At 46.5% G+C, this 288358-nt stretch overlaps 1 protein-coding gene across 3 annotated transcripts; it reads left to right on the top strand.

The window, feature by feature from the left end:
• The first annotated feature begins 41943 nt into the window (after positions 1-41943).
• Positions 41944-219186, top strand: LOC146809913 (uncharacterized). 3 transcript variants are annotated; one of them, XM_085614398.1, is made up of 6 exons: positions 41996-42035; positions 56494-56603; positions 59035-59146; positions 193245-193347; positions 201099-201200; positions 217393-219186. In XM_085614398.1, the coding sequence occupies exon 6, from the start codon at positions 217398-217400 to the stop codon at positions 218739-218741; it is 1344 nt and encodes a 447-aa protein (XP_085470524.1). In that variant the 5' UTR covers positions 41996-42035; positions 56494-56603; positions 59035-59146; positions 193245-193347; positions 201099-201200; positions 217393-217397; the 3' UTR covers positions 218742-219186. The 3 variants fall into 3 exon arrangements, with proteins under 3 accessions (XP_085470525.1, XP_085470526.1, XP_085470524.1); XM_085614399.1 differs by lacking the exon at positions 56494-56603 and having other exon boundaries at positions 41944-42035; XM_085614400.1 differs by lacking the exons at positions 56494-56603; positions 59035-59146 and having other exon boundaries at positions 41990-42035.
• Positions 219187-288358: the final 69172 nt, after the last annotated feature.

Here is a 288358-nt window from a genome sequence, read left to right on the forward strand (position 1 = left end):
CGGGTTACAACGGGGACAAAAGTCAGCACTACCTATCTTTTCACTGCTTGCAAAGACTAGACAGAATATCTCTATTCCTCGTTATTTGTAAGCAGAGAATACCTCCAAAGAACCAATATCGAACAACTAGTGTTCGGACAATCAATCAATCAATGGGGAGATAAAGATAGGCACGACGGGTTAAAATGGGGACAAAAGTCTGCGTTACCTACCCTTCACTATTTGCAAAGACTAGACAGAATATTTCTATTCTACGTTATTTGCAATTAGAGAATATCTCAAAGAGCACTATCCTTCAAAACAATCAATGTTCGGACAATCAATCAGTGGGGAGATAAAGATAGGCACGACGGGTTACAACGGGGACAAAAGTCTGCGTTACCTACCCTTCACTATCTGCAAAGGGAAAGAGAGAGAGTTTCTACTCCTCCCCGTTTGTAGACAGCGAATATCTCAAAGAGAACAATCAATAAGTAATACTAGTATTTTCCAATCAATCAATCAATCGTTTCGCAATTTGTCGTATTTCACGACCTTACCCGGACCGCGTGGACAGTTTCTCGTCTTCCGCCTCCAGCGCCCGATCGTCCTCTACTCTCCGTATTTGCCGCGGCACTCCTGATGGTTCCCAGTCAGGACCGTAGATCACTCGAGAGAGGTCTGCTCGGAACCAGTGAAGTTCGGATGATCGGCTGCCAATAAAGAGGCAGGCGCCGGAGACTGGAAGGCAGGAAACAAAGTTTTATTCCGTCGGAGTGGAACACATCAGATCAGACAGCGAGGTATCGTCACGAGGTGCTCTAACTGCATCTCTGAGGCCTGGCCTCTTATACACAGGTTTATGACTTTATTGCAGGTTTATCATACATGGCACATTCTTGAGATTGTCTTGATACATGAAAGAACATCCTCGGAATCCCCACTTCGAGCTCGTTCCCACACATATCTACAGTGGAAGTCCCCACCCCACCTACAGTAGGAGATGGCTATCACACAGCTGGACATTCCGCCAATTCCCGGGGGTGTGTGCGACCGGTCGGGTCTCAGGGGGTGGGGGGCCTTGATCTACTGTAATCCCTTTGATGTGGGGTGTTTCCCTTACAGTAGGGGCAATAGACTGCATCCGCAGGGCTAGGTGATGGCCTGGGATCGGTTCGGACAATGGGGCGCAGAGGAAGGGGGTTATCAAAGGGATGCATGACCATGTATGGGATGACGGTCAGGCGTGGGATGTGGTTCCATGGCAGGGTCGCGCAGAAGGAGAGGGTTTATGGCCCGTGTATGAGAGAGCGGGGGTGGCCGGCGCGCGGGGGATGCTTGCAGCGCCAGGGGGACGCGCTGGCGATCGGCAATGAGCAGGGAGAGAGACCAGGGTGCCTAAAAATGGTTGCCGTGCGCTTTCCTGTGTGTCGCGCTGGGGAGAGACAAGATGGCGCAGATAATGTTCAGTTTGCAAGCTAAATTTCCACAGCTGTGTTTTTAACCTTGGAATAATTCACGCAGTGAAATAAAGAAGATGAAAGTATATATGTGAGTTGTACCAAATTTTATCTGAGACTTTACTTGTCTCTTCTTTCTTTGGGGTTTTGCTTATACTTTTTCAAAAAAAAATTTCACACTTCTCTTGCACTGGACACATTTTTCTTTTCATGAGAAAGTTATCAATGATGATAAGTACGTGGGCAAGCTGGTGAGTACCTGCCAGCAGCTCCTTTGGTGGTGCGCATGTGAGATACTTTCTCATTTCTCTACACTTTTCTCTGGCACCTCACTATCTCTGTGACAAATACACTTTTCGAAATTGATAGGTGCTGGTTGAGTGACTACATTTTTTGCTGGTTTTTCTTCACGTAGTGGGATTTATTAAATATTAATTTGTAAGGCACAGGGGATTTTTTCAAAGTTCATGAAAAGAACTACTGATCTAGGGAAATAGAGATATACATTATCGTACGTATTTACACAAATAACTGATGAAAAGTGCCATTTATTGCCAGATCTTTGTTGTTGGATTATAATTTGAGTGGAGGGTGGCCTGGCATTCATTATCCCTCTGTAGCTACTTGTTGGAATATTAGAATTTAATATGCCTTCCTCCCAGTTTTTTTGCTATCCACAGCTCCACCATGCCCTTTCGTCTTATCAAGATGCCCTCACTGACAACCTCGAATGGAGTCCCCTGGAGTGTAAGCTTCTTATGGGTCACTTGGGCAAGGGAGGGGTGTCACAGATTTACTGTTCTCTAATAATACATTCCCACATGACACTAAGGGGTCTATTAGGAGGGCGGTTGGAAAACCACCCCGACCGCCATGGTACGGAAAACAACTGCCCGCCGGCACCGTGGAAAAACCGGCAGGGAAATTAGGATCAACCGCCAAAAAACACCGACCGCGGCCAAACAGGGCCAAGAAAAACCGCCCGTAGCGGGCGGAGATGGCCAAAATCCGTCCGCAGAGGTCGGATTTGCGGCGGAAAAACACCAACCCGCCGCAAGTATAGCGGAGACACCTCCTGGGAAATTAGGATATCCCCGATGGTCGAGCGGTACGTTCCGCTGTTTCCGACCGCCGCGGTCGCAAACAGTGATGAATGGGAGAGCCTGCGGAAGAGCTGCAGCATAGCTACCGCTGCGGATGATCCCTGAAAAATATGGCGGACAAATTAAAAATCCCACAATAAGGCCAAAAAGTGCACACAGCAAACTAGCCATGCCCTCCAAAACACAAAACATACCCCAATGACACAACCACAGGGCAAAAAGAAAAATACAATTCCCTGGACAACACACACAACACACCTGCAGCAATACCCCATTTGGACACACCCACATAGCTGAGTATAAAACCAGCCCCTTCCCTGACCACAATCCTTGGCAATACTCCAGGAGTGAAGGGACATACACCCCAGCTTAAAGGAGAGACAAAGAACACAACATCACTAGCCACACCACACACAGCACCACCACCACTTCCACACCTGCACTACTAACCCCCTGCACATCATACACCATACACATCACAACCACACCTACTACTCACACCCCTGCACCCACAATCACTTTGCACACCACACACCATGGCAACACATAAAATGCCCAAATTCACAGAGAGTGAGTTGACAGTCATGGTAGATGAGATAGTAAGAGCGGAACCATAACTGTTTGGTAGCCTGGTCCAACAGACAGCATTAGACACAAGAACACAAATGTGGGCAAGGATAGTCGAGAAGGTCAATAGAGTAGGGACCACCCCGCGATCAAAAAAGGAAATCATGAAGCGGTGGCATGACTTGAAGAGGGTTGTCAAAGAGAGGAGGAGCAAGAACCGTGAGCTGGCTCAGAGAACCGGTGGTGGCCCTCCCATTCCGCCAAAACCATACACACCATAGGAGGAATAGGTGCTTGCCATACTGCATCCAGAGAGTCTCACAGGAGTACCCGGGGGAGTGGAGGCTGGTAAGTACAAACAAATGACTACCGCCACACTGCTATGTACTGTCTTGCACAACTACAAAGCTACACCACCTAGGACAAATTCCATTCATCTGCACCACACACTCACAAAAACATGTCTCACAGATCCAACATCCACTCACTCCCATACACCCCAAACGTAGCTAGCAACATTACCATGGGGGCATGTGTACAGGCAGACAGCACTACAACTCCCACCAGGCCCCCTTGTCCCACTGCATCAGCAAGATGGAGCCCTCCCCCCACCCCACCCAGACGCATGTGTCAGCCAATACATAACCCACATCAAACTTACAGGTAGGTAGCCATCTTCCCTGGGAGGGTGTTTGTGGGTGGACGGCCTGTACCATGACTCCCACCATGCCCCCTGTCCCACACCTGAGCAGGATGGAGCACTCCCCCACCCAGAAGCATTTGGAAGCCATTGCAGTACACCAAACAAACTTACAGGTAGGTAACCATCTTCCCTGGGAGGGTGTTTGTGGGTGGGAGGCCTGTACCACTACGCCCACCATGCCCCCTGTCCCACACCTCAGCAGGATGGAGCCCTCCCCCACCCAGAAGCAGTTGGAAGCCTTGGCAGTACACCAAACAAACTTACAGGTAGGTAGCCATCTTCACTGGGAGGGTGTTTGGGGGTGGGAGGCCTGAACAACAACTCACCCCATGCCAGCTTGTCCCCCAGACCATCACGATGGAGCCTCCTCTCCCACCCAGATGCATGTGTCAGCCATTGTATCACCACAAACAAAATAACAGGTAAGTAGACATATCATGCTTGCTTGTCACACCCCTGAGCAGGATGCAAGCCCCCACCACACACACACACAGATGTGTCAAGTCAAAGCCGAATGTGAAAACAGAACAGGTAAGTAGCCAGTATGTGCACACAGCCAGTGTCCGTAAAAAACATGGTGACACATGACAACACCAGCCCCCTCATTGCACACACATACACACAGATCCTATTGCCACTCTCAGTGTGCACACAGCTAAGCCAATGAGACTGTCACAGCAACCAAAGTGTGACACACCAATGCACATGTAGGAGAAAGTCTGGGAACAATCATGCACAGCACTAAATTCCATGTCTAAGTGCCATGGGGCCAGAGCAGCAAGGACCAAATGTGAAACTAGATAGTATGGTTTGTGCACATGACAAGACAAAGGTATGCAGGAGATGATAATGGCCTGTACATGGCCAGATGTAACATCTGACAGGGCTGAGTGGGCACAAGTATTTTCCAATGCACTAGTCCCTAGATGGCACCATGTCCCTGTACTCAGAAATCATGCACGTAGCACATGGTAGGTATTGACAACTCACACCATGGACAAGTAATGCATGTACCACAGCACCATGTCAGGAGGCACAGTAGTGCACATACAACAAAATGTGATGATCAGGCAACTGTGTGGTGTACAAACAGTAAATGACATACAGCTGACACAAAGCTTTCGGTATGCACTGCAATGACTATCTCCCATGTGACCCACAGGTGACCAAGAACACACTGCAGAGGACAACACCAGCAACCTGCACAGCCAGTCCTCCCCCCCCCCCCCCCCCGGTACATGGACTCTCGGATGTTGACTCCCGGGATTCTCTGGATGATGAGCTCGAAGCCGGCCCATCTGGTGTGCCAGGGAGCAGCAGGTCCCAGGATCCCATCATCCCCCCACCATCTCTGCTGCATCAACAATGTCACTGCAGAGCAGTGCTGTTATGGCCTGTGCGTCCACTGACACTGCCACCACCACTATCAGTGCTGCCTGCAACACCCTCCCTGTCCCAGAGGATGACCACCCCACACCACCGACTGAGGAGGGCAGACAGAGGATGCGGGTGCCCACAGTGGTGAGGCAACAGGTCCGTGGCAGCAGGGAGGGTGGGAGGGGCAGGGTCACCCACAGACAACAAGAGGCTGGGACCCAATCCCTGGACCACATCACCAGAGTCCTTGGGGCATATGAACGGGCCAAGGGACAAACGGGCCGGTCGGACTAACTGTTCCGTGAGCTCATCCTGCTGATGAGGTCCATCGACACCCACATGGAACAAATTGTGGACCTCTTGGGCCTGCAAGTGGCGGTACTGAGGGACAGGCCTGCTCCACAACCAACACCTCCACCCCCCTGTGGTGGCCTGCAGTATGACAGTTCACCATCCATCCCCGTGGCCACAGAAAGGGGTGAGTCCTGAGACCCCACTGGCCCTACAGCAGGGCCCCCCCTGCCAAGCGACGAAGGGGACGCCCAAAGAAAACCCTGGGAGTAACAGGAGCAAAGCACCTGCCAAACGCCAGTCACAGAGCCAGCCATGATGGCAACCCTCTTCACCACTGCATCGACTTCATTGATTGTCCTTCCCCACATTGCCTTGTGAATGGCATCTGTCTGTTGGACTGGGTCACCACATCAATGTTGTGACTACTCGACTATCTCATTTACCACAACTGTCAACTCACTGCTCCACTAATCACCCCAATGTAAATGTTCACCCTCTCACGTCACCATTGTAAATAAAAAATCCTTACACACAAGTTGGTGTGTCTGCTCCGTCTTTATTCCAGGATGTACAGTCTTCACCATGATTACAAAGTACCAGGAGACTGGAGTGTATGAAGGCAAGGAGAGGTTGAAGGCATCTAGGAAAACACAACAGAACAACATTCACTAGTCTGGGTGTAGCATCACAGACATCACACAACACTTCACAACAAGAGAATCCCACATGCACACATCACAATGGGCAGCAAGTGTCAACATACACAACCTGTAGATGTTCCTAAATTAACTGTCCCAGAAACATTGTCAGCCACCACTGAGTCTGCAACTGGCTGCTGTCACAATACTCACATACACCTTCACAACAACTGCAACATCATCAGACAATAGGTATGTTGTACATTGTCACCCACCTTCAAGTGAAGTAGCGGGTGATGAGCTGTTAACGCAGGTCAACACCTTCCTCCTCTCCACTGTCCTCATCACTGGACATGGGTTGGTTTGCAGGCGAGGGCCTTGGGTCCTCACCATCATCCAGAATCAGGGGAATCTCCTTGCGAATGGCTAGGTTGTGGAGCATAGAGCATGCAACTACAATCTGACACACCTTCCCGGACGAGTACATTAGTGTATTTCCGGTCTTGTCCAGGCAGCGGAAACGTGACATCAGCAGACCAAAAGTATGCTCCACCACACGACGTGTTCTCCCATGGGCCTCATTGTAGCGGACTTCAGCTGGGGTCCTGGGATTCCGCATTGGGCTCAGCAACCAGGGACGGTTGGGATATGCAGAGTCACCTAGGTGTGACAAACACAATTAAACATTGTTATGTCACAGAGGCAGACGGCAGCAGGTCACACACCCAGCACACCATATGACTAGGCATACTCACCCACAATCCATGCACGCTCAGGAAGCAGATCAGCCATCAGCTGGGGTACAATGCTGTTCTGCAGGATGTAGGAGTCATGGGATGAGCCTGGGAATTTGGCACACACGTGGGATATGATCATATCTGCCAGGCACACCACTTGCCATTTGTGGAGTGGTAATGTTTACGATTCCTGTAGATGTGCTCACGTGTCTGTGTTGGCACAAGCCCAACATGGGTGCAATCAAAGGCACCAACAACATGGGGGATTTGTCTGAGGGGATATAAATCTCCCTTCAAAGCTGCCAATTCAGGGCCACTGGGAAAATGGATATATCTGTCCTTGTAGATCATCATGGCGGACAGTACATCACACAGCACCATGCTGAATATCGGTTGTGACATCCCACCAGTGCTGGCCACTGTCTGCTGGAATGATCCAGTGGCAATAAATGCAGGGCCGCCATCACCTTATACTTTGGGGTGAAAGCTGTTAGATATGTTCTGCGAGGCTGCAGGTGGCGTTCCAACATATCACAAAGGGTCTTTAGGGTGGCTCTATCCAGAAAGCATTTCGAGATGATTGCCTCATCCTACATGTCTTCCAGCACTGTCAAGTGACGAAGCAGATTTGGTCTCCTCCTAGTTGAGATGAAAGTGGACACATGTCAATGCAATACATCATGAGATGGGCACAGCATCTCACGTTCTGGATGACACAACGCCAACACCGACTTTCATCAAAATTGATTTAAAGACCAGCCTACATGTGGGGACACCTTCAGCTACACAAATGGCACACTTGTAAACTTACACAAAGCAAGTCCCTCAAACACCACCTCGGTCAATGTGAATGCACATATGGATATGACCACAATTACCATGGGCACACTTGGAGTATAGCATCCAGCATATGTGTAACAAATCAACCCCACTGTCTCATACCTAGCTGATGTACCTGACACATCTTCATGCGTCATTTGAACCTGGCACACATCAACAACACAATGACCACAGTCTGAGCAGAAATAACGATTGTGTGCATGATCAGACATGAGAGGACATGCAAAAAAAACATCATTCATTGAGACAAACTTTGCTGTGATTTTCACAGCACCTCAACACATTGACATGTGTACACATGTAGAGTCCATAACAACACTGTCCTGTGTACAGGACCATCAATATTACAAGTGACATGTGTGGAGTACATGCCAATCTACGAAAACACATACACAATCATAGTAAGTGTAGTCACCAGTGGAGTAAATGGAACATTGGTATTGTGTGCACAATGATGTGCCATTTACCATGTGGCCACTTTGCACTGTTAATGTTTGCCAGAATGCTATTGCCATTGTATGGCACCCAAATCGTGGTAGCTACCGCCTGTCCCCAGCGGTCTGTCACCAGCACTCCCCATATACACAAGTGCGGGAGTGAGAGCCATGGAGACATGCTCAAATGGCAGTTGGCATGCCCCGCCACACAAATCGTGGTGCCTCATGTGGATGTATGGCACCCAAATCGCGGTAGCTACCACCTGGCCCCAGCGGTGTGACACCAGCACCCCCATATACACAAGTGTCGTAGTGATAGCCATGGAGACATGCCCAAATGGTGGTTGGCATGCCCCCCCACCCAAATCGCGGTGCCTCATGTGGATGTATGGCACCCAAATCGCGGTAGCTACCACCTGGCCCCAGCGGTGTGGCACCAGCACCCCCATATACACAAGTGTGGTAGTGATAGCCATGGAGACATGCCCAAATGGCAGTTGGCATGCCCCCCCACCCAACTCGCAGTGCCTCATGTGGATGTATGGCACCTATATCGCGGTAGGTACCGCCTGGCCCCTGCGGTGTGTCACCAGAACCCCCCATATACACAAGTGCGGTAGTGATAGCCATGGAGGCATGCCCAAATGGTGGTTGGCATGCCCCGGCACCCAAATCGCAGTGCCTCAAGTGGATGTATGGCACAAAAATCGCGGTAGCTACTGCCTGGCCCCAGCGGTGTGTCACCAGCACTCCCCATATACATAAGTGCGGTAGTGATACATATCCATGTATTGCCAAATGGTGGCATGCCCCGCCACCTAAATTGCAGTGCCTCATGTGGATGTATGGCACCCAAATGGCGGTAGCTACCGCCTGGCCTCAGCGGTGTGTCACCAGCACCCCCATATACACAAGTGCGTTAGTGATAGCCATGGAGACATGCCCACATGGCGGTTGGCATGCCCCGCCACCCAAATCGTGGTGCCTCATGTGGATGTATAACCAAAGGAAATGATGGACGGAGTGTTGAACATTGCAAGCACTCACCCCCAGTCAACTGATCTGGGTTTAATCCATCACTGTTCTTTAGCCCACTCTGCCACCCCAGTTCAAACATGGCCATATGCAAACAGTCTAACCCTGTGCCTCATGGGAACAGTCCAGCCCGAACTGCCAAGCCATGTCTTCCCTGGACCAGAAACAAGCTTCCTAGGACCGGTTTCAGGCATTTCAGCCGTCTTCAGCCAGGCTTGCTTGAATCCAGTGGCAAAGTGAGCAAGGGACTCACGTCTGAGCATACCCTGCCAACTTATGGCGAACAAAGCAAAACCAAAGGAAATGATGGATGGAGTGTTGAACATTGCAAGCACTCACCCCCAGTCAACTGATCTGGGTTTAATCCATCACTGTTCTTTAGCCCACTCTGCCACCCCAGCTCAGACATGGCCATAAGCAAATCAGTCTGACCCTGTGCCTCATGGGAACAGTCCAGCCCGAACTGCCAAGCCATGTCTTCCCTGGACCCGAAACAAGCTTCCTAGGAACGGTTTCTGGCATTTCAGCCGTCTTCAGCCGGGCTTGCTTGAATCCAGTGGCAAAGTGAGCAAGGGACTCACGTCTGAGCATACCCTGCCAACTTATGGCGAACAAAGCAAAACCAAAGGAAATGATGGACGGAGTGTTAAACATTGCAAGCACTCACCCCCAGTCAACTGATCTGGGTTTAATCCATCACTGTTCTTTAGCCCACTCTGCCACCCCAGTTCAATCATGGCCATATGCAAATCAGTCTGACCCTGTGCCTCATGGGAACAGTCCAGCCCGAACTGCCAAGCCATGTCTTCCCTGGACCCGAAACAAGCTTCCTGGGACCGGTTTCTGGCATTTCAGCCGTCTTCAGCCAGGCTTGCTTGAATCCAGTGGATGTATGGCACCTGTTAGACTTGGCCCTTTTTGGCAGGTTCACCCCTGAACTTTTTGCCTTAAGCTCTGACATGCTGGTAGTGGTTTTAGGCCTCTCGGCACTTTAGCAGTATGGGCCAGTGTAAAGTGCGTGCACTCTCTGTGTACATGTAGTGAGATTGGCCTGCCCTCCTATAGGAATGCATGGGGGATAAGTGTGTCCATGGTAATTCCTGGTATGAGAGAACTGCAGGGTTGAGTTTAGTATGTATGAACTCGTGAGGATAAATGCTGCGCAATGGTGTGCGCAGATTTATGGTGACTGGTGGAGAAATGCCACTTTTAGAAGTTGGCATTTCTGTGTGCTATGTGTCTGCCTGCCTGATGTGAATTGCATGTCTGGCTTGTGATTGACAGGAGCTGAGAGGTGTGGGTGGCTCCAGAAGGGGCAGGGTGAGTCAGTGATGAGGTGAATGGGACACCTGGATGAAGAGTGGTGGGAGGAGTAATCCCCTGACTCTGAATAGGATGGTGCTTCCCTAGTGAATGCTGGCTCTGCCCCCCTGTGGTGTGTCTGATGGCATGCTCCCACCTGACAAAGGGGAAGAGGAGATTGGCAAACAAAGTTCTCCACATCCCCCCTAAACCGTTTCTGACTGGTATCCCCAAACCCGGGGCTGTGACACAAAGGCAAATGCTAGTATAAATATAGGGGCTGTGACTCCATATGGTTGTTCTGTATTTGTGCTGTTCCTGCTAGGGCATGCTGCTGCTGGGGCCCGGGGGGGGGGGCTGCCAGGAGGGCTTGCCTCCCTGGGCCATGCATTGCCCCTTCATCTAAAGACTGATCCTTTTTGCTGCAGGACTTTGCTTCAAGCGCATTGCGAGTGCTTTATTTGAATTATTTCCCCAGCAAAGGAGCACTACAATCTTCCTGAGGGAATCCTGACGTGGGGATTCCCCCTGCTGGAGGAGAGAGAAGCGGGTTCCCACCCCGTATTGCGCCCACGAGCAGGAGCCCACCCCGCTTTAGACATACTGAAAACGGCAGGTGCCCAGCCCGCGTTTCTGCACTTTATCTAAAAATAAGCGGGTGCCCACCCCGCCTTGTGGCGTCCTTTCACTGGATTACACCCCAGTGGTTGCTTGTTTGAGAAGGCCGGTGCCCACCCCACACTGCAGCACCGAGAAGAAGTCACCGCTGCAGCCCGGTTCGAACCTGAAGTCAAGCGTAGCTGCCTGACATCGGGTGGGACTTCCACTTCCCCAAGGGAAGCCCCGTGCCCACGATATGGCCAGAAGGAGGAAGTCTAGCGAGGCGGCAGAGGCCGCCGAGAGCAGAGCGGGGCTCCCGTGAGGAAGGGAAGCCTCGCACTGGTGCTGCCCTTGCTGATGCTGAAGTCCCGGGTCCCAGAATGGGGCCCGGGTGAAGGAGAAAGAGAGTCCAGGCGGGAGCCCACCCCATACTGAACAAGTGCCGGAATGAGGAGTCTTCCCCCCGCCAAGAGCCGGTGAGTTGAGACAGCTGGGGGGAGGCCAGAAAGAGGCACAGGTGACGGTGCTGAGCGGGCCCGCCGTTGTGGGCCGCTCCAACGCGTGGGGGCAGCTTTTTTGTGTGCATGAAAGGGCCCCAGAGGGCCTTTGTGACTTGGGGCTATACCGAGGCACATTGTCGGTGCCTGGGTAGTCCCACCAGTGAGCAGGCTGCCCCAACGATGGGAGCATGTGTTTAGTGCCACGTGGGGGTCCAGAGGGCACAGAGGGGCATGAGTTGTGAAGTCCCTGAGGGGGACACAGGAGGCACAGTGGTGCCAGGGCCTTCATTTGCTTTACAGCTGCCCAGCAAGTAGTGGGCAGCTGCTACGTTTAGGCCACAGTTCTTTGGGGGCATATTTTGAAATAGGAGTGAGATGCACTCCTTTGCCCTAGCGCAATTGCGCACTTTTGATTCCACTGCATAAGCAGCAACCCTGACATTCTGGACACAGGGCATTTGAGCCCGTTTGAGAAGGCCAGTTGGTTAAGGGGTCAGTGATGTACATGATATTAGGAAATGTGATGCTTTACTGTGATTCATGCCTCTAAATGCGTTTGGGGAGGAGATTATGTGCGTAATGTGTTTATGCTAGGGAGATTATTTCCTACTGTGAGTATACCCCTAATGTGAGTGATGCTTAGGTGGTTAGGGTCTAATATGTTAGACTGAGGAGGTTGGTGTACAATGTGTTTGGCGCCTAATGTGATACTGTGCATAATGTGGTTTACATTACAGGGTGATGCTGAGTACAGTGGTTACCAGTGGTTACTGATTGAACGTTTATGATTGGTCTTACTTATACTAAGTTTGCTTTGTGATGGTTCTGACAGTGGTTCAGTGGGCCCTGCCAGGAGTATATAATCCCTTATAAATATGACCTAGTGCCAGGTGGCACCATGTATATTATGTGAATACTATTCTAATGTGTTGTGAGAATACAAAGGCTATTTTTGATATAACCTTGTGTGGAGTTCCTTTTGTGGTGTGCCTGGGATGTTGTTGCTGTGTGCGTGCGCAAATGCTTTACACATGGCCTCCGGGATAAGCCTGATTGCTCATGCCAAGCTACCAAGGGGGTGAACAGGGGTTATCTTTGGCGTGTAACTCCCTTGCGCTGACTAGAGTGGTGGTCTCTGCCTGGCTTTGGCGCAAACCTTAGCTAACCAGAGATCCCATTTTCTAACAGCACCCAAATCGCGGTGTCACCGCCATGGAGCATGCCCTTACAGCCAATGGGAACCTTGATTGCGGTGACATGATGAAATTTTGAAAATCGCGTTAGGCATGCTCCACCACCACGGAGCCAGTCATTGGATGCAACTGAAAGATGTACCATCGCGGTAGTGCACGACGTGCCCCTGAGGTGTGTCACCGCTATGGAGCATGCCCTTACAGCCAATGGGAACCATGATTGCGGTGGCATGATGCAATTTTGAAAATCGATGTAGGAGTGCTCCGTCACCGCGGAGCCGGTCATTGGATGCAACTGAAAGATGTACCATCGCGGTGGTGCACGACGTGCCCCTGAGGTGTGTCACCGCTATGGAGCATGCCCTTACAGCCAATGGGAACCATGATTGCGGTGGCATGATGCAATTTTGAAAATCGATGTAGGAGTGCTCCGTCACTGCGGAGCTGGTCATTGGATGCAATTGAAAGATGCACCATCGCGGTAGCGCACGCTGGGCCCCTGCGGTTTGTCACCACCATGGAGCATGCCCTTACAGCCAATAGGAACCTTGATTGCGGTAGCATGATGCAATTTTGAAAAAACAGTGGGCGTGCTCCACCACCACAAAGGCGGTCATTGGATGCATTTGAAAAAGGCAGACCTGGACCAACAATTGCTGCAGCTTGGCACCTTTGAAACGACCCCAGGGGGCTATATATGTGTGGGAGGGAGCTTCACATTTCGACTGCTCTCAGAGCTTGCTGCCAGAGACCCTCACCTGCTCCTGCCTCCAGGGCCTGCTGCCTGAGACCCCTAACCTGCTGCTGCCTCCAGGGACTGCTGCCAGAGACCCCTCAGCTGCTGCTGCCTCCAGGGACTGCTGCCAGTGACCACCCACCTGCTGCTGCCTCCAGGGACTGCTGCCAGTGACCACCCACCTGCTGCTGCCTCCTGAGACTGTTGCCAGTGACCACCCACCTGCTGCTGCCTCCAGGGACTGCTGCCAGAGACCCCTCACCACCCAATTCCGCCGCTGTTGCCTCATGTCCACAGTGATGGCAAGGACAGAGAAGATCCGTGCCAGTCCCTTCACGAGCGAGGAGCTGGAGGTCCTGGTGGACGAGGTGCTCACACAGTACCAAAGGCTATATGGTGCCCCAAATGTCGTGGTAAGTCCTCAACAGTGGGGGGAGGGCAGGGGGGGCACACATGTGGTTGAACTGATGTTGTATGTGCCTGAGAGTGTGTGGTTGTGTCATGCACTGCCTAACATGCTGTCTCCAGGGGGAAGGCGTGTGTACCCAATGCCACAGGTTTCCCTGCCTGCACATGTATGTTTGAGTGACCTGTGTTGTGTTGTCAGCCATACAGTGATGCAGAAAGTTGGTCATACAGGAGTCAGGACAGTGATTGCTTGGCTGAATGGCTGTGTGTGTTTGTCCATCTCAGTGTGAGCCCAGCTGGCCTGCACAGTCCCCGCCCAAGAAGACAAGGACACATCACTTCACTTCCAGAGTATTACATCAGTCTTTTCTCATTGCACTCCAGCTATGAGCCATCTCAGCACTGTAGATTGCACACGACCAGCCTTGTGATGTGGATTTTGGATTTGTGAGATCATGTCCCTCAATGTGACATCCATGACACAGTTATCTATTCACAGGGCATGGACATTGAGGGCTGCGCAGTCTTGGACACAGTGAGTCTACCCCCAAACACAGGTTGATATGTGATGTATGTGTTGCTCAACCTAAAAATGGACTGGAGATGTGGGCAGGCTGCATAGGAGTTTCAGTGCTGGCATCCTGCATGTGTGTGAGATGTGCAGGGACGGTGTTGCCCCTCACACCTGCATGCATTTACATCAGCTTTTCCCAAGCAGATGTACCATGTGAGATGTATTCTTGTCTCTGTTAGACATATCTTTGGATTTGTGATAAGTTTGTATCTTGCTGCTGTACTGAGAGATGTAGGTACATAACACTGTGTCACTGATCATTTCCCCCTCTTGTCTCCCATGCCTGCAGCTCAAGGAACATCAGCCTAAGGTCGTGCGTAGGGCCATTGCATCCAAGGTACGAGCTCTGGGTGTCTCAAACCGACAGTGTACCCACTGCAACAAGAGGTGGGAAGACATCAGCCGGCTGGCAAGGAACGTGGCGGAGATGACCTTGGGGCTGCTTCCTCACACTGGGCATTTGGCACGGCACAGCATGACACCACTAATGGGCTGCATCTTGGCGTTGACACATCCTGAGCTGGATGCACGTTTGAAGGAGCATCAGCAGCAAGCCACTGGTGAGCATTGTGGGAAGGGTGACTTTGGCTGGGAGTGACTGATGTGTACAGAGCCTGTGCCAGTGCTGGCCTATGTGATGTTGGTTGTGTGATGCTGTGGCATGTAAGTGGCTGATGGGCTGGGTGCAGGTGTTATGCATTTGCCCTACCTGTACTTACAAACGTAATTTGTGTGCAGCGCATTCCCATTGCATTCTGAGTCGTGGTCTTCAGGTATCGTCTGCATTGGGGTAGTCTGGGGAATCCCATGGGAGGGAACGGCAGTGTGCCCGATCTGAGTGTGCCTTCATCAATGCGTCCATTGCATGCACTCAGATTTGGGAGGCCTAGACATCTGACAACAATGTGCACCAGTCTTTGGGCCCCAAAGTACAACATGGTGGGTGGCATGGGCTCATGGCCATTGTGGAATGTCATGTTGTAGACTGTGTCTGTGTTGTCCACTCCTGTTCCATCCAGATCTGTCAGTGGCAACAAGTAGTGTGCCCCCATCATGTCCCTAGGTGTGCTCAGAGTTAGTTGTGTGTCTGGTTAAATGGAGCCACTAGCAGGGTGTTGTGCTGTGTGGTCATCACATCATGTAATCTTATTTATGTTGGCCAAACTACACAGAAGATCAGGATTCGGATTTGCCAACATAGAAGCAGGATATGGTGCAAAACACCGAATGCACCCCTAGTTGAACATTTCTCTGCACTAAATCACTCAGAAAACGATATAAGATGGCAAGTCATCACTGTAATCCATCAACCCCCCAGGATTACCAACATCGCAGGTATCCTTAACAAAGAGGAATTGAAATGGATCATAAAAATGGACAGTCTCCACATAGGATTGAATCGCTTGGAGGACTGGTCAAACCTGTTATAAAGAGACGAAGCGCACTACATACTCGTATCTTTCTGTTTTTACCTTAAGAATCCTGTATTTCCTTAAGAACATTGGGCCAAAATATGCATTCCTAATACGTGGCGGATGTTAATTTGATAATTGGGGCCCCTCCTCATTGTCCATTGTCCTGCATGCCTGAGTTGGTTAATTTCTTTATTCTGTATAAATGGGGCTTGACCCCACTGAATTGCGTGCCAGCCTTTTCCCTGGTTTCACCCTTTTTCCTTCTCTATTGCCCTTCCTTATCGGTCTCGTTCCTCTGACTCTCTGTACCCTTCCCTATTCACCACTTAATTTCCCCAGCCATCGACCATCTCCATCTAACACCAAACCCCCCCCACCCCCATTGCCATATCAAAATGCATTTTAGTCCTCACTTGGACTCTTTAAACTTCACCCTTCCAAGATGGCGGTTCCTTTAAGCATAGACATCATTCTTAGGCGCCAACCTTGTTCGTCACAATTGCCCGCCAGCAATAACCTTTTTGACCACACCTCCTGCATGCACTTGTAGAGCCCCGATACACTTGACCTGTGTTTCCCATACCGGAAGCTGCTGATTCAAGCTCCTCGTTCAACACTGCATTGTCAGGTTCGAGGCCGTAACCACTTCCACATACTTGGACTACTTGCCAGGTAAATCGCTCACGCCTTTTATTCATTTACTGCTGGTGTCAATAGCGTGCCCTTCCCCCCGTAAATTACTTATTCCTTCCTTTAAGATCTACCGCATTGTCCGACTTCACCAATTTACTCCGGCGCCATTGCCTGTGCATAATTTCTCCAGGACGGAAACCAGACGATTCTCCGACCTTCATCCGGTCATTATTCCCTCCCCTACTGTATTACTGTTGAGAACCCGGTAATTGTTTCACCACCACCCTTATTTTCACTCGTACCATTAGCACACTGCCCTAATGCATGGCCTTTCCGTTTAGATCTCGCAACTGACCAAGCACAGGCTCTTCAGCTGAGGTCCATCACGCGTACCACTCTGGAGGCTTCCAGGTAACGCGCAGTAATTTGCCTTCGTGGTTAGTACTCACCTCTTCCTTCGTGGGTTCCTCTACCTCCTACCACTATACTATTTCCGCTCCTACCTTGGTACCTTTTAGCTCACGCGCCCCTACTCTCTACCTCGCCTTAATTATCACATTCTGGTGGTTATCTATGACTCTGATTATTCTCTGACTGCCTAGTGCTACCCTTATTCATCCTTAAATTCAACACCTTCCCGTTACAAACTGCAGAAGGAACTCTGACTCTGCTTCCTTAGATCGAGCCTTCACCATTTCCAGCTTATGCAGAGCATTAGTCTTATTCTTTCTTCCACTGATCTGTACCTATTCTGCCCTCACTGACACTCCGTATTACCCTCACACTCCCTTCCCCTACAACTATCCGTCACCTTAATTTACTAACATTAATCCCGCTTTTGTCTTCCTCTCCCTCTCCCCTCTTCTCTCCCTCTTGCTTATTCAGTCAACTTCCCAGGCACTTGTTTTATTCCTTTTAGTCCTGATGAGATCCCAATATTCCTACTGGGATTGAAACGTTGTTGACACACACATCCTTAACTCTATACTGATTGTATATTATGGAGTATAAGATGTAACCTCTGTGACTTTCTGTTCACCTTTATTCACGCATATTGCAAAGTCACGTTTTAAGTCACTTGCCTATGGTAAGGAAATCGGCTGATTTCCCTCTACCCTGTCACGTTTTTGCTCACTCACCCTTTGTATACTAATTGTACATTCTATTTTGTTGCTTATAAAAATACCTCATCCTTAATTTACTACTATTATAAATCCAATTTTTGATTCCTTAAATTTTGATATTGCTTTACTTAAATTGTATGGGACCCTTGTTCTTTAAAGCGCACGTGCGGTCATCACATGGCTCATTTATGCCTGAATTTCCAGTTTCCACGCACTGTTTGAGTCACTATAGTGAGTTAGCACGATGTGATAGCACAGGGTGGTGTGCAACATATAGATTTAGTCATCTTTTGTTATGCATTGCTTGCATGTTTGTTCTGTTGCTGCCACTGAACTGACCCTACATCTCTCTTTCTCATGCAGCATCTCCTGTGGTCACGGAGGGACAGGAGACGTACACCAGTGGTGGTGAAACAAGCACAACAGCTGCACAGGAGCCCAGTGACACAGATGTCACCAGCGCCTCAGAGGGGGACAGGAGTCAGCTGGAGGAATCCCAGCCTGAGACACAAAGTACTACATCATCTGATGCCAGCGGGGATGCATCCATGTTGGTGGGCACAGGAAACGGGGACTCTGCATCAACTTACACCACACAGGGGCCAGTGCCCACCCTCCCAGCCACTTCCTCTGGTGCTGCCTGTGTCCGCCTCAGTAAGAGGGGAAGAGTGTCCTTCACCCCTGGCACCGCTGCCCCTGCCCCTGTCCCCCCTGCTGACATCAGTGCCAGCTGTGTGTAGGCCAGACAGCTCTCCCCAATGCCTTAATTGACCACTACAAAAAATTGGCACAGGTGGTTGCTTTCATGGAGGGCATACATTCAGACGTGTGTGGGCTGCACCGGACTATCCAGGATTTGTCCTCCACAGTGACGTTAGCCCCTCAACAGGCACATACTCACAGTCCAGCTCCGGTCCCTTTGTCCAACCCCCTGGCATTGGCCACGTCTGACGATAGTGACCACGGTCCACATACCTCAAAGTCACGATACAGCACACGAAGCACACAGCAGCAGCAACCCAAGCGGTCCCTGGCGCAGACACCATTCCCACAGAAGACCAAAGCCACCCCAGAGCGCAGAGAGAAAAGCCCACCAAGCGACACCAGGGGCCAAAATGCAAAGAAGCAGACCTCAGGCTCACTTGCCTCAGAGGCATCCCCATCCAAGGACTCTCTTGCAAGCATCTTGCAAAGAGAAGCATACAGTTTCTGTGCCCACCGAGAAGGTGGTGCATGCCAAGGGGACACCTAGGAAGGGTTCAAAGGCAGATTCACCCACCACCTCGACTCCCATTCCAAGCCCAGTTAAGCAGGGGATGGAGGGCACTAAAGGGGTAACACCTAGTAAACAAGGGAAAGAGGGGCACAGGCGAAGCCAAGCACAGCGTTCCGCTGGATCCAGCACATCACCAGGGGGAGTGTCAGTGTCTGCACCTGATGCAGCTTTGGTGGTGAGTGGGCATGTTGTGTCCACACCACTTCCCATTGATCCAAAGTCAGTAATGCCAGTTAGGATCCCCAAGAAGTGGAAAGGCACCCCTCCACAATCTCCCAGACACACCGTGTCTCCCATCTGCATGACTCTGCCTCCACGTGCCACTACACCACCTGGTCCAAGCAGCCCTCCAGCTTGCCAAGCCACTGATAGCTCTACTTCAGCTGGTCCGCTCTCTCCCTGGTCAAGTGCCCCGACAGTCCCCGAGACACAGCCAGCTCCCAGTCCACCTGACAGCCACGTCTGAGTGGTAGTCACCCTCACAGACCTGTCTCTCACACAGGTGGGCCTGTACTGCACATTGTTACCCCCTGACTGTGTTGCTGACCATGGAAAGGTACAGTTGCACACATTCTCTGTGCAGCTTCTCATGGACCTACTCTGCACTTTGCCCTGGCCACTGGCCTTGTCATTCACTGCTGTGTGCCCCTTGCCTGTGCAGCTTCTCGTGGACATGCTCTGCACTTCGTTTTTGCCACTGGCCTTGTTGCTCTTTGCTGTGTTCAAGTAATCTCTGTGCAGCTTCTCATAGACATACTCTGCACTTCGTTTTTGCCACTGGCCTTGTTGCTCTTTGCTGTGTTCTAATATTCCCTGTGCAGCTTCTCATGGACATACTCTGCACTTTGTGTTTGCCACTGGCCTTGTTGCTCTTTGCTGTATTCAAGTATTCCCTGTGCAGCTTCTCATGGACATACTCTGCACCCTAAACTGGCCATTGGCCTTGCTGTTTAGCCCTTGCCTGTGCAGCTTCTCATGGACATACTCTGCACTTTGCCCTGGCCACTGGACTTGCTGTTTTGCCCTTGCCTGTGCAGCTTCTCATGCACATACTCTGCACTTTGCCCTGGCCACTGGACTTGCTGTTTTGCCCTTGCCTGTGCAGCTTCTCATGGACATACTCTGCACTTTGCCCTGCCCACTGGCCTTGTCATTCACTGCTGTGTGCCCTTGGCCTGTGCAGCTTCTCATGGACATACTCTGCACTTTGCCCTGGCCACCGGACTTGCTGTTTTGCCCTTGTCTGTGCAACCTTTCATGGACATACTCTGCACTTTGCCCTGGCCACTGGCATTGTCAGTCATTGTTGTGTACCCCTTGCCTGTGCAGCTTCTCATGGACATACTCTGCATTTTGTGCCTTACTCGTCTCTACTCATAGTGCCTATCTGTGCAATATGTGAATAAAGACAGTTGCTCTTGTTGTCTGTTTTGTCAGCCTCCTTACTGAATAAAGTTCTTTTGCAGTGTGTATATGGTTTACTGTGCCACATGCTGTGTGTGCTACTTCAACATAGCCAATGTCTTGGCTCACTTACTCTATTTTTTAGAGGGGTGACAGGGACTTCAGTTCTTCCTGACCCAGAAACTTGTGTGGGCAATGATGTCAATTTTAAATGGAAAGCAGTTGTCAGTTTCTTAATTTGTTCATGTTGGCTATATTGTACACATATCAGGTTGGGGGGCACTGCCAGCACAGAGTGGGATTCTATCCACAGTATTGCAGGCAGGCTGGCCAGGGTCAACATGTATGTATATTCTTCCTTTATGTATGCCCAGGGGTGTGTGTGTGTGTGGTCATCAGTCATCCTAGTCCCATGGCTTACTTGCAATGTGTGCTCTTGGGTGGTCAAGAAGTGTGCAGTTTGAAGGGGGTGACTTTGTCGGGAGTGTTGATGTGTGTATGCCCCTGCATTCTCAACTACACACATGTGTCACCCAGGAATTGTTTGCCTGTTGTTTTGATTGTTTAGCCCTGTGGATGTGGTTGTATGCACATGTGTGAGTTGTATGTTGTGCACTGTGCAGTGTGTTGGTGTGTTCTTGCTGTTTTGGCTGACTCCTACTTGTTGTTTTTTGTCACTTGTGAGTATGCAGAGTGTGTGACTGGCCAGTCAGTGTTGAGTTTTGTTGATCATCCGTGTGTCTTGTTACTGTTTGTGGAGACTGTGCAGACCTGCGGCTCCACACTGCCATTGTGGTTGTGTTTTCTAATGCATTGCTGGCACATGGTGCTTTATTGCCTCCAGTATGGCATGTTGTGTGTGGTGTCATACCATTCCCTATCTGTGCTTCAGATGCCTACCCATTTTGAGTCTGCACTCCCTCTCTTTGTGTATGGTACACTCCTGCCATGTGCCCTACTGACATGCAGTACACTTCACTTTGATGTCAGCTGTCCCCTTGGTTTAAATGTGTGTGTGCCTCCCCATCACTTCATTTGTAACACTGTGCTTTGTGGTGCAGATCTTTGGCCAGGAGCAATGTGTCACTCAGGGCATTTCCCCAATGGGTTATATGTCATGTTCGTGTGCTGTTTGGCAGTCATGGTTGCTCATATGCAGTTCAACTGTGTGTGCTGCCCTGTCCTCTGGTCCAGTTGTTTCCACCTTTCTGTCCCAGACTTGTGCATCTGTTGGTGTTGTGTTGCATGTATGTGTGTTGGCTGTGGTACTGCTTCACTTCCTGGGTGTGCGGTTGTCTTTGTGCTGTGCTGATTGGTGTTGTGTGAGTTCATGTTATGTCACTCATGTCTGTGTGGGGCTGGTATGCCTGGTGTGCACACACTGCTTGTTATGCATGCAGTGCTGTGTGTGTATGTTGCCTTGTCATTGCCTGGTGTGCATCCCCTGTTGTCCTGCTGTGTTTGCTATGTGATTTTTTTGCCTGTGCATCTGTTGTTTGTTTGATGTGGCTGTGTTGTTCTGTGATGGTGCACTTCTTGTATGTGTTGTGGTATGTTGTCTGTGCATTGTTCCTGGGTGATGAGGTTGTGCACTTCTGTTGTGTATGTGCTCCCATTGCCTTTCCACAGTTTAGCTGCACAGGGCATGTCTGTTCTTGTTGTGGTTCTGTGTGTGTTTCTGTTGGATTATGGGTTTGTCTGTTGTTTTTGTGCAGACATTTGTTCTGGCATCCCTGCGTGTGTGTGATGTTTGTGGCTACCCCCAGGGTGTGTGATTGTTTGTCTGTGTATTGATTGGCAAGTATTGCCAGCCTTCAGTGTGTTTGACACTGGGGTTGTGTGCTGCTGGTGTGAGGAGGTATGTGTGTAGATTCCTACTAGTGCTTGGCAGTCATGGAGTGTGTCAATGGTCCCTGAGTGTTGTGCTGCTGGCGTACTCCTGTGAAGTAGTTGTATACATGTGTGACTGTTCACAGTTTGACTTCAGGGCCTTCCTTTCATCCTTGTGCCTATACATGGTTTGCCTTGCTGTCTCTCTGAGTTGTTGCACTGAGCTGTCTGTGGTTTGTGTTCACTGACTGTGCCAGCCATGTGTGCTTTGATGGGCTGAGGGTGTTGTTCTCTGTTCCTTGTCTTGCATGTGATGTACACATGCTTGTTGGTTGTCTCCATGGCCTTCCATTTGTGTGCATCCCACTTTGGCTTTCCTATTTGTTGTGCTCCATTTCTGTTGGCATGTGGTGTGTGTATGTGTCTGTGTGGCAGTATGGGGTGTGTATGTGTGACTTGGCAGGCTGTGTGTTCAGTTGGATGTTTGTTCCTTGTATGTGTGTGTGTTCATTTGGTGCTTGTACTCATTTTGGTGTGGTGTTGTTGTGGTGTGTGTGTTTACCTGGCCCTGTGCTTCTGTGCTGTGTGTTCCTCTGCAGCCACTCCTGCTGTGGCTGTCTCCCTGGTTGTCTGTTGAATGGTGCAGGGTGTTGATTCACCAGGCTTGTTGTTTTGCATGGGGTTGCACAGGAGGGGCACATGGCATGTGCTTCCAAATATCCTATCCCACATTGGATGATAACTGTAATACAGCCTGTAAACAATTTAATGAGTGGATAGATAAGGCAGTCAATTCGGCTGTCCCTCAAAAAAAGGTAACTGTGAAAAGAAAAACTCCATCACAACCCTGGTTCTCAGATGCGCTAAGAACACAAAAACAAATTTGCAGAAAAGCAGAGAAAAAATGGAGAACCAAATACGACGCCCACCTCAGACAAGAATATAATGTCACATTAAATAATTATAAAAAATTAATAATTGAAGAAAAAGGTAGATACTTCACTAATAAAATTAATGAGTCAAAAAACTGCAGTAAAACTCTTTTTGACACTGTCAAAAAACTTTCAAAGTTTGAAAACAATAATCAGGAAGCACTGTCATTGGAATTCTGCAATACACTTGGTGACCTCTTTGTTAACAAAGTCTCATCAGTATACAACTCCTTTAAAAATCAGAACAGTGAAACTCTGGAAAAAGATACATCCCACTCAATTAAATCAGAAACTCAACAAGACCTAATACCAGCCTTTAGTTTCACACCACCTACAGCTGAGCAGATACAGAAAGAAATCCTTACCTGCAACTCAGGTAGCCCAACAGACCCCTGCCCACCCCGAATAATGCAGGCTTGCTCCATTGAACTAAGCCTGGTGTTGGAAAAACTATTCTCCAAAATTATCATTACCAACACCTTCCCTGACGAATGGAAAATGATGTCCATTAGGCCACTGCTAAAAAACCCAATCTGGACGGCGAAAATCCTAACAACTACAGACCAATAGCCAGGATCCCTTTTGCCGCTAAAATTCTGGAGAAACTGCTAAATAAACAATTATCCCAACATCTGATGGACGGAGAATGGCTAGACCATTCACAATTTGGTTTTAGGGCGGAGCATGGAACAGAGACAGCCTTGATTACAGCAGTGGAAGAACTCAGGACAATAATGGATAACGGATCGAAGGCCGCATTGATATTACTTGACCTATCGGCGGCCTTCGATACGGTTAGCCACGAAATCCTCATAACACGGCTAAAAACAGCAAATATTCATGAGTCAACCTGTGCTCTTATAGCCTCATATCTGGAAAATAGAACATTCTCAGTTGAATCAGGAGAAACAAAGTCTAATCTGTTCAGCTTGCCATGCGGAGTTCCGCAGGGATCATCGATGAGCCCCACGCTTTTTAATTTATATGTAGCCCCACTCGCGCAAATAATAAGAAGTGAGGGATTCACCCCTATATCCTACGCCGACGACACCCAAATTGTGGTGTCAATAAACAAAGAGGTACAAGACACAGCAGCAAAATTCCAATGCTGCATGACAAAAATCAGCCAATGAATGCAAATGAATTGCTTGAAATTAAACGGCGATAAGAGTGAAGTATTGATACTAGGTGGTGACACAAACATATGGTCACCTTTATGGTGGCCCACAGATATGGGAAGATGCCCAGATTCGTCGGAAAAGGTAAAAAACCTAGGAATAATGCTAGATACTAACCTCTCATTTGACGCTCAAGCAAGCAAACTAGCATCATCACTCTGGTACATCCTGAAAATGATAAGAAAAATACTACCTTATATACCGCATGACTCTCGGAAAACAGTGGTGACGGCATTGGCCTTGTCCAGATTGGATTATGGAAATGGTCTATATGTCGGAGCAAGGAGGAAAATTCTTCTTAAATTACAACGCCTGCAGAATGCAGCAGCGAGGCTGATATTGGAAATTCCAAAGTTCGAAAGAGTAAGCCACAAACTTAAGAGCTTGCATTGGCTCCCTATTGCAAGTAGGATAGAATTTAAGTCATTATGCTTGGCATACAAAGCAATAAATGGAACGGGATCAAAATTTCTAAAAACACACCTACAACTGTATGAGCCAAATAGACTTCTGAGATCCGGACAAAGGAAACTCATAAAAGTACCCAGATACAGAAGAACAAACTGGGGAGGCAGAAGCTTCCTAGTGCATACGGCAAAAATGTGGAACCAATTACCGCTGGAATTGAAAAACAGTCCATCTCTGAAAACCTTCAGAAAGGGAGTCAAAACATGGCTTTTTGCTAAACAGCCCTAACTACATACTTAGGAGTCAGTGGGAATCTCAGCGCCAAGACGCCTTTTGGCATTCGCGCGCTATACAAATTTAAAAATCAAATCAAATCAAATCAGGGGGCGTGCTTGTGTGTGGGAGGTGGAGGTGTGGCCCTGTGCTCTTTGTGCCCTGCCCATGCCTGGCGCTGGCCCTGCCTTCTGCATTGTGCGCATGTATTCGCTTGTCTTCACCGCTGCGGTGACGTGACCGGGACATTACTGCATGATTGTGAAAAATGTGTGTCCAGGATGCGGAGGGGTGACTTGGTGGCAGGTTGGTTATGTGTGGATGCACTTGTCGATGTGTTCCTGTCCCCACCAGGGTGTCTGATGCTGATTTGGACCCTGTATCAGCCCATGAGTTGTGTGTTGTGTTTGTGTTATTGCGTAACTGTGGCGGCGTTCGCAGCAGTCGAGTTGCTGGTGATGTAGCAGGTACAGCACCGGAAAACGTTTAGGGCTGGGTCCATTGCGGTCGTGTCCGGGTGGTGTGGACCGGGACTCGGGTTTCGCGCTCCGCTGTTGAGCTTCCACCGTCTCTGGTTGGGCGGTTTCTCCGCTGAGGTGCGACTGCTTGTTTGGGTCATCCTAATTTGTGGAGCGGGGCAGATGTCATTTCGCACGGCGGTGGGTCACCATTGGCTCCCACCGCCGCTGTGGTGGGCGCACTTTGATGGCGGTTCGCGTCGCACCGCGGCAGACGGGAAATGGGCTATGTTTGGCCATACTAATATGACGGGCGTGGGGTCCGTTGCTCGCGGGTGGTAAAATGCATTTTTCCACACTGCCAGCACCACGGTGGTGCCACCGCCCGCCATCCTAATCGGCCCCTAGATACCTTGAAAGCCAAATGGGAGACTTGGGTTAGAGATCTGGACGAGGCTGACTGACATCATGGGTGCATTGCTCCCCGGACACTGGCGATCTCAGCCAGGCTTCGCCTGGTACAATCTAAATATTTGCACCAAGCATATATGACAGCTTAGTGGATGTGGTGAGCTGACCTCCTATATTCCCTCGCATGCCCTTGATGCCACCACTTCCCTGGGGATTTGTTCCATGTAATATTGGCATGCCCCGTCATCCAGTCTTATTTTTATCCTTAGGGACCATATTGAGATGCATCCCAGGATAGCCATTTTAGGTATTCAGGAGTATCTGATTGGGCCCAGAGGGGACAGAATGCTGGTGTGATTCTGATTGGGCCCAGAGGGGACAGAATGCTGGTGTGACTCAGCACTGTGATAGCCAAGAAAGACATTGCCCGTCACTGGACTGCTTCATCGGCACCTCCTCTCGGGCATGGACTGGTGTGGGAAAATCATTTATGTGGTACAACAGAGATGTCCTCGGAAATTCTCCAAAGTGTGGCAGAAGTGGTGGGACTATTATGGCCTATCAGGATAACTTCTGTCTACCTGTCTGCGAGCATTGTCTTGGAAGCTGTCTTGGTGCTTCTAGTTAGGGAGTGCATTTGGTTTTGCTCTACTATATTTTGCTACGACGATGTGTGGTATGAGGCACTTTGTATCATTGTGCATCACATTCAAATGAATAAAATGTGTTATTAAAAAAAAGTGTTAGTTTAGACCATATGTCTTTAAACAAATTAACCATATAGACATGATCACTTTATATAAATACATTCTCTTAAATAACATACAAGGTTTAAAATCATTTAAAAACTCCCATTAAAACCTATGTGCCCTAAAGTAAGCAAAGTATTTGGGTCTTCGCCTTGACCTTGTGAAGTTAGTTCTAACTCTTCTTCATAAAATGTATTTAAAAAAAAATTATTTACACATAAAAAACATTGATCACAAGTCTCCCAATGGCGCATGCTGCATCCAGGAAGTGCATATCGATTAGAAGTACTGCAGCTTGCGCACAAATCCTGATGCCATATTTTTTTGAAAATGGGCAAAAAAAGGTTATACGATGGGGCAGAACTTTTTGACAGCCCATTAAAATGTGCAAATGATCGCATTTTGTGTTCAAATCACATGTACACTTACCCGCAGGATTGATCATTGCTTAATTTATCTTGTCCTTGGTGTACCATGGATTGATTCCAATCCTCAGCCTTTGCAATGTGTATCTAAGCCAGTGGTTAGGTAATAAATCCACATGCGGGAACCATTCTTCATTTTGCCAAGAGTTGGCCTAAACTGGTGAGTTTTTCCCCTCTATATGCCATCGATCATATTCTCTGGACAGTTCATTACCTACTGCCCTAAATTCACTCTTCAAGGACTCTATTACTATTAGCAAATTCTGAGGGCAAAACTTAACCTTAATTTCCCTACAAATAACCCCAGGCTTTTTCTAATACCTTTAACTCATTTCAGTTTACTTTGTCTGATCTGATTTTTTACACCATAGAGAGACCTTTTGCCCCTCACCAGCAATCAAACATTGCCAAAATCTGATTATTGCCACTTTGGCCAGCATGCTGTCGTCATTCTTACAGCCTGTATAATTGATGATCCTGGTAGTGATAGTAAACTTTATAGACATTTCCCCTCCTCGATATTCCAACCGCTTTTGTCACTAACACGTCGCACCTCGGCTCCGAACTGGCAACATAAGCTTTAAGGACAGGCCTATGGGACATCTCACCATAGTCCCTATTAATTTTTTCAGTCCACGTACCGAGGCAAGGGTCCTTACTTTTAATGTTTGGATGTGGAAAATCCTCTTTAATGACTTCTCAAACCAAACCCCTAAATACTTACATTAATTAACCGATTCCAGCTTGGTGTCCCTAGATGCCAACTAAACTTTACATTTTTTTTTTACTAAAATCTCAACACATTAGTCTTCTTTATATATACCACTAACCTTTTTATAATTACAGTGTTCCATAAACGCATCCAACTTCCTTTGCAAGCCTATCTCTGGTAGATCGAAAATTACAAGATCGTTTGTATACAGAAGCATGTTTCATGTTTTCCATTCATTTTTGGGCCGATGCCCCTTGCCGCCTCCCAGGCTGATGGCAAGTCAGCTATAAATAGGGAGAAGAGTAAGTGGGCGAGGTCACAACCCTGCCTCAGCCGATGGTTGATCGATATTTTCTGGGTCAGTGTCTCCTCTCTGTCCCTAATTACCTGAGCCACCTGTGCGTGGGTAGGTCCTGAATTAAAGCCAAAAAACTCTTTGGAATGTTACATTTTACCAGAGTTCCCCATAGGCAATTGTGTTCCACCAAATCACAGGATGCACAGAAATCTACAAAGCAGCAGAACTAACTGCCCCTCTGCACTACTGACTTCCGTGCAATGGAACATAGGGAAGAGCAGTGATCTATTGTAGAATGTCATTCCTTGAAACCCCCTGTTCTGGAAGCATGATATGGTTACATTTGGCCCATTCCCTAAGCCTGTCTAATATGATTTTTGCAAACAATTTTTCTCCAATATCCAGAAGGTTAATTAGCCTATAATTCTTTGGGACCTTTATGTCTCCCCTCTTGTGAATGGGTCTGATGATTGCATCTTTCCAGTTATCGGGGATCTGTCCAGCAGTAAATACATCAAGGAATATCCAGTGAAAACATTCTGCCTACCAATCAGGCTGGGTCTTTATTATAACAGCCAGAAGGCTATCGGGTTCAGCCTCTCTAGTCTAAACCAGGTTCAATATTGTACATTTAATACTGGCTGCTGTGAACAGGGACTAGGGTCCTCATCCACTCCCGTCCATGAGGTTGCTCTCATTATAACATACTCTGACACTTTACCATATATTTCTTTTAAATACTCAACCCACACAATTCATAGGCCCCTGCATCTTGCCTGAACGTTCCTACACCAACTTCCAAATCCTTTTTAGGTCTCGCCTGAGCCAGTGCATGCGCTGCTCTGTAAGACATTTAGTAAGCGGAGTTTTCAGTGTGCTACCCACGCTTTTGCTGGCCTAGCGCACAGCCGCCAGCTTGCAGCGCCCGAGGCGCCATCTGGAGCACGATCTCTTAAACTTCTGCACTTTCACTTTTACGAACGCGCGCACTCAACTCCCGGTCGCGGCCGCATGTTTTGCTTGTTGCGCTGCCAATGCTTGTTAAGAACAAGCCGCACCAGCGTAACTCAGGGAACCGGGGAGCCTAATGCACTTACTGCCTGTGCCTGCATGGCTGACCAGCAGTCGCCATTCCTTGGAATATTTATGCTTCACTAAGAATTCCATAGGCTTCAGTTGACCACAGTGCCGTATAAAGCTCAGCTGTCACTCCACTACAGGTGCCGCCCCTCGGGTTCATCCTGCATCAGTGCCTCAATTATCTGCTCCTGGCGCTGCCCTGCTTGTGTTACTTAGGCTGCGGTACACATATCAGCAGCTTTCGGCCTGCTGCGGCACCTGGATTACAGCAGGGAGCATGCTGTTATTTCTGCTGCCACTGCCCCACTTGCAGCACGCCAGCCACAACACACAATACAGCGGCCTTCAGCGGCTTACTGGTTGCGGTTTGAAGTGCACACAGCTCGTCCGTTCATCTTCTGTGTGACTGCACATCGCATCACTTCCGGTACCTCCAGATAAGATTTCCACTGCTCTCCTTCTGTCACTACAGCTCCCCTGACATGTGCCGCATTCTTTCAGACTCTGCTATTCTACCTCCTGAATGTCACTGCACCTCTACACTGTCCTTCTGTTACTACAGCTCCCTTGACATGTGCCGCTTCCTTTCAGACTCTGCACTTCTACCTCCTGAATGTCACTGCACCTCTACACTGCTCTCTACCTGTCACTACAGCTCCCTTAACATGTGCCGCTTCCTTTCAGACTCTGCACTTCTACCTCCTCTTAGCCAGTGCCTTTCCCTCTACTCTCATGCAAGCGTAATTTCACTCACCTGTGCTTCTCATGTCTCTTCCTTATATGATCAGCCTCTGTGCCTCCTTCATTTACCTATAGTTCTCTCCTTCACGCCATTCCTGTCCCCATGCTACCTCTGTCACTACACATCACCTGCGCAGTCTACTTTCTTTAACATAGTAAGCCTCTCTTTAACTCTGCACTGCTCAGCTTCACACTGTACCCCTCCCTTTCACACTGTACCCTTCCCTTTCACACTGTACCGCTTGTCTCTTACACTACCGCTCATCTTTCCACTTTACGTCCCCAATGCCACTACACCTATCAACCATTGTTCCTCTTCCTGTGCCACTGACAGTATCTATTTATTACTCTGCCCCGTGCCACCTCAATGTGACTTCACCTCACCCCCACAATCTACTTCCCTTCACACTGCACATCTCTTTCTCCTCATCACACAGTACTTACTTCTCGCCATGCCACTGATTCTCTAACCACGTGTTTGTACCACTGCACATCACATAGCACCTTCGCCTCTCCCAGTTATGCTGCACCTGCTCCAATATGACAAACTGCTTCACTAAACACTACCACAGCAGTGCTGGCCGCAGAGTCACTGGCAGCAGGTAGACGCCTCCACCTACTGCGCTACAGAAGCACTTGTTTTAATTCCTCCCACCTCATTCCCTCCACCAGCCCCCACCCCCACCCCCCCACCTTCACCCCTCGCCACACCAGCTCTGGTCGGTATCAGCTGCTACTGGACATATGCCTGGGGGCTAAAAGCTTTGACATCATGTAAGGGTCAGCAGGGGTCGCAACGGCGACCCCTGGCTTTCACCTTGCGACCCCTGGCACTGCCTTTGCTACCCCTGGACACAGAGGTGGAAAAATCAGTGCCAAGAGTATAGGGATATCTTGCATTCCCAGCGTCTGACTCCAAGCTTTTTTCCTACTCATTTTTATTACACTATTAGTGAATAACAGTCTATTATTAACTATTAATGTAGTACAAAGTGGAGCAGCAGGCTCTGGAATTGACCTTCACTGGCATTTAATGTGAGGGAAAAATGTCTGTTGTGTGATGCATCTGGGTGAGAGTTAATTTGAGAGTGTATATGTGTGAACATGTATGTTTCTATGTGGTATTGTGTGTGTTTGTGTGAGTAAATATAAGTAAGATTGAGGGAATGAGTGAGTCAGGCTAAGAGTGAGTACAAGAGGCTGAGTGAAAATGAAGCAAGTGAGCGCTAATGAGTGAGCCAGACTGAGTGGAGAGAGAATGAGTTTAATGAATATACGTGAGCATGACTGACAATGTGTTATGGTTGCAAGTATTTTGTTGGACCTGCCATGCTTCTTGGCTTATAGAAGCACCATTGGCAACATCCTGACACTGGCATACTGGAGACAATGCTTGCATACTTGATACCCAGGGCAAAATGCTGGCCACACTATAAGTCAATTTTGGCGCAACAATGTCAACCCCTGTGGCAAATTACTGACACTGGCAGGAAATGAGAACTGGAGGAAATTCTTTGCATACGGAAGTACACTGTAGCATTTTGGTGAATTGACGTCAATGGTTAAACCGCCACGCAGTGAGCTAGGAACACTTCCAAAATTACAGGACATGACTGGATGAGCACAGAAGAGATTGTTTCTCAATTGTAAAATTGCACCAGGAGTGAACTCTATAACTGTGAAATTGCAATGGTGCCATTTACTTTCCAATATGTATTGCCTCTGTCTTTTCAATATAGCATACCATTCCCTTCTGTTTGCCTCATCCCCAGAATGTCAGCCCTGCAGAACATCTGTCAGAGTATTTGATCATAAGGCAAACATTGTGCAGGTGTTCTTGGAAGTAGGTGATACAATTTCTGTGGTCACATTTGAAGCTCTTGACCATAAACAACAAGTTTCACATTTGCTGAACAGCAGGTGCGACTGGCTAGTCAGGAAGAAGAGATTTAGTTGCAACACTGATATCTTGGTTGGTTTTCTAGAGAGGGAACAAAGAATGTGGTGGTTTTTCTGCAATAGTATCCAAATGCACGAAATAAATTAAACCTGCAATGTAATGTGCCGATTCCACTACCGTGCTATCTTGCACCATCTTCAAAACCAGCAGCATCAACTACAAAGTTATCTTGTTTGGTACCAGGGTCTGTAAGGCTGACAAGCACATCATTTCCAGTGGCTCTCAGTAAACCCGCAGTCATAACACTATCAGACCGGAGACAAAGAATGGGAAATAGGTATTCTCCATTAGTGCAGCAAGGGTTTGTAACGGCATCCCCTTATGCAACCTTGTCAGACTTCAGAAAAGAGCTGAAGACGCAACTCTTTAAAGAACACTACATTACAAGGCAGTAACAGTCCACTTCCGCTCTCAGAAAGCAGCTTCCCCTCCAATCTCTTGTTGACTGTCTCCTTTCGCCTTTGACCTTATACAGCACACTACTGCCTTCTAGTTTGCTTTGCGCAATATAAGCACTACACAGAGACATACATACTGATCACACCCAATGATGTCTTCAGATTATACATTCATAAGGAGGTTCCCTTGCTTTGTTTCCTCTGATACTGAGGATACTTGAGTGCAATTCTACTTGCGAAAGCTTTTTACAACTGTATCCCATCTTACTAAGGATTTCCAATTTCATCGGTTAGCTTCTGTTCCTCAATTTTACCATTGACTAACAGTCGGTCCTGGTCTCTCTGTCACTCTTGCTATCAACTGAACCAGACTGAACCAGAAAACAAGCATTGGCATAGCCAATAGGTCTCGCCTTTGGGGCCTTATAAGTGTTTAACCATGCAACAGTTAATGTTGTTGCACCAAGGATATTGTGCTGCATAACTAAATACCGATGAAGTCCCAAAAGCGAGACCTATTGGCTATGCCAATGCTTGTTGTATTTTGTGGTTCTATTGATTCCAACAAATTTCCCCATCACTTCTCCTTGTGAGTTTTTTTTCAGATTTCCGAACAGCGTTTTAAATGCTTTTCTAATTTTCTGGATGCTATTATAACTTTTATAGTTGAAGCATATTTTGAGGCTTTTTTCCCATTTCCTAATCTGTGCCTTTAGTTTCCTGCATTCCTCAAACCAATCGTTTCCTTTCCTCCAGATCCCCTGGGTCCTAGTTTCCCATTTCCTGTTGTCTTTTAAGTCGAGGCTTAAACAGTGGACTACCTGCCCAATTATATTTTCATACCAACTAATGATGTTGACAGGGACATTGGTCAAAGCTTGATTATGTTGAAAATTTGCTAATTTCCCCATACATTCATCACTAATTCTGGTAGTAAGGTACTTTGGATAGTCCATCTGTAGGGGAATTACCATTTCTCTCAACCTCCTTTCTTTTCTTTATATTTCGACTATTAGAGGTTAATGGTCATTTCCTTCTCCTTTCACTACCTAGAAATTCCTGATTTTATCAAAATAACAGGCATGCACGAAAATATTATCAATGAGACAAAGTTGCGAACTATTCTTAAACGTACGATGTGCAGGACGGTCAGATTCCATCCGTCCATTGATGCAAAATAAGCCCTTGGAGCCCAGGTGTTTCCCTAGAGCCACATCTTGTGCTGCAAGCATAGTAGCTGGGAGACTGGCAGAATGTATATTATATGAAGTCAGTATCTCTTTAAACCAGAAGTCTAACTTACTTGGGCCTAGCTTATGATTGAAATCTCCTAATAGAATGAATATATCTTTGTGGTAGTTTACACACAGGGAGTCCACATCTTCCTTAAACTTCCCAATTCAGACCTGTACTCTTTCCTTATCCCCCCTGGATGTATACATTTACTATTAACATACATTTGTAACTCAAATCTGGGTCCAGGATGTACACTCTACAGACCACCAACCATTTACATTTCACTTCTATTGGTGTGACCTTTTTGGCTATTTTGATGGATTTCGAGGTTATTAACCCCCCGAGGTGCATCTTTGTTGACTGTTCTTGGCTGTCCTATTTAGCTACACAAACCCATCAATCATTGGGGTTACGTTGCACAGCCATGTTTCTTGCAAAGATACAATCTCATGTAGTTTAATTAACTTCTTAAAACTTTCTAGAGTTTACATTCTCACAAATTTATTAATATTCCATGTTAGTACTTCTAGGCTGTGCAACAACCCAGTATCCTAATCAATATTACTCAGCCACTCGCCTTACCCGGAGGCTGTTGAGGAAAGGAACATATAACTATTCTCCTGGCTCACATCTCCCCAAGGCCTTACTGTGCTGGAGTATGGAAATGATCTTCCTTTTCCCTATACCTCTGATCAATCATCCTGACTTGCCTTGGTCCTAGCCCTGCAAGCTGCCTCAGGAATGGTTTGTTCCAGTTACCCACTTCTGGTAATTCAGATTCCAGAACAAACCTGATCCCTTTTTTCAACACCTCGATGTCCACTTTTACAAGTGCTGTCTTTACCAGCCCTGAGTACAGCAATACTTTAGTGACTTCATTCCCTTTGTTGTTCTTCGTGAAGCCTACTTGTCTAAAATCCTTTGTCCCTATTACTTTCAGGCTAGGGCTTTTGAAAAAGGAGAATAGTAGTTTGGTTCAATTTAGGGGTATAACTTCCTGGCTCTTTTTCCTTTCTTCCCATTTTGAGACGGTACAAGATACATCCACAGATTAATCCCATCTCTGCGCTTTACTACTGTGGGTATCATGCTTCCTTCTCCCCTACTCATACTACCTCTCCTTTTTATTTCCTTCCTTCTCCCCCTTCCATCCCCTGATTTTCCCATTCCTTTGTTCTCTCCCAGCTGTTTATCATTACTGGGCTCCTTTCTACTTTGCGGTTAGGGTTTACTCCACCTAGTTGTCCCCTTTCACCCCAATCTTGGCTCAGCACCTTCTTAGATTCCTTAGGGACAATTACAGGTGGATTCTTTTTTTGGTATTGTACTTGTTGGTTGGACCCTCTACCTAAGTCTGCAGCCTTTTCCCCCTGGTGTTTTTCTCTCACCCCCCTCCCTGGTCCTTTTCTTACCCTCTTATTTTCTGGGGATATACTGCCTGTATCTAGTAGGTTCACCCAGTTCCTTGTCCTCGTGTCTATTTCAACTGAACTTTTTTTGAACGTAATTATTTGCTTGCCCCTGAAGTAAAGGAGGTCCTAAGCCAGTTTTCACCATTTAGGTGCCGAATCCGATCCTGGAAAAACCGGGTACGAACCGTCGGTCGGAGCGTTTTCTCCGTCCGACTCGTTCCCGGGAAAAAAACATTACAAACATGCAAGTACGATTCGCACGGAAACACCATTTCCGTACGAATCGTAAAATACACCGACCGACGAAAATATACATACAAATGTGATCCGGGAAAGCGCCGACGTGACGTCGGGACGCATTCAGGCTGCGTTTCACGAACCAGGAAGTACGATTCGAACCGACAGCAGTCCGGACGGCAATATTTTTACGGCACCCAAAAAGTGCCGGAAAAGCGAAGTACGCCGCGATGCGAGCGGAATTGGGGGCCCGGTATGCGCCGTCCCCCCAGCCCCCCGTATGTATGTGCCGTCCCCCCCAGCCCCCAGTATGTACGGCGTGTACCCCCACCCCACCCCCGAATGTACGGCGAGTAACCCCACCCCCGTATGTACGGCGCGGACCCCCACCCCACCCCCGTATGTACGGCGCGGACCCCCACCCCACCTCCGAATGTACTGAGTGTACCCCCACCCCCGTGTGTATGGCGCGGACCCCCAGCGCTATGCGCTGGGGGTCCGCGCCGTACATACGGGGGTGGGGGTACGCGCCGTACATTCAGGGGTGGGGTGGGGGTCTGCACCTTACATACGGGGGTGGGGGTCCGCGCCGTACATACAGGGGTAGGGGTATGCGCCGTACATTCGGGGGTGGGGTGGGGGTCCGCGCCGTACATACGGGGGTGGGGGTACGCGCCGTACATTCGGGGTGGGGGTACGCGCCGTACATACTGGGAGCTGGGGGGGACGGCGCGTACATATGGGGGGCTGGGGGGGACGGCGCGTATCCGGGCACATGTCTCCATGGTTGCTATTGAGGTTCGCTCCGTGCGGTGTTTTTTCCGTACGGTTGTACAATCGGACGGACGGGATGGATCGTACTTGCGCACTCGGACTTCATTTTTCCGATTCGTACGTAAAATCGTCCGGGGACGTATCGGACACTTTTTCCGACCCGAGGACGTGTGGGGGAATTTTCCCAATGCGATTCGTATGTATTTTTTCCCATGCGAATCGTACTTGCCAGTTTGTACGGTACTTGTACGGTTCGGACGGAAAAAAATCCGGATACGATTTGTACGGAGAAAATTTTTCCCGGATCGGAATCGGCCCCTAAGTGTTGAGAAGATTTGTTTGACCCTAAAAAAGAGCAAAAGTCTATACGGTTATTAAGTCTAAACTACTTAAAGATTATTTGCAAAAAACTTTTTCTCATGCCCAGGCTATTGTCAGTGCTTCTCTAGTTGTGGGCTGTGCTACAGTCAAATAAAAAAAGGCACATAACATGCTGTTAAAAAAAAAAAACACACAACTTTAGATCAAGAGTTCACCAATAATTAAAGTCCCGTCATATTTACATTTTCTGGCTACGTTACTTGAACAAGTGCGCTCTAATCACCTGACTTCTTATGTTAAATCACAAAGGGGCATATTATCAAGCACGGCGTTAAAATTATCGCCGCTTTGGCGGCAGAAAACTGCCGCTAAAGCGGTGATAATGGGCTTGATAATATGCCGCAGAGAATTCCAATAGAAGCCCATGTTCTGGTGTAAACCTGGTCTTCTATTGGAATTCACAAGGGCATATTATCAAGCCCATTATCGCCGCTTTAGCAGCAGTTTTCTGCCGCTAAAGGGTCGATAATTTTAACACCATTTCTTGATAATATGCCCCAAAATGCGCTTTACCCAATGCAGAAAGGGTCTCTTCTGGGTGTAGCACAGGAGGTGGGTGACCGCAGTTCTAAAATAATTGCACAGCTATACCATTCATGATGCTCCAGTGGCAGAAGCTTTGTGGAACCTTTCAGTGACTTTTGATAGCGTTGATCACCAGTGTTAATAGAATGCCTGGCTGGCATTGGTGATGGATGCACTGTGCTTTCTCGGCTCCAAAACTTTTTGTTCCATCGAAATACCTAGGTTAGGTCAGGTCGATATCTTACAGAAAGGAGCGTGCCGACATCTGGAGTGCCTCGGGGTCCTGTGTTGTCACCCCTGCTTTTTAACTTATATATGGCTCCCCTGGCCTACTCGTGCTTTTGGTTTAACCGTACTTATGTATGCTGATGATAGCCAGATCCAGTTTGTGTTTGATAGAGATCCCAGCATCAGATAAGAAAACCTACACAATTGTATGTCACGTGGTCCACAGTGCATCTCACAAAACCTTCTTAAATGGTAGGAAAATGTCAATGTTATCCACTTGTCAGCGAACATCTGTTTTGGACCACCCACTTTGGCCTTGTTCACTTGGGCAAAACCCATACCAACTCAGTATGTTAAGAACATGGGCGTGAAGTTTGACTCAGTATTGACAATGGAAAATCCCACTAAGTCAATGGTGACACGTGCTTTTAACAACTGTGGTTCTTGAAATGCATGATCAATACGTTTGCCTTACAGTAAAGAATACAGATGAGGAATACATTCATCTCTGCAAGGTTAGTCTACTGTAATGTTTCATACTTGGATGTTCCAGCAAAATCCATAAATACATTTTAATTGGTAGAAAATACAGTAGCCAGATTAATCTCAAACATTAAGAAATATGTGCCAATACACTTGCAAATTGCACTGGCTGCCAGTCAATCAAAGAAAAAGATTTAAGTCACTATGCCTGGTGCACAAATAGCTTCATGATCCTTGTCATAATTCTTTTTGCAAAATGCTTTCCTTTTATAAACCTAAACGCCATCTGAGATCTGAAAGCGCTTTCTTCCGTAATGTTCTGAAGTTTCACTGCGTTACGTTGGGCGGTTGAGCTTTTCCTCTGGCAGCTACTATGTTACCATGTCTGGGAGCATGGCTTTGAAACTCAGAGGAATTATCTTTGCTGAATTTCAGAAAACTGTTGACGACTTAGTTATATCCCGTCTCTTACCTTTTCATTGCCTGTAAGGAACTTTTCTTTTTGCTAGTTGCCTATTGCGGATTCTTTTGCGCTCAGTTCCCACTTTAAAAATATTTTGGAGCACGATTTTGCTCTTTCATTTGTAGGGGTGCATTCTAATCAGGGGTAGTTCGCGCCCGCATATAATCCTTTATTGTGTTAAGTATTTCAATGTAAACGTGAAGAAATGAACATTGCAATTATATGTGGGTAGACAAAGACCTTAACTTGTAGAATTTGTACATGTTGCTAATGAAATATTCACACAATTGATGTGCTTATGTAACGTGCTAACTTGACTGAGCTCAGTAATAATGTTCATTTTATGAAGTTATGTGCCATTTCTTATGTTGACCGAATTCTGTAGGCCTGAATTGTACTTTTCCCCTGGAAGCTCTCCGTTAGACTCCTTAGTGAATTTCATGTGCATGTGGAATTTGTTCTTTCTCACATTTCTGTTGCAGATGGAGAAATTAATCCTTGTTAGAATAATGTTTTTGTTTTAGGAGTTAGGCTTAGGGAGGAGAAGATACATTGAACAGGGATGCTGATAATAAGGGATCAATGTACTTTCTCCCCAGAAAGAGAGCCTGGGAATCAAGGTCATCTAGCCAAGGCCTGGGAGCATCGCTGCTGTGGGGAAAGTTACCTACAAAGAGGTGGGTGCTTGGATGGCGTGATGATGCAATGCATTTTGGGATATTACTTGAAAATTAATGCATTGAAGTAGGGACAGTGTCCGGGGGACTTTCTGCCTTGCTTTTAGAGTGGGAGCAACTTAGAACAAGCTCTGTAGCTTTACGCTACTTGACCCATTCAGCGTGAGTGCACTTCTTAGGAAGCCTTCACGTCCTGACACATTTACAGAACTTGACTTGGGATATGCTAAGTAGGGATGTCCCATTAATGGTTTTGTAGTGACAGACTAATGCATCTTACCCACGCACTTCCAATTAAAGGGAATCTAGATGTTGGCGCCATTATTTTCTGTATCCTGATTCTGGAACTGGTTATTCTGTGCATGTTGCGGCGTCTTGATTTCGCCGGTAGGTTTGGCTTTGTATTAGTTCCAATGTATTTCTACACCCTCATCTTGAGGTGCTTGTATGTCCAACTGTTCTTGGCTTTGTAATAAATTAACTAAACTTAATTGGGAGCCTGTGATTCTTCTGAGTCATGGTTCATTGGAACTGTAATGATTGATTGGATAACGATGTTCCTCCCTTCCACACGTTCATGCGGAGAAAAAGAGACATTGGCCTAGAGTTCAAGAGTAAGTCTAGAATGTGGAATCCAGCTCCTTCAAATAAATAAACATAATTAAATACATGTTTGCCTTGCAGCATTGCACTATTATGCTTCCTTGTTGATTGGTTCCTTGTTGCTGAAGCATGTAATATCTCCTGCATACCTGCTGCAGAAAAGATAGACCTCAACAACTCATCCTTTTAGCCAGCATGACCTCATCTCTCTCTTTCCGCTTACTGAAAGTGATTATAAACTTTACATTTCACACCGATTCTATGGAGCTGGTGGAGGCATGCCCCTATTTGGCAAGTATCAATATTAAGCTGACCACAATTCTTTCCCATGATGCATTGAGAGTATTAGTACAGGTTGGTTTTTAAACAGTGAGTTCGGAAAGCGGACACCCAACAACGTCATTCTGCATGGAAGCTTTAACCTTCTATCCACTGTTTCGTGTGAGCGTTTCGCAAAAGTTGAAGTGTCCCCTTTGCGAGTGCATGTGTGTGCGTGCGCACACACACACACACACATCCACGCACACACACACAAACACACACTAATAGAATATAATTCTACAAACTTTGTGCTAGCAAAGCAAATGCTCCAGCTTAACAGCCACACTCATGTTGAGGCCTAATTAAAACGTAGGGGCAGATTTACTAATTGTTCATGCAGCGCAGCAACCAAATGCACTGTACTGTGTTCTACTAGAGGGAAAGCATAGTGTAGAGCCATATTTATTAATATTGGCCTACTGCTGCTGTCATGCACCGTCTAGCAGAGGATTGGTACTGGAAGACCATCCTTCCAGTGCAAATTCCTATGTCGAAACACATTTCTGAAGGATCCTATGCATTGGGTGTGAGCTTTCCACTCCAATACACATGCAATGCGTGTTTGTTTAGGGATAGAACATTTCACCTTGGTAATGTCTGCTACAAGGAAGCAATCTTGGGAGATCCACTTTGCATCAAAATCTATGGGTGTTTGCGGTGATCTGTCCAAGTAATGGCAAAGTTGCAAACCTCTAGACACAAAGTGATGCAAAGCAGCACAAAGTGCTTTTTGTACTGAAAAAAACACACCTTTCAAACACAAAATACCATTTGACTTAACTGTTCAAATAAATGCCAAAATGTCACTTTATTTAGTGTCAGTTTGAGAATTCCTAAAGCCTTAGTAAATATGTGCCTTGGTGTTAAGTGAAGGCACTCAAACATAAGTCAAGAAACATGAAGTGCTGAACATGTTAATCACATGTGAAAGCCCATGTCATACATTAACATCATCACAAACACGGAGGCCTCGCAGCATACCACACTTACTGTGGTGTTCTAGAACAGTTTCACTCGTTGTCTGTGACACGGGTACGTGTCTTAACTGCAATAACCTCAATGAGGCCATATTCCTAATAAGTGGAGAACTTAAAACATTGAAAAGAAAACATGAAATTTTACGTAAACTAAAAACAAATGTTAAAACACCATTTTAAAACTTGGAGAAACAATAAAGAAAACCTAAAAGGGTAAAAAAAAAAAGAAAAAGTAAAATAGCCAACCCCATTACAGATCCTTTGCTTTCTAATGACTGAAGTAAAAGATGGCTTCATACAACGATTTGTAACCCCTGGAATATATTTATAATATAACCTCAGATTTCTTGATGTGACTTGCTGTATGTCTACCTCAATACATTTTGATCCAAAACACACCGTTTCCCCTACGATTGTGCATCGTGTAAGACCATAATCAGTTACTACAGAAAAAAAAGTGTTGTTTTTTCAAGTATGATGACTTTGCAAGGTTAGTGGCTAATAATTTAGGAAACTGTGGGTAATCATGTACAATTCTTAGGCTGTTTTCAACCTGAAAATATACGCAGCAGATTCACACCTTTCAATGACAGAACTAGAAAGGTAGAGGAAATACACATACGTTGCTCCAAGAGGGAAAAAGTTACATGTAATGCGTTTCGGCTTATTTCACTATCATGTATTCTTTTAGAATTATGCGCCTGATGGAAATTCTGCATAAGTGCATTGTTTAATAATGGATAGTAGCTGATTTTTTTCCCTGTGGTAGACATCCAGGAGTAGCTATGGGATTTTTATATAGTTTTGCCTAACAAGGGCTTCTCAAGGAGGGAGTTTGCAAATTCGCCCCTTTTGATGAGAAATTTACTTTCTCTAACAGCTATTCCCTTTTTGATTCGAAGTGCACTTTTAGAAGAAGACAAAACTCCAGTGAAAGTTCAAAGATAAAACCACGGCTTAACCGAATTCCTATTTCAGACTGCATTTGATCATCTTTTATGTGTGTGTGGCTTTGATTTCTAATCCCTGAATGTACCTATGTTCTGCACATGAGCAAACCTGTTGCAAAGTGAACGCAGTGCCCGCGTGCTATTCCATTACATTATGCCATGTGCTTTTACTGCAGCTTTAACAATGGAAACTCTTGGGATTGGCTTAAATTACCCATTCCTTCCCTTTGCTCACAATAATTGCCACTAATTGGATGCAACCACTTTTAAATAGGGGAGGCGTGCTATGCAGGTATCGCCTTGCAATTCACATTATCATTCCAGGCAAAGCATCCTGAATCTTGTACCTTCTTGTTGGGCAATGCTTGTCCGATAGACACGGCGGTGGTCTCATGGAAGCCAGCTTTGGTGAAACCCAGGGTCAGGACAGAGACCGGTCTCAACCTAAAATGGTACATCTCACCCCTGATAGTTCACCTAGGAGACTAACATCCCTTTCACAAGGTGTTCGCTTTGTTGTTGTGCTTTTATCCACTTCAAGGCGACTCAAAAGGCTGCGCGTTCCACCTCACCGAGGCCCGTAAGTACATACAAGTGTATTTATAATGCTGCAATGAAAGGATTTGAGTTTCAAAATGTTCTTTGCTGTCACATGTGGAACAGAATCGCATGCCTGTTAATGCTATTCATCATATCTCGTGCGGGTGCGCGCGCCAATGCTTGGAAGCCGCTTCCTGGTCTGCACAGTTGGCATCCTTCTGCCACTGCCTTTACAAAATTCCTCTGCGGTGACACCGAGGTTCTAGGACATGGAGGGGGAGTAGGAGGGGTGGGGGCTATAGCACATCAATTGTGGCTGTAATGTATTGTCCTTGCTTCCGATTCGGCTCGTATGGAGGGGCCGTGAGCCATGGCAACGTAGATGTTATTATAGTGGACACCTGGGAGCACAGGGACAGCTGTTGCTTTACTAGAGTAAGTATGACTTTGCAAAAATTCCCAGTAAAAAGTGCATGTAATGCAGCTACTGGCGTGAGCACGAAGGTAAAAATCACAGCATCTCGGAGATGGGCTTGGGGGCTCAGGCTCTCTCCGATTCCATCTTACATATCGGCGCTTTTGACCAGCGGCGTCACTATGGGGGTGCGGACCGCACCAGGTGACACCCTCACATGGGATGACACCAACAGGGCCGGTGTGCGCAGAGCAACCTAACCTTTTAGGAGGAGGAGGTGCCTGTGCGCAGTGCGCACTGTCTCCTCTCCTTTCTTTTATTTGCTTCCCTGTGAAATGGATCCAAAAAAGAAAATTACTTTTGCTGGTAATCAATGTCTATTTTTCTGACATTTAATTCCAAAGTGCAGCATCAGGAATAAAAGTTTAAAAATATGAAAAATAAATAACTAAATAAAGTAAGACAGAGTGGTAGCAAACTGGCCAGATTGATTTTATTCACACCCAAACATATTAGTGCCACTTTTACAGAGTTTGCCAGTGAAGCGCTATTTTTGTTGTCTTGGCTTTGTTTTCCCTGGGCTTGGAAACTAGTGCACCAATCCTGGAGGTACTGCAATGTGAGGATTGAAAAACAAAATTTGTACTGCTGCTCTGTATCTAGGGATGTTGTCTTTTTTTACCATACTGCTTACGTTTTGTAAGGATCTAAGCAATGGCCATTGAAATGGGTCCATTCAGGGCCCTGTTGTCATGTCCTTAACTTTTCAGGCAAAAGCACTCACTGATTTCTGAACAGTGAGTGTAAAAGCGTTAAGGTAACCATGTTGTTCCTGCTTACATTTAACATGGTTTGCAAAATTTTGCATTCTCTATGATTGTTTGCTTTTTCCAGGATGCTGTCCCTTTTTTTTGTAGGCATCATATTGCTCTTGCCCAGTGCGTAATTTAAATTGAGCCGCATCCTGGTGTTTATAGCTGGCAACAATTGGGTTGTAGTTGAAGGCAGTCTGAGTTTTTCTCAGTGGGGCAGTATGGTGTTCAGTGGGAGAGAGGATGTGGCACTATGGCCAGAGCTGCTGAATTTGGAACTGGGGAACCAGGTTCAGCCTTAATAACCAGTCCGCCAGACCACTATCCTGAGAGAGCACTATCTCATGCTAGACCTTAGAAGGCTTCGCAAGACATTAGAATCCCCGGTGTCATAGCACCAGCAGGTGGACCCTAGCATGACAAGTGTAGGTTAACCTTCAAGGCTTGTCTACCACTATTCATACTGAAGTTCACCTCCAGTCTTGCAGGCAGGCCTAAGAAGCAGTACACCCTAGAACAATGACCCTGTCACTGAGATCACAGGACCCTTGAGAAGGGCCAGCTCTAGGGCTGTGCAACCGGTGTAACCGCACCAGGTGCTCACTTTAGGTGGAGGCATCATTTTTGCAAGTATATTATGGTTTTAAAAGCGCTTGCTGCCTCCTTCCTGGCCTCCAGTAATTTTCAGTAACAATAAAAATGTCATGATGACTCTGGTGATTAATGTTCTTCCTAGAGAGAGATCGGAATTTTGTCTAATGGAAGATTTGACTCATGGAAAGGTAGCTCAGAGGGTTAATGTACCTGCTGCAAAGAACATGTACCATGCAGATCACAAAGTGCACATAATGTAAATAGGCCAGTGGGCTACTGCTTTTTTAAGAGAGATTCTTTTGTTACTTGCAGTTTATAAGTTAAAATCCTAACATAGAACAGTGAGCTATTAACTGTCATCTACTCCGCAGCAACACAAGTCACATTTTTTATTAACTTTTGATACGTTTGAGCTACAAACAATTTATTAGTTTAAATGGTCAGATCATGCTACAGATCTTGCATTGTGAGGCAAATATGGCAGAGCCATTATTATTTAGAAAACATTTGCAAACTAGGATTTTTAGCCATTCATGTTTGAACTGCTGTTTTGGAAAAGGGAGAAGTGCTGATGACAGAAACTCCATGCCTCGGAGACAAATGGCTTGTGCTTCCACATTTTATTGTATTTGGGGACATTCTGTGATTAGAAGCATATCCCACTTTGTGAACACATTTTACTGTCAATAACTCATTATAACCTTAAATAATCATGTGTATCCATTGGTTAATAAAACTGGGCAGTGAAACCAAACAAATACAAAAAATTGGGATGTTTGCGCATTCTGGCCACACCTCTGGCTCTGCCCACTGATCCAATCCTTGGGTTATTCCCGCCCTCTGATTCTCCTGCCACAGTTGCCTACTTTTTTCCCCCCCACTTCGACCACTGATATATCATGTTGCTGTATAGTGGGAACACCACACCAGTAAAAAGTACCATACCTATGATATAAATTACAATAAACTGTTGACTAGCAGGTAGCCCACTGTACAACCTGATTAATGAGTCATTATCACACAGTTGTTAACAGGCACATTTTGTAAATATAGGACCTACATTTACAAATGTTACTAAGGATTCTGTATGGTCCCGTTATTTGCCAACTGTGTCAACTGGTGGACTCGGGGCAGAGGAGGTCCATGCGGTAAGTCGTGAGGGGGTGAGACCATGAGTTACCCGCACCGGGTGACACCAACCCTAGTGACGCCACTGCTTTTGACAGTAATTTCACGAAGGTGTAATTTGTGTCAAATAGGAGACTGGCATTATAGTAATGTCAAACATATCCTCTGAGCAGTTGCACACCTATAGGGCTCACTAATTGAATACCTCAGCACTCGGAAATCGCCTAGAATGCCACCAGCGAGGTATTGTATTCCACTTAATTATTGCAGTCGTCCAGGATCGAACACAGATGTATTTCAACTTGTAGTAAAACAGCTTCCAAGGACAGATTTCTCTTCCTCGTTACAATCCTGAACAGGTGCCCCCCCCCCCGACTAGGGGAGGGGCGCCCTTAGATGCCCCGCGGGGCTGTGCCTCCTCCGTGGATCAGAGAAGGAGGTGGGGTTGGCTGGAATGAAGGGCTGGCGGTGTGGAAAAACGAAACTTATCAGAAACGAAACTTAGCAGAGGTATTTAAGGCTGTGCTCCAGGGGTCTCGTTCTCTTTGTCTCCTCGGACCTCAGCCTGGCTACAGGAGCGGCGTCGACCACCCACCCAGCCGGCAGAAGGCCAAGGCTTCATGAGGCGGAGTTCAAATGTACGGCCAAGTTCTTGTGTACGGCCGAGTTAAAAGTTAAAGTGTAAGTTCGAAATGTACGGCCAAGTTGTTCTAGTGTAGGTCCGAGATAAATGGTAAAGTGTAATGTCGTACCTAATTTCCTTACTGCCGTTGACATGTTGATGCAGATAAAGTGTGAGACTGTGAATAGTTCTTATATATAGAAGAAGGATACTTTTATTTGGCAATGGACTATGATGATTCACTTGGATTGATGTGAATAAAAGGCAAGAGAGTTCTTGGGCATAGCTGGTGGTAAGGGGAAGGCATTTGGGGAGGAGGGACTTTCCCGTTTTGCGCATACTATTCCTTTATAAGGCTGAATGGGAAACAGGCAACTGTGTTGCACTATAAATGTTACAAATGTATTTCGGCCCTCCCCTATTCATGATCACGTAAATACCTGGGAGCATGTTTACTAAAATTTCACGTGAGGCAGTGCAGCAAGAGAAGTTGCAGCTCTGCGCTGCGTGAAAAGGTGAGAGCAGAACATATTCTCAAAGATATGGCGCAGTTCTGCTCTCTCCTGGCGCTGGTGCGCATGTGATTGTGTAGTGCCAACGTAGGTACCCTTGCACCATTGCACAAGGGGCTGTTTCTCAATTGTGATCAGCATACTTGGGACCCTTTCCTTAAAAAAACTATGCTTTAAGGTAATTTCTTCTTTGCAAGGAAAAAAACGAGGAGAAACAAAAATACTTCTCATTAAGCCTTCCACAGAGAGGTGGGGAATTTTAGATTAAATCACAGTCTACAACTTTCTGTAGAAAGGATTTGCATCAAAACCCATGGGTGGTTGCATGAGAATGCCCATGCACCACCAATGGAAAGTAAGACAGGCCAAGTGCTTTGCACTGAACTGCGTTACTACTGTTTGCAAATCAATGCGTCATGATTTGCATTTGTATGTAAATACCAAAGTGGATTTTGGGTCAGGTGTTAAAAAAGTAGTGCTAATCGGACGCATTTTTTTTGTACATCTGAATCATGGGGCCCGATTCACAGAATTAACATAAGACTAAATCCTAAACTTACTACTTTGTGGTATTCACAGAATGCACTTACTACTTTTGGTATTCACAGACTGCACTTACTACTTTTGGTATTCACAGAATGGATTTACGACTACTAACTTTACGTCAGCACTCGGGCTGGAAATTCCGGCCCGGAAATTCCGGCCCGGAGGCGGAGCTTCCGGCCCGGAGGCGGGGCTTCTGGGCCGGAGGCGCAGTTTCCGGCCCGAAGGCGGAGCTTCCATCCCGGAGGTGGAGATTTCGGCCATGGCTAAATCTCCGCCACTGGCCGGAATCCCCACCTCCGGGCCGGAAGCTCCGCCTCTGGCCCTGAAGCCCCGCCTCCGGGCCGGAAACTCCGCCTCCGGCCCGGAATTTCCGGCCCGAGTGCGGACGTAAAGTTAGTAGTCGTAAATCCATTCTGTGAATACCAAAAGTAGTAAGTGCAGTCTGTGAATACCAAAAGTAGTAAGTGCGTTCTGTGAATACCACAAAGTAGTAAGTTTAGGATTTAGTCTTAAGTTAATTCTGTGAATCGGGCCCATGTTTTTTTGCGTCTTTTGCTCTCAGTCAGACTGTGCTGAATGCTACATGCTGACATCTAGCTAAGGTAAGTTTCATTTATTCATTTATTTGCTTTACATGTTTTATTTGTGTAAAATCTGTTTTTGGATAGGTTCTAAGTTTGGGGTCCTTGATTGCTTATATCGGGAAGGTATTTTAATTTACTTATTCTTTGTTAATCAGGATGAGCCTAGACATGCAAGATGATATCCTGGAGGGACTGCATTCCATTGGAGTGTCTACTGTGAATAAGTGTGCTCACACCTAGCTAATCAGTAGTGCAGCAGGTGCAGTGGCATCATAGCAAAGCGGCGTGAAGGGACAGCTGCAGCAAAATGATAACTGTGTCTTTTACTGCCAAGTTAGGGGATAGGATCATATTTTCCCTCTTGTATTATGGCCTATAGCACCCTTACAATACCACTAAATGCATAGGACTCTTCTATGTTGTTCTGGCATCCGCTCTAGGTCCTCTTTTAACACTTTTTTTCAGTCTGTGTCATGTGTGGTGAAGGCCCTGCCATGCCTTTCGGGAAAGATTTACCAATGCTTTTTATTACATCATACTACGATAATATTATGAATGATTAAGTCTCTGCGTTGAAAGTTGTGAAGATGGCAGATGGCAGTGGATATTCTAGGATGGGAACACCCTGGAAAGTCTTAGAACATCCACAAATGAGTGAACTCCTAGATATTCACGAGCTTCTCCTTGATTCATTCCTACCCTGGAAACTGTTATTTCTCTGTCAAGGGCCGGGGTAAATTTAGTTGCTCAAAGTGGATGGGGATAAGTAGTTTCTTTTTTTTATTATCAAACATTTCCAAGTGTCATCCTCAGCACAGAAATCCTTACCTCTTTAAAGTAAGTTTGTGCTTGCTGAATCGTATAATGCTTGCCTTCATTGCTAACTTGCACATATAAACAAGCATTAGCATAGCCAATAGGTCTCGCCTTTGGGACCTTATAAGTGTTTAGCTATGCAGCACATTATCCCCAATCACATGTTTATATACTCCAACACATAGTACACTGGGACCTGTAGGGCCAATCTTATGAGAAGAAAAGTGAATAGACCAGGACTACTTTTGTTGGTTACAAATAACAGAACTGGAAGAAGTACATTCTTCTGCATGGGTCAACTTTAAAATCTAAGCAGTTTTGTAAAACTGTGAACAACCACAAACATTAATTGCCCTGTTGGTGCTATGAGGGGCAAAGATGTTTGAAGGGTGGTTAAATAGCATTGTAGTGTAAGTAGATATAGGTTCTCATGATAATCCAGGCTGTTATTTTCCTACAGAAGGTAGCATTCTAAGCCCTAGCTGGTTTGCAGCTGAGCCCATACATGCAGCACAGTATTGCGCTTCCCTGGAGAACGTAACATGCACAGCCTCAAAAGAGAGCGTGTGTCAATCTAATGAACTCATATGGCACTAGTGCGTGTGTGTTTGTGTAGAAATATTTAGCATTTCCGGTGGTGGGATCGTGGGACAGATTGCAGGGCTGCTCTTTTCAGTGAAGGAGGAAGTCTCCATCATGGGGAGCCAGTAGCCAGTGACTTATTAATGGTTGTATTTTCCTTCTCGGATATCAGCATTGGCTCATCATGAGGGATGTATATACCACACATATATACATTTTTAGAACTCACTAAAAGTAAAGAGGCGACTGACTTCTCAGTGATGGGCCCAACCTTCCCCAGCGCATTAACTATGGCTCTGTTTATTTAGGACAAACCAAAGAACCCGCCTTTTTAGGCAGCCAAGTCTTGACATGGGGAGCTTCCTAGCATTGTAGCCCAGCGATCACAGGCCCAGCAGACAAGTAGTAAATGCCCAAACAAAAGATCCTTAATGCCTTAACTAAATGAAGCACCCTTACTTCCACCAACAGACTGCAAAAGCCTTGCACACCAAAACTAGGCACTGTTATAACTGAGTTAGTTATTTAGTGAGAGAGTCAGTTAGTGAGCGAGTGAGTTAGTTAGTTAGTGAGAGAGTTAGTTAGTTAGTTATTGTGAGTGAGAGTTTGTTAGTTTTTTAGTTTGTGAGAGTGAGATAGTTATTTACTTAGTTAGAGTGAGAGTTAGTTAGTTTGTGAGAGTGAGCGAGTTAGTTAGTGAGAGTGAGAGAGTTGTTACTTAGATTGAGAGTGAGAGAGTTAGTTAGTGATTGTGTGAGAGAGTTAGTTAGTTAGTGAGAAAGTAAATGAGTGAGCCAGTTAGTTAGTGAGTGGGATGGAGTGAGAGAGGTCGTTAGTTAGTTAGTGAGAGTGAGAGAGTCAGTGAGGTAGTGAGAGAGAGTTTGTTAGTGTTTGAGAGAGAGTCAGTTAGTTAGTGAGAGTGAGAGAGTTAGTTAGTTTGTGAAAGTGAGTAAGAAAGTTAGTTAGTTATTTATTTAGAGTGAGAGAGTTAGTGAGTTAGAATGCGAGAGTTAGTTAGTGAGATCGAGAGAGTTACAGAGTCAGTGAGAGTGATAGAGTCAGTGAGTGTGTTGGTGAGATAGTGTGAGTTATTTAATAAGTAAGTGAGAGTGAGAAAGATAGTCAGTTATTTAGTGAGAATGAGAGAGTCAGTGAGTTAATTAGTGAGTGAGAGAGTTAGTGATTTATTGAGTGACAGTGAGAGAGTTAGTTAGTCAGTTAGTTTATAGGATGAGAATGAAAATTGTTATCCTGTGAAATGTTTTAAGCCAAGAGTCTAGGAAGCCCAGAGAGAGTGAGTGGATTTATGAATGCTTGAAGGGGCCACTGTGGAGAGATTTGGAACTGTGTGATGAGATCTCTTTCTCCTTCCTCTTTTTGGAACAGTGACCCCCATATTTTCCATTTATTTGCATATGTCATCCCATAGTCAAAGTACAAATTAAAACTACAAATTATAATGTGCTGTATAGGTTAAAATGGTAGGACTGGCTGAAGGAATCATACATGACATCAGACACTTTGCGTCAGCAACGGACAGGCATTGGGAGTGCATGTGTCAAATGATTACCCCCAGCGTCGACAAGGAAAGAATATTATCGAGCAGCACTGAAGGCCACATTTTAGGCTGGGCTCTATCTCATACCCCGATAATGAGACGCTGAGATCGTATTGAGCTCTGTGGCCTTGCTTGAGAGAACAGCTGATCCAACAGAGGTTACGTGGTTAGCCCAACTCCAATTATGCTGATCATATGAAAGCCCTGTTGAAGGTAAAGCGCGGCGCCTGTGTTGATAATATGAAAGTGGGCGCATTGTGGCACCCATATTGATAATATCAAAACAGGCGCTGTGCTGCAGCATAAAGCATGGTGCTCGAGTTGATAATATGCTAGAGGGTGCTGTGTAGTGCCCCCTGTCGATAGTATGAAAACGGGTGCCACGCCATTGTTGAAACTAAAGAGCGGTGTTTCCGATGCTTTCAAAACAAGAGGGAGAAAGAGGATAGGCTTGCCTACCTTTTAATTAACAGGCAGACCAAGCCAGGATGCATGATGCCTTGTCAATCAACTAAGGCGCTAGCGGGTGCTGTGAGGCAGAGTCGGCTGCCCTGGAGTAGAGCGGGGAGGGGCTTCCCAGTGTGTTTTAAGGACTCCTCCTCAAGCTGTGGCGAGGGATCAGTCACACCACCCTGCTTACACCGAACAAAAGTAAGGCGCTGCAAGAAAAAAAAGACATATATTTTGATGGCAAATTAATACATTTCATGAGAGGTGCAAGTCGGGTGAGCAGCACATTTTAAAAAGAACATGTGGCTACCATTAGCGTTGTGACGTGATGGGAGAAAACAAAATACGTTTCAAAAACAGAGTTGGGCGAGCTGCGCACAACAAGAGAAAAGTTGTGTGGCCATCATTGCTGAAGTCCAAGCATGGGGTGCTGCATTGCAGAATTGTATTTTAGCAACGTCAAAGAAGTGCAACGACAAAGCGACAGCAAGAAAAGCAGTTGAGAAGGGATTGTGAGGGCAACCAGGCAAGTGCAAACAGCTGTTTTCAAGCACTCGTGCTTGTGCTGGCATCCACCTTGTGGGAGCGAGCAGCGGCGGCACGAGAGCCATCTGTTTTCAATTAGCGTGTGCACCGCTGCTCGCTCCTGCAAGGTGGATGCCGGCACAAGCACGGGTGCTTGAAAAGAGCTGACCAATTTCTAAAGGTTATCTCCTAGATCAGCGCATGTGCGCTGCTTAGGCGATACTTAAAAACAACCAGTTCCATTCGTAATATATGTCCTTAAATAGGAATGTGGATTAGGGTAGGTCAGGACAGATCCAGAGAACACAGACAACAGCAGCTTGGAATCCATAGTAACCATAAAATGGTAGAAATAGGTGGAAATGGTGTCATCCAAGAGAGATTGGCCATTGCTTTTTTCCTCAGTTTGTGAGTTTTGTTGATCTTTGGCATCAAAACCTAGTGAGCCTAGAGTGATATGACATTACAAAACAATGAGTTACATACCCACTGAGTAAAATTCATAGGGCCCAATTTAGAAACTGCATTTGTAGTATGAAAAGTAGTACTACAATAGTACTACTCTTAACCTGCCAAACACAGTTCACAAAATTGGAGCCGAAGACATCTGCCACCCTCCTTACTATCTATTCTGTGCACACACATTTGCACTTCTACACACATAGGTATATGTTTTTGTAGTTAATGTGGGAGGGATAAAGGATTGTCACTGGAAAATGCAGAATACTTACTCTAATTGGAGATTTTAAGTCAAGTAAAGGAGGTGTTTTGAGAGACAAGCTAACACAAAATACACACACACACACACACACACACACTCACACAAAAGAGTAACGCCAATCAGGGGCATAGCTTAGTTAGTGACGTTCTGGAGGGCGGGGAGGGTGAATCTTACATTTTCCATATCAAAAAGTAGTTGGCTGCAGGGTTAATGTGTGAGGAGACCAAGGTTCGGGATGGACTGTTTCTATGAGGAGCAGGGCCAGTACTTATTTGCATTGTGCAGGCCTTCGGGGATCATTTAGTGTTTGATGGACATGTACTATGTTGCAATGGTACCCTGTCCGCCAAACTCAAGGTCCGCCTTCCCAGTTTTCAATAGTGTGAACAGCAAGTTTTATGTCAATGCAGCAACTTTACTCAGTCAGAGTAAAACTTCCTCTTACGGAGTAGGTGGAATTGGAAGTAAACCTTCCAATCAACATATCTAGAGTAGACAGCTTTTTTTCACAGTCCATCACTGACAGGTATATCCTGGATGTGAGAGACAGTAAGGAAAATAACATGACCCCACAACCTGTGAGAAAAATGATATGGTGGTCTATTCGTTATTTTGGTTAAAAAAAGAAAACCTCTAACTATGATTTTGATTTTGATAAATAAAAATCTTTGGAAAAGATTGACTGCCAGCTGTCCATTAAACATGTGACAGTGGTTTCTGCCAGTGCACAGTGCCAGTGCACAGGGATGTCTGCAGGGCTGGCGGACATTTCTAAATGTGGCAGGCAGAGTAAAGACAGTAAAGTTCTCCACCACCTGCCTGCCTTTACTCCACCTGTTAAATCCTAAATTTGGTCATCTGTCACAGAAGGCAAAACACAATGGTATGAAATGCTACCACAAGGGATTTCCAATGGTTAGACTATTTGTAAGTATTTGTCCCATCACATTCTGGGTGTTTGAGTGCCAGTAGTAGGCCTGGAAAGCTGAGTCTGGTGCAGATTTCCAAACCTACTACTTCCAATATTTGAGAATTCCCAAAGAAGTAAATTTGCATCCATACAAGAATATTTATATGGATGCAATTTACAACTTTTTTGGTAAATCCATCAAAAAGGGGTATATATACAAAGAAGTAGCTCAGCGCAGCACCTCAAGCACAGAGACCAGAACTGCATCATATGTTCAAAGAAATGGTACAAACCTTCTCTCCATGCATTGATACATTTTGGGCTGCCTAGCGCCAACGCAAGTACTCGTGTGCCATAGTGCAAGGGTGTCTGAGTTATGGTCCGGATTGTTTTTATGCAGGGAGTAGTACTTTCCTGCATAAAAGTTATCCTTGAAGGCTTTTTCCTCTTTGTAATTCTGCTGCAGAATGCAGAAATGCAGGAAACACAAAGAGGAAATATAGATAGATTTCCTTGTTATACCAGCCTCATGCAGGTGCACCTTTTTGGTACAAACCCATGTCTGCAAAGTTTTGTAACTATGTTTTTGCATTCAAATCCATGTGTGGATGCATGGAACAACCATGCACCACCCATTAAATGCCTACCTGATGTAAAGTAACACAAGGCAGTGCAATGTGCTGTGTTGCATTACTTTGTCTTAAAAGCAATGCAAATCAACATTTGCATTGCTTTGTAAATACTAAAAAGTATTTTGCGTTCAGTCTTCATCAAAAAAAGTGACCCAAACTCGAAGCAAAATTGTAAGAAATTGGGTTACTGGTTGAGGAAGGTGAAACACTTCTAAAGCAGGAACCATAATCCTTGTCAGGGTGAAGTCACAAGCAAATCCTAAACTAACCTGTCCTCAGTCCTCGGGTAGCTTGGCACAGAGTAGTCAAGCTTAACTCAGCCGCAATACGTGAATTATTTTTGTGACACTTCAAACAGTAACACAGTGAAAACACACTACAAAAAGATCCCACACCAGTTTAGAAAAATTATAATTTAGAGTAATTGTTAAGAAATAAAACAATTCCAGAAACAACAAAAATCCTGTCAGTAGAAGCGGAGATTTGAAGGGTTAAAGGTGTTAGGCCTGGCATCTTTTGGCATGTTTCCCTTGTCTTTTTGCTTTTTGACCTCCTGTTTTGATGGTATGCTGGGCTTAGTGTTTGCAGGTTTAGTGTCTCTGTGCACTTTTTCACTGCTATTCAGTGTGAAAGTACAAGTGCTCCTACTGTAAATTGTTTTATGATTGGTTTTCCATGATGGTATATTGATTTACTAGTAAGTCCCTAGTACAGTGCACTGCGTGTGGCCAGGACATGTTAATCAAATGCTACTAGTGAGCCTGTAACACTGGTTGTACCACCCACCTAGTAGCCTTTCAAAGGTGTCTCAGACTTTCCACTGCAGTGTTTGTGCACAGTTGTTACTGACATGTCAACCTGGCAACTGCACCCACTTGCCAGGGCTAACCTCCCCTCATACTACATGTAACGCACCCCTTAGGTAGGCCCAAGATAGCCCTGTGGGCGGGGTACAGTGTATGTGAAAGGTAGGACATGTAGAAGTGTGTTTTACATGTCCTGATAGTGAAATACTATGCATTTCACGTTTAGCTAGTGAAAGGCTGTCTGTCTCATAGGTTAACAGGGAAGCTGCCTTGTAACATCTTACAAGTGTAACTTTCCATCGGGACAAGATGAAGAAATGGAGTTTAGGCTCTCTGAACTCAGAATTTGATAACAGATCAAGATAAAGGTAGTTTTTAAATTGTGTGTTTGAAAATGCCACTTTTAGAAAGTGGGAATTTTCTTACTTAACCATCCTGTGAGCCTCTGCCTGTATGTGTATTTACCATCTGGTTTTGAAGGACAGGAGCTGGGGCGGTGTATTCACTTTAGACAGTCACAAGGGGGGTTGAGGTGTTTCCTCCCTTTCCTGGGTGGCTAATAGCCAGGCTGAATAGACCTTTCCTACATCTAGAGTGGCAGGAGGAGTTTTCTCTAGCACCTGAATAGGCTGTGTCTGCTCTGCAAAATGCTATCGCTATCTCCTGTTGTGAAGCTAGACCAGGGAGGACAAAACTGGTTTTCACTGAGCTTAGGGACTTTCTGCCTAAACCGTCAAAGGGAAAAGTAGTATAAATATTGGGGCGCTGACCCCAGAACTTTAGAACTCTTTTGGATTAAGGAACCTGACAAGAAGAAGATCTGGGGAAACTGTTAGGAAGACCTACCACTTCGCTGTGTGCTTTGCTGTGTAGGCCCGCAGTGGCTGCTTCTGTCTTGGTTAGTGAAAGGACTGAACTGAACTGTCTGCAACTTATTTTCTGAGTTTCTCCAAGGGCTGGAGGTAGAGCTTGCCCCTGTTCAAGAAGTCTCAGGAACAAAAAGACTTTAAGATCATCTGCGTCCAACACTGGGAACTGTGTGTTTTGTGCTGCAACAGAAGAAAATGCAGTCGACACCGACCGACAATAACATCGCTGCCGGCACCATGACCTGTTGGTACCACAGAGAGCATCGCCCCGCTTTGCAACCCTGGTTTCACCGACGATGTCCGGAGCTGCCACCAGGCTGCGTCTTGCACTGTGTCCAGAGGGAAACACACTCCACACCGCCTCACTTCACATCGCCGCCCTGGTATCCCCTAAGATACTGCTCCACGCTGACATTGACACCACTGCATGCACTCTGTCCTGGGGGCACTGCTTGTAAGTTACACGACGCACCGCCCTGTAGCACACCACAGTCTTGGTCCACCGTCAACGGCGCCATCTATGATGACAGTCCTTCAGCAACGATGACGCCTCTGCTTGCAAGTGACCTGCCAGCACCGCGATGACCCGAGGACACCGCACACCACACTGCTCCATTTCACACCACAGACCGACACCTGCTGACGTCGGTACTCCTGACTTCAACCTCACAGAGTTTGATCTGGAACGTGTGTGATTACAAGGACCCAATGACTCCTACACCGATCTCACAGACCGACGCCTGCCAACGCCGCCTTTTTGGAGCTAAATTGCCAGGTCCTCAATGCCCTGTATTTCCAAGGTACTGTCTTCCGAAGTCTGTAGCTGGCCCATGATGCCGCGGTCTGCCTGAACTGTTGGATTTGTTTGTTCACGACGCCGTGATAGCCCCAGACGGAGATACTGACTTCAAGGAATTGTGTTTTAAGTCTATACGTGCAATATTCGTATTTTTATTACAGTATGTTGGATTTTTATCGTTTTGGTCTATTTTTGTCTTTTTACACAGATATAGCGCTAGGAGGCCTCAGGGTAGCCATCGCGCTTTATAAATGTCATTTCATTCATTCATAAATAATGCTTATTTTTTCTAAAACTCGTGTGGTGTCTATTTGTAGTGTTTTCACTGTATTACTGTGTGTTATGTGCAAAGGATTTACACATTGCGATAAACCTGACTGCTGGTGCCAAGCTACTAAGGGATTAAGCAGGGGTTCTTTTCAAAGTGCAATCCCCCTTACCCTGACTTGGATAGGGTACAAACCTGCCAACCAGAGACCCCCGTTTCTAGCATTGGTTGTCAGCGGTGGAGATAGGACTTGTGTTTGCAGGTGACCTACAGTAATTGGTGTGCACTACTACTTACCACATACTGTTGTCTTTCTGGGTCTATTTTTGATCTTTCCATTTGTTTTGAGCTTGAACTTTTTACAGCGTCATGTCCAAGTCAAGAGCATCATCAGTTGAATCCCTAGAAGTGGCTTTTGAAGAGGAGAGGTTGGAATCTTACACCGTGAAGGAACTGAAGGTAATGTTTAAAAACCTATGTGTCAAAGCCAGAGACCTCACCTAAAAGGAAGACCTACAAAAGAAGCTTAGGACCTGGGTGGTAGCCACAAAAGTCTAGAGATCTTAGTGTGGAGGCTGAGGAGTCTGTTTCTAGGGTTGATGTGCTGTTGGGAGGGCATGGTCAAGGGTCTGACCGATCAAATGAGGTGTAAGTGGGACGTCCTCTCATCAAGCCTTCTCTTTGCTTACAGAGAGGTACTTCATAAGTCATTAGGGTTCAGTGCTTTTGAGTTACTGTGTGGGCACCCGGTGAGAGGACCTCTCATTCTGGTGAAAGAATGCTGAGAGACAGCTCCCAGGAAAACTCCCCAGGATGTTTTTAGCTTCATGCTGGCCTTTAGAAACCAGACTACACGCTTCAGGAGAGTCACTCAGGGGAACCTAGAAGCTAGCCAGGAAAAGATGAAACGCTGGTACGATCAGAATGCCACTCTGGTAGAGTTTTAACCTTGCCAGAAAGTGTGGGTCATGGCCCAAGTAAAGCATTGCGGCCTTCAGGACAAGTGAACTGGGTCTTCTGAGGTGGTGGAGCACAAGAGTGATGTCACCTACCTGGTGAACTTGCGGACTACAAGGAACGATTTGATGGGCTTACATGTGAACTGCCAGAAACCTCACTTTGAGAGGTCTGAAGTAAGCATGTTCTTGATTACAGATGATGGAGTGGAAGAGGAGAGTGAATTTCTCCTTGACCTCCTGTCCTCCAAGGAGCACAATGGGTCAGTGGAAGATGTGAAGTACTCCCCCACAGTGACACAGAACATCAGAATAACTGTCGCCAGTAGTTTGAGCAGTTTTCTATGCTATTCTCCCTGACCCCAGGTGTCACCCAGTGGTGTACCCATGATGAGGACACTGGGGACAGTCCTCCAGTGAATCTCAAAATGTACAGATCAACTGACAGAGTCAAAGCCAGCGTCAAGGAAGAGGTTTCTAAGATGTTGGTGTTAGAGATAATAGAGCCCTCTAACAGTCCTTGGGCAAGTCCAGTGGTCTTGTTCCCAAAGGCTGCTGCACCCAATGCTACTCCTGAACTTTGGTTTTGTGTGGACCATCAGGGGCTCAATGCTGTCACCAGGACAGACGTGCACCCCATCCCCAGTGCTGATTAGTTCATAGATCATCTGGGAGTTCCCAAATTCCTGAGTACGTTTGATTTAACGTATGAGTATTGGCAGATTGCCTTGACCGATGAGGCCAAGGAGAGGTCTGCCTTCTCAGCACCAGAGGGGCACTACCAGTTCCGGTTGATGCCCTTTGGGTTTAAGAAAGCCCCTGCCACCTTTCAGAGGTTGGTCAACCAGGTCTTGGCTGGACAGGATTTCTGTGTCGCCTACCTGGATGACATCACAGTGTTCAGTTCCAGCTGGGAAGATCACTTGCACCACCTCTGGGTAGTGTTGAAGGGTCTGCAGATGTCATTGGTAAGCCACTCACCTGAACTCTAGGTAGTTCCACAGTTTCAACGTCGAGATGCCCCAAATCCCCAAGAGGACTGACGAGCGGAGAATGAACAGAATAACACTGCCAACTCACAAGACCTGGGAGAAAGGGGATGGGTGTGACACAAAAAAAGACAAGAAGAAATTGTGACCTCTTTGGATACGTCTTTCTGTGTTAGCCTGCTGGAATCTGGAGAGAGGGTACTATTTGTAGTGTTAGGTGGACTGCAGGGATATTCGTTTTTTTTCTATGTGACATGGCTGGAATTGCAGTTTACTCAACTGTAATAGAACAAGAATACTGATTAATCTATACTCTATATCACGTCATAAACATAAGTATTTTGGCATATGACATACCTAAAATATGTTAGGTTCATCACCTTAGGTGAATAGTTGTGCTGTCCTAAGGAATAACAATCTTGTCTCTGCACAAGGTAAACGACAAAGAATACTGTAAATGAGGAAAGAAAAGCGTATGATTACACTTTTGATTAAGATAAGCAGAAGCAATATTAAGGAAGAGATACGTATTTCCCAGCAAGGCACAGCAGACCTAATAAGATTCACACCTATAAACATAGCAAGAAAATAAAATACACAGCTTTCTTGAATACAGTCAAGACGAAGTGGAAATTATTACTGTAGATGAGATAGCTGTAATGTTCTTATATGAAAAGTCCACAAGTGTCACTTTTTAAAAATGTTCGTTCTCTTGTAGAGGCACTGAGTTCAATAATGTCCCTCTTTTATAGACAATATGGTTTTTATACTTTATGAAGACACCCTGATCCAATGTGTTTCTTGTTCATGAACGTAAACTCAAACAGTCAGCAAAAAAAGCCAAATGTTCTGAGCAAAAAGAAATGGTTGGTTTTTACCTCTACTGGGTTAAATGTCACCCTAAAAGGATACGTGCCAATCGGTTGTCTTTCTTTTCTTTGACAGCATAGACGGTAGCAGCAACGAGCCCAGGAACGCTGGACTCAAGGACGTAGTCGACGCACTGACAGGAGCCGGAACTTCTGAAGGCAACAGGAGACACGAAGACCAGAGTCAGGTAAGCGCTTCCGAATCGAAGAGGCTAAGCGCACAGCCGTGATGAAGAGTTGCTTAAATACTATAGCAGCTAGTCTGCCCACATGCAAAAAGTGCACGCAAGGTGTACGGGCGTATGATGAAGTACATGCTGCTAGACTTTGGCAGTTGACACGTGTCTTTTCCTGATTTGTACATACTGCTGAGTTTTGACAGGTGACGCGTGTCTTATTTTGGTTTGTTGACTCGTGCAAAATGGGCATGTGTGCTTTTGTTTAGCATATGTGCAATTGCTTGGAACAATTTTATTAAACACATGGTCATAATGGACTGTAAAATATGGAATAAAAATTAAAGAACATTTGGAACTTTTGCATTGCTTATAATGCCTACATACCATGACATATGAACTAAATTATTTAGCTCAATCTGCTTATACCAAGAATGGGTGGGGGGAGTAGTGCCCATAACAACAGAAGGCAGGCCTCACGATCAAGGCCAGTAGATGCCAGATCAGGCAGGGGTCTGTGGTAGACTTAAGGTACCAGGTAGGAAGTGGCCAGGTGGCACCCCTACAACCTAAGATTGACACCATTCTAGCTTGGGAGTCCCCCAAGGCCCACACAGAGGTGATAGGCTTTCTAGGTCTCACTGAATACTATAGGAGATTTGTCAAGGGTTGTGGCACCATTGTCGCCCCCTTGACTGAGCTGACTTCCAGGAAGAAGCCAATGAAAGTGATGTGGACTGACCCCTGTCAGGCTGTTTTTGATGATCTGAAGGCAGCAATGTGCACGGTGCCCCTGCTGAAGGTACCCGACTTCTCCAAAGATTTAGTTGTGCAGACAGATGCTTCAGCGCATGGTGTGGGAGTGGTGTTCTCGCAACTGAACAAAGAAGCCCTACACCAGCCTGTAGTCTTCCTTAGCAGGAGACTACTCCCCAAGTAACAGGGGTGGAGTGCAATTGAGCAAAAAGCTTTAACTGTGGTTTGGGCACTGAAGAAGCTAAGACCCTACCTTTTTGGGACTCACTTCCGAGTTTGGGCAGACCACAGGCCCCTCAGGTGGTTAATGCAGATGAGGGGTGAGAACTCAATACTGTTAAGGTGGTCTATTTCCCTACAGGGAATAGATTTTACAGTGGAACACCACCCTGGCACAGACGCGTCAACACTGATGGTCGCTCCAGGTTCTTCTGCGTTAGTGAAGAGAACTCCCAGGTGGGTGGGTAGTTCTCCCTACCTTTAGCTGGAGGGGGCATGTGTTAGACCTGGCATCTTTTGGCGTGTTTCCCTTGTCTTTTTGCTTTTTGACCTCCTGTTTTGATGGTATGCTGGACTTCGTTTTTGCTGTTTTAGTGTCTCTGCAAAAGTTTTCAATGTTATTTCATGCTAAAGTGCAAGTTCTCCTACTGTAAATCGTGCTACGGTTGGTTTTCCATGATTGGTATATTTGATTTACTAGTAAGTCCCTTGTACAGTGCACTGCATGTACCCATTGCCTATAAATCAAATGCTTCTAGTGGGCCTGCAGCACTGGTTGTACCACCCATGGGAGTACCCTTTCAAAGGTGTCTCAGACCTACCACTGCGTTGTCTACATGCGGTGTTTACTGCCATGTCGACCTGGCAAGTGTACCTACTGGCCAGGCCCTAACCTTCGCCCTTATTACATGTAAGGTATCCCTAAGGTAGGCCCAGGTAGCCCCAGTGTATATGAAAGGTAGGACATGTAGTAGTGTGTTTTACATGTCCTGATAGTGAAATGCATTTAGTTTTTCACTATTGAAAGCCTGTATATCCTTTAGTTTAACATGGGAGCTGCCTTGTAACATCTTACAAGTGTAATTTTCCATTGGGACAAGAAGCAGAAATAGAGTTTGCGCTCTCTGAACTCAGAATTTGATAACACATATTTTAGTAAATGTGGTTTTTAAATTGTGTGTTTGAAAATGGCGCTTTTAGAAAGTGAGTATTTTCTCACTTAATCATTCTGTGTGCCTTTGCCTGTTTATGTATTCACCGTATGGTTTTGGGGTGACAGGAGCTGGGTAGGGGCATTTACACTAGTCACAAGGAGGGTAGAGGTGTGTCCTGCCCTTCCTGGGTGACTCATAGCCATGACTAGGCCTGGGCATAGTTTGCGGAGTTTTGCTACACGGAAATCCGCGAAGTTACAAAAAAATTCTGCGAAGTTCCGCAAGTGTCGGAGTGCAGTGCGAACTGCAGTTTGTGCTGGTGTTCCTGCTGCTCGGGTAGAAATGCTTGCGAACTTACCATTCACAATCGCAAACTTACCATTCGCCATCGCAAACAGGGAAAAAACTCTGCTGCACATCGCGAAGTGGAGTATTCTGCACACCACGAGCTCCACGCAGTGCGGAATGCATAAAACTCCGCAAACTCCAGGAACAGAGCAAAGTTCACCGCCCAGGCCTGGCCATGATGAATGGATCTTTTCTGCATCTAGAGTGGTGGGAGGAGTTTCCACTAGCACCTGAATAGGCTGTGTCTGCTCTACAAAATGCTGTCTCCACCTCCTGTAGTGAAGTTGGACCAGGGAGGACAGCACTAGTTTTCACTGAGCTCAGAGACTTTCTGCCAAAACCTTCAAAGGGAAAAGTAGTATAAATTTTGGGTCCCTAACCCATGTCTTTAGAACTCTTTTGAATTAAGAAACCTGCCAAGAAGAAGAGCCGGACAAGCTGTCAGGAAGAACTAACACTTTGCTGTGTGATTTGCTGTGTTGGCCTGCAGTGGCTGCATCTGTCTTGGGCAGTGAAAGGACTGGACTGAACTTACTGCAACTTATTCTCTGAGTTTCTCTAAGGGCTTGAGGTAGAGCTTGACCCCTGGTAAAAAAGTCTCAGAAATAGCAAAGACTTCAAGATCATCTGCTACCAGCACTGGAAACTGTGGGTTTTATGCTGCAACAGAAAAAAAAGCAAACAGATGCCATTAATGACTTGTTGGTACTGCAGAGGGCACCGCCCCACTTTTCACCGCAACCCTGGTCTCACCAACGGCCCCGCCCGCCGCTGCCACTGAGCCACTGCTTACACCGTGACCTGAGGGTGTCATATTCTTTAGGATAGTCCCATCATGTACATACCGATTACATACATTCACACGACATAACGGTCCTACACAGGTGACCTTTTACCGAGTAGCTTACTTCTGTGTCTTCGATACCAGGCTCTCGGTACCCTATCTTAATCCCTGTACTGGAGGTACATAAACATGTCCCCAGGGACAGCAGATTTAGTCTGTATAAGGGTCACCACTTTTTTCATCTATGGCCAACATCCAGCTGTGCATGATCACGTTTGTTTAGAAAAGGATTAGCAGAGGATTAGCGAATGTTTTCAAAACATATCGATTCCAGAAGAAAATCTGGAGTGACCACTTTAGAATAAAAGACCCTCACTCCCCTCTACAGAAAGAGAGGAGAATTCCTTACAGGCTGGACCGAGACTCTGCAGGCTGATCCTTGGACAGAAAGAGACCTGACATCCCTTGCGTGGTGCCATCTTCGACGCAGAGATGGGGTCCTTCCTTCAGACACATCAGGTGAGGGGTTAGGACTTCCCTAGGGGATTCTTGGCTCCTTTAGGATATATCTTAGCACTTACATACACATGCTTCACCTACATATATAGGTTCGGTACATTTAGGTAGGCTACGCATTGAAGGAGTAGGCCAATGCTATTGTTTTATATAATCTGCTTTTATTCATTTTATTAGCACTATAGAAGAAATGTTTCTACTATTTACGATATTGGTGCTAGCAATCACATTTGTCTGCTAATGTCTTTTGATTGTCTCAATATGTTTCATAATAGACTGAGGCTTGATCAATAAATAATTATTGAAAATGTTCCAATCGTCATTCTATGTGTATTCTGAGAAAAGTAAGCACGAGTGACTGAGCGAAAGATACCGTATTGTTTTCCATGATACCTGAGGAATCAGGGTTGTCATGTTCAGTAGTTGCCAGAAACTACCAACACTGCTGTAGAATACAGGGGTTGGTAGTGGCATTGTAGAGCTAGCTGGTCTAATGGCTGACTCATCCTGTGGGGGTGTCCGGAGTCTGTCTACACACCAAGCCCTCAGTTTAGGTCATCCAAAACGCACAGGTCCTGGGGAGTCCTAGGATAAGGGTGGGCGTAGTTCGCGAAGTAGCACTTCGCGAAGCTACGCAAAGTGAAGTTCGCACTACGCGAGCTACGCGTAGCACTTCGCGAACTGCGAAGTAACATGTTCGCACTGTGCAAGATGTTGTTTTCAATGATTGCACAGTGCGGACAAGCAACCGGCACTGTGCAATCATTGAAAATGGCATCTTGCACAGTGCGAGCTGTAGTTTTCTGCTGTTCGAGTAGATGTTTCCTCGAGCTTCAGCTTTCTCAACGCGAACTGGTAGTTTCTCATCGCGAGCGGTCGCGAGCATACGCGACCCCTCGCAATGAGAAACCTGACCTTCTCGCGTTGGGAATCTCGCCGGGAGGTTTATTTTCCATGCTCGCGATCGCGAACAAGGAAAAAGTCTCGCCAGGATGTCATTTTGCTTGCTCGCGGTCGCCAACTTGACGTTGAGGACCGCGAGCAAGCAAAAAATGACCGCAGCACTACGCAACACTACGCTACGCGTGTTCGCACTGTGCTACGTGCAGTTCGCGTAGCGCGAAGTAGCGCGAACTTCGCAAACTACGCGAGCGTAGCGTAGTGCTTCGCCCAGGCCTATCCTAGGAACAACATGATATGGCTCCGCTAACGTTGGTTTGGTTCTTATATTAACAGTAAAATCTGAGTGGTTCAGTCGTGCATTCTCAGAAAGGCCTATTCCCACTGTTCAGAGACGTCTGAAGTGGGAAGGATATCTGCCTCAGCTGAGCAGATACACCATGTGTATTGGCTGAAGGTTTAGACAAGCTTGTAAGGATTATAGTTTCCCATATTGTGCTAATCCCTACCTCTTAAACTTTTACTTTCTTCTCCTTTCAAAATGACTGAATCTGCGAGAGCAGTGGAAACGCAGAAGGAGACGAATTTGCTAACGCTCTAAACATCACGGAGAACTGCAGACAGGCAGTAACTCTGAGATTGGTAGAACATGGCATACCTGTAATAGGTGGCCATGTTACTTTCGTGATTGAGGCACATGAGGTATTCAGATCAGAGGCATTCTATTCCTGGGTGAATTTCCCGCCTGCAGATCCACAGACACATTTATTCCATGAAAACATTAAAGTGGATCCACTAGAAGAATACATCCCATACGAGGACATTGAAGTCCCGTTAACTTACCAGCAACATAGAAACTAGTTTAAAGGTGCCCTAAATCACTCAACTTTGGTCGTAAGACACAGTCCGCTCAGCATAGGAGGAGCGAGATGGCCGGTCTTAGCTACTTACAGTCCACATCCTGATAGAGATACACTCCAAGTAGGGGAAGTGCATACACTTTACAAAGAAATAAACAGGCTATATAGGCACATTGTCCAGTTTGTCCTGTGAACACTCACATTGCAACCTGCGAGATCTGCTCCACCTGGAACAGTCCAGACCCAACACACACCTAAAATTAGTTCCCAGATACTAAAAGCAATCATGGGTGCATTTCCATTAAAGGGGTATCAAGTACCATTCAGGATCGCACAAAAAATAGCACAGTTGGAAGCCGCATTTCCCCATGTGGGTCCACAGGAAAAACACAGAATGTTAACAATGTGCTTGCCAATGGGAATGGTTCCCTCACTTGAGGATTGTACCACATGGGAAACAACCTTTGCTGCAGTCTACATTACAATACATGGTACCCTGACCATATCAGTTATTCCTGAAGTATTGAAACACATGCAAAATGAGTATGGGGCAGGATCTGCCCTGGAATTGGGGATGAAAGGGGTGGGTAGTTTTGGCCAAGTCTTGGCAATTATGCTAAGCAACATCAAGGGGGAAGTAGCTGCTATACACCAACGCTTAAGGTAAACAGCTCCTACAAATCAGGAGCGTGCATTAACAAAAAATATCGAGGAAACCGATGCTTCACTAGGTAGAGATACTTTGGGTGCTAAACCAGTGAAACCACAAGTGGTGAGTAATTCTGATAAGGATAACTCAAAGCAAGCACCTATTTCTTCTAAAAAGAAATGGGAAAACAAATCAATATCAATCCAAAATAACAATAAAAGAAACACTTCCCGATCAAGGGATGGGTCTCCCCAACAGCAGTCCTCTGAAAAGAGGTATAATCACAAGAATCGTGATAACATTAGGAAACCTGACAGACATCAAGATACTGATACACGTTCCTTTCGTTCCTTTCAGGGTTCTTCAAAAAACTCAGAAAGGGAAGGTTGGTCAGACCAAAAGACTGAAGATCGACCAAAGGGAAAAAGGGAAACACATTGCACTTCAGATTTCATTATCAAACAGGAAGAGCAACCTAAAGCGAAGACTTAATTTAAAAAGAAGAAAGTAGCTGGCTTAAAAATCAGACATGCCTAGGTTACTGAGGACTCAGCTTCTGAACGGGGAATGGGCTCTGACGATGCTAGACAGTGCAGCAGAAGTAAGAGTAGCTCGCCAGAACATGAAGGAATATCTGGTGACAGCAGTATTGAATGAATACATCATGGTAGAAATACCTGATACAAGATTGAGTGTCTCACACCATCTACACAAAATTGATCTCCAAATGGAAGGGGGACATATCAAGAAAAATTAAAGGTCTCCTTTGGGAAAATTTTACATTTGGGTACGACATCCTGTTAGCAGAAAAAGATTGGCCGCCTGAATTTGTAATGCATTGCCCAAAAGGTGAAAGTGTCATTTTGCCTGCCTTTTCTGACCTTCTTCCTGTTTCCTTAAAACACTCATACACACAGGAGTGGGCGCAAGCACTAGCTCCGGCATTATACTGCAACCATGTAGGGTGAGACGTGGAGTCCGAACACTACCAAATCCCATTACTGCAACTCCACAGAGACAGTACCCTATTAAAAATAAGGCAAAGAAACATTCTGTTCTCGGCAAGAGTGTCAGAGCTATTACAAACTTGCGATGAGGAAGCAGTGTCCTAAGTAGATGATTTTTGTCTGACGGACGGTGAATTACTTGAACACTTGTGCAAGGTGAACAACATAATTGTTGGTTCTGTCAATTTAGCTACAAATTTGACTTCAAAAGATCGAAAATTGACAATCTCAGCATCCTATTTTTGGGATATGAGCTGTCAAGTGAAGGGAAAAGCCTGGCCGCAAACTTTTTTAGAAAAATGCGCGCTAATCCAGTGTCCAAAAACTCTGAAGGGTTTACAATTAATTTTTGGATTCCGAAATTTTAAACATACATTCAAGAGTATGCAGAAAGAGTTGAACCTTTCTACGACCTAATCAGACCAGATTTCAGAGCAAACAAGTGGACTCAAAAACATATAGACTCACTACTATCAGTTCAAGCTGACATGTTAGCTTCAAAACACTTGCAGACACGAGTAAACGTCCGCAACCTGGTAATATGGGTCATCCCTGGGTTATCACGTTTAATGAAGGTGAGACAGTTCCAATCGCATACAAATCTCATTTGTACACGAATGCTGAAAATCGATTTGCAGCAAAAGAAAAATACTGACGGCAGTACAGACTGCTGTAGGGAGAGAAAGAGCACTAGCACAGGGGAAATGCATCATCATCGAATTTAGAAGCGGTAACCAAATCCAGCATTCCAAATGCAAAGGCATTGCATCCACGTTGGATACAATGGGCTAATTCTCTCACTGCAACAGATGTAGAATATACATATGAACCTACACTGAAACACAATCATTTCTGCATTATGAACAAGAATACCCTCTACCAAATGAAATCTTGCCTCTAGATCAATATAAATACATCATTTACACAGACGGTTTTGCTCAACCTGACATTTGAAGTAAACAGCAATATAGCGCTGCCTGTGTTATGTTATGTTATGTTATATTGATTTTGTAAGGCGCACAGCTACCCAAAAAGGGTTTCCCAGCGCCAGCCTGAAGGAACAAGAGAATCAGAATTATTGATTGAACAACCAAGTCTTTAAACAATTACTGAAGTTCACATATATTGTTTCATTCCGGAGCAATGTGGGAAGAGAATTCCTTAAGGTTGGACCGAGACAGGCAAATGAGCGACCACCCATATGGGAGAGTTTAACCCTGGGAACCAAGAATTTCCCCTGAGTAGTAGAGCGTAACAAATGTGGAGGTTGGTATGGGTGCACCAGATCTTGCAAATATTGTGGGGCGGTGCCAGACTTGATCTTAAACATGTAGCTCAAGGCTTTAAATTTAACGCGATTTGCGACCATGAGCCAATGAAGATCTTGCAAAGAGCCAGAGATGGAAGCAGTTTTGGGGATCTGACAAAGTAGTCTTGCTGTTGTAATAGTAGAAAGCCAACAAGGGATTTTATTTTAGGAAGATTCAATTCTTTTGTCCAATGCAAAATACTCTTTATGTGAGCTCAAGACTGATACTCAACCAAACGTTATTAAATTAGATTTAGTTAAAGATATATAACAACACACACGGGGTATTTTTTGAAGTGAAAAAATCACTAGCTTTTTATATAGAAACAATTGATAAAAAGGAGTACAGAAAACAAGTAAATGTATAATGTAACATGAAGGGAAAAAACATAAATATTATCCACAATTCATGACATTACAGATATCCAATCCGATGAAGTAAACAGAGATCTATCTCATATTTAGAGAACAATCAACTGTGCATGTATGCTTTGGAAATGGATAATACAGTCGACGTTTCGGTCTGTTGGGGCGTCAATCAGTCAGACCATCTTCAGGACAGTTGAAAAATTCAAAAGAAGACTCTCATAAGTTGTTGTATGAAATGGAGGAGTAATCACTTCCTCATTGGTGATTGATTATACTTCATCCGGTCTTAGTTGGGTGAGTATATACCATATGGATGCCCGTAGCGAGATGGGCAACAATGGAATTCGGAATTCTGACTGTTTCGATCTTGTATGACAAGGAAGGCCAGTCGGTCCTTCGTTGACAAGTGTCTTGATTCAAAGAAATAATTTTATCTTTTCAAAGCCGTAGCAGATTCAGGTACCGTCCGTCGATAGGAACTCGAGCTCCTATCGACGGACGGTACCTGAATCTGCTACGGCTTTGAAAAGATAAAATTATTTATTTGAATCAAGACACTTGTCAACGAAGGACCGACTGGCCTTCCTTGTCATACAAGATCGAAACAGTCAGAATTCCGAATTCCATTGTTGCCCAAGTATAATCAATCACCAATGAGGAAGTGATTACTCCTCCATTTCATACAACAACTTATGAGAGTCTTCTTTTGAATTTTTCAACTGTCCTGAAGATGGTCTGACTGATTGACGCCCCAACAGACCGAAACGTCGACTGTATTATCCATTTCCAAAGCATACATGCACAGTTGATTGTTCTCTAAATATGAGATAGATCTCTGTTTACTTCATCGGATTGGATATCTGTAATGTCATGAATTGTGGATAATATTTATGTTTTTTCCCTTCATGTTACATTATACATTTACTTGTTTTCTGTACTCCTTTTTATCAATTGTTTCTATATAAAAAGCTAGTGATTTTTTCACTTCAAAAAATACCCCGTGTGTGTTGTTATATATCTTTAACTAAATCTAATTTAATAACGTTTGGTTGAGTATCAGTCTTGAGCTCACATAAAGAGTATTTTGCATTGGACAAAAGAATTGAATCTTCCTAAAATAAAATCCCTTGTTGGCTTTCTACTATTACAATTACACTTGCCCAAGCCCTCAAGGGTATATTGGGTGCTACCCCTGGATTTAAGTAAAGTAGTCTTGCAGCAGAGTTCTGCACCACCTGAAGTTTCCGTATCACTTCCTTGTTTGCCCCCTGATAGAGGATGTTACCATAGTCCAGTCTTGAAGTCACAAGCACTTGGACTATGGTCCTTTGAGTGGAACAAGGGAGCATCCAGATGATTTTTTTCAACCATTTCAGAATGGTAAAGCAGGTGTCTGCCACCTTCACTGCTTGTTGTCTCATTGATAATTGGTCATCAATAATGAATCCTAAATTGCGTACTTGGTGGGTAGGCTGGGGTGGGGCACCCATTTCATCAGGCCAATGCTGGGGGCCCCAAAGGTCTTTATTTTCCTCCAAAATCAGGACCTCAATCTTCTCGCCATTCAGTTTAAGTAAATTGACTTGCATCCAGGATGCAATTTTCCTTAAAGCGGTCTGAAGAACTGATGGTCCGAACATCGGTAGAAAGGGAGAATATGATTTGGGTGTCGTCCGCATGAGAAAAAAGGGACAGCCCGGCCTCCCCAGAGATTGTCGGCAAAGATCTGATATAGACATTAAATAGTAAAGGGCTAAGAATGGAGCCCTGGGGTACCCCATGAGGAGAGGAATACGTTTTGGAAGTGGCCCTAGATGAGAAAACTTGAAAAGTCCAATTGGAGAGAAAAGATGTAAGCCAGTCAAGAGCTGGGCCAGAGATGCCACGGGACTGTAGGGATTTTATCAACACAGTGTGCTATAATGAAAGGTCATATGCGGGATGTTAATTTCCATCCCAGCAATACGACTACACAATCTCTGGGAGATTGAATAGTGCAGCTGGCAGAACTGAAAGCCCTGATACTAGCTCTACAGTATACAGATCGGGAATTCCACACACTGATAGTGTCCAATTTATTTTACTGTGTGCAATCTTACAATGAATATCTTCACTACTGGGGTCAGAACGGGTTTAAAGACAACAAGGATGGCACGATAAACACAAATTGTTATGAGAACAAGTGGCAAAGCTCAAAGCATGCCTGCTACGGGCTCAAGTTATTCGCACCTTGAGTCATCAGCGTGTTGGCATACACGTTGAAGGGAATTCACTGGATGATGAAGCCGCCAAGGTGACTGTGCGAACTGCTGCCATTGCTGCAATCACTCATTCATAAACAAGAATAGACGGAGATATACTACTAGCTATCAATGCCACAAAGAACGGCTCTGCCGTACTGCCAAAAGGCTTTCCACTCAAGTACTCCAGCAACTTAGATGCACAAAACACACAGTATGCTCAAATTCCAGTAGTGGGCGATAGAGTAGTACCAAACAAAGATCGCAGAATAGGTTTAATTCTAAATGCACACGAGAGTCTAGGCACTGCACATGCAGGAGTCACTGCAACAATTTCATCATTAAAGCAGCATTACTTGTGGTTGGGGCTGACAAAACAAACAAAGGACTATGTCCTGAAGTGCAATATTTGCCAGCAGATGATGGGTTCCACCATTCACAGGCCACCACAAACACGATTACTAATTTCATACAGACCTCTCGCATGTGTCTATTTGGACCACTACGGCCCCCTAAATTCAGAAGGGGCATACAAGTACATCATGGTGGCAGTGGATTCATGCTCTAGATTCCTCTGGGTTTGGCCCCAGCGTTCGGCTGGCGCTCAAACTGTTATAAAGGATTTGCTAGTCTTCATCGGGACATACGCAATTGGCACATTACATTTGACCGTGGCCCTGGGTTTAGCTCTCTGGCTTACAAGGAAGCCAGGGAAAATATGGGCATGGCCTTGCAGTACTCCCCCCTACCATCCTGAAGGAAATTCAGTGGTAGAGAGGAAAAACCGGGACCTAAAGCAATCCTTAACAGCTAGGGTATAGGTGCAGGTGGTAGTTGGGTCAATTACCTATAAGAGGTCTAGAGGGCACTCAATTATATGCCATGAAAATCCTTGGGAGGCCATACCCCTTATGAAATCCTGTTTGGGACAAGAATGTGGGTACCTGATCTTGATTGTGCCAGGACAATGGCGTATGCAAAACCATTTGAACTGAATGACCAAGGTTTTTGTGGAATGACGCCAGGCATCGCTTATCTAGTGACTGTGAACTCCAGGGTTATTTGCTGTAAGCAAGTGTTGTTTCCCCAGCTTGCACAGTTAAGGAGTCACCACTGTGGCCTTCACTGAATTTCTCCAACATAGGGTTTGATTCTCTGAGCAGACTGAAAGCCAAACTGTTTCAGCAAAATGTAGCCTTAACTTCTTCGTGAGAGATCTTTGACCTCCAAGTTGCAAGGTCCTCAGCAGCAATACAGGCTCTAGTCCGTACGAACTTCCCAGTCCATTTCGGAGAAAGAGTCCATCGTATCTTTAACATGTCTGATAAGCGGGGGATAGTACACTTATTTAAGAGCATTGGATCAGGTCAGTTAACCACCTTTCAAACCATTTTTGGAGTGATTTCATCATTCGTACACTCCGTACTTGGAAGCCTTTTTGGAGGGCTTCTTTTGGTCCTGCTTTCAGTGGCGGGTATCCTAATTTTACTTCTATTGCTTCTCAATGCATGTCAACGTCACTCGAGACATGGAGAGAACACTGCTGGAGCGACGCTGTCACAAGCGGTTGGTGTTCTTCCTCGGTATACCTCGGCTTCGAGAGCTGAGTGAGTATTTGTTTCTGTCTTTCAGACCAGCCTTGCTTGACTGCATTCTGCCAGTATTCCGCTGCCTCTTTTGCGGATTCGGACGTGTGTTGGACCTCTGTCTGACACTTCCATTGGTTGCGCCGCCAGACATAGACATGCTTCAGGTTCCTTTATCGGCCCATGTCCACAGTTGTCAACTGCATATTTCCATGTTAATGATGGCATTCCTACAGCCTCCACAGGATGCTTCAGCTCCTGTTGGAATGGAGATCGGCTCAACCACTGATGTGCAGGCATCAGTCTCAGGCCCACAGGCATCAAATTCTTCCCTGATGGCTGCCATGGGAACCAGTGATGACCACCTTTTCTCACCTGATATCATACTTGAAGTACTGGAGGGACTGCCTCCTGCAGATGCCATGTTCTGTGATGTTAAGTCTTCAGCGCAGGATTCTTAAACAATATGGCCTCTCTAGTGCTGGGAAGTGTTTGGCAATTTTTCAAACATGTACCAAATTGAAGGTCAACCTGACTTTGTTTTATTCTTCTCTGCTCTATCTGAACACAGTGGCTTTCAAGGTGCTAGACCTTGCTCTTATGGACATTTTAAAAAACTTTTTAAAATGCTTTTTTGTATGTTTTAATATACATGAATTTTATGATTTTTTTTTGCATTGACTAGCATTACCTAGCTGACCTTGTTGACCTTTTGATGAGGAGTTAGTGTCATGTCCTTTAGGAGAGTACTATCATGTACATACCTATTATATACATTTTTTACCATCGACACAAAACATAATAGTCCTACACAGGTGACCTTTTACTTAGTAACTTACTTCTGTCACTTTGACACCAGGCTCTCGGTACCCTATCTTCATCCCTATACCTGACATACATAAACATGTCCTCAGGCACGGCAGATTTATTCTGATAAGGGTCACCACTTTTTTCATCCACGGCCAACAGCCAGCTGTGCATTATCATGTTTGTTTAGAAAAGGATTAGCAGAGGATTAGCAAATGTTTTCAAAACATATTGATTCTAGAAGATACCCTGGACTGACCACTAGTATAAAAGACCCTCACACCCCCTTGCAGAAAGAGAGGAGAATTCCTTCTGGGCTGGACCGAGACTCTGCAGGCTGATCCTTCGACAGGCAGAAACCTGACATCCATCGACGCAGAGACGGGGCCCTTCATTCGTAACCATCAGGTGAGGGGTTAGCACTTTCCCGGGGGATTCTTGGCTCCATTTGGATATATCTAAGCACCAACATACACATGCTTCACCTACATATCTAGGCTAGGTACATTTAGGTAGGCTATGCATTGTGGGAGTACGTCAATGCTATTGTTTTATATAATCTGCTTTTATTCATCTTATTAGCACTATGGTAGAAATGCATCTACTATTTTGGTGCTAGCCATCACATTTGTCTGCTCCTGTCTTTTGATTTACGCAGCAAATATATTTTCTACTAGACTGACACTTTATAAAAATATAATTATTTAAACCATTCCAATCGTCATTCTATGTGTATTCTGAGAAAAGTAAGCACGAGTGACTGAGCAAAAGATACAGTATTGTTTTCCACGATACCTGAGAAATCAGGGTTGTCATGTTCAGTGGTTGCCAGAAACTACCTACAGTGCTGTAGAATACAGGGGGGTGGGAGTAGCACTGTAAAGCTAGATGGTCTAACGGCTAACTCCTCCCGGGGGTGTCCAGAGTCTGACTGCACATCAAGCCCTCAGTTTAAGTCATCAAAAACGCGCAGGTTCTGGGGGGGGTCCTAGGAACTACACGACAAGGGTACCGCACTCCGCACCACCTTGATGCACATCGCCCCCCTGGTATCCTGACAGCGACGCTACAGGCCAACATAAACTTCGCTGCCTGCACCATGGCCTGGATGCACCACTACGAAGTTACTCAACACTCCACCCTGTCACAATGCAGCCATGGCCCACTGACACCGGCATCACTGACTTCAGATCATCTACAGACAACAGGACTTCGGCAACAACGACCTGCCAACACAACAACAAGCACTGCCCCACTTCACACACAGTCCTGGTCTCATCATCGCCACAAGACGCCGTCACCGAGCCGCTGTATGATTTATGACAATGTCCTGTGCTCACATCACTCATATTTTGACACACGTTATTGAAGACGTGATTGTATCATTATAATATTCAGGACTTTGAGTTACATTTCCATATTAATATCTCTGATGAATTAGCATTCATGACACTAGCAATATGATATGCATTGTTCTGTGTGAGTGATATTAACCTTGATCCATTGTTTGTTTTGTTGATGGTGAAAACTGTAAATTTATATTTTTCTTTTAGAATTTCTATTCCCTGATGAAGGGCTAGATGGCCTGAAAGGCATTGGGACTTTTTATATATTGAATGACATCATGTAGTGTCAATTCAAATTGAAAACAACAGAAAAAAATAAAAGAGTCATCCTTACCTGTTGGAAGCACATGAGCTTTATTTTTCGCAAAAATCATGAAGTTTGATTTAAGAATCTACATTTAAACAGGATCATAATAATTGAGTAATTTAGATGAATTCTTCTCACTGAGGAGTGAGGAGAGGGGACGCTGTTCCTAGAGTGGGACAGGCTGCTTGTTTCACTTTCTAAAAATGACATTTTAAAAATTGCTATTTTAAATCCTACTTTACCATAAGAGCTGATTTTTCATTATAATCCCAAAGACGCCAAACATGAACTAGTTGCATGTTCCCGTTGGAGGGTACATCTGAAAAAATGTAATCAGGTAACTCCAATGTTATCCTATGGAAGAGGTAGGCCTTGCAGTAGTGAAAAAGACATTTAAGAGTTTTTCACTGCCAGGACATGTAGAACTGTAAAAATTATGTATCCTACTTTTTAAATACATTTCACCCTGCCCCATGGGCTGTTTAGGGCCTACCCTACGGGTGCTTCATATGCATTGAAAAAGAAAGGTATGTGCCTGGCAAAAGTTTTATTTTGCCAGGTCGAAATGGAAGTTTAAAAACTGCACACATAGGCTGCAATGGCAGGCCTGAGACATGTCTAAAGGGCTGCTAAAGTGGGTGACAAAATAATTGCTGCGGGCCCATTTGTAAACACAAGATGATGGATGGAGTGAGGAAACTTTTCAACTACTCACCACTCAGTCAAAAGATATGGGTTTAATCCATTGTTCTTTTTCTCTATATGCCACCCCAGTTTGGACCCAGCCATGTGCAAATCAGTCTTGACCCTGCTCCTCATGGGAATAGTCCAGGCCAAACTGCCAAGCAGGTCCATCCTTGACTGGAAACAAGCATCCTAGGAGCGGATTCAGGGTATCACCACTCACCAGCCAGGCTAGCTTGAATCCAGTGGCTCAATGAGCAAGCGACCCACGTCTTCGCATACCCTTTTCCACTTACGGCGAACATAGCAAACACAACAAAATGATGGATGGAGTGGTGAAACTTTTCAACCACTCGTCCCCAGTCAAGAGATCTTGGTTTAATCCATTGTTCTTTTGCTCACTATGCCACCCAGTTTGGATCTAGCCATATGCAAATCAGTCTTGATCCTACTCCCCATGGTAACAGTCCAGCCCGAACTGCCAAGCCAGGTTCTCCATGGACTGGAAACCAGCATCCTAGGACCTCTTTCGGGGTTTCACCCTTAATCAGCCAGGCTAACTTGAATCCAGTGTGGCACAGTGAGCAAGTGAACTGTTTCTGGAAATACCCAGGCCCATTTGCAGCATTTAATTTAGAGGCCCCGGGTGAGAAAGGGGGAAGGGCAAGATGGCAGCAGTCTGTATCGGCTATTAATAAAATTACTGATGAATACACGAGAAACCCCTAAGTAGTCACAGAAACCCTCATGGAAACTGCGATAGCAAAGATACTTGTAGCACAATACTTTGTACAAGTCATTCCGGGATAGCCCTGTGTTGACCTGAACTGTTCAGGGCCTGGAGGCTGCAGCTGGGAAAAGTGGACGATCACACAGGCTGCGTGGGCTGCTCGTCGCTGCTTGCTACTCTAGAAATGGGCCAGAATATTCTTGGTCGGGGCAATGTGAGAGGAAAGGCTCCCGCTGCAGCCGGTGCATCCGTTCTGTCGATGTCTGAAACTCCGGTTGGCAAGCAACCTGGTGCAGAGACCACAGCCAAAATGTCACCAGCGGCACAGAGGAAAGTGTGTAGGCTCGGTATCTCTGTTCCTATCACCCGGATGGAGACTGCGGTTGAGAGGAAGGGGAAAGGCGGGACCACACCTTTGCAAGCCCCGCATAGCTCATCGGTGCTTGAGCTGCTACGAGCCCCCACTGGGGTGACGCTAGCTCCCTTCTCCTTGCACGAGCATGATGCGATTGCTCAGCAGGCACTGAATCCAAAACAAATGAAGATAGTGTTGCTGCATACTAGCAAGGAAGGTGAAACTGAAGGACAGAGCAGCCTGATCGAAGGATGGACTACATTCCCTTGTCTATCATGGAGGGTCTGACTGGTGGAATGTAAAATGTTTCTGCATAGGCTGAAAGTAAGATCATAGACCTTGAGGTAACACATGAAGGGGCTGGTTGTAAGGATGGAGGATTCGAGGAGGGGTCAACTCACCCCCAGAGTATTGTTTCAACACATCAAAGGGTTCAGAAAGGGCGGCAGTCAATGACACACCCTTTAGGTAGTAAGTAAAATGAGCAGGATTTAGAATCTAATGATTTCGAGACTAACAATTGCTTTTGTTTATTATTCGATGAGGCATGGTCTGCTGATTGATCTGGGTCAGGCTCACTTACTGAATAAAGTGAGGATGAGAGCATACCTGGTATGAGTGTTGTAGGAGTTGGCCCTTTTTGGCTTAAGCTCCCTAAACTTTTTGCTTTCCCCACAGAACTTTTTCTGACATGCTGTTGCCAACTTAGATGCTTTGGACACTTTGCCACTGCTAAACAGTGTCAAAGTGCAAGTACTCCCTGTATAAAGTATAATAGTAATTGGTTGTCCATGATTGGTATGTTTGCCTTAATAGTAAAGTCCCTAGTAAAGTGCACTATGTGTGCCAGGGCTGGTAATGCAAATGATACTAGTGGGCCTGCAGCACTATTTGTGCCACCCACACAAGTAGCCTTAAAAAGGGGAACTCAGGCCTGCCGTTGCAGTGCCTGCGCGGTTTGTTAAACTGCCATTTAGTTCTGGCAAGTGCACTCACTTGCCAGACCTTACCCTTCCCTTTCTATGCACCTCAGACACCCCTATGGTAGGTCTAGGGTACCCCTTGGACAGGGTGCAGTGCATGTGAAAGGTAGGACAAGTACTAAGGTGTGTGCCATGTCCTGACAGTGAAATAATCTCCATTATGTTTTTCACTGTTGAAAGGCCATCTTTCCCACAGGACAGAATGGGGAGGCTGTGTGTTATGTTTTCCGGCCTATCTTCCCAAAGGCTTAGGATGGAAAGGTGAAGTTTAGTATGCCTGAACTCACAATGTAATAACACATCTTTTTCTGAAGGTGGTTTTTGCATTGTGTGTTTAGAAGCCACTCTTTTAGAAGTGGCTGAGTTTTTGTGCTCTAACATTTCTGTCTGTCTCTGCCTGGCTGTGGATCTAGAGAATGTCTTGACCCAGGGGAGGAGGTGAGACAGCAACAGGCTGACCTGCATCTGGAGTGTAGGGGGAGGAGAAGCCCCTAGAAGTGAAGAGGCCTGGGTTGCTGCTATAAAACAATTGTCCTATCTCCTGCTGCAGTGGCGTAACGAAAGTTGAGGGGGCCCCCCTGCAAAGCACTTTGAGGGGGCCCCCTCTGGACCCACTCAGGGGTGGAAAGGCCAGGGGACTGTGCTGAGAGGGCCCCCTGGAGCTCAGGTGCCTCCACGCACTGCGGGGCCTACAGAGGCCTTTGTTACGCCACTGCTACATGCAGAGCATCAAAGCACCCAATCTTTTAGGGCAGCTATATAGAGTCCAAAGACAGATGTCAGACAAGTCTAGCACAACAATTCTTTGTATCAAAAAGTTGCAGGCTTTGTTGTGACATGGTAAAACAGGACACACATTCAACATAATTAAAACACAATTAGTTTTTGAAAAGGAGGTTGATTACTGTCTTGCAGTTAAAGTGCCAGTACACTTGAGACATAGGCTCCCTATGTTTAGGTTTTACCAGTATGGACTACATGAGCAAATGGGGTAGCCAATGACTCTAAACAGACTACTTAAGTGCCAGGGTTTATTTTGTATCCCAGGTACCGTTATCCCAATCATTTGGAAATACCTTTACACAGGCGGACAGCTCAGAACTGGACATTTGGGCTCAAGATTTCTGGAGCTGTGAGCCTTGTTCAGAATTATGGCAAACAAGCTAAATTTAAAGAGCTACATATCCTAGCTGTAAACGTTAGCTAGTGGTTCCCTACTGGGGACGAAAGAAGAAGGAGGGATAGTTCCTAGGGAATAGTGTTCCAAGTGTAATACACAGGCTACTCTTCCTCAACGCTATTGAGGGATGAGAAGCACGGACCAGACACTTGCTATTCTGTGTTATCGGTATATTTTTGGATTTTTCTCGTCCACCGGACCAGCTTCTCCATTGTGGATAGAATGGTCTTCCCTTACAAAGGCATCACAAGTCTCTTGGTCAGGACAATGATCTGTGGGATGATGCCAAAATTCTCGAAGAGCTCAAGCAAATTGTGGTGCCATGACCAGCCAAACAGTAGGCACTGAAATCAGGTCGAAGCCCAACTGTTGTATGTGGCAGGAAACGGACATCATGCCACTCTACATTCATGTGCAGTGAATTGCACTACATAAGAGTGGACTAAAGGGACGATAATTCATTTAAGTAGCTGCTCACAGGTCCAGCTACAATCAACAAAAAAACCTTCATTCAAAATTCAAGTGGCAAGTCAACCAGCAAAGGGCGTTTTGCAAGAATTCAAGCATGCAAACAGGTGGACCTGATGTGAGAGGGAGTTCATATGATCCTCAAGTCAAACATCTATTAAGAAAATCCATTCGACAACATCTGGCTCAAAAGATGAAGTTTACAGTGGCAACACAACTTCTTCTAGTAGGGGACAGAGACATACACTGGCAGCTTTATCCCACAAACCTGCATAATAAAGGGCGGCACTATGGAAGAATGTTAGTCATTCTTGTAGTCTTGTGTTTATTTCTGAAATAAAATCATTCCAACAAGTATAATCCCATAAATAAGATTCACAACAGCGCTAAAACATTCAACTCTTCAAATAAAAAAAGTCTCTTGTTCAAAAACAACCACAAAGACACCCTTACAGGTATGTGCACACGTTATAACAGGTAAGTCACAGCAGCTGTAATTTCAGTTGCACACTGCCATCGGGACTGAAGAGCCCCTTAGGCACAATTCCCTCTAAGATACAGGGATTTTAGAAAATCACTTGCAGGAAGTTAAAGTGTGAATGCTGTGGAGCACAGGATAAAGAGCAAAACTGTATACAGTATAATTATGAAAGTGCAGTTACATCCCTAAGCAGATAAACCTGCAAGTACCACCTCACAGGAGGGCAATATCACAGCCCACTCCAGCCAGAAGAGAAGGTATGCACAGGTTACTTGCTGCAAAATATGGTTCTACGGTAATGAAATATCAACCTTCTATAACCCCAGAAATTCTTTACTGCTTCACCTCCAGATCTCCCGCAGATTTAAAATGCCAAAATGCATATTATCGTGTTCTGTACAAAGCCACATACCATTTCTGTGACCTTATTCCATAATCCTAAAAAAAAAAAAAAATTGTCTGTACCAATAAATCTCGTAAATTCTGAAAGCGTGTGGAGGGTGAAGAGAAAAACTGATCTCACTTTTATTTCCAACTGCTCATTTTATCAGGTCGAATTCTACCATGAACCTTTGCAAAGGGTGAATACCAGGACCAAGTATAAACTAGATGCTAATGCTCAGTGAGCCAATCCACACAGGGTTGCATTACCCTCGGCACTTTGTTCAAGTTAGCTACTTCAAGAACTATTAATATTTTGGCTTGATTAACTGATTTTAACAAGTGGCCAAAAATCTTTTTATATTAGTGTTATTATAAGTATACTTTCAGGTTCTATTCAAATGGAGTTTAGACTGATGCCCTAAAAAAACTGCAATGTATTACAAACAGGAATGACATAGATCCTGCTTACAGTTCACATCAATAAGCTCCCTGAATATTCGATTCACCCACAGTTACAATCATATGAGGTCTGTCTGGAAAGCTGCTTTTTGGTCAATAGACCTGACTCCCCACTAGTTGCTCAGAGGTAGTAGAGGAATTTACTGAGCTAAACTACAGATACATCGCAAGCCTTAATTCCACTACTGGAAGACATTTTACTTTAAATGATCCACCATATAATGGCACGGATTTCTTTTTTTTATCCTCGACAGGTGATCAGAGAGCATGACACCCAAACACCACCATGCAAATACATAGCAACAGCAGTGGTCAGCGTTAACTATTACAACATTGGTGAAGGCTTTGAGCAACGCTCACGGATAATTTAAGACAACACACAAAGCAAATGTTGAACTCTGTCTCTCACTTTTAAAATTGGATTTATTTATTTTAACAGTCGGTGTAGCTAGTAGACCCAACACGTAGTCACTACTAATGCAGCAATTGTCTGCTTGTCACAATCGGTAGGTTATTCAATGGAGATGAAAGAATGGACTGTATTCGGATGATTTTCAGGCACACCGTCAAGAGCCCTGCCTATCAGAACTCCATTATTTCACTGCAGATAACCAGGAGATCTCTGGTGGTAAGGTGAACAAAATAACACGGAACATTGAGGGGGGGGAGGTTGGAACAGAAGCAAACATGCTTGACTGTTGCTTTTACAATGAACCCAACAGAAGAACTGTAGAGAAAAAAAATAAGGCAGGCAATTCAACAAGGCCTAGTTTGTTGATCCACTCTTCCTAAATCCTAGATCAAAATTTCTCTATGGGCAATTCTGGAAATCAATCTAAGTTGGCAGATAGTAATCTGCTGCAAAGGCACTTAAACGCTTGGAGAACAGTACCAAAAACCCAACACTGAGGGAAACAAGAAATATAAGGCTGCATGACAAAGGAAAAAACACAGCGAGGTAAGAAACATTATTAAATCTACCAGACCAAAGTGAATAGTGCAACACAAAGATAATGGAAGCACCTAGAACTCGGAAAGACCCGGACTGACCGGAAGGGCTGAGGCCTGGCCTGCAGCTTCAGAGACAGGCGCAAGACAGGGCAGGGGCAGAGCAAGGCTAGCCAGGGGCTCTAGTAATAATTTAAATTATGGCATGTGTGTGACAGACGGTCTTTCTCAGTCTCTGTCGTGGCTGGGACCTGGGATGCCCCACCTCACAAGTCATGCGCACTTTATTTGCATGACAAATTCAATGGAATTGGTCACCAGCCCCACCCTGGACATGCGCAGACAACTGCACACCGCGCACCCACCCACCATCATAACTGCCAAGGTTTCAAATCGCTATGATTGACATGTTCATAATTTCAGTGTCATTATGAGTGACATTACAACGACTATGACTGACACTTTGTCACAAGCAAAATTTAACAATGAAGACCAGGGAAACACATAAATATCAGAAAATACAACCAATTGAGTAACAAGAAACACTAAGAAGAACTTAGAACTTCTGCAAAGCACTTGAAATGGAAGGGCAGGAGAGGCACACTCACAGCCGAGGGGTCACAGCCTGGCTGCAGGCTGTAATTTATTTTACAAAAAGACACACAAATAAAAGAGTAAGTTGCACAGCCTTACTAGTCCTATAAGCATTTATCACATAATTTGTGGCACAAACAATGTTTACTTAGTTTAATTAGGGTAAATACAAAATACACTTTACCTGCGCTCACTCTCTCAGGCACTTGTAATGCAGCATGCAGACTCCTCACAGCAGCTGCTGAGGCAGCGCCGCGGGCAGTGGGATGGGGTCAGGTGACAATTGGTTCCTCTTGCTCGAATGTGCAGTTACACTGTCTGATGTGACCTATATTTGCTGCACTTACTTCACTTACTGACTGTAGTAACAATGGCCTGCCTTATACTGAGTGACTCTCAGCTGCATCATTTACAATTTATCGGAGATTTATTACCGGCCGGGCCTGCAGTGCAGTGAACATCTGCTGGCAGGCTGTACCTTCATGGCGCCCAGCATGCAGGGCCTAGCGGGCTGTGAACTTTTAGAACAAAATGGAGGTCAAAGAATGAGAAACACCTTTAAAGAGGTAGAGGATGGACAGGGAGGGGCGGCTGAAATTATGTGTCCGGACTTAGGCAGGAGTAAGGTCCAGGTAGCATATACCCGGCAGGAGTACAGGGGGGAGGCTGACAGAGACCAGGGCTCCGGTCACTAGTCCACATGAGGCTTTAGCTGCCTCGGTCAGCCGACAATTGTTCTGCAGTCGCTACTTCCAGTGAAACTCCGCAGTGTCTGTGGGAGGCGACACTACCCCAGGCCTAGTAGCAACTGTTGTAAACCGCGTTAGAATTACACGTCATTTCCACAATGCAGGGAAAATCCATATATGTAAATTTTACATGCAAAAAAAAAAAAAGTTTTAGGAGAAACCGAGTTTTAGGAGAAATCCATCCCAGACTGGCACGTAACTTCAGCTATAGTAGCAAACTCTTGCATACCCGCCTCCAGATTGTGAGGCATGACACTGCGCCACACTATGAATACGTTAGTGAAAACTAAGGTGCTTCTATGCACATTTTCATATTTTGCCATTTAAGGGGACTGGTATAGAGGGAAAATAAATCTTCCTCAGAGCACACATACGGGTCAGTGGAGAGCCGGGATTCAAAGCCAAGTTTGCTTCTGTCAAAGTCTCCTAAGCCACGATTCATTTTTGTTCCTCGTGTTTGTCTGCTCCACAAAGCGCTCTTCGTCCTCTGATGAGGAGAAGATGTGGTACGTTGGCTGGAGCTGCCGACTTTGGTGCTGGAAACCAGGGTTCGAGCCTCGGGGTCGCGTCCACATCCTGTGATTCGGAGCAAATCACTTAATCTTCCCGTGCCTGAATGTGTAATGTAAATACGGTGCTTGTGTAAAGCGCTCCAATACCTTCGGGTCGAGTTTGCGCTATATAAATATGCAAAAACACACACAAAAATGAGCACGCGCTTCCTGGACTTCCTTACTTCAGTGGCGTCGATAGTTTCACCATATTTGTCCTCGCGCTGTGAGCCCGATGCCGGCGTCTGTAGGGTCAAATAATGCATGTGAAACTCATGCGCCACTTGTATGAGTGTAACAAGAGAAAGGCTCTGCAAAATTCTCACTCAGGACAGCGTGTGAACCAGGAAAGGGTCGTTCACTTACACTTCGAAACCGTCCGCACCTTGCCCACTCTCCACCCCGACCTCCCTCCAAGATTCAGTGTGACTCTGCGTAGTCCATGTAGTTCATAAGTGGCGGTCAATTAATGAAGATCTCTGCCTCAGAGGCCTGGCTGAGGCCCGGGCATGCTCAGCGCACCATTTAATGAAGAGCCTCTGACTGAGGCCCGGCCCGGGTGTGCAGCTGCGCACTAAGAGCCCGGGGGTGCGCACCATCACGATGAAGAGGCTTTGCGCTTGCTAGCTCCTGCTGAGTGAGGGGGCCCCTTGAGCGCTGGGCCCCCCGCAACGCAGGTGCTGCGGGGGCCTGTGTTACGCCCCTGTCCTGCTGAGTGATTGAGAATCTAGACCCCCACTAATCAAAGGAAGAAAGGTGTCACTGGCAGTGAGGCACCCAGAACTGGTTTGAACAGGGGTTGGTGCCCCCTGAACACAAAGACTTCAAAGCCATTCAGGGGTATAACTATGAGAGCTGAAGCCCTGAACTTTGGAGAATGGCTTGATCAAGTGTGAACAAGACTGGAGCAACTTCGTGGTAAATGGGACCTTTGCCAAGGAAGAAACAACTGAAGAGACTGAAGGATGGGACTGACCCTTGCTGTGTGTTCGGTGGCTGGCCTGCAGATTGCTGTTTTAACCAAGGAAAGGCGAAAGGGTCTTTGCTGTGTGCTGTGTCCCCCTGCTTGAAAGGACATTGCTGTGTGCTGTGTCCTGAAGTAACTTATCCCCAAGGGCCCAAGGTGAGCTGGCTAACTGTTGCGGAAACACAGGAACACAAAAGTTTCCATGAGAGTCTCAGCGGTGGTGTGTGTGCATGCTTGTTTCAGCCTGAGACCATTGTAAGGCATGCCCTGTGATCGTGGGCACCTGAAGTCCAAGCAAAGATCAGCGACGTGGTGTGCATCTGCTTTGTGCAGCCTGAACCTGTTTGTGAGGATTGTACAGTGATCGTGTGCACCTGAATCCAAGTGAGTCTCATTGACGTTGTGGGCGTGTGCGTTGTGCACCGTGAGACCTTCATGAGGGTTTGCCTTGTTATCGTGTGCACCGGAATCCTAGTGAGTTTCATCAACGCTGTGTCCGTGTGCGATGTGCACCGTGAGACCGTTGTGAGGATTTGCCTTGCTATTGTGTGCACCGGAATCCAAGTGAGTCTCATTGACGCTTTGTGCGGGTACTTTGTGCACCGTGAGACCTTTGTGAGGATTTGCCTTATTATCGCGTGCACCGGAGTTAAAGTGAGTCTCAGCGACGCTGTGTGCATGATCTTCATGCAGCCTGAGACCTTCGCGTGGAGTGCCCAGTAATTGTGCACCCGAAGCTCAAGGAAGTCTCAGTGACACTGTGTGCGTGTGCCGGGTGGCAGCATAAGATCTTCGTAACTGTAGCGGCCTGGACCGACAGCCCCGGAGGAGCTGAGTCGCCAGCCCGAGACCGTCGTTGCCAATTTAAAAAGATTGCATTGGAGGCCCAGCCGCTGGACAAGGAGAGGAGAGTGAGTCCGCACCCCCCAGGTAACATGTGTCGACTCCTGGGGCGGGGCGCGGGTATGGAGGGAGACTCTCTCTGCCTCTCTCTCATTCCAGCAGTGCGAGCCTCTGCTTCGGCTTGTATCGCGGCTCATATTGCCAAGGGAGTGGCAATACAGGGGCCGGAGTGCAGAGCAGCACTTACTGATTACATCATACCCATGTTGGGGGCAACTGTTGAGAGGCTGACTGCAAGTCAGAAGGAGAGGCGGAGAGACTGCCTAAGGCACAGTGATCGATACCTGAGTGTATTACGCATGATTCCATTTCTGCATAACTGAGTACCTGACTGCCGTATTACACATTGCATCATTTCTGCATAATGGAGTACCTGATTAGAGTATTACACATTGCATTATTCCTGCATAACGAACTACCTGATTAGTTTATGACGCATGGCATTATATCTGCAGAACAAACTACCCGATTGTCGTATGACGCATTGCATTGTTTCTGCATAACGAACTACCTGATAAGCGTATTGCACATTGCATTTTTCCTGCATAACGAATTACCTGATTAGTGTATTACGCATTGCCTTATTTCTGTATAACGACGTACCTGGTGGTTGTATTACGTACTGCATTATTTTTACATTGCAGAGTGCCTGATTGCTGCGTTACAACTTACAGTATTTTTACATTGCAAAAGTGCCTGATTCTAGCATTACGAACTGTATAACATGATATTAGGATTAAAGGAGAATGTTTAGAAGTGCTCATTAATATAGCCAGAACTTACAGGAGCTGGCTGGCCTAACAACCGGCCAGGAGAAATAGTACACAACCTCATATGTTGGATTTATATCGTATGGTCTTATCGTATATCTTTTTATATAAAGTTTATACTCGTTTTGATAAAACTTGTGTGGAGTCTATTTGTGGTGTCATCATTGGGTTGTTGTGAGAGTGGCTGTGAGAGTGGCTGCAAATACTTTACACATTTGCCTTGAAGCTAAGCCTGGCTGCTCATGCCAAGCTAACGAGGGGGTGAGCAGGGCTATCTCATGAGGTGACCTTCCTTTCCCTGACGTTGGAACGCGGGTCCCTACTTGGCCTAAGGTACCTACCTCAGCCAACCAGGGGTTCCGGGTCTAACAAGTATAATTGACCCAGTAGTAACTGCATTGAAAGTGTCCAGAAATGTTGTGCGATCTAACTCACAGAAGAAAGATCTATAAAGGGGTTTCTCACCTGTAGAGCAATTGGTTGGCTCCTCAACAACCACTTCTCTAGATGTTCCCAGCCCAATGCCCCCGACCTTGGATTCTATCCTACAATTCATATTATTGCACTGGTAGGAAACCCGACAGGACAGCGTCGATCTCAAGAAGCTATACCTAAACTGCAATGAACAGTCAGAAAGGTGGCGAAGACATGTAGCACCATCTGTGAACGCCTGACTAGTCTTGAAACCAGAGCAGATTCTCTTGAAACCGACTTGACTGGTACACAAGAGCAAACCCGGGCTCATGAGTTACAGCTGGTGGACATTCAGTGGAAGCTTGAGGACCAAGATAACCGCCGACGCAATAATCCACAAATTTTACGTGTCCCAGAGGGCAAGGAAAAGGCTGATGCCCTCACTTATGTTGCGGTTACCCTGGCCAAAGCTTTTCCAGATTTGAGAGGCTGGGACTGGTCTTTGGAAGTGCAGAGAGCACATCGGGTGCCATTTACTTTGAAACAAAAAGCTCGATCAGACACAAAGCCCCGTGCAATATAAGTATATTTTGGCAATTTTCTTTTAAGACAATCTATCTTTGAATAGGCCAGACCTGAAGATAAACGTTGTGTGGGAGTCTATATGTTTTTTGTAAGGCCAGATTATTATTGTACAGTTGAGAGGTGTTGGTGATTGCGGCAGTTGATTAAACCATTTCAAGATAAGGGGGCTCACACTTCTCTGATAAATTCTGCTCATATGAAAGTGATACGGGGGATCAGACTTGGTTTTTCACTTTGGAGATTAAAGCAAAAGAACTTCTAGAGGGATCAGGTTTCAACCAATAATAAAGATGGCGTGAAAGGGACTAGTGTAGGTCTCAGAAATAATACTGGGTGATACGTGAGTTTTTTTTTTTTTTCTTGGGTGCTTTGTTTTATACCATCATTTGTTTTGACCACTTAGGGTTTGTTGTGTTTTCTCATAGGTTTGCACAGGTATAAGGGTGGTTTGTTATTGGGTGATATTGTTAAGGGAGCCTGCTCTCATCTGCTACAGACGGGAGATTGGTCGGTTTGCCATCCAGGGTTGGTCAGTCTGGGTGGGGCTGGGGGGCTTTGTGCCAGTGGGAAGGGCAAAGCAGGGAGGTTGAAGGGTTGGACAGGGTGGGAGATAGTGGGAACCAACAGAGGTGGAAGATCCAGAGAGTAAATGTAGTTGGCAATTTGAAAGGCTTAAACATGGCAAGTTAGGCTAGACAACAAATGTTGGCAATTTATTTTGTGTCTAAATGGGTAAAATACATATACGCTCAATAAATGTGGGGGAGTTAAACAATAAGACCAAACAGTTAAGGGGTGGCTGAGGGATTAGGATCCCAAGATGCTGACATAATATGTCAGCAAGAGAAGCATATACCATGGGGGAACAGGGAAATCTTGATGATTAAGGGTTATACCTTAGTGGCATGTTCAACCCAAACCTCTACTATTAGGGGAGTTACTATCCATGTTAGGAACAATATGGGATATGCAAAGCGAGTACTGGAAGATAAGTAGGGTAGGTGGGCTGTTGTCACCCATTTTCGGTTCAAACCAGGACAGCCCTAAGGTACTGCATGAATTAGAGATGGAATTGGTATCCGGACCAGACCCTTTGAGAATCTGTGGGAATCTAAATATACATCTGGAGGGGAATGGGGCTCGAACATATAAATATCAAGGTTGGAAACTGCAGGTTTGATTTGGATGATGTTTGGGCAGCTAAAAAACCTGCCGATCCAGATTATACATCTTTCTCATGTCCGTATAGGAAGTATGTCAGTCTAGACTATTTTCCTGCTCCTACCTCCATGCTTGGAAAAATCAGAATTAAGAAATTATCTAGGCTCTTGTCAGACCATAATCCCTTAATCTTGGATATTACGGTTAAAGACACTGTTAAGGTCCTGTCTCAATGGACATTTGATAGGAAATTGTTCTCCAATGAATTGTTTGTTCAACATATTCGCCACTGGGTGGTAGAGTATTTTGATATAAACCGCTACAGTGCCTCCCGTGCAGTGGTTAAGGACAGTTTTAAAGCTGATTTGCTGGGGGAAGTTATTAGCTATGTGGGATGGATCTGGAAGCAACAAAGGGATGAAATCTATGGCCTAATTAGCAGACTAGCAGCCTTGGGAAAGGATCATAATCCAGCAATAAGATATAGATAAGTAGAGTCTGAAGTGCAGCTCCAGCTGGAAATTGTTATGTTAAAAGCAGAAATCAGCAGCTATCGTAGCAAAAGGAATTGTTGAAGGGTTTCAGTCACGCAAGAATGAAAGTTATGAGTATGGGGATTCTGTGGGAAAGCTACTAGCCCTCTGCACAAGGCAGAAGATTTCTAGGAATAACATTGCAGGACTAAGAGGGAAAGATGGACCATATGCCAAAGATGCACTTGACATCCTTAGCATATTTTAATTTTTTTATAAGGATTTATTCAACAGGATACCAATAATGTCACCCTCATAAGGGGGAGAGGAAAACGTTAGGGGGAATTTGGGAGGGATTGATTTTTAAACTAGGCAGGAGTTGGAGGCAAACATTACACTTGAGAAAGTCGTAAATGCTTTGCCATTGATGGCCTCAGGGAAATCGGCAGGTCCTGATAGAATCCCTCTGGAGCTATACAAAGTATGTCAGGCGGAGCTGGTTCCCCTACTTTTGGATCTGCTCTTAGGTGTAATGCAAATTGGGCTTCCCCCAGGATCCTGGCAGGAAACGGATATAGTTATCTTTCCAAAGAAAGACAAACCGTTGGAAAACTCAGCATCCTATCGACCAATTTCTCCTATAAACTCCCAAGCCAAATCTACTGGCTATTCATGTAAGACGAATCATAGCCCATCTAGTTACCCCGTGGCAGCATGGTTTTATACCTGGTTAGGGAACTACTGGCCACATAAGCTGGGCCATAGCCTTGTTCCACATAATAGAAGCAACAGGAGTTAAGATGGCTATGATCCTTCTGGATGCTGAAAAAGCTTACGGACAAGTGTCATGGCAGTACCTTTGGGAATAGTGGCAAAAATGGGTTTGGTCTGTGTTTTATTACGGCTGTTCGGGCAATGTATTTTAATCCTTATGCCAAACTACAAATTATAGGTAGGGAATCACAAAGTATTAAGGTCACTGGGGGGACAAAACAAGGCTGTCCGTGTTCCCCAATTTTGTTTGCTTTATATATCCACCCATTTATTGAGGAAGTTTTCCAATGTCAAGCAATAAAGCCTATGTGCACTAATGGATATGATACAAAAGTATTGGCATTGCAGATGATATTGCTATTGTGACCTCAGATCCGGTGAGTGCAATGGAGGAAGTAGAAAGACTGGTATTGGAACGTGATAGGAAGTCAGGGTACCTACTCAATGAAAAAAAAACACTGATGGTCCTTACCCCAAACATTGTCCTCTTGGATGCCCATAGGAAAGATGTAGTGACATTCTTGGGGGTTAGGATCCGTAGTGGAGTTAACTCCATAGGGTTGATCAATTTCAACCCTCTATTAAATAATATCAGTACCAACCTAAGATGAATGGACAGGTTTCACCTATCAATTATAGGCAGATGTAATATCCTTAAAATGTTCATACTCACTAAGTTACTTTACTTATTTCGCTCTATTCCCCTCAAAGTTGAAGGCTCTGTTTTTAAGACCTTTAATTCCATCTGTATAAATTTCATTTGGCACTATAATAAAATCTGACGATCTTTAACATTTTTAACACTTCCGCAGGATTTTATTATTGTTCATCCCTTTTACAACAGATGGTGAGTTTGTTTATACATTTAAATGCAAACATAAATATCAGGGATCAGGAATATGGGGCCATCATCCCCACTATATATGAGCTTGCTATCTGAAAGACAGCACAAGGAGATTTGCTTTGACAGGTGGAGGACAGTTATTATAAAAATGCAATTTAAGTGTTTAATAGTGGCTTGCAAAGTTTGGGGCAAAGTGGTTAAATTACTGCAGATACCAAGGTATAATAGGTGTGCCCCATTGTGGCGATCTCCCCTGTTCCCACCAATGTTGTATGATGTAATGGGCAGACAATGGGAGCAGTCGGGTATTATGAAAATAGAATATTTTTATTTGGCTGAGCAAATGTGTTCATTTTCACATCTACAGCAAGATTTTGGATTAAGTGTTGGCTCCTATTTCAAGTACATACAGATTATGAAATTTCTAAATCAAATGAGAGCTTAAATATTCTAGGTCAATTGCACTAGGAAGGAAGATATTTCTCTCACAAACTTGTAAACCCAAAATTATAAAACAATCTTCAAACTTTATTTTACTCCAGCAAAACTATTTGGGTGGAGTAAAAGAGGGGATGATAATTGCCCTGGGTGCACAAAAGGTCCAGCAAATCTGATTCACATGTTTTTTAGTTGTCAAAAATTTCATGCAGGGGGCCATAGGAAAGCAGATTTTAATTACCACGCTCATGATGTTATTGGAGTATGATAATAAAGATGCACTAGATACAACCCAGATTAATTTCATTTTTATCCTGGTTGCAGTAGCACAGCTCCTTATAGCAAACAAATGTAAGGATTCAGAGCCCCCTACCTATCAAGCTTGCTTGGGTAATTCATTTGGAATATATAACCAAGAATTAGCGCTATATAATTGAACGGGTGGGCGCCCCAGGAGTAGGGGCCACATGATCTGGGCCCGAACGGTTAAGGGGGCTACCAAGGACCAGGGCAATAGGGTTGAGCCTACCCCTGATTGCTGGGGGTGAATGTTCGGGAGTGTACTTCCTTATGGTTTTAATACTAAACTTGCAGGAACTATAAACTAAGATTAAATTGTTGTGTGCACATTTAGATTCCGTATATAGGTTTCCCGATTTATGCCCATATATAGGTACAATTCACATTGCCCTTATTTGGACATAGAAATCCGGCCCTTATTTAGACATTGTTTACAAACCAAATACAGGCATGGCCACCTACATCCGTCCATCCACGTCACAACGAATTCTTGGAAAACCAGACCCTTAAGCCTTTAGGAATTTCCCTCAGCTTGAATATTGATTTCTCCAAGAACTCATTAAGTATGTATGAACATCTATTCCTTAGGGGTTCATTCATGACGTTCCTCTGCCCGACTTTTACATCAATACTGGCATTCATAGACAACTTCAAGGTATAAATATACCAGCACTTGCCTTGGCAAATTGCGGTTCCCGGAGGATTCGATCCAACCCAGACTACGCGGTTTGCCACTGCAAGTTCGGAAAGAGATCGAGTTCCAGCCTGATGCACTGACCTGACGCTGCTATCCTCCTCGCACAGAATCCAGCTCTAGTGCTCTCTGACTTCCCTTGTGGGGGGTTAGACTATCGAGTCCAGAAAAGAGATTCCAACCTCTCTCATTCTAAGGTATGGAGCTGACTATACATTAGAAATGGCACCTACTTCAAACCTCGTACTGCACTTAGGTTAGGTACACTGGGGTAGAACAATTTAGAAGCATCAGATGAGTATCACATTTTAGCTTATGCTATTTATGTATATATTTTGATTAATATATGTCATAGCTACAAACCATGCTATTGCAGTATTATTTTATCTTTCTGCTAACCTCGTACATATTGTACTTTGCAGTCTGTCTTACGATTGTAGCAATTCATATCTCTTGCATGAGAAATAAGGCTGTTCAATAAACCCTTTTATTAAAACGCCCGTCTCTATATTTCTGTGCAACTCTGTAGAAATGAAACATGCACGATTGACTGAGTGAAACTGTTATCTATTGTTTCCACGATTCTGAGACTGTTCTGATTCTAAAAGGAAACAAAGTTGTCATGTTTATGCGGTTATCAGAGACTAATCCCTTCTTATATATTCGAGAAGTTTCTAGTGACCTCTGAGTTAGATGGCACACACAAGTAATTAAGTTTAATATACTCGATAGGACTACGGTCAGTATGTCTCTATGTCAAATCTATAGTGTATATTATTCCAATGCGCAGAGCCTATCAGGGATATTGGAACTACACTATATGGTGCCCAACGGTTTGGTAAGGCACTAATTTAACGCTAGATACTGAAGTAACTCAGTCTTGCTTTTCTCAGAGACCCCTACTCATAAAACTCCATAAGACGTCTGGAGTGGGTAGGGATAATATCCGCCATAGCTGAGTAGGACGAAAGTCCTATGTATTAGCTGTTTGGTTTTGTTCAACGTTGAAGAATACAGTGTTCCAAAATATTGTGCACCTTATCTTTGTTTCCTTGAAACTTGCTCTGCAACTTTCATCAAACAATGACCGAAAACGGCACAAACACCGATACTGGTGGAGCAGCGGCTGACCAAGTCACAGCAGTGATTAATCGTGCATGTTTTCAAAAAAACGACGAGGATGCTATAAACATCCATCCATTAGCTTGTGTTTACCTGGACCACTGCGGTCCCTTACAAAGGGACGGGAACTATAAATATATCATGGTCACAGTGGATTCGTGCTCTAGGTTCCTGTGGACAAGGCTTCAGTGCTCGGCTGACGCTCGAACTGTTATAAAAGATTTGCGAGTCTGTATCGGCACATACGCAATAGGCACACTACATTCTGACCAGGGTCCTGCGTTTAGCTCTAGGGCTTACAAAGAAGCCATGGCCAGTCTGGGCGTAGCATTGCAGTATTCTTCTCCATTCCATCTTGAGGGAAATTCTGTTGTGGAAAGAAAAAAACAGAACATAAAGCAGTCTATAACAGCTAGGGTATTAGGTTCGGGATATGGGTGGGTCAAACATTTATATGGGGTCCAGCCCGCAATAAACAACTTGCCAAGAAGTTCTCTAGGGGGTGTCACTCCATATGAGGTCCTGTTTGGGACTACAATGTTGGTTCCGGACTTGGATATGAAAGGCACAGTGGTGGAAAACAAACAATTTGATATCAAAGATCGTTTGGCTGTTTTACAGGACTTAAATGAACTAAGAACGCAACAAAGCAACATGGTCCTGAAGCCAACCACCACTGAGAAAAATCCGACCGTCCCAGCAAGGCCTGTCTGGATCCCAAAGCTTGGGGATCTAGTCAGAGAAAAGATCGTGGATAAGAAGGAACTTGGGCCTTCATACCGACAACCAGTACCTGTCCTACCAATCCACAGATCAAGAACAGGACTTTTGCCGCCCCTTGCTGGTAAAAAGGAGAAAAGATTTGTGTCCATCGACCTGATCAAACCACACTTTGTGGCCGATACTGATCAGTAAGCCAAGTGGACTCCGCCAATGTAGCAGACGCACTCCTCTAGCTACAATCCAAGAGGTTCAAACTGAGAGACTCATGACCGTTGAAGATTCAACAGTAAGAAATAGAGGACTGAGCAACAATGCTATGGACCTTGTACCTCTTGAGACCCAAATAACAGTTCGTCCAGAAACACATGTTTACAACGAAGTAACAAGTGATCAACTGGTTCCAGCAATTTCATCAAATACGGATGCAATTCGAACCATTGACAGAACTGCTTCTGGCTATTTCATGAACTTTGATACATTTTCTGAGGATCCCAGCGAGCCTGAAACGACGCCAGTCCAAAGAACTTTCAAAGAACAAGCAACAGACTTTTTTCATCTACTGGAAAAAACTTATCTGGTTTCACCATGGATTGAAGTATGGATTGTTTTGGGAGTATTCTTCTTTCTACTTTGGTTAGCTCTGGTAATAACTCTGGGCATGCTGATTAATGGAAGATATATTCAAATGGACACAGCAAGTAAAAGAGTGAACTTACTTCTCCAGCCGCACAAATCATCCCATCGTGAAGCGAGAGACTTGTCAGCAGTGAACATCACAGTGATTCCTGTACCTGATGGTATAGTTTGGGACAAAACCGAATATATGACATTTTTGGCCCGTCTGAGCTTTTGAAGATTCCACATTTGTTTAAAATTTCATTAAGTGACTTTATTACCTCTAGTACCTTTTCTGATGATTGGGACTTCGAGACTGTTAATAATATGATGTCTGATCTGGAGATGTCAACTGCATTTACTAATATGAATATTTACAAGGTTCATCAGACTATGAACAACTGTATTGTTATAACCACTATGGTCATCATTTCTTGCATAAATCTGCAACACTAGGAAATGTATTTATGTATAACTAATGGGAACATTGTCCTATGCGGTGAGCAGTCAAAATATCGAAAATTAAATATCGACCTACACTAATATCGAGTTGACAATATCGAAGGGACAGAATATCGATGTTAAGAATATCTATGGACAGAATATCGACCCTAAGGTAAGTAATATCGATTTTTTTTTATATCGATGTTAGTATATCGAAGTTACTAATATTGATGTTACTAATATCGATATTTATATTATTGTTATGTATTTTAATATGTATTTAATATGTATGTGTTATATGTTTTTTGTTAAGTGTTCTACTGGTTTTAAAATAAATGTATACAATTTTTATATGTTAATAATGGGTTTTTAAGTAAATTTTGTGTTTTAGTACTGTAGCGGGTTGTGGGTTTATAGGGGAATAGGGTGGGGAGTAATTTAATTATTTGAAATTAATTATACATTTTTAGGAATTATTAATTAATTTTAATTAATTTTTGCGTTTAATTTCTGTAGCGGGTTGTGGGTTTATAGTGGAATAGGGTGGGAAGAAATTTAATTGTAATTAAGTAATAATTTATTTTCATTGATTGGTAGTGATAATTATATTATTGTTAATTAAGTATTAATTGGTAATTAATTTGTATTAATTGGTAATTCGTTTTTATTAATTGATTAATTGATAATTATGTTAAGTGTATTATTTTATTATTGGAGTGTCTCATGCTTTTATAGGGGAATAGTGTTGGAAGTAATTGAAATCTAATTAAGTCATTATTAAATTTGTTGTTGGGTATTGATAATTAATTTATTGGACAATAATTATTAATTGGTAAATATTTTAAATTATAATATGCTGGTTATGAAAAATAATGTATTGATTAATAATCATTAATTGGTAATCAAATATGATTAAATATTATATATTGAAATTTTTAATTAATATATTAGTTGGTAATTAATGTTTAATAATTAATATTTTTTGGTATAAAAATATGTATTTGTTCAATATTTTTTAACTGGTAATTAATGTTTAATAATTATTATTTGTGGGTATAACAAATATTTAATTGTTCAATATATTTTAATTGGTAATTACTTTCTAATAATTAATATATTTTTTGTTATGGAAAATATTTTATTGTTCAATATTTAATGTGTTGTAATTAATGTTTATTACTTATTATTTATTGGTATTTATTATTAATTTATTGCTAATTAATTATTCATTGGTAGTTGTGTTTGAAATAATTATCTATTGGTAATAATTATTTTATTTATAAGTATGTTATTTTTATCTTCTACGCTATCCAACACTTTCCCTACTTTTGCACTCCCTGGAGTGGGAATAGTAATTTTTATCCCTACGCTATCCAACACTTTCCCTACTGTTGCACTCTCTGGAGTTGGAATAGTAATTTTTACCCCTACGCTATCCAACACTTTCCCTACTGTTGCACTCTCTGGAGTGGGAATAGTAATTTTTACCCCTACGCTATCCAACACTTTCTCTACTGTTGCACTCTCTGGAGTTGGAATAGTAATTTTTACCCCTACGCTATCCAACACTTTTCCTACTGTTGCACTGTCTAGAGTTGGAATAGTAATTTTTACCCCTACGCTATCCAACCCTTTCCCTACTGTTGCACTCTTTGGAGTTGGAATAGCAATTTTCACCCCTACGCTATCCAACACTTTCCCTACTGTTGCACTCTCTGGAGTTGGAATAGTCATTTTTACCCCTACGCTATCCAACACTTTCCCTACTGTTACACTCGCTGGAATGGAAATAGTAATTTTTAGCCCTACGCTATCCAACATTTTCTTTACTGTTGTTTTTGTTGGAGTTGGAGTAGTAGATTTATTCTCTCAGATATTTAATATTTTTTGTAATATTTTAGCTAATGCAATATATAATTAATAATTAAAAATATTCAAATTAAATGTATTTTTTTAAATTTGTTTTACTTAATTATTTAATTTTTATTCATGTTATTGTTTTATGTGTATAGATGTATTGGTAATTTATAATATTTTTTAATAATTTATAAGTTATTAAAATAATTATTAAAACTAATTATTAAGTAAGTATATATATTATATATTATATGTATATGTTTAATTAGGGGCCGATTCCGATCCTGTAAAAAGGCCCTACGAATAGTCGTACGGAGCGTTTTCTCCGTACGACTCATACCAGGTAAATTCATTTCAAAACCTAGGAAGTACGATTCGTACCGAAAGCCTTTTTCTGTACGAATCGTACAAAAGACCATACAGCAAAAAACATACCCACGATTCCGATCCGGAAATGCTTGTACGGGACGTCCGTACATATTTCACCAGCGTTTTCCGGCCCAGCAAGTACGATTCGTACCGACGTCACTCTGTACGGCTCTTTGTTTACGGGAGCCAAACACAGCCGGAAAAGCAGAGTCTGACGCAAATGGCAACGCCACGGAGCCCCGGTACGCGACTCACAGCCATGAACCCCATCGTACGTGTCATCCCGGTCCTCCTGGCCTACGACCTGGTGCACCGCACCCGACGCACACGCCGTAGAAGGTGAGAACAACATGTGTGGGTACGGTGCGTACCACATGTATCCCTACGGTGCCATGACAACAGTGGTACGGACCGTACCCACGCATGAATGCGTGAGTACGGTGCTTACCCCTACGGCCCCATGAGTCCTCAAGTACAGACCGTACCCACGCATGAATGCGTGGGTATGGTGCGTACCCCTACGGCCCCATGAGTACTCAGGTACAGACCGTACCCTCGCATACATGCATGGGTACGGTCCATACCACACGTACCCCATTACGGCAGCAGGAAAATTTGGATACGAGGCGTACACACGCCATGAATGTGGCCATAGAGGAAAGGACTGGGCCAGCATGTTAACTACAAATTGATGTGTGTGTAGGTCCTGGCCAGCAGTGTACAGCTCCAAGGGGGTGCGTGGGTGGGTGCAGAGGCCTCCCAGCAGTGCCCAGACATATGAGGGGTGGGTGTAGAGGACTACCAGCAGTGCCCAGACATATGAGGGGTGGGTGCATATCACTCCCAGCAGTGCCCAGACATATGAGGGGTGGGTGCAGAGGACTCTCAGCAGTGCCCAGACATATGAGGGGTGGGTGCAGAGGACTACCAGCAGTGCCCAGACATATGAGGGGCGGGTGCAGAGGACTACCAGCAGTGCCCAGACATATGAGGGGTGGGTGCAGAGGATTCCCAGCAGTGCCCAGACATATGAGGGGTGGTTGCATATCCCTCCCAGCAGTGCCCAGACATATGAGGGGTGGGTGCATATCACTCCCAGCAGTGCCCAGACATATGAGGGGTGGGTGTATAGGACTCCCAGCAGTGCACAGACATATGAGGGGTGGTTGCATATCCCTCCCAGCAGTGCACAGACATATGAGGGGTGGTGCATATCACTCCCAGCAGTGCCCAGACATATGAGGGGTGGGTGCAGAGGACTCCCAGCAGTGCCCAGACATATGAGGGGTGGGTGCATATCCCTCCCAGCAGGGCCCAGACATATGAGGGATGGGTGCAGAGCCCTCCCAGCAGTGCCCAGACATATGAGGGGTGGGTGCATATCACTCCCAGCAGTGCCCAGACATATGAGGGGTGGGTGCAGAGGACTCCCAGCAGTGCCCAGACATATGAGGGGTGGGTGCAGAGGACTCCCAGCAGTGCCCAGACATATGAGGGGTCTGTGCATATCACTCCCAGCAGTGCCCCACTCCCAGGAGGATGGATGTCATTCACACACTGCATGACACACCACATGTGGGTGTGAGGACATACAACACATGTATACCCAGCCATGGCGGATGCCCCACAATACACACCCAGATTTAATGCCAACAGACTCTATAGTCATGGAAATGCATACTAAAATAAGTTAGCCAAGGGGACCACACACTGTCACGCACATCCAAGGAGTGATAGGAATGTCCAGGTGCTGGTCCAGCCACCCAGATGATCTCTCTCATGTAAGGAATAGGTTCCACTGCCACTAGATACAATGCCCACAATTGTGAGTCAGGTGCCCAAATACCCTGCATTACACCTGCCATTTGTGTGTTAGGCCATGATTACACACATGCATAGTGCTGAAAAGGGCCAATTGCTCCCTGATGCCATTCCTACATACACAAAACACAAGTACAGTGACTGGCAAGGATGGCACAGACGAGTTAGCAGGAGACATTAGTGAGCATGCATGGCCATTGGTGAAGGGATCCGTCACCAACAAAGGATATGTTGACATAGGTCAGCACAACAATTGTGCAACTGTTTGCAGGGAACATGTCAGGTGCCACAGAGGAAGGAACACTTCCTGGGACAATGTCTCACAATCCCAAATAACAAACACTACAAATTAACATATTAATATTTTCACAGACATTGAGATGGCACACAGATACCATGGCCCACCTCATGACCATCATACCAAAAACATTTCTCAGAACCCTAACACATTACCAGAACACCAACTTCATGGGCCTCGTCACCAACATCAAGTACCTGAAATGCAATAGTGTGGAAACTAAAAGAAAAGGCTTTATTCAGCTGGACGTATCCACCACAGGGGGTGGTGCAGCGCCAAAGGTGGTGGTGAGCAGCTCGCTGCACACTGCAGCCCGGGCGTCCAGAGGAACCCCTGCACCGGAACGAACACCAGGGCCAACAGAGGGGGGGTGTCCGAGGGATGGGGTGCAGCACTCTTGGGGGAGGTGGTGGACATGGGGGGGGTCTCAACTCCCTGGCCGGAGACTTCCTCAACCACTTGCGGGGTGGTGTCACAGTGGGGCTGAGGGACAGACTAGCCAATGTGTCTTTGGGTGACATTTTGCCAGGGGAGCTAAGGGGAGTGGATTTGGAGGAAGTGGGTCGTGAGGACTGCGGACTCTGACTGTGGCTGGGTGTCTGCCATTTGCCCCCAGACCCTGTGGGTGTGACTACATCCCCCTGTGTGTGCCTGCCAGGAGGTGTGCGCTGTGCCTTAGTTGGGGGTGTGCTGGATGTGTCTGTTGTGGTGTGTGCCTGTGACTGTCTGTGTGTGCTTTGGACAGGCATGGGAGAGGGCAGTGTGGATGGGTCCAGGATAGGGGGGGACGGAGCGCCGCAGGAGAGACATTGCTTCCTTCAGTGAAGAGTCCATGGACCGCAGAAACCTGCGTTGCTCAGTCATCATTGATGACATGCCCTCCACGAACGACACCAACTGTGTGAGCAGTCTAGTGTGTTCATGGAGGACATGCAGCATCGATGCCTGACCAACCTGCAACTGGTGCAGTGTGTCCACAGACTCTTCACTGAGGGCTGCAGGGGTGACAGGGGCAGGGGGTGCGGTGCCTGGTCCGAAGGAGACACGGTGGGACCCTGCACTGACAGAAGGGACGGGAGCAACTGGGAGGGTGGAGATGGCAATGGAGGAGGCGGGTACAGACGGTGGGATTCTGCCAGATGTTGTTGCATCCTCCGCCTCCTCAAGGATGTCAGCCTGGGACCCGTCGGTGTCGTACATGCTCTTGCCTCCGGACAGGTCCTCTGACTGACTCCCCTCGCCCTCCGTGCCACTGTCTCCTGCTGACTCCACAGCACTGGTGGCACTGTCGCTGGGTCCCTCCACAAGGTCCCTGCCGGTGTCTCCCTCGCGTGTGGATGATGATGCTGTGGGCAAGGAGAAGAAACCAAAAAGCATAAGTCACCTGTATACATCTGACACATGAGCACAAGAACAATAGGTCACAGTGCATATCAGGCAATGCATCATGAGTAACAGCTGGATAACTTCGCACATATGTAAGCCCTGTACTGCCCAGTTGGTAGACCCACCATGCCACTTTGACACCAGGAAACTCAATACACAAAAGGCCACTACTTGAATGAGCAATACATTGAGAAGCTAGTGTCTGTGAACCGGTGAGCACAGCAATACAATGAAGTCATGACACCTCTTGTTTACCCTGAAATAAACCAGAGTGGTGCACTCAAGGTAAACTTATACAACTCAATACTCAAGGTGCCACCACACTGAGAGACCTGTAAGTCCCTTGGAACACAAAACGAACAAATGTTGGTACGTTGGGACTCACACAACTTCAACCGAACTACATGTTTGGGATGTGCCGATTGGCCATTTTGCTAATAGAACACTGATGTGCCTGCATGCAATATGTTGCACAAGGGAGATCATACAAAAGTAAATTGACACTGTCATTGAAGAAGCTGCCACCGGTTCGGAGGAGCCACTGTCAGAAATAGGTTTTGTTGCAGAAAGTACATATACATGGGCCCACGGAGGTCTGAACGTCTTGACACTCGTTAGTTTGTATCACCGACAACTAATGAGTCTCACAAAATCAAGACCACCGTGGGAACATGTATATGGAGAATCTGTGACAACATTTATTTAAAACAGTGGCTTCATAGAAAATGTGCCAGCTCATTCCATGACAGTGTCGATGTACTTTTGTGTGCACTGCCTTGTGCGACATATTGCATGCAGGCACATTAGTGTTCTTAACACAAATCAACGAATTTCCACGTGTGAAACATGAACAACTGTTGACAAGTGCTGTGAGTGCCAAGGTACAAATCATGAAGAGTAACAAATCTAATCATGTCAGTTGCCACCAGGCCATCCGGCCCCCCTTGACACAGTTGGCTACACATATGACCTACTGCCTGTCATCTGGAGTGGCACCCATGACTACACCCAGGACAATGCATAAGCCAATGGGACTGCAATTGGGTGTTCCAAAAGGCCAGCTGTACTGTGGGGACACCCTCATGGCAAGTCTGAATGTACACACAGATGTCGGCACACACAGTCTAAACAGTGTGCCAAAAAATTTATGGGCAGGATTCTTGTTGGTAAAAAAAAAATACACTGGCTGCAAAGCACGTACATTGAGCACTGGCCAGCATCACTGGGGCACTGCCCAGTGTATTTTAGTACAGCCAATTCTCCCACAAATGTCAGACCTGCCAGTTAAAAATCTGAGTTGCACATGTATGCCTCTCCCGCACCCCCCTCCCCCAATACCTGAGTCAATGTGATGTATACAGATCAAGAAGTGACACCTCTTATTCAGGGTTACAACAACTGTGCTTGCAAAATAGCTTCATTGACACCACATCACCTCGTGGGGCTGAGAACACATATTTGTGACAAACAACCATCAACAGATTGTTGTGAATAGCCACACAGGCAATGCCCAGTGTGAGTATGCACAAGCAAAATGTTGTATCCCTGTCCAGTGGACACATGTAGCACACATTAACCAAATCAAAGTAGGGCAGGGAGGCAGACCTATGCAGCACACACAGAGAATGTGCACAGTGTTGGATGACACACAGGATTAGGAGGCCAGGGTGTCTCAGGGGACTGTAGTGGGCACACTGCTCCATGGTCCTGGAATGATCTGACTCTACTATGACTCTACCATGTACAACCGTCATGGCACTATGCAATTCTCACACTCATGCACATCATGTCTGAGGCCACAACATTGCACATGCATGCTGCAAGGGTGTCCAGTTGAAGGCTCACACTCCTATGTTGAGAATCAGCATCAGTGACAACAACTATGGACCCTCTACATAGTGAACAGGTCATGGCACAGGCAAGGTACCGACACACGTCACAGACCACCCACCCACATGATGCGGAAAGCAATGTGCACTTAGATGTACTGGCACCATAGATGACCATGTGCAAATGTGATTACACATACACCAGGGGACACATGTCAAGGAGAGGAAGGGATGAAAAAGATGGGCAGGTGACATTTAGAAAGAGAAAATGCACTGCACATATGAACTCTGGGAGTGTATTCATGCAAAATAGCACTTCCTAAAGCTGGTGACACATAACACAACAAAAAGCCATGTACCTACCCCCTCCTTGCTGCAGTTCCTCCTCTAACTGCCTATCGAGGTCAGGGAAGACCACCGCCACAACACGTTTCATGTGGAGGGTCAGGTGTGGGCGCCCGCCATGGCGGCGAGGTGGAGAGAGCTTCAGCTGGACCCGGGCGATCCGCCGTGTCCAGCACCGGATCTACTGCCTTCTCTTGCGAACCTGGGCCAGCTGCCGATCACACCCCCCGCAGTCCTCACGGCCCTGATGACGTTGGTCCAGATGACCCCCTTCTCGTAGGCAGTTACCTGTCAGGATGACAAAGTGACAAAACATCAATACACCTGCTCCATGTCCCAGAAACACACATCAGAACATCTTTGAAATGTTGAACAGGGCATAGTTTGCTGACAGGAATAGCCTCAATCACAACATGCAAGTGGCCTGTGTGCAAGCGCACATGCAGTACATGGCATTGAAAGTCTACAGGTGGCATGAGGGGTGCAAAACACTCAATGCACATGCCACACACTGTGCAGCACATGCAACAGCAGACTGATGGGCAGCACGTGCCACACAGTCACATGTTCCACTACACTGACGCACCCTCAGCAGACTAGACAGACACACCCAGCCACTGAGCACTGGCCTGTCATTGACCACAGCGGATACAACCCTCACTCTGCACATGTGCCATTTGCCAGGGGGGAGTCACAGGGGTCGTGGCAGCTCTGCAAGTCAGACACAAAGCACGGCTCACTTTTCACATCAGATGGTTAGATCAGTAGCCTTCCACATGCAGCTGTGGTGCAACACTTCACATAGACACTCACCCACATGACAAGGAACATTCACACACGTCAATGTCCATGAGGTCGTACACGTCATTTGGACACTCTCACCACAGGTCCACCCAACTCATACACATCTGTGGGTACAGTCACCTGTCACCCCGGGGGAACACTGAATCACCTCAGGACAACATGAAGAAAAGCCCCCAAGGATTAGCCAGGCTAAATGTCTCATGCACTATGCAGTGAAAGTCACTGTAAGCACCATGCAAGTGAGGAGTGCACACAGGAACTACATGATGCACTGCATGAATGACATAAGCATCCCCCCGGGACACATTCTGAACAACATTGCATTTCAGTCCCACCTGGACACAATATTGACTGTCACACAACAGGTGCATAGGCAAAGGTAGTGGACTCAGCACTCACCTGCTCCCCTGGTCTCCCATACAGGCTGGTGTACTGTGGGAGGAGGACGTCCAGCATGGCCTCATTCTCCTCCAGGGTGAATGGCTGGGCCCTCTCCACAGCACGAGACATGGTCCAGGGAAGCAGAGACAGCAGCAAGGTTGTCGACAGGAAAGTTGTGCAGGCAAGTGCCCTCTCATGGCTTCTGGCTGCCTTACATCTGTCTTGCTGAGGGCTATTCATTTTGAGGAGTACATAGTGATTGGTCAGAATCATTCGCATCTTACGTTTACTCCAATCCATTTAAACATACAGCAATGATAGCATTAGCATCGTTCAAATTTAGAGCATCATGTCAGGTCAACAACCACTTTGCAACATTGTATATTGTGACCAACTGACTTTTCCAGGACACCTGCTGGAAAATTTGGAGAGAAAACTCGGTATCCATGGCAACCTGCATGCATTTAGGGCCTAATACCTGTCCCTTATGTGCCCCGTATGTAAATGTGAAAGCCACACACAGGTACGGTGTGTTTCACATGTACCCCTACGGCACCAGTTGCACTGTGCGTGTGACACGTACCTGTAGGCACTGTTAGTACAGGTATGTGTAGGCACTGTTAGTACACGTACGTGTACAACTGGTGCGTACACGTACGTGTACGAACAGTGACTACACATACCTGTACACATACGTGTAGGCACTGTTAGTACACGTCCGTGTACGACTGGTGCGTACACGGACGTGTACAACTGGTGCATACACGTACGTGTCCAAGTATGTGTAGGCACTGTTAGTACACGTCCGTGTATGCAACTGGTGCGTACATGGAAATGTACAACTGGTGTGTACACGTACATGTACGACTGGTGCGTACACGGACTTGTACTAACAGTGCCTACATGTACGTGTACAGGTACGTGTAGGCACTGTTAGTACACGAAGGTGTACGACTGGTGTGTACATGGACGTGCACTGTACACGTACATGTAGGCACTGTTAGTACACGTCCGTGTACTCACCAGTCGTACACGTACGTGTACGACTGGTGCCTACACAGACGTGTACGACTGGTGCCTACACGTACATGTACAGGTATGTGTAGGCACTGTTAGTACACGTATGTGTACAACTGGTGCATACATGTACGTGTCCAAGTACATGTAGGCACTAATAGCACACATACGTGTACGCACCAGTCGTACTCGGACGTGTACGACTGGTGCGTACACGGACATGTCCAAGTACGTGTAGGCCCTGTTAGTACACGTCTGTGTACGCACCAGTCGTACACGTACGTGTACTAACAGTGCCTACACGTACCTGTACACGTATGTGTAGGCACCAGTCGTACACATCCGTGTACGCACCAGTCGTACACGTCCGTGTACAACTGGTGCGTACACGTATGTGTACTAACAGTGCCTACACATACTTGGACACGTACGTGTACACACCAGTTGTACACGTCCATGTACACACCAGTAGTACACGTCCGTGTACCACTGGTGCGTACACGGACGTGTACGCATTTCACACGCTTGCAAAGGTGATACAGCCGTACACATTCCAGGAATGGAGGGCTACGAGTCACACATGAATGTCCATCAAGTACTTATCATTAGGGGTGGGCGTAATTTGCGAAAGCGACTTTCGCAATTTATCGCGAAAATGTTTAAAATCTCTGCAAACACGCGGAAATATCGCGAAGATGGGAAGTTTTTTTCCCGCCCGTTCGCGGTATTTTCTGCGTGTTCGCGGCTCGCCAACTTACCCATGCGGTTGCTTGCGGGCGCGGTCATCTTGTTTTCACTCTTCTCTCGGTGCATGATCGCGAGAAGAAAGACGTGATCGCGCGACGCATGACGTTACTGCGGGCACGAACTGTCGCGAGACAGCGCAAATGGCTACCAACAATCCAACATCTCGTGGAGAACGCGACCGGATCGGGAAAACTTGTCGGCGAACGCGGGGATTCAGGTAAGGCGATCGCGCGCGCGCGAGAATGTATTATTTTACAGCGCGAGCAAGAACCAAATTATCGCTAAGCTGCGGAATGCGGAAATTTTGACATTCTCGCGCTCTCTGCGGAACGCGAAAATGTCAAATTTTCGCAATTTCCGCGAGCGGAACGGAAATTTAGCCCAGGCCTACTTATCATTGCATACTTTCAGGTGCAGGCCCTAGGTGTGTTAGCCTGTGATCTTGCACAGGTCCTTCCATCTAATTGCACAATTGATGTGTTCTGACCTGTGGACACATGTCATGTGTGATGGTGCACGATGTGGTACACATCACCTTGACACATGCCACATGTGTGTCTGTAGTCCAACTGTGTCATGCATAGCAGCAGTGGGTGGCACAGTCATCAACACCCGCACCTGTCTCCTGATGCCAGGGACAGGGACACTTATGAACTGACCTGTCACGATCAGCGTGCCCCTTTGGGACTATGTCGGCTGTGTGTCATGTGTTCCCATGAGCTTCATGTCATTGTCCCGTCAACGGCATCTGCTGTTGGTGCATCCAACAGGGGTCTGTGTGGAGATGGGCATGTAACACATCTACGCACACCATGCCACATGTGGATTCCCAAGGCTGTAGAATCTGTGTGCATGGGACATCATATATTTTCAGTCATTCATGTGTTTGTCGTCTCAATGGCTGTGTCTTTGTGTTGTCACGTGTACCCCTTCATCGCACTGTGTGTGACATGTACATTTGACATTCCATGTGACCTGTGCGTGTGGCTTGCAGTCAGCTGTCTGGGTGAGCTGACATCCTTCAAATGCAGCTATGTGGTTGTGTGTCACTCCGGTGATATCTGTGGCTCTTCACTCAGACTGGCCCCCAAATCTTTTCAGGGCATGTCATGTTGACTTGACAATCAACAGGTGTATCATGCATTTTGTCAGATTGCCAGCAAGCTGCCATCTCTGTCCTGGATGTATTGCACACACCAGACTCCATAGTTACCTGATGTGTATTAGCAGTGTAGCATGTGCTATGTTCATTGACATTGATGTTTGCCGACTCTCAATCTTCATTCCTCTAAGCTATGTTTTGCAGGGCACCACCTGTCCCAAGACTAATGCCAGACTTGGGTGCCATGATGGAACGTTCCTGCATCCGCCGTTACAGATTCACTCAACAGTTGATTGAGGATCTGACAAACAGGCTGGCACCACACCTCCAACCGCAACACAGGTATCCTAATGCGCTGACCCTCAAGATGAAGGTGATGACATTTTTTTGCAACAGGTACGTTTCAATTCACCATGGCTGATGTGGGTGGGATGTCCCAGACTATGTTCAGCCATGTCCTGCGTGATGTTTTAGCAGCCATGTTGGAGCACCTTGATGAATTCATCACATTTCTAAGTCCAGAGGGGTTGAGGGATGTCAAGGGGGATTTCTATGCCCTGGGTGGGATGCCCCATGTAATTGGGTCCATTGATGGTACACATGTGGCTTTTGTACCACCACAGGCACAGGAACAAGCCTATCGCAACCGCAAACATTACCACTCGATAAATGCCCTTGGGGTGTGTCTTGCTAACATGCTGATTTCCCATGTCTGTGCATGTTTTCCAGGATCAGCACACGATGCCTACATCATGAGGCGTAGCAGGGTGCCACAAATGATGCTGCGGCTGCACAACGAACGAGCATGTCTTGTTCATGGGTACAGTCCTTTTGTCCTATGTGTTGCGGTATCTTAGTCTCTTACGGCATCTCGTGACCCACTTATTTACATGATGTTTCCATGTAGGGGACTCACCGGTTCAGCTGCATGCTGCACAACATGGCAGTTGAGAAGGCAGTGCCACTCATCCTGGATCCAGATGAGCAGGAGCATCCACCTGTGGACGATCAAGGGCTTGGTCACGAGGCTACTGATGATGAGGAGGAGGGGGATGATATCCGGAGTCAGCTCATACGCAACTTCTTCTCATAATGGTGAGTCACTGGCTGAGTGTGCAAGCTTGTAGCGTTGAGTGGCATGTGTTGCAATGTGTGTGTCCAGCTGACTGAATGCACAGTGACTTGGATGTGTGTTCTGATGTGTCACTCGAGTGATGATGTCATGCAACACAGTTTTGCAGAGAGACTTGATAGGCAATTTACATGTGTCCAACATTGTTGCTGTTTTGTACACTTCCATGTGTGCGTTGAGAATCATTTTTTGGTGACTTCTCGTGGGTCTGTCATTCCCAGGTATTTGGCACCTGTTGTTTGGTTGTGTCATCGTTGTCCTCCTGCTATTCCTCATGTGGATTGCAACGTGTGCTGAATCAGCGTTCCATGCAAGGACATGTGGAAATGTCAGTTTGGGTGAGTATTGCAGCAAGGCTTTTTTATGGTGATACAGGTTGTGAATGTGTGGTGACTGCTTCTGTGCATGTTGTGGTACCATGCATACATGTCTTCTCACCATGGAGCATATGACATGTAGCATCACTCCCATGACATGATAGTCAGCCTTCTTGACAGTCATCTGTAGTGGAATATGGCGTCTGATGAAGGCTTCAATGTGTGTGTACCTTGGCTCTGAAACATTGCAGAGGCTACGGGTGGACATAGTGGGGGACATCACAACAACATGCTCTATGGGGAATTGCAGCCTCTCAGTGTGCAGCAGGATGTGTTCTGCTCATCCCCTTACCTTGTGTGCCAGTTCATTGGGATTGACATCATCCGTGTTGTGAAGGGGGTGTCCAGCGTATGTCCCACATGTTCTGTCAACTGACCTGTGAGTCTGTTAATATGGAGGCATATCCCTTTGTGTGTGTATGTGGAATAAAGGTGTTCAGCACAATCCAAAGTGCCTCATCTCAGACACTGCATATCTCTTACCAGTTTGCATGCGTCATCTATGGCAGACTTGACAAAGATTGGGCATATGAGTGTGTGTGTACTTTGGCAACATGCAGTCAGTGCTTCATGGCTAATGATCTTTATTGTGCATGATGTGCCTGGTTGTGTATGTATTTGTGCAGGTTGCTGCCCACAACGGGACGTGAATGGCTGCTGATGGTGTGTCTCCTTTGCGCATCTCTGCATTATGTTGCCTGACACAGTGGCTGTCATTTATGGTGATTGATCATACACTTTCTGGGAGTGACCCATGAGTGAGCTGACACTCCTTCCTTGACATACACCTGTTGCACTGTGCCTTGCAGACCTCCTTGTCTTTCTGTGTTGATTTGTGCATGATTTCTAAGCCCTTCCGCCTTCTGTTGCCTCACCTGCGGCCCCGCCACTCCGAGTGCCCTAATTCTGCAACCTCCACGCCTCTGAAATGCTCAGCCCTTCCCCCTCCACCCATTTGTAATGCAGCCAGCAGCTTTTCTGTGCCACTGTAGCCCCACCGCCGTATAAATGACGGACCGTCTGGGCCTTCAACATGCACAGTGCACGACCCTCTAGTCTTTGCATTACACACGTCACACAACAGGCTCATGCTGCAGCCACTCTCCAAGCAATGTCCTAGTGACAATCATCCTCCTGCCATCAGGCAACCCCTAAGCACACACACGACACCTTTGCATGCTGAGTGTGCAACTCCAACTGCCTACACAGCGCTGCCCAGCCTCCCAGACCCTGTCATTCCAACCAGGTTAGGTGCCTCCTACTCCACACCCGCTCCATCCACCAGCACGCCATTGGACTCTGTTACCTCCTCAACACTGGAGCCCCACACATCACCTTCATGACAGTAACCTGGACAAAAGCATCCTCAGTACATGACGTCTTCATTGCCATCTCAGACGGATCCAAGATCACCCGCAGGGACACCAACACCACTCCCGGGGGCTGAATAGGTAATTATTGACAAGCACACCCTCAGAGTCACAAGTCTGGGTTTGCAGCAACTCTCTAGCAACCCTCGGAGTAACACTCATCTACAGATCTGCAGGCCTACATCCACAATTCCACTATGCCATCAACACGTACATCTGCACGCAAGCCCTCACCTCCACAGGCTACATGTGGGTGGGGGCCCATTACTTCTTGCGGGAGAGGACACAAACCACCATCCATCATTGGTCCATCAACATTTGAATCCACGTCTCCAACAAGCAACACAGTGCCATTCACCCCGCTACCGATCCCTCACAGATGCCAGATGTAAGTCGCCACAGACAAGCTATGTGGGACCCTCAATACAGCACCACCGCCACACCCTGAAAACTCACACACTGGATCAGCAACTGATCCATCAATCTAGCCACATTGACGGACTTTCCTGTGAAGCACAACGACAGTTAAGGCACCTGGGACAAGGCAGACCTACTGGACTCCTACAGACCTAGCCGGACTCTTGTGCAAACCTTGCAACACAAAGAGCCATCATTTTCCTTACAGCCCTGGAAAACACCACACACAGCCATCACCATATCTTCAGGAAGGACAAGTGGAGATCCTTCAGATAGTGCCGAGACACCCAAACACACGACATCAAGGAGCTCTTCAGCATTGTGAGTTAACTGACAGCAGATCTCCATCCAAGACACCCCACCCTTGCAAGGCAGATCCCATCCCTTGCTACTTTGTACCACTGCAAGCTCATGGTCGTGGACAACAGCCTTGGCACACAGAGGCACACAGCACTTTTTTCCGCTGGACAAACCCCCCTCAGGTCATGGACTCCCATCAGCAGCAAGTGCACAACCGGGATCATGTGCACCATCCACTCTGGCTCTCCATCAGGCCCCTTCCCACACAACTTCTCAACCACATCATTCGCCATCCTTGAAGCCCACGTCCTGAGCGTCATGAATGTCTCCTTTGAGTTAGCCACATTCCATGGCTGCAGGAGGCATGAAGAGCCCCAGGCCCTTCTTAAACAACGGACGGCAGTACCACAGGATCTCCTGGTACATCAGCCTACTTCCCTACCCAGCAAATGTCACCAGGAAGACACTCTACTAGCAACTGTCCAATTTCCTACATGCTACCAGCTCCAGCCAACTGGAACCCGACCGTTATACACAGTAATTACACCACTGCAACCGTCATCATTGCCAACACCAAGGACTACTTTGCCCTGCTCACCAATGGTGAGCCCACCACCCTTGTCCTCTCAATGCCATTCTACACCATGTGCTACCACACTGTCAGCTCACACATCTCCAACAGAGGGCCCAGGATTCACTCAGAAAGTAGCTCACCAGCAAGGGCCAGGGAGTCTGCCTCCACCCTGCAACATGTAGTACACTGGGGGCATCTGGCCCATGCCACAGGGCTCTACTCTCAGCATGACAATCTTCAAAGTCTCCATGACCCCCCTCTCAACATCACATGCACACACAACCTCATCATCATCTGTTATGCCATTGACACCCAGCTGCTCCTCAAACTCACCAAAGGGCCAGCCATTGACAGATCCAAACTTCACAAAGGCATGAGATCCGTTGATGAATGGCTGAACATCAGCTATCTGAGGCTGGACATGGACCTGACGGAGGTCATCATCTGAGGATTGTCCCCTTACGGCTGGGTCAACTCCTTGCATCCCACTGGTGTGTGCACCGCACCAGCACCCAGTGGCCACACAGGCAAGCTGGTGTTCGTCATGGACCCATCGCTCACAATTAACATGCAACTCACCAACATCTGTACTTCATTCTGCAACACCCTCCACATGCTGCTGATGGCCCCCAGATAGATCCACTCCAAGGCAAGACAGACCGTCCCCCTGGTCCAGGACGCTAGCCCGCTCAGATACAGCACCGGCCTCTACAGAGGACAACAGCAAACATGCAGGAGAACTTATCCACATCCAGGGTGCATCCGCACACCTCATCTGCAACATCCCCCACCCCAGCCACATCACCGTGCACCTGAGATAGGTACAGTAGCTCACTGTGTGCTGCAGGATCACCTTCAGACTCCTCAACCACACTCAGGAGGCAGTCCACAACCCCTGACCCAAACCGACCTTGGACGTGTGTCATCCAACACCTCGTTGACCCTACTCCATGCAGCCCACCTTGCCCTGGCCACCATTCATCACATCCACATGACCTCTGCATGCAGGAGATAGTTCTTCCACCTCGCAAAACAGACCTGGTACTCCCTCCCCGGGCACATCAACATGACCCATGACCTCTACACCTTCATGTGACTCTACAAAATGTGTCTGTTAGAGCAATATAGCAAGACCCCCCTCAGCAGCTTGAGGCCATCACGGGTGAGTTTTGGGCTCCATGTCTGCATTTTGTGATACATTGTGAGCCATGTGTGTCCTCGACCGGACTCAGATCCAAGTGTATGGATGGCTGGAGTTAGTTCCACGCACAGGCATACTTTAACATATCCCCACACGTAGGTTGTGGACTCATGCTAAATGACTGCAAAATGAAATTTAAATAATAACATTTTAAATTTCGAACTCTGGGGCGTGATTTGTGCACAGAAAAAGGGGAAATGCAGGGACCGTAGAATCCAAAGTTCACAGGGGGAGATGGGATCCTTGGCATTTGAAGTCATCAGAGTCCAGCCCACAGTGTTTGGCATCATTGGTCAGACTGTGACCAGCAAGTCCATGTGGTAGATGATGTCAGTCAATGGGGTGATGCTGTCGCACATGAAGGCCAGGTGCCTGGCCAGGTGACCTGGGAGATGTGGATGGCCCGCTGCCTCTCACAGTCTTTTCCGTGGACGACCAACCTTCCTCCGGGGACCCTCAGATGCAGGACTTGACGATGTTTGGGACGCTCCGTCGGACGAATCCTCCTCCTCCTCCCTCCCTGTGGCTGGTGCTGGTCTGTGCCTGGTGTCACAGGAAGGGTTGCCCATGTTGTCGGCGATCCAACGGAGTGAATGGCTTATGTCCCTTTGCACAGCCAGGAGCTCAGCCAGTCTTGCCTCCATCCGTCCTTGGTGTTGTTGTTGACTAGTGTGTTGCTCGGCCTGCTGGTTTTTGATCTCAGTGAGGGTCAGCACTACCTGGCTGATCTCCCTGGTGTCACGCCGGTATGCCTCCATGATGTTGCGGATGTGTGACATACCGGTCCCTTCAGCTGGCTGGTCAGGTTCTCGCCTCCGCCTGCCTCCACTCCCGCCACCCAAGCCCACACGAGCCGGGCCTGCCGTTGTGGGCACATCGGGTCGACGGGACCCCTGAGGGATGGCAGTGGCGGTGTTGTCTGTCTCCTCCTGGGTGCCTGCCGCACCTTATCCCTCCTGGTCAGACTGGCTCTGTTCACTGTGGGCAGGGCTCCTGGGTGTCTCCTGTGATGTGGCAGGAATGGGGTTGGTGGTTGGCACAGATGTTCCTGAAGCAGGTGCTGCAGGGGCTTGGACACCAGAGGGTCCAGGTCGGTTGGGTTCATCTGCGGAGTGTTGAGAGGTGTCACTGCTGGTGGGATCCGGTTCCTCCCGAGCCTGTGACTGTGATTCTTCCCCCCCATTGTTGGGGGGGATGTTCATCTCGTTGCCCTGTGTGTGAGACAGAGACAATGTTGAAGCTGTTTAATGCAACATGCATGTTTCATACACATTCAAGTTGGCACAATTCCTCCAGGTAGTTGTATGTGCCTAGCATTCTCCTCAATGTTCACTTGTGTATGGGTATGTTGCGGGGGACAGATTGATATGTTCGCCTGAGTCTTTGACATGTCCATTTGTGGCTTGGATGCTTCTTCGGCTAGGTATTGGTGTTGTTGTGTTACATGTCCATTGTGGCAGTGGGTAAATCCATTGCCTGTCCTGGTGGTGTGTGCTTGTGTAAGGGGTGTGTGTGACAGGGCCTGCTGGTGGGTAATGTGTGATTTGGCCCTGGGGCTCCCAGGTGATGTAGCTGTCCCCCCATGGAGCATGCTGCCATGACAGTGAGTGTGATTTCCTGTCCTAGCTATCTGACCTGGTTGTCTTGGTGTTTGTGTTTGCACTGGTCACAGGAGGGCCTTGTGCTGCCTACACCCAGGCCGAGTGTGAGCTATCTTGTCAGTACTTTCCCAATCCCTGTGCATTGCGCATGGTGCATGGGTATGTAGCTGGGCCATATGGGATGAGGGCAATTGTGGCTGATTTGGAATTCAAAAATGCGTTTTGGTGCACCGACCCTCCCAGCATACGGGACATCCATTCTTGAGTTGGTGCTTCGTGTAGCATGGGACATGGCATGGACTTGCTTTCTCAATGGGGCATACACATGTTCTTGGCATTTGCGTTGTTTGTGACTGTGGTTCTGGCGGGTGAGGGCTTGGGGGTAGTTGCGTGCATTAGGTGTAGTTGGGGTGTGGATGCCATTACCCCCATGTTACGTAAGTGGTTTGTGTACTCACAAGGCTCTGGAAGTCCTTGGAGTCCATGTACTCCCACCGGCGGAAGCATGGCCATCACCTTCTCCTCCCAGGGATGGTAATGTACTGGTCTGCGGGGCGCGACACCTCCAGTGATGTTGGTATGGGCTTGCTCTTCATTCATTTTTCTCTTGACTGCCCTCCGCAGATCGTACCACCTGGCTTGGCATTCATTCCTGGTCCAAACAGCTGTGGCTCGACTCTGATGACTTAATTGACAAGGATGTCCAGCTCCTCCCTTGTGAACTTTGGATTCTTGTCGGTGGGCATGGTGTGGGGTGAGGGTGTGGATGGTTGTGGGTGTGTTGGTCTGAATGTGACTGTGTGTGTGTGAATGTGTAGAGGGGGTATGTGTGAAGGGGTGTGTGTGTAGGTGTATATGTTTAGGTGGATGGGTGCAGTGGTTTGTGTGTGCTCTGTAGCAGTGGTGAGTCTGTTGCAATGGCTCATGGTTTGTGTGTGTGGGCCCTTTTTATCGGTCCATTTGTGGGTGGGGCTCAGTTTGAATTTTTGGTGGGTGTGTTATAAGGGGTGGTTGTGAGGTTGCCCCTCTGTTTGCCTGTTTGGATGTGTCCAGGGCAGTCCTTTTCATTTTTTGTGCAGTGTAGACGTGTTGTGTGGTGCTGTGCGAGTCGTATAGGCCCTCCTTGTGCTGTTTTACAGTGTCCGTGGTTCTGTACGGTACTGGGGTACGAGTCGTACAGCCACACACCCCCATGCGTTGTGTATGTACAGCGTGTACACAGACATTGCTATGTACGGTGCGTACACCCCATTGCTTCTGTAGGGTGCGGGTGTGTAGACCACCAGCGTGTATGTACGGTGCATACACCCAGCGTGTAGGTATGCACCGTACCCCCAGCACAAATGTACGGTGCGTACCCCCAGCACGTAGATACACACCTTACCCCCAGCGCGAATGTACAGTGCCTACCCCCAGCGCGTAGATATGCACGTACCCCCATAGCGAAAGTACGGTGCGTACCCGCAACATCGCGTACACGCATCATCCACCGTACATACGCATTGTTGGGGGTACGCACCGTACATTCGCTATGGGGGTACGGTGCGTACATACGTGCTGGGGGTACGCACCATACATACGCGCTGGGGGTACGCACCATACATTCGCGCTGGGGGTACAGTGCATACAAACTTCGCTTCATAGTGGGCAAAGTCATTCCCCGTGCACGGGACGTTTTCTGTACGAATCGTAGATTGTAACGCCGGTCCAGATCGTACTAGTACGGTCGGATTTAATTTTTACGATTTGTACAGAGAAGTGTCCGGGTCCGTCTCGTATTAATTTTCCCGCTACGATTCGTTCAGATCGGGCTGATCCGTATGTACTTTTTCCCGTATGGATCGTACTTCACGGGTCGGACGTGACTTGTACGATTCGTACGGAAAAAAATACGGATACGAGTCAAACGGGAAAACAAAATACAGGATCGGAATCGACCCCAAAATGTTTTATTAAATTATATATATATTAATTATTAATTTTAAACATTATAAAATATATTTAATTATGTTTATTTTATTTATAAGTATTATTTGGTTTATTTTACATATTTTTTTTAACTAAAGAAAAAACGATATTTTTTAATAACGATATTTTTGACATCTATGTTTTATTTTCGATATTTTTGTACTTACCATGTTGTAGATAGGATGTCGATATTCTTGACATCGATATTTTTGCTCCGATATTTTGTCAGTGATCCGTCCTACGCCACCAAAGGGTAGCTCGAAAACATTTGCAATGAAATTTCCATATTTTTCAGGGTTTAATATCTCGAATGCAGAGACATTTTACTTTAAGAATGTCAATAAGACAGGAGTGAAAACTATGTTGACGAATACCAAACAGATTTATTCTACAGCCTTTATTGCCCAACTGTCTAGACAGGGTTACGACTTTTGGAAAGACAACATTGAGACGAAAACTGTCTGGGGTACTAAAGATTGGCAAGTACTGGGAATAGAAGCTTTGTTGAGAGCCTGTATCATCCCTGAGCAAATTATGTTTTTTGAACGACACTGTCCAACAAATATCATCATGCCTTGGAATAGCCCTGTCTATACCTGCACCTACAAGTGAAATCACTACACAGGGGGAGGTCAACGTACATACTATTTTGATTAATAACAGATCAGATCCTGAATGGAAAAAATAGTTGCTCTGGCCCTTAGACACAAACAACTGTCAAGATAGATTCCTGAACAAAACACAAGGTTTTACCTTTCATAGGCCAGACCCATGTTATGTCCAAAGACTGCATCCAGGGGTAGTAACAACTTACAGTGTAGGGAATCTTTGCCTTGATTGGCTACAGAAAGCTGCACTAGAGGATGTAAAACAACACTTAACTTTACTTCAAGAAGACGCAGACCTTAGGGAATTCTTGCTAGGACCAAGAAAACCGCGTCAAAAATGTTTCATATATGCCGGTATCTTCGCTGCTTATAATGAAGCATGGAAGGTCACCCAAGCTGAGAATGCAGAACAAATACGAGAAACTGATCGTATTAATTTAGAGAAATCTCTCTCTGTAGTAGACAATGGGTTAATGACTCTGTCGTCCAGGATATATTCTTTGGACAGCATTGTATCCTCTGTCATAGAAATCATGGAACAAGACTTGGTCATGTTGCAACATGGTCAGTCACAGCTACGTTCTATCAAGCTATTAGGCTGGATGCTTCAAAACCTGCGTTCTGGCTATGTGCCTTGGCGTTTAATCAATACTACATCACTGTTTGCAGAATTCAATCTCACTGATAGACAGATCAAACTGGCACAAAGGGGAGCAGACTATACGGTGCTGAGCATTGAAACACTTTAGAAATTACCATTCACAGTGGCAGAAAAACCAGCTACTGAGTGGATCATGCATGGTAATATTACTCTGCCTGTTACAACTTTCCATTTTCAGTATTACCTAAAAAATATACCAGCAGGCGAATATGAAAGGTTGGGTAAAGAATACATCAAGACATCCTGGGATTTACCTTACACGCACAGATGTTGGAGTGGGGGACATGAAGTGTTTCTTAGCGGTGAAAACTGTGAACACACACTAAGCGGTTCTCTCCTTTGTCAGGGTATTAACTTACACAGGACCTGTGACGGTTCCACTACAAACTTATCCTGCCACCTGCACGGTTCACCGGCAGCAGTGATTAATCCAATCTTTGGTGAACTTTCAAATGGGAGTTACATTATGTTGAATGATCACAGCTGCTGTGGCATGCTGCCAGGTATCCCATATCTAGTAACGGTTACATCCAGGGTTACTTGAGGTATGCAGGTCTTGTTTCCCCAAATAGACATAGTCAGGGAGTCGCCTTTATGGCCTTCACTGAATATCTCTTCTATACGAGTTAATACTCTAAGCAGAAGGAAAGCCATTCTATTACACAAAACTGTGCCTTTGGCCTCTGCCAAAGAATCCTATGATCTCCAAGTTGCAAGGACTTCTGCTCATTTTTTTTTGTTTTATTTTCTTATCGCAAGGACTTCTGCAGAGATACATACCCTTTTCTATACAGACTGCCCTGTGCATTTCTCAGAAATGTTAGGTCGTATCTTAAACATGTCTGATATGAGCGGTATTGTACATGTATTTAAGAATGTGTGTGCAGGACTGTTAGCACCTTTTCAGGCAGTCCTCGGAATTTTTCCAAACTTTATGCACTCTGTGTTTGGCGGACTGCTGCTCCTTTTAGCACTCATTGCAGGGATACTATTTTTGCTCCAACTGCTACGATATGGCAAGCCAAATCACCAGCGACACCCAGTTCACCATGGAAAGAACTTTATTGGAGATGAAGTGTCGTGAGCGCATCGTCCAAATTCTGGGTTTACCTCATCTACGAGAATTAAACACCACTTGGTTTCTGTCATTCAGACCCATCTGGCAAGATTGCATCTTACCTGTTCTACACTACCTGCTATGTGGTGAAGAATGTGTGCTGGACATTTGTCTGACACTCCCATCAGTCATGCCTATGGATATCGATACTCTGCTGGACCCGATAACGGCCCATACTATGGGCCTCATGTAGGTGGGCTGGCATTTACCACTTCATAAATACCGAATCATACCGATTCGGTATTTATGAAGTGGTAAATGCTATGTAGGTATTTATGCGGTAAAAATTACCGAATCGTAGAAATTCGGTAATTACCGAATCGATATTTACCGATTCGGTAATGAGGCATACCTTCCCATTGATGGGAAGGTATGGCTCATTACCGACTCGGTAAATACCGATTCGGTAATGGGGGGAGCACATGCAAGGGTGGCAGGGTGTCACATTGACACCCTGTTGCACCCCTGATTCGGCCATGTGTGCACATGTGGCACACATACATGCCCTAAGTGTGGAAATTTATCTTGCGAACTGAACATTATCTGCGCCATCTTGTCTCTCCCCAGCGCGACACACAGGAAAGCGCACGGCAGCCATTTTAGGCACCCTGGTCTCTCCCTGCTCATTGCCGATCGCCAGCGCGTCCCCCTGGCGCTGCAAGCATTCCCCCGCGCGCCGGCCACCCCCGCTCTCTCATACACGGGCCATAAACCCTCTCCTTCTGCGCGACCCTGCCATGGAACCACATCCCACGCCTGACCGACATCCCATACATGGTCATGCATCTCTTTGATAACCCCCTTCCTCTGCGCCCCATTGTCCGAACCGATCCCAGGCCATCACCTAGCCCTGCGGATGCAGTTTATTGCCCCTACTGTAAGGGAAACACCCCACATCAAAGGGATTACAGTAGATCAAGGCCCCCCACCCCCTGAGACCCGACCGGTCGCACACACCCCCAGGAATTGGCGGAATGTCCAGCTGTGTGATAGCCATCTCCTACTGTGGGTGGGGTGGGGACTTCCACTGTAGATATGTGTGGGAACGAGCTTGAAGTGGGGATTCTGAGGATGTTCTTTCATGTATCAAAGCGATCTCAAACATGTGCCATGTATGATAAACCTGCAATAAAGTCATAAACCTGTGTATAAGAGGCCAGGCCTCAGAGATGCAGTTAGAGCACCTCGTGACGATACCTCGCTGTCTGATCTGATGTGTTCCACTCCGACGGAATAAAACTTTGTTTCCTGCCTTCCAGTCTCCGGCGCCTGCCTCTTTATTGGTTTAGCATCGAATGGTATAAGAGGCGATTACCGCCGGGCAATACTTGAAAGGTTATCGACTACGACTGCCGCTACCATTTAACAATTGGCGTCCCAAGCGTGGGGCCCATCAGCGACACGTGGATCCAGTGGGAGAGGTCCCGACGACAGAGTGAACGACTGCAACGATCGGGAGAGCTCCTGCCCGATAGACCCTCATCTGGCAGCCGATCATCCGAACTTCACTGGTTCCGAGCAGACCTCTCTCGAGTGATCTACGGTCCTGACTGGGAACCATCTGGAGTGCCGCGGCAAATACGGAGAGTAGAGGACGATCGGGCGCTGGAGGCGGAAGACGAGAAACTGTCCACGCGGTCCGGGTAAGGTCGTGAAACACGACAAATTGCGAAACGATTGATTGATTGATTGAAATACTAGTATTTGCTTATTGATTGTTCTCTTTGAGATATTCGCTGTCTACAAACGAGGAGGAGTAGAAATACTCTCTCTTCCTTTGCAAATAGTGAAGGGTAGGTAACGCAGACTTTTGTCCCCATTGTAACCCGTCGTGCCTATCTCTTTCTCACCATTGATTGATTGATTGTCCGAACACTAGTTGTTCGATTTGGTTCTTTGGAGGTATTCTCTGCTTACAAATAACGAGGAATAGAGATATTCTATCTAGTCTTTGCAAGCAGTGAAAAGATAGGTAGTGCTGACTTTTGTCCCCGTTGTAACCCGTCATGCCTATCTTCTCCCCACTGATTGGTAGTTGGTGCTGCCCGGACCGCTTATTAGAGGTGGACCACCCGGCTCCACTGGAGGGCACCCCTAATAAGGACATGTTCACTAAATATGGACTAGTCGCCGTAGCTTATAGCAAGCTATGGCATAAATATACAAAGAAGGACCCCGAGAGTCAGTGGCCACTGATGGGATCCTTCGACGACCATAAAATAGAAATGCTAGAAATAGCTCTGCGTAGTAATAAAACGACGCCTACTATGCTTGACAGTATCGGCATGTGGCGCAAAGAAGCAACACAACGGAAAAAGAGGGAAGAAGTAAAAGCAGAAAAGGAATTACGAAAGGCAGCTCACTTTGCCGCTAGAAAGTTAGAAGAAGAAATAAAGGAGAGAAGGGAAGCTAAACTAAGACAGGAGCCTGAAACATCAGGCCAGTACCCTGTTAGGACCCCCTCTATGCTCTACCCTGAGTTGTCTTCTAAGCAACGAACGAATGACGAATTGCTATTAGGTCCCCCGATCATTTACATGCCCCCTCCATACGCACCCTCCCAACCGGTAGTGCAACACCCACAACCCCCAAACACAAGCGAAAGCAGTACAGGGGCCTCGGTCCTCACGGCCTCCGCGCCGGCCGAGCCTCTTGTACTGAACACAACGTTGGCAATAACGTTGGATGACCCTGAGATGAGAAAGAAAGATCCCACCAGAATGAATCGACTAACAAAGGATGAACGAGCAGGAATCGACAAGATAGTAAGGACACTGGTGGAGCGAAAGGAAAGTGAGGAGTATATAACAGACGTGTATAACTCGTATGCCGACAACCGCAGACGACACTTTGTCGTACGACTTTGTTATCACGCCCTGAATACATATGAGGATAGGTACCACGATAAAGGTCCCGAAGGCTTAGCGGCCCTATATAGGAAGGTAGACATTGGGGAAGAAGGAGAGGGCGATGTGACGGACCTCTTCACTCGTACACTCGAGGTCTACCGGCACCTTAAAGAGCACAGACAGACAACCAAAGCAGAAACCCCCATAGCGACTAAGCCCCAGGCAGGAAGGGCTGATACCATGATGCCCATCAAAGAGGCCGCCCCCTACTGGGTCTCCCCACGAGGTCAGGGAACACATGACGACATCAACCACCAAGATGTGAAGGGAAGGGTTGTATATAATTGGGTCTACCAGCCATGGGACCGACAAGACATTTTGACCTTTAGAAAAACCCTACCCGACTTAAGAAAGAACCCGACTGCCTTCTACACCGAGCTAGGTACAGCCTTAGGTTCAACAATAATGACCTTAGCAGATATCGACTTGTTCTTCGGGTTATGTCTGCCGGCTGATGTGTGGAAGCAAATCCGGAAAGTTGACCACGCTGAGCCGTTCGGATATACTTGGGTACAACTTGATACCATAGACAAACAGCGAGAACCGGGACAGAAACCCCCGAAAGCCATATTGGAGCTCCCAGACAAGATTGTACAGAAGTTGAAGACTCTAATCCCAGAAAGAAAGGTAGACTGGTCGATAGTGACGGCTTGTCGCCAGAAACCCCAGGAGGATGTGTCTGAATACTTCTCTCGATTCGAGACCGTGTTTTCCGATTATAGTGGCCAGGACATGACCACCGCAACCGGACATCACCTCTTTGTCCAGAATTATGTGAAGGGTCTGTCACAAGAAGTCTCCCAGAAGCTACAGACCAGCGAGAGTAGTTGGGCAGCCTCCAAACCCGCAGCAATCCTCCAGATGGCCCAATACTACGAAAACCAAAAGAATGAGAACGATAGGGCGTCAGAGAGGAAGAAAAAGCAACTGAAGGAGAGGGTAATGATAGCACAGTTGCAAGGGGTGACCATAGGAAGGGAACCCCCAAAAGGGAATTACCAACCAACCGCCTCTAGAAAGCTACCCCCTAGAGAACATACACCTGCACCCTACAACGGACGGAGAGACTTATATGGGAACCAATGTGCGTTCTGTAGAGGGTTCGGACACTGGAAATCCCAGTGCCCGGTCCTTCTGGAAATGAACAAAAATAGGGACCACAGAGACACAGCATATGACCCCAGAAATAGAGGACAGGGACGAGGGTACACGAACGACGCCATCAACGACAGGCCAGGCAGACCAAACACCTTTGATCGCCCCCGACAAAACCAGTGTCAGCAGTCCGACTACGAAAGCACCCATGACTTCACATAGGACCGCCAGGGGCAAGGGAGGGATCCAGTCGAACTCCGTGTTGACCAGCAAGGTCCTTACGTCACTGCTAAGGTCTTGGGCACAAAGTCTCCATTCCTGGTAGATACTGGGGCGACACGTAGTGCGTTATCTAAACGACTGATTCCTAGGGCACCCTTGTCTGGCTCACACGTAACCTCAATAGGCTTCGATGGAACGCCCTCCACTAACCCCTTATCAGCACCAATCTCCTTTGACTTAGAAGATAACACCACTGACACGACCTTTCTGCTCTCCTCCAACACCCCGATGCTATTATGGGACTCGATTTGCTAAAACATTTCCGAGCTACCATCAGATGTTCCCCAGACGGAGTTCGAGTCATCCTGCACGATAACCCAGATCTGTTCAGACCTTGTCACACACGACGTATGCTCTCTTTAACTGATGCTAACCTGTCCCTACTCGACACGTTACCCTCACATCTATGGGCTAAAACCGACTCAGATGTAGGGCGCATGGTGATCGACCCAGTACACATAACCGTCCGACCGGACGCAGTGCTACCAAAGCTTCCACAGTATCGAATATCGCCCGAAGGTGAGAAGGCATTGGTGGAAATCATCCAGTCCCTAGTCAATGCAGGAGTAGTAGAAGAAGTAGTCAGTAATGTTTGCAACAGCCCTATCCTACCCATTGTAAAGAAGCAAGGCAAGGGAGATGAGAAAGCATACCGCTTCATTGTTGACTTACGAGAAGTTAACAAAGTAGTCATACCTCAGTACCCCGTGGTCTCAGACATCACCACCATCCTCACCCTAATTCCGTCCACTGCCACCACCTTTACTGTTATTGATCTCAAGAACACATTCTTCTCCATCCCCATCCACCCAGACAGCCGCTACCTGTTCGGCTTCACTTTGAAAGCCCGGTCGTACAGATTCTGTAGAGCACCCCAAGGCTACACTGAGAGTCCCAGCATTTATAGCCAAGCCCTCAAGAGACAACTAGATACAGTCCAATTACCTGATGGAGTGGTGTTAATACAGTACGTCGACGACATTCTTTTGGCGGCCGACACCACCCCACTTGCTGTCACGGCCACCCTTCACCTCCTCCACTTCCTCGCGGAGAACGGTCACAAGGTCTCCAGGAAGAAGTTACAGTTCTGCCAACCCCAAGTGACATACCTAGGCCACCTCCTATCCAAGGATGGGAGGAAACTTACCCCTGACCGAATTCAGACCATCCTAGAAACCCCTGTTCCCAAAACTCAGAAGCAAGTGCGGTCTCTAGTAGGCCTCACCTCCTTTTGTCGACAATGGTTGCCAAACTTCAGTCTTATTGTAAAACCTCTGCTTTCCCTGTTGGCTAAAGATGTCCCCTTCCCCCTCCCCTGGACACCCGAATGCCAATCCTCCTTCAAAGAATTACGAGACGCCCTCTGCTCGGCCCCAGTCCTAGGAACCCCAGACTACACTAAACCTTTCTCCCTCTACACCCACGAAAGGGAGGGATGCGCGTTGTCTGTCCTAACCCAGTCCATAGGCCCTAAACAACGCCCTTGTGCCTACTTCTCTGCCACTCTTGACCCTGTAGCCAGAGCATTGCCCGCCTGCCTTCGAGCAGTAGCCGCCGCTGCTGTCTCTATCCGGCAAAGTGAGGGGATCGTGCTCTCGAACCCCCTCACTGTATTGGTACCCCATGCGGTTGACACCCTCCTGAACCAGACCAAGACTCAACACCTGACTAGCGCACGACTGACTGGCTATGAACTGACTCTGCTTGCACCCCATATCACATTGAAACGATGCACCACTCTGAATCCAGCCACTCAACTACCTCTCCCTGACACTGACCACAATGCGCCCCCCATACATGACTGTGTGACTCTCACCGACGAACAGACCAAGAGTAGGGTTGACCTTCGAGATACTGCCTTCCCGGACCCTGACGGAGAACTATGGGTGGATGGCTCATGCATCAAGCTCCCCGATGGCACCACTTCCGCTGCCTATGCAGTCACCACAGCCCGAACAGTTGTTGAGACAGCCCGCATCACACAGCGATCCGCACAGGCGGCTGAACTGATTGCTCTCACACGAGCATGCATCCTGGCAGCAGGGACAACCGCAAACATTTACACAGACAGCCAATACGCCTTCGGGGTAGTTCACCACTTTGGGCTCCTTTGGAAGGAGAGGGGATTCTTGACTTCCATGGCACACCCATCCTGCATGGAGATCTAGTCTCTGCTCTGACCGAAGCAGTCCTCCTCCCCACACGGCTGGCTGTGATCAAATGCCAGGCACACAAGAAAGTGACAGACATTATAGGACAGGGAAATGCACTAGCTGACATTACTACCCGAACCACAGCCGAGAATAGGTCCACGACCCGTATGTACGTAACCAGGTCACAAACTGAGAAATGGAAGGATGCTAGGGAAACGATTAGGGACATCCAATTAGCCAGCTCACCACACGAATTAACTGAATGGGCCCGGGTGGGATTGAAGGACAATGACGGTTGCTGGCGAACTAAAGACTCGAACAAATGGTTGCTACCTGACTCATACTTGATCCCCATGCTGACCATGGCACACTCCCCCGCACACATAGGGTCTGCTCCCATGATCGAACTCATCTCCAAAGTCTGGCACAACGACAAAATCTCAGACTCAGCCAAACGTCTGGTCCAACAATGCCTGGTCTGCCTCCAAGACAACCCTGGGAAAGGAACTGCTGTACCCCGGGGAGGGTTTGGGGTTCCCAATCACCCCTTTGAAGTCCTACAAATGGACTACGTCCAGTTAGAAAGGTGCCAAGGTTTGAAGTACGTACTTGTCGTTGTGTGCGCCTTCAGCAAGTGGGTGGAAGCCTACCCAACCCGCGACAACACCGCTATGACTACCGCAAAAGTACTACTGAAAGAATTCTTCCCCCGGTACGGCCTTTGTCGAATTTTGTGGAGCGACAACGGCCCCCACTTTGTAGCCGAGGTTATCCAACTCATCTTAAAGGGGCTGGGTGTAAAACAGAAATTCCATGCGGTCTTCCATCCCCAATCTGCAGGCTTGGTTGAGCGACATAATGCCACATTGAAGCTTAAGATAGCAAAAATAGTTGCCACCACAGGACTGAAATGGCCAGACGCTCTCCCGCTAGCATTGCTATCAATGCGTTCCACCCCCACCAAACACCACTTAACCCCCTACGAGGTCGTCTTCGGGCGGCCCATGAACCTTTGGACTGCACCGAAACCAACATCCATCCACGACGTCCCGGACGTCCTCATGTCTGACTATTTGTACAATCTAACTAAAACGTTGTCTGTTATCCATCAGCAGGTGCTGCAAGCCATTCCCGACGTTTCCAGAGGCCCCGGGCACGACATCCAACCGGGTGACTTTGTCTTAGTGCGTAACTTCCAGTGCACCAAGAGTCTGGAGCCCCGGTGGACGGGCCCTCTGCAAGTCCTGATCACCACCCGAACAGCTCTTCGAGTGGAGGGGAAGCGCAATTGGCTGCATGCACACCACTGCAAGAAGGTATCATCGACCCTGACGACCACGGACAGCATCACCGCCCAAGAGGAACTACTGGACAAAGACCGACCATCCCTGAGCCACTGCCCGGATACAGAGACACTTGAATTACCGAAATATCCCGATCCCACTGTCCCATCCAAAGAAGGGTATAACCTACGACGAAAGGAGGGAACTTCGGCTAAGCAGACCACAAACTAAGTTGAAATCTCAAGAGCGGTTGCCTAGCCACCTCAAAGGCCACCAGGAGAGAAACTAAACAAAGTCTGTGGTTCTGCCCGCTACCAAGTCCCTTGAAGGTGATGGAAGCATCCGACATGAAGATGATGGAAGCAACCGGACGCCCAAAGATCCACTACAAAATCCCAAAGACTGACAAAATGCACAGCTCAAAGACTATTGCACTTTTCATTACCCTTCTCTTTTGCCTTCTCCTCATGGTCACCTTCTGGATCATGGAGGAGAGCGCACCCGCCCATAAGATATTGCTGACCACCGTTCCACCTACCACCATGAAAGAACACCATCTGATCTCACTTTCACCCCAAATCCGAGAAAGGCGTAAGGAGTTCTGGAATAACTCTTTTGTGCAGTTGCTCCACCAACACAATCTTGCCTCCAATGCCACTAATTGCTGGATCTGTGGATTGCTACCACATGCCACCGGACACTCTATCCCTTTCATCCCTTCACCTTTTTCGGTCCATGGTTCCTGCCTCGCCTGGCTAATCCTCCTGCAGGAAAGCTACAAGGACAATGCCACTTCCGGCAAAAGTGTGTCACACTTCTACCATGGGTTCTGGCTGAACAAAACTGGAAAAACTTCTGCCCCCTTCTGTCCTCTGAGATTAAACACTTCCTTTCACATGGACATCCCTGCCAAAGAACGAGTTGAAATGCAGGTGTTTAACAACCCAGCCAGACCCACCTTCTCTTACCTCCGGAAACAAACGGCCGCCACCCTAACAGTGGCCCTATCCGTCATCAACATCACTGGACTTGTGTGCCTCGAAGGCCTGGGGGCGCAGCTGGTGGGCCACAGCTCCTGCCTCATCACCCGAACATTGGACTCAGTTGATCCACCCTCCTTTGTTGCCTCCCCGAATATGTACTTCGTCTGTGGTACTAAGGCCTACACCTGGCTTCCGAAAGGTTGGGGAGGCACCTGCTACATCGCTTTTGTCCTTCCTCCGACATATGTGGCTCCAGCAAACCATCACCGACAGAAACGTGCCAAAGACATTGCGCAAGCCGACTCCACCGGAGCACAGTTCATGGACGCAGTAAAAGGTCTTGTTCCACTCTGGGGTCCAATGGCAAACAGCCATGCCATCCGCCACTTAACCCAGGCAGTCGAAACGGCGATGAACATTACGGCTGGCATCCTCGCCAACAACACCGCCGAGCTTCAGGCCGTCCGCCCGGTGGCTCTTCAGAACCGCCTCGTTCTAGATGTGGTTCTGGCTGATCGTGGAGGAGCATGCCGCATCATTGGGTCCAGCTGTTGTACCTATGTACCGGATAACTCACCCTCAGTCTACAAAGCAATTGAACACCTCCACAGACTTTCCGCAGAGGTTCATCAGGAGCAAGAAGAATGGTCACTGGGAAGTTGGTTTTGGGACACTATTAGAAGTTGGGGATGGAGGCTGTTTTCATTTATCCTAATACCAATTGTGATACTATGTGGATGTTGCTTGGGGATTCAGTGTCTGCCACCTTTATGTTCGCTTTTTATGAACTGCATATGCCCTAAGACTTTGAACTTTGAAGCGGAGCGAATGAAAGCTTTGTATGAGGTGGAAGTTCGTAGTATTATGGGGATAGATCCGAACTAAACAAGCTGGCGAGATATGTTAAAAGGGAGGACTGTGGAAATTTAGCTTGCAAACTGAACATTATCTGCGCCATCTTGTCGCTCCCCAGCGCGACACACAGGAAAGCGCACGGCAGCCATTTTAGGCACCCTGGTCTCTCCCTGCTCATTGCCGATCGCCAGCGCGTCCCCCTGGCGCTGCAAGCATTCCCCCGCGCGCCGGCCACCCTGCTCTCTCATACACGGGCCATAAACCCTCTCCTTCTGCGCGACCCTGCCATGGAACCACATCCCACGCCTGACCGACATCCCATACATGGTCATGCATCTCTTTGATAACCCCCTTCCTCTGCGCCCCATTGTCCGAACCGATCCCAGGCCATCACCTAGCCCTGCGGATGCAGTTTATTGCCCCTACTGTAAGGGAAACACCCCACATCAAAGGGATTACAGTAGATCAAGGCCCCCCACCCCCTGAGACCCGACCGGTCGCACACACCCCCGGGAATTGGCGGAATGTCCAGCTGTGTGATAGCCATCTCCTACTGTGGGTGGGGTGGGGACTTCCACTGTAGATATGTGTGGGAAGGAGCTTGAAGTGGGGATTCTGAGGATGTTCTTTCATGTATCAAAGCGATCTCAAAAATGTGCCATGTATGATAAACCTGCAATAAAGTCATAAACCTGTGTATAAGAGGCCAGGCCTCAGAGATGCAGTTAGAGCACCTCGTGACGATACCTCGCTGTCTGATCTGATGTGTTCCACTCCGACGGAATAAAACTTTGTTTCCTGCCTTCCAGTCTCCGGCGCCTGCCTCTTTATTGGTTTAGCATCGAATGGTATAAGAGGCGATTACCGCCGGGCAATACTTGAAAGGTTATCGACTACGACTGCCGCTACCATTTAACATAAGGGCATGTATGTCTGCCACATTGCACACTTAAACGTGCACAAAAATGCTTTTTTACACCTATTCGTCATTTACCACCAACCTTTAGTTGGTGGTAAATAACGAATCCCCACACCCACCACACACTCCCCCTACATCTCATTTCATGATTCGGTATTTACCGAATCGGTAAAATTACCGATTCGGTAATTTTACCGATTCGGTAAATACCGAATCATGAAATGATCCCCCTACATCTCAAAAGCCTAAATACCGGTCGGTAACGGTATATTTACCGTTAATCGGCCGTTACCGACCGGTATTAGGCTTCCTACATGAGGCCCTATGTGTTGTCCCCAGCGGCTACCAATCCTGATGGCGGCATTCATTGAGATCTCACAGACACAACATGCTACTGCTGAGGTATGAGAGGAAACACCAGGCACGCAGGTAACATCCAATCTGGACATTTCTGATGCTTCCCATGCTGAAGGCGCTAGTTCGCATCTATGTGCTGTTGATCTCCTACACAAGGTATTCCAACTCTCACCTACATTGGTAGACGACCTGTTGTCTACAGGTTTAGAAAATTTTATATTTTCTTAATCCCCACACACTGACTTTTGATTCAAGCACACAGTGTTCCGGAGAAACTCTGAATTTGGCCTTCATTTTTTTTTTCAAACGTGATACTGACTTTGGAACTTTTTCTATGATTATATATTTTTTTTCTTCCCGTCCCAAAATTGTATTTTTCATTTTTTGGCACAGTAATCTGCTTATGGTAGAACTATTCTTAGATAACAGAATTTTTTGATAACACTTCCAGGGACGGTATTCCACCTTGTCATGAATAACAATTTGACTTGTGTAACCTGATATGAAATGGTTTTGGCCCCTTTTTCTTCTGTATTTACGAGCCATTTCATCACATGTATATATTTTGGTTCATTCATTTAGCATTCCAATGTGATTCTATGCTTAGAATGGAACATTGCCTTTAATATGTACAACACTTTATGCATAGCAATGGTTTTGTAATGTATTTTTAGAACATATGTTTTAGATATGTTAGCAAACCCATGCGATACTCTGTTTTAAGATATGTTTAGAACGTTTAGGATTTAGTAACGTCGTTCATACGAAACTGGATTGGGTGTTGTGTGCAGATTTAGATTCCATATATAGGTTTCCCGATTTAAGCCCTTATATAGGTACAATTCACATTGCCCTTATTTGAACATAGAAATCCGGCCCTTATTTAGACTTTGTCCATACAAACCAAATACAGGCATGGCCACCTACATCCGTCTATCCACGTCACAACGAATTCTTGGAAAACCAGACCCTTAAGCCTTTAGGGATTTCCCTCAGCTTGAATATTGATTTCTCCAAGAACTCATTAAGTATGCATGAACATCTATTCCTTAGGGGTTCATTCATGACGTTCCTCTGCCCGACTTTTACGTCAATACTGGCATTCCTAGACACCTTCAAGGTATAAATATACCAGCACTTGCCCTGGAAAATTGCGGTTCCTGGAGGATTGGATCCAACCCAGACTACACGGTTCGCCACGGCAAGTTCGGAAGGAGATCGAGTTCTAGCCTGATGCACTGACCTGGCGCTGCCATCCTCCTCGCAGAGAATCCAGCTCCAGTGCTCTCTGACTTCCCTTGCGGGGGGGTAGACTATCGAGTCCATAAAAGAGATTCCAACCTCTCTCATTCTAAGGTATAGAGCTGACTAGAACTTAGAGAAACTTTTGGCAACTCTTGGCTAAACTAAAATATAGCTAGCTATACTTTAGAAATGGCACCTACTTCAAACCTCGAACTGCACTTAGGTTAGGTACACTGGGGTAGAACAATTTAGAAGCATCAGATGAGTATCACATTATAGCTTATGTTATTTATGTATGTATTTTGATTAATATATGTCATAGCTACAAACGATGCTATTGCAGTATTATTTTATCTTTCTGCTAACCTCATACATATTGTACTTTGCAGTCTGTCTTATGATTGTAGCAATTCATATCTCTTGCATGAGAAATAAGACTGTTCAATAAACCCTTTTATTGAAACGCCCGTCTCTCTATTTATGTGCAACTCTGTAGAAACGAAGCATGCACGATTGACTGAGTGAAACTGTTATCTATTGTTTCCACGATTCTGACACTGTTCAGATTCTAAAAGGAAACAAAGTTGTCATGTTTATGCGGTTGTCAGAGAGTAATCCCTTCTTGTATATTCGAGAAGTTTCTAGTGACCTCTGAGTTAGCTGGCACCCACAAGTAATTAAGTTTAATATACTCAATAGAGACATACTGACCGTAGTCCTATGTCAAATCTATAGTGTATGTTATTCCAATGCGCAGAGCCTATCAGGGATATAGGAACTACACTAAAAAAATCTTTACTTTTAATCTATCAATCCGCTCTAAGATACCGGTATAATTGTTTTTTGTTTGGATGTATACTCCTTTTTCCTTAACTCAATGAATTTAGCACAATCTATCTATATGTAGTTTTATGAATTTGATATTTATTGCATATTTTATCGATGTATATTTGTAAACTGTATTGCTGCTCTCTCTCTGGATAATAAAAACAAATATTTTAAAAACAATTAGAGGCCCTGGGTACATGTAGCACCACTTTACAAAAAACCTATAACTAAATTGAATATGCCGATTGGGGGTAAGCCAATGTTGCCATGTTTTGAGGAAGGAGCACACGCACTTTGGCACTGGTTAGCAGTGGTAAAGTCCCAATCTAGCAAAAACTAGATCAGCAAAAATGGAGGTGGAAAGCAAACAGTTGGGGGAAGATGGTCATCTAAAGCCGGTTCAGCTTGAAGAGTTTGAAATTAAAATGAATGGTTTTAGCCATCACGACATCTTTGATATCCTGCAGGGAGTGCTGTTTTCTTTCACTTTACAGTCATTTCCCTCTTTGTTTGGGTAACCCACACAATGGTTCACTCACTGTAAACAAAAAACCGACAAATTCCAATATGTGACCAACCATTTCAAATGAAGGGGATGCCTTAAATTCAGATGAATTGGTACCTTTCTCTGAAAAGCTTGAATGAGTGACTTTTTATTGCAAGAAGGTATATCTTTATGAGTGATCACAATCAGCTGTGACCTTTCCATGAAGTCCCAGATCGGAACGGTAGTCTCTACCTGTTTCTTTCAGTTATGGAAGATTAGGAAAATTAGCAGACTTCTTACTAAGAAAGCACTGGGGAAGGCAGTTCTAGCACTGGTTATCTCTCATATAAACTACGCTAACTCACAGTACTTCAGTCTGCCGCAATATCTAGTTAAAAGACTGCAACTTGTGCAGAACCAGGCCACAAGACTGATTTTTCATCATCCCAGATGACAACATGCTTCCCCTCTTATGAGGAAGTTACATTGGCTCCTCATATTACAACGCTGTGCCTTCAAAATCAGGTACCTCATTTTTAAATCCTTGCATGGCACTTACCCAAAATTTGTCTGCAATATTATTCAAAGATACATACCTATCCTCAATTTGCGTTCAGCCCACATGAACCTTCTGGTCACACCATCCTACAAATCGAAGCGGCTAGACAGCAGCAGACTTGCGGTGCTTGCCCCCCGCTTCTGGAATGCCCTACCCCTTGATATCAGATCCTGTACAGACCTCCCGAGATTCAGGAGACTCCTTAAGACATGGCTGTTCACTCAGGCATAGGAATAACACACCAGTACTCCGGCTACTCACATATATAGCGCCAAGAAACCGACCAGTGTATGTGCCCTCTTCAAATAATTTTAACATAACATGAGTGCTGTATGCGCTCTGACTACTAAACATTGTATAAAAATGGTTAAACCCAATTATCTTGTTTGCATATTATTTAAGACCACAGGATATGCCACAGTGGCATGAATGTTAAATACCACCGGTAGAATTCCATGTTCATTTACATTTCCCACATTTATGAGAGCACAGTAAATTACCCTTTTTGGGCCTGTCATCATAGCCTTATTAACCTAAGTCTAAAACGCTACAGAAGCAGTACATTTGATAAGAAACTGTTTTGAGAGGTAGAAACACCAACTTTTAAACCTAAGCACTGCCAGCTATCCCAGCATGTGTTCGGTTGAGCTTCGTTCTGCACACTGTAGTAAGGGTCTTGCCATCTTAGAAGAGCCAGGGAAAGGCACAAGCGGGTAGTTGGCAGAAAAGAGGACCTGTAAAAGTAGGCAGGCTGTAGTTAGAAAGTTTATGGGATTTGGTTGGGGCTATCCCCAATAACCAGCTAGTGTGCCCTTTAAATGCTTTGTTGCTGATTTTGGTACTGCTTCATATTTATCAAGAGAATTGCCTACTGCATTGATGATGGCAGCCGCCGGGTTGAGGCAAGTTCTTCTCAGTGAATTCGTAATTCCTCCCCCAAAATGAATTTTGCAAAATCTCACACTTATGCAAACAAGTTTTTTTGTTACATTTCATTTGTGAGGCATGCATACCCCTGCAAACATAGTCTGGCACTCAGAGATATACTGACAAGAGCAGGGACAAGTTATGTCACGATACCGAAGTCATTACTCTTATTGTTAGAGGGAGAGAATTTTTGCTAGGCGAGCTCCAGAAAATACATGAAGTGAAAGGGCTAGAGCCAGAATTAAATTGTTTTACTTCTTAATGGCATGGTTGGCACACTGGAAATGGCAGGGACTTCATGCACTGAGCTCTTTGTGGTTTAGGGGGGAATTCAATTTCAGCGGCCTAGGAGTAGCTCAAGGTGGCGTGCCGGCGATGAAGGGCTTCGACAGGAGGGAGAGTTTGCGGTTACATTTAGCTGATCATGTTTTTCATTATTTGCTGTGGGTTGAAAGTGTTGTGTGCTAAAATATCGGGTAAGAGGTGTGGTGAATTGCTGTGTATTGAATTATATCAGCATTCAGGTGCTTTACATTACATGCTACGCGTGCTTTCTGTCTCCCGAATGTCCTCAGAGATGAATTTCAATTAAGGCTATAGAATATTTGCACTAGCGAATGTCATATGCTTATTGGATTGCAGGGTGGTTACCTGCTGTAGAACGTGTTGATGTCAGATGGGTTGCATGATGCCCTGATTTTGAATGGATTATGGGACATCACGCTGAGATAGCCTGAACTTGAAAGGATTCAAATCTCCCAATCAATTCGAATGTCGTGTTTAGAAGGGGATGTTTTGTGATGAAATTTTAAACATGTTGTCCATCTGTGGTCTTTTTTCTAGTTTGGACAGGAGATGTTGTGTGTCTTGCACCCACTGTCTCCCTGTTGTTTTACGACTTATGCCAGCTCTGGTGGCTCAGTGGACTAATGCGTCCAGTTCAGGGGCCTGTATTCGACCTCATGGCCACAGGTTCAAAGCCCCGTGGGTCCACTCAGCCTTCCTTCTATCTGAGTTTGATACAATGAGTATCATTGATTTGCAATGAATATCTGTTATTCAGTCAGGGATTTGTAGAGTGCACTTCTCACCTGTCAGGGTCTCCAGGTGCTGGGGGAGGGAGTGCCAAAATGCCCTCAGGTAGGGCACGAGTTGTGGGTACACGTGGGTGGATGGCGGCCACCCACTTTTTTCACAGGATGCATGCTGTCCAGCCTGCCAAGAAGTTGGGCATCACTAAAAAAGGTGCTGAATTCGTCCCGGTGTAATTTTCAAACACCGGCACACTTTCAGCAGCTCTTGGACGTTGTTTTCTGCTTTCGTTTCGCAACAACGTGCAGGCGGGGAGGGGGCTTTCGTAGTTCTGACTCCTGCTGGGCCCATAACAAAGGCAGAATCTGAGGGGTCATCAGGCCTCCTTTTTTTCGAGTCTCATGGCTGGCAGCTCTCAGGAGCCTCACACCTAGAAGCAAATGCAGCAGAGGGGAAACAAAGGTTCACATCTTGTTTGCACTTCACACATACTTAAGAGAGGCAGCTTTTCACTGTGTTCAGTCCCTGTTTAAGAGATATGCATTCACGGTAAGAATGTCAGATGTGTTGATCTTTCCCAGTATTTGCACAGAATAAATAGCATTTATATAGCGTTTACTAATCTTGAGAAGGCGTTGTAATAATTTAAATATCACAATTTTTAAATTTTAAACACTATTGCTAGAGGAAGCTTTACGCTGACAAAAGGCTACATTGTTTTATGTGTAGCGTTCAAAAGTGTGAATCTTCTGCCTAAATCAGGAGGGTTTTCAAGTATACTCGAAATGGACCCAAATACACTCATGATACACCTGTTAAACATATATGTGAGGGCTTAAGATCTGATGTCACTTCCTGTGATGCCGCTTCCTGTGATGTCACGTGCTGTGATGTCACACACCTCACATGCCACAATGTCACCCGGCATGATGTCCCCCGCTGTTATGCCACTTGCATACTGATTAACTAGGTTAGTCCCCCCACTTCTGTTTTTTAGGACTGTGCTCTGCCTACAGGTGAACGTGTGCTTTACAAATACATATGTTATGTCATGCTAATATCAGCTCTTCGTAGTTTATCATAGAAAATCTACACTCATTGGGACGACATTTTTTAAACTAATATTAGATGATATTGATGTATAGACTATTCTATAAGAGCTTGTAAACCCTTTCCTGAAGTGTCCAGTTTCTTTAAATTGAGATTGCTGTTTCACATTTTTTCTAGTCTGACTCCATGTGACTGAATTTCAGCGGTGCAGTATCCAGCGGGCTTCCACTTTACTAGGCAAACTTTCTTAAGCAGGAGCAGTTGGGTTACCTCTTGGTCTCCCTCCAGGTAGTCCCATGATGCTTATGGACTGGCTTGTGGTGCAGACATAATCCTGTTCTGCTTTTCCTCTACTGACATTGTAATGGCTGACAGATAGCCATGTCCATTGTGCAGTGATAGATCTCTGGTACCAGCCCATCGCTTCTTGTGGACAGCTCCCTTCACTATGTACCTCCCCACAATTTCTATTTTCAGACCAATTTCTGTGAATTTTAACCTTCTAGAAACAACACCAAGACGCCAAAATAATTTCCTACTAGCACCATCAACTTAGAACAGTCTTCCAAAGCACACTAGATCTACCTCGGACAGACTGTAGATTTGTAGTGCCCTAAAATATGTATTTTTCTACTAAATTACCTCACATAATCTCTCTACTGTTTTGTTTTATGTGCAATCTACAGCTCTTTAAAAGACAAATGTAAAATAACTGGCACAAGCCACCTCTATTATCTCATGATTTTGAAGCAAGGGAGCTATTCCAAGGTATCACCATTCAGGAAGTGCAGAGAAATACAATAGTATAGTCTTCACTTTTCTTGCTCCCACTAGTTCACTGTCCCACTACCCAATTCCCTTCCTATCTCAATAATGCCATCATTCCCTCACTCACTCATTTTCAGATCCCTCTCTCACCCTTTTCTTCCTTACACGCTCAGTTTTCTGATTTATTTACATTTATTTCCCTGTACCACCTCTCCCTGGCCCAATCAGTTTTATTATTTAATTCTCTGATATTTTGTGTAGCCTCTCAATGAAAAACGGATCTGAAACTTATATTCGTTATAAATGTACTTAATCCCATAGCTTTTGAATTTCACAGTCTCCAGCGTGAGTAGCTCATCCAATCCAGGTGTTTTTTTAGGGCATTCTGGGATTTGAAGTCTTTTTGATCCCAGTATTAAAATAGAACTGCACGTCCCAGAATGTATAGAAAAAAATGACTGGATAATGTGCTGACACATGGAACTGGGAAACCTGAGAGCTCTGTAATCACAAAGTGAATCATGATTTTCATCAGACTGGATTGATCAGATCTGATCACCAGAAAAGGCTTTTTTTCGGCCAAAGATACAACCCTTTAGTGACCAAAATATTTCTCTCTAACATATGAGTCATTGAGCATGCGTAAAAGAACACAATTAAGTTACTCTATTTCTCACCAAACTGATCACATTATGTTGAAATGTGGTGATACTCCAGACCGAGTGGCCCTTCACCCGGGATCAATTTAAGATGTTTTTGTGCAACTAAAAAATACTGTTCCAGAAAAGGCACATTTCTTTCGAAAATCAAAGTAATCATCATATGTAATTCGTGAGACGACTAAAATGTCACACAATTAAGACCCCTTTTGGATGAGTTTTAGATGAGTTTTAATTTAGAGTTGAGTGTCTTGAATGCCTATAAGGCACACAAGTGCGACGCAGCATTTAATTCGGTAAAGGTGTCGGGTCAGATTGCACTCAACAGAACCTTTATTTGTAAGGTTGGTTTACTGAAAGTGTGTGGAATGCATTGACAAATGGTTGTAAATGCCCATTCAGATTCACCTGGAGAGGCGCCAAACACCTCTTCGTTCATGGCGCCTCTAACACACCACAGGACATGCACATTAGTGTATTTCGGTAATTTACCTACGAGTGTGTAAGCTATGTCTATTTTGAGTACGTTTAGCACGTGTGTATCCCACGTTTGTCGTTTCTCATGCCTTCGTTAATACGTGTACCTTATGCAAGCACGAATTACATCCTTGTTAAGGCATAAATCTGTCTTCAACCAGGAAATCCGTACTGGAGCAACCCCTGTTACTTGAATAGCACGATCCCCACAAGATATCCTGGTGCACTGGCCATTGCCCAGCCTGAACAATACCGTTATCTATAACTCAGTAATTCACCAAGAATGACAGCGATTTCTATTTATGCTCTAGGAGGTTTGATGAGGCATACTAAGGGGCATATTATCAAGATAGAAGCCCATGTTCTTGTGTCAACATGGGCTTCTATTGGAATTCTCTGCGGCATATTATCAAGCCCATTATAGCCGCTTTAGCGATAATTTTTAATATGCCCCTAAGTTTGCTGGTAAAAGAAACGTTAATTAAAAAAACATCACGTGAATAAGGTATCTCTTCTATTGGCATTCAATCCTAATAAGGCTTTCTGTTCCGATAGCGTTTCCAATCACTTTTGAAGGGCAGTCCATCTTGCCGAGCTAATTTCTTACGTAATAGAGGTGGGGCAAGTGGGCGGGGCTAGGGCAGGGCAGGGCAAAGGGCAAGATATGATCATACCTAATGACTTCTGTACCAGTTGCAGCACATGTCAAAACACACGAGAAATGTGTTTATGGCAGTAAAACAGATCAACAAATTACACATAATTACATGCTCCTCGGAAACAGAGCGGAATATGCCCTGCACTGGAGGAGAAACCTAACCTGCGCCTGCCGGGCTGTGGTTCAGGGTACCGGTACTCTCCCTGGCTACAGAGAAGTGCCGGTACTGACGGCAAAAAGATTCGAAAGTGCCGGTACTCAGTACCGGTGAGTACCGGCCCATTTAAAGCACTGGGCAAACCAACAACAAAAAAGAGCGCAGAGCACTCAGAAGTTAAGTGAGCGACCCTGTAGCACTTTGCAGCTGATGACTCCTCTGCTAATGGAAGAAAATACATTAAAAAAATAACGTAGGAAAGGGGACGGGTGGGAGGCACTTCTACAGAGATTGGGGAGTGTGTGTGAGGGGATGGAGAGAGAAGTGATTGGGAGGGCTTTCCAAAGTGCGTGCGTGTGTGTGTGTGTGGGTGTGTGTGTGTGTGTGAGTGTGTGTGCGTGTGTGTGTGTGTGTGTGTGTGTGTGTGTGTGTGTAATGTAGTAAGAAGTCCACATTCGCAGAATGAAGTGGGCTGATCCTAATGCTGATTGATAACATTGTCAGCCGCTGAACCCAAGGAGGCAATGGCTGAAATGGGCGGTCTAAAAGTACTTTTGTATCCTTTTATATATGTGTTCCATGGTATGTGGTGTGTGATGACATTAGCTCCGTCCAAATCCCAAAAGTGGCTTGCAACTGAGACATAAAAAGGAAGCTTGAAGTGATCCAAGAACACACAGACTTTTGTCACCTCTTGATTCCTTGGCAAAGGTTTTTGCCAAATCCATTCTTCAGTATTTGGAAGAGCTGATTGAAGAACTCGACCTGACACTAAGCAAAATGGCTTTAAACTCAGGGTTAGTAGGATTCAGCACATATTTACCATGAGCAGATATATGCTAATTGGACATATAAATGCCTGTTTTGACTTCCATGTTGCCTTTAGTCCGCCACACCCTTTGGGTTACTCATTGAAAAATGGGGATCCCTAGTCCACTCTTAGGTGGACTTAAAGCCCTGTGTGGAAATATGTTCAATAGGGTCCAATGTAGGAGTAAAGGAGAAGTAATGGTCTAAAACAAGGCAGTGTCCTTGCTCTGACTGTATTTGCTGTTTTAGGTGATCTACTTGGCGTATTAACATCTGCAAAAGCTTTTCCTTCTATAGTTCAAGAGAATCATGCAAATATAGTGTTATATGCGAATGACTTTGTAGTGCTTGACGAAACACCCATAGGCCTTGAGAGACAGCCGAATGAGCTAAGTAGGTATTGTTCTGAGAAACATTTAACTGTATTAACACAGAAAATTGCAGGTTTTCCCATTTGGCAGGAAGAAATAATCATTTTCATGATTTGTAAGTAACTCTAAATTATGCACTGTGCAACAATATAAGTATTGTGGGCTTTATGCGTCACAGAGTTTGCTATGGAAGTATGACTGAAAAGCACTAGCCAAGCTTGCAATGATGGCTGTGAATGGCGACTGTTGCTTTCCTTCCCACTATGGAGATTACACGCTGGAGGCTTTGATAATGGAATGTCGACAAACATTATTCCAGTGGTGCTCGGTGGAAGTTCTTCATTAATTCTAGATAGTTGTCCCAATCTTACTAAATTTGAAAATTTTTGGTGGAAACATTCTTAAATGTTTTCAGCAATGGCTAGCACTGTAGAAATTAGGGTTGGTTGGGTGGTTTCAATATATGAACAACTTTGAAACGATCAAAGACTTAACTGTGCCTTTCTCCTCTCCTGCCAAATGTAATTCCCTAAACGATTTACCGAACAGCGACCTGCAGCGTTTACTTTTGCAGGCAAGACTAGGTCTAGTATCTCGTCATCATTTTTACACAAATATTGCGTTGATACTGTACCCAGAAGACTGCTATTGTGTACACTTGAGACCAGATACATTGTTTGATCTGTTTTTGTTTAACTGCCCGAAGCCTAGAATTTTAAGATAACTTCATATCTAGGTTATATAAGCCCTTTACAAATCTTTTTTTTTTTTTGACAGATGGTAATTTCTTAATCAATATTGCAAGAAATTGGACTATTATTTCAGGCAGGTGAGAACCCACCTCAAATATCAAAGACAGTCCGCGTCAGGGTAAACCATTTGAGTCGCTAAATAAAACTGTGTTTAACCTTTTGATAGTTTGCCACAAAGCAGTTAGGCTTAATTTACAAGCAATGAGTACATTATTTATGCTCTTTTCAAACAGTAATAAAATGAAAATACATCCCTAGAAAAATCCCACACCAACATACAACAATAAAGAATGCTTTAATAAATAAGGTTAGGCGAAAATGAAAAAAATCCAATAAGTAGAACCAGAGGTATGAATTTTAAAGTTTGATTTAAAAATAGCACCAAAAAGCACCAAGCACAGTTATCTGGTCATGCTAGACCAGGTCAAAGTCAAAAGTTAAGGCACGATGGAACACCAATCAGATACAGCGACTAGAAGTTTACCGTCTGACTTAAAAATGCTTATGGTGAAAATGTGGTCATCAATAAGTAGTCAGCAGGGCAACCTGCAAGCTAAATCTGAAGCAGGGCTCGATGATGGCAGATTGCTGAAGAGTAGGGTTCCAGTGCAGACACCGACAAAGGTGGGAAGGCTCAGAGTCTGAAGTTTCTGCCCAGGAAAGCCTTGACATTGTTTCTAATGAAGCCCTCTATATTTAGACTTAGAAACTTTTCTGGAAGTCAGATCTCCTTCAGCGGAGCAAACCAGCAGGCTGAGGCAGACTGGCAATTACATGTCGATGGCTGCAGCTTTGATGCTGGTGTCAGTGTCCAATGGTTCGCAACGCAGAAAGTTGTCAAAAAGTTTCTAAGTCACACTTCTTGCAGTTTGGGGGCAGGAAGAGTACACCACCTAAGGGTCCAGGAGCTGGGGGCACCACTTGGAGGTTTGGACTCACTCCAATAGAGGCCAGCTGCAGGGTCTGTGGGATCTCCAGCTGGAATAGGCAGTTGGGCAGTTGCTGGGATAGAAGCCTCTGGAAGCTTCTTGTGTCCCGATAACTCAAACAGGATGTCAGCCAACTGACCATTGAAGTCACTTCTGGGGTCCTGAGTTCAAGACAAGTAGGTCCAGTATACCTTCAGGTTTCAGACTTCAGGAAAGCTCTTCTTTTGTTCTTCACCGGCCCAGGAGTATTCTGAAGAGAGGTCTGGGAAATCAATTTTTATTAACAATGCCAGCCATTCTGTGGGTCGAGGACAAGCTCTTGCTCACCACTTAAGCCAGTTCCTCTACCCCCACATGGTTTGGTGCCCGTATGACTAGAGAGATAGAGAGAGGGTAGTCAGGCCTAGGTGTGTGCTTCATGTGCCCATGACAAGGTAGGATTCCTTTGAAGCTCAGGCAGGGGCTGAACACAGCTCACAGGCCACACTGTCTTGGAAGGAGTTTCACTCCCCACACCCAGAGCCCTTTCCCCGATATCTGCAGGCAATACACATCTCACCACAGGGGAGCCATCAGTGGTCAGGTGGCAGCTGGATACTGGCAGAAATGCCTTACGTTTTACGCATGAAAATTACACATTTCTAAAAGTGTAATTTCTAAAATAGTAATCTAAACTCCTACTTAACCATTAGGTCGATTTTAAATGACTATTAGAATGAGTCCTTAAGCCATATTTCTACCTTTTCCCATTCTGTATTTAGCACTTAATAAATGTAATAGTGTAAACCAGTGTTAACCTATGGGGGAATTAGCATTGCCCCAGTGAAAAATAACTTTGGAGGTTTTTCACTGCTAGGGCATGTAAAACATTAAATATAAATGTCTGAATTTTTAATTACCATGCACCCTGCCCTATGGGTTTTGAAGGGCTAACATATATAATGTAAAATACTTTAATAGCAATAAATAAATAAATAAACGAAGGAATTTAAACAAATATTACCACTCTCATGCAAGCAATGGTTGGGAAAGTTTTGGACTTTCCAGTGGTTAGATTTACTATTTCCACCTCAACGTAAGCAAAACTAAGTAGAGTCTTGACCTTCAAAGGGGTCAGATTAACTAATCACATTTCAATTCAAGCAATAGTAGGGAAATTGACGGATGTTGTAGGAGTTAGATTTACTACTCCAACATAAACAAATGGAGGTAAAGTGCTTTACTTTGGAAGGGTCAGATTTACTATCCTACTCCAATCTAAGAAACAGCAGGAAAAGTGTTGGACTTTGAAGAGGTCAGATTTACAATTCCAGCTAAAGTGTAAGCAAAAGTAAGGAAAGTCTTGGACTTTGGAGGGGTCGGAATTACTATTCTACAGAAACTTTGAAAAGTGGTTGAATTTACTATTACCTATAACAATTATAGCTATAAATGGAAAATATAAGTTATTAATATTACATTAAAATGTGCATAAAGCAATTGCTATTGATACTAGAAATAACTATAAACTTAAGATACAAGCTTATTTCATTGACCAGCCAATAAACAATTAATTTAAAAATCAACACATAATGAAAATAACCATTAAATAATTGTTTTACATAACTATAACATACATTCATATATTAAATATAAAATATGAGTTAGAAATAATAATGTATATGTTAAAGAAATTTTCACTTTAATCCCCTACAAACCTAACAACTCAATATTAACTTAACAATTTCTAAATAAATTACAAAAAATACATTTCATATAAAAAGTAAACATTAAACAAATTATATTACAATACTAATAATGTATAATACTAAAATACCTCAAATTTGCCAAACTAATTAAAAAAACATATTATGTAAAACAATATTAAAAAACAATATTTTGTGCATTTGTGTTAAACACAATTAAGTACATAAAAACACATTATTCTTGCCTTCTGTAATCTGTCAATGATTTTTTGGACATAATATTTTTGAAATTATACCTGTGTTGTGCTGTATGTATGTATGTATGTATGTTTATGGAATTTCTATAGCGCAGTGAAAGGTAAAAGTTAAAGTTGTGAGAAAAATTAAATTAAAACTAACATATTGCATCTCCTGCACCAGGACAAGGGCGCTATACAGAAATCATGGGATGCACAGAGATGGTTGTCACAGTTACTTTATTCTCATACCACTGAACCACACTTTGGGCACTGCCCCTGTATATAACTTCGCGTAGCATCACTCGTCCAACTTAACTATCCAACACACACACACACACATCGGGCATAAAGGAAAGGCAATTTCCAAATACCCCCTGTTTTCAGGCCAAAATCAAAGTGAAGCAAACTCCTGGAGCTGCAGGCTATATCCAATACATGACCCAGCAGTTAAGGTAATGAACATTCAGATTGCAAACATAATGATTGCCACACAATCAACTATCGAAGCCTCTTATCACCTTAGGTGACAGAGGACAGTATGGCATTGGGTACCTGAGCCACTGGAATCAACTTAAAGGATGAATACTGCCAAACTGAATTCAAAGCAATTAGTGGCAAGCAGGACACATAAAAGAAACTGTGAACCACATATTTCGTATTGCACTTCACCAAAATATCTTAGCTACATGCCCTGTAGCTTTTATTACAACAAGTTCGAATTGTGCTGTTTCCATATCTCCACATTGTTCTCTAGACTCAAAGTTAACACCGTTGTAAAACATTTCAGACACAGTTCAACCACTGTAGATCTCAGCATGATGGTCTGGGAAAGGCACCACACAGAGGGAAGGTCATATCTATCATCTAAGCTCTTTTCATCCCACAAAATAAACTACACCTATCACATAAGGCTTCAGAACATAGCCCATAATAAACTCCGTACACAGAATGTAGGGTAGTAGGAGTCCTTAATAATTCATCACAAACTCAGTACCCAGTGCACAGAATGCAGTGCAGTATGAGTCCTTATTAGTGCATGACTTGCACAAGAGTATGAAACTAACATTTAATGAAGGAACCCTGGTGATGACAGTGGAAGGGTGTTCTGATATAAACCAGTGCACTGTCGTGTCAGATCCCAATTAAGAAATGCAGGACTTGAGAACTGGCTCCTATTATGGGTATGTAAGTAAAAATTACATTTCAAATAATGTGCTATGCGTTACTGAAAGTAAGACTCAAAGAAAATGAAAATATTCCAGGAGCTTTGGCGCTGTGGAACTCCAACCCCAACCAATATTCTAGCGGCCAATAACTGTCTAGTCTTCCAGCACAATGCTGGACTCAAATCTACAAAAGGTACATAGTTTATCACCTTAGTAAAACATATATTTCTGCATACCCCATATCAGGTGAAGTTATGTGAACACAATTTGTGACAAGGAATCTCTCATTCTCAAGATGGCATAATTTACAATAAAATACTTACACGTGAGAATTCCTGTTGTGAAGCACCAACATAGAGACGGAGGAAACCCAATGGGACCTCCCCCATATTAGGAAGATGGCATAGCTTTCTCAGTTACTATGTCTGCTACAGTATACAAATGTGAGTTCTATTCAGGTTTATGTCACCAGGTTCTGTGGACTCTGGCAGTTAGTGGAGCTTATGATGGGTATGATGGGGATGTTAGTATAACCACTTACGGACTACAACATATCCACAGCCAGAATTGTAAACACTGTAAGGCACATGACAGAAAGGAAACTGGAGTTTATATTTTTTTATAATTTATGTATACTTATTTTGTTATATATTTTTGCTGGTTTGTGATAGGGTTTTTTTCTGACAGTAACTTTTCAAAGGAGTATTGTTTTTTTTTAGGAAGTACATGCAAACAGATAGAAGTTGGAGAGGTTTTGGTGAAATATTTGTTTTTTTTACTTTTTTACTTTGTTTTACAAGTAAGTTGTAGTTTTAAATATAAGTGTTGCCTTCTTGGTTAGGGCAACTGTCAATATGTATATATTTTTTCTTTAAGCGTCTGGCCAGAGAATCCTGCAGGTTCAACATCTGCATCATTTGTCGTTTTTGAAATATTTAGCTGATAAAATGAGTGTACCTTTTTTATTACTCCTTTGTTTGTTTGATTTTCTTGGTTAAAATTGTTTATAGTTTAATTTTGTTGATTAGTTTAGTTTTAGCTTGAAGCTTTTTTATCAGTTATGTCCTTTGTTAGTAAAGGCTACTCTAGTTTTTGTTTAAAAAAAAAAAATTTTGGTCTATGGTTTTGAATATAATATTTTGTATGTCTATTTATATTTTTGTATGCATATTTTATTGTTTTTAGGGATGGGGACCTCAGGGCCTCTTAGAGGCTTGGAAAGGGGAACCATGCACCCCTAACTATAATTAAAAGATTTGCTGACCCCCAGGGGGGGCCAAGGTTGACACAAGCATTAGCTCTGACTTAAAAAAAGAATTTCATGGATTCACAAATGCATTGCGCAGATGGGACCCCACTACTAGGCCCAGGGGGTCAGGGTATCCTTCCCTGCCCCCTTCACCCTTGTTCTGCATATTTATAGGACCCGCAACTAAATATATATATCACACAAACATTGGAAGCCACGCTACCAAGTCAGCCGGACTCCAACTTAGAAAGTGACAAATGGAATGACATGGATGATACTCTTGTCATTGGACTCATGTGTTACTTATATTGATCACCTGTGTCATGATGAAAAACTAATTATCTCAATCACCTGTCTGACGAATCACGCAATATAACAGATAATACCATAAACTGTCCAACTATAGAAGGAGAAACTGCACAACGCTAAAATCCAACCAAGGATAAGAACAGTGTGTTCTGTTTTTGCCCTGAAGAAGTCCAGGAGGACGAAACGCGTTGGCTATGTTTTTTATCCTTGTCAGAAAAAAGAAGTCTTAAATAAAGAATTCAAAGAACAACTCTGCTGAATTATCCTTTTGTCTAATTATGAGGTTTGATCATGTGAAATGAATGTTTAAGCCATACCAAGGTTTATTTCTGTAAAACTATTGTCAATTAACTTATAAATCTAAATTAAGGGTGCTGGACCATTGTGTTGTATTAGAATTAGGAGATTGTGTAAATTACTCTACTAAAAGAAAGGTGCAATCTGTATTGCATCACTCTCCTTTCAATCTGCGTTATACATACACATATATATATTCACTGAAAAAACCATAGGTTTCACACACGTTATAGTTAGGAATTATCATTTACAAAACCTTGCAAATTCACTTAAAAAACCATAGGTTTCACACATGTTATAGTTAGCTGTACATTTCACTCGTAAAAAACCAATGAGATTCCACGTTATAGTTAGATCAGGTAACTATAACTTGCGCGCCCACAATAAACTGCTGATGACGTCACATATTACATCACTCATGACATGGTCAGTGACATCACTCATGACATCAATGTTGACATCTGAAATTACACATTGTGGATTGCGGTCGCGCAAGTTATAGTTACCTGATCTAACTATAACGTGGAATTTCATTGGTTTTTTACGAGTGAAATGTACAGCTAACTATAACATGTGTGAAACCTATGGTTTTTTAAGTGAATTTGCAAGGTTTTGTAAATGATAATTCCTAACTATAACGTGTGTGAAACCTATGGTTTTTTCAGTGAATTTGTACGGTTTTTTAAATGCTAAGTTATGTATTTATTTTTTATTTTTTTTTCTGGTTTTTCACTATGCGCACACCCTGCACGCAGGGTGCGCGCAGGGTGCGCTTCGCCGTGCGCGCCTCGCCTTTTTTTACACAGTAACATTTGTTTTTTTCTCCCTTGTAGGTCCTTTAATTTATTTAATAAATGTGATTGTTACTTCTTTATTTTTGCTTTTATTTTTTTTTGCCGTGCGCGTACGGTAAGCTTACCGTACGCGCACTTCGCGATTTTTTTTTAAAATTATGAAATGTATTTTATGTACTTTTGGGTCCTTCTTGGACCCCCTGATAAACACTAGGGGGTCTGCAACTCTCTTCGTTGCCCCCTTTTCACGTTCCCCACCTTTGTTTCTCAGTGCGAGAGACAGAAAATGGCGGCCGACACTTCCTGATTTCGACCGATTCGAATGTTTACAGTCATGTAACCACCAATCAGAATTGAGCTCGCGCACGTCACCGTACGCGTACGGTAAGCTTACGGTAAGCGCACGGAGCGCGCTTACAGATATATATATTGATTTAAATGCTATTTTCTCAGGACCTACTGAACAGATTTACACCAGACCTACAAAAGGCACATCCTTGACCTGAGGACTACCTCTCTGCCAAATTTCAAGTAATTCTGTTCAGCCGTTCGGGCTGTAGCTCGGACTAAAGGTCCTATGGGAAAATGCATGGGGACCCCCCTTTTTTCTCAGCCCCCGCTTGACGAATCCCCCCGAGACTTTCAGGGTAGGAGCGGAGCGTAGCGCCCCATTAGTTTTGAAAATTTCGCGAGAATTCGTCGACCGGCGCCAAAGTTATTTCAAATAGAATGTTGCGGATTTCCTATGGAAACACGGTCCTAACTATAACTATCTACTGGCGACCGCCAGTAGATAATATATATATATATATATATCAATAGTCCTTGCCTTAACTCCTTCTGTATATATATATATATTTGTTTCCTTCAACGCCCTCCTAAGAATGCCGGCACTGCTCATGTGGAGTCGTGCGTGACTCATCCAGCAGGGCCGCCGGTCAACATCTCACCAGGTATCTCCGCGGGAAGCAGAGATTTTTGAAAAATGCACTCACTCGGGTTCGATAATTATATAATTTATTTAAATGCAAAAGGCGATAGCCATGCCCAAGGCATTTTGGTTCGCCACTCGAACCTTGCTCACGGGATATTTTTTTCAAGTTCACAACAGGCTTCATTTATTTCTACTTTTACAAGCATTTCCTGCTTGTTGCGTGCATAGCATGCTGGTATATGTAGTCAATGACATTTCCTTTTTGTTTTTTCAGTATAAAGTGACATAGTGCATAAGTGCAATTTACTATGGTGATAAAACAAGTGCAAAACTGTGCTATGGTTAAGAAAAAAAATTAAACAAACATTGTTTTGAAAAGATTTTGAAAATTTTTGAAAATTTCCTGAGAAGTTTCACGAGGCAAAAACAATATTATGCATATCAATTACTTTTGATAGTCAATTAATATAGGTCACATGTTAAAAAGTTCACACTCTCTAGTGAGTAATATAATAATATTTTTATGATTTCATCATATTAAATATTACTTAATTCTCTTTAGTGAGCATTTTGAGCAATGTCTCTTTTCTACATGATGCTAAATTCCAGTTTATATTTGTTGTCAGCGTTTGGAAATTGGAATTTAGCATCATGTAGAAAAGAGACATTGCTCAAAATGCTCACTAAAGAGAATTAAGTAGTAATCAATATGATGAAATCATAAACATATGAGGCTATAACCTTTAGTTTTTTCAGTGAATATCTATCTATCTATCTATCTATCTATCTATCTATCTATCTATCTATCTATCTATCTATCTATCTATCTATCTATCTATCTATCTATCTATCTATCTATCTATCTATCTATCTATCTATCTATCTATCCATCTATCCATCTATCCATCTATCCATCTATCCATCTATCTATCTATCTATCTATCTATCTATCTATCTATCTATCTATCTATCTATCTATCTATCTATCTATCTATCTATCTATCTATCTATCTATCTATCTATCTATCTATCTATCTATCTATCTATCTATCTATCTATCTATCTATCTATCTATCTATCTATATTTTTATGTGATCAAGGCCACAGGAAGTGTCCGAAACACGTAATGGGCAACATGCTGTAATGCAGAAATACAACTTTAACAATTAAGCACCGCAATTCATGGAGTCTGTGCTTGTTTTGTGTGCAAAGTGCGCACTGAGGAACCAATCGATATATATACATACAATGAAATAAAAAAGGTTACAGAGACGTTATAGTTAGAAAATAAAATTACATTGTTTTTGAAATGTACTAAAAAACCAAAGGTTACAGGAAAATTATAGTTAGCCTGACATTTCACTCATACAAAACTGAGCAATTCAGCAGTTCTAGTTAGCTGAGCTAACTATAACTTGTGCCCCCGCCATGCACTGCTTATGACCTCACAAATTTCATGTCTCATGACATGGTCAGTGACATCACTGATGACATTACTGATGCCATCTCAAATGACATCAATGATGACATCCCAAATTACATAACTGATGTCATCATCCAGTGATTGTGAGTGTTTTCTAAAAGTTACCGAAGGTTAAGCATATATACTGAGGTACGTTGCTGTGGAAGTGCCTGTATGACTAAGTGAGTGGGTGTGTAAGTGGTGTATACAAGAGTGGCTGGGTATATAAGAGACTGTATACATGAGTGTACGTTTTGTATAGGTTAGCAAATGGGTGTGTCAGTGCGTGTATGAGTAAGTAAGTGACGTGTGAGTATCTGTATCATAAACTGAGTTTGTCTATCAGTGGTTGAAGAATCAGAGGCTGCATGAGTGGCTAAATGAGTGTTTGAGCAGATGCATAAGTGTCTGTATGGGCGAGTGACAGGGTACATGAGTAGCCATCTTGGTGCATCAATGGGTGTGTAAGTGGGTGTATGGGTGAGTGAGTGCATGAGTGGCTGTATATGTGAGCAAATGGGTGTTTGTGTGGTTGTATGAGTGATTAGGTGACTGTGAGAGAGTTTGTACGGAAAAGTATGTGGTTCTCTCGATTACTGTATAGGTGAGTGAGTATATATATTTTATGTATAAGTAACTGAGTGGCTGTATGAGTATTTGTATGGGTGAGTTAGTGGCTGTGTGTGTGACTGTATGGGTGAGTGAGTAGGTGTGTGAGTATGTGTATTGTTAACATTCCCTGTGTGAGTAGCTGTATGGTTGTATGAGTGGGTGTGTAAGTGTGTCTATGTCTCTATGATTGAATCTGTAACTGGTTGTATAGGTAAGTGAGTAGGTACATGAGTGGCTGTATATGTGAGTTAGTGGTTCCGTTAGTTGAGCTGATTACAACTCGCAATCCCACACTACACTGCCTATAACCTCACATATTACATCACTCATGGCATGGTCAGTAACATCACTGATGACATCTCAATTTATATCACTGATGACATCAATATATATATATAACATTGCAGTGATATTATCAATAATATTATAGAAGAGGTCACGAGTGATGTAATATGTGGGGCAATTAGCAATTCATGGCAAGTGCGTAAGTTATAGTTACCTTGGGGGAAGAGTTTATAGTTACTTGAGGTAACTCTAGCTATACCCAATCCCCCACATGCAGCCCATAATGTCCACCAAACAGTTGTACTTTCTCTTAACTATATCAAGTAAGTGCTTCTGTGCTTGGTTGAGATCTCCTCATAATCCTATGCATCAAGAACGCATCACCACAATCGGCAAAAAAAAGCACTCTACGGGGCTTTTGGTAAGCTGTCCATCATCCTAGCAAAAGACAGGAAGACCTTTGAATTCTACTAAGGTAGACGGGGCTGGCCCAAATGGACAAGCTTCTAGGTGAATTTGCGCATTTGAAGCCTCATAGTAATTTAAAGGGAGAACAGTGGACTTTGCTTTTCAAAGTGGAATTGCTGACAAAACACACTTGCTTTGCTCTTGCCAAACCCAGGAAGTTAGGATCCTTTTTCCTTTACAGAAGTGGAGCTTCAACGGGGGCACCTGCTTTGTTTATATTTTTAAGTGCTTCCCATTAAGCTTTAACTTATGTGAAATGGGGCCAAGGTGGAATCCCAATGCCCCTCGCGGTCCCTGCTGGGTCTCAGGATCCAATGGGAGCCGGCGTTGCTTCTGAACACAGATAGCAGCACAAAATGTTGCTTTCTGCGTGCAGGAGCAATCTTTTCATTTGTTTCACTGCCCACTTGACAGAAGGCATGGAAACTGATGAAAGGTCTGTATCCAGTGGGAGAGAGTAATTTTTCTGCTCCTGCCTGCTGGGAGTAGAGTTATTGTTTGCTCTCACTTGGAAGGACCTTTCAAAGCTCCCACCAATTGAAAATAAACATTATTAGGGAGGACAACTCAGCAAATGAGGATCCATAGGTGTGGGGCAGCAGTCCCCAGGGCCATTAAAGGCTCTAAGGGGGAGGCCATGCTGCTCCCCTCCTTTGAAAATGCATGGGCTGGCTCAGGGAGGTGGTGGTCTCGGGGCCAAAACTGCCCAGGAGGGGGGACGCACTGCCCCTCTTTCCATTCTCAAAATCGACCTGGTCACAGGGAGGTGGTGGACTCCAGGGCTGTACTGGACCCAGGAGGGGGGTCTGCATGACCCATCTCCTGTTATAAACATTAGACTTGCCCCAAGGGGGCCATAAACAGCCTGGGGAGGTGGGTTGCATTCATCCACTATACAAATGTTATTTTGCCTCAGGACCCTGACCACCCGGGGGCTAAATTAAAAACAAGCACAGGAGACCTTGCTTTGTTCTTTTGCAGAGTTTGGCGATTACCACCACGATTTTCACAGCAAGATTGTTTTAAAAAATCCTTTTTGTGCTTGGTGGGGTCTCTGTGGCACCAGGCGAGGGGGTCATGGCATTCCTAACCTGTCCTTTCTCTTTTTTTTAACATTTATTTTGGGACTCAGATGAGTTCAAGTCCCAAAATGGCTGCCTACACTTCTCATCGAAATGTTGGCAGCCAATCAAATCTCAGCATGAGATCTGTTTGATCTGCTGAGGATCTGTGTCCCTAGATATACAAATTAGTTTTTTCTTGACTATCTCCCAGTTGATGACACACCCCAAAACTTTCAACACAGCAGCTGAAGTGAGTGGCACACTAATTTTGAAAATGTTGTGAAGATTTGCCAAATGACGCCAAAGTTATTAACAAATTAGGTCGGTCCTGACCTAATTTGTTAATAACTTTGGCACCGTTTGACTCTGGTTTTGTACGGGTGAAACCTAAGCCTGACTATAACTTTAGTTATTTTCATTATATATATATATATATATATATATATATATATATATATATATATATATATATATATGTATTCACTGAAAAAAACCTAAAGGTTACAGTCAGGCTCAAATTTCATGCCGAGTCCCAAGATGGCTGCCAAGACTTCCTGGTTGAAGAGTCCACAGCCAATCAACTTTCAAAAGGATTTGGGAGTCCACTGCAAGGACATGCGTCTCCATATGTCAATATTTTTAAAAGATAGATAGCGCAAAAACGACTGAACAAATTTACACAAAAACACAAAAAGCACGCTTTCTGGACCTACATCTAGCTTTCTACCAAATCTGGTGTAATTCCATTCAGCAGCTTTGGCTGTAGTCGTGCTGAAAAAATGAAAAAGAAAACATGGACTTAACATGGGAAAAACACTTTGTGGGACCCCCTTTTTTCTCGGCCCTCGCCTGAGGGTTCACCACGAAACTTTCAACACAGCAGCTAAACCAAAAGGGGAACTTTTGTGAAAATTTCGTAGAGATTCATCAAGCGATGTCAAAGTGATTGACAAAACAAAAAACGCTTTTTCTATGGAAAGTTTGGGCCTAACTATAACTACCAACTGGCCACCAAATTAATCTGGTAATTATTAGATTCCTTAAATAACTAAACCTTCATTACATTTTGGCAGGTCAAATCTGAGGAAATTTAACATGGGCAAACATACGGTATTTATTGTATCATGCAGATTTTGGTGCGTTAAACAAAATCTGCATGTTATTCGCCATGACATCATAATAGGTTTTATTTATTGCACCCAATAAATAACTTACCCCATGGTATTGTTAATTATCAGGGGCAATAAATTACATATCAACTCATAACCAGGCCCTTCATTTGCATTATGAATATTAAGTTGAATTATAGTCTACTAAAGTGTACTTAATTTTAAAAAAACATTACATATATAAAAATGAAAAACAAAAATCTTCTACACTATATTTATCAGTAAAAGCCAAAACGCATACTAAGAGGCCAATATATCAGTACGTTTTTGCGCCTTATGGTCCTGATTCATAATGGTAAATTTTACGTTTTTGTATATGAATATGATTATTTGCTATTCACAAAGGCTATTTACTATACTATATTTACGACTGCAGAGTCTCAACACATAACAACATAGGACTGTCCTAAGTTTTTATATGCGGATACTCCGTAGTCATAAACATACTACTCATAAAATAACTTTGTGAATAGCAAACAATACCTGTGTGAAGAGCAAAAGGAGCCTTTACACCCCATAATCTATATTTATGACTCATTTCATCTAATTTTGTTCAACCATTTTTACACTATGTTTGTGTAAACAATATAGTACGACACAACATGCCACTCCACTCCACTGTACGATTCATCACTCTACTTTATGACATGTCACCCAACACTATAACACCCCACTTCACTCTACGGCAGTCCACCCTACTCTAGGACAAACCAGGCCACTCTATTCTACGTTACACCATTCCACTCTGACACACCACTGCAGTGTGACACGCGCCACTCCACTCAATGACAACAACACACCACTCCAGTCTATGATACACTACTCTACCCCATTCTAGGACTAGCGACTCTACTCTGTGTCTCTCCACTCTACAGCTCTACACTCTACAATATTCTAGTTCACAATACACCACTCCTCTCTATGCCCTGTTCTAAACCATTATACCACATGCCACTCTATGACACCACACTTGATGTCCTCCACTCTGTGACACACCACTCCACTCTACAACATCCCACTTCAGTCTATCAGATGCCCCTCCACTCTATGACATGCCGTTCCAATTTATGCCACTCCACTCTATGACTTCCCACTTCAGTCTATATCACTCCAATCTATGTTTACCACATGCACAGTGTCACAAGCCACTCTATGCTACTGTAGGACTGGCATGTCACTATACGTATGCCACACCACAACACTCTACTCCACGGTATGTCCCTCTACTGTGCACTACTCTACGACACACTCCTCCATTCTACAAGACCCCATTCCACTCTATGACACGCCACTCCAGTCCACAATATGCCACTCCACTCTTCGACACTCCACTCTACACTATAATATTCTATACCACTCCACATTACAACACACCAATCCACTCTATGACCCACCACTCCACTCTACTACACACCACTCTGGTATACAACATGACACTCCACTCCATTGTATGCCAGTGTACGACACTGTACTGCTGTCTATGACACTCTACACTCCTTCACTCTATTCTAAACTCCGCTATGTGCCATTTGCTCCACTGTAGAACACTTTACACAACTCCCTCTTTGCCACTCCATGCAACGTAACTCTACACTACTCTATGACACAGTACTGCACTATACTCCACTGTACTACACTACTCTGAGCCACAACACTCTACACCACTGTATTCCACTACACTGTATGAGACTCTATACCTCTCCACTCTATCACACTGTACAACACTCAACTCCACTCTATGCTACTCCCATCTACAACACTCTACTCCACTCAATGTCCCTCCACTGCATGCTACTCTACTGTACACTCCTCCACGACACTTCACTGTACGCCACTCCGCTCATTACCGAATCACCCAATGCTATTCCACTCTACTCACTCCTCTCTACACCAGTCCACTTTACACCACTCCATTCTGTGCCACTACACTCTATGTCACCCCACTGTACACCACTCCACCCTACGCCACTTCAGTTTATTCCACTCCACTCTATGCTATTCCACTCTACAACACTCCATTCTACTCCACTCCTCTCTTTCCTATTCCACTCTACCCCACTCTACTCTGTGGAGTGGGGTAAAGTGGAATACCCACCACGCTATGCTACTCTACTGTACACCACTCCTGTGTATGCCACTACACTGTATGCTATTCTACTCTACACCAATCCACTCTCTGCCATTCTACACCTCTCCACTCTATGCCATTCCACTCTAAGCACTCCAGACTATGCCACTCAACTCCACTGTATTCAACTCTTTGCCACTCCATGCTTTGCACTCCACACTTTGCCACTCCACTCTATGCCACTCTACGCTATGCCACTCCACTCTACGCCACTCCTCTCTATGCTATTCCACTCTGCCACTCCAGTATACATTGCTCTATGCCATTCCATTCTATGCCACTCCCCTCTGTGCTATTTGACTCTACTCCACTCCACTCTACTATACGCCACTCCACTCCATGCCACTCCACTCTGTGATATTCCACTTCACTCTACAGCATTTCACTCTATGCTATTCCACTCTGTCACTGCTCTCTATCCATTCTACTACACTCATCTGTACGACACTACACTCTATGTTACTTTACTCCACTGTAGTTTATAACAGTCCACTTAAAGACACTCCACTTGATGACACTGCAGTCTACGATTTCAAAACTTGTGGTTAAAAAATAAAAACCACTGAAATTCAACGAAAAAACAAAGGTTAAACATCAGTTATAGTTATGGAAAGATTATTTATTCTTTCTATGTAAAACAAAATTAAACCGCACAAACATTAGAAATTCAAAAATTATTGTTGTACCTTAAACTTATAATTTACACAGCCCTAAATGCTGGATTACACTTCTCACACAACTGTGCCTAATTACAACTAATGGTAATTACACTAGAGAGAATTATGCCAGTTATGCCCACCCCTACTTCTGACGTAATCTCTGAAATAGAAGTCAAAAATGAATTGTGGGCAGGGTTTCAGGCTGTAGCCGAGAAAACTGGATAGTCATTGGATGAAGTCTCAGTGAGGTTATTGGCTTTTTACAGGAAAGCTCAGAGCAGCAAAAATTTCAGAATTCACACAGAAGGCTAATCCCTCGTCTGCCAGAAAATTAGAACTTTGACTCCTTTGTCCTTTCCAGATTTCTATGGTCTGACTTAGAACCTTTTGGGGAGCTTGGATTCCTCCCGTGGGGCAAGGTTTCAAGCTGTAGCTAAACAGGGCTCCATGAAGCAGGATCCTTCTCTGCAAATTCTCCCTGAAATAAATTTCCTGCAGTGAAAAAGATTTTAGCAGTAGCAACCTAAATCCTTCACCCGTGGGCAATGCTTCTTTTTTGGATTGACTGGTAAGGTTTGTCCTGGTCCTCCAGAAGTCTATACATTCTAAATAGTTGCTAAGTCCCGCATTTTTCAGGATGTACCATTTGGCACAGCTCAGTGTCCCAGGATCTCAGGAACAGTGCTTGGGGATCAAGCCAACAGCAGTGTCCAGGGTAGTTCAATTGGAATTTGTCAACTGTGCTCCTCAGGAAAAAAGCGTCTTGGAGCTTATTGCCCCTGTATGTTCATAGGAGGACATCCAACTGACCCTTGGAATCTATTTATTTGCGCTGGGACAAGTGGGAGAAGGTTATGTCCTTCAGGGCTTGTTAAAGGTCTAAAACAGCATGTGTTTTTCGTTCTCCCATAGGTGGAGACTCTTTTGAATAGGGTGCCTAGGAATGCCAACTTTATACCTGGCACTAACCTGTGGGTGGAAGTAGAGTCTGGCCCATCCCTAATCAATTGATTAAAAGTTTTTAGGGGTACACCTACCCATATTTTCTGCACTTCCTTTGCACTCTATGCAAACAATGTCAAAGTGCCCTTTTCTGCCTAAATCAATGATGGTGCAACCCGTCTCCCCTTGTGCAGAGCCTGTGTGAACACACCAGAGATTTAGCTGGAGAAATAGGCAACCCATTGTCAAGACTCCGATTAATATTGATGTTGATTTACAGAATGATACATTTATGTACAAAAATCAAATTAAATCGATGTTGTTGAAATCTCCCGATATGACCTCTCCATCATCACCGTGTAAAAAACATGCATGGTCAGGCAGCCCCCCCATGCTACTAATAGACAGATCACAAGTGGGGTGGCAGGAAAAACCCAGATTAGGCCCAGAGATAGGCAGCAAGGCCACAATGGTTGTGGGAGATTGGCCCTAATGAAGCACACATGGCCAGAGGGGTGCACATACCCAAAACACCACAATGTTAGATTCCACATGAAGTCAGGGCACAGCACACTAAACAGATGGAGTGATTACACGCTCCCCATGCAGGACATCTGGACATGTTACCCACTGACCCTCATTGTGTCCATGCAAGGTCGAGACCCACCTGCATTTGTCATCAGGTGTGAGGAATTTATGGCTTCATGACTAGGTCCACATTCCACTTCCAAAAAAGGATCCATGAATTGTTTAATGATGCTGCGAGAAATGTATAAAAGACATTCAAAATTATTGTGTATGCTGCAATCTCTGCCGTAGTGTTTGATTAACCCTTTGAGTGCTCATGACGGAATGGTTCCGTCATGAGCACAAGTGCTGATGTGCTCATGACAGAACCATTCCGTCATGAGCACATGCTCAGAGAATCCCTCTGCTGCAGGCAGCAGAGGGATTTCCCTTTTTTTTGCCTGGGGAGATGGGGAAGAGCTCTTCCAACCTCCCCAGGCCTATTTTTAAATTTTGTTGCAATGGCAATCATGTGCATTGAAACAAAAATGAAACTTTAGTGTTTCAGCCCCCCGAGCACTGAAACTCTTGGGAGAGGTATCGTTGGATCCCTAGTGGATACCTTCTTGGGGATCACCCCAGGAGGGCGATCCCCAAGCAGGGATCCACCCACTAGCACAAGGGAGGGGGGAGCGGCCCCTTGGGTAAGGGCCTTTGCTCTCCCCATGTTTTTTGGGCCAAATTAAGTCTTTATGCCCCCCTGGGGGGCAGATGGGGCAGTAGCCCCCAATCTGCCCCCCGGGGGGGCAGGAAGCCCACTAGAAGCCAGGGATTTTTTTAAACTACATAATAGGGGTGGGACTGCCCAATATGGGCATGCCATAGCTCCCACCCCCATGCACAATTAGAGTCTTTCTGCCCTCCCGGGGGCAGATGGGGTAGTAGCCACCAATCTTCCCCCCGGGGGCAGAAAGCCCACTAGAAACCAGGGATTTTTTTAAATGACGTTGGGGTGGGGGCTGCCCAAAAAAGGGCATGGCAATACCCCCCCAGAGAAATGTCAGTCTTTCTGCCCCCCTGGGGGGCTGATGGGGGCAGTAGCCCCAAATCTGCCCCCCCCGGAGGGCAAAAAGCCCACTAGACGCCGGGGATTTTTTGGGGCTAATCTGAATTCGGGTGGGGCTGCCCAAAATAGGCATGCCCATGCCCCTATCCCCACCCCCGCCAAAATTACAGCCTTTCTGCCCCCCCGGGGGGCAGATGGGGAAGTAGCCCCCAATCTGCCCTCCTAGAAGGGCAAAAAGCCCACCAGACGCCATGGATTTTATGGGGCAAATTTTAATTAGGGTGGGGGCATTGGCATGCCTGTTTTGGGCAGCCCCCACCCTAATAAAAATTTGCCCAAAAGAATCCCTGGCATCTAGTGGGCTTTCTGCCCCTCCTGGGCTCAGATAGGGGCATTACCCCCAATCTGCCCCGCCGGGGGGGGGCAAAAAGCCCACTAGAAGCCAGGGATTTTTTTGGGGCAAATTTGAATTAGGGTGGGGACTGCCCAAAATGGGCATGCCAATGCCCCCATCCTCCCACAAAAACTACAGCCTTCCTGCCCCCCCGGGGGGCATATGGGGCAGTAGCCCCATATCTGCCCCCGGGGGGCAAAAGGCCCACTACACACCAATGATTACGCTGGCTTTTTGTATGCGTGTGGGTGGGGGCTGCCCAGAAGGGGCATACCAATGACCCACCCCCCCAAAAAATAGCCACAGTGATTCTGCCCTCTTGTGGGCATATCAGGGCAATCCCACCCCCTAATATTCTCCCCAGGGCGGCAGAAAGCCGACTAGGCACGGACTTGTTTTTAGCAATGTGCCTACTTGTGGATTTTGGGCACTAGCGCAGCCTGCACATCGGGAAACCTAGGCATGGCTTGCGGGTAGGAAAATGTTGTGGGACCCACGCAAGCCATACCTGGCTGGACTCCCCCGAGTATCTAGTTTTCAGAAATGTGTGGGTTTGGTAGGTTTCCCAAGATGACCGCCGAGCCCAGGGCCAAAAACACAGGTGACCCCCCTTGCAAAACCAGGTTGTTCTGTGATAGGTCTTTTTGATGTTGCCTCAATAGGTTTTGGGCCCTTGCCTGTTGTGGGTACTTGACCCACCCACATGATTGAGGTATCATTTTCATCGGGAGACCTCGGGGAAAGCTGGGTGGGAAGAAATTTGTGGATCCACGTAGATTCCAGAACTTTCCCACAAAGAAATTTGAGAAAAAAATTATTTTTTCATCAAAATTTGAGGTTTGCAGGGGATTCTGGGTAGGAAAACATTGGGGGACCCACGCAAGCCATAACTCGCTGGACTCCCCCGGGTGTCTAGTTTTCAGAAATGTGTGGGATTAGTAGGTTTCCCTAGATGGCCATTGAGCCCGGGGCCAAAAACTCATGGGACCCCCCTTGCAAAACCAGGTTGTTTTGTGATAGGTAATTTTGATGTCACCTCAATAGGTTTTGGGCCGTTTTCTGTCACGGGCACTAGGCCTACCCACACAAGTCAGACACCATTTTTCTAGGAGGACTTTGGGGAACGCCGGATGGGTGAAAATTTGTGGATCCACGCATATTCCAGAACTTTCCACCCCAGAAATGTGAGGAAAATGTGTTTTTATGCACAACGTTTTAGGTTTGCAAGGGATTCTGGGTAACAGAACCTGGTGAGAGCCAGTCAAGCCACCCCATCCTGGATTCCCTTGGGTGTCTAGTTCTTAAAAATGTATAGGTTTGCCAGGTTTCCCTAGGTGCCGGCAGAGCTAGGGTTCAAAATCTACAGCTAGGCACTTTGGAAAAAAAGGGTCAGTTTTCACTCTGAAAATGTGGTGTGTCCACTTTGCGTTTTGGGCCGTTTGCTGTCACGGGCACTGCGCCTACCCACACAAGTGAGGTACCATTTTTCTCGGAAGACTTTGGGGAATGCGGGATGGGTGGAAATTTGTGGATGCACGCAGATTCCAGAACTTTCCAACACAGAAATGTGGGGAAAATGTGTTTTTTTGGACACATTTTTAGGTTTGCAAGGGATTCTGGGTAACAGAACCAGGTGAGAGTCAGTCAAGTCACCCCATCCTGGATTCCCCTGGGTGTCTAGTTTTCAAAAATGTATAGGTTTGCTAGGTTTCCCTAGGTGCCCGCAGAGCTAGGGTTCAAAATCTACAGCTAGGCACTTTGCAAAAAAAGGGTCAGTTCTGAGTGTGAAAATGTGGTGTGTCCACATTGCGTTTTAGGTTGTTTCCTGTCACAGCCACTATGCCTACCCACTAAGGCTGGGCGTAGTTCGCGAAGTAGCACTTCGCGAAGCTACGCAAAGTGAAGTTCGCACTACGCGAGCTACGCGTAGCACTTCGCGAACTGCGTAGTACCTTGTTCGCACTGTGCCAGATGTCGTTTTCAATGATTGCACAGTGCGGACAAGCAACCAGCACTGTGCAATCATTGAAAATGGCATCTTGCACAGTGCAAGCTGTAGTTTTCTGCTGCTCGAGTAGATTTTTACTCGAGCTTCAGCTTTCTCAACGCGAACTGGTAGTTTCTCATCGCGAGCGGTCGCGAGCATACGCGACCACTCGCAATGAGAAACCTGACCTCCTCGCGTTGGGAATCTCGCCGGGAGGTTTATTTTCCATGCTCGCGATCGCTAACTTGAAGTTGCTGATCGCGAACAAGGAAAAAGTCTCGCCGGGATGTCATTTTGCTTGCTCGCGGTCGCCAACTTGACGTTGAGGACCGCGAGCAAGCAAAAAATTACCGCAGCACTACGCAACACTACGCTACGCGTGTTCGCACTGTGCTACGTGCAGTTCGCGTAGTGCGAAGTAGCGCGAACTTCGCAAACTACGCGAGCGTAGCGTAGTGCTTCGCCCAGGCTTACTACCCACACAAGTGAGGTACCATTTTTCTCAGAAGACTTTGGGGAACTTTGTGGATTCACACAGATTCCAGAACTTTCCACCACAGAAATGTGAGGAAAATGTGTTTCGTTGACAATGTTTTAGGTTTGCAAGGGATTCTGGGTTACAGAACCTGATGGAAGCCTGTCAAGTCACCCTATCCTGGATTCCCCTTGGTGCCTAGTTTTCAGAAATGTATAGGTTTGCTAGGTTTCCCTAGGTGCCCGCAGAGCTAGGGTTCAAAATCTACAGCTAGGCACTTTGGAAAAAAGGGTCAGTTTTCACTCTGAAAATGTAGTGTGTCCACGTTGCGTTTTGGGCCGTTTCCTGTCGTGGGCACTAGGCCTACCCACAAAAGTGAGGTACCATTTTTTTGGACAACTTTGGGGAACGCGGGGTGGGTGGCAATTTGTGGATCCACGCGGATTCCAGAACTTTCCATCACAGAAATGTGAGGAAAATTTGTTTTTTTGGACAAATGTTTAGGTTTGCAAGGGATTCTGGGTAACAGCACCTGGTGAGAGCCAGTCAAGTCTCCCCATCCTGGATTCCCCAGGGTGTCTAGTTTAAAAAAATCTATAGGTTTGCTAGGTTTTCTGTTGGACTTGGCCCTTCTGGCAAGTTCACCCCTAGAACTTTTTCCATTATCCTAGCCTTTTTCCTATGTTGTACTAGTGGTTTTAGGCCTCTAGGCACTTTCACACTGTGTCCCAGTGGAAAGTGCGTGCGCTCTGTGTATGTTTTAGTGAGACTGACCTGCCCTCCCATAGGAATGCATGGGGGATCTGAGTGACCGTGTTAAGTCCTGATGTGAGAGGAGTGCAGGGTCAAGTTTGGTATGTGCGAACTCGCGAGAGTGAATGCTGCGCAATGATGTGTGCGGCGTTACGGTGTCACGTGTAGAAGTGCCACTTCTAGAAGCTGACCTGTCTGTGTAATAAATGTGCAGTGACTCTCTGGCTTGTGATTGGCTGGTGTGTCTGTCTCCAGGAGTCAGGATGTGTCTGCCCCGGTGGTGAGTGGAGAGATCTGCATGTTGATGGCACGGAGGAGTACACCTGGGACCTGAATAGGGCTGGGCTTTCTCTGCAAAATGATGGCTCCACCCCCTGTGGTGCGTCTGATGTCCCTGGCCTGTCCTGTGAATAGGGAGAGGGGCTGAGCAAAACACAGTGCTCAGGAACCAGTTGCATCTGGTTCGCCCCTCCCCTGCACCTTTGGAGACAAAGGATTCTGTGTATAAAAGAGGGGCTGTGACCCCATGAAAATGTTCTTGTTCGTGCTCTGACTTGAATCTACCAGGGGTGTGCTGCTGCTGGGGCCCAGGGAAAGGCTTGCCTCCCTGGGCCATGCCCAGCCCATGGATGCCTGATGGACTTCTGGGACCATTGTGAATTCATCTTTCTTTGCCTCAGGACCTTTGCCTGCTGATGTGAGCCGTTGGGGGAGCCCACCCCGCCGTATGCTTATCTCACGGGAGCCCACCCCGCATTGGCGGCCGTTACAGGTGCCCACCCCGCTTGTTTCGTTGTTTAATGCGGGTGCCGAACCCGCGTTGTGTGCCTTAGCGGGAGCCCACCCCGCATTTTGTTGCTAAGATGCACCGCCGCGGCCCGAGCCGCATTCACAAATCACCGCTGAGTCCGCGGCCCGCCTGGTTGTGGGCGGGGCCGCTGGACGGAAGCGGAAGTGTGGCCATACATGGGAGGAGGAAGTCCCGGAGCCTCGCAGGCTCCTCCTGCACAAGTCCCGGTCCCGAGATGGGGGACCGGGTGAAGACCGGCACGTCAAGAAGACGGGGCTCTCATGAGGTGAGAGAGCCCCGCCATGATCACCGCCTGAGCGAAGACCTGCCGCCACCTAGAGGAGCCCCTGCCAGAGGAGAGCAGCCCGGTGAGTGCAAAAGGGCTAGGGGGGCTCCGGGCGTGTATCGGGGTGTCTAATCCAGCACAATGTCCTGTTTGTGCTCTGAGCGGCCCCGTATCACAGCGGGCCGCTCCAAAACGGGGCACATTGGCTTCAAGAGCCCCGAGTGGCTCCCACAGTGGGCCTGTTCTGTTTTTGAGCGCCAGTCCGCTCCAACATGGGGCAAAGCTGTTCTGAGCCTAGGTGGCTCCAACGAATAGGGGGCGTGTATTTGGTTACTGAGCCTGTGTGGCTCCAACGCTTAGCCCACATTATTCATTCCTTAATTACAGAGCCCCGTGTGGCTCCAATGTGTGACATAATTGTTTTCAGAGCCTGCATGGCTCCAACGCTGGGGGTCCAGCTATTTTTAGTGCATGACTGCATCGGGGGCATATGTTATTGGAAACGCAAGTGCGCCCCATAAGGATTTGGTGCAAGTTCTGTCTGTATTGGCGCATATTAATTTCAGGAGCCCCGTGTGGCTCCACAGTACTGGGGGACATGTTGTTTTTAGAGCCTAGGTGGCTCCAACGTTTTGGCATATTGTTTCAAGGACCATTTGAGAGCCCATGCCTCATATTTGACTTCCACAGCTGCGCAGCACTTAGTGCCAGCTGCAGAGTTTAGGCCCTGTTCTTGTCCCCAGCTGCCCAGCAAGTAGTGGGCAGCTGCTAAGTTTAGGTTCTGGCGCAACCTGGACCCTAATGTGATTTAGGTGTTATTGTGATTTATATACTAATGCGTTGGGTGTTAGGAAATGTACTGTGTGTAGTATGTTTTGCGCACCCTGTGTTTTATGCCTCTAGATATGATTTCTGCATAGGAGGTTGTTTTACCTGTTTATGTTAGGGAGATTATACTTCCCTGTGTGATGTACGCCCCTAGTGTAATTATACTTAGGAGGTAGGGTCTAATGTGTTCGACTTATGAGAAATTGCATAATGTGTTTATGCCCCTGTGATGTATACAGGATAGGTTTTATACCTGATTCTATTGTGATAATGCTGATGTCATTATTGTGCCAGTAGTTACTGGTTGTCCTCTACAGTTATAATTTGTGTTACAGTTGGTATATGTTCTACATTTACAATTGGTGATTTGTGCTAATTCTGACAGTAGTCCATATGGCCCTGTCTTGTGTAAATAGTCCCCTGTAAAATTCTGCCCAGTGCCAGTTGGCACAGTGTAAATTATGTGATTATCATCTAATGTGTTTACTATAATACGAAGGCTATTTTTTATATATAACCTTGTGTGGAGTTTCCTTTGTGGTGAGCCTAGGGTGTTGTAGCTGTGTGCGCGCGCAAACGCTTTACACATTGCCTCCGGGATAAGCCTGACTGCTCGTGCCAAGCTACCAAGGGGTTTGAGCAGGGGTTATCTTTGGCGTGTAACTCCCCAGCCCTGACTTAGAGTGGGGGTTTCTGCCTGGATTTGGCGCAAGCCCTAGCCAACCAGAAATCCCATTTCTAACATTTCCCTAGGTGTCGGCAGAGCTAGGGTTCAAAATCTACAGCTAGGCAATTGGCAAAAAAAGGGTCAGTTTTCACTGTAAAAATAAGTGTGTCCTCGTTGCGTTTTGAGCCGTTTCCTGTCGCGGGCACTAGGCCTACCCCCACAAGTGAGGTACCATTTTTATCTAGAGACTTAGGGTAATACATAATTGTAGATCAACTGTTGTTACCTTTTGATTTTTGATGCATTTCTGCCTTTTAAATTAAAGACAATGTGTAAAAAAGAAGTTATTTTGAAAAATGACATTCTCATGCTAGTATGGGTACTCACAATTTTGGAAATGTGCAAATATCTACTGTTTCTAAACTCTATATTTTGTTCCTATTTCTTAAATACATAAGTGTCTTTCATACCGATTTTTCCATGTATATATTTTTCCAAATGAATTGCTCTATACCCGATACATAATAAAAAACCATTGCAAGACGCTGCTCAGTTATTGACTCAGGGTTCGTCGGGTTCTTGGTGAACCTACAAGTCCTATATATCCCCACATCCAGAAAGGTCCAGCGGATGTAACGGTATATTGCTTTAAAACGGCGCTCATAATTTGAAGAATGTTACAGGTGAAAACGTTGGAACAAATAGCTGCTTTTTTCAACTAATTTTCAATTTTTCCTATATTCAACTGTTAGTTTCTATAAAGAAAACTTGAAGGATCTACACAAATGACCCCTTGCTGAATTCAGAATGTTATCTACTTTTCAAAAATGTATAGCATTCCAGGATCCATTATTGCTTTCATTCCCATTTCTACCATTAACTGGAAGAAGGTTGAAAGCACAAAAAATAGCAAAAATAGGCAATGTCCCAGAAAAATGCAAAAACTGTGTAAACTTTTTTTGTTTTCTGACAAAAGTCTGCTTGTCCCTCAAAGCTGGGAAGATGGTTATTTCAGCACCACAACCCCATTTTTGATACCTTTTGCAGGGAAAATAACAGACGCTTTCATCTGTAGCCCTTTTTTCCCATTTTAAAAAAAAAAAAGATTTTGCTGTATTTTGGCTAATTTCTGAGTCTCTTCCAGGATAATCCTCAAACCCTGGGTACCTTTAGAATCCTCATGATGTTGGAAGAAAAGGACGTAAATTTGGCATGGATATCTTATGTGGTCAAAAGTTACAGGGTCCTAAGCGCGAACTACCCCAAATAGCCAAAAAAGGGCTTAGCACAGGGGGGAGAAAGGGCCTATCAGCGAAGGGGTTAAACCAACTGTTCCTGTTTTGCCTAACACCTTTTTTTTAAGGTAAATTCATATTCAAGTAACATTTTGGTGAGCCCGATAGGAGAGATTGGTGCTTTGAACCTGGCTGCAGTCGCATGCAAGGATGCCGCTCTGATGGATTCACATCAGCGCAGCAAGAAAGGTGAGCAGGTACCACAATTGTTTGAAAGCTCTGCTTAACACACGGGGTGGAGGTCCATCCTGAAGCTGTCGTCACTTGGGTAAGGGACTACATCTGATTCTTAGTGCCAGCATTTGGCATATGACAAACTAGCAAAAAGTGAAAAAATTTAACCTGAGCACCCTTAAACTGGCAGAAATCATATTACCCACTTCATCTGGCCAAACCGAGTACTAGCAAGGCGGCCTTGGAGGCAGTCTTTCGGAGGTCACCTTTTTTTTTATAGTCAACACGCTAGGGAAGGTGAAGGTTGTTAGTCTCTTGGACCACGGGGCATGATGCAGAAGATACTCTTATCCCCTGGGTATGATATCGGGGCAAGGCCTCACTGCTTGGACTGCTGAGTGTTATACAGATGGTACCCATAGGCCCTGGGTGTGATATAGGGTAAGTACCTTGATCTTATTTTTTTAATCTAAATGTTTTTTCAATGCTATCGATTTCTTGACATTGTTGGTATCTGAAAGAAATGAGAGGTGCTATCCGCTTGGACCGCTGGGTGTGATACAGATAGTATGAATGACCCCTGGGAAAATTTAGACCTTGGAGATTAGGTATAACTTGTGGATTAGCCAAGGAGGGCCTGTGGTTGTCAAGTTGTTCCTCGTTTCCATGTAAATTGTTGTTATTTTTGTATTGGAGCCAATATTGACAGACTAATGGGCTCACTTAGGGGCCTATTATCAAGACAGGCGATACAATTATTGCCGCTTTAGTGGCAGAAAACGGCCGCTAAAACGGCGATAATGGGCTTGATAATATGCTCTATGGAATTCCAATTGAAGCTCAGGTTAGATGTGAAGGACATATAACATAGGCTTCAATTGGAACTCCATAGAGCATATTATCAAGCCCATTATCGCTGTTTTAGTGGCAGTTTTCTGCCGCTAAAGCGGCGATAATTGTATCGCCTGTCTTGATAATATGCCCCCAGGTCCCTTGTACCAAGCAAAGCCTCACCTAGCCATTAGGTATCAGGCGCTAAGGAGCAGGCTAAGGTACTTTTTTGGACAAAGTCGTCATTTTTAGGTCTCGCTGAGCCCAGCGCTTGCGCTGGCTCGGAGAGACATTTTGTAATGGATTTTTCAAAGTGCTACCGCTGGCATAGAGCTACAGTGCACGAGGCGTGCACGCGCGCAAAGCAGCCATATGGCTTTACGTAGCTCTCCTTCATTCCCACCTCTCCGCCCCCTTCCCTGCTGCTATTTCACACTAGTTGCACAGAACTCCCGCTTCTCCCCCACCCGCCCCCCCCCCCTCCCATCGCGTCTCGCGGCCGCTCGCAGGTCAATGCTTGTTTATTTTGTTTTATTTCGCGGCCGCGCGGTGTTCATGTTACGGCCGCGCGTTGCACAGAACTCCCGCTTCTTCCCCCCCCCCCCCCCCTCCCATCGCGTCCTCGCGGGTCAATGCTTGTTTATTTGTTTTATTTCGGGCCGCGCGGTGTTCCCGTTACGGCCGCGCGGCCAATGCTTGTTTCAATCAGTGCTCGTAATGTTCATCTATATTTACCAGTATCTAGGCTTCTTAGTTCCATGCTTATCTACAGAGCACTTCTGCTCAGCGGCTGCCAGGAAATAATAATCGTAGCGACATCGAAAGATTACATTGGATTGCACTTATGAAAGCAGCTTTTAAGGTACGGTAAATGTGCAACTCTTTCAAATAATATACTCTTATACTTGTAGAGTCACAATGAACCCATTTTAATGTGCTTTGCTTACGGTTTTAAACATTAGGCTTTGCAATGTGCAGTTTGCACATGCCAACAAATGCATAACACACGCACAGGAGGAGGGTGGGCAGGTGCCTTGTGTGTCAAAATGTCATTTACCAGTATCTAGGCTTCTTAGTTCCATGCTTATCTACAGAGCACTTCTGCTCAGCGGCTGCCAGGAAATAATAATCGTAGCGACATCGAAAGATTACATTGGATTGCACTTATGAAAGCAGCTTTTAAGGTACGGTAAATGTGCAACTCTTTCAAATAATATACTCTTATACTTGTAGAGTCACAATGAACCCATTTTAATGTGCTTTGCTTACGGTTTTAAACATTAGGCTTTGCAATGTGCAGTTTGCACATGCCAACAAATGCATAACACACGCACAGGAGGAGGGTGGGCAGGTGCCTTGTGTGTCAAAATGTCATTTACCAGTATCTAGGCTTCTTAGTTCCATGCTTATCTACAGAGCACTTCTGCTCAGCGGCTGCCAGGAAATAATAATCGTAGCGACATCGAAAGATTACATTGGATTGCACTTATGAAAGCAGCTTTTAAGGTACGGTAAATGTGCAACTCTTTCAAATAATATACTCTTATACTTGTAGAGTCACAATGAACCCATTTTAATGTGCTTTGCTTACGGTTTTAAACATTAGGCTTTGCAATGTGCAGTTTGCACATGCCAACAAATGCATAACACACGCACAGGAGGAGGGTGGGCAGGTGCCTTGTGTGTCAAAATGTCAGAAACAACAGAATGCCAGCTGAGAATGATGATAACGGGGTTTATTTGTGTAGCGCCTCGAACCCCTACTGCTCCAAAGTTCAATTTGCCAGAGCCTTACCAGCCAAGCCTTCTGATGTAACCTCTTTTTGGAGTGGAGGGGTCTTGAAGCAGTTCTTTTATTTAAGTCCTCAGGAGTGTACACGCCACATATGCTCTCATAATTTGTCTACGACACTGGGGCACCTTTTAACATGGTTAAAGTTGCTGTCACACCCCTTCAGTGAAAGAGAGCCGGGTAGAGGGATGCGCTGGTTTCACTCCTCTTGGACGCCGCAGGATTCTAGGTGCTAAGATGGACACTCTTGAGTGATGCCCTGTGCTCCCCTATTGGGCACTCTCCAGAGGCGCAACTAGTGCCAAATTTCGGGGGGGGGGGGGGCTAAGAAAGAATTTCGGGGGGGGGAGGGGCTGAATCTTTTATGCCATAGGCAGAGTGGAGGGGCTCTTAAAAGGGGTGAAACACCAGCGAGGCCTCATTAACATGCAAAGACGCGTGAAGTGCTCGGGTGCGGCTGTGTGTGCGTCGGGAAGCTGTGTCATCCCGGGCTGCCACACACGACGGGGGGGGGCTGAAGCCCTGTGAGTCCAATGGGTGTTGCGCGCCTGGCACTCTCCGTTCCGTTCCGCTCATCTCAGCTCCTCTTTCTTTCTTAAACGGCCCTGTCAGTGTGGAGATCTCAGACCGGCACAGGGAACAGTGAAAGCGCTTGATTCATCAGTGCACACTACCTCCCCCTGCACAGCTGCTAGTACACACCAGACTGCAGCCCTGTTAGCAGCATTCGTCTACTTGGCAAACTTCCCTATGGGCTTCCTGTGCTCACAGCATACAACCAAGGCCACAGGCAACTACACTAACTCAGCTCCAAGGCCACTGAAACAAGCATTTGCAATGCAATAGGTCTCGCATTACGCGATTATGGGCTATTGACATTGCAAATAACAATGCCTTTTATTTTTGTTTTCGTTTCTAAAACAAATAAAAGGCATTGTCATTTACAATGCGAATAGCTTAAACTCGCGCAAATGCGAGACCTATTGCATTGCAAATGCTTGTTTTCTTTACTTTTTCTCCATTCTGGTTATTAATTGCTACATTTTTAATTGTATGGTCTCGTTAAATTGTTGCATTCTCACGTCTTGTCTTGACTGTTGTGTTCTGTTAATGACTTAATAGGCTTATGAAGGTGCCTTTAATTCTTACAATTGTTTTTCCATGGCTGCTGTTTTTCCGCAAATCCTTACAATTGTTTTTCCATATCTGCTGTTTTCTGATGAATTCACATTTTGAACTAACCATTGCACTTTCTTTCAGGTTGTGATCTTTCATATACATTTTTTGTTTGTGTTGAATGTCTTTCCTGATGTATTCATGTAAATAATATTGAGTTTGTATAAGTAGTTAAAACCCGAAATCCCAACTATTAACTTCCCCATCACTCAGAGTAGTATCAAATATTAATTGACCACGAGAAGCCAGAGTGTATCAGTCCCTCAAAAAGTTCCCAGCTATCATGGAGTCACCACTAAAGCACATGCATACTAGGTTCCATGCTCAGAAAAAAAAACTTAGCAAGTATTGCCACAAGTGGAACGTGCACACTAAGGTACACCCATTCCACTCTCGAGAGGGGGGAACCTTCGACACCAACATATTGAAAACACAAGAACACACATTCAGACAAAATATGTAGGACAAAAGAAAACCAGGGGAGAGGCACTGCCAGCACTATGGGCCATCTTTGAGGAGGCCACGATCAACCATCCTATCCTAGAAGACGCATGCAAAGGCATCCACGCCTCCCCCACAGAATAGAGGAATGGAAGTGCTCTCTCCGATGCCATCCCGCATTAGGTTATACCAATCCACTAGGTGAGGGAGTCCCCCACTGAACAACAAATTACAAGACCGTGATCAGGGAGGCCAACAGGCCACCAGGCCCTGGCAATCCCGGCATCATCCAAGTCCGGTGCTACAACTCATTGAAGCTCAACCCCCCCATCCATCGCGCTCGACCCATTGAACCCCAACGACATATAAAACATGCACTCCCACTCATTTGGGAGAACGCACTCAGGTGACCGGGTGAATCATAGCAGTACAGGTCAGCGATACAACCAATGGGGACAAAGAGAGAGCCCTCCGGGATCAGATGCTGAGGGGGAGCCACAGGGTATGCTCAGATAGCCATAGGGACAACAGAAAACAAATTTGAGGGCATATTCCTCCCCAGAAAAATGACTCCTACCTCAGAAGAAAGGAGACAACCCCGGTGGGAATTAGAAGAGAGAGGTGAAGTAAGGATGGAGAGAGGGAGAGCCCTCACCCTGGGAACTCAACGATAGAACAGAGAAACATACCCTCCACCTGAGGAGGGCAGGGTAGGTATAGAGAATTGCTCAAAGGGGAGTCTGAAGCAGAACAAGAAGGGAGGCTTCTGCCAGGCTATGAACATCACCAGATAGTTGGCATGGGAGAGGGGTCGACCAGGTGATGAAGGTTCAAGGTAGGCTGGCACAGACTCAATTAAGACATAGAAGAAGCAACAAGGCACCTTTATATGTGCCTGATGAGAGCAGCAATGAAGATGTTTGCTGCTCTCCCCAGTGTAAACAAACTGACCCCAAGGCAGATAGTGACAAGAGAGGAAGGTGAGATCTTCGCATAACCATTTGGCCACTTGCTGTACCAAAAGGGAATGCCAGTATGATAGACCCTGGCAGAAGGAAGTATCTGTCAAACAAGAGGACATGGCCTTCGGGGAATCCCAAGTGGAACTTCCCCTACATGCAGGATTGCCTAAGAAAATGGGAGTGCAACTTTAGAGAGAAACCCATAGAGCTGCCCCAAACTAATATGTGCCCACTGCTTCAGAAATGCTCGTCTAGGACCGTTTATATGCCTTGGGCCCAGATGGATAAGGAAGAGATCAGAACCAAGCTGTGCCATTGATGGATGCGGCGGGGAAGTAGATCTCAGCGCACTCTTACACAACACATGGCATCAGCACATGACCGCCATGGGCACCCCAACATTAGCCAGGTCATGCTCCAATTGTTCATTGATACCACATGCAATAGGCACACACATGCTTTACTTGTCCCAAGAGATAGCACCTAAAATAAGCAAAATGCCTTCTCCACCTGTACCTATTTAGGATTAGGGCCAAGATACAACCCAACAGAGTAAAACCCCATAGAGTAGTAGTGAACATAACCCATTATGAGACCAATCTCACAGCACTACACCTCTTCACCAATCCCAGCGAGATTCAAACAAATCTAGATAGGATGCGCAGATGGGGCACCACAGGGGAGGGTACTGTTTGGCCCCAAGACATTCCAGAAAAAGATTCTTGAAGGTAGCAAACCCATCGCACTAGTACACAAACACTTCCACTCCTGCTTCCATCTGTTGTCCCAGGGTGGCCCTTGGCGTGTCTGGTACAGTCTTCTCTATTAACAAATGGACACCAGACATGAAGTTCTAGTCTAGGGCCATCCACTTCAATGATACAAAGTGAAACTAGTCTCATAGGGGAGGGTTAAATACCACCATAGATAACCCTTTTCCAGAAATATGGAACACTAAGCTAGAAACGTACGCATGGTTTGGAAGGGGCAACCCATAATTTTGGGGAAACTTACACTGCATTCCTTGAGTTTCAGAGGTAAAGGAACAATTCCACTTAGTACTAATGACAACTGTGGTGCTATACTGCACGTACCAGACGTGCAGTGAGCACCTACTGGCACTGCTGTAAATTTGCATACACCCAGTTTGTCTCAGGATGGTGAGACCTGTGCTTCCTAGTCACCATACACACCCTGGTCATTTCTGAAGAAGATCTGTCAGAGTTGTGCTAACATCCGCTACAGAAGAAAACAACTCTATTGCATCAGGCTCAAGAAAAAAGAACTGCTGATTATTTTGTCTAGGCTCAGTTCAAGGATATTCTGGTAGATTTCAGACTGTTTTGTGACATACATGAAAATGCAGGAGGGTCCATAACCTTCTTCAAAAGCAAAAGCCGGCTGGTTGTGAATAACCAGATGAAGATGATGAATATGATGAACAATTCTGATCTCGGTCTTACTGCAATCAAGAAAGAACTAAGAGCCATCTAACTCATGGTGATACAATATCGGTATGTGTTGGACTTAATGCCAAGATTGGTGCATCCTGTTGCATGTTCATCCCAGGCAACAATATTAACAATGGGACTCTGACTCCTGCAATCTAAACGTTGCATTATTTACAAACCAACATGCATAAGGAGGTAGATACCCCTTAGCAGGATTCGTATATCGGCTTATTTTACTGGCTTATCTGGTGGATGACAGGTCTGTGCACATCATTGCTGCCTAGTCTCATTTTTGTACGTTTTGTGTGGTCTCATGCAAGTTGGGGTTTCCTGGTCTAAACATGCAGTCCTCAAATTGGGTAGAATGCAAGTAACTAGGGAAGTAGTAATAGTTAAAACTGAAAAACAACAAGGAAGTATGTAGTTGAAAATTCAACTAGTGGGGGGAATGTTAATATTGATGTTGATATATGTAATGACCCAATAAAGAGAGAGGAGCCCCACGTACCAAAGGGCGTTACTTAGGCAAAGAAGATAAATTCCCTTTTGTAACCAAATAAAATAATTGTTCAACCAATCATCTGAAATATACCACAAACTATTCATACCAATCATATAAAAAATTGATTTTTTGTATGATCGATATGATTATTTGGTTATTGATCATTTGGTTACCGACGGGAATTAATCTTCTTCTTTGACCATGTATGTAATGATAATCTGCCCTGGATTCTAAAGATATGAAATCTTTTTGGAGCATTGTGACTGCAGGTAGTAACACAGGCTACGCGGCACTCAAGCCAAATATTGCGGCTGATAGTTGGAGAGAGCACTTCCTAGCCCTTTATGCCTCACTAGATGATGCAGAGGGAGGCCAGACCTTAGACACCCTGATTCCACTGGGGCCTGGGACAGATACTCCCGAGATAACCTTGACAGACATCTATAAAGCTCTAAACAAAATCATACCTGGTAAGGCTGCCGGACTGGATAAGATCCCAGGGGATCTATATTGGGCCGAACCCAAGATCTGGGGCCCATACTTCTGGGCGATCTTAAATGCCATCTTGCAGGGAATGGTGCTACCTGCAACATGACTTGGTGCTGAGATCATTCCAGTGTATCAGAAGGGATCAACGGCAAATTATAGACCGATCAGCCTGATCGATGTCTCGCAGAATATCTTTGCCAGGATCCTCTTGAACCGGTTGCAATCCTGGCTCAAAGATCAAAAGATTTCAGGAAGAAAACGTCAACAATAGACCAGATATTCAGGCTCCAACTTTTCTATTGGAAAACAGTCAAACTAGAAAGGGGTAGCCTGTTTCTGGTCTTTGTTGATCTGAAGAGTGCTTTTGATTTGGTACCCAGAGATGTACTCTGGAGGGTTTTAAGTGGGTTGGGACTTCCCTCTTATCTCTTAAATATACTGAGTAGATTACATAATGGAAATTACGCCCAAATTCGATTTGGGAAAAATGGGGAATTAACGCAGCCCATCCCTGTCACCCTGTTCTGCATTTACATCAACGGGTTGATAGATACTTTGAGATCATGCAAAGATACAGATGCTCCGAGAGTCGCCCAAAGCATTTCCCTGCTATGATGTTTGCAGATGATACTCTCCTCCACTCCAAGTCGCCGATGGGCATCCAAAGAATTCTAGATGGGTTTTGCAAGTTTTGTAGTAGTAGGGGATTAGAGATTAACATCAATAAAACTAAATGTATGATCCTCAACCCCAGTAAATCCACAAACCCAAACCCACATATGAATGGAATCCCTTTGGACCAGGACTCTGTATTTGACTATTTGGGCCTAACGCTTACTGAAAATATGACATGGGGGGCTCAGATTAAGAAATCCAACCTCAAATTGACACAAACCACAGGCAGCCTGGCTATGTTTTTTAGAAAGACTTTCCATAAGCCAGTTCGCCCGGTAATGGAGATCTATAAAAGCCAGGCGAGGAGCGCTGCCTTATATGGGGTTGAACTCTGGCGCCACTCTAATCACAGGTCCTTAGCCATTACAGAGAACAACTTCCTTAGACAATTGCTTGGGCTACCGATAAGATTCCCCTTGGTTCCTTTGCGTATGGACCTAGGGGTTAGATCCATTGCTGAGGTAATTGCATGCAGGCCACTACTCTTGTGGCAGCGCCTTTGGGCAACACCGGAATTATCCGAGTACAGACTAGAGCTTTCGGAAATCCTGAAACTCCCCCGGGAAGCTGCCATGGCTTCTATTTGTAAGGGAGAGCCTCTATGAAATGGGTCTAAAACAATTATGGGATAATCCCGACACAGCCTGTTTGAGCATATCATGAAAGTCTCTGAGTACTAGCTATTGGGGCAGAATATCCGCAAAACTTCATGCAGAACCTGCACATGGCACCCTCACTTCACTCTTCCGGGAAATAAAAGACACCTGCAGGCTGGAGGCTTGTCTTGATGAAATCCGCCCGGCACTAGGAAGGAAACTATGGGGCCGATTCTGATCCTGGATTTTTATTTTCCATACAAATCGGATCCGTATTTTTTTCCATACAAATCGTACAAGTCCCTTACAACCCGTGTAGTACGATTTGTACGTGAAAAATACATACAAATCGGCCCGATCCTTACAAATCGGATCGGGAAAAGCTGTACGACACGGACTTGTAAAAAAGACCATACAAATTGTAAAAAGGCTGTCCAAACCGTCAAGTACGATTCGTACCGGGTTGTCAGCATACGATTTGTATGGAAAATGGCCTGTATACGGGGAACGACTCGTACTGTTTTCGGGGCATACAGGGGCCGATTCCGATCCTGGAAAAACGCTATACAAATCGTGGTATGGAGCGTTTTCCCCATACAACTCGTACTTGTAAGGATTCCCCTACAACCTAGGAAGTACGATCCGTCCAAATAAACGCTCTCCATACAAATTGTAAAAAAGACCATACAACTTGTTTTTACAAGCGATTCCGATTCGGATTGCCCTGTACGCGACGTTCACATGTATTCCCGGCAGCAGTTTACAACCCGTCAAGTACGATTCGTACAAACAGCACTCCGTACGGCTCTTTTTTTACAGGAGCCAAAAAGTGCCGGAAAAACATTGTATGCCCCGAAAACAGTACGAGACGGACCCTACATGTACGCACCGTACAAGCACCGTACCCCACAATCGCTTGTGTACACACCGTACCCCAAACTTGCGTATGTACGGTGCGTACATGCGCGATGTTGGGGTATGCACCATACACACACCTCGCATGTGGGGGGACCCCTGTATGCCTCATACCCCTATACGACCCGTACCCCGGTACGAGTCGTACCCCCAGAACGAGTCATACCAGGGTACGAGGCGTAAAGGGGTTCGCTTCGTTGCCCGGTACGAGTCGTTCCCCGTATAGAGGCCATTTTCCATACAAATCGTATGCTGACAACCCGGTACAAATCGTACTTGACGGTTTGGACAGCCTTTTTACAATTTGTATGGTCTTTTTTACAAGTCTGTGTCGTACAGCTTTTCCCGATCCGATTTGTAAGGATTGGGCCGATTTGTATGTATTTTTCACGTACGAATCATACTACACGGGTTGTAAGGGACTTGTACGATTTCTATGGAAAAAAATACGGATCCGATTTGTATGGAAAATAAAAATCCAGGATCAGAATCAGCCCCACAATGTATTACCGGCACTTTTTGGCTCCTGTGACAAAAGAGCCGTACGGAGTGCCGTTTGTACGAATTGTACTTGACGGGTTGTAAATTGCTGCCGGGAATACATGTGAACGTCGCGTACGGGCAATCCAAATCGGAATCGCTTGTAAAAACGAATTGTATGGTCTTTTTTACAATTTGTATGGAGAGCGTCTATTTGTACGGATCGTACTTCCTAGGTTGTGGGGGAATCCTTACAAGTACGAGTTGTATGGGGAAAATGTTCCATACCACGATTTGTAAAGCGTTTTTCCAGGATCAGAATCGGCCCCATATATGTGCAGTTTCGCCATGGCTGCCTCCCTTTGCATGCTTTCAGGGGCAAATGGTCGGGAGGAAGTCCAAGTGGGTGTCCGGCATGTAATTTGTGTGATGAGACCGAAGTCCACGTCTTCTTTTTTTGCCCGGGCTATCAAACAGCAAGACGTAGATTGCTGCTTCATCTGTGCAAAAACCTGGGCACCACACATTGCAGGGAAGCATTTAGAATCTTAAGGTAAAACACAGATTCTTATATAGTCTTTGCAGTTTCACGTTTTTTAAGCTCCATGTGGTGGGTCAGGAGAAACTTCCTCAAGATGCAAGATCATGGACTTGATTATGCCTTATTTTATTGTCTTTTTTTAACAATGTAATATATTTGATGAATTGTTTTTATTCTTCATAAATTTTTCACCACTTGTATATATTTGTGGCTATTCTTTTATGGTGAAATATCGAAATAAAGTAATATTGGTATGGTATGGATACATGTATGTACAAAAACAAATCAAGCAACCATTGTGGAAGTCTCTCGATATGACCTCTCCATCAACCCGAGTAAGAAATACGTGATCAGGCAGGCCCAGGGACCTATGCCTGAGGCTACTGATTGAAAGATCACATGTCTGGTGGCACGTAAGTAGCAAGACAAATGCACACACAGGAAAAACCGAGGTTGGTCCCACAGATAGACAGCGGCACCACAATGGTCCTGGGAGATTGGCCCCAAAAAAACTGAAGGGGGGCGCTTTCCCAAAACACCATAAAGTTAGATGCCAAATGAAGTTAGGAACACTGAGCCATTTAGGACACAGCAGACGCAGTAATGAAGTACTCCCCATGCAGGACATCTGGACACGTTACCCACTAGCACTCATTGTGTCCACACAAGGTGAGTTGTTTTATGATGCTTCTAAACATTTTCAAAATAACGTTAAAAACTAATGTACTTTGAGTCAGTTCTCACACCCATGTCTCAATGCTGTACTCCCAACAGTCGCTACAGTTGCACTATCCTGTGTGGGTAGTGTCCCTCCTTAAGCACAACCGATAACGTGCAAATTCGTCGCAATTCAAAATGTAAAAGTAAGTCAAAGTTCCAACCAATTTCAAAATGAAAATGTATTCCTGGTAATTCTCCAGTGAATTATACTCATTGTATTCATGAGTTAATCCAAAAATCCATAATTCAAAGGGTTAAGCAATCCTGTATACATTTGAAAGATGAGCCCCAATGCATTTCGGGTAGAATGACTACCCTTCGTCAGGGAGAGTATTTCTAAAGAAACAAAAAGATAGGAGAGATTCAAGCGGCCTGTTTGATCAAGCTAATGTTAGCTCATGTATGTACTTTAGCCCGGAAACGTTGCTCCTGTGCGTTAATAAGGTTACAAATGAGTTAAGAATTAAATGAAATATAATTAACTGATGGACTGTAACCCAAACCGATCGTGCCGAAACCCGCATGTGGTTACTGAATCAGTGTCATTATTGTAGTGCTTGATATGGGAAAAACACCCAACAACAAATGAAACACCCGATGTGACCGAGTGTGTGGAAAATGTTGACTCGGTTCAAAAAAGGACAGCTTGTTAAGTTAAAGGACAAATAAAGCTGGTTAGTAAACGTGACAAAAAACAAATAATGACTCAAAGGTAAGACGATGTGATGCTTTGAAAATAGTTACAATGTTAAAAAACTATTAGTAAACATGACGAAAAACAATTGTGAATCGGAGGTGAGACAATGTAATACATTGAAAATTGTCACCACGTTACAAGAAGCTGCCGAAAAGTTAATTCAACAAACGCGTCTATTAGAACACCGCATTAACGGTGTCACGAGTATGTATAAAATCACTAAAGGTGCTCATACCTCGATGTTGGCCAGGTAAATGCTCTACACGCTCCCGTGGTTAGACAGAATCAAATGGTGGCCATTACTACTCCCTCAGTTATAGAGAGTGGAAAGCGAAAACAACTGAATTCAATACGATCGTTGAGTCCGTGGGGCATTAGTGAGTTAATTTTTTAATCCAGAAAGGGTCTCTCTGAAGAAGAAATTTGCGGTTGTCTCTTCCTTCTTTGATGGGCACTGATTCACATATGTTGGACCTGTCAGCCCTAGGGTGGTCTCCCCTTCTATTTTTGTATCGTGCCTCATTTTTTCCACCCTCATTTTTATGTTGGACTAGGTCTCCGGGCGCCTTTTCGTTGCCAATCAGTGTTAAGGTGCAGGTGCTCCCTTCTCCCAAGATGGCTGCCACAGGCCCCTGCTACTGCAGAGTGGTCTTTCATAGTAGCACCCTAGCTGCCAGGAGCTGGCTGGAACCCCACAACAATGTTGCGACTCCAGCCCGCCTTTTTGTCCCATAGGTAGAGTGGGGAAGCTCCTGGAATGTGCTGGAACCTTCTAGAAGGCAGGTGTGGTTTTTCTTTTGCCGCCTTGGCCAGAGGTCACCTGACCTAGGGCTACTTAAGTGAGGGAGGGAACTTTTTGTGTTGAGTTGGCCAGTGGGGTGAAGCAGAGCTGGAAGATTCCACCAGGAGTGTAGGCGGTAGGGCCTAGCCAGGGACTTATGCCTCTGAGAGTGACAGGATTTAGGTGCTGCCTCTTAAGTGAGTGAGGGACCCTGTGAAACCCACTGATCTTGCCCAGCAGTCGGAGGACCCAGAGAACCTCTGTCCAGCCTGACTAGGAAGGACCTAGTCGCCTTCTCCATCCCTACCCCCCTGTAACAGAACCCCTTTAAGGGCGCCAGATACATCTGCGCCAACAAGACTTCATCTAACATCTGAGAACAGAGACTTATATGCCAAGCACTGAGACTGCGTGTCCAGATTGAACTCTCAAACTTATATGCCAAGCACTGAGACTGCGTGTCCAGATTGAACTCTCAAATTTATATGCCAAGCACTGAGACTGCGTGTCCAGATAGAACTCTAAAACTTATATGCCAAGCACTGAGACTGCATGTCCAGACTGACCCCTGAAGCCGTATGCAAAGCGGATTGAAGAGCCACCGGGGATCGACCAGGTATTAGCGCTGTGACCCCTGCGCTCCCTGACCTGGCCTGGGACCCCCGGCAGCATGCTCCACTGAGCGTGGAACCCCCATCCTTAACTTGAGCCCCCCCTGTGACGTGGAAGCCAGCGCGCTGACCGCCGCGGCCCGGAGGCCGGAAGAAGGGCCCTGCAGAGTCGCGAGGCCCGTGAGAAGCCCGGGGCCCTGCCGCTGCCGTCGCAGCTGTGTGAGAAGGTGCGCGAGGCCTGGGGCCGAGTTTCCCCATCGTCGCTGGAGCGGACGCCTTCTAACGCCGAGAACGAGGTAAGCCCGGAGGCTGGGATTGCCCCTGGTGCGCCCCCTACTGGTCGTGAACCACACCGCACCCTCAGCCCGGGTCCCCTCTCCGTGGGAGTTCCCCCCCGCCATCGCGACGGAGAGACCCCGCCGAGGGATCCTCTCCTTGTGCCCCCGTGACTGCTCTGAAGCGCAGTGCCCTACGAACTGCACCGGAGCCGAGAGACTCGCTCCTCCCGTCCCGGGCACTCCCCACTAAAAGCTTCGTGAGGCGCACTGACTGTCCTACCCAGTATTGAAGAACTCAGCGCCAATAATTACGAGTAGCGCTCTGTTATTCCTGTGCCGGATGGAAGTGCTCAATGTCAGTAATTACGAGTAGCGCTCCGTTATTCCTGTGCCGGATTGAAGTGCTCAATGTCCATAATTACGAGTAGCGCTCTGTTATTCCTGTGCCGGATTGAAGTGCTCAATGTCAGTAATTACGAGTAGCGCTCTGTTATTCATGTGCCATATTGAAGTGCTACATGCTAGTGATTACGAGTAGCGCTCTGTTATTCATGTGCCATATTGAAGTGCTACGTGTTAGTGATTACGAGTAGCGCTCTGTTATTCATGTGCCATATTGAAGTGCTACGTGTTAGTGATTACGAGTAGCGCTCTGTTATTCATGTTCCATATTGAAGTGCTACGTGCTATTGATTACGAGTAGCGCACTGTTGTTCATGTTCCATAATGAAATGCTAAATGACATCTATTACGAGTAGCTCTCCGTGCTAGATGCCCCGTTCTGAGGTCGTCACCATTTAGCGCGCCTATCACCATAATCACCCCCCTAAGGCGCTACAGGAAAGGGAAGCGCGCGTGTACCTCTAGGTGAAGGGTAGTTGTACCTCAGGCAGTACTGATATGTTATGAATGTCATTTGTGGTATTACCAGCTTATGAAATGTACTGCTACCTCATGAACTGCATCTAACGTGATCTGCTTGAATAAACTTGAGTATTTACTCAACTCCTACCGTGTGGCGTCACTTATTGTGTGTGTTCCTTGTCCCATGTGAGGTGCGTGTTGTATGGTTGCTTTACACACAGACCTTTGGTTGCCCGACCGCTCATGTCACGTTACCGCCCCATAGGGCCTGAAGACCCCAGGTCCTACATTGTTGGCGAGCGGTGGGATCCTTAGGACCTGTGACCATACAGCACCCTTCTGTGAGGCGAAGGGCGCCACAATTAAACGCCTATTTGTTCCAGAGCTCTGAAACCATTGATTGCTGCATTGTTATTTCCACTGTCCAGGTTGAGAGTGCAGGAAGCCTGGTTAGCTGAGAACTGTTGCCCATCCCCTAGGAATTTTTCTCCTTAGTGTCTAGGTCCCCACCTGCCAGAATGGAATTCCGGTTAGCTGACCTCGAGGGGTACCGTGTGAAGCAACTAAGGGAGTTCGGGCAGGGGATGGGGGTGCCTGGGGTATGGAGGGCCAAAGGACCGGAACTGCGCACCGCCATTAGGGCATGGGTAGAGGCCCACCCAGAAGGGAAAGAGGATGAGGGACAGGAGGCGCCAGATGCACCTCAGGAGGAGAGCGCCCAGGAAGTACTAGATATCTTAAATGTAGATATGTCGGAAAATGTGCCCCCAGGGAGACGTTCTGGGGCCAGTAGTAGGACAGGGTCTAGAAGGAGCGCGTCCCCACAGGAGTACGAGGACAGGAGGGAAGAGAGGCAACTAAAATGGGAGCTAGCAAAATTAGAACATGAAAGAGAAAGGGAAAGAGAGAACAAGAAATGGGCAATGGAGGAGAAGAAGCTGGTGCACGAGCTTCAGCTAAAAGAGCTGGAGCTACGCGCCCTCCAATTGAACGCGTCCAATAAGGACAATGGTGGCAGCATACCTAAGGAACCTCAAGAGTCAAAGTTCTACCTACCTAAAGAGGTAATTGCCAATTACACAGTGGGGAACGACATCATGAAATGGTTGGAGGCATACGAGGTAGCCTTGACGGCCCATGGGGTACCCAAGAGTAATTGGGGAGGTGGTTTATACCGGTATATACCTCCCAATGTTAGGGACACCCTGCTATACTTGGCCAAGGCGGATCAGGTAAGGTATGCCCCCATGATGGAGGCCTTGTTAAAAAAGTTTGGTCTCAACCCCGAGAGGTACAGGCAAAAGTTTCGTGGCAGCCATAAGCTGTCCACCCAGACATGGGTAGATTTTTTTGATTATGCGAGGAAGGCACTAGATGGTTGGGTGCGTGGCAGCGAGGTGCAGGACTACCAAGGGTTGTACGATCTTTTTTTAAGGGAGCACCTCTTGGATAAGAGCTTTCCGGAGCTGCGCCAACATCTGGTGGACCGCAAGTTGATGGATCCCCGTGAGCTTGCGGAGGAGGCAGATATTTGGGTGAGCACCCGGGTGTCTCACAAGGGCCCCGGGGGAGATGGCTCGAAAGGCGGACAGGGTTGCCCCCAGAAGAAAGAGGGGGGAGATAAAAAGGTGGAGTTCTCGAAAGGTCCCCAAAATAAGTTTGGGAAGGGAGTAGGAACCCCACCCCCGTCCAATTCCACAAGACCCACTTACCCTGGCAGGAGTCAGCAGCCTAGGATTGTGCGGTGCTACGAGTGTGGGGAGATTGGACACTACAGGGGAGATCCCAAGTGTCGCAAGCGACCACCAGCCCCAACAGGCGGGAAAAGTCCCGGGGTGAGTAGTATAGTGCTTGGGGTGGAGCTGCCCTTAGATAGGGAAGGGGAGTGGACAGGCCTGACGCTGGTTTCACTCGGGGATAGAGAGGTGGTCCCCGTAGTGTCCCTGCCCCCGAACACTGCTAAATATCAGCAGAGGGTGAGAATTAATGGGGAGGAGGTGGAAGCTCTGAGGGACACAGGGGCCAGCATGACCACTGTCGTGCGGCGGCTGGTGTCCCCAGACCAAGTAGTCCCCGAGGAGTTCCATCCGGCCGTATTGGCTGACGGCAGTATGAGTCACTATCCAGTGGCTCGTGTTCCATTTGAGTGGGGAGGAGTCAGAGGCCTGCTGAGAGTTGCTGTGAGCGCTGCCTTGCCTGTGGGGTGTTTGCTAGGGAACGACCTGGAGCACACCAAGTGGAAAGATGTCGAATTTCACGCTCACACCGAGATGCTGGGATTACCAGGGTGGACTTGCGTCAGCACGCGGTCCATGGCTGCCCGGCATGGAACTCACCCTGGGTTGGAGCCTGGAATCATGGCCCAACCCAAAGCCCAACGTAGAAAGAAGAAGGTGGTAGAGGACATGCCCCGTGAGATGGATGGGGAGGCCGCAGAGGTGCCCCCGGAGTCCGCGGAGGTAGATGTCGTTCCTGTGGAGGACTTGCCGACCCTTGCTGACTGCCATGTGGAAGGAGGGCCTACCCGGGAAGAATTTTGTCAGGCACAAAGGGCTTGCCCCATGCTTGAAGGCATGCGGCGGCAGGCCGAAGCCCAAGTGGCCAGTCAGGAACTGGGAGGTTATCACGTGTATTGGGAGGATGGTCTCCTATACAGTGAGCCCAGGGTGCCGGTACATGGATCTTCACGGGCCATAGTGGTCCCCCAATGTTACCGGGTCTTTCTGCTGGAGTTAGCGCACGAGATACCCTTAGCCGGACACCTGGGTCAGGACAAAAACTTTGCACGGTTGGTCCCCCATTTTTATTGGCCCAGGATGAGGATTGCATCAGACACCTTTTGCAAGACCTGCAAGTCTTGTCAGGCCAGTGGCAAGACTGGGACTAAGTTGAAGGTCCCGTTGGAACCGCTCCCCGTGGTCGGGACCCCTTTTGAGAGGGTCGGTATCGATATTGTTGGGCCATTGGACCCTCCGACCGCAGCGGGACACCGGTTCATCTTGGTTTTGGTGGACCACGCCACAAGGTACCCAGAGGCTATTCCTCTGAGGACCATCACTGCACCGGTGGTGGCGCGGGCACTGTTGGGGATTTTTACCCGAGTGGGATTCCCCAAGGTCGTGGTGTCGGACAGGGACACCAATTTCATGTCGGCCTACATGCAGGCCATGTGGAAGGAGTGTGGGGTGACCTACCGGTTCTCCACTCCTTACCATCCCCAGACTAACGGCCTTGTAGAGCGCTTCAATAAGACATTGAAGGGGATGATCCGAAGCCTTCCAGAGGGCTTGAGGCGTAAATGGGACGTCCTCCTCACCTGCTTGTTATTCTCCTACCGGGAGGTACCGCAGAAGGGAGTCGGGGTCAGCCCATTTGAATTGCTCTATGGCCATCCCGTTAGGGGTCCCCTCAGTTTAGTGAAAGAGGGGTGGGAGAAGACTTCACAGAAGCTTCCCCGTGACATTGTCAGCTACATGCTGGCGTTCCGCAGCCAGATGGCCAAGCTGTGGAAGGCAGCCACAGAGAACCTGGAGGCTAGCCAGACCGTGATGAAGGAGTGGTATGACCTCAACGCTCGAACGGTCGAGTTAGACGTTGGACAGAAGGTGTGGGTTATGGAACCTGGGGAGCTTTGTGCCCTCCAGGACCGGTGGACTGGCCCGTTCGACATTGTGGAGCGGTGAGGCCAGACCACGTACGTTGTAGATGTGAAAACCCCCCGTCAGCCCCTCAGGGTGCTCCACGTCAACCGCCTGAAGCCGCACCATGAGCGATCACAGCTTGCTCTCCTTATGGTGACGGATGGGAGCGAAGAGGAAGAGAGTGAGGCTCTTCCTGACCTTCTAGCGGTACAAGAGAAGGATGGTTCGGTGGAAGGTGTAGTCCTCTCCCCATCCTTGACCCCAGAGCAACAGAGGGACTGTCGCCATGTCCTGGGACAGTTCGCCTCGTTGTTCTCCCTCACGCCGGGAATCACTCATTTGTGTACCCATGATGTGGACACAGGGAACAGCCCCCCGGTGAAGAACAAGTCTTACCGGCTCTCTGACCGAGAGAAGGATAGCATCCAGCGTGAGGTGGCAAAGATGCTGGAGCTGGGGGTGATAGAACCTTCCAGCAGCCCGTGGGCTAGTCCAGTGGTGTTGGTGCCGAAAGCGGCCCCACCGGGTACGACACCGGAGCTTTGGTTCTGTGTGGACTACCGGGGGTTGAACTCTGTCACGAAGACAGATGCTCACCCCATCCCACGTGCAGACGAGCTGGTGGACCGGCTGGGAGCAGCCCGGTACCTCAGCACCATTGATCTGACATCCGGATATTGGCAGATTGCCATGGCCGATGGAGCAAGGGAGAAGACAGTGTTCTCCACCCCCGAGGGCCACTACCAGTTTCGAGTGATGCCCTTTGGGCTTAAAAATGCTCCGGCCACATTCCAGCGGTTAGTGAATCAGGTACTTCTGGTCTGGAGTCCTTCTCAGCGGCCTACCTGGATGACATAGCTCTCTTCAGTGGCACCTGGGAGGACCATCTGCAACACCTCCAGGAGGTATTGCAGGCGCTGCAACTCGCTGGCTTAACCATTAAAGCCAGCAAGTGCCAGATTGGACAGGGATCTGTCGTGTACCTGGGACACCTGGTGGGCGGAGGTAAGGTGCAAATAGAGACCATCTTGGCTTGGGAGCCCCCCAAGACCCAAACAGAGGTCCGAGCTTTCCTCGGCCTCACTGGGTATTACCGCCGGTTCGTCAAGGGATATGGTACCATCGTAGCCCCCTTGACGGAATTGACCTCAAAGAAGCAACCTCGCAAGGTCATATGGACAGCTGCATGCCAAGAGGCCTTTGACACGCTGAAACATGCGATGTGTACCGCTCCAGTACTAGCAACACCAGATTTCAGCAAGGAATTTATTGTACAGACAGATGCCTCAGAGCACGGCATAGGTGCGGTGCTCTCACAACTCAATGCCGAGGGCCAAGATCAACCTGTGGCCTTCATATCCAGAAGACTCCTCCCTCGGGAACGGCGATGGAGCACCATTGAGAGAGAAGCCTTCGCGGTGGTCTGGGCACTGAAGAAGTTGAGGCCATACCTCTTTGGCACTCACTTCCTTATTCAGACCGACCACCGGCCCCTTCGCTGGCTCATGCAGATGAGAGGCGAAAACCCCAAGTTGTTGAGGTGGTCCATTTCCCTACAGGGGATGGACTTTCGGGTGGAACACCGGCCCGGAGTTGACCACGCCAATGCTGACGGTCTCTCCAGGTTTTTCCGCCTTAGTGATGAGAACTCCCTAGAGGTTGGGTAGCTCTCCCCTCTTTCGGCTGGGGGGGACGCATGTTGGACCTGTCAGCCCTAGGGTGGTCTCCCCTTTTATTTTTGTATCGTGCCTCATTTTTTCCACCCTCATTTTTATGTTGGACTACGTCTCCGGGCGCCTTTTCATTGCCAATCAGTGTTAAGGTGCAGGTGCTCCCTTCTCCCAAGATGGCTGCCACAGGCCCCTGCTACTGCAGAGTGGTCTTTCATAGTAGTACCCTAGCTGCCAGGAGCTGGCTGGAACCCCACAACAATGTTGCAACTCCAGCCCGCCTTTTTGTCCCATACGTAGAGTGGGGAAGCTCCTGGAATGTGCTGGAACCTTCTAGAAGGGAGGTGTGGTTTTTCTTTTGCCGCCTTGGCCAGAGGTCACCTGACCTAGGGCTACTTAAGTGAGGGAGGGAACTTTTTGTGTTGAGTTGGCCAGTGGGGTGAAGCAGAGCTGGAAGAATCCACCAGGAGTGTAGGTGATAGGGCCTAGCCAGGGACTTATGCCTCTGAGAGTGACAGGATTTAGGTGCTGCCTCTTAAGTGAGTGAGGGACCCTGTGAAACCCACTGATCTTGCCCAGCAGTAGGAGGACCCAGAGAACCTCTGCCCAGCCTGACTAGGAAGGACCTAGTCGCCTTCTCCATCCCTACCCCCCTGTAACAGAACCCCTTTAAGGGCGCCAGATACATCTGCGCCAACAAGACTTCATCTAACATCTGAGAACAGAGACTTATATGCCAAGCACTGAGACTGTGTGTCCAGATTGAACTCTCAAACTTATATGCCAAGCACTGAGACTGCGTGTCCAGATTGAACTCTCAAACTTATATGCCAAGCACTGAGACTGCGTGTCCAGATTGAACTCTAAAACTTATATGCCAAGCACTGAGACTGCGTGTCCAGACTGACCCCTGAAGCCGTATGCAAAGCGGATTGAAGAGCCACCGGGTATCGACCAGGTATTTGCGCTGTGACCCCTGTGCTCCCTGACCTGGCCTGGGACCCCCGGCAGCATGCTCCGCTGAGCGCGGAACCCCCATCCTTAACTTGAGCCCCCCCCCTGTGACGTGGAAGCCAGCGCGCTGACCGCCACGGCCCGGAGGCCGGAAGAAGTGCCCTGCAGAGTCGCGAGGCCCGTGAGAAGCCCGGGGCCCCGCCGCTGCCGTCGCAGCAGTGTGAGAAGGTGCGCGAGGCCTGGGGCCGAGTTTCCCCATCGTCGCTGGAGCGGACGCCTTCTAACGCCGAGAACGAGGTAAGCCCGGAGGCTGGGATTGCCCCTGGTGCGCCCCCTACTGGTCGGGAACCGCACCGCACCCTCAGCCCGGGTCCCCTCTCCGTGGGAGTTCCCCCCCCCGCCATCGCGGCGGAGAGACCCCGCCGAGGGATCCTCTCCTTGTGCCCCCGTGACTGCTCTGAAGCGCGGTGCCCTACGAACTGCACCGGAGCCGAGAGACTCGCTCCTTCCGTCCCGGGCGTTCCCCACTAAGAGCTTCGTGAGGCGCACTGACTGTCCTACCCAGTATTGAAGAACTCAGCGCCAATAATTACGAGTAGCGCTCTGTTATTCCTGTGCCGGATGGAAGTGCTCAATGTCAGTAATTACGAGTAGCGCTCCGTTATTCCTGTGCCGGATTGAAGTGCTCAATGTCCATAATTACGAGTAGCGCTCTGTTATTCCTGTGCCGGATTGAAGTGCTCAATGTCAGTAATTACGAGTAGCGCTCTGTTATTCATGTGCCATATTGAAGTGCTTTGTAACATAACAAGGGTACCCCTAATTTAGTTTCCTATCTCAGGGTTTTAAAGTAAATGATACTGAATAAATATATATAGGAAACATTCATTAAAATAAATGTAGTGATGTACAAATTGATCAATATCCAGAATTAAGCATAACTATCACACTTAGCGATTGATTTGAAAATTCATTCTTTAATATTTTTGTAAACTTATATACTTTTTTTGGCTTTTCTTTTCCCTTATTTATCTAACACAATATTCATGTATGTATCAATGTAGCTTCCTAACACAATGTAACTGAATTGTTCTGAATTAATCTATGATTTACAATTTGTCAGACATTTTATGTTTTCAATCGTGTTACAAAATATCACGAAAAATTACTACATAGTAAACATGGCTATTTTTCTCAAATCCAGTCTACGCGCGTTTCGGCGATCAGCCTTCTTCAGGCAGCCATGATATTCAAGAAATCCTAAAGCATAATAAAGAAAAAGAATAATCTATAACCAATTGTACATCTCCACATATTCAAGTGCAACTTATATTAAAAGAGGCCCTAAGTCGACCCTATACATATATACATTTATACATTTATATACATTTCATTTCTATGTTCCTACTTACAAATTGATTTTTAAACAGTCATCATCTCTATACAAAAAACATGTCTGTGTCAAAATTCAAAAGATACGATTTTAAACCATTCTAATGATTTACGTTTTTTATCATCATAGTTGCACCTATAGCGCCTAATGATCCAGTAAGGGTAATGAACAATCTCATATCAGCAGACCCAAGGAGTAAGTATGGGGGCTTCGTGTGCGCCAACAGTGGCAAATATCTTTATGGCACATTATGAAGAGAGATACATCTATAATGAAGTGGCCCCATAGACTGGATTTGAGAAAAATAGCCATGTTTACTATGTAATTATTTTTCGTGATATTTTGTAACACGATTGAAAACATAAAATGTCTGACAAATTGTAAATCATAGATTAATTCAGAACAATTCAGTTACATTGTGTTAGGAAGCTACATTGATACATACATGAATATTGTGTTAGACAAATAAGGGAAAAGAAAAGCCAAAAAAAGTATATAAGTTTACAAAAATATTAAAGAATGAATTTTCAAATCAATCGCTAAGTGTGATAGTTATGCTTAATTCTGGATATTGATCAATTTGTACATCACTACATTTATTTTAATGAATGTTTCCTATATATATTTATTCAGTACCATATTGAAGTGCTACATGCTAGTGATTACAAGTAGCGCTCTTTTATTCATGTGCCATATTGAAGTGCTACGTGTTAGTGATTACGAGTAGCGCTCTGTTATTCATGTGCCATATTGAAGTGCTACGTGTTAGTGATTACGAGTAGCGCTCTGTTATTCATGTTCCATATTGAAGTGCTACGTGCTATTGATTACGAGTAGCGCACTGTTGTTCATGTTCCATAATGAAATGCTAAATGACATCTATTACGAGTAGCTCTCCGTGCTAGATGCCCCGTTCTGAGGTCGTCACCATTTAGCGCGCCTAGCGCCATAATCACCCCCCTAAGGCGCTACAGGAAAGGGAAGCGCGCGTGTACCTCTAGGTGAAGGGTAGTTGTACCTCAGGCAGTACTGATATGTTATGAATGTCATTTGTGGTATTACCAGCTTATGAAATGTACTGCTACCTCATGAACTGCATCTAACGTGATCTGCTTGGATGAACTTGAGTATTTACTTAACTCCTACCGTGTGGCGTCACTTATTGTGTGTGTTCCTTGTCCCATGTGAGGTGCGTGTTGTATGGTTGCTTTACACACAGACCTTTGGTTGCCCGACCGCTCGTGTCACGTTACCGCCCCATAGGGCCTGGAGACCCCAGGTCCTACAACATATCAGACATCTTATTTGACTGATGTTATGATTATGGTTGATAAAATGTGCAGCCACTACTGATTTCATGTTCTTGTTACGGATATTACTTTTGTGTTCGTTAAGTCTGATTTTGATCTTCCTCCCAGTATTTCCTATATATGCCAAGCCACATGGGCACTTGAGCATATATACGAGATTCTTGGAATCGCATGTAGCTGTTACATATAATTTGATATTATGACCATGTGTGGGATGTCGTATGTAGTTCCCCTTAATGATATTATTGCAATCGCCACAGTTGTGGCAAGGCATGGTGCCTTTGTATATCGTAGTTAGATCACTCTTTATGCGCGGTTTGAGTAATTCCATTAGATTCTTACTCCTCTTGTAGGCAAATAATGATCTGTCAGAGAAAATGTTCTTGAAATCTGGTTCAACCTGTAGCATGGGCCAATGTTTCAAAATGATTCTTTTGAAGTTAAAACATTCAGTTGAAAACTTGGTGAACATAACTACTCTAGATGTTGTTTCAGCGCGGTTCTTGGTGGTCAAAAGTTGAGATCTTGATGTTAACGATACTCGATTTGTGGCTTTAGAAATGATTTCTTGGGGATATCCTCGAATGAGGAACCGGTGCTCCATCAATGACATGTTATGTGAGAGTTGTTCAGGTTCTGAAATGATTCTTTTGATCCTTAGAAGTTTGGAGTATGGTAAATGTGTCTTAAGTGCTGGTTGGTGGAAACTGGTGAAGTGCAACAAGCTATTCTGGTCTGTATCCTTTCTGTATAGGATAGTTTCTATGATGTTGTCTTTGATGTACACAAAAACGTCTAGGTAAATCATCTGAGACTCATGAATGTTGTGTGTGAATTTGAGTCTTTCATCAACTTTTTGAGTTGGTCTATGGCGTTGGTTAGAATATGTTTGGGGCCACTCCAGATGAGAAAAATGTCATCAATGTATCGGAGAAACAATACCATATGAGTCTTCCATATTTCATTGTTGATGATATTGTCTAATTCAAATTTATGCATGAAAAGATTCGCGTAGCTAGGGGCTGCGCAGTTTCCAATGCATGTACCATTGAGTTGTATAAAAAATTGATTGTTATGGGAAAAGTAGCTATGGTATAAAGTAAAGTGAAGTAGTTCCAGTAGAAAGACTTTGAAATCCTGATCCGATTCAGATTGTAGTAAAAAAAATTCAATCGCTTCTATGCCAAGATTGTGTGGTATTGAGGTCTATAATGCCGTTACATCAATGGTACAAAGAAACATGTCTTCATTCCACTCTATGGAGTATCATAAAATCAACCAATCAAACCTCACTGTGAAAGACAAGGCCTTATGAAGACACTTGGCTGACAACACAAACATCAGATTTGTCAATGCAGACAAAGGTAGAGCATTGGTTATAATGGACACTACACATTATAACCGAAAAATTGATGAACATGTACAGGACACTACAACCTATTCCAAAGTGGAGTTCATGCCCACTGCACAATTTCAATCAATTCTTCAAAACATCCTTGATAAAGCAGTCTCTTAGACCCTCCAATGAGACCTATTGTCTCCACCCGAGGATCCATTCATGAACCGGTGGGTAAATATCTAGACAAACATCTACAGTCGCTAGTACAACAAACGTACATTAGAGACACCACTGACGTTTTGAATAAAATTCAAAACATCTCCATAGAGTGGAATGAAGACATGTTTCTTTGTACCATTGATGTAATGGCATTATACACCTCAATACCACACAATATTGGCATAGAAGCAATTGAATTTTTTTTACTACAATCTGAGTCGGATCAGGATTTCAAAGTCTTTCTACTAAAACTACTTCACTTTACTTTATACCATAGCTACTTTTCCCATAACGATCAATTTTTTATACAACTCAATGGTACATCCATGGGAATTGCGCATCCCCTAGCTACGCAAATCTTTTCATGCATAAATTCAAATTAGACAATATCATCAACAATGAAATATGGAAGACTCATATGGTATTGTTTCTCCGTTACATTGTCGACATTTTTCTCATCTGGAGTGGCCCCAAACATATTCTAACCAACGCCATAGACCAACTCAAAAAAGTTGATGAAAGACTCAAATTCACACGCAACATTCATGAGTCTCAGATGAATTACCTAGACGTTTTGGTGTACATTAAAGACAACAACATAGAAACTACCCTATACAGAAAGGATACAGACCGGAATAACTTGTTGCACTTCACCAGTTTCCACCAATCAGCACTTAAGACACATTTACCATACTCACAACTTCTAAGCATCAAATAAATCATTTCAGAACCTGAACAACTCTCACATAACATGTCATTGATGGAGCACCGGTTCCTCAATCGAGGATATCCCCAAGAAATCATTTCTAAAGCCACAAATCGAGTATCGTTAACATCAAGATCTCAACTTTTGACCACCAAGAACCGCGCTGAAACAACATCTAGAGCAGTTATGGTCACCAAGTTTTCAACCAAAAGTTTTAACTTCAAAAGAATCATTTTGAAACATTGGCCCATGCTACAGGTTGAACCAGATTTCAAGAACATTTTCTCTGACAGACCATTATTTGCCTACGAGAGGAATAAGAATCTAATGGAATTACTCAAACCGCGCATAAAGAGTGATCTAACTACGATATACAAAGGCACCAAGCCTTGCCACAACTGTGGTAATTGCAATAATATCATTAAGGGGAACTACAGAAGGAAGAGACAACCGCAAATTTCTTCTTCAGAGAGAGACTTTCTGGATTAAAAAAATGAACTGACTGATGCCCCACGGACTCAACAATCGTATTGAATTCAGTTGTTTCTTGTAAACAACAACATTGACTTTGTACTGTCCCTAGTCACTTTTAAACTTTTTCTTTTCAACTTTTTATTCTTTATTAAGTTTTTTCAATCAACTTTTCATCAATTCTTTATCCTTTATTCAACTTTCATCCTTCATTCTTCATATTTTTCTCTTCATTTTACACTTAACTATTTTCACACTTCCATTCGTCTACACTGCTTCATTCCCATCCTTTTTACTCAATGACCTCTACCCGCAACGTATATTCTTAGTTTCACATTTTTATCAGCCTTTCACCACTTCACCTTCACATATTACATTGTTTTTCTACCTTTCATTTCACAACTTCACAATTTAGCAGCATTATACATGTACAATGTCCCATTCCAAAATGGCTGCTGCTCTCTCTAACCGCCCCGATGTACCCTTTCTCGCTTTCCACTCTCTATAACTGAGGGAGTAATAATGGCCGCCATTTGATTCTGTCTAACCACGGGAGCATGTAGAGCATTCACCTGGCCAACATTGAGGTATGAGCACCTTTAGTGATTTTATACATACTCGTGACAAAGTTAATACGGTGTTCTGATAGTCACGTTTGTTGGATTAACTTTTCGCCAGCTTCTTGTAACGTGGTGACAATTTTCAATGTATTACATCGTCTCACCTCCGATTCACAATTGTTTTTCGTCACGTTTACTAATAGTTTTTTAACGTTGGAACTATTTTCACAGCATCACATTGTCTTACTTTTGAGTCATTATTTGTTTTTTGTCACGTTTACTAACCAGCTTTATTTGTCCTTTAACTTAGCAAGCTGTTCTTTTTTGAACCGAGTCAACATTTTCCACACACTCGGTCACATCAGGTGTTTCATTTTCTATTGGGTGTTTTTCCCATATCAAGCACTACAATAGTGACACTGATTCAGTATCCCCACGCGGGTTTTGACACGATCAGTTTGTTTTACAGTCCATCGGTTAATTATATTTAATTTAATTCTTAACTCGTTTGTAACCTTATTAACGCACAGGAGCGACGTTTGCGGGCTAAAGCACATGCATGAGCTAACATTAGCTTGATCAAACAGGCCGCTTGAATCTCTACTATCTTTTTGTTTCTTTAGGAATACTCTCCTTAACGAAGGGTAGTCATTCTACGTGAAATGCATTGGGGTTCATCTTTCAAATGTATACAGGATTGCTTAACCCTTTGAATTATGGATTTTTGGATTAACACATGAATACAATGCGTATAACTCACTGAAGAATTACCAGTAATAAATTTTCATTTTGAAATTGGTCGGAACTTTGACTTACTTTTACATTTTGAATTGCGACGAATTTGCACGTTATTGGTTGTGCTTAAGGAGGGACACTGCCCACACAGGATAGTGCAACTGTAGTGATTCATTTCATGTCTTGGTTTAGAGGACAACTCCTCCCAGCACGCCCACAAACGTTTTACATTACCACAGAATCAGTGATAAAATCGGTGTGCGTGGTACATCACCATTTGATCTTCTCCCAACAGTGGCATTTGATTAAGACAGCTGTTCCTCTCTTGCCAAACCCCTCTTGTCTTTGTTTCTTTTTTTTCAAGGTAAATTCATATTCAAGCAACACTTCACTCACCTGAATTGTAGGGATCTGTAGTAAGGAAGACAATCCTACCCTACCCTTTGCAAACAAACCTCAACACACAGATTGTACAAGTGTTGACCATTGTCTCCAATGAAAAAGAAGGTTAAAGGTGAGGAAAGCAAGGGCATACAAAAATTCTCTGGATTCCAACTGTCTTGCTGTGGAACTGTTTCTCTGGTTCCCTCTGGATTGGATGTTCTCTGAAGGCATTATTAGAACTCAAACAGACTTGTTAAAGCAAGCATTATTAGGTTAACACCATAGTAATTATAGCATTTATAACCTCAATTGGTTGCTGTGTTAATAACCTTTGATCATGCTCATCAGTGTCTCAAAATCCCGAGTCTTTAAAATGAGTTTACTGGTACTCAGGGGGATAGCGATTCAGCAAAGCTAGCCCACTCATGCAATGTGCCAAATTAGTTTCCTGTCACAGTTTTATAAAGAACAATAACACTTATTCCCCAAGTCTTTCTTATTTTGCATCATCAAATAAATTCTTTGGCAAAGTCTTTACTGTTAATTGAACGTATTGTTATTAGCAATATCCTTTCAAGGTTTTCCCTAAATCACTCTCTCACGTTGTCTTTGAAGAAAAGGAACCTGTGAGTTCAGTGCACTGACCTGGACTAGGATAAGGAGTAATCTTTCTTTGTCTTTCAGGCTTTTTGCATCGTCGAATCAAAGGAGATACTCAGCAGGGCATCAGGGTCAGAAGAGGAGATATAGGCACCCGGAACTGAAGAGGACCAAACCTCTCCACCAGGTAAATTCACGTGAAATAGTATGTCCTCTCTGGAAAGGGAACTCAAAGTCAAGCATGGTTTTATAGAACCGTGCCCAAAATGGTCACCAGATCTCACTGGAACTCAGATTCTCACAAGAGTTCGGCATATGCTGTTGGAAGGGCCAAAAGAGTTCAAGGAAAGGTGAATGGGACTCTGGGTCTCACTATAAATATGACGGATGTGTTGATCCAGCTGAGGTGGTGGTCGAAAGGAATCTTGGAATGCCCAATGACTTTCACCAATGAATGCACAATCATTCTGAGTCATGAGTTTTGGTGGGAAAGATGTGGGGGTCATTTTACGTGTCCCATAGATACAGAATCATGGGTGGTAATAAAAAAGGTCTAAGAGGGGTTCAATATGAGGGCTCAGGGTCCCAAACACATGAAGTCCATGTGCCATACATAGAGTACACAGGTGGAGCGGGGTGTAACAGTTCTCCCCCTTATAGGCTGACCCTCTGGCTGGAACTTCTCATGGTGAAGGGTGAAGGGCATGATGCCGTTAAATAAGGTGAGAGACATGGACCTAATCAGCTGGTTCCAAGGTCCTGCTTTTGGGAGAATACCCAGCCACATATATGAGATAAAAGAGTTTCCCTTTTTTAATCTAAGATTTGTCGTACCTCAAACTTGGCATGACCTTCAAGGACAGTAGGTGGGGGAATGTTTTCTGGGTGGCTAGAAGGATGGAAAGGTTTCAGGAGGGACGTGCGAAACACAAGATGTATTTGGAGTTCAGCAGGCAAATCTAGCTTCAGCCTCACGGGGTTAATGACCTTGAGTATCCTATATGATCCAATGTCACTTGGTTGCAACTTATGAGGTTCTGCTAAATGAAGGTTTTTAGTCATTAACCAGACTTGGTCTACAATTGAAAATGAGGGTTTTGGGCGGCATTGACTCTATGGCTGAGATTTCATCCATTGTTTGGATCATAGTAATTCTTTCTTTGCTTTAGTCCATTTATTCAGTAGGTTCTTGCGGTGTGACTCAACTGCTGCAATGGCAATTGCAACTTCAGGCAACCCAAGTGGGAAGGCCTTAAGGTGATAGCCAAAAGAACCATAAGAGGGAAAGACCCCTGTAGCAGAATTGTTATTGTAAGTTAATTCTGTTAGCCTGGACCCAATTACTTGTACAGGTACTTAGTAAACACCTTAGATACTGCGCCATGGACTGGTTTGTCTATTTCATTTTCCATCTACATGAGGTTGATAGGTCAAAGGCAAACGGTGGCCAGTCTGAAGAGTTGTGCAAACCCATTGCCAAAACTTGGACAGAAATTGAGCCCCTCACTTAGAAATAATGATGGTAAGTAATCCGTTTGAGCGCACTACAGGTGAAATAAACACTTCAACCAAATTTGTAGATGTTGGAAGTTTTTTGAGGGGAATAAAAAGGATGATCTTGGTTAATAAATCTACGACTATAAGGATTGTAGTGAATCCGTTAGTTAAGGGCAAATAAGTGACAAAGTCCATGCTAAAGAAATGCCATAGAAAAGGCAGAATGTGCAGTGCCGTAAGGTGCCTGAGGGAGCAGTGTGAGAAAGTTTCTGGATGGCACAAGTAGGACAGGCTTGTACAAAAGTAGGCACATTTCTTGACATTACATCCCCCCATAACCAGAGTTGACAAGATTGCTTTGTTTTCGCTTCACCTGGATGACCGCAAAAGGAGTAAAGCGACACTAGTGTAATACCTTTTGCTGTACGTCAAGGGTGGAAACAAATAGTCAATCTTCATGACAATAAAACCCAGCTTTGATAATGTGTTTAGGATCTAGTAACCAGACATTGGGGGGTCAAGCATTTTAAGGGCCAGCTGAAGATACGGTAGGAATAACGTAGAATCTCTCTTTTTGATTTCAGAACTTCCAATTAGTCTATGTTTGTACCTTTTCCAGAAGTTAGAGACCATATGGTTTTGCTTGTTTTGCTCCGGGGTGATAAGTGATCACAAAATTGTACGAGCTAAAAAAGGCCCACCTCATTTGTTGGGGAGTTAGAGCTCTGGTCGATGTGAAGAATTGCATGTTCTTATTATCTGAATATATAGCTATAGTGTGTTGAGCTCCTAATAAATAGTGCCTCCACTCTCGAAAGGCCAATTTTATGTCTAATAAATTGTGCTTAGAGATGGTGTTATTCTGTTCTGCCGCCTTTAGCTTCTTGGACAAGAAGGCTATGGGTACATCCTTTCGGATTGTTTATAATGTTGAGATAACACCCCTCCCACAGCAAACTAGGAAGCATAACCCTCCAAGAAGCAGGGTTGATTGGGGTCGGCATATTTCAGGATTGGGGCAGAGTTAAATTTCTCTTTCAGCAGTACAAAAAAGTGATTGGTTGTCTCTGTCCAAAAAATGGAGTCTCTTTTGGAAGCAACTTTGTGATCAGAGTTAATATGTCGGGAAAATGAGAAATGGCTCCCCTCGAAAATTGATAAACCCAAGGAAAGATTAGATTTTTTTTTATAGTTACAGGAAGTAGGCCATTGGAGAATTGCTGTAATCTTCCTGGGATCCATATGGATTGTATCTGGGAAAAGGATGAACCTGAAAAAGTCAACATTAGTCCTGTGAAAAGCTCATTTGTCAAGTTTGTGAATAGCTGGTGTTAATGCAAGATCTGCAAAAACAATGTGACATGTGTAACATGCTCTTCTTCAGTCAGTGAATATTTCAATATATCATTGATGTATGCTATGGCAAACAGATCAAGGAAGTCCAGAAGCACTTCATTTATAAAAAAATTGAAAAGATGCTGGCTGAGGTGTTGCACAGCCTAAACTGCATCACCTAACATTCAAACATGCCATACTTCGTGCCAAAGGCAAGATTCCACTCATCTCCCTCTGGCACCCAAATCAAGTGATAAGCTCCATGTAGATCTAATCTGTTGTAAATGGTGGAGCTCCTTACTTGATCCAGAAGCATAGAAATGAGTGGAAAAGGGCAGTGGTGTAGCTAGGGGGGGCAGTGGGGCGGTCCGCCCCATGCGGCACTATTTTTGGGGAGGACAAAGGCATTCAGATAAGGCTTGGCTTGCTGTCGTGGGCGTTCGGGGATGGGCAGAGAAGGAATAGGACTCGGGCAATGTCCTCTTCTTTTTTGTGCTGGCAGCTGTCCGCCCTCTCTTCCTATTATTCCCTCTCTTTCTGTCTTGCTCCTCACTTACTGAAAACCTTAACTTGAAGAACGGTTCACAACCTCTTTCCTTCTTTTATTTAGTTGCTTCCCTGTGAAATGGATCCAAAAAAGAAAAATACTCTTGCAGGAAATGCCCTTTTTCTGCCATTTTTCTATTCCAAAGTGCAGCGGGATGGAGTGAAATAGAAGGTTTTAAATATGAAAAATAAATAAATAACTAAATAAAGCGAGACAGAGTGTTTGCAAAGTGGCCAGATTGGCTTTATTCACATCCAAACACATCAGCCTCACTTTACAGACTTTGCAGTGAAGCGCTACTTTTGTTTTCTCGTCTTTCTTTGAACAGCATTGTTGTCCCCAGATGGGGAAGTGCACCATTCCTGGAGGTACTGCAATACCTGTTTGATTGGTGGATTGGAAAACAAAATGTGTACCATGGCTCTGTTTATGGATGTGGCCTTTTTAAACCATACTGCTTACGTTTATTAAGGATATAAGCAATAGACATTGAAACGGTTCCCTTCAGGGCCCTGTAGTCATGTCCTTAACTTTTCAGGTAAAACCACTCGCTGATTTCTGAATAGTGAGTGAGAGTTCGTTAAGGTAACCATGTTGTTTCTGCTTACATTTCACATGCTTTACTTAATATTGCATTCCTTATGAGTGTTTGCTTTTACTTTTTTGTTTAGGCAGCATATTACTCTTATCAAGTGCATAATCTGAATTGAGCCACATCCAAGTGCTTATAGTGGGCACAATTAGCTTGTAGCTGAAGGCAGTGCGAGTTTCTCTCAGTGGGGCAGTATGGTGTTCAGTGGGGGAGAGGATGTGGCACTATGGCCAGAGCTGTCGAATTTGGAACTGGGGAACTGGGTTCAGCCTTCATGACCAGTCCACCAGACCACTCTACTGAGGGAGCATATTCCCATGCTAGACCTTACAAGGCCCCACTAGACCTTAGAAGGCTTGATGTCTTAGCACAAGCAGGTGTACCCTAGTGGTGTCAATTGTGAGTTAACCTTGAAGGCCTGTCCACCACAATCCATATTGATGTTCATCTCCAGTCTTGCGGGCAGGCCTACGAAGCAGCACACCCTAGAGCAACAGTGATCCAGTCACTGTGACTCTGTCACTGAGGTCACATGAACCTTGAGCAGGTTAGGGTGGTGCAAACGGTGTGACCGCACTGGGTACCTATTTCGGGTGGGTGCGTTGTGTTTGCAAGTATATTATGGTTTAAAAAAACTTGCTGCCTCCTTCCTGGCCTCCAGCAATTTTCAGAAACAATAAAAATGTCATGATAACTTCGGTGATTAATGTTCTTCCTAGAGAGAGATCCGAGTTTTGTCTAGTGGAAGGGTTGACTTCTGGAAAGGTAGCACAGAGGGTTAATGTGCCTGCTGCAAAGAACATGTACCATGCAGATCACAAAGTGCACTGCTTTAATGGGGGGACCATGATGAATGGTCATTTAATGTCAGCTGTAGATGATGGATCCCTGAACAGTGTCATGTATGTGCATGTTTGCATTGTGCTGAGGGGATTACCAGGTAATTGTTTACGCAGCTCTCTGATGGATGTCACATGCAGTTTTTCTGAGTCCCCAGATAGATCATGCAGTCTGTGTGTTCTCTTTTGTACTGCCAGTCACTGCCAGTCACCGGTGTATTCAACTGTGTAGCCTTGGACCGTGTCAGGTATGTGCATGTAACTTGCATGATCGAGGTAACTATTAACGGCGATACTACGTGTCTCTCGGTCCTCTTTCAAGTGCTTGCCGTCCTTTTTCCCCAGCAAACCCCCCCACCCCCCCTCCAGGGGCGGCAATCTGAGGGATAGCCCCGGGCACCACAAGCTCTAGCTACGCCTCTGGTAAAGGGTATTTGTTCTCCACGGTTGCCTTGTTCAAGGCCCTACAGTCAATGCAAGCACAAAGTTTACCATTCTTCTTGGGAACAAATAATAATGGAGAAGAAACCAGTGAAGGTGAATGACTGATGAACCTATGGGAGAGCAGTTCGTTCTAGTATGCTTTAAAATCCTTGGTTTCTCCATCAAAGATAAGATTCTACTACAAGGCAGCCCAGCTCCATGGACTAGATACATCCTGCAGTAAAAACTGCGATGAGAGGGTTGAGTGGTAGCCTTAACATTCTCCAACACATTGTGACACTTTGAGTGCTACATTGGTAATGAACTTTTGTTCTGAGCCAGATTTGCGGCACATGTTAAGGGTGTTACCTATTCTGACGTTTCACTGAAACAATCGAGAAAACAGTATTTATATTCTTGTGTAACTGTTCAGTGGACCAGTCTATGTGAGGATTGTGCAACTGTAGCCAAGGCACCTCTATGATAGCTCCAAAAATTGGAGTATCAATAGGATCAAATGAATATTTTCCAAATGTCCATTATTAAAGACAATAGCAAGTTCTTTAGAAAAATTAATATTAAGACCCGAAGACAATGCCTAGCTCTGACAGGTTCTGGGTGTTCCTCAGGTACAAACAGAATTTCCAAATCTTTGGCAAGAATTATATGTAAGAAATTACTTGGCGCCTCAGAGTCTAACAAAATAGCCAAGGTTTTCTGCTAATTACCAATGTTACAGTCCTAGTGAAATATTTTGGGACGTGAGTCACAGTGTTGGCCAAGTACTGGGGGATCTAGTAAAACGTGCTTCTCGAAGAATCAATCTCATTCCCCTTAGAGCTCCTTCATTTTTCGGCAAGGGATCGGGAGCATTTGAGTACCAATGAAAGTCACAGTTTTTCTAGAAGTCCTTAGTTTCACATGACACTCCTTAGCGAAATGTCCTCCCTTCTCGCTATTGAGACATAAATACAATTTACTACTCTTCTCTTTTACTCCAGCACACAGAGGTCCTCAAACCCCTTCAATATGTATAGGTTTACCTCCCTCAGGGTTTTTTTTCTGTCAGAATTATCCTTTTTATCACTAAAATACACTGCAACTGAGATGACCTTATTCTTTTCTTTCTCTTTTTTCCTTTCTCCGAACAAATGTTCTAGTTTAACCACAAGGTTGATGAACTCAGAACACTCTTCTGTGGGATCCACTATGTGGGAAGGGGTATCTTTAAGCTCATCTTAGAACCCACAAATAGAGGGGTAGGTTATTTTCTTTAGGCCAATGTGTTTAAGCTACTAACCTGTGAAAATTAGCTACATAGGATAATATATTTTTGCTACCTTGCCTTTAATTCAGCATCTCATATTTGCTAGCCTGCATGGATGTGTGTTTGGCAAATAAGCCTTGCATTTTCTCCTTGAATTCTGGGAAGTTATACAACACAGGCTTGCCTTGATCGACTTAGGGTACTGTGTAAGTAGCCACATTTCTTACTAGATACAAAATAGCAAAAGCCACTTTAGCAGCAGCACCCGGGAAGGAGGATGTTCTGCAAAGGTACTGAGGATGTCATCGGTTTATTAATACACTGTATTTGGTTGCTATACTCATAAACTGTTCCGAAGCAGCCATTGGTACAAGACTCAGTGTTAAGACTGATACATTCAATGTGGGGTTACTAACAGGTCTCATGGGGGAGCTCTCTGTGGTTCCAGGAATAGAAAAGTGGGGTGGTTGAATTATTAGCGTAAGTGCTTTGGGTAAAGTTCTAATAGTTCTCCCCAAAGGTTCACTTCAGGGTTTATGTCTGACTAACTCTGCCTTGAATATCTTCTTTTCTTGCTTTAACCCCTGTAAGTCAGATTGCATTGCTGCTAGAGTTCTGGCAAGATAATTGATAGTTGGTGCGGATGAGGGACTGGTTATGGCTTAAGCTAAATCCACAGAGTTAAAAGGGTCTCCCTGCTCCATCTCCACTCAGGCAGATATACATTGTGTAGGCTTGATTTTCTGTGAAGACTGCACTCATCTGAATTGCAGGAGACCTCCCCTACCCTTCACAAACAAACCTCAACACACGGATCGTACAAGTGTTGGCAATTGTCTTCAAGGGGAAACAGGGAATGGGGATGAGGAAGGGAAGACAAAGAATCTCTGGGTTCCAAGTGTCCTGCTATGAACCTCGTTCTCTGGTTCCCTCGTGACTGGATATTCTCTGAAGGCACTATTAGAATACAGACATAAGACTCATTAACACAAGCATTACTAGGCTCACACAATAGTAATTACACCATTTTTAGCCCCAATTGGTTGCTCACCTCTGATCGTGCTAATCAATGTCTTAAAATGACTCTTGTACAAGGACAGTTCGAATTCTGTGTGTTTACTGCTGAGATTACTGCCACTCAGAGGAGTCAAGATTCAGCAATGCTATTCCACTCATGCAAAGTGCCAATTATATTGTCTGTCACAGTCTTATAAAGAACTATCACTCTTATTCCGCAAGGCTTTTTTATTTTGCAACAATGAATAAACACTTTGGCAAATCTTTACTACTCATCAAACATAATGTTATTAGCATTGTCCTTTCAAAGCTTTTTCTACATCACTCTCATTTGTTGTCTTTTAAGAAAGGGAACCTGCAGGTTCAGTGCACTGACCTGGACTAGGAGAAGGAGTTACCTTTCTATGTCTTTGTCTTTTAGGCTTTTTGTGTCCTCGAATCAAAGGAGATACTCCACGGGGCATCAGCACAAAAGAGGAGAAACGGGCATCAGGAAATAAAGAGGACCAAAACTCACAGTTGGGTAAGTTTGTGGGAACAAGGACTTCTTCCCTGGAAAGGGAACTCAAAGCCAAGCATGGCTTTGTGAGTGGGTATGGTATTTAAAGAACCGCACCCATAATGGCCACCAGATCTCAAGGGAACTCAGATTCTCGCGAGCATTTGGCACATACTGTTGGAAGGGCAAAAGCAGTACAAGGAAAGGTGAGTGGGGCTGTGGAGCTCAGTTTAAATATGTTGAATGTTTGGACCAGGTTTAGTGGATGGGACAAGGCTATAGGGGAGCAGGAAAATCTTGGTATCTCCAATGACTCTGACCATCGGGTACACAATCATACTGAATCATGGGTTTTGGCAGCAAAGGCCTAGGACGCTATCTGTTATGTGTCCTAGAGATACAGAATCTTGGGTGATGATGGAAAGGTCTTGTATCAATTTAATATGCATGCTCAGGGACCCAAATACCTGACGTCTATGTGCCACAATGCAGAGGTGGAGTGGGGCGTAACACCACTCCTCTTTGGTCACTTCAAACCAATTCTGGTGCAGCTCCTCTCTCACTGGGATTGGTGCCTGCCAGACTGGGGAAACAAACAAGTGCCCTGCCCAAGTGTCTGCTAACATTTGTCTTTGGCATTGTATGCCTCTTTGAAATTAATCAAGTTCCTCAGCAGAACCCAGATGGTCACCCTGTCAGAGGAAGCAAACATTTCTCCACACCCAAGGCCTTAGTCATATCTCTGGGAGCAAGTTCACACTCCATCAAAGGAGTTATTCAGTTTTATGCTGACAGGTGGAACTCACTCAAATAGATGTCTGGGGGCTTTAGGTAGGGGCCAGTAACTTTCTAAAAGTACCTTTTCTGAGTTTTATATCACAAATTCAACTTCACCCATGAATTTAGCATTGTAATAAATATTTTAAAAAGTCATAATATCTATTTTTTAGCAGATTCGTAGATGAAGCTAACATCATTACATTTATTATTGTATCCCAATGCTTTCCTGTCACAGTGAAAATAGCTTTTGCGACCTTTTGATTGTAGGGACATCTGTATCATTAAAAATGTACAAGTCATATTTTGAAATACCATGCACACTGCCTTATGGGCAGTAAGGTCTACTGAGGGCCGATCTTTAAAAGGAAGGTTTATGCCCATCAAAAGGGGTTATTTTCTCAGGTCGAATTTGCAGTTTAAAAACTTCATAACCAGGCTACAATTGTAGGCCTGCGTTAGGCAGTCATGTTTGCACTGTCACTGTATTGTTTTGGGTGACACAATGGGTGCTGCAGTCCACTAGTGATATATAACGTCTGTGCCCTGGGTACACTTTGTACCATATACTAGGAACCTATAGGTAAGTTAAATATGCCAATTAGGCATTTACCCAATATTGACATGTTTTAGAGGCCAGGGCCTGGTAAGCAAAGTCCTAATACACATAATTAAAAAACTAGCAACATCAGCCCAAACAATGGGGGTTATAATGCAAAAAGAGTCGGTAACACACAAAATATAGATGTAATTCAGGCTAAGAGTGCCGCATATATTTTGTAAAAATGTAGTATAACACCCTGGCCAGTTCCACATTTTTAGGTGGAGAGCAGCATCCTTATAAGGTGCGCACTACAACACCACCAGCTCATATGAGAGAAAGATTAATTAATGTAATAATTTGCTGGTTTCTTATTTATATTTTCTTTAGCCAACACAATACACAGAACCTGAAATATATATACATATGTGGTAGAAAAAACAATTGTCCCTTGAACTGAATCATTAGCACCCTACTGTGACCTTTCCAGAGAATGTAACTCTTCAGAAGAAATGACAGAATGAAGTGTGCTTGAAATGTTTAAGTAGGGGTTTCAGGGACTGCTGGTGGACTAGTGTTTATTTATAATACAATTTGGACTTCTTGCTCCCTTATTTTGTACAGGAGTGAGCAGAGCAAAACAAATGTGCTAGAGCACAATGAAGTTGAACAAAAAGAAAAGTGTATTTCTCTACTGCTTTCTGTGTACATTTTTTTCTAAAGCAACGTGCATGCCTTTTTGCATTTGGTTCACTGAGATTGTAGACCTTGACCCGGTTGCATTTTCAGAAGGTGGTTCAGAGTTTGGTTGTTCAGGGACTTGGCGGCAATTATACCCATGAAGTAATACCCAGACTAGTCAGAGATCATTTTACATTGCCCCCACACCTCCTCTTGACTGGATGTCATGGCAGGACCCAATACAAGAGTTGACCTGGGAGGAGAACATTAATAAGCCCAAGGAACCTAACCAGGGATACTCTTTGTCCTGTAAATGAATGTATTGCCCTGTGATACCGGAGTTGTACTATGAGCCTAATATTAACAAATGGGCACATAAGCTTTGAATATAGGGTTAACATATTCTGCTGTGATGGCTCACTTATCTCCACTGTCCCCATGCTCAAACCAAAGAAACCAGACAGAGATTGTTCAAAGACTGGGCTTTCTTAAAATGCTTGTCGAGAAATCTGATATATTCATTTCAATACAAGATCCTAATTGTTAATAGGAACCTTTATCAATATAAGCACATTAATGTTTGTTTGTACATACTTGTTTAATATACTTGTAGGTGACTGACCCGATGAGTCGTAAACTAACACACAAAATACTATTTTTACAGGACTCATCTCATCCTATAGAGTAGCCCTTATTTAGATTCTTTGTACACTCAATATATTTAGCCGTTCCTAGTCAGTCAGTCAGTCAAAGCTTTTATTTCGGTAAAATACCATAAAAAGACATAAATAATTATGTACAATAAAACATGATTAAATAGACATTGCATTGAGTATAATCCATCAAAACATTAGAGTTTTTGTAAAAAAATTACACGGACAATTAAAAACAAAATATTTCCACGTAAAAACATATTGTTGGAACTATATCCAAGGCCCAAAGTGTTCTCACTACACCACAAGCTTCTATAATAACAGTAATAACAATACTAGAAGCAAGAGAGTTATGTGGCTGATAGCATTTTTTTGGACCTGGTGAACCACATAGAAAGAAGATATTTAGCCATCGCAAACACTATCAATTGGGTAGTGTCGTACTTCAGGATTCTAAACACCTCCTGATAGTCCCTGAGACCCCTAGACTTGCAGAGCTGGATGATCCACTTCTTCCTTGCCTTGGTATATAAAGGACAGAAAAGAACAACATGCAGCTCTGTTTCACAGATATCAATACATTCAGGGCACGTGCTTAAGGGGTCAGATGCATTAGACCATCTATGTGTAAAGGCCCTCAGTGGTAACGAGCCGTGTCTAAACTGAATGTAAAGTTTCTTTGCCATAGGGGGTTGGATAACATCCAAGAAAACTTCAAACTGGGGACTAATCTTAATATCCAGAAAGGTGTCAGTAAGCCTTCCCAGAGAGGAATGCAGTAAAATGTCCTTCCGGTACAATTGTAAAGCCTCCCGCAGTGATTTCTTAGTTAGTGAGCGGCTTGTCTCTTCCGGTGCGGACCATAGGTCCCCCATCCCTATGAGATAACAAAGGTTCTTTACATATGTTAACCAAGGAATTTTTCTCAATTTCCCCCTTGACAGTATATCGCCGAGATCATGCCTATAACTTGCAAGCTCGGGCGTTGACCAGAGTCGTCTCCAGAACAGGAGAGGGCGATTCAGGGCAATCTCTTCGATAGGAACTAAACCTAGATCCCATCTCAAGGGAATTAAGGGGGTACTCACGGGTAGTTTCAGCAGTCGCCTAATAAAAGAATTCTCAATTGACGATAAGGAAGCAGGAGTACAATAGCCCCAGAGTTCAGCGCCGTAAAGCGCACCCCCTCTTGCTTGGGATTTGTAGATTTCCATGGGGGGGCCCAGAGGTTTAGAAGAAGTGTTATTAAAAACCTTCAGGATACCCCCCACTGATTGCGTTAGCTTCAAATTTGCCTTCGTCATGTGAGACCCCCATTTCATTTTGTCATTAAGGGTTACCCCCAAATAATCAAAAGTAGAAACCCTATCCAGCTCAACATCTCCCATCTTGGGGTGGGGACAGTTGGTTGAATTAGAGCTGAAAACCATAAATTTTGTTTTAGATAGGTTCAGTTCCAGATCCCTTTTTTTACAGAAGGAGCAGAAAGCCTCTAATGTACGCTGGATGCCCATGTAAGATTTAGACAACAGGAGCGTATCATCCGCGAACATTAGGGCCGGTATCTTACGCCCCGCTAGGATTGGGGAATCCAGATTGGCAGCGCACAAGAGATGCTCAATCAACCCATTAATAAAAAGGGAGAAGAGTGTGGGGGCCAGGACACAACCCTGCCTCACACCCTTTTCAACCGGAAATGGCCCTGAAATTTCCCCGCATCTCCCAAATCTCACCCTTGCATAAGTGCCTTCATGCAGACGTTTGAATAGATGGCAAAGGTAGGGGGGAGCACCCATCTCTAATAATAAAACCCATAGTTTTTCCCTTTGGACCATATCAAATGCGGACCGAAGGTCCACAAAAATCAAGTAAAGATTGCCTGCACCCATACAGACTGTCTTCCAATAAATTAACTGTAGCCTAAACAATTGATCAATGGTAGAAACCTTTGCTCGAAACCCCGCTTGGAGGGAGGTTAGGATTTGATGGTCCTCCATCCAGGTCTGCAGTCTTGTTAAAAGGACTCGGGCAAACAGCTTCTGTAAGACATCGATCAAACTTATGGGGCGATAATTAGCTGGATCCAAGGGGGAAGATTTTTTATGAATGGGTATAATTTCTGCTCCCAACCAGGTATCCGGGATCTCAAGGCCCTGCAGAATGGCATTAAAGTATACCCGAATGGGGGGGCCCAGATTTTTAATTCGCTTCTATACAGATCACCAGGGATCCTATCGAGCCCCGGAGCTTTCCCTACTGATAGGGTGCTAAGGGCCAACTCTATTTCTGGAAGGGAAAAGGATCGACTCACTGAATCTTCCTGGTCCATTTGATTCATTACAGAGGCATTAGGCTGGATTACCGGCTCCAATCCACCACTAGGGTTACTGAGAGAATAAAGGGGTTTAAAATGCGCAAGCCAAACCTCCTCACTGAGATTGGGAATAATAGCAGGGCTGCTTGCTGCCGTGCCGGTACGAACAATGTTCCAAAAAGCCCTCGAATCACGATCTGCTAATGCTTGCTTCATATTTTGCCACTTTAGATCCTCCCACTCAGATTTTGCCTCCTTAATCAGATTTTTGTAAAAGGCCCTCGCAGCTTGGATACTAGACTGTGTACCCTTTTTTATCTCTTTAATCAGGGCAGTCTTGGCCAGCCTACAAGAACTATTGTACCAATGCTCAGGCCTTGAAACCCTCGGCCTTGGCACACTAGAACTGTAGAAAAAGCCAACCAGGCCACCGAGGAGTTCCTTATGAATATTCTGGAAATCTAGGAGATGATTCTGCGGGATATCCCCATTGGGGCTCAAAAGGTGGGAAACCACCTCCAGGGAGCGAGTGACACTGCTATATAATGCTGCAAGCTTTGTCTCATCGGTCACGACCCTTGCCCACCTAATCCGTCTACCTCCTGCAGCTAGCACCAAGTTCTCACTATTTGATGGTGTTAGGCCCTGTGGGACTACGCTGCCACCAATATTATTTACCAGTTCCAATGACAATAAGTTGTGGTCACTATCGACCCTAGGTATAACGGAAAAAGCTGCTAAATAGCCCCAAAATTCCACATTCACCAGGATGTAGTCGATAGTCGAACAATTCCCGGGTCTATTAAAGGTGAATGAACCCGGTACATCAGGAAAAAGTCTACCATTGCAAGCCCTCAAGGAATGCGCGATGGCAAGCTTGTTGATCTCGAGGGCTAGTGGGAGAAGACGTTTGGCAGGATAGATGGTAGGGTCTGGAATTTTATAGTTTTCGTCCTCATCACAGGTAGGAGAGGGAATCCCAAGGAGGGGTTCAAAGTGACAGTTAAAATCCGCACCTAATAATTTATGTGACGCAGGGGGAAGGGAATATAATATATCATCTAGAGCACCCAGAATCGATAGACCCAGCTGTACCGATGGGGACGCAGGTAGACATTTAGTACTACCAGCGAGTATCCGGCAGGAAAGGTAAGTGACAGACACAAGATATCAGGGGACTTTGAATCTACGGGCTTTACAGAGCAACCTAAGTGGGTTGCAACCCAAACAACTAACCCCCCCGAAGGTCTGCCCCTGGCACCTTGGGCCGCAGGAACAGAAAAAGATGCGTAGCCCGCCCTCACTGGAATGTGCCGTAGCCATGTTTCTTGGAATAGGCAAATATCATAATTGTCCATTAACTCTCCCCACTCTGGGTCAGAGAGTTTGGACTCCAATCCAGCCACATTCCAGGACCCTACTAAAGGTCTACGTGTAGGTGTACGGAGGGAACTGGCCACCAAGGGGACAGAGATGGTAGAACAGTGAGAAGCAGTTTGCTCAGGGGGGCCCAACTCAGAGCGCCCTTCCGTGGAGCTATTGTTCAGAAGCAAAAAAGAGGTGGAAGTGAGTCCTATTCCGGTACCAAGTACAGCCATGGAGAAATCCATCTCCACACCATGGCCATCCCTGCCCAAACTCCCCCTCGTATGCATGTGCCTTCCCTTGTTATGCCTCAGAGATGGTGGTCAATCCACGGAACTAAGCACATCAAAACGGTTGGCAACCGGGATATTGAAGTAGGAATTATGAGAGGCTTGGTGGAAGTAGGGTAGTTCCACAGGGTTCAGAACATTGGAATGAGGGTAGAAATACCCCAAATGGCAAGTGTCAATGGAACCTAGTTTGAACTTCCCGCCCAGATCCAATATATGGCCGACTACTCTAGGGTCCCTAAAATTAATTAGGACACAATCCCCACCGATGTCCTTTGGTCGAGTCCCTAGCCAGCTAACCCTGCGAACAAAAAGGATCTCCCCTCTACCTACACCATTCAATGGTCTATTGTTAGACAACCAGTGGATGACTTTATTTTTTAGTTCATTGTATGTTTCCCCCTTAGCATTTGTTAGTGGAGGAACTCCTGTAAGCACGATCACATAGGGTGCTACCTCGGGGGGGAGCTGTACAAGGGGAGAGGAATCAGCCAGGCTCCGTGAAACTGAATTCCCACCCACATTAGAGAGAAGCCTACCCCCACCAGGGGTCCGTGGAATAAGATCCTTGTTACTGTGGGGCTGATCACATGCTGGTGGAGCAATAGAAACTCTGGAGGTGATCGAGGGCATAGGGGGACCACCAGAAAAAGGAGGGGGAGCTGGCAGCGCCGAGGGTGGCTGAACTAAAACAGAAAGAGTAGGGTGCGAGGGGGAAACAAAATGACCCTGTGGAGTGGGATTGTTAATCGTGGTTGTTTTAGTACCCACACCCTCCACGCTACCAGAGTTATGCAGTAGATGGTGATTTGGCTGCTTCTTCCCAATACCTTTGGTATTGATTAAGGATACCAACCTGTCGATCTTAGATGACAGGGTTTTTAAAAGAAGGTTTAGGGAGTGGTCTATATGCGACTGTAGGTCTATTAATAGATCAGAAGCCCAGACCGGTGGGTTAGAAATGGGAGGGTGTTGGGCCAGAACTGGAAGGGCAGGCCTAGCTGCAGAGGGGGCAGGATGTATGCTCCTTTTTTTGGTTTTCTGTTTTTTTTTCCTTGGCTTTTCCTGCTTCTTGGGCGCCACTATGGAAACCAAGGAGGATGATAATGGACCGACTTCCGCTTGCTCAGACTCATCTAATATCGCCTGTGCACAAGGTAGGTGGGTAAAGGAGGGCAACATAGATGACATAGCTTCCATGTCCACCTGATTTAAAGACGAATCAGCCAAACCGTCAAAAGGGGGTGCCATAGTAAATGCAGGGGTAATGGACAGCCGTCTTTCCGTGTTTTCAATGGCTGTAGCAACCACCCCAATTGTTTTCTGCAGCATTTTATCTATAGCTGTGAGACTTGGAAGTGGCGGATTTGAATTCGCTAGTTGTCTAGTCATAGGGCGACTCGTTGAAGGTTTAGAGTGTTTCCCCATAATTCAGGTGCAGCCTAACAAGCTGGTGTAGTGCAGGAAAGAACCCCTATACAAGGAAATAGCTAATATCTAACAATATTTGTTAAAAAATAGAACACTCTATGCACAACTTATGGCTGAATGCTACATATAATAACAAAAGTCAAATAACCAGCGGAAAATAGAAGTCCAAACTAACCCGGTGTCCGCGACCAAGAGTTGTGGCCCAGCCCGGCCTCCTTCGACCTATGACGGGCAAGGACGGGCCCGCCCTTGGCCCGGGCTTCGCCCGGGCGCTGCGGGTCTCGTCCCGGAGTTTTGACCCTCCCCGGCGCTGCCTGATGACGGCTTTGGCGGGCGCCCGGGTGAGGGTATGATGGGAGATGTAGTTTGGAGAGGTTCGCTCCGCCGTTCCCCTCACGGCACCACGAGCGCTGTAGACACCAGGGCACAAGTTCAAAGGCAAAACACCGTTCCCCTCACGGCTGGCAAAGCGATGAGCAGCTTCAAAGAAGTGCTGTGGAGCGTCCCGCGCTGCGGGTCTCGTCCCGGAGTTTTGACCCTCCCCGGCGCTGCCTGATGACGGCTTTGGCGGGCGCCCGGGTGAGGGTATGATGGGAGATGTAGTTTGGAGAGGTTCGCTCCGCCGTTCCCCTCACGGCACCACGAGCGCTGTAGACACCAGGGCACAAGTTCAAAGGCAAAACGCCGTTCCCCTCATGGCTGGCAAAGCGATGAGCAGCTTCAAAGAAGTGCTGTGGAGAGTTCCTAGTACTAATGTGGAGTATCTGTGTGTCAACCTCTACTGCCTCCTAGACTTATCTAATCCAAGTCAGATAGTCAGTTTACCCTATTTTCACATACAAAATAAGAAGTTAATTTATTTTTTATTTATACTAAAAAATCCATAGACTTGAATTTCCAACAACCATTTAATGAAACATTAAAACTAATTTATAAGAAATACCAACCAGCTTTCAAGGAGCAATTAAGTAAATGACAATAAAGCCAATTAAAGAATATGACAATAAAGCCAATAACTGTTCAGCCACATACAATGGCGATACATAGTCTAAGACATCCAAACCATATCTTTAATGTATAATGATCTATCCAGTATAGTTTATGTTTTTACACGTTTATAGATCATGGAAGAGTTACACCCGTCATCTCCTGTCTGAGTGTTTGTCGGTTCTTGTGGAATGCTTGCGGAATGCTGTGGTACATGTAATAATGAGAGAATGTGGGATTCTGAAAGAGCAGTTGCTCCTGGTGGAGCATCCTTGTATAAAATACCTGATTTTGCAATACTACAGAGATGTTTTACACAGTGGTGGCCCCTCCACTAAGGTGCCCATTGAACAGTGGAAAAAGGAAAAATAAAATGATAATAAGACTATGTAATTATAATTTCTTTTCCCATTCTCAGGCAGGTTTACAGGGCGTGCAGGTCTTGGCTGTCATCACAGTCAGCAGGGGAGAAATGGTTGGGGCACCTAAGTGTGCATGATGGTTTGCCCAGCCGTTTTGGGCTGGCCAAACAATCAAGCGCACTTTGCATTTTCTCCACCAGCAGTATTGTACAGCTTGGGTGGAGAACATGCACATGCTCCCACTCCCGGTCGGATCGCCGAACCTCGGCACTCAGACCAATCACAACGCAGCAGTCATCGGGACAGCAGTGTCCTGATTGGCTTAGGGTAGCCTGGGTGTGCTTCCTGCTTCAAGCAGGAACCAATGAGGATGGGAGCAAGGCAGAGGCCTGCACGAAGGTAAATAACTATTAAAATCTATTTTTCTACCCCCCACCTGCCTCACCTGTAATACTCAGTGGTAGCCACCACTGGTTATATACAGCATTATATATACTAATATATACACTGGTTATATATACTAATACACAGCAGCGGTTGCGGTTCGAAAGATGTCTTCCTGCTGTATATGAAAGCTCCATAGGATCAAGTGGAGAGGTACATGCTGAAACCATGGAACTGTGGAGTGTTGAGAAATCCTACCACTTGTGGAGAGTAAAAGATGGATGTTTGCAACTCCAATTATGCAAGTGCTGAGGAGAAAGAGTATGTGCCAGCCTGGTATTGAGAAGTGGATGGCATTATGGATATTTACCTCTTGGTGTTAACCTGTAGCTGTGCTGATGAGCACTCTGTTATACCTGCTGCTCAGCCAGTGTGACTGTGTGGATGGAATGTTGGTGTGTGAGGTGGCAGAGGAATGTTGATGAGTGAGAGAGTCCGTTGGTGTATGGGCTGAGCAGGAGGAAGGCTGCTCCTGGTGGGGCTATTGTTAACATCTTATCAAATTAACCTACTTTACTAATCTACATGGAACTGGACCTGCTTCCTACCACATCATATTTTGGTGACGAGGATGGGATCGGCATGTGTGTACCTCGTTTTTGGGCAGTCAGAGGTATTTGAAAGGGCAACCACAGGAAATTGTGAGTAAATCTAAGCCGTAGTATTTGAAAAGGTCACGGGATGGTTTCAACTTATCTTGTGCACACCTTACCTTGTAACCATTGTCACGGATCTGCAGCGTAGATCTCTGAGGTGTCTACTGTGCTTTCCTGTATGTGAGCTGCGCAGGGACATTTGCCACTTCAACGTGAGTGGAGCCACCCTGAACTCCTTATGTCTGTGGGCCGCCATCTTGAGGGTGGTCAGTGCTCCCTCAGCAAGGCAGAGCCACAGCCAGTGATTACGAGGAATGCAGAACTGTGTGGAGCAAGTTGGTTGAGCACGTTTGTGCCTGGAGACCTTTGGGGGCAGTGTCAGACGATGATTAAGAAATCTACAAGGCGGTAATGTGACTGCATTGCCACCGATAAATTGTATGGAAAGCAAACAAGTTTTAGTTGATCGAGGAATTTCGGAAAGGCAGCAATATGACTTGGGGTTTTGCAAGCGGTGTTCCATTTCACCGGGGCTATGTAAGCAGTGTTCCATTTCACTATTAGGTGAATCGCTGGTGACTTCTGGGGGAATATCCGCTTCTGCAATATTGATGATAGTGCTCTTACTTTGAACCTGGCAGTAATGTAGTCTCTTCACATCTGGAGACTTTGTTGGCAAGATGAGGAAAGAATCATCTAAGATTTTCTACTTCAGCAGATTTTGTAGATTATGGACAGTGTATGTTCTAATTGATCTCCATTTGGTGTATACATTTTGTTGATCCACATATTGTATTGTTTGTGTGCAAAATACTTTCTTCCCTGGCACACCAGTATTTGCGTTGGGAGAGTGTCTTGTTTTTCATTTCAGAGAGGGTATCTCTAACTTTATATTTTATGATTTTTTGCATTTTTTGTGAGTTACAGTTATGGGTTGGTGCTGTGCATACGTTTTGTTTGCTTAATTGGGATTGTAGCTGTCGTTAAGGGCAGAGTAGAAGCCTAATTTTTTTTATTTGAGTGAGGTTATTTTTACTTTTTGATTATGCTTGCCACCCTCACTTCGTGTTTGGGTGATGGGCCTTTTTGAAGTTGTTGCCACCCTTCCAATGGGTAAAGAGTGAAGGGCAGATAGGAAGTCGGATGCCGAATTTTGAACAGTGAGTGAAGCCATTTTACTTGTTTGTTGTGGTGTGTTGTTCCACACTTACCACCCATACTATGGGTAAGGGGGAAGGGCAGTGGATATGCCAAATTTTGTTAGTGGCGTGTGGCAGTGGGAAGCCAAAGTACATGTGATTGCAGTGTTTTTCCACCCGCCTACCGGGTTAGGATGAAGGGCAGAGAGTACGCCAGATTTTTGGAGTGTGAGTGCTTTTCTCTAGTGATTGCTGTTTTAACCTTTCTACATCATTGGGTGTTGTTACATGTTTGGTGTGGCGTGATTTGTTTTTTCTACACTTACCACCCTTACTACGGGTTTGGGTGAAGGGCTGTGTTTATACTGTATGGTTGGTTGGAAGTGACTTTTCATACTTTCCACCCTTCCTATGGGTAAGGGTGAAGGGCAGTTAGATGCCACATGGTTCGTGTGGGGTGGTGCCCACACATACTTGTTTTGGACGGTTTCCTACTGCACCTCATGGTTGGTTCCCTATTTACTACTTGTGTGTTAGCCTAGCCAGCTGCTTATGTGAGTGGCACTCGGGATTGGTAGTTGCAGTAAGGCGTGATAGAGCGTGAGGTCTGTTTTTTTGCATGGTGGAAAAGGAGAAGAGGTGAGTGTTGGGGTGTTTATGTGTTTAGAGAAGTTGTGGATTGTGTGGTGTGTTTTATTCTTTTCCTGAGCTATTTATTGTTATCTTTGCATACATGTATTTCTTCCACCCTTATATGTATTGCATTGTATTCTCTTGTGACATCTACCATCTTTACATTTAATATGTTATTTATAGTTGCATGCAGTGTCTTTTACCATCCTTGTATTTAATTTGTCAACACTACCGTTCGTTCGTTACCTTGACATGCAAGTTGTACATGTTGTAGTATCAACGTTATCTTTGTTTATTTAAAGAAAGGAGACGTGTTATACCTGCTGCTCAGCCAGTATGACTGTGTTGAAATGTTGGTGTTTGAGGTGGCAGTAGAATGTTGGTGAGTGAGAGAGTCACTTGGTGGATGGACTGAGCAGCAGGAAGGCTGCTCCTGGTGGGGTTCTTGTTAACATCTTATCTTATCTTATCTAATAAACCTACTTGACTAATCCACATGGAACTGGACCTGATTTCTTCCACAACACACTCTTGTCCATTACTGACCAGACATTCTCAAGGCATCCTTTGGTGCTTTGGAGTGGAGGATTTTGTGTCATTGGATTTATTTTTTGTGTGTGCATAAGGGCTGCAGTGTCAATGCTGCACTGAATGACTGCTCATTATGTCGGCCAGCTGCATCTGATGCCTTCCCTGGCAACAGGGTTTTGTCCTTGGGATGCCATTAGAGTTTGTACTCACACGTGTGCAGTGGTGCAAGAGTTTCTGTAAAGTGTTGGTGCAAAGGATGAAGTCTCAGGGATAAGCATGGGCCAGTAATCTTGAGCCAGCACACCCATGACGTTATTTATCTGAGTGTCTGTATGAAGGTACCAGGAAGAATTCTTTAGCACATCTGTGCCAGCAGCTCAGACCTCTGCTAACACTAAAGAAGGTGAGAGTAACTGAATGGTAGAGTCTAGTAGGTAGGGTTGATGCAGATAGAGGTTGAGCAGGAACAATGTATCTTGCTGGTAAAGCATGCTTATACATATAACTTGACCTGAAACCCATTAAATAAGATTTTACATTTCTTGGCCAAGGGATCATCCACATATTATTAAAAGAATGGGTTTTCAAGGCCAAGGATAATTGGTCATTATAAAATAACTTAACACTGTCAAAAGTGGAATGAGATATTTCCTAGGCATTTAAACAGTCAACACTAAAAAGGTGCATGTTCTTGACTGTAATGCCCTATTCTGTCCAGATCTTTCTTGTGATGGCATGCTCTATGTTGGGAACACAAATCCATGTACCAATGTATAGTGCTTACTTAAAACACAGCAAGCCTGTAGCAATTTACAACCCTACTTACCAGTTTCCTTCAAGGACTGTCCCTGTCTATCAAACTGAAAGCTGCAAAGAAATATCCAAACCTATTGTTGGAAAATGTCCCTATCTGAAGGGGCCTGACACATATGTGTTAGACATCAACAACATTGAGAGCTACGGCAAGGCTGAGCTAAGGAGGTTATGCAGAGAGATGAGACTTAAAATCCCAAAGGGTGAACCCAAGGTGGAGTACCAGTTCACCCTTAGAGTCTGGGCGGATATCCACAGGATGCAATCTGCACCACCAGAAGAGCCTGAAGGGGACTACACTCTTGAAAATGTTGAACCCTGGTTGTACCTGACCTCAGAATCAGGGCCTCAAGAGGGCAGTGGCCCTGAGAAGGATGAGCAGGAGCAGAAAAAAAACTGGGCAAATGCTACAGAAGAGAGAGGGTAACCCACATAGAGGTAGTCCCCTGGTTAACCCTAATCTGTGAGCAGTGTCTCCTCCCAAACCCTGTCCCCTGAAGAGTTCAAGGACAGACAGGCTGAGAGGGACCTGAGGCTGCAACTGGCTGAGTTAGCTTCAGAGGAGAGAAAAGCTGAGGCTAAGAGTGCCTTGGAGTAGGAGAAAAAGGTCTTGTGGGCTTATGAACTCATGAGTCTCAAAGAGCTGGAAATCAGAACTCTGCAGATAGAGTTCAGCAACAACAATATTAGTGGCAGCAAAATTACTGTGTCCAGTGCTGAAGAGACAGGCTACATATCTAGGGACTTGGTGCCTAGCTTCTAGTAGGGAGATGTCATACACCAGTGGTTTCAGGCATATGCGGTAGCTCTAGAGGTACACAAGATCCCTGAGGAAGATTGGAGTGCTGGCATATAGAGTCATATTCCTGGTGGTGGGAGTGACGCACTACGGGCCCTAGAAGACTGGGACAGTTTGAGGTATACCCCAATGAAGGAAGCCCTGGTTAAGAAGTATGAACTCACCTCAGAAGAGTATAGGTTGAGATTCAGGGCCAGTCAGAAACTTTCTCACAAGCCCTGGGAGGATTTTGTGGTGTACTTTTAAAGAACACTGAATGGTTGGGTGAAGGGCAGCATGGCAAACACGTTTGAAGGGTTGTACAGATTGATTGCCAGAGAGCAAATGTTCAGTTCTCTGTTTCCAGGGCTACACCAACACCTGGTTGAGTGCAAGTTCTCTGACCCCAGGGAACTTGCAAAGGAAGCAGACCTCTGGGTGAGTTTCAGTGTGTTTTAAAAGGCACTTGGGGTGACCCTAAGGGTATTGGCACGGGTTCCCCCCAACCGAGGGTAGAGGAGGTTCACAGTAACCCAGTATAGTGGGGTTTAAAGGGTCCAATGTACCTTCTTAGAATTGAAGGAGAGGTGGGGATGGGCAGAGACCCAGGGTGCCCTATTCCCAGTCCCAGAGCTTGTATTGTTCCCAGAGGGAGCACCATCAGGGGAGCCGTGTCTCTACCAAGGAGGGGGGGGAGCACACAGTGTCACTGAGGGGTCCCCACAGTGTCAGGAGAACTTGGAGGGTGGCTGCCACAAGCATCCAACCAGTTCTGGTTTCTGTCAGTTCCAATCCAAAGAGGAAGGTTCTTAAGCCCAAATGAAGGTGTAAGAGGGGGACATAATCCACAGTGGGAGGACCAGTGGGTCAGGGTGGCCAGCTCTGAGGTCAGAGCAGTCCAAGACTGACCCTGGTGAGGCCACCTCTGGCCTAGGGGTGTTCCATGCTCTGTCACATTCACGGGGGTAGGCAGATTCTGGAACAACACATAGAGAATGTGTTTCCCTTGGGGGGGATTGTACTCCCCTGGAAGTCCTGACTTGCCAGGCACATGTTTAGCCTACGGGTAGAGGTCCTGGGTTGAAGAATCAGGTTCAGGATATCACACCTGATCTGGCGGGAGGTAGAATGCAGAAAGGATGAATGGCACCCGGGGCTACAGCCGCCCACTTTGAGAAACTACAGAGAACAGAGACCCCTGGATGGCCCGGGTCCTAGCTTTTGACACTGGCTGCTGTCAGTGGCCTCTGTTTGTTGCTGTCCTTATGGACAGAAGTTTCTTTGGGTTGGGTACAGAAGTCAGACGCAAGGGTGGATTGGGCCTCATGACTTTTGTGGCCTTGGTGGTACTGTCTGCCTACTGGGATGCATCTATGAGAAAGTTAAAGCTAGGTACTGCACAGATGGGGCCCACAAGTAACAAGAAGGATTCCCCATGGGTTACCTCAGTGGCCCCTGACAGCATAGACAGAGGTATCTATCTGGGTTCAGCGAGGTGTAGAACTGGCAATTGCCAGTCTTTTTGTGGTGTATCACTTGTGTTACTGTGTGTGTTGCACACATACTTTACACATTGCCTCTGTGGATTAGCCTGACTGCTCTGTGACATGCTGCCAAAGGGAGAGCACAGACTTTCTTTTAGTGTATCCCAGCTTACCCTGATTAGAATGAGAATTCGTGCCTGGCCTGGGTGCATACCTCAACCAACCAAGAACCCTATTTCGAAATGTTATACTGTTGTACCCAGCCACAGGAGATAGTGTCAATTTGTTATAAAATCTCTATGCTATATGAACGTTTATGTGCATTTTCTTCAAATCAGATATAAATAATTTGTTTCATTTTAGTACTTATTGTAATGCATCAATATGTTTTTTTCAGGGATCATGGCTTATACTTTCTGCACTCTTCTTTTGCTGCTGTCTGTGCTGCATTTCCTGCACGTGGAATGTGTGACATGCCCGTACGGCTGCCAGTGTGACACAGCCTCCATCTCTTGCTGCAAACCTGGTCAATATTTGCCGGATTACATTATTGGGTTCCCAAACATCACTACAATGACTTTGAATTTCTGCAATACTTTGGATATCACCAGTAGAACATTTTCAAATTTGGATGATCTGATTGAGTTGACTATTAGACACACAAACATTGCATTCATTGATGACTCAGCATTTAGTGGACTCAAAAGCCTATCACGATTAATGTTAAATGAGGTTAATCTACAAAGCATGGATCTTCACAGAGCTGCTTTCCAAGACTTGCAAATACAGCACCTGGACTTGAGCAACAACAGCCTTACCACGATTAATAGTCAAATGTTCAATGGCCTGAGCAAGCTTAAAACCCTTAATCTTTCCAGAAATAAGATTTCTCTCATTCAAGATAGGGCTTTTCAAAGCCTGGTGCAGTTATCTATTCTGAACCTAGGCTACAATAGTTTGTCAACCATCACACCAATGTGGTTCAAAGCATCAGCCAACTATTCGTCATTGCAGATACATTTGATGGGTAACAGCTTAACCGAAGAGTGTGAGTACCGAGGTGTGAGCATCACTGAAAACCAGTGGTTCACACATTCGCTGGTACCCAACATCTCCTTTACCAGCAGAGACGTGAAAGCCCCTGAATGTTCCAAGCCATCATTTGTTGACCTCTATAAAGAAGTGTATGTACAGGAGCCTTTCCCTGTTGGGTTAGTGTGCTCTGCAAATGGCTACCCTACTCCGAAGTTGACATGGCTGCTCCCTTCTGGAGTGCCAGTGAGTTCACCAATGGGCTCCATATTTGTAAGAAATGGCATGCTAATTCTAAACCAAGTACAGCTGAGTATGGCAGGCCTATATGCATGCATTGCAACCAATAGTGAGGGCTCAGCAGCAAACCTGTATAGACTTGTTGTAATCCCCTTTCCTGCTCCTCGGACCACTACCACAACCACCACCACTGCCACTTCTCCTACTGCCATACTGTTACACCCCACACTTTCCGCTTCTGCACAGAACAAGACTACACTGATACTGATATGGGTCTGCGTTGGGCTTCTACTCATAGCTCTTGCGTTTTTCATCTTTTACGTTTTGAAAAAAGTATTCAAATGGGGGCAAAAGAAAATGAGCACTGGTTTTGAGTTTAAAAAGTTTCCTGAAACTCCCAATATCCTAATGGTTCCTGAAAACCCTAAGCCTATGCCTCATGTATATGAACCACAAACTGGGGTATCACAATAGGGGTGTTTGCCACCATGTATGACAGACATAATGGCTTTCTAATTTTGCACAATATATGCGTGCTGTGATACCAGAACATTGTTTGTATTCAGAGCAGAAAAATGTATTGCAATCGATTTGTATAGTGCAATTACTGCATAGTTAACTTTCCTTTGAAACCATAGTGCAACCACTTTACTTGCAACTTCACCATCTGAATAGGATGCAATGTAGAACCTGCATGCCTTCATGTAAAATATAAAAAACAAGAGTGTCACAAAGTTCACAAGGCAAATGCTACTTTGTAGCTTATGGGTAAGCTTTTCATGTGCAATAATTTGTCCGTTGATTACTTACCACAAAAAGCCCATGTAAGTAGAGGAATTCATCTTAAATGTTATGTAATATTCATTGTCTGAATAATTAAAAATCATCACAAATAGCACAAGATGAAAGAGCCACATGTTGCCAGTGAAACTTTCTCTGTAAGCAAGAATAGCTGAAAAACAACAGAGACAAGATTTTTAAAACAATTAGTGCATGTTTATACTGAAGTGCATAAGTGCCTATAATTTATCAATCCATTAAATATCAATATGATATAAAAAGATAACTTTATATAATCAAAGTGCTTAAAACTATACACTTAGTACAGAAGTACAATTAAAACAGCGCTAACAGTTTAAGATAAAGATTTAGGGTAACCCCGGGCAGTGTGCGGAGATTTGCCTACTCTGCGTTCCGCGGAAAACGCGGAGTAGGCAAATCTCCACACAACCCGCGGCTCACGAGAAATGTACATGCATGAGCACGCATTCGCAGTTTCCCCAGAGACGGCGATGAAGAGGAGGAGAGCAGCCTGGGGAAGCCGCAGCCAAGGTTAGTGGTTTTTATTTACTTTAAAAGTAGTTTTATTTCAGTTTTAAGCAATTGTTATTAGGGGAGTGGGAGGCGGGTGACGTAGCGGAGCTCCACTGAGTTCCACGGAGTTTGTTCTCAACTCCGTGGCCCTCCGCATAGCTGTGCTATTCCCACTATGCCTGGGGTTAATTTAGGGCATAATTATGAGTATGACAGCCCTGGGAATGCCGTACTTGAGGTGGAAGTCCAACCACCACCACCCAGCTGATCTGACTGCCATATTACAATGGTGGTAGTGGAACTGCCACAAGAATGCTGCCACTGCCAGGATCCAGGATACCAAGGCGGAAGCAGTAGAGAAAGCAGGCGGGAACCACAGCTGTGCCAATGCAGGCACTACCTTTCCACCAAGCATTTCCTGGCAGAGACCTCACTAAGGGTGGGCACTATGCGGAATTCCATGGAGTTGTCTCAAAACTCCGTAGAATTCTGTTCTGCTCTGCCCTAGGCAGACAACTTACCTCTGCGGTGGTGGTGTTCTCTCGACTTCGAGAGTCCTTCCTGACTCCGGTGCAGGATTCTTCTTCCAGTCCTCCTGGCTAGCTGTAAAATGAGAACCCCTTCCTGCAGGACTCGCAAGGACTGTGCATGTTGGTGCATGGAGAGTGGAGGTGCATGCACTGTCCTTGGGAGTCCTGCAGGAAGGGGTTTCATTTTCAAAGCCCACTGGAGGATAAGAAGAATCTTCCTGCGCTGAGGAGGAAGCAACAATGCCAAGACCAGGTAGGAGGGCTCGGGCAGGGGGCACATGCAAAAGGTAGACTTTCTATCCCACATAACCCTTCTTGCCTGCTTGACAATGCTAGCCCTGAGAGGCCAGGCTTAGAGAGACTGTACGTGGCATTTCAGTCACCTCCCGGTAGTGTCTGACTTTAGCATTCCGGTAATACTTGACAAACTGCCTTTCACCTGTGCAGCTCCTGTGGAACTCGCTGTATGCTCTGACTCTTCGCAGGACCAACCAGCTTTTAGGGTAAACGACCGGTCTGTTAGAAAGTCTACCCATTTCGCAGTGAGACCTGCCCAGCTGTGCACCAGCTTGTCATCTTGTCTGCGTTCAGCTCTTGCTTTCCGTGCTCCCTTGATTGCTGTCCTCTTCATGGGCTCTATGGTACTCAGAGATTCCCAGCCCTGTCTGGGACCCTCCCAAACTGGTGAATCACCGTCAATCCCCACCCCTCCTCATCATCACCCCACATCATCAGGCAAAATAACTTCTTGTTCAATTCCTCTGTAGTGTCAGATATTTTTTTCAGATCCATTTTAGCTGTGACAGATGTGGGAGGGGAATGTGCCCAATCAAACAAAAACCCACTTTCCAAACCCAGATTACACTCTTCAGATGATTAATCATCCCTAGTGCACAGAGCATATGTTCCTCACCTCTGAATGCTTTCCTTCACCCCTATCCTTGCCCCAAGGTGGCGTTTCTTGCTGGAAGTACGGAGACATCCGGTTTCTGACTAGAAATGTTTCATCATGGGCTTTACCACAGAATTGAAACTTATTCCACCTGGGGTTAGCTGATTCAAGAGTAATTATTAGGGGTGGGTGGCAGGGGGAAACTCCGCCATGTGGCAAAGTCTGAGTTTTTTTCCCGAACTTTGCACTCCCAGCAGAGTGCCAAGTTTGCAGAACTCTGCAAACTCCACTGTTGGAGCAGAGTTCCCCACCCACACTTAGACCGCACCATGAAATGCGTAGCAGAAAGCCATGGAAAGGGGCCCTTAGGGGAAATCTGCCCATGGGGGTGCATGCATGGGGCACATGATGTTCCTCCCAAAAAGTGCAAGGTTGTGTGTGCACTGTGTGGCAAGCATGACATGGTGCATGTCACACCATGCACGGATATGCTGGAGGCATTGTCACTTCGGCGGTACGCTGTTTAGGCTCTTCTATGAGCCAAACTTACCCGCTGCCATGACACTGCAGCACCACAAGCACTGGCTTCAACTCTGAATCCAGCGGGTGGGTTCACCATGGACTTGGCGGTGTTCCAGGGACAGCCGCAGTGGCAGTCCTATGAGAAGACTACCAAACTCACAATCAGGGCCTTAAACATTCTTTTCACCAAAGCCAGAAACTTAACAAACTGCCAAATTGTTGGGCTTGATTTGCCCGATAAACAAAGCATAATAGGTTAATGATATGTTCTTATTCCTGCTTTCAAAAACAATGGCTTTAAAAAAAAACACAAAGAGCCTCAAGTAAATAAGGACAGACATAAACAATGTGTAATAAAGTTTGTTGTGTATAGCCACAAAGTCTGCAACCAATTTGGTATTCAATCCTAATTTGGATATCTAACAAGATGCAATTTTCAAAAAGATATCCCTATTCTGGATGAAAAATATGTGGACAGGAAAGGCTGGATTTCCAGTCTATTAAATGATCTTAAGACTGCCCAAGTATGCTTCTTTGCTGCCAAAGCATCCTTATCAGCAATAAACAAGACTACTTTTGTTTTCCAGTTCAGGAAAAGTTTTGAGAGACTCTAGTCATTTCCTGAAATTCAGACTGCAACTCAAAAGTCTGAAGACAGGTAGATAAATATGCTCTGCAAGCACCAGCATGAGTTGAGTGATTTATTTCTTGCCAACACGTGTTCGCCAGATAGACGGAGTCAGATAGAGATAAAGAATACATACATTTGAGAAATGCTGCCTGCCTAGCTAAAACTTGGCGTAGGAGACCAAACTCTTGACGAAATCCAGCTTGACCGGTTTAATTTGGAATCTTCAAAAACAATTTACATGCTTTAATCTGAAGTAAGTCAAGTAATTTGGCATCCTTCCATTTAAATATAATTGAGCCATAAGCTAAAGGTGGAATCAATTTGGCTTTCATAATTTTCTCCAGATGGTCATACTATTGACACCTAAGTTCATCTTGTAATAATTTAAAAGCAAAGATAGTAAATGATACCTTAGCTCTTAAAACATGTAAATGACTTTTAAAAGGGACCTTATCATCAATTAGGATTCCCATGTACTTATACTTCTTAACCACACCCATTTTCTTTCTTTTTGCATGCCATACTTTTGACTTGATGAACTATGCCCCTATCTTCATTATCATAGTTTTCTTAGTATTTAGTTCAAGACAATTCATAGCTGCATATTTTTAAAAAGAAAGTCACTGTAGACTTACAGGGGTCTAACTAAGATCAAATTGTCTGCAGATTGTAAATATTTTATGTGACAGTTTGCAAATTTAGGTGGCTAGACATTGATCTTATGCAAATGCTGGGACAAATCAGCCATAAAAAGATTAAATAAACATGGAGAAAGTACACACCCTTGTTTAAAACTGTGTGACTTGAAAAGTCAGACTGAGGCCATCCCCTAACTTAACCTGAATCCAAGTGTTTGTATATAATAGAATAATTGAATCCAGTAATTTACGAGGAATGCCCCATCCCAAAAATTTTATCGACATGGAGGCTCATGGGACCGAGTCGAATGCAGCTTTTAAGTCTATAAAATAGATATGTAGAATTAGTTTTTTCAAAACTGTGCTCTCAGCCATCAAGGTAACCGTGGATTGACCCTTACAAAAACCTGACTGATTGATTGATTGAGTCTGATTAGATATTTGTCCAGTGACCATTTTTCCAGATCCTCCAATAAACAGGTAGCAACGACTTTTGTCTCAACATCTGTTAGGGCTAGTTCGATAATTGGCCATTTTTTGGGATGGACCACTCTTGTAAATAGGCTACAGGATACTTCCATGTCATATATATAGAGAGGCAAAACTTCAGCCACATTTCTGCCTTTGCTCTAAAAATGGCATTTGGAAGACCATTTGGGTCTGAGGCCCCATTTGATCCAATCTGTTTAATTAAAGTTGATACTTCATGTCTGCTTGACTAAACAATGCTTAGAGACTCTTGAAATCATGAATCATGTATTGTACAAATGCTATTTTCTTCTGCTTTCTTACTCCGCTAACTGTAGGCTTGAGTTTAAAATAATTTTTGCAAGTCCTGACTTTATCACACTCTACAGCCGAGGTCTTCAAACTGTGGGGTCCACCTCTCTTGGGTTGTGTGGAGTCATCTGAAGGGGGGCATAAGTCCATGCCTCAATGGCATTTGAGTCCCACAACAGAGAAATGTACAAACAGGTTTCACAGATGCATTTTGTAACCAATTGTTGTCATCATGGGTTTTTGGGGTATTTCTTAAAAGGAAGTGGGACTTGCTCTGCATTTGGCTCGATGTCAAAGGCTTGTTGCAGAGAAATCAATGAAAACTCTGCAAGTAAGGGAAGTGAGGCTGAAACATTCAAAATTCCTTTCCAATCATTTTGTAACTGTCAGCAGACTTTTGAGTCTGATTTTCAGTATTTACACATACAGAACATCAGCCACAATTGCCATGAACACCCTGCACTGGTTGCCTATACACAAAAGGGTGCTCTTTAAAATCTTGCTAATCACTTTCAGGGCAGTTAACAAAACAGGACCCAAATACATCGAAAGCATGTTCCAACGCTACGTTCCCTCCAGGTGTCTGAGGTCCCAAGGTGAAAATCTCCTTACTATTCCCAAGTTTAGACTCAAAACCAGAGGAGGTAAAGCCCTGGCTGTCTTTGGGGTCCAGAGCATGGAACTCACTGCCACCCCCTTTCCGACAAATCTCTACAGAAACAATTTTTAGAAAAACCCTTAAGACCTGGATTTACACCCTATCCGACACAAAATGCAAAAACATGAATTAGCATTTTAACCAAGGATTTACCACAAGAACAATAAGCCACCATGTTCTCTTACTCTCTGAAGCGCTAAGATGCTCCCTGGAGTGTAACCAGCGCTATACAAACACTAATTACATTACATTACATTACATTGCACGCTGGAGAGCCACCTTGCCTAGTGTTGAGACACAGTATGTCTCGCCTTCTCCCCAGTTGTCCTCCCCCTCGGCTCACTAACATCGGGGCAGGTCCACTTATCACCTTTCTCTTTTACCTCACTGCCACCCCACCCCTGACCTCAGCCACTGTTCTAAACCCATTGCAGGGTTCACTTCTCACCACCCCTGTTTCACCTCAACCACTGGGCCCTGGAGCATCCTAGATTCTGCCGCCCCTCAGGTGTAGACCTGCCAACTACAGTGGACAGGACGTGCAGTCCAGTGCACTCGATTGCATGATCGTATTTTGTTTGCTGTTTTCTTATGTCCCTCACCACTTGTCCCTCTCTCTCTCTCTCCTCCCTCCCCACTCTTCTGCCTTATTCTTTCTTCCATTTTCCTCTTCTGGGCTCAGTTAGGCACCTCCTCTTTTTCACACTTTTTTATTGCTCATCTCCCCCGTGAAATGAGGCCACCTCCAGAAGAACTGCCAGCGGGACCTGCCAATGCCCTCCCCATCTGTCCAACAAAGTTCATGACCCCCATACTGCCCTGGTTCTCAAGACTTCCATGACCATGCACTCAACCTTAAATGTTCTCTCCTGTAACGTCAATGATCTTACACACTACATCAAGAGCAAGGAAGTGCTCTCTAACCTCAACTCCAAACACACCGACACAGCACTGCTCCAAGAAATGCACCTCACTGAGACAACAGCTGAGAAGCTCCATTGGGATTGGGTGGGCAAGGAGGTCCATGGTTGCTTTCCCCCGCTAGCAGCAAACAACTTACCAGCGCCTTGGAATTGTGGTGCAGCCATCATCATTCGGAAATCATTGCCCAATGTGGTGTTCAAGACCTGGATCCATCCAGAGGGCTGCAAGGCATTTGCCAAAATAAAGACCAACGGAAGGTACTGTGCCCACGTTACTGAAGCACGGTATCCTTCTTCAACTCAGTCGTGTGTTTTCGGAGATAGAAACAGCCAATATCCTGATAAGCAGGGACTGGAACCTGGCCTGGGATGTGGTTTTAGACCATACCAGTCCTATTGATTTGCCCAACAATGTGGACAGAGCCATGCTAGTGGATGCTAGGGGATCGTAGAGGCGATTATGATCTCTGCAATGTATGGCATCTCTTGCATCCAGGAATACACATACTTCTCCCCAGTTCATGGCACGCAATCAAGTTTGGACTTTTATCTGATGGCTCACCCCTCACTTCCCCTTCTCTATCAGATTTCCATATTAGAGGGAGCATTCTTGGACCACACCAGTGTTGCCCTGTAGGCTGATTTGGGCCTGTCATGGCCAATTCACAAGGCCAGGCATCTGAATCTGTCCCACTATAGCAACCCGACAGGCAAGAACCATCTTAAACCCCATGTGCATGCCTACCAGGAGCACAACTATGGCTCGAATAACTCTGTCCTGACCTTATAGGTGGGGGAAAGGCAACCAATAGAGGGCAGCTGATGAGGGATGCTGTCCTGTCCAACTGGCAGAGTGAGAATCACGAGAAGGTGCTGGAAGTGGATATCCTTTGCCTACTTAGGCCCGTCTCACTGGAACTCTCTCCCCATTTCACTGAGAAATGCACCTAACTACTCCAGTTTCCGAAATTTGCTAAAAACCTGGCTATTCAATAAATAAGACTTTTCTCTCCATCTGTAACAGCAAATATGCGCCGGGAAACCCTATTTGGGTAGACGATGCGCAGTACAAGTGCAAACAAAATAAAATAAAAAATATATATGCTCAGACGTGAGTCCCTCGCTCACTTTGCCACTGGATTCAAGCAAGCCTGGCTGAAGACAGCTGAAATGCCAGAAACCGGTCCTAGGAAGCTTGTTTCCGATCCAGGGAAGACATGGCTTGGCAGTTCGGGCTGGACTGTTCCCATGAGGCACAGGGTCAGACTGATTTGCAAATAGCCATGTCAGAACTGGGGTGGCAGAGTGGGCTAAAGAACGGTGATGGATTAAACCCAGATCAGTTGACTGGGGGTGAGTGCTTGCAATGTTCAACACTCCGTCCATCATTTCATTTGGTTTTTGCTTTGTTCGCCATAAGTTGGCTGGGTATGCTCAGACGTGAGTCCCTTGCTCAATTTGCCACTGGATTCAAGCAAGCCTGGCTGAAGACGGCTGAAATGCCAGAAACCGGTCCTAGGAAGCTTGTTTCCAGTCCAGGGAAGGCATGGCTTGGCAGTTCGGGCTGGACTGTTCCCATGAGGCACAGGGTCAGACTGATTTGCATATGGCCATGTCTGAACTGGGGTGGCAGAGTGGGCTAAAGAACGGTGATGGATAAAACCCAGATCAGTTGACTGGGGTTGAGTGCTTGCAATGTTCAACACTCCGTCCATCATTTCCTTTGGTTTTTGCTTTGTTCGCCATAAGTTGGCAGGGTATGCTCAGACGTGAGTCCCTTGCTCACTTTGCCACTGGATTCAAGCAAGCCTGGCTGAAGACGGCTGAAATGCCAGAAACCAGTCCTAGGAAGCTTGTTTCCGGTCCAGGGAAGACATGGCTTGGCAGTTCGGGCTGGACTGTTCCCATAAGGCACAGGGTCAGACTGATTTGCATATGGCCATGTCTGAACTGGGGTGGCTGAGTGGGCTAAAGAACGGTGATGGATCAAACCCAGATCTGTTGACTGGGTGTGAGTGTTTGATTGGTTCTGATGCTCCGTCCATCACCACCCCTTTTGTGCTGGAAGTGGATATGGCCTGCCTCATGCGTGACTACATGGCACACACCTTCATTCTCACAAGGCGCAGCCTTGAAAAGGCACTCATGGACCCTAATACGCTCTTTACCTCCAAAGCTGAGTATGCACTCCAGAGGCTGAAATCCCAGAGCTAACAACAAGGAGAGAAGGTTGGACAGCTCTTAGTGGCACAGTTCAGGCTGAGGGAGGCTGGAACAGCCATTGCCACTATCACTCTGACTCGGTAACACTGATCACAAAACCAGAACTTGCAGAAGCATTCACCAATGTGAAGATTGTGCAGGCCATATCGGACCTACCCTATCAAAAAGCCCAGGGCGAGGATAGCTTCCCCCTAGAATTCGATAAATGGACCAAACCCGACGTGGTTGACCTTCTCAATGAGGCCTTCGCTGAGGCTGATTGTTCACACTCCTTGGGTTAACTCTCTAACAAGTTACTCATATCGGTTCTCCCCAAACCAGAAAAGGACCCCCTCCTCTACTGCAGCTATTGCCCCATATCCCTGCTCCATGAGAATGTCAAAATACTGGCCACCATAATAGCCGGTTGCCGTAAGTGGGAACTCCCCTCTCTTATTCACCATTCACAGGTGGGTTTGTCCCAGGTCACTCATTGTGCAACCACCTCTGCATGCTAGCCCATTTGGCTTGGCTAGTACCAGTCCTCCCAGATAAGGACTTGATACTGTGTTTGGACGCTGAGAAGGCCTTTGACTGGATAGAATAGGACCACCATTTTGCTGTGCTCCAGAAATTCAGCCTTGGTGATGATTTCATCTCCATAGTGAGCTCTATGACTTCCCTCGGTGCAGGTCAACTGTAGGGGCTTTCTTTCTGATCCCATTCTGATCGGCAGAAGTACCTGTCAAGGTCGCTCACTCTCCCCCCTGCTCTTTTTCCTTGCGATAGAGCCGTCAGTGGTATCCCTGCGCCAAATTGATCCTCCCATAGGTATTTCCACTCCTGGCAGTCCCTTGCCTCAGTATTTTACGTGGATTACATCTTACTCACCCTATCAGCCATTTCCTGCTCCATCCCTGTGGTACTGGGGACCATTGACACCTTTGTGACAATATCTAGCTACAAGGTGAACTGGGGGCAGCATGAGACCCTGTCACTGTCGCAGATCACCATGTACACCTCCATTGCCTGTTACCCATTTCAGTGGAAGAATTCCCACCTCAGGTATCTGGGTGCCCTGGTTAGTCCTGGAGTGCATAGTGGCAGACGAGTTGGACCCACTTATGGAGCGAATGAGATTAGACTTTGTGAAGTGGTCCCATCAGAACCTTTCTCTCTGGGTTAAGACACAGCCGGTGAAAATGTTTAGCCTTAACTAATTCACTTACGTATTGAGCATGCATCCCCAATGGATACCCCTCTTGACCCTCTGTCAGATAGACAAGGTCATTATGGCCTTCATTTGGGGCCCCACAAGACCTTGCCTGTCGATCCAGAAGCTTATTTCTCAAAGGTCCACAGGGGACTGGGACTGCCATTTGTTCAACATTACTATCTGGCCCTTCAACTGGCAGAAATGGCGTATGTGCACCCCTGGATCAAAGACCTCACGTTGCGGGTTGTGAACAAACATAGACTACAGGAGGGCTTGTAAGGACAGCAGGCCTACTATCTTCATGGCCGCATGGATCTAAAATCCCATGCTGAAATCCATTCTTGCCATCTGGATGCAGGCCCACAAGCTCCTCTTGGTGAACGCACACCTCCATGACAAAGCCCCCATCTACAACTATACTGGTAGCTACATTGAGGGCCTTGCTTGACTGGGGCCCCTGACGCAGAACTGTGATTCTCACACTCATGGACCTGACCTCCAATGGTGCCCTGAAGCCCTTAGAAGTGCTTTAGGGTGAATTTGGCCTGCCTCGCACCTAACAATGGCGCTACACACAACTGCGTCACTGACCGCTGAGCAAACTGCATCACCATTCCCTGACAATCACCTGCTGGTGCAGAGCAGGAATATCGACGGAGAAATATCCTGGGGCATAAATATCGCCGCAAAAATATCATTGGGAAGAAATATCGACAACAAAAATATAGTTGACAAGAATATCGACTGATAGGTAAGTAATATCGATTTCAAAAATATCGTTGTCATAAATATCATTTACAAAAATATAGTTTACTAAAATATCGATTTATCAATAATTTTATGTATTTTAGTGTTTTTAATGAGAATTGTTTGTCATTTTATTATATGTTTTAGAATTTTACTAGTTATTAATTTATTTTAAGTTTAATTCTGCGTTATTAGTTCTGTAGCGGGTTGTGGGTTTATAGGGGAATAGGTTGGGAAGAAATTTAATTATATAGATTTAAATAATAATTTATAGCAGTTAATTTTGTTTTTTTAAATTTGAATTTTGCGTTTTTAGTTCCGTAGCGGGTTGTGGGTTTATAGGGGAATAGGGTGGGAAGTAATTTAATATATCAAATTTATTGAATAATTAATGTGTTAATTGATTAATTAATAATAGTTTAATAATTAGTTGTTAATTAATTTTAATTAGTCAATTAATAATTATGTTAATTGCTTAATTAATTTTAGGTGTGTATTGTGATGTTTATATGTGTAAATGGTAAGTAATTAAGTTTGTTATTTATTACTTTTTAAATATTTTTAAATTAATTTTCATTAATTAATTAGTCATTATTCAATTTAATTTTGGAATTAATTTTAGGTGTGTGTTGTGGTGTTTATAAGTGTAAATGGTGTGAAAGGTGATAAGAAATACATTTTGTATTGATTAATTAATAAATAATAAATTAATTTTCATTAATTAATTAGTAACTGTTACATTTAATTTTGTGATTAATTTTAGGTGTGTGTTGTGGATATTAAAGTGTTAAATAATGTGTAATTAATTATTTTGTATTATCTTTGTTAATATTAATATATTTAAATTTATAAATTAATTATGTTAATATTGGAAATTAAATTTAATAAAAATGTTGATGGTTTAGTTTTTTATTGTTATGGGATCCAGCGCTTTCCCTACTGTTGCACTCACTAGAGAGGGAATAGTAATTTTTACCCCTCTGCTATCCAACGCTTTCCCTACTGTTGAACCCCATTGTAGTGGGAATAGTAATATTTACCCCTCTGCTATCCAGTGCTTTCCCTACTGTTGCACTCAGTGGAGTGGGAATTGTAATTTTCACCCCTCCGCTATCCAATGCTTTCCCTACTGTTGCACTCATTAGAGTGGGAATAGTCATTTTTACCCTTACGCTATCCAGTGCATTCCCTACTGTTGCACTCACTGGATTGGGAATAGTAATTTGTACCCTTACGCTATCCAACGCTTTCCCTACTGTTGCACTCATTATAGTGGGAATAGTAATTTTTACCCCTCTGTTATCCAGCGCTTTCCCTACTGTTGCACTCACTGGAGTGGGAATAATAATTGTTACCCCTCCGCTATCCAACGCTTTCCCTACTGTTGCACACACTGGAGTGGGAATAGTATTTTTTACCCCTCTGCTATCCAAAGCTTTCCCTACTGTTGCACTCCCTGGAGTGGGAATAGTCATTTTTACCCTTCCGCTATCCAATGCTTTCCCTACTGTTGCACTCACTGGAGTGGGAATAGTAATTTTTACCCCTCTGCTATCCAACGCATTCCCTACTGTTGCACTCATTGGAGTGGGAATAGTAATTCCTACCCCCTCGCTATCCAACGTTTTAACTACTGATGTTTTTAAAAAAAAATTAAATGTATGTTTTATTTTATTTAAATAGTTTAATGTGTTAATTAAATACAGAATATTTATTTTTCTTTAAAATTATTGATATATGTGTGTATTTTATTTTTATATAATTAAAAAAGTTTATATAAATTAAATAAAGATAATAGTTAATAAGATGTATTTAAGTAAATATATTTATATGTACACATTTTGGTGCCAATTCCGATCCGGTAAAAAAATTCCCCGTCCGACTCGTATCCGGATTTTTTTCCGTCCGAATCGTCAAAGTAGCGTACAAACTGCCAAGTACGATTTGAACGGAAAAAAGTCCATACGAATCGCATTGGGAAGATTTCCCCACACGTCCTCGGGTCGGGAAAAGTCACCGACACGTCCCCGGTCGAAAAACCCACCGTGCGGAAAAATAAAGTCCGACTGCGCAAGTACGATCCCTCCCGTCCTCCCCATTTCACAACCGTACTCAAAAAACACCGTCCGAACCGAACTCCCATAGCAACCATGGAGACATGTGCCCGCATACGCGCCGAACACCCCACCACCCCCCCGTCCGCGTATGTACGCACCGAACCCCCACCCCAGCAGTGCATGTACGCCCCGAATCCCCACCCGTGTATGTACGCCCCGAACCACCACCCGTGTATGTATGCACCGAACCCCCACCCCAGCAGTGTATGTACGCCCCGAACCCCCACCCGTGTATGTACGGACCGTACCCACACCCGTGGAAGTACGGCCCGTACCCACACCCCACCAGAGAATGTACGCCCCGAACCCCCACCCCAGCAGTGTATGTACGCCCCGAACCCCCACCCGTGTATGTACGCACCGAACCACCACCCGTGTATGTACGCCCCGAACCCCCACCCGTGTATGTACGCCCCGAACCCCCACCCATGTATGTACGCACCGAACCCCCACCCCAGCAGTGTATGTATGCCCCGAACCCCCACCCGTGTATGTACGCACCGAACCACCACCCGTGTATGTACGGACCGTACCCACACCCGTGGAAGTACGGCCCGTACCCCCACCCCAGCAGTGTATGTACGCCCCGAACCCCCACCCGTGTATGTACGCACCGAACCACCACCCGTGTATGTACACACCGAACCCCCACCCCAGCAGTGTATGTACACCCCGAACCCCCACCCGTGTATGTACGCCCCGAACCCCCACCCGTGTATGTACGCCCCGAACCCCCACCCCAGCAGTGTATGTACGCCCCGAACCCCCACCCGTGTATGTACGCACTGAACCACCACCCGTGTATGTACCTACCGTACCCACACCCATGGAAGTACGGCCCGTACCCCCACCCCAGCAGTGTATGTACGCCCCGAACCCCCACCCGTGTATGTATGCCCCGAACCCCCACCCATGTATGTACGCCCCGAACACCCACCCGTGTATGTACGCCAAGAACCCCCACCCCAGCAGTGTATGTACGCCCCAAACCCCCACCCGTGTATGTACGCACCGAACCCCCACCCGTGTATGTACGCACTGAACCCCCACCCCAGCAGTGTATGTACGCCCCGAACCCCCACCCGTGTATGTACGCCCCAAACCCCCACCCCAGCAGTGTATGTACGCCCCGAACCCCCACCCGTGTATGTACGCACCGAACCCCCACCCGTGTATGTACGCACCGAACCCCCACCCCAGCAGTGTATGTACGCCCCGAACCCCCACCTGTGTATGTACGCACCGAACCACCACCCGTGTATGTACGGACCGTACCCACACCCGTGGAAGTACGGCCCGTACCCCCACCCCAGCAGTGTATGTACGCCCCGAACCCCCACCCGTGTATGTACGCACCGAACCACCACCCGTGTATGTACGCCCCGAACCCCCACCCCAGCAGTGTATGTACGCCCCGAACCCCCACCCGTGTATGTATGCCCCGACCCACCACCCGTGTATGTACTCACAGAACCCCCACCCCAGCAGTGTATGTACGCACCGAACCCCCACCCGTGTATGTACGCACCGAACCCCCACCCGTGGAAATACGGCCCGTACCCACACCCCACCAGGGAATGTACGGACCGTACCCCCACCAGTGCATGTACGGACCGTACTGACGCCAAAAACACACGTACTGAACCAGGACAAACCATATTTACACAAGGAGAGTCAATTAGAGTTTCCCCACACCACCAAACATGCCCAACAACCCCACAAACATCACATACACTGACCTGCAACTGCCAAACTGCCAAACAGAGGCCCAAAACACGACCACTCCTCATAACACACCCACACAAAATTCAAACACAGCCACACCCACAAATGGACCAATAAAAATGGACCACACACACAAACCATGAGCCTTTGCAACAGACCCACTGCTGCCAGAGCCCACAGACGACCCACACCACCATACTTGAACCTCACACTTGCATACCTTCACACAACCACCTACACAAACACCCCCTCATCACATTCACACACACACCTCCACTACCACACTCACACACCCACAACCATCCACACCCACACCCCCACAACCATCCACACCCACACCCCACGCCATGTCCACAACCAAGAATCCAAAGTTCACAAAGGAGGAGCTGGAGATCCTTGTCGACGAAATCCTCAGAGTCGAGCCACAGCTCTTTGGAACATTGGTCAGACAGACCAGCATATCCGAAAAATCGGCCATGTGGCAGAGGATTGTCGATTCTGTGAATGCTGTTGGGTCCACCAGAAGGACCAGGCACGAGTGCCAATCCAGGTGGTACGATCTGCGGAGGACGGTCAAGAGGAAGATGACTGACAATCACAACCAGGGGAACATCACTGGAGGAGGGCCGTCCCCCAGACCGGTACAATACCATCCCTGGGAGGAGAAGGTGATGTCCACGCTGGCGGTGGAGGGACTACACGGACTACCAGGACTCCCAGACCCTGGTGAGTACACAAACAACTCACCTCACATGGGGGGGTGCCATACACAATCAATCATGCACGCCACCCCCCCAAGCCACCACCGGACACAACCACACTCCACAAACACACACATGCCACTAGCGCCTCCATGCCCCATGCACCAATCAGGGCCATGCCAAGTCACAGGCCACACAAAACACCAACACAACACAGAATGTGGCCGATGCTGGGAGTGGGGGCATCAAAACTAACATTGAGCAACTCACAAGCACACAACAATGCCCTCAGCCCATATGGCCCAGGGCACAGCCATACAAACTGTGTGTACCCACACAGTACTCTCTTGCCTGCAAATGGTGGCCGCCTTGGAGGATGACATGGGTCTGAAGGCACAATTTGCACATAACAGCAGACAATGAAGATGCATCGCTCTGATAGAGTCTCAGCACACACCGCCACAGCAGCAGCCTACACTCAGACACACTGCCCAATGGGTGCCCGGAGAACAGGAACTAACTCACATGAACAAGCCAATGGCCATTCAAAGACCGGCTAACTGTGTGTGCCCAGGAAGCTGGCCTGAGGTGACAGAGGGTGACAAATAGAGGGAGGGAGAGGGGGAATGAGAGGGAAGGAGACAGAGGGGGACACAGGGAGACAGACAGAGGGAGGGAGTAGGGTGACAGAGGGAGACCGACAGAGGGAGGAGGGTGACAGAGGGAGGGAGGAAGGGAGACACAGGGAGACTAAATCACCCTTGGGTGGTGTGGCCATGTCCACTCGTCAGCCGGTGGACTGTGTGCATGCAGACAAGGTCTGGCAGTGCCTCAACCCCCCCCTACCGTAGATGAAGACCGGTCCATGTGTCAATCTGTGCACGAGTCCATCCGTGCTGCAGGCACAGACCTAACCACACACCCAGTACACCCACCCACTGTGTCGGTTAGAACCCTGTCACAAATGCTTCAGTCACCTACCTGCATCATCAAATTGCCTTGGCAAAACACCATTTGGCCACGTACAGTGCAACACGTAAGGCGCCTCTGCATGGCTCGCTACGCCCGCACACCACACTGCTGACTGTGTACCCAAATAGATGCATCAACTAAGATTGTGTCACACATGCGTAAAGCCCTGACAGCTGTGGCCAAGGGACATACCCATGCACAAGTGCACTGTCAGAGGAATGCAAGACAGATCCAACTACCCAGAGGAAGAGTGCCAAATCAGAAATGCATGAAACATGGATGCCACATGTAACACTGTTAACATTGTCTCTCTCACACACATGTCAACGTCGTCGATCACCCCCCAACACTGGGGGGGAAGTCTCACAGGATCAGGCTCTGCGGGATGAGGACCCCACCGCCAGCGACGACTCTCACCACTCCGTGGATGACCCAGACCAACCTGGCCCCTCTGGTGTCCAACCACCTGCAGCACCTGCGTCAGGTACAACTGTGCCAACCACCACCCCCATTCCTGCCACATCCCAGGAGACGTCCAGGAGCCCTGCCCGCACACGACCACCCAGCCAGTCTGCCCAGGAGGGACACGGTCCTCCGGGCACCCAGGAGGAGGCAGGCGGCAACGCAGATGCCATCCCTCAGGGGTCCCGGAGACCCGATGCGCCCACAACAGCAGGCCAGGTGCACGTGGGCAGGGGTGGCGGGAGTGGAGGACGGCGGAGGCGCGAACCTGACCAGGGAGCTCAGGACCCGGTAGTGTCCCAGGTCAGCAACATCCTGGATACATACCGGCGTGACACCAGGGGCATGGACCAGATTGCGTCCACCCTCAATGACATCAAGGGGACCCTCGAGGAGATGAAGACCCTGCAGGCCCAGCAACATGCCTGTCAACTGCAACACCAAGGAAGGATGGAGGATAGACAGGCTGAGCTCGTGGCGGTGCAAACCCAAATGACCGGTGTACTCCGTCGGATTGCCGACAACATGGGCAACCCTCCCTGTGGCACCAGGCGAAGGCCATTACCAGACACAGGGAGGGATCAGGAGGAGGAGGATTCATCCGACGGAGCGTCACAGACATCGTCACGGCCTGCTTCCGAGGGTCCCCGCAGGAAGGTGGGTCGTCCACGAAAAAGACTGTGAGAGTTAGCAGAACATCACCATCTCCCAGGTCACCTGGCCTGGCACCTGGCCCTCTGGCCCAATAGCAGCACATGACATTCTCTGCCACATGGACTTGCTGGTCACTGTCTGACCTATGTTGACGAAGACTGTGGCATGGACTCTGATAATTTGCTACGGCAAGGATACCAACTCCCCCAGTGAACTTTGGATTCTACACTCCCGCAGTGCACCTCTTGTCATCCCCACAAACCCGTACCCCACCACAAATAAATTAATCACAATTACAAGATGATGCCGTGATTCTGCATTATTACAATACATGTGTGTGTCGTAAAGTCAAAGCATGCCTGATCTCAGAATTAACTCCAACCATCCAAACCGTGGGGTCTCAGTCTTGCCCAGGACACACATGGGTCCCAATGTATCATCTGATACAGACATGGAGTACCATACTCACCTGTGCTGGGCCCAACCAGCTGAGTGGTTCCCGCACAACTGTGGCTACAGACACATTTAGGGGAGCAACAGTCATGCGCAGAGGTCAGGGATCATGTGGAGTGACCTGGCTTGCCGCTCCCAGGTATGTCTAGACATGTGTCCGTACCATGTCCTGCATGCTTGCGTCAGGCGGATGTTGAGAATGGTGGCTAGGCCAAGGTTGGATGCATGGAGATGCCAGAATGCAGTTTTGGATCACAGTGCCACATGGTTGTGTTGGGGTTGTGGGCTGCATCATGAGTGTGGGCGTGGATCGAGAAGGTCATCCTGCAGCTGGCTGTGAATCATTCCCCCATCCCGTTTGGACGTTGATGTGGCCTGGTTGCCCGATGCAGTAGCAGAGCTGTGCAGATGCACTCCGGATATGGACAAGTATCATGGGAGTTGTAAGGCACATGTCCGTAGACTGCAGGGTAGGATTAGACACGGATGTTGTAGTTGCCCTGGGGGATGGTCTCTCTTGCCTTGAGGTGGATGGAACTGTGCATCTTGTGCATAATACAGATTCCAATCCCTGACAAACCGCTAGCATCTTGCTACTCTACACATAGACACATATGCACCACCTGTGAAAACTATGCCAGACATGCCGCATGCACAGTGGCAACAGGCCACCATTGACAGAGAAGAGGCACCTTGGAGACAGAGGAAGAAATTTATTAGTCATGTGTGTTGGAATGACAATGATACTCTGTCAACACATACACAGGTCATGTGGATGAACATGTGGGAGCAACACTGGCACCCCCCATTGCAACACAGATGCTGGTATTCCATTGAACTGGCACACAAGTGACGGATAACAGCTAAACACCCCCTGCTGCCACGGAGAGGCTGCTATACACCATTGAGGCCCTGATGGGGCAATCACACACCATATCAACCCGGTGCAACCTGTATGTTTCCGAGGCCAGTGTTACACACATTGATGGCCTCATCACAATCCCCAATCCCCTGACACATGACAGTCACCAAGTCTGACCATGGCTCCAGGTGAAGCCTGCCCCATGTCATGTTCCCCATGTAGGATCCACATGTATGCAAATTGACCACACATGAACCGGAGAAGTGCACACAGACTACAAACAATTTACACACCCAAAACGCCGTGAGGCATCCCTTACCCTAAGGAGATTTCCAAACTTGCCCGTGCATGTGACGCAGAATCAGCACATGTTGCTGTGTTCATGAGGAGTAGCAGGAGCACAACAATGCCACCAGCAGACAGCATGCCCATGGACCTGTGGAAGAGAGACACACAAGGAGTCAGCCCAAAGGAGCACATCCGCAAGCATGTACTCAACACGTATCATGTTGTCAACATGACAGGTGACAATGATGACTCTCGGACAACATCCTTCCATTGCGCCATCACTCGAGTGACACTTCAATACACACCACTGACTCACTTGGCAGACATGCAGATGGACACACACATTGCAACACATGCCACACACGGCCCAATGCGTGCACACTCAGACACTGGAACTCACCACTAAGCAAAGAAGTCGCGTATGAGCCGACTCCGCATGTCCTCCACAGCCTCCTGCTCCTCCACATCACTTGCCCCGTCACCAAGCCCTTCATCCTCCACGGGTGGATGGTCCTGGTCATCTTGATCCAGTATGAGTGGAACAGCTTCTTCCACTGCCATGTTGTGCAGCATGCAGCAGACGATGATGATCTTGCACACCTTCACTGGGGCATATGGGAGTGCTCCGCCGGTCTTGTGGAGGCACCGGAATCGGCTCTTCAGAAGTCCAAACGTCCTCTCAATGACTCTCCTGGTCCGCCCATGGGCGTTGTTGTAGCGGTGCTCGGCAGCCGTGCTGGGGTTGCGGACAGGCGTCATCAGCCATGGCATGTTGGGATAGCCAGCGTCCCCTACAAGGAAACATCATGGACAGAAGTGTGTCAGCACAGGCAGTGAGATTGGAAGATGACGCCAAACACTGAACTGCCAGAGTCTACCCACCAACAATACATGCTCGCTCGTTCCGCAGCTGCAGCATCATTTCAGGCAGCCGTCGAGGGAGAGGCGGAGCCCTGCAGTGAAATGGAAGGAACACCGAAGAGTGAGCACTGTACGACGACATTGTCAATGCACTGAGCACATGTTAAACAGCCAATACACAAATGCCACATTCTGAGTCAGGTCTGTGCCACATTTCCTGGACACGTACGCCAGGCAGGTGACACTCCTACCAAGGGACAGCCACTAACGGAGTGGGGCAAGCTCACGATGACATGGCATGAGACTAGCTGTGGGCCAGTGTAAGTGAACATGCACACGCATCACAGGATTCACAGACATCCATACATGTGCAGAAGTAGGATGCGTATGGTACAGACAGGTTGGTGTATGCGATATGCACTGGTCACATGTTATAGGAAAAGGACAGGCCACACACATTGCCTTGGAGGAGTACATGTCGAGACAGAACATACATACATTGAGAGCATGTGGATATGTACTTGTTTTGATACTCCGTGTAGTTGCATACATACACACCTCATGGCAGATCACATATGTGGGCTGGTGTGCGGAACAGTGTGCCATGGCCATCTACACACAGACACATGTTGGTAGCAGCAACTGCTGATGCATTGGACCACACACCTACAGCAAAATCATGGAAACACATGCCACACACATGACATTGTTGCAGCGTGCAACGCAGCCATTCACATGTCATGTGTAATATTCCGTGTACCTGGCATCAGGGGACAGGTGCGGGTGTCCGTGACTGGGACATGCAAGTGACTCATGGCTCTACTAGTGTGTACGACATGCACACATGTCAAAGGAGTGGAGGGGATGTGTTGCACAATGCGCACCATCACACACGACATGTGTACACAGCTCATCGTACATATGCTTTGCCCACACCTCAGGGGTAATGTGCCACATCACATCCTGACACACCTGTGTCACACACATGTGGTATTGCACAGACAATGCATTGGTGTCCACCCTTGGCAAAATCTGACGCTCCATTCCTGTCTGTGTGCCGCCTGTCACCACTGACAGGTGTGGAACGCACCGTACATACGCTCTGAGGGCGTGTATAGGGTCCCTGGGCCAACATGGGCGCTGGCGTATGCGTACGCCACAGTAGTACGGACCGGACAAGCGCTTGTACGGTCCGGATCACAACATGGGCGCTGGCGTATGCGTACGCCACAGTAGTACGGACCGGACAAGCGCTTGTACAGTCCGGATCACAACATGGGCGCTGGCGTATGCGTACGCCACAGTAGTACGGACCGGACAAGCGCTTGTACGGTCCGGATCACAACATGGGCGCTGGCGTATGCATACGCCACAGTAGTACGGACCGTACAAGCGCTTGTCCGGTCCGTACTACTGTGGCATACGCATACGCCAGCGCCCATGTTGTGATCCGGACCGTACAAGCGCTTGTCCGGTCCGTACTACTGTGGCGTACGCATACGCCAGCGCCCATGTTGTGATCCGGACCATACAAGCGCTTGTCCGGTCCGTACTACTGTGGCGTACGCATACGCCAGCGGCCATGTTGTGATCCGGACCGTACAAGCGCTTGTCCGGTCCGTACTACTTTGGCGTAGGCATACGCCAGCGCCCATGTTGTGATCCGGACCGTACAAGCGCTTGTCCGGTCCGTATCACTGCTTTTGGGGTGCCCTAGGGCGTGGAACGCACCGTACCTGTGTGTACATGTATGAAAACACATAGGGGACACATGAGGGACAAGTATAAGGGCCTAAATGCATGATGGTTGCCATGGAGACCGAGTTTGATTTTTGAATTTGAGCACCAGGTGCCCAGCAGAAGTCAGTTTGCAAGAATCTACATTGTTGCAAAGTGGATGTTGACTTGACATCATCATCAAAACTGAAACCATGCAAAGCCACACACTGGGGTAGGTTTGAAGGGATTGGATGAAACGTAGGATGCAAATGTGACTGACCAATCAATCTGTACTCCTGTACATGAACAGGCCAGCCAGGCAGATATAAGCCAGCCAGGTCCCATGAGAGAGCACTTGCCTGCACATCCATTCATCCATGACCACTGCTGCTGATAGTGATTCCTCTGGCACCATGTCCAGGACTGTGGAGAGGTCACAGCCATTCACCCAGGAGGAGAACCTTGCCCTGATAGATGTGATCCTCCCACAGTACCAGAGCCTGTATGGTCGACCAGGGGTTCAGGTGAGTGCAGACTCCACTAGCTTAGACTGTGCCCCTTTTGTGTGACAGTGACTTCTGGCATTGTGTCCATGTGTGACAGACATGCACTGGTGTTTAGAGTGGGACCCAGGGTGTGGAAGGCCTCATGTCACCCATGCAGTGCATGCTGTGTTTCCTGTGTGCACTCCTCACTTGCATAGTGCCTACTGTGACAATGAATGCATGGTGCATGCCACATACTGCCGGGCTACTCCTCCTGGGGATGTTGTTTCCACAGTCCTGATGTGATCCTGTGCTGTTCTCACTCCCTCCCTTGCCCTCCTTGCCATGTGTTCCCTGGTCTGTCTGTAGCCACTCTTGCACAAGGTTATTTAGGCAGGCAGTTTATGCAGGTGCCCAATGCTAGCAGCATCATGTGTGGGGGTGATGTGTCACAGGTCTGGGGACCTTGCGTGTGCCCTGGCCAATTTCAGTCATTGTGGTGTCCATGTCACTTGGCACTGATTGTGAATCACGACATAGGGGTGTGTCTCCAAAATGTACAGCCTTCCAGCATGCATGTCCAATTGTGTGCCCTCTGACATGATGTGCCTGAGTGGGAGGCCTGCTAAGTGCAGGGACGGTTGCTTAATTTGCAGTCATGTCCATCCTGGACCATGGAGGAGTGTGGGCACTACTGTGCCCTGGGGCACCTCTTCCTAGGTATCATGTGCGTCATCCAACAATATGGCCATTCACTGTGTCTTCGCCATGGGTTGGGTAGGGTGGCATTGTACCCTGGGCTCAACTGTTAGGACCTACAGGTTGCTACATGTGTCCACTGTACAGGGGGACCCATTTTGCTTATGCATACTCACAGTGGGCATTACCTGTGTGTGTTGTTAAGACAATCTGATGATGTTTGCCTGTCAATGATGTGTGGACAGGCACACCAGGGGCAGTGTGTGTACAGTCATGAATTAGTGGAGGCCATGTGTTTTCATCCCAGAGTAAGAGGTGTACATACTTTCTCCATCTCAATGAGATTGTCTCAGGTGTGGGTGGTTTGTGCGTACAAGGCCTACATGTCAGAAGCTTCATCCTCCTTGCTGGGTGTGGCCTGTGTGTGATGTTTGACTGGACATACGCTCAAGGTGCAGTGACCCAGTCATGTTTGGCATGGTTTCATGTATTGCCTTTGCAGCATGTGGCAAGAGTAAATGGATATGATTCCTGCTCATCCCTTTTTGACGACGCAGTGTGGTGCAGATGCTGTGCACATTTGTCCCCAGAGGCTGGCTCCTCTGTAAAAATTTAGGTGCAGTGATTTGCTGTTGTGTCATGCTCTCCATTGTGTCTCAGTGGCTTGGTGGGTCGACAAACTGTGTGTTCCATGGCCTACATGTGTACATTGTTTTGTAGGTGTTACTCCTGTTGCTTTTCAGGCTATGCAATGTGACCTATGTATATTTGACTCATGTGACATATGTGTACAGGTGTCTGATTATCTCCTGTCTCTTCACCTTGCCCACAGCATCGCCTTGGGACACGGAAGGAGACACTAGCACGGACCGGGAGGAGGGATTGAGCACCAGTGCCAGCAGTGCTGTCCTGTCTGGCACATGGAGTGGCACGGAGGCCGAAGGGAGTGAGGCAGAGGACCTGTCGACTGCCAACACAGACTATGACGCAGACGGGTCCGAGGCTGAGCTCCCAGAGGTGGCGGAGTCTGCCCCCCCAGCTGATGGCAGCCCTCCACATCCCCCCGCCACCTCAGTTTCCATCACCGGCCTCCCACCTGCTCGTGGCCCTTCCCTCCGTGCTCGGTCCCCACATGTCTCCTTCCTGACAGGCACCGCACCCCCTGCCCCTGTCACCACTGCTGCGGTGAGTGCGGAGTCTGTGGACATCCTGAGGCAGTTGCAGGTTGGTCAGACTGCGATGCTAAATGTCCTCCATGCCCACACCCAGGTGCTGATCCAGATGGAGGCATACATGGAGGGCATGTCGGCTGCGCAGTCTGACCAACGGCAGTTGCTGAGGTCCATAGACTCCACACTGACTGCAGCACTGGATCTCCTGCAGCGCTGCCTACCCCCCCCTACCCCTGCCCCATCCACAATTCCCACTCCCGTGCCTGTCCCACGCACATCCAGACGTCAGTGTGCACGCACCCCACCAGACACAGGCACCACACCACCAGGGAAGTCGAAGCGCACACCTCCTGTCACGCACACACAGGGTGAGGAAGGCACACCCACTGGGTCGGGGGGAAACGTACAACACGCAGCCACAGTGGGAGTCCGCAGTCCACACAACCCACTCCCTCCAAATCCATCCCCTTAGCTCTCCTGGCCAACAGTCGGTGACAGCATCATCCACTGCAAGTGTGCCCCCCCACCCCAGGAGGACACCACCCCGCAAGCGGTGGAGGCAGGACCCGGCCAGGGGAGTTGAGTCCCCCACCCTGTCCACACCCTCCCCCAGTGGCGCTGCGACCCATCCCTCTGCCCCCCCCTCCTTGGGGCCTGTGGTTCGATTGGGTGCGGGGGAGTCGCTGGGGGACCTTGCCAACGTGTGCAGCGCCATTCTGTCCTCCACCTTTGGTGCTGGCACCCCCCCTGTGGCGGAATCATCCCTCCCTGCACCCACAACACCTACCCTTGCCCCTCCTGTCCCTGCGGTGCCTGTTTCCACCCTCCCCCCTGATGCCCCCTCTTCTGTGTAAGAAATGGACATGTGAACTGTGCAGGCAAGCTAGGGGACACACGTCCCGATGTGTACCCCCCCCGGACTTTGCTGCTGGCCTGGCCCATGGCCCTTGTACATAGTAGACATTTTCTCAGAGATATTTTCCTGCTGAATAAAGCATTTTCTTTTGGTTTTGCACACTGATGCTTTCCTGGACTTGCTGTTGGTGCTGGTGCTCCCTGAGTTGGGGTGGTGATAATGTGTTATGGGTCTGTGAAATGTTGGAGTGTGCTGCTCATGGGGTATACCCTGCCATCTGCGTGCCATCACAGAGGTCTCTGCCAATGGTATTTGGTCATGTTTGCTCTCACTGTATGGTGACATTGTCCCAAGGTGTGTTCCATCCTCTGTGGAGCCGGCCATTTTCCCTGCAGGGTGTCTCCCATATGCTGTGCTGTGCTGTGTCTACATTTCCTGGATGTGTGAGGGTTGCCTTTCAATATGGCCATGCTGGCTCAGCGATGGCTCCACCTGCATCTGGGGTATCACCCTTGTTGGTCACTGAACTTGTTGATGGGGTATATTGTCCTATGTCTGGGCACTGCTGGGGGATTCTGCACCCACCCCTCCTGTCTCTGGGCACTGCTGGGAGGACCCTGCACCCACCCCTCCGGTCTCTGGGCACTGCTGGGAGGACTCTGCACCCAACCCTCCTGTCTCTGGGCACTGCTGGGAGGACTCTGCACCCACCCCTCCTGTGTCTGGGCACTGCTGGGAGTGATAGGCACCCACCCCTCCTGTCTCTGGGCACTGCTGGGAGTGTCAGGCACCCACCCCTCCTGTGTCTGGGCGCTGCTGGGAGGACTCTGCACACACCCCTCCTGTGTCTGGGCACTGCTGGGAGGACTCTGCACCCACCTCTCCTATTTCACAATATGTACGCTCATGACATACACTGGTGTGGGTTCGCTCCATGCATACACGGGTGGGGGCACGTGTCGTACTTACACTGTTGGCATGGGGGGTACGCTCCTTGCATACGCGGGTGGGGGTACGTGTCGTACATACACTGCTGGGGTGGGGGTTCGGTGCGTACATACACGGGTGGGGGTTCGGTGCGTACATACACGGGTGGTGGTTCGGTGCGTACATACACGGGTGGGGGTTCGGGGCGTACATACAATGCTGGGGTGGGGGTGCGGTGCGTACATACACGGGTGGGGGTTCGGTGCGTACATACACGGGTGGTGGTTCGGTGCGTACATACACGGGTGGGGGTTCGGGGCGTACATACAATGCTGGGGTGGGGGTTCAGGGCGTACATACACGGGTGGGGGTTCGGGGCGTACATACAATGCTGGGGTGGGGGTTCGGTGCGTACATACACGGGTGGTGGTTCAGTGCGTACATACACGGGTGGGGGTTCGGTGCGTACATACACGGGTGGTGGTTCGGGGCGTACATACAATGCTGGGGTGGGGGTTCAGGGCGCACATACACGGGTGGGGGTTCGTGGCGTACATACAATGCTGGGGTGGGGGTTCGGGACGTACATACACGGGTGGGGGTTCGGGGCGTACATACACGGGTGGTGGTTGGGTGCGTACATACACGGGTGGGGGTTCGGTGCGTACATACACGGATGGTGGTTCGGTGTGTACATACACGGGTGGGGGTTCGGTGCGTACATACACGGGTGGTGGTTCGGTGCGTACATACACGGGTGGGGGTTCGGGGCGTACATACACGGGTGGGGGTTCGGGGCATACATACACTGCTGGGGTGGGGGTACGGTCCGTACATACCCGTACCCACGCTCTGCATGCCTTGGTACGGCCCGTACCCATGCCTTTGGTGGGTGGGTACGGTGCGTCCCCCCATTGTTGCGGTGCCGTGGGGTCCGCACCGTACACAGTCCTTGGGGGCGTGGCTACGGGTCGTACCACGCGTACCCCTACATGACCCAAGCAATGCTGGTACGAGCCGTACCCAGGCCTTTCTGACGTGGGTACGGGCCGTACCGCCATTGTTGTAGTGACATAGGGGGACGCGTGGTACGTTCCGTACCCACGCTCTTGCGGCCTGGGTAGGGTACGTACCGGTTCGCGTGACCATCCACTTCCGCTGTGGCGGACGCATGCGTTGCTGGCCACGCCCCCACCCCCTGGAGGTGACCAGGCCCTGATGGTCAGGTATGTCCAGGCCATGTATGATTTGGTACCATGTGTTGGTGTTGTGTGTCCTGCCCCTGCCCCCCCCTTTGCCCCTGGTTGTTGTGCTGACCTTCTGCGGCGTCTGCGTCGGTTCCTGTACGCCAGGTGGACTGCTAGGAGGGCAGGGATGGCACGTAGGTTCGGGTCCATGTCTGTTCGTCGCGTCCAGCTGCTCCTTGCGTGTGTCGTCCTGATTTCCCGGCAGTTTTTGGCAGCCGGTAAATATATTCCGTGCGAGATGACGTCGGTTCGAATCGTACTTCCTGGTTCGTGAAACGTAGGCTGGATGCGTACCGACGTCAGGTCGGCGCTTTTCCGGATCAGAATTGTGTTTCGATTCTGTTCGGTCGGTGTTTTGTTCGATTCGAACGGAAATGGTGTTTCCGTCCGAATCGCACTTGCATTTTCGGATGGATTTCGCACCGGGTACGAGTCGGACGGAGAAAAGGCTCCGTCCGACGGTTCGTACCCGCTTTTTACCGGATCGGAATTGGCACCTCTATTGTGTTATAATTTATTAAATTAAGTTTATTTGTTATATTTAGTTAACATATATATTAAATGTAATTAATTTTGTTACTAATATTAATATTATTTAATTAATTTAATTTAAGTTATGTTGTATTTTAAAGTCGATATTTTTTACATCTATATTTTTTTACATCAATATTTTTGAGACGATATTATTGTACTTGCCTGTTTAAGTATAGGGAGTAGATATTTTTGTAATCGATATTTTTACGTCAATATGTTTTTTCATCGTTATTTTTAACATCGATATTTAAACATGGAACCTCCCTGCTCTCCAGTGCTCTCTTACTTAACACCTCAGGTCAGTTTAATGGCATGATGCCTGGATTATAAAATTTCCTGATCCACCACCTCTACTCTCAGCTGCAATTGGCCAGGCTCAGGGAGACCAGTCAAGTTTGCTTGCATGTGGTGTATGACAAGAAAGACTGGGAGGATCTCCTGGAGGTCTGGATGAAGCTCAGTCTCTTTAGGATTCTCCCGGCCTGGCTCTGGAGCCCGGCACGGCTACATGCTGCGGGGTGGCTCCCTCACTGTGCTTATTGGCGGTGTAATCACATGCCCTGTGATATTGTTCATAACCTACTGGACTTACGGGACTGTCCCGCAATCCACTCCTTCTGGATAGCAGTGGAGTCTATGCTCTGGGAATCTATGGATGTGCCCTCACTGCTTCTGAACCCACAACATTCTCCTCTATGACCTGGTGGACCTCCCCCAGCTGACACTCTTTGCCCGCCGCCTACTCATCACCATCCTCATGGCTGCCAAGATGTGTATCTTGTGACACTGGCATTCTCCAAACTTGTCAAAGCACGAGGAATGGCTCTTGGAGATGTACAAGACCACGTCCTATGAAAAGGTCATTTACAACTTGGACAAAGCAGACGTCCTTTTTCTTCTCACATGGTCCTCTATTCTACAGAACACTCTCCCTACCCCTACCCACCATACATTGCCCATACTCTTCATTCCTCCTCACTGCCGCCCCTAGCTTGCCATTGTATCCACTGTACTTGAGCTCCGCCTGACCGGCCCACCTTTTAGCCCTTTTTGCCCGTTCCCTCACTCTCTGCTTTGCAGTTCTGTCTTCCCCCTTTCTCTCCTCTGTCCTTCTTTCCCTCTTCTACTTTTCTTCAGTTTATTCCATCTCTGTTCCTCCCTTTAACATATATTAGTATTGTTTAGTATTAGTGCATGTAACACAGTCAACGTTCGTATCTCAATATGGGTCGATGTTGGACTTGCATTGTCTGATCAGGTAAATAACCATCAGTTTAGGATTTAACCGGGGAGTTGAGAACCATGCACCGGTCTCTGCCAAGGAAGTCTTTAATAAACTTCAAGCTATATTGAAGAACTCCAAACCGGTGGCATGAATGGGGCTGATCCTTGACTAATGCTTCTTTCAGGATTGTAGAAAAGGCAAAGGCAGTGTTCTATCTTTCTCAAAATGCATGGAATCTAACTATATATATAGATTTTTTTTCTTCCAAAACTGCTCTGTTGATCGACATTTTGCATTAATTGTGCACCAGACCTAAGAGATGTGAATATTTGTAAATACGGTGGGACTACTCTCTATGGCATAGACTGCTGAAGCGAGAAAAAGCATATTGAAATAGGCCACTGTTTCCTGATTTAAGTCTAAAGTCTATACAGAATACTGTTACTGGTTTGGTTCCTGTGAATCTGAGGGTTAGACACATCTTCAGTTAAAGAGCATACCACACATAATCCAAAAGGTTTATGTTAATGTAACATTGCTTCACTCACCTCGGGTACATCAATGGCATTCTTTTTCAGGACGAAGTCTTACCTTAACCAGCTATAAATGTGACATTTGAATTCTGTGAAGGATGTACATATTGTTTTAAAATTCATATAATTACAAAAAAGAAAACCAAATACATAATGTAAATAAGGATTATAATACATAGTAATCACCCTATGTATTAATTCATTCCTCCTAGATATAATTGTATTCATTAATTAAACATAAATGTAAAAACTAAAATAATGAATATATGGAATACAATAATATAGAATATAAATGATATAAAATATGAATAAAATAAAATAGAGCTACCATAACAATATATGCCATAACAATTATTAGTCAAGAATTCAAGCAATCACATATAAACAAATTCAGCATGTAAATATAATCAGCAATTGGTTTCCTAAACATTTAAAACTAAGAGGACATTTTAAGGGGACTAATAATAGAGATAGCCATCCCTTGTCTTATAAACGTTTTCCACGACCGCCATCTATTATTGCTGAAAGCTGAAAAATAGTTTCCAATTGGAAGTAATCGATTTGATAGCTGAGGAATTTAAAAAATCAACTAGTTTCATTTGATGATGGGAAAGTGGACACTCTATTACAAAATATGGGGTCGATTCCGATCCTGTATTTTTTTTTTCCGTACGACTCGCATCCTGTAATTTTTCCCGTACGAATCGTACAAGTCCCGTCCCACCCGTGAAGTACGATTCATATGGGAAAAATACATACGGATCCGGAAAAGTTGTACGAGACGGACCCGGACACTTTTCCGTACGAAGCCTAAAAATACAGTCCGACCGTACAAGTACGATCCGGACCGGCTTTCCGATTTAGGATTCGTATGGAAAACGTCCCGTACACGGGGAATGACTTTACCTGCTACAAAGCAAACTTTGTACGACTCGTATCCCGGGAAAAGTAGTTCCCGGGGTGCGAGTCGTACAGGCCCCCCATGCATATGTACGCACGTCACAACAACATCGCGTATGTACACACCTTACAACAACATCATCGCGTATGTACAGTGCGTACCCCAACATCACAACATCATCGCGTATGTACGGTGCATATGCCAACATTGCGTATGTACGCACCTCACAACAACATCATCACGTATGTACGGTGTGTACCCCAACATCGCGTATGTACGCATCCCACAACAACATCATCGTGTATGTACGGTGCGTACCCCAACATCGCGTATGTACGCACCCCACAACATCATCATCGCGTATGTACGGTGCGTTCCCCAACATCATGTATGTACGCACCCCACAACAACATCATCGCTTATGTACGGTGTGTACCCCAACATCGCGTATGTACGCACCCCACAACAACATCATCACGTATGTACGCACCTCACAACAACATCATCGCGTATGTACGTGTGAACCCCAACATCGCGTATGTACGCACCCCACAACAACATCATCACGTATGTACGCACCTCACAACAACAACATCGCGTATGTACGGTGCTTACCCCAACATCGCATATGTACGCACCCCAAAACAACATCATCAGGTATGTACGCACCTCACAACAACATCATCGCGTATGTACGGTGCGTACCCCAACATTGCGTATGTACGCACCCCACAACAACATCATCGCGTATGTACGGTGCGTACACCAACATTGCGTATGTACGCACCCCACAACAACATCATCATGTATGTACGCACCTCACAACAACATCAACACGTATGTACGGTGTGTACCCCAACATCGCGTATGTACGCACCTCACAACAACATCGCGTATGTACGCACCGTACATAGGTAATGTAAAACAACACAAGGAGGGTCTATTTGACTCGCACAACACCACAAAACACGTCTACAGTGCACAAAACATGGAAATGACTGACCTGGCCACATCCAAACAGGCAAACAGAGGGGCAAACTCACAGCCACCCCTTATAACACACCCACCAAAAATTCAAACTGAGGCCCACCCACAAATGGACCAATAAAAAGGGCCCACACACACAAACCATGAGCCTTTGCAACAGACTCACTGCAGCTAGAGAGCACACACCAACAACTGCACCCATCCACCTTAACATATACACCTTCACACAACCTCCTTCACACATACCCCCTCTTCACATTCAGACCCACAACTTCACATTCACACCCACACACCCACAACCATCCACACCCTCACCCCACACCATGCCCACAGACAAGAATCCAAAGTTCACAAGGGAGGAGCTGGAGATCCTTGTCAATGAAGTCATCAGAGTCGAGCCACAGCTGTTTGGAACATTGGTCAGACAGACCAGCATAGCCGAAAAATCACGCCTGTGGCAGAGGATCGTCGATAGGGTGAATGCTGTTGCACCCATCAGAAGGACTAGGACTGAATGCCAAGCCAGGTGGTACGATCTGCAGAGGGCGGTCAAGCGAAAAATGAATGACGACTACGCCCAGAGCAATATCACTGGAGGGGGTGGGCCCCGCAGACCAGTACATTTCCATCCCTGGGAGGAGAAGGTGATGGCCCTGCTTCCGCCGGTGGGAGTACATGGACTTCAAGGACTTCAAGAGCCTGGTGAGTACACAAACAACTTACGTAACATCGGGGTAATGGCATCCACACCCCAACTACACAAAATGCACGCAACTACCCCCAAGCCCTCACCGGCCACAACCACAGTCAAAAACAACTCTAATGCCAATAACATGTGTATGCCCCATTGAGAAAGCAAGGCCATGCTATGTCCCATGCTACACGAAGCACCAACCCAAGAATGGATGTCCCGTATGCTGGGAGGGTGGGTGTCACTAAACGCATTGTTGAACTCCAAATCAGACACAATTGCCCTCATCCCATATGGCCCAGGTACATACCCATGCACCATGCGCAATGCACAGGGATTGGGAAAGTACTGACAAGATAGCTGACACTTGGCCTGTGTGTAAGCAGCACAAGGCCCTCCTGTGACCAGTGCAAACACAAATACCAAGACAACAAGGTCAGATATCTAGGACAGTAACTCACACTCACTGTCATGGCAGCATGCTCCATGGGGGGACAGCTACATCACCTGGGAGCCCCAGTGCCATATCACACTACACCCACCAGCAGGCCCTGTCACACACACCCCTTACACAAGCAGATACCCCCGGGACAGGCAATGCATTTACCCACTGTCACAATGGACATGTAACACAACAACACCAATACATAGCCAAAGAAGCATCCAAGCCAAAAATCTACATGTCAAAGACTCAGGAGAACATATCAATCTGTCCCCCGCAACATACCCATCCACAAGTGAACATTGAGGAGAATGCTAGGCACATACAACTACGTGGAGGAACAATGCCAACTTGAATGTGTATGAAACATGGATGTTGCATGAAACAGCATTAACATTGTCTAACTCTCACACACAGGGCAACGTGATGATTCTCCTCCCAACAATGGGGGTGAACAATCACAGTCCCAGGCTCGGGAGGAACCTGATCCCACTGGCAGCGACGCCTCTCAACACTCCACGGATGACCCCACCGACCTGGAGCCTCTGGTCTCCAAGCCCCTGCAGCACCTGGTTCAGGAACATCTGTGCCAACCACCATCCCCATTCCTGCCACATCCCAGGAGACACTGAGGAGCCCGTCCCGCAGTGAACACCTGAGCCAGTCTGACCAGGAGGTACAAGGTGTGCCGGGCACCCAGGAGGAGGCAGACAACACTGCAACTGCCATCCCTCAGGGGTCCCATAGACCCGATGTGCCCACAACGGCAGCCCAGGCTCATGTGGGCAGGGGTGGTGGGAGTGGAGGCAGGTGGAGGTGAGAACCTGACCAGCCAGCTGAAGGGACCGGTATGTCACACATAGACAACATCATGGACGCATACCGGCGTGACACCAGGGAGTTCAGCCAGGTAGTGGTGACCCTCACAGAGATGAAGAACCAGCAGACCGAGCAACATGCCAGTCAACAAGAACACCAAGGACGGATGGAGGCAAGACTGGCTGAGCTCCTGGCGGTGCAAAGGGACATAGGCCATTCACTCCGTCGGATCACAACATGGGCAACCCTCCCTGTGCCACCAGGCGAAGACCACCGCCAGCCACAGGGAGGGAGGAGGAGGAGGATTCGTCCGACGGAGCGTCCCAAGCATCGTCAAGGCCTGCATCTGAGGGTCCCCGGAGGAAGGTGGGTCGTCCACGGAAAAGACCGTGAGAGGCAGCGGACCATCCACATCTCCCAGGTCACCTAGCGTGGCACCTGGCCTCCATGTGCGACAACATCACCTCATTGACTGACATCATCTGCCACATGGACTTGCTGGTCACAGTCTGACCAATGACGCCAAACACTGTGGCCTGGACTCTGATGACTTCAAATGCCAAGGATCCCATTTCCCCCTGTGAACTTTGGATTCTATGGTCCCTGTATGGCAACTTTTTCTGTGCACAAATCATGCCCCAGACCTATAATTAAAAAAATTATAATTGTCATTTTATGTTGCAGTCATTTAGCATGAGTCCACAACATACGTGTGGGGATATGTCAAAGTATGCCTGAGTGTGGAATTAACTCCAGCCATCCATACACTTGGATCTGAGTCCGGTCGAGGACACACATGGGTCACAATGTATCACCAAATACAGACATGGAGCCCAATCCTCACCCGTAATGGCCTCAAGCTGCTGAGGGGGGGGCTTGCAATACTGCTCAGACAGACCAATTTGCCAGAGTATCATGAAGGTGTAGAGGTCACGGGTCATGTTGAGGTGCCCGGGGAGGGAGTCCCAGGTCTGTTTTGCGAGGTGGGAGAACTATCTCCTGCATGTAGTTCTGTGGATGTGATGAATGGTGGCCAGGGCAAGGTGGGCTGCACGGAGTTGGGCCAACGGGGTGTTGAATGACAGACGTCCAAGGTCGGTTTTGGGTCTGGCGTTGTGGACTGCCTCCTGAGTGTGTTTCAGGAGTCTGAAGGTGATCCTGCAACAGACAGTGAGCCATTCTAGCTATCTCAGGTGGATGGTGATGAGGCGGGGGATGTTGAAGATGAGGTGTGCGGATGCACCCTGGATGTGGACAACTTCTCCTGCAGTTTTGCTGTTGTTCCTCCGTAGAGGACGTTGCTGTAGTTGACCCGGCTGGTGTCGTGGACCTGGGGGACTGTCTGTCTTGCCTTGGAGTGGATCTATCTGTGGGTCATTTGCAGCAGGCGGAGGGTGTTGCAGCATGAGGTACAGATGATGTTGAGTTGCATGGTAATTGTGAGCGATGAGTCCATGATGAACACCAGCTTGCGTGCGTGGCCACTGGGTGCTGGTGCGGTGCCCAGGCCAGTGGGACACAAGGAGTTGACCCAGCCGTAAGGGGACAATCCTCAAATGATGACCGCAGTCCTGTCCAAGTCCAGCCTCAAGTGGCTGATAGTCAGCCATTCGTCAACGGATCTCATGCCTTCTTGAAGGTTGGATCTGGCAATGGCTGGGTCTTTGGTGAGGTTGAGGAGCAGCTGGGTGTCAATGGCATACGAGATGATGATGAGGTCGTGTGCGCATGTGATGGTGGAGAGGGGGGTCATGGAGACATTGAAGATCGTCACGCTGAGATATTAGCCCTGGGGCATGGGCCACATGACCCCAGTGTACCACATGCTACAGGGTGGAGGCCGACTCCCTGGGCCTTGCTGGTGAGCTACTTGGTGATTTAATCCTGGGCCCTCCTCTGGATACCAGTGTTGGAGATGTGTGAGCTGACAGGGTGGTAGCACATGGTGTACAATGCCATTGAGAGGTCAAGGGGGTGGTCTCACCATTGTTGAGTAGGGCTAAGTTGTCGTTGGTGGTGGCAATGATGACGGTTGCACTGGTGTGATTTCTGTGGAAGATGTTCTGGTGCCGGTTGCCTGGAGCTGTTTGCGCGGAGGATGTTTGTCATTCGCTCGTTGAGTGTCTTCCTGATGACATTTGCTGGGTAGGGAAGCAGGGTGATGTTCCAGGAGATCCTGCGGTACTGCCATCCGTTGTTGAAGATGGGCCTGGGTCTCTGCATGCCTCCAGCTCCCATGGAATGTGGCAAACTCAAATGAGACATTCCTGACACCCTGGATGTGGGCTTCAAGGATGGGGAATGATGTGGTTGAGATGTTGTGTGGGAAGGGGCCTGATGGAGAGCCAGAGTGGATGGTGCACATGAGCCAGGTGGTGTATTTGTTGCTGATGGGAGTCCAGAACCTGAGGGGCGTTTGTCACGCGGATAAAAGTGCTGTCTGCCTCTGTGTGCCAAGGCTGTCGTGTATGGCCATGAGCTTGCAGTGGTAGAAAGTTGCAAGGGATGTGATCTGCCTTGCAAGGCTGGGGTGTCTTTTGGATGGAGATCTGCTGACAGTTCACTCACAATGCTGATGAGCTCCTTGATGTCATGTGTTTTGGTGCCTCGGCCCTATCTGAAGGATCTCCACTTGTCCTTGCTGATGATATGGTGATGGCTGTGTGTGGCGTTTTCCAGGGCTGTAAGGTAAATGAAGGTACTTTGTGTTGCAAGGTTTGCACAAGAGTCCGGCTCGATCTGTATGAGTCCAGTAGATCTGCCTTGTCCCAGGTGGCTTAACTGTTGTTGTGCTTCACAGGAAAGTCTGTCAATGTAACAAAATTGTTGGATCAGTAGCTGATCCAGTGTGTGAGGTTGCAGGGTGTGGCAGTGGTGTTGGTTCGAGTGTCCCACACAGCTTGTCTGTGGTGACTTACATCAAGCATCTTTGGGGAAGTGGTAGCGGGGTGTGGGGCAGTGTGTTACTTGTCGGAGACGTGGATGCAAATGTTGATGGACCAATGTTGGATGGTGGTGTGGTTCTCCTCCAGCAAGAAGTTACTGGCCCCCAGCCACATGTAGCCTGTGGAGGTGAGGGCGTGCGTGCAGATGTACGTGTTGATGGCTTTGCGGAATTGTGGATGTAGGCCTGGAGATCTGTAGATGAGTGTTATTCTGAGGGTTGTCAGGTGGTTGGAGCAAAAACGGATTTGTGACTCTGAGGGTGTACTTGGGAATAAATTGCTATTCATCCTCCGGGATTGTTGTTGCCGTCCCTGCGGGTGATCTTGTATCCATCTGAGATGGCAATGAAGAAGTTGTGTGCTGAGGATGCTTTTGACCAGGTTACTGTCATGAAGGTGATGTGTGGGGCCGTTGTGTTGAGGAGGTAACAGAGTCCAATGGCGTGCTTGTGGATGGAGCGGGTGTGGAGTAGGAGGCACATGACCTGGTTGTTCTGACAGGGTCTGGTAGGCAGGGCAGCGCTGTGTAGGCAGTTGGAGATGCACACTCAGCATGCAAAGGTGTCGTGTGTGCGCTTAGGGGTTGCCTGATAGCAGGCGGTTGATTGTCTGGAGGACATTGCTTGGAGGGTAGCATGAGTCTGTTGTGTGACGTGGGTTATGCAAGGACCAGAGGGTTGTGCACTGTGCACGTTGCAGGCACAGACGGTCCTGCCTTTGGCACGGCATTGGTGCAACAGTGGCACAGACAAGCTGCTGGCTGCATTAAGAATGGGTGGAGGGGGAAGGGAGGAGCATTTTGTAGGCGTGTGGGTTGCCAAATCAGGGCACTCGGTGGGGCGGTGCCACAGGTGAGGCAGCAGCAGGCGGAAGGGGTGAGAAACTAGGCAAAAAGTAGCACAGAAAGACAAGGAGGTCACAAAGGCACAGTGCAGCAGGTGTATGTAAAGGAAGGAGTGTCAGGTTACTCATGGGTCACTCCGAGAAAATGTATGAAGAATCAACAAAAATGACGGCCACAGGATCAGGCAACAAAATGCGGAGCTGCGCACAGGAGATACACCGTCAGCAGGCGTTGCCGTCCCGTTGTGGGGAGCAACCTGCACAAATACATACACAACCAGGTACTTCATGCACAATAGAGATTATTAGCCATGAAGAAATACATGCATGTTGCCGAAGTACACATACACTCATATGCTCAATCTTTGACAATTATGCCATAGATGACGCATGCAAACTGGCAAGAGATCTGCCGTGACAGAGATGAGGCACTTTGGATTGTGCAGAACACCTTTATTGCACAAACTCACACAAAGGGAAATGCATCCATGCGAACAGACTCACAGGTCAGGTGACAGAACATGTGGGACATACGCTGGACCCCCCTTCACAACACGGATGTTGTAAATCCCAATGAACTGGCACACAAATCAAGGGGATGAGCCAAACACATCCTGCCGCACACGGAGATGTTGCAAATCACCATAGAGCCAGTTGTTGTGATGTCCCACACTATGTCCACCCGTAGCATCAGCAATGTTTCAGAGGCAAGCTTTACGCACATTGATGCCTTCATCAGACTCCACACTCCACTACAGATGACTGTCAAGAAGGGTGACTATCATGTCATGGGAGTGATGCTACATGTTATATGCTCCATGGTGAGAAGACATGTATGCATGGTACCACAACATGCACAGAAGCAGTCCCCACACATTCCCAACCCGTACCACCACCAAAAGCCTTGCTGCAATCCTTACCCAAACTGACATTTCCACATGTCCGTGCATGGAAGCTGATTCAGCACACGTTGCAATCCTCATGAGGAATAGCAGGAGAACAACGATGACACGACCAGACAACAGGCGCGAAAACCTGGGAATGACAGACACACAAGAAGTCACCTAAAACAAATCTCGCTGCACACATGGTCAGTTACGAAACATGAACAATATTGGACACATGCAAATTTCAAAGAAAGTCTCTCCGAAAAACTGTGTGGCATGACATCATCACTCGAGTGACACATCAGTACACACATCAAAGTCACTTTGCATTCAGTAAGCTGGACACACACATTGCAACACATGCCACTCTATGCTACAAGCTTGCAAACTCATACCCAGTGACTCACCATTATGAGAAGAAGTTGCGTATGAGCTGGCTCCGGATATCATCCTCCTCCTCCTCCTCATCACTTGCCTCATGACCAATCCCTGGATCCTCCACGGGTGGGTGTTGCTGCTCATCATGATCAAGGATGAGTGGCTCTGCCTTCTCAACGGCCATGTTTTGCAGCATGCAGCACACAATGAAGATTTTGCACACCTTCTCTGGTTCATATGGGAGGGACCCGCCTGTCTTGTCAAGGCACCGGAATCGGCTCTTTAGGAGGCCAAACGTCCTCTCAATCACTCGCCTGGTCTGCCCGTGTGCATGGTTGTACCTGTGATCGGCAGCTGTTCTTGGGTTGCGGAGACGTGTCATTAGCCATGGCATGTTGGGATATCCAGAGTCCCCTACATGGAAACATTATGTAAATAAGTGGGTCAGGAGATGCCGTAAGAGCCAAAGATATCGCAACACACAGGACCAACAGAGTATACCCACCAACAAGACATGCTCGTTCGTTGTGCAGCCGCAGCATCATTTGTGGCACCCTGCTACGCCTCATGATGTAGGCATTGTGTGCTGATCCTGGAAATCGTGCTCAGACATGGGAAATCAGAATGTTAGCAAGGCACACCACAAGGGCATTTATTGAGTGGTAATGTTTACGGATGCAATAGGCTTGCTCCTGTGCCTGTGGTGGTACCAAAGCCACATGTGTCCCATCAATGGACCCAATGACATGGGGCATCCCTCCCAGGGCATAGAAATCACCCTTGACATCTGTCAACTCCTCAGGAGTAGAAAATTTGATGAATTAATCAAGGTGCTCCAACATGGCTGCCAAAACATCACGCAGGACACGGCTGAACATTGTCTATGACATCCCACCAACATCAGCTATGGTCAATTGAAACGTACCTGTGACAAAAAAATGTAGGGCTGCCATCACCTTCATTTTTGGGGTCAGCGCAGTAGGACACCTGTGTTGCGGTTGGAGGTGTGGTGCCAGCCTGTCGGTCAAGTCCTCAATCAACTGTTGAGTGAATCTGTAACATCAGATGCAGGCACGTTCCCTCATGGCAGCCAAGTCTGGCATTGTTCTTGGGACAGGCGGTGCCCTGCAAGACATTGTTAGGAATCATGAAGATTGAGAGTCTGCCAACATCAATGTCAATGAACATAGCACATGCTAAACTGCTACTACACATCAGGTAACTATGGAGTCTGGTGTGTGCAATACATCCAGGACACATATGCCACCTTGCTGGCACTCCTACGAAAAGCCAGATACACCTGCTGATTGTCAAGTCTACATGACAGGCCCTGAAATGAGCTGGGGGCAAGTCTGAGTGAACAGCCAGAGATATCACCGGAATGACACACATCCACATAGCTGCATTGGAAGGATGTCATCTCATCCAGACAGGTGACTGCAAGGCACACGCACAGGTCACATGGATTGTCAAATGTACATATGACACACATTGCGATGAAGGGGTACACGTGACAACAATTAAACACAGCCATTGAGACGATGCAGATATGTATGCCTGGGAAAATATGATGTCCGATGCACACAGACCCTACAGCCGTGGGAATCCACATGTGGAATGGTGTGCGTAGATGTGTGCCATGCCCATCTCCACACAGAACCATGTTGGCTGCACCAACAGCAGATGCAGTTGACGGAACACTAACTGCAAGCTCATGGGAACACATGACACTCACCGGACATAGTCACATAGGGGCAGGCTTATTGTGACATGTCAGTTGAGAGAGTGTCCCTGTCACTGGCATCAGGAGATAGGTGCAGGTGGTGATGACTGTGCCATCCCACTGCTGCTGTGCATGACACAGTTGGACTACAGACACACATGTGGCAAGTGTCAAGGTGATGTGTGCCACATCACACATGACATGTGTACACAGGTCATCACACATCAATTGTGCAACTAGATGAGATGACATGTGCAATATCACTGGCTGACACACCATTACCATTATAAGCGTGTGAAACGCACCGTACACCCGCAATCATCGCGTGTGTACGCTTCGTTTCACCATTGTACTTGTGCCGTAGGGGTACGTGTGAAACGCACCATACACCCACAATCATCGCGCGTGTACGCTTCGTTTCACCATTGTACTTGTGCCATAGGGGTATGTGTGAAATGCACCGTACACCCGCAATCATCGCGTGTGTATGCTTCGTTTCACTATTGTACTTGTGCCATAGGGGTACGTGTGAAACGCACCGTACACCCGCAATCATTGCATGTGTACGCTTCGTTTCACCATTGTACTTGTGCCGTAGGGGTACGTGTGAAACGCACCGTACCTGTGTGTGGATTTCAAAATTACATAGGGGACACATAAGGGACAAGTATTAGGCCCTAAATGCATGCTGGTTGTCATGGATACTGAGTTTTCAGTTGAAATGTGTCCATCAGGTGGCAAGGATGAGTCAGTTGGCCAAAAAATACAATGTTGCAAAGTGGTTGTTGACTTGACATGATGCTCAAAATTTGAACGATGCGAATGCGTGTCATAGGTGTATGTTTAAAGAGATTGGAGTAAACGTACGATGCTAATGTGTCTGACCAATCACTATGTACTCCTCAAAATGAATGCCCCTCAGCAAGACAAATATAAGGCAGCCAGAACCCATGAGAGGGCACTTGCCTGCACAACTTTCCAGTCGACCACACTGCTGCTGTCCCTGCTTCCTCTGGACCATGTCACGTACTGTGGAGAGGGCCCAGACATTCACCCTGGAGGAGAATGAGGCATTGCTGGATGTCTTCCTCCCACAGTACCCCAAGCTGTATGGGAGACTAGGGGAGCAGGTGAGTGCTTACTCCACTACCTTTCCCTATTCACCTGTTGTGTGACTGCCACTTCTGGCATTGTCTCCAGGTGTGACAGACATGCAATGTTGTTTAGAGTGGGTCCCGGGGGGGGGCATGCTTATATCTCTCATGCAGAGCATGAGGTAGTTCCTGTGTGCACCCCTCACTTGCACTGTGCTTACTGTGACATTCACTGCAAAGTGCATGACACATTCAGCCTGGCAAATCCTTGGTGGCTTTTTTTCCTATTGTCCTGAGGTGAATCAGTGGGACCCCGGTGTGACAGGTGACTGTACCCACAGATGTGTATGAGTTGAGTGGACCTGTGGTGAGAGTGTCCAAATGATGTGTACGACCTCATGGACATTGATGTGTGTGAATGTTCCTTGTCATGTGGGTGAGTGTCTATGTGAACTTTTACACCACAGCTGCATGGAGGAGACAACAGATCTACCCATCTGATGTGACAAGTAAGCCGTGCTGTGTGTCTGACTTGCAGAGCTGGCACGACACCTGTGACACCCCACTGGCAAGTGGCACATGTGTAGAGTGAGGGTTGTATCCGCTGTTGTGACTGACAGGCGAGTGATCTGTGCCTAGGTGTGTCTGTCTAGTCTGCTGAGGGTGCGTCAGTGGAGTGGGACATGTGACTGCTTGACACGTGCTGGCCATCAGCCTGCTGTTGCATGTGCTGCACAATGTGTGCCATGATCAGTGAGTGTGTCGCACCCCTCATGCCACCTGTTGACTTTCAATGCCATGTAGTGCATTTGGGCTTGCACACAGGCCAATTTCTTATTGTGAATGATGCAATTCCTGTCAGCATCCTATGCCCTGTTCAACATTTTAAAGATGTTCAAATGTGTGTCTCTGGGACATGGAGCAGGTGTATTGATGTTGTGTAACTTTGTCATTCTGACAGGTAACTGCCTACGAGAAGGGGGAGATCTGGAGGGACATCGTCAGTGCCGTGAGACCTGCGGGGGAGCGTAGTGGGAGCCTGCCCCAGGTCCTCAAAAGGTGGCAGGACATCCGGTGCTGGACCCGGCGGATCGCCCGGGTCCAGCTGGAGATCGACCCTCCTTGCCCCCCCGGCGGGCGCCGACGCCTGACCCCCCACATGAGCCGTGTCCTGGCGGTGGTATTCCCTGACCTCGATAGGCAGTTACAGGAGTGACCGCAGCAACGAGGAGGTAGGTACATGGCTGTTTGTTGTGTTATGTGTCACCAGCTTTTGGAAGTGCTTTGTAGCCCTGATACACTCCCAGAGTTTATATGTGCAGCGCATTTTCTGTTCCCCAATGTCACCTGGTGCTCTTTTTCATCCATTCCCCTCCTTGACATGTGTCCCCTGGTCTGTGTGTAATCACATTTGCACATGGTCATCTAAGGTTCTAGTAAATCTAAGTGCACATTGCTTTCTGCGTCATGTGGGAGGGTGGTCTGTGACTTGTGTTGGTACCTTGCCTGTGCCATGACCTGTTCACTATGTTGGGGGTCCATATTTGTTGCCACTGATGATGATTCTCAACATATGAGTGTGAGGTTTCAAATTAACACCCTTGCAGCATGCATGACCAATGTTGTGGCCTCAGACATGATGTGCGTGAGTGTGAGATATGCATAGTGCCATGACGGTTGCTCATGGTACAGTCAGCTCATTCCAGGAACACAGAGCAGTGTGACCACTACAGTCCCCTGAGACACCCTGGCCTCCTAATCATGTGTGTCATCCAACACTGTGCACATTCTCTGTGGGTTCAGCATAGGTCTGCCTCTGTGGCATTGTTCCCTGGCCTAGTTTGTATTTTTTGAATGTGTGCTACATGTGTCCACTGTACAGGGATACACCATTTTGCTTATGCGTACTCACACTGGGCAGTGCCTGTGTGGCTATTCACAAAAATCTGTTGCTGGTTGTTTGTCACAAATATGTGTTGCCGTCTCCAGGAGGTGATGTTGTGTAAATCTAGCAATTTTTGCTGCACAGTGTTTGTTACCCTGAATAAGAGGTGTCACTTCTTGATCTGTATCAATCACATTGACTCAGGTATGGGTGGTTGTGCGGGAGAGGCCTACATGGGCACCCCTGATTTTTCCTTGCCAGGTCTGACCTGTGTGTGAGAATTGGCTGTACACAGAATCACAGTGCAGTGCCCCTGTGATGCTGGCCAGTGCTTAATTTTCGTACTTTGCAGCCTGTGCCATTTTTTCAAAAACATGATTCCTGCTCATACATTTTTGGAACCTGTGTGTGGTTCAGATGCAACGCAGTTTGGACTTTGTGTGCTGACATCTGTGTGGACATTCTGGCTTGCCATGAGGGTGTCTCCACAGTACAGCTAAGCTTTTTAACAACCCAATTGCAGGCACAGTAGCTTATGCATTGTCCTGGGTGTGGACATTGGTGCCACTCCAGATGACAGGCAGTAGGTCATATCTGTAGTCAACTGTGTAATCAGGTGACGGATGGCCATGTGACAACTGACATAATTCATGTTGTTACTCTAAAAAAATTGTACCTTGGCACTCACAGCATTGGTCAACAGTTCTTCATGTTTTAAATGTGGTAATTTGATGATTTGTGTTGAGAACACTGATGTGCCTGCATGAAAGATGTCTCCCAAGGAAGTGCACACCAAACGACATTTCCACATTCATGGAACACGCTGGAACCTTTGCAAAGAAGCCATTGTTAGAATTAAATGGTGTTGCAGATTCTCCATATGCATGTTCCCACAGTGGTCTTGATTTTGTGAGACTCCTTTGTTGTTGTTGATACAAACTAACAAGTCTCAAGACATCCAGACCTCCGTGGGCCCATGTATATGTACTTTCTGCAACACCATTCATTTCTAATAGTGGCTTCTTAGAAAAGGTGCCAGCTTCTTCAATGACAGTGTAAATGTAGTTTTGTGTGCACTGCCTTGTGAGACATATTTCATGCAGGCACATGAGTGTTCTTTCACGAAATGGCGAATTGGCACATTCCAAACATGTCGATTGTGTAAAATATTGTGAGTCCCAAGGTACCAACATTTTTTGGTTGTGTGTTCCAAAGTACTTACAGGTCTCTGAGTGTGGTGACACCTTGAGTATTGAGGTGTGTCAGTTTATGTTGGGTGTACCACTACTGTTTCTTTCAGGGTAAACAAGAGGTGGCATGACTTCATTACATTGCTGTGCTCACCGGTTCACAGACACTAGCTTCTCAGTGTATTTCTCATTCAAGTAGTGGCCTGGTGTGTTCTTTTTTTCCTTGTGTCCAAGTGGCATAGTGGGTCTACCAACTTGGCAGTACAGGGCTTACGTATGTGCGGAGTAATCTAGCTGTTACTCATGATGCATTGCCTGATATGCACTGTGATCAATTGTTTTTGTGCTCATGTGTCAGATGTATACAGGTGACTGATGCATTTCGGTTTCTTCTCCTTGCCCACAGCATCATCATCCGCAACGGAGGGAGACACCTGCACGGACCCAGAGGAGGGACCCAGCGACAGTGCCACCAGTGCTGTAGAGTCAGGAGGAGCAAGTGGCACGATACCAGCTACGCAGCCGACGGGTCCGACTCTGACCTCCTCGAGGAGGCGGAGGCTGCAACACCACCTGGCAGCATCCCCACATCTGTCCCCGCCTCCTCCGTTACCATCTCCGCCCTCCCAGTTGCTCCCGTCCCTTCTGTCCGTGCAGAGGGCCACCATGTCTCCTTCGGCCCAGGCACCGCACCCCCTGCCCCTGTCACCCCTGCTGCCCTCAGTGAAGAGTCTGTGGACATACTGCGGCAGTTGCAGGTTGGGCAGGCATCGGTGCTGAATGTCTTCCATGGACACACTAAACATGTCAGCAACGATGTCTGACCAACACAGGATTCTGCGGTCCATGGACTCTTCCCTGATGGCAGCAGTTAGTCTACTCCAGCGCTCCGTCCCCCACTACCCCAGACCCATCCACACTTCCCTCTCCCATGCCTGACCAACGCACACACAGACAGGGACGGACACGCACCCCACCAGACACAGCCAGCACACCCCCAAGTAAGGCAAAGCGCACACCTCCTGGCATGCACACTCAGAGGGATGTAGGCACACCCACAGGGTCTGGGGACAGACGACATACACGCAGCCACAGTCGCAGTCCGCAGTCCTCACAACCCTGTTCCTCCAAAATCACTCCCCTTGGCTCCCCTGCCAAACTCTCACCAAAGAATATCTTTATGGGTGAGCTGGACCTCGCCCCCACTGAGCGACCACCCCACAAGCAGGTGAGGAAGTCCCCGGGCACGGGACTTGAGTCCCCCACCAGGTCGACCCCCTCCCCCAAGAGCGCTGCACCCCATCCCTCACCCACCACACCCTCTGTTGACCCTGGGGAATCCTCAGGTGCAGGGGTTCGGATGGAGGCACTGTCAGCGGTGTGCAGCTCCAAGCTCACCTGCACCTTCGGTGCTGCCCCACCCCCTGTGGTGGAGACATCCCCCCTGCACCTGCAACACCCTTCCCCCTCCTGTCCCTGCGGTGCCTGGTACTGCCACAGATGATGCCCCCCCCCCCGTTCGACAAACCTTGAGGTTCCTTTGTGCAGGCAAGCTAGGGGTAGACGCGGTCCCCTACGTCCCCTCTTGGACTTGAAATATGGACTGGCCATTGGCCTCTGTACATAGTCTATTTGTTGTTGTTTTTTTTTAGTGCTGAATAAAGCCTATATTTTTACTTTCAACACTATTGCATTTCAGGTACTTGATGTTGGTGCTGAGGCTCCTGGAGTTGGTGTTCTGGTAATGTGTTAGGGTTCAGAGAAATGTTTTTGTATGATGGTCATGAGGTGGACCATGTTATCTGTGTGCCATCACAATGTCTCTGCAAAGAATCATTGGTAGTGTGTGTTAATTTTGTTTAGAGACATTGTCCCAAGGAGTGTTCCTTCCTCTGTGGCACCTGACATCTTCCCTGCAAACAGTTGCACAATTGTTGTGCTGACCTGTGTAACATTTCCTTTGTTGGTGACGGATCCCTTCAACAATGGCCATGCCTGCTCACCGATTTCTCCTGCTGAATCGTCTGTGCCATCCTTGCTGGTCACTGTACTTGTGTTTTGAGTATGTCGTAATGCCTTCATGGACAAATTCACCCTTTTCAGCACTATGCATGTGTGTAGTCACGGCCTACCACACAAATGGTACTTGTTATGCAGGGTATTTGAGCACCTGACTGACAATTGTGGGCATTGTATCTAGGGGAATTCCACCCTATTCCTTCCATGAGAGACAACATCTTGGTGGCTGGACCAGCACCTGGACATTCCTATCAGTCCTGGGATGTGCGTGACAGTGTGTGTTCCCTTTGGCTATCTTAGTTTTGTAGGCAGTTACATGACTATACAGGCTTGTGGCATGATATCAGGGGTGTGTGTATTGTGCTGCATCTGCCATGGGTGGGTATGCATGTGTTATATGTCCTCACACCCACATGTGGTGTGTCATGCAGTGTGTGAAATGCATCCATCCTCCTGGGAGTGGGACACTGCTGTCATTGATGTGTTGTTATAGCACTATCATCATAGTCCAAAGTTAGGCATGCGTCCATACCACCATGTAGGTGTGGTCATCTGATAATGATGTACACCCCCCCATATCTCTGTCCACTGCTGGGAGTCGTCTGCACCCACCACCACGTCTCTGTCCACTGCTGGGAGTCCTCTGCACCCACCCCCATGTCTCTGTCCACTGCTGGGAGTCCTCTGCACCCACCCCATGTCTCTGTCCACTGCTGGGAGTTGTCTGCAACCACCCCCATGTCTCTGTCCACTGCTGGGAGTCCTGTGCACCCACCCCCATACGTCTGGACACTGCTGGTATTCATCTGCACCCACCCCCATGTCTCTGTCCACTGCTGGGAGTCCTCTGTGCCCACCCCCATGTCTCTGTCCACTTGTGGGATTCCTGTGCACCTACCCCCATATATCTGGACACTGCTGGTATTCATCTGCACCCACCCCCATGTCTCTGTCCACTGCTGGGAGTCCTCTGCACCCACCCCCATGTCTCTGTCCACTACTGGGAGTCCTCTGCACCCACCCCCATGTCTTAGTCCACTGCTGGGAGTCATCTGCACCCACCCCCATGCCTCTGTCCACTGCTGGGAGTCCTCTGCACCCACCCCCATGTCTCTGTCCACTGCTGGGAGTCCTGTGCACCCACTCCCATATGTCTGGACACTACTGGTATTCATCTGAACCCACCCCCATTTCTCTTTCCACTGCTGGGAGTCCTCTGCACCCACCCCCATGTCTCTGTCCACTGCTGGGAGTCCTCTGCACCCGCCCCCATATGTCTGTACACTGCTGGTATTCATCTGCACACAGCCCTCATATTGCAGGCCACTGCTGGGAGTCCTGTGCACCCACCCCATATGTCTGGACACTGCTTGTATTCATCTGCATCCACCCCCATGTCTCTGTCCACTGCTGAGAGTCCTCTGCACCCACCCCCATGTCTCTGTCCACTGCTGGTATTAATCTGCACCCACCCCTATATGTGTGGCCACTGCTGGTAATCCTCTGCACCCACCCACCCACCCCCTTGGAGCAGTACACTGCTGGCCTGGACCTACACACACACCAATATGAAGGTAACATGCAGGGCCAGTCCGTAATCCCACATTCCTGGCGTGTGTACGCCTCGTATCCCAAATGTACTGGTGCCGTAGGGGTACGTGTGAAACGCACCGTACCCACGCATTCATTGCGTGTGTAGGGTCCATATGACTGTTCTACTGGTGCCGTAGGGGTACGTGTGGAATGCACCATACCCACGCATTCATGGCGTGTGTAAGGTCCGTATGACTGTTCTACTGGTGCCATAGGGGTACGTGTGGAACGCACTGTACCCACGCATTCATTATGTGTGTACGGTCCGTATGACTGTTGTACTGGTGCCTTAGGGGTACGTGTGGAACGCACCGTACCCACGCATTCATTGCGTGTGTACAGTCCGTATGACTGTTCTACTGGTGCCGTAGGGGTACGTGTGGAACGCACCGTACCCACGCATTCATTGCGTGTGTACGGTCCGAATGACTGTTCTACTGGTGCCGTAGGGGTACGTGTGGAACACACCGTACCCACGCATACATTGCGTGTGTACGTTCCGTATGATTGTTCTACTGATGCCTTAGGGGTACGTGTGGAACGTACCGTACCCACGCATTCATTGCATGTGTATGGTTTGTATGACTGTTCTACTGGTGCCGTAGGGGTACGTGTGGAACGTACCGTACCCACGCATTCATTGCGTGTGTACGGTCCGAATGACTGTTCTACTGGTGCCGTAGGGGTACGTGTGGAACGCACCGTACCCACGCATTCATTGCGTGTGTACGGTCCGAATGACTGTTCTACTGGTGCCGTAGGGGTACGTGTGAAACACACCGTACCCACGCATTCATCGAGTGTGTACGTTCCGTATGATTGTTCTACTGATGCCGTAGGGGTACGTGTGGAATGCACCGTACCCACGCATTTATTGCGTGTGTACGGTCCATATGACTGTTGTACTGGAGCCGTAGGGGTATGTGTGGAACGCACCATACCCACGCATTCATTGCGCTTGTACAGTTCGTATAACTGTTCTACTGGTGCCGTAGGGGTACGTGTGGAACGCACCGTACCCATGCATTCATTGCGTGTGTAAGGTCCGTATGACTGTTCTACTGGTGCCGAAGGGGTACGTGTGGAACGCACCATACCCACACATTCATTGTGTGTGTACGGTCCGTATGACTGTTCTACTGGTGCCATAGGGGTACGTGTGGGACACACCATACCCACGCATTCATTGCGCTTGTACGGTCCGTATAACTGTTCTACTGGTGCCGTAGGGGTACGTGTGGAACGCACCGTACCCACGCATTCATTGCGTGTGTACGGTCCGTATGACTGTTCTACTGGTGCAGTAGGGGTACGTGTGGAACGCACCATACACGTCCACTTCTGTTGTTGCGGTACGCAGGGGTTGTTGGTCATGCCCCCCCCAAGTGACCAGACCCTGGTGTTAATGTATGAGCTCCATATTATAGGTTTTGCTTTGGGTATGGGGTATGTTTCCTGCCCCTCACCCCCCGGCCCCTGGGTGTTGTTCTCACCTTCTGCGGCATGTGCATCCGGTCTGGTGCACCAGGTCGTAGGCTAGGAGGACCGGGATGACACGTACGCTGGGGTTCATAGCGTGTACGTCGCGTACTGGGGCCCGTTGCGTAGCGGTTCGCGTCGGACTCTGCTTTTCCGGCTGTGTTTGGCTCCCGTAAAACAAGAGCCGTACGGAGTGACGTAGGGACGAATCGTACTTGCTGGGCCGGAAACCTCTGCTTGAATGCGTCCGGACGTCGCGTACAAGCTATTCCAGATCAGAATCAATGTTTTTTTTTTACCCGTACGGTCTTTTGTACGAAACGTACGGAAATAGGCTTTCTGTATGAATCGTACTTCCTAGCTTGTACAGACAGTTTACCGGGTACGAGTTGTACGGAGAAAACGCTGCGTAAAACGATTCGTACAGCCTTTTCCCAGGATTGGAATCGGCCCCTATGTATATGTAAACATCAGCAATGTAAAGAATCTTTGTAATAATATTCCAAACCTCAGATCAAAATATATAAACATGAAGACAATCAAATAACACGTTTTAATAAACCTCCTGATGATTTACATTGCAACAAATTGAAGATATGGATAAATTGGCGCGTTCAGAATATTGTAATTTTTGTATTTATATTAGAAATTATGTGATCCATACTATTAAAAATATTTTTTACGTTTTCAAATCTGATTTTTTAACTACAGGTGATACATGTAAAAAACTATTTATTAAGGAATTACACCATAATTAATATTTTTTATAAATGCCAATTCTGAGGAGGATACGAATATATATCCTTGGCAAATATGTTAATAGAAAATCCCCACATTAATCCATTACTGCCTGAATCTAAGAATATTATCTAGTTCAATTAAATGATTACACCACAAATAAGTCTTTTTAGAGACTTTGTTATTGGTCTTTAGTAGAGAATCTAGATCTAAGAGAGTGAGTCTGGTGATTTTAAATGTGGGGGAAGATGTAACAAACAAAATGGAATTGACCATAGAAAACAGAGTGGGTAACGGAAATGGCTTAACAATATTTTGTTCAATTTTAACTCATTCAGGTAAACAGAATGATTTATATTCCTGAAACTATAATATGCCCTATTCGATAAGAGATACATTGTGGAATTTTAGAAAGTTTGTCAAGATGATACCACAATTCACTTGATATGATCTCAATTTATTCTAGATATTTTATTGCTCCAAATCGATCTGGAATTCATTATTTTCATGGACTTGAACAAATGTGATAGGAAAGTGGAAAGAGAGCATAGAAATCACATATAATATTTGAAGGACAATTTCCATTTTAATAGCGTTAATCTGAACCCACGACGTCAACCTTCACTTTGATTATATTAATAATATGATCACAATCTAATTTTTTGCTGTGCTTTATGGAATTAGAGGAAATAATGCAGAGATGTTTTATTTCTTTATGTTTACACCATTGAATGTTGGATTGACAAATGATACTTGGTGTATAATAAAAATGTAGTGGAAACAATTCAGCTTTGTTTATATTAAGAGTATGGTCTGACAGAAGCATACGAATCAAAATGTCCATATTTATATCCACATTCTCATAATCTTGCATCCTACTTGCAAACTCCTCTCTGGTAAGTCTTGATAAAACATTTTTTGTTTCCTTCATTCAACATAGATGGGGTGTCTCAGGCCACCTCTTGATCATCACCAGATGATTGTGCAGCAAGACTTTAAAAACGACCAATCTATGCTTGACTTGGTTAGGCTTAAGACAAGAAGGAGCATGATCAGCATTATCATTTTCAAACGTCTCTTTAAATTTTATTTTGAGCAATTGAGGAATCACATTCTCCATTTAGGGGCCGATTCAGATCCGGGTTGGACAGCTCTCCAAGAGCTGTTCGTAGCCTTACCTTGCGACAGACTCGTACCCGGAGCAGGTCCGTCTGGGGGAAGAAGTACGATGCACATAACTGACACAAATCCGACCGACATGTAGGCTGTGATTCAAGCTTCATTTTCCGTACGAGCCCTACCTCAAAATGCCGAACCGAGTCGCCCGGAAGCAGAATCCACAGCAGTTTCCTGTTGGACAAGTACGATGCGCAAATAATACACGCCGGACGGGTCGCCACGTACAGCACGTCACAGCATCTGGAAAAGAAGCTTATCAGGTACGATTCGCGCCAGAACACAATCCATGGCTACGAGAAGGACCAGCTAGCAACGGGTACGAGACGGAGCAACAAGCAGCGTGTACGGGACGAACACATCATGAATCCCAGCGCGCAGGTCATACCAGTACTGTACATCTATGACCGGATCAGGAACAGACGCGGACGGTTCAGAGGCTAAGTCAGACACCCACCACACACACAAACGACACATACCCGCAAAATGTCACACACACCCAGGGAATCCATATCCTGGCCACTAGCAACAGGCCACCATAGGGCTTGCATGGCCATCACCACTACCACTCCCACTCATAGGGGACCTGTTGGCCATCACTCCTGCCACCCCCATCCATAGGGCTTATGTTGCCCATCACTCCTGCCACCCCCACTCATAGGACTTATGTTGCCCATCACTACTGCCACCCCCACTCATAGCGCTTATGTTGCCCATCACTACTGCCACCCCCACTCATAGGGGACCTGTTGCCCATCACACCTGCCACCCTCACCCATAGGGACTATGTTGCCCATCACTCCTGCCACCCCCACCAATAGGGCTTATGTTGCCCATGACTCCTGTCACCCCCAATCATAGGGGACCTGTTGCCCATCACTACTGCCACCCCCACCCATGGGGCTTATGTTGCTCATCACTACTACCACCCCCACTCATAGGGGACCTGTTGCCCATCACACCTGCCACTCCCAACCATATTGACTATGTTGCCCATCACTCCTGCCACCCCCACCCATAGTGCGTATGTTGCCCATCACTACTACCACCCCCACCCATAAGGGGACCTGTTGCCCATCACTCCTGCCACCCCCACTCATAGGGCTTATGTTGCTCATCATGACTGCCACCCCCACCCATAGGGACTATGTTGCCCATCACTCCTGCCACCCCCACTCAAAGGGGTTCATGTTGCCCATCACTCCTGCCACCCCCACCCATAGGGCTTATGTTACCCATCACTCCTGCCACCCCCACTGATAGGGGACCTGTTGCCCATCACTACTGCCACCCCCACCCATAGGGCTTATGTTGCCCATCACTACTGCCACCCCAACCCATAAGGGGACCTGTTGCCCATCACTCCTGCCACCCCCACTCATAGGGCTTATGTTGCCCATCACGACTGCCACCCCCACCCATAGGGACTATGTTGCCCATCACTCCTGCCACCCCCACTCATAGGGGACCTGTTGCCCATCACTACTGCCACCCCCACCCATAGGGCTTATGTTGCCCATCACTACTGCCACCCCCACTCATAGGGGACCTGTTGCCCATCACTACTGCCACCCCCACCCATAGGGGTTATGTTGTCCATCAATCCTGCCACCCCCACTCATAGGGCTTATGTTTCCCATCACTACTGCCACCCCCATCCATAGGGCTTATGTTGCCCATCACTACTGCCACCCCCACTCATAGGGGACCTGTTTCCCATCACTACTGCCACCCCCACCCATAGGGGTTATGTTGCCCATCACTACAGCCAACCCCACCCATAGGGGTTATGTTGCCCATCACTCCTGCCACCCGCACTCATAGGGCTTATGTTGCCCATCACTCCTGCCACCCCCACTCATAGGGGACCTGTTGCCCATCACTACTGCCACCCCCACCCATAGGGCATATGTTGTCCATCACTACTGCCACCCCCACTAATAGGGTACCTGTTGCCCATCACTACTGCCACCCCCACCCATAGGGGTTATGTTGCCCATCACTACTGCCACCCCCACCCATAGGGGTTAAGTTGCCCATCACTCCTGCCACCTGCACTCATAGGGCATATGTTGCCCATCACTACTGCCACCCCCACCCATAGGGGTTCATGTTACCCATCACTCCTGCCATCCCCACCCATAGGGCTTATGTTGCCCATCACTCCTGCCACCCCCACTCATAGGGACCTGTTGCCCATCACTCCTGCCACCCCACCTATAGGTCCTATGCTGCCCATCACTCCTGCCACCCCCACTCATAGGGCTTATGTTGCCCATCACTCCTGTCACCTCCACCCATAGGGGACCTGTTGCCCATCACTCCTGCCACCCCCACTCATAGGGCTTATGTTGCCCATCACTACTGCCACCCCACCCTTGCGGTTATGTTGCCCATCACTCCTGCCACCCCCACTCATAGGGCTTATGTTGCCCATCACTACTGCCATGCCCACCCATAGGGGTTCATGTTGCCCATCACTCCTTCCACCCCCACCCATAGGTCTTATGTTGCCCACCACTCCTGCCACCCCCACTCATAGGGGACCTGTTGCTCATCACTCCTGCCACACCCACCCATAGGGACTATGTTGCCCAGCACTCTTGCCACCCCCACCCATAGGATGGGTGATGTGCATCACATCCATCATACACCAACATTAGGTATGTCAGCAAAATACATCCCCCTAACATCATGACAACAGTGTGTAGTCTGTGACAAATGCCCACAACAGTGAATATTACTTCGAACATACAATGTAACTACCATCACATGTGTGACCAAAAACTGAGTGTGGCCTACACAATGCAAGCATCACAATAGCACTGTGTCAATGTGCACTAACACCCCCTCACTGTGTAAAACAAAAGTTAAGTGTGTGGTTCCAAACTTCAGCAAATGTTGAGCATTGTGGTGATGGGGTCTAAAACCCCCCTCATCCCAGTGACCAAAAGGTAAGTGTTATCATGGTCAAAGCTGCAAATGCCAAACAGCATGTATGATTCCTGGTTCCACAACATGAAACACTTTTGTGGCAAAGTAGTGGTTGTGTCTTGTGTCCCATAACCACAGAGATGTGGTGAGGCTAACAGTGCTGCGAAAGCCTAACATACTCTCGGCCATGTGCAGACAAGCACCACCCATGGGAGCTGACATTGCATACAGTGTACAATGACACAAAAGCAGAAGTGACCATCACAAACCATACACACATCTAGAAAATAGACACACAAATCAAAACATCCTGTGTAGACTGTAGGTGTCAGGTCACAAACTCCCATTACATGGCAGCAATGGGACCTAACAACCTGGATGAATGTGCAGAATGATGAGGTATGACTCACAGGGACAGCAGGGAAAATCACAAAAACAACATCCAGACAATGGCCCACAACAGCAATACCAATGCACTGGTGCAGATGCACAAACAGGCAACCTCACACTGCACATCTGACACAACATGTGTGTGTGTGTCTCAGTATCCTCAGGCAAATACACAACACATGAGGGGGGCTGAACCACAGAGAGACAGATGTGGACACAGTGCCATACAAAAGTAACCCACCCTTGGGTCCCCCTTAGTGGGCAATCAGGCATTGTGAGATGAGAGGGAGCATACCAGACACATGTGACACAAGCTGTAATGAACAGCAACTAACACAGCAAGAGACTGACACACAACAGCACTACCCCCAGGGACCATACATTGGGGCGACACAAGCATGCATGATACCTTCACTGTGATGACAAAGGTAGATGTAGTACAAACTGTGAAACCCAGACATGTGTCCTCTGCCACAAATGTACATCACACCTACACAAACACAAATCACTCAGCATGGCCCGTCATCGATGGATAAATGGGAGCTAGGGGCCCATCCATTCAAACATTCACATCTGTCCACCCTGATCACCACACACCCTGAACTGCACCAATGTGCATCTGTGAAGCCCACATGGACAGGTGACATTGCACATGAACCCATGACAAACACAATAATGTTGGGAGGAACTAAGGTGCACAGACTCATCACACAAGGACAGTCTACAACCCTGGTGAATGACAGACATACTGCACAGTATGCGGTACATGGCCATGACGTCAAAGCTCCTGTAACCTTCGGAATCCCTGCCACAGTCCCAGGACAATGCAGAAGCCAAGGAGAACCACAAGGCACACATGCTGACACCTGCCAACATTGCAGCCCTGAACCGGATGAGTGGGAGGAGTCACACACACATACACATGTCTCAATCACTCACTAGGTACCACCTAGTGACAAGTACATGATATTGCGAACAAAGAAGTGCCTTGGGGACCCCTGATTGTGTCTCATCTGCGTCTGACCACATCATCACCACTCAGAACTGACAAATCCCAATGATGAAACAACACCAATTAACAGTAGTGTGTCATGCACCTACACATCTGGTAGCCCAGGACAAAGATGTGGGATGAACACAGTACAACTCAGCAAGCATCAACAATAGGAACATATCAAGGGAACACTGCCTGTGTATGAAAAGGGATGTGGACACACACACACATGCTCACACAACACACACCATGGGCCCAGGCAATGTCACGGAACAACCCACTTACTTGAGGGGACCCAACTTCTGTGGAAGCTCAGCTGTGCCAAACATAGTCCCGGCAGGTCTCAGTCGTGTCAGCAGAACACTTGGTCAGTCAGCCATCAGCTACCACCCAATGAAGGCTCTGGTCACAACAGCCTGGGTACAGGATTGTCCCTTAAGTCATCTGCACATACTCAATACATATGTCCAGCAAGTCGCACAGATGACCCAGTTGCTCCTACACCAATGATGCCCACACCTGCAGGTCCAGTGGAGATGCGCCCACAGTCAGGGAAATAGACAAATTGGACAATGGGAAGCACATCATATGTGCATGTGTGCAAGCCACAGATGTGACCATTCAAATGAAATGTTTACAAAGATGTTCACAAATTGTTAATCATGACACACCCAGTTAGCTGCAAAGGATGACATGGATACTGGCCAGAATAGGATACATATCTCATGGACCACATGGAGTACCTCACATCAACACCTCAGTATTCAACATTGGAAATCCAGCATTATAACTGCAACATAATGTACAGCTAAATCAAATTCACAAGGATAAATACAAATGCTTTATTCAGCCAAATTTCAATGTAAATGTCCTTTCAAAACAAAGGCCAATGGCCAGTCCATATCCAAATGTCAACAATGGGATCTGAGTGACAACTGTCACATGTTGCTTGCCTGCACTAGTAAGGACATGGAACATCCACTCGGTGGGGCATACATGGGGCCAGGCCAGGCACCGCAGGGACAGGATCAGGGCTCAGCAGAAGGAGGCAGTGAAGGGGTGATGGATGCAGGAGAGTCACTGTCAACTGCAGTGGAGGTGTCTGACATAGTGGGTGCAGTCACAATTGTGGGGCACAAATCAGATGGGGAGTGTGCCGGCACAACTGCAGTGGGCAGGTCAGATGGAGTGGAATGGGTCCCCACTGCGGTGCCCAAGTCAGACGGGGTGGTTGTGGACTCCACTGCAGTGCCCAACTCCATGGGAGTGGAATGGGGTTCAGGTGAGGTCGGCAGGACACGGGGGGGACCACAGTCACCACATCAGTGGCACAAACAGTCCGACTGGGGGTGGAAGAGCAAGTGGTAGGGGGGAAGGCCAGAGCATTTTGGGGATGGTGTTTCTGTGGGTGGGGGAACATGGGGCAGGGTGAGGCAGGGGAATATCTGGAGGGGTGGCCTGGGGGATGGAGGACGGAGACTGTGTCGTGGAGCTGCAGGGCCGGGGTAGGGTCTTGCTCTTCCGGCTCCGGGGGGACTTGCAGGTGGGGGCCTCAGTCTGACTGCACCTGGAGAGGGTGTGCGGGTGTGAGGGGCACTCCCCTCTGTGTGTGTGGACTTCCTCTTCCCCTTGTAAGCTGGATCTGCTGGATCGGTGGGGAAGAGGCCAGGTCACAGAGGAAGAGCATCTTGGGAGATGGATTTGCAGGTGAGGCAAGGGAAGGGGTCTTGGAGGGAGAGGTATCGGAGGACTGCGGAGTGGTTGTGGATGCCTGTGTGTGTGTTTGCACACCATCCCCTGTGAGTGTGGTATCAGTCCCCTGAGTTCACTTGTGCGCACGTCTAGACCTTGGTTTGGGTGTTTTTGTGCTGCCCGTGTCTGTGGGTTTGGGTGAATGTGCTGGTGTGTGTGTGCTTGGTACAGGTAGGGTGCTAGGAATCATGGATGGGGCATGGGTAGGAGGGGTGAGGGACTGTTGGAGGAGGGACAATACTGCCATCAGGGAGGAGGCCATGGACTGATTGGTCCTCTGTAGGGCAGACAAGCCCGATGAAATGCCCTCCATGAACAACACCAGTTGTGTCAACAGACTGGTGTGGATGGAGTACATTCAGCATTGATGTCTGCCCTACATGGATCTTTCGAAGCAAGTCCACAGACTCCACACTCAGGGCAGCAGGGGACACAGGGGTAGGGGGTGCGGTGCCTTGCACAAAGGAGACATGCTGCCGAACACGGGAGCCTCCACGGACCTCTGGGATGGGAGCCGATGGGAGGGTGGTGATGGTGGTGGTGGTGGTGGTGGCGGGGACAGCCTCACTAGCTGGGGTTTGGTGGCTGCTGACACCCGCCTCCACAAGGGAGTCATCCTCTGAGCTGCTGTGGCCCTCAGCTGGGGTGGATGGTGCTGAAGACTCCTCGGTGTGGCTCCACTCGCCCTCCGTGCCACTGGGTCCCTCCAACTCCTCGCCTTCTGTCCTAGTCAGTCTCTGTGGCTTCTCCTGGTCCGTGGAGCTGTCCCCTCCTGTGGCCGTAGATGTATCTGGATAGAATTAGGAAACAAAGAACAACATCAGTCACACTGTTTAGAATAAGCCAATTGTCAGACTCACCATCAGCCATGGCACCCATATCCCTCCTGGACTTGCACCCATATGTCTGTTTCATGTTGGATGCTAATACCCCAATGTGCAGACATGCACCACCTACACATTTGTTGGACATGCAACATGTAGGAGTATGTCATTATACACCACATCACATCTCTTGCCACTGACTCAGTATAGGTGTCAGGATGAAGGGATGGCCAGAGTCTCATTTCACATGCTTGTGATGCATACCAGCAACACACACTACGATGTTCTCATGTCCTGATAGTCAAAGCCACAACGGGGTGCATGGAGCACATTTGACCCCAATGCATGATCACTCATAGCAAGTTAAATGCCATGGCACTGGCATGCCTGGAAAGTCAGTCATCACTGTCTCCTGTCACAAGTGCAGGGCATCCAGACAACAACAGTATGCACTGTGTCACAATCATAGCTCATGGGTAAAGCAAACTCTGCAGCTGACAATTGCACTTGTCCATCCCCTGCAAACAACATATCCCGGACCCAGATGACCCCACATCATACGAAACAGACATATGAGTCTCTGCGAACACAAATCCCTGTACATGAGCATCACAGTCTGCTGTGCATGAAACACAGCTGCCTGAAGTTCCCAGTTGCATACACCATTGTGCACTGTCAAGTGATCACACACCTATATGTCACACAGGTCTTGTCTCTTATAGTCACATCTCAGATGTTCTGCTGACCCTCAAACTCATGAACACCCCAGTTGTCCTGAAAAGGAAGCCACACCACAATGACACTGAGGCAGACACCTGAAGGCACATGTCACTAAACACAACCTGTAAATTGATACACAGGAGTGGGATTACAGAGTGTTTCTAAATGCCCTTGAGTAGGCATGACTGCTCAGGTCTACGTGAAACAGTGTATAGCCCTGGACTGTAGTCAGGTGGCTAAGCAAGTGTGACACACTTGATATACATACTCCTGAGGCCCACAATTTGGAGTCCCCTACGGCATGGGTGTGTTTGAAATACCCCAGGCACATGTGGCGAGTCAGACCAGCAATTGGAACACATATCAAGGGCACACGCAGATCACATGTCAGATCTCAGGCATTGTGTAAACAATTGACCCACCCATGAAACACACAACAGAGTCACGGTACCAGATGATGTCCGGAACCTGAAACATAGCTGACTGCAGGGACACAGTGCCCTAGTGACACTAGCCACAGACTGTAGGGTCCACACCTGTGGATCAGATGAGGAGGGTGCATCACACAATTGAGAGACATGAGTCCTGGACTACAAGACCTATGTATTGTGGAAGTGTGACCAGGCCAAAAGACTGCAAATAGCATGTCAGACATAGTACACAGATTAGGCATGGACTTACCCCCTCCTTGCTGCTGTCTGGCCTTCAGCTGCCCATCCAGGCCCGGGAAGACCACCGACAGAATCCTGAGCATGTGGGGGGGGTCAGGGTCTGGTGTCCGCCCCTCCTGCGAGGAGGCGACAGCTTCAGCTGGACCCTTGCGATCCTCTGGGTCCAGCCCAAAGGTCCTGCCACCTCTTCTGGCAGTTGCGGATCCGGCGCTTGTAGACCCCTACTGATCGAACTGCCCGGGCGATGCTCAGCCAGATCTTCTGCTTCTGGTGGGCATCAACCTGTGAGGATGACAAAGTTAAAAGTCCATTAACACACATGCCTCATATTTGTGCTGCACACAGTTGGATACACATGTCGTCATCACAAAGGAAAATGAGTTACACAGGTAGTGCACCCATGGAAATGGACAAATGCCCTGCATGTCTGACATGTTAACATTGCCTGGGAAGTTGAAGCTTGCACAAATGCACTTTTGCTGCAGAACACCTGTTCATTACATGTACCTACACACTTTGGGGGATGAATGTACTCAGTGTGTATGCTTGCCACTGGTGTACACACTGCTAGTACTGCTAGTCAGACAACATGCACAATTAGGAAGGCAGTGGACTGCACACTCACCTGTTCCCCTGGCTTCCCATACAGCTTGCTGTACTGTGGAAGGAGCCCGTCTAGCAAGGCCTGGTTCTCCTCAGTGAAGGCTGGGGCCCTCTCCAGAGTACATGCCATAGCAGTAGCCAGAGGATGCAGAGACAGCAGCAGTGGTATCAGAGATGTGGTCCAGTAGCATGTAGTGCAGGCAAGTGAGCTCCCTGGGGTCCAGCCAGCCTTATATCTGTGCTGCAGAGGAAGAATCTGTGCCATGTGTCCCAAGTGATAGGTCCAACACGCTTGCATTCTATGAATCTGGCCAATCCTTGGAATTGTATGACTCGTACACGTCTTCTGCATCGTTCAAATCTTCACATTCATAAAACCCTAGAAATTGCAACATTGTTGTAGGCATCCAACTGAATTTCCAGCGCACAACTCGTACAAGTTTTGAATCCGCATCCGTCTCCATGACAGTCCAGAGCCAATGGGTGCGCATGGCTCGGTCAACTGACTGTACAACGCGTATTTTTGAAAATCCACACCACCCGTCTCCATACGATTCAATGGCCAAGGTGTGCGCAGGGCCCGGTCCATGCCTGCATGACGCATATGCATGATAGTCACCCGCATCAGTTCTAGGCCTGGGCGGTAAATTCCGTTCCGCTCGCGGAATTTGCGGAATTTCGGTAATTTCGCGTTCCGCGGAGAACGCGAAATTGCCCAAAATTCTGCTTTCCGCGACTTCGCGAAATTTTTTCTTGTTCGCGTTCTCAAAATGCGTGTTCGCGAGATATTTCTCCCCGAGCACGCAAACAGCAACTGTGAACAGGAAAAAAGCATCGGGAACAAGCAATTCCGCATGTTCGCGGAATTTCGGCATGTTCGCGGAGATTTTTTACCGTTTCGCGGAGATTTGCGTAACACGATTACGCAAATTCCGCCCACCCCTAATCAGTTCTCATTGCAGTCAATGGCTAAGCGTACGCACGTCTCAATCCTGAACTGTACAATGCGTACGCATGATAGTCACCTGCATCGGTTCTCATTGCAGTCAATGGCTATGCGTACGCACGGCTCGGTCCTGAACTGTGCAATGCGTATGCATGATAGTCACCCGCATCGGTTCTCATTGCAGTCAATGATTAAGCGTACGCACGGCTCGGTCCTGAACTGTGCAATGCGTCTCTGTAGAAGTCACCCGTGTCTGTTGACATTGTTGTGACTTTGTGACGGCTTCCACACACAATTACTTGCCAGGGACTCAGGTGCACACCTACCACACAACAGCATGTGCCAAACTGTGTCCCATGGCATGTAAGGCTGCATTTCCTGTGTGTTTCGGGGGGGGCCAACATTTGGTTTGTTGTGTGGCACTTTTGTGCAGCCACTCCCAGGCTGTGCACGTGTTCATGGGGACAGAATCCTTTGTGTGTTGTGCACATTACCACTGTGATGTGCGACTGTACAGTTATGGTCATGAGTCATGGACACAGTTGCAGGTTGGATATGTTTAGGACATGTCACGTACACCCTGAGTCCTCGGTGTGATGGTATGTACATCACAGTGAGACCTATAGCCACAATTCACACAGTCTGTGTGCATGTTGTGTCTCAGATGTGGCTGATCAAATATGCCCAATGGGAGACAGTCTCCACATCCATGTGGTTTGTGCATCATAATTGATGTTGTGTGTGTGTCTACGAGACGTCCATGTAGGGCCTGCAGAGACAACAGTGGCCACTACCTGTGGGACTCACGGTTGTTTTGTGGCATGTACATGATACGCCATGTGTTGGACTTGGCCCTTTTTCCTGGAATTTTTCGCTCCCCCCCATTAGAGGATATCTTCCCCATGGTAGAGGAATGTATAGGCCATGTGTGGTGCGAGATGCAGTGATACATGCTGTGCAATGGCGTGTGTAGAGTTATTTTCACCTTTGCAGAAGGGTTACTTTTAAAGTGGACGCCATTGCTGTGTGTTTGTGCCTGTATGCTGAAGCTAGGTTTCCAGTCTAGTTGTTTGTTTCCCAGCAACCCCAGCTTTTGGAGGGAAACCTGGCAGAGAGGGTGCTGGACACCTCCCCCTAGACCCGTTAGGATCAGTTTCCCCAGACGCTTCTAGAAGCTTCTGGCAGTGTCTGGTAGGTGGGGTGAGGGGCATATAAATAGGCAGGCTGTGTCTCCATGTGGCAGACGGAGCGTGGACTTGAATGTGAGGGGACACTCTGCCAGGAGGTACCACCGCATGGGCCTGTGTGCTGGCCCCTGTGCCCAACTGTAACCCCTCTGCTGTCCACAGGGCTAGTGAGAACCCCGCTGCTGGAGTAAAGGCTGCTGTACCAGGAGGAGTTCCACGTTACAGAGGATGACAGTTCCTAGGAATTGCGGCCCTGTTCTGATGAGTGACCACTGACCGCTCATCTTGCCCCATAGTGCCTGCTGCTCTCCGGCCTAATGCCTCTTCAGCGCTACAACCCTGCTTTGTGGGACCTAGCGCTGTGAGAGCGCTATATAGTGGACTGGCCTGTACTCCCAGGAGGTGAGGAGCGCTATCTTTTGTCCCTGAGGCTGCTGGTTGGACCTTGCGCCTCCTGAGCGCTACATTGAAAGTGCCAGGAGAAGAGGAGTGTCTGTCCTCTGCAGCGCTGGGCTGTGAAAGCGCTATATTTCAACTCCCCGCATTGTGAGCTGTGGTAGCGGAGTGGGAGCCCACCCCGCGTTATGGCCGTATCTTTGCCTATATTTGCTGGCGGGTGCCTGCCCCACGTTATTGCGCCCTTTGGCTTATTGGAAACGGCGGGAGCCCACCCCGCGTTTCGGCCGCACTTTAAGATGGCCAAGATCACGGCCGCGGCCCGTGCCGCGTGCCTGCATACTTAAAAAACAGCGGGAGCCCACCCCACAGTTTTGGCGCCTCTGAAATTATTTAAAACTGAGCGGGTGGCCACCCCGCATGTATGCGCTCCAGTGGTTAACGGAATTATACGGGTGCCCACCCTGCGCTGGTGCCGCGCTGTGGCTTATTTAAATTAAGCGGGTGCCTGCCCCGCATTCCAGCCTAATTAGAAACCCAGCGGGTGCCCACCCCGCGGGTTTATTGCCAATGTAAGCAGGAGCCTACCCCGTGCTTTAAGACTGCCCGGAATCACCACCGCCGCCCGGGTTGCAGACGAGAAGCGGGCCACCGCTCTGCCTGCGGTGACCCAGAAGGGGAAGGAGTGATCCAGAAGCCAGGCGGGAGCCTACCCTGCGCTGGCCCAGCCCCCAAGAGTCGACGGAGACTTCGCTCCGTGTTGGGGACTTCCCAGAGGCAGAGGAGAGCCCCGAGTGCCACCGGTGGAGAAGGAGGCTGCTGGCATCTAGGCAGGGCTCCCGTGAGGGTAGGAGAGCCCCGCAGTGCCAGAGGATGTCCCGGAGTCGGCGCCTCCTGAAGCAAGGCTCCGGTGTGCTGGGAGAGCCCTGCATGCATCGGAGGCGCCAGTGTGCCCGTGGAGACATCTGGAGCCTGCCCTGGACTGTCGGTGAGTGGGGCTGAGTTCTGGGCCGGTCGGGGCTGGCCGAGGCACATTGTCGTGCCTAAGGCCCCCGAGGCTCAGGGAGGGCCTCCCACGAGTCTGCCCTCACAGCTGCAACTTTGGGCATACTGGAAGTGAGCCCCGGAGTGGGGCTCAGTCATCCCGTGGTTGGGGGGGTGTCGGGGGACATTGCAGGTGCCCGCCCCCGGGGCCAGTACTCTGTGGTCTACCGCCTTGCTAATTTGGGAGTCCCGAGAGAGAGGGAGCTCCCCCGGCACAGCAGTGCCAGAAGTTACTCTGCAGCATTGGGCCGGGTCATCTTGAGTGCAAGGTGGTGCCTTCTACAGGAACCCTGGTGGCGATAATCTACTGGGTGCCCTGCTGAGGACGCATGTAGTGTGTCGGACCTGTTGGTGTTCTGCATGATGTTTATGCATAATAGGGGGGGCACTTCATGCTCAGATGGGGTATGCCCCGGTCTAATGTGGTTATGCAGGCGTTCTTCTGCCTAATGTTTACGCCTTATGTATTGTTTATGCTGGGGTTGCCTCTATGCTCAGGATGTATGCCTAATGACCCGGCACCTATGCTAACAAGGTTTAATGCCCACTTCAGGCTGTGGTGGTTTTCAGGCCTAAGGTGCATGCCTGATATGAGGTACTGTTTTCATGCCTACTGATGCCTAATGCATGTGAAGTTGCCTAATATCAGGTTTTGATGTTGTAGGTTATGCCTCATGCTAAAGCGATGTATGCAAATGTACTTATGCCTATGGTTATACAAATGTGCTTATGCTCATAGTTTATGCCCACCGGTTTCCACGCCTACTGCTAATGTGGTGTTACCAGGGATGCACCATTATGCTAATGTTCTGCCCTAATGTTCACATTGATGGGATGCCCCAGGTGCTTGTGTTGGTATGAAGTATAATGTGTTTCCTACCTACTGATAAGCCCTAAGGGGTTCAGGCTCATGGCGATGCCTACTGCATGTGATTTTGCCTAATGTCATGCCATGATGTTTCATTGCAGGTTCTATGCTAATGCTATGCCCACGGTGTTGCTCATGCTGTTATGTGGATGAGGATGCCCGATACTAATGTGTGTAGGCCCTATGCCTGACCTAATAGTTTTCTGTGATGTCCTAAGTTCAGGCCTGATAACGTGTTACGGCTCATACTAATGTGTCCCATGCCTAAGGTCATGTACGATGTGCCATTCTGATATGTTTCACCTATATTACTACTGACTTTCATTGACCCTGGTTATGCCTGGTGATGATTCTGGCAGCGGACCGATTGGCTCTGCCCTGCAAATAGTCCCCCTCTGTAAATGACTACCTGGTGCCAGTTGGCTCATTTTTCCCCACCGTGATTACATCCTACTGTATTGGGTATAATACACTAGTTATTTTTCATGCAACCTAGTGTGGAGTCTCTTTTTGTAGTGTGCCTTGTGTGTCGCCTGTGTGTACTGCGTGGATGCTTTACACATTTCCTCCGGAGTTTGGCCCACCCGCTCTGCACCACGCTACCCCGTGTCTAACATTGGTGTTCAGCGGTGGGATAGGACTTGTGTTTGCGCAGTACCACAGTGACAACGGGTTGCACTGCAAACTTAGCATTTAAAGTAATCTCAGATTTGGGGTTTATTGAGTGTGATTATCTTTTCCTGAAAGTGTTGTTTTTGAATTGTGTTCCCCTGTTGCACTGTGGGTGGTGTATACCGGGTGTATCTCGCCAGGATGGGGTTAACCTACAATGAGGATGACCTTGTGGAGTACACTGAGCAGGAGGTGATGGACCTCTGCAGAGAGAGAGGGATACCCACGGTAGGCAACATTCGCAGGACATTGTACCTCTATGAGGCCCTCAGGAGGGGGGAACCCTTAGAGCCCTATTGGGACCTTTCCGATTACCCCTCCGCATATTTAAAGGGTGGATTTGGGGGAGACCAGGAGGAGGACCTCGAGTGCAAGGAGGAATCTGAGAGTGAGGGTGCCCAGTCCATAACCCTGGAGGGTGGTGATACTGACGAGGCGGAAGAAGATGACAGGGCGGAGATGCCAATAGCGAGTGAGGACACTATAGTCATGGGGTCCCGTGTAACCCTGGGCGTAGTTCGCATAATCGCGCTTCGCAAAGCTACGCGAAGATGTACTTGCACTACGCGAGCTACGCGTAGCTTCGCAAGCTTGCATAGTTGCTTGGGGCGCTCGTTCGCGATGGCTTTTTCTTGTTCGGGAGCATGGTGAGCGTGTTCGGGGAGCTGTTTGCATGCTCGGGGTATAATATCTCGCGATCTCACCCATGCGGTCGCCAATGGGCGCGGCCATCTTGTTTATCAATTGTCCCGCCCGCTCGCGATGCCCTATTTCCTGTTCCGGTTCGCGGATAGCGTGTTCGCGATGCGCATTGTTGTGTTCGGGAGCGCATTTTACTTGTTCGTGACGAATAGTGCATATATCGCGCGAACTCGCGAATGGGCGCGGCCATCTTGTTTTTCACTCTATGCTATGGTTCTGGGCCTACTTTTCTATCCTCCCTTAATCTTTGTAATCCGTTGTATTTAAAACATTTTTTGTGACTTTTTTTAGTTATCATCTATCTCTCTCTTTCCCTAAGTTTATATTTTGCATTTCATTTCTACTTTTACTGTGTTTTTTTACTTTTATAAAGTTCTTTCTTTCTTCTTCCCCCTAACTTTTTTTCCCCTTCTAACTTTTCTTTTCCGCCTCACACCCACCCCAGAACCATGGCCAAGGGCACACCTAGTGCTAAGAGCAAGGGACCTGCAGGAGCAGACAAGGGCCGCCTGCCTTGCGGCAGAATGCGTCCTGCAGGGGTGCAGGCCCGGCAACTTTTTGGGGAGGCGGAGGTGGCCGCCCTTGTTTTTTTCATTCAGCGCCACCTCCCCTTGACCTTGGCAGCAGGTGGCAGGCCCGGCTCCGGGTACGCTACCCAGGAGAGTCACCGTAGGTGTGCGAAGGTGCGCCAGGCAGTGTTCTGGTGCTCTGGGGTCCGGCGCACCCATAATCAGCTGGCCCACCGGTGGTCCAACATCCTGGACCGGGAGCAGGACCTGTTGGACCTGCAAGGTGTCGAGGTCGTCGGGCTTGGTGAGTAACTTATTGTGTGTAAATTAAATTTGACGAATAACAAGATTACTGCTGCGTGCTACGCATTGCTGGTAAATTACGTTCCAAAAAGCAAAATCTTCTGTAATTGTAAGACCCAGGTGCTCGGTGGTACTCTTACTTGTTTGCAACTTAGTTTGCGCTAGCTTGTGCTGATTATGTAAGAGTTTATTTTAGAGAACTGAAGTTAGGTAATGCGATTTGCTAGAGAGACTCTAGTCCTTCCATTGTCCTACTGTGAAATAGTGGTGGATGGATATTGGATACTAGGTTTAGTTTGTTAGTATTTAATAAATGTTTTATGCGGTCTGCGTGACGCCTCCTCTGTCACTGAGTGCTGCTTACCCCAGTCCTCCGTAGAACCTTTTGTACTTTGTTTAGTGAGTGGTAGGCTTAGCATGGTCAGTCAGTAGCAGAACTAGATCAGAATCATGCAACCAACCCACAATTTGTTGTATGCATGCACATATTTATGCATGTGTCCTCCATCTCATCTATGCATTTGATGGCTGAAAAAAATGGAGATGCAGACTTAGTGAACAATTGGCCCATCTGGAATAGGTGGTGTAGGTCAGGTGGTACTTACTAGGCTTTGTTAGGATTTGTAATCAGAATGATTATGGAACACTGGAGTGTTCATAAATAAGGAGATGATCCGTGAATGCAGGAAGCAGCCAGTAGTCGATCCATCTGATTAGATAGGTCAATTTTATTGCAATCGTTGTTTCCTAAAATGTTGTTTGACTTATACTTCCAAATGATTTATTATTATTTGTTTCACAGCACTCCTTAATGTTTGTCTCTTTCTTTATTATATTTTACATGATCATCAGCACCACCCAGGGGCAAGAAGACGGGGTCGGAGTCAGCGGGGGAACCACAGGACCGCTCCTCTACCGAGGCTCCTGCTGCTGGCCCCAGGAGGTCCTCCAGTGGTTATATTGACAGTTATATTTCCCTAACTTTTGCTGCATCTTTTTTTTGCGAACCATAAATTATGGTTCCACTTTCTAATTCTATTTTTTACAAAAGCTTCTTTGACCTTGACTATCTGTTTCCAAATTCTGTTTATCCCTGCCTCTAAGTTCCTTCTAACTGCTTCTGCTATGACTCTCTGTACTACTACTACTACTATTAGTCTGTCTGTAGCGAAGCTTGCACAGTTGCCCACTCTTTATTGAAGGTTTTCTTTGGAATAATCAAACTCTGATTGACCAATAGCTCTAGCCACTGTGTCCTGTCCTTTGGGTTGTCCTCTTCTAGTCTTCTCAATGTTAAGGCTTTGACAATTACCACAAACAAAATGGCCAACCAGATATTTGACTAGTATTTTGGATCGGATAGTACATGATACTACTATTGTTGTAGTGATTCTGCAGAGCCACATACATAACTATGCACAACAAAATAGGATGTTGATGATGGGAGGTTGGACCTTACTGATCACACCTCAGTCCGAAGAACCCACGATCCCCTGACCGACTAGCTATAGTGTCTCACATTAGGGTCCCACTCCCGACCCCCCCCCACGAAGAAGATACACAATGTTGATGATGACTGAGACAGACAACCCAGAACATAACACCATTTTGCTCACTCACTTGTGTAAGTCCACCCCACCACACCAAATACCACAGAGTCTATGTGTAAGTTCAAAAGGTTTATTTGAAACAAGGAACAAGCTCTGTATGTCGTTATATGAAATTTAATTTACTACAGCCATTGTCAATAAGCCAGCAATAAGCATAAGATTAAAACAGTAAACATTTACAAGTGCATGACAACAAGAACAAGAGACAAGATCTTTTGAATTCTGGAAGACCCCTCACCGTAGAACGTAGAAATACTGGTTACATCATGCATCATAAGCTCTGTAAATCTCTGGTTTGTAGAAGGGAATATTCTGCCTATTATATGAGAAAAATGCTGCGCGTTAGCCGTTAGATAGTATACTGGTGAATGCAAGCATTTTGCAGTCATGGCAAAAAGTGTAACATGTATGTGATGGCTAAGCAATACGGACTAACCAAACTCAATAACAAAGTGGCTTGTTTTTCGACCTCTTCACTTGTACGCAACAGTCATGTGGCCTGAAAGGCGTCTACTGCACATGTCAATAAGCTGCCAGGTATAATTAAATATGCGCCAAATGAGTAGTAGTCGACATGATGAATCTAAAAGGGTTATACATGGCTCAGGCTAACTTTCAAAAGAGTAGAGTAGGACTAGATGACCCTAGGAACCATATCACTACTAGTGTCTGTCTACTGACTGTACTTACTACTCTAGTGCTGATGTATGTTATATTAACTTTTTTTTCAATGTTCCAAGTGAACACTAATAAAATAGGGGAGGTTTACAGGCATCTAAAACTTTGTGATGTTTTTTTCTAGGCACACTACCAACCACCAGTGCCGGCGGGGCCAGCGGCTATGCGGCCATTCCGGAGGGGGCAGGAGAACTGGCAGCACCTGCAGGAGCAACAGGGGGGAGGAGCCAGCAGCAGTGGCCGGCAGTGGTAAGTTATTTTCATTACTTCTTGACATTACTACTAGATGGAAGTGTGTTCACTACTTCACTGTACTGTGCGACTTATTAAGTTGTAGTGAACATTATACAACGTTTGAAGAAGACACCCTTTACTTAGCATTAACAGTGTGAGTTGAGTAACCAATGGCCTCTTCTATTTGACTCCAAAATCAGCTGTGAAGGTTTTATGGAGAAGACAAACTCAGATCAGATGACCTTGATGGATGTGTTGAACAAAGTGGGAAAGAAGGGTGGAAGGATGGGCGAGATAAATAATATGACTGGCTGGCAGAGAAGGATATGTTGGAAGCATGCATAGTTGGCTGATAGTAATCTGATCAGATGCATGGGTTGTTGAAGGATGGGTGGAAGGTGAAAGAGAATGCCTGCCTGGGTGGGCAACACAGTATGGGAGGATAGTACTAGATAGCAAGAATCAGCGGTGTTTGGTTCAAACTCAAAGCCAAGGCAAGCAAGGAAGGAGCGGAAGCATGGGTGGTTGTTGATGAAACCAACTAAGGTTTGTTGTGAGATATATAAAAAAGAAGGATAAACGTTTACTTTAATGGATGTATGCTTGGATGTACTATCATCAATAGACAGCATAGGTGGAAAGTGTCACTGGAGAGTCTTACTTTGAAGAAAATGTAAAAGAAACTGCGCCACAGTAGCAAAGCGTAGGGGAATATAGGT

Source organism: Triturus cristatus, chromosome 7, assembly GCF_964204655.1.
Source record: "Triturus cristatus chromosome 7, aTriCri1.1, whole genome shotgun sequence".
NCBI classification, from domain to species: Eukaryota; Metazoa; Chordata; class Amphibia; order Caudata; family Salamandridae; genus Triturus; species Triturus cristatus.

Excerpts from the sequence above, each read along its gene's own strand:
- LOC146809913 (XM_085614399.1), top strand. The coding sequence starts at position 217,398 with ATGGCTTATACTTTCTGCACTCTTCTTTTGCTGCTGTCTGTGCTGCAT.